General features: G+C 44.0%; 1 protein-coding gene across 2 annotated transcripts; it reads left to right on the top strand.

The window, feature by feature from the left end:
- The first annotated feature begins 50,370 nt into the window (after positions 1-50,370).
- MTF2 (metal response element binding transcription factor 2) lies at positions 50,371-213,187 on the top strand. 2 transcript variants are annotated; one of them, XM_030205515.1, is made up of 15 exons: positions 50,375-50,613; positions 82,875-83,073; positions 90,853-90,934; positions 125,901-125,996; positions 133,495-133,595; positions 166,840-166,988; positions 178,140-178,235; positions 192,478-192,546; positions 193,353-193,476; positions 197,470-197,537; positions 198,133-198,303; positions 206,471-206,582; positions 209,394-209,461; positions 209,574-209,669; positions 211,078-213,187. In XM_030205515.1, the coding sequence occupies exons 1-15, from the start codon at positions 50,609-50,611 to the stop codon at positions 211,433-211,435; spliced, it is 1,794 nt and encodes a 597-aa protein (XP_030061375.1). In that variant the 5' UTR covers positions 50,375-50,608; the 3' UTR covers positions 211,436-213,187. The 2 variants fall into 2 exon arrangements, with proteins under 2 accessions (XP_030061376.1, XP_030061375.1); XM_030205516.1 differs by lacking the exons at positions 209,394-209,461; positions 211,078-213,187 and having other exon boundaries at positions 50,371-50,613; positions 209,574-209,663.
- The last annotated feature ends 11,937 nt before the right edge of the window (positions 213,188-225,124 follow it).

A 225,124-nucleotide genomic window follows, 5' to 3' on the forward strand; every position in this document is an offset into this window, starting at 1 on the left:
CGACTCCTGGGGGAATAGATTTGCTATACGTCAAGTGCGACATTATATCACTTCTCTACCGGCAGATCCTCTGAGAACTCGGTTGGGGGAAAGGATACGAGAATTTTTTCACACTTTTGGTGAGGGTGAACTCACAATATCCTTACTTCATAAAACAATATCAGGATGGCTGCCCCCCAGGGACTATAGACAACTGAGGAGTGCTTGGGAAAAGGAATTGGGAGTTGTAGTGACTTCATGGGATATCACTAAATCAATAGCACGAATACCCCTGTTAGTATCAGATGCTCGTTTGAGAGAATGTGCCTATCGTTGCATTCACAGGGGATATGTAACTACAGCTCAACTAGCACATACAGTGGTGGAAATAAGTATTTGATCCCTTGCTGATTTTGTAAGTTTGCCCACTGACAAAGACATGAGCAGCCCATAATTGAAGGGTAGGTTATTGGTAACAGTGAGAGATAGCACATCACAAATTAAATCCGGAAAATCACATTGTGGAAAGTATATGAATTTATTTGCATTCTGCAGAGGGAAATAAGTATTTGATCCCCCACCAACCAGTAAGAGATCTGGCCCCTACAGACCAGGTAGATGCTCCAAATCAACTCGTTACCTGCATGACAGACAGCTGTCGGCAATGGTCACCTGTATGAAAGACACCTGTCCACAGACTCAGTGAATCAGTCAGACTCTAACCTCTACAAAATGGCCAAGAGCAAGGAGCTGTCTAAGGATGTCAGGGACAAGATCATACACCTGCACAAGGCTGGAATGGGCTACAAAACCATCAGTAAGACGCTGGGCGAGAAGGAGACAACTGTTGGTGCCATAGTAAGAAAATGGAAGAAGTACAAAATGACTGTCAATCGACAAAGATCTGGGGCTCCACGCAAAATCTCACCTCGTGGGGTATCCTTGATCATGAGGAAGGTTAGAAATCAGCCTACAACTACAAGGGGGGAACTTGTCAATGATCTCAAGGCAGCTGGGACCACTGTCACCACGAAAACCATTGGTAACACATTATGACATAACGGATTGCAATCCTGCAGTGCCCGCAAGGTCCCCCTGCTCCGGAAGGCACATGTGACGGCCCGTCTGAAGTTTGCCAGTGAACACCTGGATGATGCCGAGAGTGATTGGGAGAAGGTGCTGTGGTCAGATGAGACAAAAATTGAGCTCTTTGGCATGAACTCAACTCGCCGTGTTTGGAGGAAGAGAAATGCTGCCTATGACCCAAAGAACACCGTCCCCACTGTCAAGCATGGAGGTGGAAATGTTATGTTTTGGGGGTGTTTCTCTGCTAAGGGCACAGGACTACTTCACCGCATCAATGGGAGAATGGATGGGGCCATGTACCGTACAATTCTGAGTGACAACCTCCTTCCCTCCGCCAGGGCCTTAAAAATGGGTCGTGGCTGGGTCTTCCAGCACGACAATGACCCAAAACATACAGCCAAGGCAACAAAGGAGTGGCTCAGGAAGAAGCACATTAGGGTCATGGAGTGGCCTAGCCAGTCACCAGACCTTAATCCCATTGAAAACTTATGGAGGGAGCTGAAGCTGCGAGTTGCCAAGCGACAGCCCAGAACTCTTAATGATTTAGAGATGATCTGCAAAGAGGAGTGGACCAAAATTCCTCCTGACATGTGTGCAAACCTCATCATCAACTACAGAAGACGTCTGACCGCTGTGCTTGCCAACAAGGGTTTTGCCACCAAGTATTAGGTCTTGTTTGCCAGAGGGATTAAATACTTATTTCCCTCTGCAGAATGCAAATAAATTCATATACTTTCCACAATGTGATTTTCCGGATTTAATTTGTGATGTGCTATCTCTCACTGTTACCAATAACCTACCCTTCAATTATGGGCTGCTCATGTCTTTGTCAGTGGGCAAACTTACAAAATCAGCAAGGGATCAAATACTTATTTCCACCACTGTATGGGAGGAAATCGTAGTCCGGATTGTCTTAAATGTGGAAGACAGCCTGGCACAATGCTGCATATGTTTTGGAGCTGCCCAATTTTAAAAAGGTTCTGGACACGAGTCCGAGGTTTTTGGGAGGAGCGGTTGGGGCTGCGGATCTTGGGGACAGTTGAACAATTGATTTTAGACATTCCGGGGTCCTTTAGAGGGCGGAATCGCTTTGAAACATTAATGATCCGTAAGATGAGCCTATTGGCCAGGAAATGTATCTTACAGTACTGGACGGTCAAAGATCCGCCGGCATACTGGCACTGGAGAAACCAGTTACATCAGCTGGTGTCGTGGGAGGCGGGAGAATCTAGGTTCTCACAGAAAAAGAGAGTCACATTTTTGGCTATCTGGGGCCCTTATTTGCAAAGTCTAAGCCATAGAGGCCGTAGTTTACTTTTAAATACAGGGTGAACTCCACGGGCTGATATTGAATGGTTATCCAGGTCTGGGGTAACGGGGGGGGGGGGGTAAGGGAGGGAATGGGAGAGGGTGGGGGGAGGATTGGTATATTTGATGGGGTAATAATGTTGGCAAAAATTTACATATGCTGTATGCTAGTTAGCAATTGTTGTATATTAGATTGAGGCTGGATGGACGTTATATGCAGAGCTTGTATGACAATGTTGGTGTTGAACAATGTCAATAAAAAACGTTTGAACATAAAATGAGCTAAGAATTAAACTGTGAGCTCAGTGAGACGGAGATTGAAGATACATATCCCAAATGGCCAGAGACAGCTTTTTTTAATTTAAGAGAATATTTTGCGTGTTTCTGATCAAGCAGAGTCAAAACAATGGGGCTTCATCATTGATCCACACTCCCAAAATGACTCGCTTACCCAGCATCCCTGCCTTCCGGAGCAAAAGATTGTAAAAATTATTATGAAGACAAAAGACCTCATGTTTGTGCAGACGTACTTCCACTGAAGAGAATGGAATAGAGCATCTAAATAGATTCCCCATATAATGCAATAGGGCTCTCCAGAAGACCTTTAATTTCAAACAGCTCCAAAAGGCATGAAAAAAAAGAATGAACCCCCTGATGACATTTCTGATAAATAGGTGTGTCCAAGCCCCCTGCCTTGAATACTTGTTCTTGTATAAAATATGTCCGATGCAACAAATGTAATTGACATTCATGTAATTCAACACTAATGGAAACCTCAGATATGTGTTGAATCAATTGACCAAAATCTAGAGAATCGGGGGCAACCCTAATTCTTGACACCACCTGGTCTGAAGCTCAACATGACTGTGGAATGGAGAAAGCCCTTGCAGGGCTCAGTGAAGAGAGGAAACTGATAAGCCACCATCCTAAAAGGGTTCAAAGAACTCCATCAAATGGGCCCGTAATGGGAAATCCAACCCTGCAGAATCCAAAGTATAAACATAATGGTGTAGTTTTAAGCAAATAAATCTTGCAGTTCCGCTACTCCTCGAGTGATTAGGTCTTCCCAGCAAGGCATTGTACTGCCATTTCCAATATGTGCTGCAAATAAAGTACCCTCTTTGTTGCCCAGTAGCGGAAACTAGCATTATTGTCTCCTGGAAAGAATTGCAAATTGTCTAAAAGAGGTATCAGATCGGATACCCAAGGCTGGCCTCCCAGCAGTAAGACAAAATCCTGTCAAACATCTCTTAAAGAGCGTAGTAAAACACTTTTGCGCAAATACTGTGATGAGCTTCACAGTGGGCTGTGCAAAAGAGAATAAATGTGCCACGGATGATAGTAGTAAACCAAACTACTCAATGTAATTCCCAACTATCTCTCTGGTAAAAATTACTGCAATAAGATACAAACCAGAGTGCTAACTTAAGGAGAAATATGAGGAGACTGACATTGAAGAGTATAAACCAAATGTCCAAAAAATGGATATTTAAGTAAAATTTTTGTAAGTGAAGGAGAGATTCTTAGAGTATTAACGCACCCAAACGGAGCAGCACCCAAAGGTAATATCTGCTCCTAAGAATGGACAAGTTTCTCGATCATCGAACGTCTCCAAAATTTTTAAAAATATAATGTGAGCAAACAAAACCAGTGCTCTCAAATTCGTCGTGATAAAGAAATCACCTAAATAATTTTTTCACAATGTTAACTTCAAAGTCTATCCACTCATATTCTCAATAAACCTTATTCTTAATACTCACGGGGGTATATCCCCTCTAGCATTTATCCCTCAAGTCCTATCGCAAGTTCTAGAAGTATATTTCAAAAATAAACTCTCCACTATTCTTGAAAGTCAGCTGGTCTAAAACTGTTACTTTTATATTTATGCATGTATATAAAATGATATAATAGTTGTTTCTTTGTACTAGTATATATCAGTTGTACACCTTTATGTCCATCTATAAACCTTCATAAACACATGTACATTATTCATATTATATCATAATAAAATCATGCAGTATAATGATATGATGTATTATCTTACATTCTTACAGGCAACTTTCCTAAAAGATTTGTCACATAAATATGCGCTAATTCCATAATATGATATACATTCCCAAACTGTGATATGACATTGTAAATGTTCTTGATAAGCATTACTCAAAGTAATAAAGGCACACTTATCTCAATGCCACTGGGTGTGTGCATCGCACCCAGCAGCTTGAACGTCTTTCAGCGTCTTGGTGTCTCAGTATCTCTCAATTTTTCGGTAATGGTCTGTAATCACCGGCTATCCCAAACTCTCCTCTATAGCTGGTTTCATATCGAGTTCTACACTGCAAAGTTTTGAAGAATCTTCATCAGGAACTCAAAATGCAACGTTCTGAAAGCCAAAATACAAAAAAGCGCCACGAATGATAGTAGGCCAGCTCATAACTCCTAAGCATATAAGTCTGCTCCTCAAGAAAACAATCTCCCAAATGTCTAAGCAAACAGGCCAAATTGTCTTTCTTCAAATCGGGTGAGCCCAAACCCCCATGTTTTCATGAACCCTGCAAATATTTAAAGGATGTTTTCTGTAAGGAGAGCAAATCTTGCGTCAACAACTTAAGAGACAACAGTTGCAGAGTGTAGAGACAATTGGGAAATAAAACCATATTAAAAAGGTGAATTCTACTGTGAACAGAGATGGAAAGGGACATCTATCTAGTCAAGCATTCCTTCGTATAATCCAAAAGATATGAGATGTTAACATCGAGAAGCAAAGAGGTTTTATAAGGCAACTTAATGCCTAAATAATTAAAGGATATAGAGGCATATTTTCAAAGCACTTAGCCTCCCAAAGTTCCATAGAAACCTATGGAACTTAGCCTCCCAAAGTGCTTTGAAAATAAGCCTGATAGTCTCCCACTTCAAGGGAAAAGGGACCTCCCAACAATGCCGTACCGAGGCCAAAGTAAGTAATGCCAAGGACTTGTCAAGGTTCAACCTAAATCCTGAAAAATCGCCATATTCAGTAAAGCTGTCCATCAGTGTCAACAAAGAGAGGCGGGGCTCCACAAGGTGAACCAGATCATCCACGAAAGCTGAAAGCTTGAATTCTTGAGTACCAATCTACACCCCTTTAATATCTGGATTAGCCAAGATCTCTCAAATAAAGGGATCCAAAGAGAGAAAAAACAGCAGGGGCAAGAGCAGACACCCCTAACAGGTGCCTCTCTAAATGTCAAAGGATCCAGAAAGAACACCATTCACCCAGAGCACAGCCATGGGTGATGCATAAAGAGCTCTCACTGCGTCCAGAAAAAATTCCTCTATATCAAGTAGCAAAGAGAAAGTCCAGTTTATGCAGTCGAATGCCTTCTCTGTGTAAAAACTGACCAACAGTAAAGGCTTAGACAACCTCTCCACCTGCTTCATGGAAGCAATAAGCATTCTCATATTCTTCGTGAACGTGAGACCCCCACAGAAATCTCACTTGTGAATCAGCCACCAATGATAGTAACACTTGTGCCAGACGATTAGCCAAAATGTTGGCAAACATTTGGGCTTCCACATTTAAAAGAGAAATGGGCTGGTAAGAAGTGGTCTGGGTGGGATCCTTCCCAGGTTTCAAGAGCACCACTAGCTGTGTGAGTTGCAATGAATCTGGTAATTTGCTGTTCACCACAAATTGGGTAAACAAAGACTGCAAGGTAGGTACAATTGAGGAGCTAAGAATCTTATAAAATTCCACCCGGAATCCATCAGGGCCCGGAGCTTTATATAAGGCACTCTGTTGAATAACCAAGGCAACCTTATCCTCTGTAATTGGGGCATTAAGCTTGTCTTTAGAACCAGAGGAGATTGCTGGTAAAATTAAACTTTCCAACTAAACATTGCTTTCTAGATCTCCACCAAAGGGATGTGCATAATTTATAATAATCCTGAAACACTGCTGCTATCTCTCAGTCTGTGTGCACTAGCAAACTTCCCCCTTTATCTATTTGTAACTATTCATTTATAAATTTTCATTAACTTTATTTATATCTTCAACAAAATATTATAAATTTTTAACTCTTCTAGTTCCTTCATATACTATCACTCTACTACTTCATCCTCGCTTCTCATTCAACTCCTCCTCTCATTCACTAGATCCATGGGGACCGTATAATACCAAGAATCCTGTTGTCCCATTTGTTATTGGGACTATCAATACAACTTAGCTTATCTATAACCTTCATCTTGCTCTTAATATGCTATGTTTAAAGTTATTTTTTCAGTGTCAGTCCATTCCAAATCAAGGAGTACTATGTCCTCTGATACAATGTTTTTACTCCAAACTGATTACTTCAATCTTCTGGTTCGAATTTTCCCAAAGTACTTATAAGTTGCTGAATACAATCTTTCTGTCCCAGTATCGTACTTCACCCTTGGTAACTCAATGAGGTTTTCTCATATCATCATCCAAATCACCAACAAAACTTCCATTGGTATGTCTTGATGAACAGCACCTTAAAACTATGTGCAAAGTCTCCAACGCTTTATTATATTGGTCCCAAAGTTTGTACATTAAATTTTAAAAGAAACTGTGGTTTGTGAAAAGAAGGGCAATTATTTTTTTTGTTACATTTGTACCCTGTGCTTTCCCACTCATGGTGGGCTCAATGTGGCTTACATGGGGCAATGGAGGGTTAGGTGACTTGCCCAGAGTCACAAGGAGCTGCCTGTGCTTGAAGTGGGAATTGAACTCAGTTCCCCAAGACCAAAGTCCACCACCCTAACCACTAGGCCACTCCTCCATCCAATTATGGTACTAGAAGAAGTACAATGTAAGTGAATTTAAAGATAGACCATTTTCAAACTGCTTGATCACTAATTTAAACCTTTAATTGTATTCCTTCTCTTTTCAATCTCTTCATGTAAGCAGCATGAACTTAGATTATCAGGTGTGTAAAGCAATCTACCTATGATTGGTAATGACTTGTTTAAAAGCTTCTATCCCATTGATTTTAAAAGCAGGTGTGACCCATGGGATAGAAGCTTTTAAACAAGTCATTACCAATCATAGGTAGATTGCTTTACACACCTGATAATCTAAGTTCATGCTGCTTACATGAAGAGATTGAAAAGAGAAGGAATAAAATTAAAGGCAAACTTGTACAGTCTGTGTCCCATGTTTGACAAATCTAGTTTAAGATGGGCAGGAAAGGGCTTCGACAGCAACTTCGATAGCTGGAACATGAGGACAGTGCCAGGCACACTTTTACAGTCTGTGTCCCACAATTGACAAGGCAGATAGGCTGGTGTGGGCTTCAACAGTAACTCCAGTAGTTGGAATTTAAGGACAGTGTCACGCAGACTTCTATGGTTTATGTCCCAGAAATGCAAAAAAAAAAAGACCTTGATCAAGTATTTTATATCACATCCATTGTTAGTTTAATCATGAACTAATTATCAGTGTGACTGTGGGCAGGCTGCATGGACCATTCAGGGTTTTTTTTATCTGCTGTCGTTTACTATGTTACTATGTTATTGTAGTGGAGCCTGCAGGTGGCTCAGATTCCAGGAAAACCTTGCTGAGACAAACCTCTGATCTCTTAACAACAGTCTTTAACGTGTTCCATTGGGTAGGTGTGGCCACTCCTATTCACTCTGTGGTTACCACTTCCTCTGCATTCAAATTATGCCTGCTATTTCAGCATTTAGACTTGAAGGCATAGGGGTCAATATTAGGCAAGATAGGTTTGTGCCTGGTAAAACTCCACTGAGCTGGCTGGCCACCGATATTCATCAGCATTTAACCAGGTAGTGCTGGTGAATATCTCCACTAACCAGCTAGGTTAGGGGTATTCCAGGGTGAAGTTTGGGTGGAGCCACTAGTTAGTCAGGTGCTCATTCTACTACCTGGCTAAGTAAGTAGATATAGTTGCAACTGTGGGCAGCAAAAACACTGCCCTAACTTTCTCCACCAAGTTAACTGGGCACCAGTCTGAATATAGTCTGGTGCCCAGTAAACTTTTGGGTTGCTGCGCTAACCCTAGATATTCAGTGCTAAAGGCCGGACGTGCCCCGGCATTGAATATCCAGGATTAATTCAGCTCACGGCTGTGAGCAGTTTACAAGCTGCTTACCACAACGGGCTGAATATCAGGCCTATAATTTATACAGGCAGCAGCTGAATTTCCCTACTCTCCAAATATTTAGTGCTCTGTCCTCAAACTTCCTCTAATCCTGCTCCATTTTGAATGGATAAAGTTTGCCTATTAGGGGGCAATTCTATAAAGGGCACCAAACGTTAGGCACCAAGATGCAGCGCACTAAGTGCTAATACTATCACATAATTTATGTGCCAATATTTAGCTGCACCCACTTAGGCCATGTCAATAGCAGGCATACATGCATTTAGTGCCTAACACAGTATTCTGTCATTTACATTGTAAAGGGGTCCGCTTCCTCCACTCTGGGTTGGGGCCAGCAGCCCTGTTAGGCTCACAGGTTTACAGCAAAGAACCAGACTGCCATATGGACTTAAGACCAAAGTGCTTTATTCTCAATTCAGTTCCACTCTCAAAATTGAAATGCAGTTCACAAACAGGGTTCAGGCTGGGTTCCAAACTCCAGCCAACATTCAGTCCCTTAACAGTTCAGGCCCACTTCCTTTGCACTACCTTCCCCTCTCCCTCAGAAGGGCTCAGTCAAAGTTCAGCCTGCTGTTCTATACATCCCAATAATTCAACCCTTTCACAAACTTCAAAGGAAACCATTACTTAATGCCCCTGTCCTCTTCACAGCACCCAGGAGGACCCTGTACCAAACAGGGCTGGCAGCTTTCCTCCTACCTCACAGCACCACACCCCTGTGGCCTCTCACACTGCCTTCATGTGCTGGTCAGGGTTACATCTACATTCTCACACTCCATGGCAGCTTACTCTTCCCCCCCCAGGGAAGCGCCCATGGCAGGGCCTTTCCATCCTCCACCAACTCCATGGCAGCTTCTCTCTCAATCAGTTTCCTCTCCTTTCTGGTGGCTGGGAGCCACCCGGAAATCTCTCCCCCCTCACAGCTGGAGGGAATTATATACCAGCGATGCAGCTAAGGGACTGAGCTTCACCTCCCCTTCTCCCTCTAGTGGGGAAGTGAGTAACTGGCTCCCCTAGCACTGAGCCACTGCTCCCCCTGCTGGGGTTGGAAATCCATTCCACCCTTTTGGGGCTATCCTCCTCTCTCCTGCATGCAAGAGCTTCTGGGAACCGTAGTTCAGGGATTAGCTGCTTCTCTGTGGGGCCCCGAGTGCTAGCTTTGTCACAACATGTGTAAATGTGGGACCTAGCCATGCCCCTTCCCCTGTGCATGCCCCCTTACATGGATGCACTACGCAAGTTGCCTACTAAAGTTGTAGAATTCTGCTTAGCACTCAGCTAACACGCGTGTGACTATAATAGTCTCGCGTGTAAGTGCTAGTGTTCTATAGCTAAGTTTAGGTGACCTGTTATAGAATGAGGGGGATGGTAATTCTATAAGCAGCACTTAGGTTTAGGCTGCAGAAAGGTATGTAAATGCTGGTACTGAAGTAATGTACATGCATAAGTAGCTCCATAAGTGCATAAATTACCTCTTATAGAATACTGACTAGTAGAAAAATGTGTGCTATGATTTCTTGGTATCAGTGACATACCAAGGATGGTGAGGTGGCCACGGTTTGCACTGAGCAGTCGTGAAGCTGTCGGCTCTGCTGGTCCCCTGCCCCCTCTGATGTCAACTTCCTGTTCCAAGGCAGAGGACTGGCAGAGCTGACCGCTGTGCCACTGCTCAGTGAACCCTTTTACTGCTTGGAAGGATGGAAGTGGTGAGTGGCGAGTAGGCTGGTAGGGAGGTGACATGCCTGGAGGATGGGGTGCTCTGCCCCAGGTGGCAACCAAGCTAGGTACGCCATTTCTTTGTAGCGACATAAAAGAGGCAGGTGTGATCCACAGACCATAGTAGCAGAAGAAGACAATAGATCAGAAAAATAATTAAGAGCAAACTTTTATTAAAATAGCCCAACGTGACCACGTTTTGCCTATGGCAGGCTGCTTTAAGGGCAGTGTCTAAAGGGGATTCTAAAGGCACACAACCCAACAGTGGAGGAAAGGACTGCTGGCACCAACCATGGCACTCATTCCCAGTAACAGCTTTACTGTGGGTGTGTTCATCTAAGTTCAGTCATTCATACCAGCTATAGGGCGGGGAAAGTGATTGCACCTTCAGTGTAAGTATTTTTCAGCCATTTGCACTAGTATTCTATGAATACAAATAGGTACATACACTTTTTACATAGTAGGCTTAAAATTAGCATCATAAGCAGCACTAAGAGTGAATGCCTTGTTCTACAATTACTCTTATAATGACTTGTACTGCCAAAATGAATCCACTGTCCATGCAAGCATTTAAAATAAAAGCCAACTATTATTACAAGTAATTTATGTAGTGCTATAAGGTGTGTGTGTAGAAACACAAAAGATATAGAGTGGGCACATGGTAATTTTTTTCTTTTCTTCTTTTTTTTTATTTATTTTTTGAAGGGGGTGGGACAATTTTTTTCCCCATTTTGTTTTAGGTTTAATGCTTTCTCCCTGAAGGCTATCTCAGGTCAGCTGGTACCATTTTGACATACAATGCCATGACTGACATTTTTTTTTATTTAATCTCAAATGACAGTACATCCCTAATATGAGAGCAGGGACAGCCCAAGCATATCTGACACCTTAGGAAACCCTTCAGACATGAGCCACTCCCACAAAGAGCAGCTCAAGGATCTCCCCCCACCACCTAACATCTAGCATTTTCCCTTCCCTATCTGCTCCCCCCCCCCCCCGTGTCAAACAGCTCTCCTTCTTGACCTCTCACGTGGTGTCCAGCATCTCCCCATCCTCCCCACATGGTGTTCAGTGGCTTCAACAGCAACGGCATGACAGTCAGCTTGCCAACACAACATTTGTGCCTGGCATAGAACCTTGAGCTTCTGCACATGCTCAAGGCCCGCTGGTTCCCATTCCTGAATCAGGAAGTTTGGAGAGGGGAGACCTGTCAAGCCTTGATGATATTCAGACAGATGCTCAAGGACCCACTCCAGACATGGAGTATTGGCATGCTGGTGCCACCACAATGGTGATAAGGCAGGAAAGGGAAGCCGCTGAATAACTTGGGGAGAGGATGGGGAGATGCTGAACATGGACACATTGATTGTGCAATTGTGCCACTCCCCCTCCAAATTCCTGGCACAGGCAGCTCCTTGTGACTCTGGGCAAGTCACTTAACCTTCCATTGCCCCATGTAAGCCACATTGAGCCTGCCATGAGTGGGAAAGTGCAGGGTACAAATGTAAAAAAAAAAATTGGCAATCTAGGCGGATCTCTAATCTGTCTAGTGGTTGGGCTGACCCTATATGAGAAAGTCACTGCCCTGGAGCTTCACATCCAGTCAACACACACAGACAAATACTTGGGTTAAACTACATCTACAGGGTATGGTGGGATTTAATTGAGAAAAGTTACTTAACAAGTCTCCAGCTCTGAAGTCTGAGAAAGGAAGTGAGGGTGCATGAATGTGATTTTAAGTAAGACCATTTGCACAACAGAAGCAGGCTTTTAGCACATAAAACACAGTCCACACTATTTCTAAGCAGACACTTGGAGCTAAGGTAACAAAAAAAAAAAGCCACAAAGCCTATTTCATCTAAAGCTTACGCACAAGTTAATGGGTTAGACAAATGTAAACTATAATGATTTAGCTGAAAACATTGTTATGCTGTTACTACAATATACCTTGTTTATATGAAGCTATGCCTTAGGTGACTGTCTTCATAATCTGGAGTCTGAAAGTTCTCCTGAAACAGATGCCTTCATTCTATTTCAGGGCTCACCTCAGAGGCTAAAACCTCACTAGGTAAAATACAGTCAAATATCTGGAGGTCCTAAAAAAAAAAACCAAGTAGGTAAGCAATATGATGTACAAAATAAAGGGGTCAGATCAGACAGAAAAAGTCCTTATTAAAATGTATTCACCACAGTAATAATAGAACTCTAGAACACCCAACATATGGCTTTCTAGAGTTCTATGATTACTGCAGTGAATACATTTTAATAAGGACTTTTTCTGTGCAAGCTACCTCCCTTTTTGTTTTTTACACCAAATATCCAGAGGGTCTGTTTTCAGCAGCGGACCAATAGCATACATTTAAACAGATATCCATTTAATTTTATGCAGATTTTCAGTGGTGATAATGTGTGAATTGTTGGATTTGCTCCAGAAAATGTAACCATTCCATACATGCCCTATTTGTTGCTAGTAGCTGTTTACCACATATATGATAATTTTCTTCCAGTGTTGTCAGCTTCTGTGAGAAAAAGGCACATGGGTGAAGCATGTCCCTGATGGTTTTCTCTGGGACAAAGTGTCCCCTGTGGCCAATCTCCAAACATCTGCTTCTACCACAAGTGGTTTCTCTGGACCAGGTTCTATCAGAATTAGGGAAGATGTGAAAGTTGCCTTCAAACAATTGAAAATCTGTTGTACATCTGTTTGAATGGAGTTTTTTTTTTTTCAGTACTTTGTTGCCAGAGAATGTGGTAAAAGCGGTTAGTGTAGCAGGGTTTACAAAAAGATTCAGACATATTCCTAAAAGAGAAGTCCATAAACCACTGTTATTGTGGACCTGGGAAAATTCACTTATTCCTAGAATAAGCAATATTAAATCTATTTTACTTGTATGGGGTTGCCAGATACTTGTGACTTGGATTGTTCACTGTTGGAAACAAGATGCTAAATTTATGGATCTTCGATCTGTCCCACTATGGCAAAGCTTATGCACTTAATTCTATTGACTTCTCAACAAGTTTCTCTAGCTTTGTTTTAATAGTTGATCTAAATCTGACCTACTAATTGATCATGGTTTGCCAGCTTTGGAATATCCAAATGTTGTCTAAATTGACTGTTATATATTGTTCTAGCATATATTGTAACAGTTCATTTAGCAGGTTTTGGAATGTAGCTGATATGTTCCTTAATCCAAACATCATCGCTAGGTACTCAAAATGTCTGTATTGGCTATGGAATGCTATTTTTCATTCAGTTCTATGAATTGGAGGCATTCCAAGAGTTAATTAACTGTGTGTGTGTGGGGGGGGGGGGGGGGGGGGGGGGGGATAATGGCTGCAGTGAAGGTCCATACTCCAAACAAGGTTGGAAAGAGCTACCTACCTATCCATGACACAAAGAAGATTGGGACTCCTCCTGGAAAGGTCAAAGGTCTGCTGAACCCCTTCCTCAGAGTTTCTTAGAGATATTTGTGCTGTTCTTTTAGTTCTAGCATGGAAAAGGTGTAAATTATTCCAAATGGGACCTCCAACCCTGCTTACAACTCTATTGGGAGTCAGAGTCTATGAAGAGGTTACATATCAGAAGCCACCTTATTTATTTATTAGGATTTATTAACTGTCTTTATGGAGCGATTCTCCTAAGGCAATGTACAACAAGTATAGCTTGATATAAAGAACTTAAGTAGTACTTTATATTAACATCATAGCAATAGTAAAAGGAAAATATGTCAGTGTAGAACACAGTTAAAACAATGAGGTAAACTTGAACATAAGCAAATTAAATTCTAGTTATAGCAGTAATATGATAGAGTAAAAAATATACACATTAAAACAGCACAATAGAACATTTATAACAGAAATATGATACATGTTAGCAGAATAAAAATGAATGATAGAACATTCATGTAACATAGATATGATACTCACAAAATCAGTACAATACAATGCAACATCTTAATAGGCATCAAAGGGGTCAAGTGCAGTTGGGACAGGTAGGCTGACAAGATGGCTAAGACAAAGGCATTGGTAATCAAATTATATGTACAGTTGAATAAGGCATGTGGAACGGTCTCAGTTACAGGGAGTGCAGCAAGCTAGTCCAGATGCTAAGTAAGTGGATAGTCAATTGGCTTCCTATCTGTTTCCGCATACAGTTCAAACTCTTCTTATTGACCTATAAGTGCATTCTCTCTGCAGCTCCTCAGTCCCTCTCCACTCTCATCTCTCCCTACACTCCTCCCCGGGAACTCCGTTTACTGGGTAAATCTCTCCACCGCTAACTCCAGACTCCATTCCTTTTATCTTGCTGCACCATATGCCTGGAATAGTTTTCCTGAGCTGGTACGTCAAGCTCCATCTCTGGCCGTCTTCAAATCTAAGCTAAAAGCCCACCTTTTTGATGCTGCTTTTAACTCCTAACCCTTATTCACTTGTTGAGAACCTTTATATTGTCATCCTCACTTTAATATTCCTTATCTCTGTTGTCCTGTTTGTCTGTCCTAATTAGATTGTAAGCTCTGTCGAGCAGGGACTGTCTCTTCATGTTCAAGTGTACAGCGCTGCATACGTCTAGTAGCGCTATAGAAATGATAAGTAGTAGTAGTAGTTGCTTCAGTCATTAAAGGCTTGGGACAAGATCCAGGCTTTCACTTGCTTCCTGTAGTCTTGAGTTAGGCACAGCTCCTCTGGAAGTGAGTTAAAAAGTATGGGGCTACTCTTGACAAGGCTGGCTAATGGGTGTCACATTATATGATGTCCTTTGATGAGGTTAGAGCAGTGGCGTACCTAGGGTAGTTGACACCCGGGGCCGGTCATTTTTTAACACCCCCCTCCAAAATCCAGTACTAGGCATACCGAGAATACAAAACACTCAGGACCTATAGAGCAATTCTACCATACCATAAGCAGTCATTTCTAAGAATCTACACATGGAAAAAGAACCTTAAACACTACAAGTGAGCACTAGAACATCAATTCACCTATTGTAAATGAAACCAGACAGATAGTACAGATTGTCAATCCTGCACAGTCACTGCCAACTGAAAGTCATGTCTTTTTCACAAACACAGATACACCCCTAATCCACTATAGAATAAGTAATCATAAACTTTCTATTTAGACAAAATTAAAACTGAACCCCGATGCCAGACTCTGCATACAATGCAACACCACAGAAACAGAAAATGCCCCATAGTACTGTGCAAAATATAAAGACAGCAGATGTAAATTTGGAAAAAAACTAACAAATACCGTATCACCACTTTACAAATTAACAAATAGAAATAAAACAAATATAGAAAATAAAATACCATTTTATTGGACTAATACATTTAATTGTCAGAGGCCCAAAACCTTCTTCCTCAGGTCAATACAGTATAGTGTGTTACAGTGTCCTAACCTGACCTGAGGAGGGGGGTTTTGTTCTCCGAAAGTTAGTCAAAATGTATAAAATTAGTCCCAATAAAAAGATTACCCTTATTTACATGTTCTATTATAAACATTTATTAACACAGCTACAATACTACTTATCCTAAAGCAAAAAAAAAAAACACAAAAATATATATTTTATTACAGTTTGTTGTCTCTGGTTTCTGCTTTCCTCATCTTCTTTTCACTGTCTTCCTTCCATCCAGCATCTGTCTTCGTTCTTTCTCTGCCATCCAGTGTCTGCCCTCTCTACTGTCCCCTCCATCCAATGTCTGCCTCTCTCCCTGCCCTTCCATTCACTGTCTGCCCTCCCTCCCCCCCATCCATCCAAGTCTACCCTCCCTCACCCCCCACCATAAGGGTCTGCTCTCCTCTCTCCCCCCATCCATCCATGGTCTGGCCCTCCCTTTCCCCCCATCCATCCATCCATCCATCGTCTGTCCCCTCTCTCCTCTCTCTCTCTCCCCCTTTTTCAGTCCCCAGTTCCAGCCCTCTTATCCCCACCTGCCCCTAGTTCTAGCCCCAGCCCACATCTCCCACTTTTCAGCCCCACTATCCCACCAGTCCGCAGTTTCAGCCCCAGCCCTTTTCTCTCACCAGTCCCGAGCTTCAGCCCCAGCCACTTCTCCCTGTCCCCTTTTCAGCCCCCAGTCCCCTCAGCTTCAGGCCCCTGCCCCTTTTCGGCCCCCAGTTTCCAGTACTAGCCCCCTTATCCCACTACCCTCCTTTTCAGCCCCCAGTTCCAGCCCCCTTCAGCCACATGCCTGCATTAGGGACCCCTTTTCAGCCCCAGACCCATTTTCCCCCAGCCCCAGGCATGGCTCCCATTTTTCTCGCAGGCCCCTTCCCCACCCCCCTTCTCCCCACCCGTCCCCTTCTCCCCTCTTCTCCAATCTGAGATCCCCTCCCCACCCCAGTCCCCTTCTCCCATCTGACACCCCCCTCCCACCCCAGTCCCCTTCTCCATCGAGACCCATGTCCCCTTCTCCATCTGAGACCCACCACCCCTTCTCCCCAGCTCAGTCCCCTTTCCCCTCTTCGCCCATCTGAGACCCCCTCCCCACGTCACCCTTCTCACCTCTTCTCCCATCTGAAACCCACCTCCTCCCATCTCAGACCCCACCCCCTTCTCCCCAGCCCAGTCCCCTCCTCCCATCTGAGACCCCCCCCCCATGTCCCCTTCTCCCATCTGAGACCCCCACCCCCTTCTCCCCAGCCCAGTCCCCTTCTCCCATCTGAGACCCCCCCCTCCCCACGTCCCCTTCTCCCATCTGAGGCCCCCTCTCCAGTCCCCTTCTCCCATCTGAAACCCTCCTCCCCAGTCCTCCTCGCCCATCTAAGCCCCCCCCAACTCGATCCACCTACCACCTTCGACGACAGCCCTCGTCTCCTGCCTCCATCCGGGGCTTTAAAAAAAATCTGAAAGCAGCATGGCAGGCAGCGCTTCGTGTCTGCCCTGCCTGCTTGTAAAGAAAGCGGCAAATCTCCTTGTCGACGTCACGACGTCGCGTCGGGTATTCCTTCACTGGGTCCCGCCCCCTGCGGAGGGCGGGACCCAGTGAGGGAAGACCTGACGTGACGTCGTGACGTCGACGAGGAGGTTTGCGGTGTTTTCTTTTACAAGCAGGCAGGGCAGACACGAAGCGCTGCCTGCCATGCTGCTTTTCAGATTTTTTTAAAGGCACAGGATGGAGAGGAGATGAGGGCTGACTGCAGTCAGCAACGGAGCACCCCCCACCCACTGACACCCGGGGCGGACCGCCCCCCCCCCTGGTACGCCACTGGGTTAGAGTTAGGGAGGCTGCAAAGGTGCATAGAGGGTAATTTATTCTTTAGATATTCGGGCCCATTTTGTCTGAAAACTTTGAAAGTCAAACATAGAGTTTTAAATTTAGTCCTGTAAGGTACGGGTAACCAGTATAGTTTTTGTAAGAAAGGCTTACAGCCTTTTACCAGTAATGCTACAGCATTCTGAATTAGTTGGAGCTGGTTCAAACTCTTTGTGGTCTAGTCGTAACATTACCAAGTGTGTCCACATCACAGCACATCCTTCCTGCAAAAACTATACTGGCTACCAGTACCTTAGAGGGCTAAATTTAAAACTCTATGTTTGACTTTCAAGGTTCTCAGACAAAATGGGCCAGAAACTGTGACTCCTCCCAAAGTCACCAAAACCTTACCTTACCCACATATAGGTGCCCCTTCACCCTAAGAGCTATTGTAGTGCTATACAATGGGGAACAGTAGGTTTTGGGTGGGTTTTGGAGAGCTGTAAAGAATAAATTAGCCCTCTACGCACTTTTGTGGCCACCAGTGGCATTCCTATGTCGGCTGCCACTTGGGGCGGATCGCCGCTGTGCACCCCCAGGCACATCACCTCCTGGGGGTGCAGGGAGCAGTCATGTGGCTGTTGACTCCATCAGTTTCCTACCCCAGTACAGGAAGTAAAGTCAGAGGGAGCAGGAAACCGGTGGAGTTGACAGCTGCACGGCTGATCCCTCCACCCCCTTGCAGCATGCACCCGGGGCAGACTACACCCACTGCCTGCCCTTGGTATGCCACTGGTGGCCTCCAAGAGCCTTCTCAACAAATGGAGAGAGATTTTATAGTCACAAATAATAGAAGCAGTTTTAAAAGTTTGACTGAATTTTTGGGATCAAAATAATTAATGAGTCTAGCATATTCAAGATTCCTGATCTGTGATTTTAGGGGAAGTCTGTACTTCCTGTATGGGATTTTTAAGTCAGGTTGCTGTACACTTGTGTTAGAACCCACAGAATCTCTGTTCTACTTGGGTTTGGATAGAGGTGGGGCTTTCATTTGTTTGTTTGTTTGTTTCCAAATCTCTCTTTTTTTTTTATTCGATTTTTAATATGTACAGCTCTCTGCGTCAATAACATTACATGGCATTAACAGTAAATGAAACAAAACAAAAAATAAAAGGAAATCATATCTAAAAGGAAATAAAGCACAAATCAAATCGAAAGCAAACATTATATATTGTTATCCAAAGTAGTAAAGGATTCCAGCCCTCATCAAATTTGTCCTGATACAAATATTTTTTTAGGAAGGCAACCTTAAGGGGTCAATTTCAAAATTACATCACTCTTTGTATTTATCACTCCTGTTAACCTCACACTTTTATTAAGATAAATAGCAGAGAGATCTAGGACCTTTAGACAGGGAAACCTTTTGGATCCCTTTATGGAAATCTATGTATAAATGTTCAATCACCACTACTTTGCTAACTACACAGGTACAACATTTATTAAGGGATTATATCACCCCTTAAATGTCTTAATCTATCGGTGCAGAAGAGAGACAAAACAGAGAAAGGAGAAAGGAAAGAGATGGTGTTTCCTGGAGTTTTTGACAGTGGGGGTATCAGGTATCAGGTATTCCCAAATGCCAGAGAACATGGGTGGACTTTTAAGGATGCTTTGAAATGCATACAATTTGTTTCACTTCTTAGGTGATAAGGGAATTAATTAATTCTAAGGGGCCAAATAAGGCCCTGATAGTGTCAAGGCAATGAGAAGGTGGCAAAACCCCACTGGCTAACACATTGTGAGTAGGATAGTTGTTGGAGTGACATGGAGTTAGGAGGTCAGCCATGTAGATAAGAATACCAATGTGAAGTGTTTTACAGGTTAAGGGAAACTAGGATGTGAGGAAAATTAGAGAAAAACTAGAAATGGATATAACCACCATCTTGGAAACCCAAACTAGATGTATTTTACACCCTTAGGAAGATTGAAGAAATACACATTTTTATGTTTAATCTTTTTATTAACGGATAGTCACATAAAGCATATACTCAAAATGTGCAACATCACTACAATACTATACAGCAACCATCCTATATGAGGGCTAGTATTCGATAGTTTAATTATTTAAACCCTCCCCTAAACAGCCCACCTCTACTCCCCTCCCCTCCTTTTACCCCCTTCCCACCCCCCTTCCCCTTCCCCGGAATAGAGGCATAAAGGAATAACACATCACAACAAGGTAGTCCAAAAGCATTAACCATTGAGGAGACTGCTCCTAGCTGCTGGCTGCAACGTTGTCCCAAAATCGGAAATACACAGTTTTAAAGTGACTGTCAGCATGGTTCAAGATGGAGATGAAAGAGGCACTAAAACCAAAATGATGCTTTTCAAAATCTGGAAAGCAGATCCAAGATACAACTAAAGAAGAAAGAGTATATAAGCACTGGGAAATTATGTATAAAGTTTGAATAAGGCAGGCAAAAAAATAATGTAAAAATAAACTTGCCATAGAGGACAACATTCAAAATACAGTCCGGCTGATAGTTATGGAGGGGCATTTTCACTATGGACGTTAAGTCCGACTTTGAACATTTTGCAAAAATGTCCAAAATCTGAATAGGAAAGAAGGTAATTTTCAAAAAAGAAAAATATCTACCATTTTTTTTTAATATTGTTTTCGGAACCAGGTTTGTGCTTTGGACGTTTTGTGTTTTTTGGTCCATTTCGAAAACAAAAACAAATAAGTGCAAAACATAGAAATCAAGCTATTGAGGATGTAGGACGAGCCAGCCAGCATGTTTAGCAGACTGGTCACCCGGGTCCCCCCAGACATCCCAGGAGAGCAATGGGGCACCCTAGAGGGCACTTCTGTGCACTTCATAAAAATGCTCCCAGATACACATCTCACCTTTGCTCCCTATTACTTGTCCCCTGAGGTCTCCGAAACCCCCCCAAAACCTACTGCCCCCCCCCCATTGTACAGCACTAAAATAGCCCTTATGGGTGAAAGGGGAACCTATATGCGGGTACCAGGGGCGTAGCTATGGGTGGGCCTGGGTGGATTCTTGGCTCAGGCCCACCCAGCAGTGGCACCTCATATCAACATCTCTCCTCTTCTGCAGCATCCAGGCATCTACCCGCCCATCACTGAACTCCGTCCCTCCCTGGTGTACCTTGCAGGAGCCCCGGCACCTGCAGTGATTCAATTATTGCTGCCTGCACTGGCCCTGCAGGCTTCCATCGGCTGGGTCCTGACAGACAAGAATGATGAAAGCGAAGATGGGGCCCGGTGATGGAATCCTGCAGGGGCAGTACAGGTATAATAATTGAACCACTGCAAGTGCCAGGGTGCCTGCAAGGTACACCAGAGAGGGACAGGGTTCAGCGACGGGCGGGCAGATGCCGGGACTATCCGCAGAGGAGGAGAGATGTTGATCTGGGTAGGTGAAAAATATCTATATTTTTGTAATATCTCTGGGGAGGGGGGGGGGGGGGATGCTGTGGAGTGCCGTGGAAGGACCCATCTAAGTTAGCTCTGGGCCTATCCAAAATACTGGGTCTGGCTACACCATTGGTGGGTACAGTAGGGTTTTTGGTTACTTTAGGAGGGGGTCACAGTTTCTACCACAAGTGTGACCGGTACCACTACACTACTCCAGGACCTGCATGCTGCTCTAATAAACTTGGCTATAACATCTGAGGTTGTCATATAGAGGTTAGTAAGTCATATTGTTATTCACATTTTGGGGGGATGGAAAGGGGTCAGTGACCACTGGGAGGTATTGTGGTCATCTGGTTATTTAGAGCACCTTTTGTGCCTTATTCATTATCAAAAGAGGTCTAGCTCAAAACATCTAGTTTTAGTTTTGTTTTGTTCCATTATGGCTGAAATAAGTCTTAGGAACACCAAAATCCACCCTTAACACACCCCCCGACATGCACCCATGAGATTTGGACGCACTGCAGATGAACAGCATAGAAAAACATCTGAAAGATAGGTTTGAAAATAATGATTGGACTTTTTTTTTTGAGAAAAACGTCCAAATGCTGCTTTATGCCACTTTTTAGACATTTTTCTTTCAAAAATAAGCTCCAAAGTGATTAAGCAGGCAGGAGACGCTCCTGCACACCTAATCACCGTTTGCCCTCCTAAACCCCGATATTCAGTAGCACTAAAAGTGGGCAGTGCCCACTGAATATCACCTCTGTAGCAAAAAAAAAGGGGGGTGCAGGTCAGGGGCAGTACAGCGGAAGTTCTCGCGAGGCCGCCACTGGAAGTCTTGGCAGCCATTTTAAAGAGTGATGCGGCAACAAAAGGGTCAGCAGCGGCAGCAGGGCAGGAAAGACTGGGGATCTTTCCTGCCCCGAAGACTCCACTAGATCACCAGGGTGGCTTCAGGTATGTGCTAGGAGGGCACCCTGTGGCTCGGGTGAGGAGAGGCAAAGAGTCAGATTGCGGCAATAGCAGGGAGCGGAGGGAGTGCTGCGGGGCCCCTGGAAGTGGGAGGCCCTGTGTGACAGCCCCTGCCGCCCTGCCTAAGACCGGCCCTACCCCAGAACAGGAAATAACATCAGTAGGGGCTGCCTGCACCCGGGTGAGCCGCCCCACCGCAACCGCCCTTGGTACGCTACTGCCTTAAAAGTCCATTTGGTGTCAGTGTTCTCACTCCTGCTGTGGTAGTAAGGAGAGATCATCCAGTTAATAGGAGACAGGTTCCTGCATGTTATTGCAGCACTGTTCCTGAGGTCCTTTCTAGAAGGTGCTGGAAGTTGGTAGAAGCCTGGGAGGGCCTTGCCATATTCAGAGAGAAGGTGCTAGTGGCAGTAGAATACGCCCTTTGAGTATTTAAGCTCACTGCCTGCTATCACATGTAATCCCCCATTATAATGGGAATCACTAAAAAGATTATGAGAGAATGTTCCAGAGTTACTGGGGTGGGGGGTGGGGGGAGAGGTCTGAGGTTGTGGATAGGAAAGATCCAGCCTAAAGTGTGGGGTTCCTGGTTGTTGAATGACAGTAGGGGAGGAGTTTGGAGTTAATAAATGTTGTTGGGGTTTGCACGAGGTATTTGGTTGCCTCTACCCCCCCCCCCCCCCCCCCCCCCCCCCCCCCCCCCCCCCGCTGAGACCCTTGTGGAGAGGAGGGTGTCCTGGATGTAAATAGTTACTATTTGATCAGTGAAGATGTGGTGTACTGTGCTTAAATCAGGAGAGTAAAGTTTGGTTTAGACAGAAAGACTGTGTGTGTAGTTATGGAGTACAAGTCTGGTGTGGCCTCCTAGATAAACCCGGGTCCCAACCATGGTCCAAAATCAACAAATCTGATGTATGCTCCTTCCACTCAGCTTCCCGGGCTTATACCAGGAAGCCACCTAGGTGTGCAGACAAGGGAGGTTACACCAACTAACATTTTTGTGAGAAAAACGTCCTTCTGCTTTATGATGTTTTCCAGATGTTTTTCTCTTTTGAAAATTAACACCATAAACAATGCATTGAAATCCTCTGCTTAGTCTGTGGTGGCAGCCATAAAAGTGAACATAATGTTGGTTATTATTAGGAAAGGAATAGAAAATAAAACTGAGAATACTGTAGTAGAATTAGAAAAGGTAGAGAGAAAGACGACTAAAATAATAAAGGGGATGCAATGATTCTCCTATGCTAAAGAGGTTAAGGACGTTTAGAGAAGAAATAGCTGAGGGGAGATATTGTAGAGGTCTATAAAATCATGAGTCGATGGAACAAAAACACAAATCAGATGTTTACTCTTTCACAGTGTTCGAGACCAGGAACATACCATAAAGTTACTAAATAGTGCATTTGGAACAAATCACAGACATTTTTGTTTTTTTCACTCACAATTAAAGTCAGGCTCTCTTCCTCCAATCAATCTTTCCATCTCTCTAATACCCTCCTTCATCTCTACTCTGGCAGGCAGCTCATTGTCATCCAGCCCACAGGAAATCCTCCCTCCTTCCTTCTCACTGTATATTTGTTAAACCAGATGGGCCAAAAAGTTTCAGACAGTTGATAGTTTGCTCTGTGTACTCATTACATCCAACCAGTTTTATCTAGACTTGTTATTGTAATCAACTGAACTGCTGTGAGGGACTGCCTAACTGGGCTGCACCTGAAGCGTTACAACACCCAGTAACTGGGCTCAGAGGGGGACCCCTTCCCCCACAGCCATATAAGGTACCCTCCCTCACAGCTAATATGTATCATTCATTCAAAAGAGATTCTCCAACTCTCCTCCTCAGGGTGTGTGTGGGGGGGGGGGGGGGGGGGGGGGGGGAATGAATAGGGACAGACAGTAGCAAATGTGTTAACCCTATGCTACTGTTCTCTTGTGTTCCTTAGACAGGATGGCCTTCCACTCCCCCAGTCAGTGCCTGGCAGTATGGTCTCCACTGGCAATTGAACAGGAGTACAAACAACACCTGACTCCCCTGTCTTGCTTCTATGTAGTAGATCTCCAGAGCTTCCAGTCCCCATGAGTTGTTAGTAGACTGACCTCTCTCTATGAATGGGATTTGGTAACAAGGCAGTCACTGCTGTGCATCTGTTGAACTGCTCTGCTCCCAAATCCATCCTGAAGTTTAGCCGGCAGTGTGCATATGGTCTCTTGGAGATTCACCAAATCTGTTCAAGAGTCTGACAGTATGGTACTTGTAATGAGCCTGTTAATGCAGTCCTCTGTCTGACAGTTGTACACATAAATGACATTATTCCATAAAGTTAGTGCATAAGTTCTAGGCATGCCCCTGCCCCTCTCACATGCATGCCCCCTTGCAATTGCATGCAATATACAGTAATACCTCAGTTTTTGTTGACTTCGATTATCATCGGTTTCGGTTTTCGTTGATCTTTTCCACAAAACATTTGTCTCAGATTTCGTTGGTTGCCTCGGATTTCGTCGGTGTGCCCATGTGACCTCGCTGCTAATTTTGTGAAAACAAAGGGTGACCCACGTGTTCTACTGCTCATTGTGGCGTTGTTTCTCGTTGTGTGAGCATCATCCCGTGCGTCTAACGTAACGCATGTAAGATAAAATCATATGTGCTCAAATCTCATTGTCCCTGTTAAATGTTTCCCTTGCTAATAAGTTAACCCTTTCCCTTTAGCTCCATCATGGGACTATATTTATTCTGTATAAAATGTGTTTTTGTTATGTATTTTGGAGTGTCTAGAACAAATTAATTGGATTTACATTGATTCATATGGAAATAATTGCCTCGGTTTTCGTCGGTTTCGGATTTTGCCGATTGTTTTCGGACAGATTATCGACGAAAACCGAGGTATCACTGTAAATTGCATGCTAACATTATAGAAGGGCAACTAGGTACAATTAGGAGAAAGTGCAAATTACTGCCAATCAATTGTGATCATCACCAATTATTGATTATTAGTGCCAATTATGGCCTAATTAACTGCTAGTATTCTATAACCTATACGCACAAAATTGTACACAAATTACCTACATTTTCATGTAAGATTTTAGAATAAGGAGATATTTGCACATGCATGATCTATTGGGAAAAAGTGCACACTGTGAAAAGTGTGCACTCTTTAGGAAAAGTGCAAACTATTGATGACACATGAAAAAATAACATTTCTAGTTTGTTTCCTGTTGTTTTGGGCAAAACACAACACAAATGAACCTACATCTCTAATGTCAAATAGCTTTACAGAAGGACAGTTTTGCAGGCCCAATACTTTTTCAGCATGAACAAAAAACTGAAGAAAACTAAGTAAAATAATATATAGGTGTTTCTTTGTGTTTGGATTTTATATATATAAAATCTACAAAAAAAAAAAAAAGAAACAGCTCTGGAATTTGTATCAACATTATAAAGAAACAATGCCTGCAAAATAAGAAAGAACTTCACAAATCTGAAAATACAAAACTTGAAAATGCAGTATATATAGAATTTGTGCATAAAGTTTTTTTTTTTATTAGTGCAAAATATTATCAAGAGGAGCCTGTTAAAAAAGAAATCTTCAAAATTAACAGCAAGAAAGCATGTACAATCCTATTCTCCATTATCTCAGAAAATGCTTGAGAGCTAGTTGGGGGAGGGGGTAACAGAATTTAAGCTTAGAAGTGGATGGCTAAAGAAAAATTCAAATGTTTGCATGAATGTACAAGTGCAAAGTGCCTGGGGATATAGTTAGCAGCCATCTTCCTCTTTTAAAACCACATTCCAAGAATACTCAGCAGAGAATGTGTACAATGTAGATAAGAGAGGACTGGACTGGAAGTCCTTGCTATATAATCTCTAGAATTTGTCATTCAAGCAGCTGCAGCTCCTGGTTTCAAAGAACAAATAACAGTCATGGTATGTGCAAATGCTTTTGGTAGCCATCAGTTATAGATAGCACTGATAGGAATATCATAAGGCAGGAGGTAACATTTAATTTAAAGTTATTTCAATTTTCAAGTGCTATCTTTCGAAGTGGCATTAGAGGCCGACTGAATTTTGGTTTTGATGCCAAAACTGGCCCAAAATCCTTTTTCTGCCTGTTTTCAGTTTTGGCCAAAAGGTTATGGCCATTGTTTCAGTTTTGGCCGAAATGGACCATGTGTTTTTGGTGGAAGGCTGGAAGCTGAAAATTTGTGCTTTGATCTGTTTCTCCCTCCCTACCCCTCTCCCCTGAACAGGAGTTGCTTCTCCCCCATCCATCTGTATATGCCCCCCTTGGGCCTATTTTATAAATATGTTTATTAGGTGCAGGCAAAATATAAACATTTTACATAAACTCAGGGACTAATACTTCTTTAACCTATTTACACATATCTGGATCTGACACACTTCTCACGCTGACAAATGCATACTTTGCATATACTGCTGTCCCCTTCTTCATAGCACAACATTTTTATACTTTTATTTGATCTCTCTATTCCCTTACTACCCCAACCTTTAGCTAAATCAAAACCAAATCAGAAGCAACGATTATTCCAAAACCCCACCCTTCCCAATCTATCCCCCAGATCCCAGTCTGGTCCACCCCCCCCCCCCTTAGTATTCCTGATCAGCCACTTGTAAAATGTCTTTCCACTCATCTGTTTACATGTTTAAAATGCGACCTCTACCCCCTAGGGGTATTATCTGCCAAAAATGGAGTCCATATTCGGTAAAAGTCCTCCTCGGTAAATCGCGAGTCTTGCTTGAGATCCGCCACTCTCCTCTCAAACCTCATATAGTCGATCATGTGGCTACGCCACTACTGCAAGGTAGGCGCTTTATTTGTAATCCACTCCCTAAGGATTAGTTTTTTTGCTATCGCTGTTGCTTTACGGGTGAAGCCCCTGAGTCCTGCAGGAAAGGGCCGGACCAATGTCGCACGACCAAACAGTAATAGAGGACCACACTTCCATGTCGTGCGCCACATGATTGATATAGTTTGCAGAAGGAGCTTCCAGAACCTGTGGACCACTGGGCAAGACCAAAACATGTGGCCCAGAAGCACTCCCTGTGCCTCGCAGTTGGGACAGGCACTATCAGGAGAAACCCCCATATGGAACGCTCTCCGTGGCAAAATATAAGACCTCAATGCAAATTTGTATTCCATTTCACAGTAGGTGATCAACTTCGATGACCTCTGAATGGAAAGGATGTATTCCTTTAGTAACAGCGTTGACACTGTAGCTTCCAAATCTGTGCTCCACGCTTGAGTCAAGGCACTAAAGTCTATCTCAGGCAATGAGTCTCTTATGCATCTATGATGCATCGTCAAGGTGACCTTATTTTGAGACTGTAACGAGTATGCTGTGGAGAGCTCCTCCTGTACGTCCTCTGTAAGACTCTCCCATGGCAAGCTGCGCGTATAGTGCCATAGCTGCACATAATGAAAATAATCCTCCGCTTTGAGAGAAAATTGAGTTTTAAGTTCTTCGAATTACCTAATCTGCCCCTCGTCTGTCAAAACTTGAAAAAGATATGTAAGTCCATCGCATTGCCATCTTCGAAAAGCTTGGTGTATGATTCCAGGCGGGAACTGGGGGTTGTCACAGATTGCTAGAAAAGGTCCACTGCCACACCGCCTTGGCTGTGGTGAGGATATGTGACTTTGCTAAGACTTTAGGAATCTTGCCACCTCCAACATGCAACAAGCAACTAAAATGGGTTCCCTGCGTTAACGCTGTTTCCAGCTTCATGGCTGAGAAATCTGATGTGGACCGATACCAGTCAGAAATATGACGCATTCCACTGGCCACAGTAAGGAATCGTATGCTTAAAAGGCCCAATCCTCCGAATTCACAAAGTATTTGTAATGTTGTGAGTGGTATGCATGCTTTTCACCCTCGCCATAAGAAACATTGCAAGTGCTTACTTAATGTTTTTTTCATCTTTGGGTCTGAGGAAGAGTGGCAGAGTCTGAAATACAGTGGGGGAAATAAGTATTTGATCCCTTGCTGATTTTGTAAGTTTGCCCACTGACAAAGACATGAGCAGCCCATAATTGAAGGGTAGGTTATTGGTAACAGTGAGAGATAGCACATCACAAATTAAATCCGGAAAATCACATTGTGGAAAGTATATGAATTTATTTGCATTCTGCAGAGGGGAAATAAGTATTTAATCCCTCTGGCAAACAAGACCTAATACTTGGTGGCAAAACCCTTGTTGGCAAGCACAGCGGTCAGACGTCTTCTGTAGTTGATGATGAGGTTTGCACACATGTCAGGAGGAATTTTGGTCCACTCCTCTTTGCAGATCATCTCTAAATCATTAAGAGTTCTGGGCTGTCGCTTGGCAACTCGCAGCTTCAGCTCCCTCCATAAGTTTTCAATGGGATTAAGGTCTGGTGACTGGCTAGGCCACTCCATGACCCTAATGTGCTTCTTCCTGAGCCACTCCTTTGTTGCCTTGGCTGTATGTTTTGGGTCATTGTCGTGCTGGAAGACCCAGCCACGACCCATTTTTAAGGCCCTGGCGGAGGGAAGGAGGTTGTCACTCAGAATTGTACGGTACATGGCCCCATCCATTCTCCCATTGATGCGGTGAAGTAGTCCTGTGCCCTTAGCAGAGAAACACCCCCAAAACATAACATTTCCACCTCCATGCTTGACAGTGGGGACGGTGTTCTTTGGGTCATAGGCAGCATTTCTCTTCCTCCAAACACGGCGAGTTGAGTTCATGCCAAAGAGCTCAATTTTTGTCTCATCTGACCACAGCACCTTCTCCCAATCACTCTCGGCATCATCCAGGTGTTCACTGGCAAACTTCAGACGGGCCGTCACATGTGCCTTCCGGAGCAGGGGGACCTTGCGGGCACTGCAGGATTGCAATCCGTTATGTCATAATGTGTTACCAATGGTTTTCGTGGTGACAGTGGTCCCAGCTGCCTTGAGATCATTGACAAGTTCCCCCCTTGTAGTTGTAGGCTGATTTCTAACCTTCCTCATGATCAAGGATACCCCACGAGGTGAGATTTTGCGTGGAGCCCCAGATCTTTGTCGATTGACAGTCATTTTGTACTTCTTCCATTTTCTTACTATGGCACCAACAGTTGTCTCCTTCTCGCCCAGCGTCTTACTGATGGTTTTGTAGCCCATTCCAGCCTTGTGCAGGTGTATGATCTTGTCCCTGACATCCTTAGACAGCTCCTTGCTCTTGGCCATTTTGTAGAGGTTAGAGTCTGACTGATTCACTGAGTCTGTGGACAGGTGTCTTTCATACAGGTGACCATTGCCGACAGCTGTCTGTCATGCAGGTAACGAGTTGATTTGGAGCATCTACCTGGTCTGTAGGGGCCAGATCTCTTACTGGTTGGTGGGGGATCAAATACTTATTTCCCTCTGCAGAATGCAAATAAATTCATATACTTTCCACAATGTGATTTTCCGGATTTAATTTGTGATGTGCTATCTCTCACTGTTACCAATAACCTACCCTTCAATTATGGGCTGCTCATGTCTTTGTCAGTGGGCAAACTTACAAAATCAGCAAGGGATCAAATACTTATTTCCCCCACTGTACATAAAGCCACTTCGGCACTATCATCATGTTACATAATGCGATCCAACCAGTAAGTGATAGGGGGTAATTCTCCCACATTTGCAATTTAAGGCACATTTTTTTCTAACAATGGCGTAACATTTTCATGATAACGTTTGGTCATGTCGAGTTATGTAGGTTCCCAGGTACTTGATCTTATCGCCCGCCCAGGTCAAAGGAATATCACCGACCCCAGAATGGTCTCTATCTGGATATACTTCCAAAGCCAATGACTTGTGTACATTTAAGGTAAACCCTGAAATCTGCCCAACTGTCTGTATCAATTTAAGCACGAGGTCTAGGGAACTATAAGGCTGTGCAGTAACCACCATTAGATCATCTGCAAAGACCAGGGCTTTGACTGTGTCTTCCCCCACCCGCACCCCTGGAATTCTCTCTGTAAGTTTTATGACTTATAGCAAAGGCTCTAGGGATAGTATGAACAGGGCTGGTGACAGAGGGCACCGCTGCCTGGTACCCCGTGAGATCTTAAAAGGCTGAGCCCGTATTCCATTCACCAGCACCGATGCAACCGGGTCTGCGTATAATGCCTCTATAGCTCTGTAAAACCAGCCACCAAATCCCATATATCTCAAGACCACGAATAAATACTCCCACCCTACCTGATCAAAAGCTTTTCAGCATCTAGGGAGTAGAGGGAGGTTGGGGTCTCTGTCAGCTGACCCGTTGCCATGGCCAGCAATAATCTGCGGACGTTCTTTGCTGCTTGTGTGGACTTAATAAAGCCTACTTGTTCCTCTCCCACCAGTCTAGGTAATATTGTAGCTAGCCGAATGGCTAATGCCTTAGCTAAGATTTTCAGATCTACATTTAGAAGGGAAATGGGCCTATATGAATCTGCTTGGTTTTCTGGGCATCCGGGCTTCAAAATCAGCGATATCAAAGCTGTATTTGTGTGCTGTGGAAAATGGCCCTCCCTAATAACCTGATCAAAATAGTCACATATCGAGGAATAAAAGGAGCTAGGCAACATTTTGTAAAATTCCCCAGTATACCCGTCTGGGCCAGGCGCAGATTCCGCTGGCAAGGACTTAACTACTGCCTGTATTTCCTTCACATCTAAAGGTACTTCTAGGCCTGCCACTTCCTGCTCTGTCAATCGCGGGAGCCCGGCCTGGACCAAAAACTTCTGGATTGCTGCTGCCAATCCCTTGGGCCTATTTAACAATCCCTGGTGGTCTAGATGTATAGTCAGGGCAGGGCTCAGGAGTGATCCCCAGTCGCTCCTGCCCATGCTGGCTCTGCTCTCAAAATGGCTGCCACCATGAACTCCAGTTGCAATCTTGCGAGAGTGCCTCAAGAGGTCATGGCAGCCATTTTTAAAGTAGAGCTGACACGGACAAGAGCAACTGGGGATCACTCCTGTCCTTACTTTACCACTAGATCACCAGGGATTGGAAGGTAGTCTGGGGAAGGAGGATACTCTTTGCATTTTTTTTTTTTTGGTAAATGTAATGGCAAGTAATGCAATTATGATCTTGAATAGTAGTTTATATGGTAAACAGAGTGCTCCAAATAAATGCTTTGGATACAAAAGTTTAGCAGGAATTTAAATCTGTAAATGTGAGATGATTAGCTCCTTAAGAATTAGCCTTCTGTGGAAAAATTACATCAGCTGTCACTCCAGATATTGCACAAACTCAGCCACACTATGGCTTTTACTCCCAGTTTTCATTAGCTGAGGTTCTTGTGAGCAGAGGCTATTTTGCTTGGAGGTAAAATATGGTCTTTCATTATTTAAATTATTATATTTATTCTGACTTTAATACTATTTAGGTAATTCTAAAGAATTTCCAGGCTCTGTTGGGTATTTCTTTATTAGGATTTATTTACTGCCTTTTTGAAGGAATTAATTCAAGGCGGTGTATAGTAAGAATAGATCAAACATGAGCAATAGGTAATTACAGCAGTAAAAATATTCAGATAACAATACAAAGTATGGCATAGTATACTACGTACTAACAGTTAGAAAGAAAGGTGACTAAAGAAAGTTGCACAGGAGGTTAGAGAAATGGTTAAATATTATCTCAGCTAGGCTAGGAGTGGATAAACATGTCCTGCTGCCGTATGGGCAGCCCAAGTCACTCCTTGTGTGTGTGAGTGACACTAACAAGTTAGTTACTTCTTCCATGAAAGGCCTGGTTGAAAAGCCAAGCTTTCACCTGCTTCCTGAAGTAGAGATAGTCTCCTGTTACACTGAGCCTTTCAGGCTGTGCATTCCAGAGTTTTGGGGCTGCTCTGGAGAAGGCTGGCTTGCAGGTATCACATCCTGAATGTCTTTTGGAGAGGGTATGGTTAGTGATAGTCTTTGAAAGGACCTTAGTGTCCTTGGTGGTATGTGGAGGATCATCCTATTCTTCAGGTACTCAGGGCCATTTCTTTTGAGGGCCTTGAAGATCAGACATAGAGTTTTAAATTTAGCCCTGTATTGTACTGGTAGCCAATTAAGTTTTTGAAAAAATGGTGTGATGTGGTCATGTCGCTTGCAACCTTCTAAGAGTCTTGCTGCTGCTTCTACTACTACTACTACTACTATTTAGCATTTCTATAGCGCTACAAGGCGTACGCAGCGCTGCACAAACATAGAAGAAAGACAGTCCCTGCTCAAAGAGCTTACAATCTAATCAACTGGAGCAGGTGTAGGCTTTTTGTAGTCAGACCATTGTATAGTGCATTGCAGCAATCCAGTCTTGATATTATAATGGCATGCACAACTGGGATAAGATTTACCTTTTCGATGTAAGGAGAGAGGCAGCGTAGCTGTCGCAAATAGTAGAAGCAGCTCTTGAAGGTTGCTTGGATTTGGGAATCAGAGTAAGTGTTTAATCTAACTGTATTCCAAGGTTCCTGACTTGTGATTTGAGGGGGAGTTCGTACTTCCCAAAAGGGATTTTGATGTAAAGTATGTACCCACTTGTTTTAGGGACCCAGAGAAGCTCAGTTTTACTTGGGTCAGGCAAAGTTTGTTATGTTTAGCCCATTCTTTAATTGATGTTAGGAAATCAGTTTATTCAAGGCTGTAGGTAAGTCAGGTTCAATAGGTATGAGTAGCTGCACATCATTCACATAGATGTAGAACTGAGTGTCCATTGACCGAATCAGCTCAGCTAGTGGCTTGAGGTAGATATTGAACAGAATAGGTGACAGTATCGATCCTTGTGGTACCCCACAGGTTAGTGTCCATGGTGGTGATGAGTTGCTGCCAAACATTATGGATTGTTGCCTGTCTAATAGATAGGATCTGAACCAGGCAAGTACTGTTCCATTGATACCTATTTCTGTCAGTCGTGCTAGCATGATATCATGATCCACAGTGTCAAAAGCTGCTGTGAAATCTAGCAGTACTAACATCGAAGCGAATCCCTTGTCCCGGTTTCTGTAAAGATCATCTAGTAGGGATATGAGGACCATTTCTGTTCCATAACCGGGTCTGAATCCAGATTGACATGGATCTAGCCAGTTTCTCTCTTCTAGACAGTCATTAAGTTGAACACAGACTGTTTGTTTTATGAGTTTCCCTAGAAACGGAATGTTGGATACTGGCCTGTAACTTTGAAGTTTGTCCTTGTCAAGGTTGTTTGTCTTTAGCAAAGGGCTAACCACTGCCCTTTTTAATGCTGTTGGTAGTTGCCCATTAGAAAGAGAGGTGTTCACAATTTTTGTGGTGCCTTCTATAAGGCCCATACTTGCCTGCTGCACTATCTTTGATGGGCAGGGGTCGAGGGAGCAGGTAGTTGGTTGAAGGTCTCTTAGGAGTTTGTCAAGGCTCTCCTCTGTCATTGGGTTAAAAGTGTCCTATCTGTCTCTGTCAGGAGGGCAGGGCCGCCAAGAGGAGGGGCAGAGGGGGAAAAATTCCATGGGCCCGGGCCTCCAAGAGGGGCCCGGCGCCGGTGTCTCTCTCTCTCTCTCCTGCTCCTGACGGGACCCAAGTGATCGTGTCCTGACAGGAGCAGGAGAGAGAAAACTCCAGCGCCGGGGCCCCCCTTGGAGGCTGGGGAGGACCCAGAGCTTCCTCCAGTGCTGCTTTTCTGCCCATTGCTTGCTGAGCAACTGCTTTTCCTCTCAGGTGTGCATGTTCGGTTTTAAAACCAAGCATGCCCTGAGAGGAAAAGCAGCCGTAGGGGCAGTCAATCAGTGCTGGAGGAAGACGTCTTCCACTGGTGGGGCCTCGGGATCCCCACCAGCCAAGGTATTTCAATCCTGTTGCAGTAGCGGCAGCAATTGAGGGGGTGGCAGCAGCAGCAGCAATGGGGGGCGGCAGCGATCGGAGGGGGGCGGCAGCGGACAATTTGGGGGGGCAGCAGCGGCCCTGCCCCAGGCCCAGTTCAGTTTCTCAGTGGCCCTGCAGGAGGGGGGGCCAGTTTGTGCACCCCTGGTTGACTAGTTGGGAACTGGGTGGGATTGCCTGTAAATCCTGGTGGAGATTTTGTTGGGTGTGATGAAGATGCAGCATTTTAATCAAACTTGTGTCGTGCAGAAGCTACTGGTCAGCTTATAGTGTTAGTAGGGAAATTGTATTACAACTAATTGAAGTTTATATATTAGAGAATAATTTGAGAAATGTATTGCTCTTGATTGTAATTTTTCAGACCATATAGTCCTTACATTCAGTAACATCAATGTTTTTATTTTTTTGTTAAATTCTGGTTTGTGCATCAGGCTGGTATAATGTCCGCAGTATAGACCAGTGTCTGGACTCCTTTACTCTATTTTAGTAAGAATCTATACCATGCTGGTCTTTAATCAGTTTTATAACTAAATACAAAACGATAAACATCTCAATGCTACTTTCTCTTGTTACTTTTGAGCAGTTTGGGTAACATAAAAAGATGGTGATCATGATTTTATTTTTACACATGTTCTCGCAAAGTTCCTGTCTCAAAGGATATTAAAGTAGAGGAATGGCCTAGTGGTTAGAGGATGGGTCTTGACACCCAGAGGTCAGGTGGCTGGTTCAAATCCCATTGCTGCTCGTTCTGATCTTGGGCAAGTAATTTAAACCTCCATTGCCTCAAGTACAAAGTTAGATTGTGAACCCACCAGCAACAGGGAAATACCCAGTGTACATGAATGTAACTCACCTTGAGCTACTACTGAACAAGATGTGAGCAGAATCCAAATAAATAATTAAAACTACATCTGCATTGACTTGGGAACCTAAACATGCCAGACTTGTTGAAAAGTTCTTATTAAAACTGCTCCCCCAGTAGTCAGACTGTGCTTGCAGAGACAGTTTAATCTCCTGTGGGTTTAGCTGAGGGCTGCCAACTACAAGCTGTGACAGTCTGCAGTGGGCCTCATTGGTTCACATTCATACAACCAACTTCAGTTTTCAGTTTCAGCAGAAATCAGGCAATAAGTTTCGGCTGCATTTTTGGTTTTAGCTGAAAGTGTTTAGATAGTTTTGGTAGCAGTTTTGGTTTTGTCCAGCCTTTAAGTGGCATAGCAGAAAATCCATGTACAACTTTAAACAGATAACTGCTCCATTTACAAATGGAATGGAGGACTAACTTGGTGGTTAGAGCATCAGATTGACAACCAGAAAAGCCAGGTTCAAATCCCACTACTACCTCTTGTGATCTTGGCCAAGTCACTTAACCTTCTATTGCTTCAGGTACAAACTTAGGGGGCAATTCTATAACTTGCCACCAAGATGTAAACGTCACAATAGCACGTGCTTAGTGCCAATTCCTTAATGGCACATAGGAACGCCTAAGTTGTTATAGGATGCTAGCGCAAAACTACACTGGTGCGCCAAAATGTATAAAAGGTCAACGCCTGGTGTAAGTTGGTTCACCTAAGTGTACCATATAATGCATGTAACTAAAAGCATTCTAAAAGTTGTGTGTTTGTGTTGCTTGGTGGTCCGCCATACCTCACCTGTATGTATGTCCCCTCGTAGTTATGTACTAAGGGCCAGATTCAGTAAATGGTACTCAAAGTTAGGCACCGAGATGATCCATGCTAACCTAGTATTCTCTAAGGGGCGCTCTACATGGAATTACCTTTACAGAATATTAGCTTAGCACACATTATGCGCCTAACTTTGGGCGTGAGCATTTAAACCTGCCAAAGGCTGGTGTAAATGCTGGTTCCAACTGATGGCAGTTAGGTGCACAAATGCAGGTATTCTCTAACACGCCTAATTTCTGGGAATGTCCAGACCCGCCCATGCCCTTCCCATGGCCCCCCCCCCCCTTTTTAGTTGCATGCTATAAAATTGAGGCATGCATGTTATAGAATAGAGTGTAGGGCAGATCTGCGTGTAACTCCTAATTACTGCCAATTAAGTGCTTGTTAGCACCAGTTATTGATTGTTAGCACTTAACTGGCTAATTAGTTACGCGCAGATCTGGGATCCACACCCAACTATAGGCAACTTAGACAGAATCCAGGGAAAGTGACTGATGCATACTTTATAGAATAGCGCCCAGCACTTACATGTGCAATGGCAATGATGGCACCTCTGCCATATGTAAGTGCTACTATACTATAAAATACTCATGCACTTGGGAATAGATTCAGTAAATGGCGCCTAAATTTGGATGCCCCCAAAATAATGCACTGAGCGTTATTCTGTAAATGATGCTCTAAGTTGGCATAAAGCTTGGTGTAAATCCTCATGTGTAAATTAGGCGCGGATCCTTCAAATTCTATAAAACTGCATACATCTTTAGTAAACACCCTGACCTGCCTATGACCCTCCCATGGACACACCTCCTTTTCTGTTGTGTGCTAAAATATTTGCACATGTATCTTTATAGAATAGTGTGTAGCAAGATGCGCACATAAATCCAAAACTTTGCCAGTTAATGCTAATAATTGAGTATTAGCTCACAATGATTGGTGCTAATTTGCTAGTTACACAATTAAACTGCACATGCGCCCAGATTTGCACATAAAATTTTGAGCACCATTTACAGAATTTGGGGGTTGGCATCTAATTATGGGCACCAAAATATATAAGACAAAACTGTGTGTCTCTCAATATTCAATCTTCAAACAAATATTGCACAATGTAATTCATTATAAAAATGTGTAAAAATGTAAATATAATGTGAAGGTGGTCTGTAAAGAGTGCTCTGTCTAGTTCAATCAAAAGAAGTGGTGATACTTTGCAACCATTATAGCACCTATATTCACCAAATGCAGATAAATACAAAACTGCATAGTCAATGTCAAGATCAAATAAATAATTTTACAAACTACAGTCCTAATCTTACTCTTGATTCTGTGTAAATCTCTGAACACTGAAGTCTGAAGATGCTGCTTCTGTGAAATTGAAACCGCAAAGTCAATAAGATCTAAATGGTGCAAGGTTAGTTGGAATGCGCCCACACCCCCATTCCCCTCCCATGTTAACTCTCCTTTTGCAGTTGCTCAAGAGAGAAGTTAGGCGCTCAGTTAAAAGAATAGAGGCTTAAGTCAGTTACAGGCGCAGCTGCAAATTAGTGCCAATTAAGTGCTTATTATTTTATGCACATAACTGACCCTATTCTATAACTGGATGTGCAGTTACTTGCCCGACTGTAGGTACCATGTATATAATTTGTCTAAACCAGCCCATGACAATCCCACTATGAATCTGTGTGTCTCAGATGAGGATTTAGTGTTTTTTGTCTCACACCGATCTTGTGATAAGCATGATAATAACACTTTACTTTTACAAAGCCTTGCATTACTTTTAGCGTGTCTTCTCGTTGTCTAGTTGGCATAATTATGTATTTATGTATACACTGCATGTATTTTCATTTTTGTACATATAATGTTGTTTTTATATAGACTCCTGAGGAAGGTCGTTTGAGCTGAAACACAGCCCATGTTCAATCATTGTTGTTCTTTGAAGGTATCTATTAAAGGATTTTAATGCACCATTAACTCCTTGTTGTCTCTATTGTGCTGTGTCTGCTTTTGGAATGTGGAGTTTGTTCTTCTGTTCTGCTTTTGACCCAGGCTCCTACATGTGTGAATAGTGGCATTCTGAAATTGTCATTTATGCATGTGCCAATTTACATGGATAATCGCCGCTACTTGCACATGTAGAAGCTCCGCAAAGCTTCTAAAATTACCTCCCATAAAGGCACATATGTTGTGCCTATCTTATAAGGTGTCAGGTAGGAAAGAGTATGAAACAAAAAGATCAGGGTCCAGGATTATATATCAGTGAAAAATCTTGACCCCAAACATAGAAAATATATATACGTAAACTTAAATGGCATGTAAAGATTAAAATGTAACTATCCAATCTAAAGTGAATAAAGGGTAGGAAGCACAACATCAAGAAGCACATTTTCATGAAGAAACTCCTGTGAATATTCATTAAAGCCAAACTGGCTTCTCTCTGTACTGACATAAAGGTTTTATGAGTAGCACAGCTCTATTTTTGTTTCAATTGCTGACAAGAATTGGTTAGATAAAGTTCAGTAGTCAATTCACAATTTTTTTAAATTTGGTAATTTATCACTGAGGGTTTCTCAACAGAGGGTTTAATTTGATGTTTTTTTGGTAAAGTAATTTGAGTTTTTGCTTTTCTATGTATTGTGGTTTTGAGACAGCTCTGCAGAGTGAAATGCAGCTTTCACTGGTTGGTTGGTTGGTTGGTTGGTTATTCATTCATTCTAACAAAAAGAAAAGTGCTGGATTGTTTTACGGTAAGTGTTATTTATATATGTAGAGAAGATTTTTTTTGTACTGTTTTAATTGGTGGGAAGATAGGGTGACAGTGTGCTAAGAAGGTAGTCTAAAGTCAATAGTGCCAAGAGGAAGGGGAAACAGGGAGGTGGTGGAAGTTTGTTGTTTCAGACAAGAGCTTGATGGAAAACTCAGGCTTTCACCTGCTTCCTGAAACAGAAGTAGGGATGATGAGTGTGGTAAAACCTTTTCTGAAAGAGAGTGCCGGGGGGGGGGGGGGGTATGTGGTGCCTCTTAAAGGGGCTGGTGATGATGGGAGACTTGTACCCCTCACCCCCTTCCGGATCAAAGTCACAATTTGACCCCAATCAGTGTACCCTACCTCCTGGATCAAAGCTCCAAGTCCCAACCCAACTCCACTAACATGTATCTTTTAAGTCCCTAACACATTACAGGGGTTTCCATGGTGGCTAGTGAAGTGGGGCTGGAATGATTCCTGATCACTCCTGTTTTTTTTTACCACCCAGGTTCAAAATGGTGTCACTCAACCCCTAGCAGTAGTCTTGTGGTACTACCACTAGGGGTAAGAGTGGCAAATAAAGGCACAGGGTTTGACTCATAGCAGTAGTACAACTTAGTTATATGTACAATAGCTGAATATTGCTGTCCTGATGCTATCTGCACAATGCCTCGCCAGTTAGATAATCACTACCCAAACAATATTTTATTCATCTCAACTGTGTTAATATTATCACAATTAATTTTATATATAAGTATAGAATTCTTATTTTACATTTATTTGATTCTTTTTCACAAAAATAATGTACACAAATGTATCAGACACATACTATAATTAGCCTTTATAATACAAACATGGATCTTTCAGCTCATCTTCCAAACAGTGCTTAAAGTAGATTACAAAATTATTAGCACTTTAGATACACTCTAAGTGGGGACCAGAGGCTTCACAGTGTAATTGGTAGATCACTTGCCTGCCCTGGCCACAACCTGAGTTCAAATTCTGAGTTCACTAGAATTTCTGTCAGGTAGCTGGGCTTTGGCCAGTTCAGCCATCCATCCATCCAGCGGCGATCCTAGGTCGGTTGCCACCCGGGGCGGATCACCGCAGCGGTGTCCGTCCTCCCAGGGTGCAGCACAACACCCCCCTCCCCGGCGCATCAAGCCCCCCCCCCCGGCGCAATGACACCCCCCTCCCCGGCGCATCACCCCCCCCCCCCGGGTGCATTCTTGGCTGTTGGAGGGTGCAGAGAGCAGCCGTGCGCCTGTCGGCTCCACTGGCTCCGTGCTCCCTCTGCCCCGGAAGTAACCTGTTCCGGGGCAGAGGGAGCAGGGAACCAGCGGAGCCGAAAGGCATGTGACTGCTCTCTGCACCCTCCAGTAGCATGCATCCGGGGTGGATGCCCCCACCGCCCCGCCCTTCCTACGCCACTGCATCCATCAATTCATCTTTTGATCAGTAGGGGGCCCTTTTACTATGCTGTGGTAAAAGGGGCCCTGTGGTGTCCTCAGTGTGTGGATTTGCAGCACTCCGAGACACTTTTATCGCAGCAGGATTTTTGTGAACAAAAAGAAATGGCTGTGCTGTAAGTATATACTTGCTGTATGGCTATTTCCTGGGGGAATCCTTACCACCTCCTATTTAGGAAGCGGCAGGGGCTCCCTCGCTAACCCAACGGTAATTGTGCAGCACCCGGCACTGCCTGATTATCACTTGGTAAGCCCCAGCAGAAAAAAATAATTAATTTCTGGTGTGCTGGAAATGCCACGTGGTGAGGGTGGCACTACCACCAGCTCCCACGGTGAGCCAGCAGTAGTGCTGGAATGGCGCACAACAGAGGCAGTAGCTCTATCGTTGGTTTGTAACAGGGCCCCTAAATGAGAGTGCTCAGTCTTAGCAGGGCAGGGGGTGGCAATGACTGGGGAAAGCAATGGCAAACCACCCTGATGAAGAAACCATCACAGAAGTGACGGCCCCTATAAGTCATTCATGGCTTGGTATTTGCACATATGCAGTGGTGTGCTGGTAAATTTTTAACAACAGGCTCTCTCCCCGGTCCACCTCGGCGCCCCCCCCCCCCCACCACTGCGTCCCCCCCCACCACTGCGTTCCCCCCCCCCCGTCCACAACTGCGCCCCCCCATCCACCTCTGCGCCTCCCCCCATCCAACTCTGCGCCCCCCAAAATTGCAGAGCTGGCTATAGCCAGTGGGTATGGGGGGGGGGGCAATGCATTACTCTCTCCAGGAAAAAAAAATTTAAATTATCCCAGGTTCCAATCTAATTCATGTTTAATTTGGGATAAAATGCCATAAATAAGTAAATAAATATAAACTTTTAATGTTGAGCACCTGATTCTCAAAGTGAACATATTCCAAACACTATAATGAAAATAAAATGATTTTTTCTACCTTTGTTGTCTGGTGACTGTTTTTCTGATCATGCTGGCCCAGTATCCAATTCTGCTGCTATCTGTCCTCCTAACTCCGTTTCCAGGGCTTCCTTTCCATTTATTTCTTTTACTTTCCTCCTTTCTTCTTCATTTCTGGTCCTCAGCTTCTGCCTATTTTCTTCATCCATGTGCAGTTTTTCTCCTTTCTTCCTTTTCCCTTATCTTATCTCCTTCCTCATTCTTCCCTCCCCTCCATCTATGTCCAGTATTTATTCTCTCTCCCCTCCTCTCCTCCTGCCGTCCATTCACCCATGGCCAGCGACCCTTCTCTCCCCTGCCCTCCATCCACTCATGGCCAGCAGCTCCCTTCTCTCCCCTGCCCTCCATCCACCCATGGCCAGCAGCTCCCTTCTCTCCCCTGCCCTCCATCCACCATAACCAGCAGCTCCCTTCTCTCCCCTGCCCTCCATCCACCCATGGCCAGCAGCTCCCTTCTCTCCCCTGCCCTCCATCCACCCATGGCCAGCAGCTCCCTTCTCTCCCCTGCCCTCCATCCACCCATGGCCATCAGCTCCCTTCTCTCCCCTGCCCTCCATCCACCATGGCCAGCAGCTCCCTTCTCTCCCCTGCCCTCCATCCACCATGGCCAGCAACTCCCTTCTCTCCCCTGCCCTCCATCCACCCATGGCCAGCAGCTCCCTTCTCTCCCCTGCCCTCCATCCACCCATGGCCAGCAGCTCCCTTCTCTCCCCTGCCCTCCATCCACCATGGCCAGCAGCTCCCTTCTCTCCCCTGCCCTCCATCCACCCATGGCCAGCAGCTCCCTTCTCTCCCCTGCCCTCCATCCACCATGGCCAGCAGCTCCCTTCTCTCCCCTGCCCTCCATCCACCCATGGCCAGCAGCTCCCTTCTCTCCCCTGCCCTCCATCCACCATGGCCAGCAGCTCCCTTCTCTCCCCTGCCATCCATCCACCCATGGCCAGCAGCTCCCTTCTCTCCCCTGCCCTCCATCCACCATGGCCAGCAGCTCCCTTCTCTCCCCTGCCCTCCATCCACCCATGGCAAGCAGCTCCCTTCTCTCCCCTGCCCTCCATCCACCATGGCCAGCAGCTCCCTTCTCTCCCCTGCCACCCCCTCCCGACTTGTTCCGCAAATTCTCCTGCTTCCTCCCTCCCTCCCAATCAGGTCCCTCACCGACCCTACCTTGGCCATCAAATTCTTCAGGGCAGGCAGTGTTGCCTGCCCGCTGCCATCGCTGACTTTCCTCCGCCGCCCAATCGCGCTTCAAAATGGCCGCCAAGACTTACAGAAGTCTCGCGAGGCCGCCTCTGGAAGTCTTGGTGGCCATTTTTAAAGCGCAAACAGGCGGCGGAGGAAAGTCAGCGATAGCAGCAGGCAGGCAACACTGCCTGCCCCGAAGAATTCGATAGTCAAGGTAGGATCGGTGAGGGACCGGATCCGGAGGGCGGAGGGAGGGAGAGCTGGCTCGCCCTTTCCAACAACCGGCTCGCAAGTCCGGCCAAAATTTAACAACCGGACCTTGCGAGCCGGAGCGAGCCGGCTCCAGCACACCACTGTACATATGAGACTAACTGAGGCAACAAGGAATGTTCAGGCAGTGGCGTAGCTAGGGTAGTTGACACCCGGGGCCCGTCATTTTTTAACACCCCCCCCCCCCCCCAAATCCAGTACTAGGCATACCGAGAACACAAAACACTCAGGACCTATAGAGCAATTCTACCATACCATAAGCAGTAATTTCTACGAGTCACACAAGGAAAAGGAAAGCATCTTAAACACTACAGTGAGCACTAGAACATCAATTCACCTATTGTAAAACGAAAACAGATTAGTACAGATAGTCGACCCTGCACAGTCAATGCCAACCGAAAGCCATGTCTTTTTCACAAACACAGATACAACCTAATCCACTATAGAATAAGTAATCATAAACTTTCTATTTAGACAAAAATTAAACTGACCCCCCCCCCCCCCCCCGATGCCAGGCTCTGCATACAATGCAACACCACAGAAACAGAAAATGTCCCCTAGTACTTTGCAAAATATAAAGACAGCAGATGTAAATTTGAAAAAAACTAACAAATACCAATCACCACTTTACAAATTAACAAATAGAAATAAAACAAATACAGAAAATAAAATAATACCATTTTATTGGACTAATACATTTAGTTTCCAGAGGCCAAAATCTCCTTCCTCATGTCAATATGTATCCTATCCTGACCTGAGGAAGGGGGTTTTGTTCTCTGAAAGTTAAGTCAAAATATATTAAAATTAGTCCAATAAAAAGATTATCTTATTTACATGTTCTATTTATAAACATTTATTAGCACAGCTACAATACTATATCCTAAAGCAAAATAATAAAAATATATATTTACAGTTTGTTGTCTCTGGTTTCTGCTTTCCTCATCTTCTTTTCACTGTTTTCCTTCCATCCAGCATCTGTCTTCGCTCTCTCTCTCTGCCATCCAGTGTCTGCCCTCTCTAATGTCCCTTCCATCCACTGTCTGCCCTCTCTCTCTGTCCCTTCCATCCACTATCTGCCCTCTCTCTCCTTTCCATCCACTGTCTGCCCTCTCTCTCCCTTCCATCCACATCTGTCCTCTATTTCTGCCCCGTCCATCCACCATTTGCCCCAGTCTGCCATCGCTCCTCTCCCGTCTATCATCTACCCTCTATATCTGCCCCTTCCATCCACCATTTGCCCCAGTCTGCCCTCTTTCTCTCTCCCCCTTCCACCCACCATCTGCCCTTTCTCTCTGCCCCTTCAATCTGTCTGCCCTCTCTCTCCCATCCATCCAGGGTCTGCCCTCCCTCACGCTCCCCCTTCCATCCAGGGTTTGTCCCCTCTCTCTCTGCCCCCTCTTTTCAGCCCCCAGTTCCAGCCCCCTTCATCCACCACATGCCTTGCATCTCCCCTTTTCAGCCCCAGACCTATTCTCCCACCTGCCCCAGGCATGGACCCATTTTCCCTCCTGATCCCTTGTCAGACCCCAGTTCCAGCTTCAGACCCCTTTTCCCCTCTGAGCTCTCCCCTCCCCAATCCTTTCTCCCCTCTGAGCACCCCTCTGAGCTCCCCCACCCTCCCCAATCTCCTTCTCCCCTCTGAGCACCCCTCTGAGCTCCTCCCTAATCCTCTTCTCCCCTCTGAGCTCCCCCACCCTCCCCAATCCCCTTCTCCCCTCTGAGCACCCCTCTGAGCTCCCCCACCCCTCTGAGCACCCAAGCTCCCCCACCCTCCCCAATCCCCTTCTCCCCTCTGAGCTCCCCCCCCCCCGAGCCAGTCCCGTCCCATCTCCGTCGAGAGCCGACAGAGCCCTCTTCTCCTGCCACCACCCTACCTTTTTTGTATTTTAAATCCATGCAGCGCCTCGCGTCTGCCCTGCGTGTGCTGTGAAGAGAGACTACTACTACTACTTATCATTTCTAAAGCGCTACTAGCCGTACGCAGCGCTGTACACTTGAACATGAAGCGACAGTCCCTGCTCGACAGAGCTTACAATCTAATTAGGACAGACAAACCGGACAAACAAGAGATAAGGGAATATTAAAGGGAGGATGATAAAATAAGGGTTTTGAACAAGTGAATAAGGGTTAGGAGTTAAAAGCAGAATCAAAAAGGTGGGCTTTTAGCTTAGATTTGAAGACGGCCAGAGATGGAGCTTGACGTACCAGCTCAGGAAGTCTATTCCAGGCATATGGTGCAGCAAGATGAAAGGGGGCATGTAGACCTGCTACATAATAATTTAATCCTATTCTAGGGTCCATTCCATTCCAATCCCAACTTTTATATCCTGTAAATTTCCCATAGGAATCATAGCAGATTACAATATGAAATCTTAAATTGTAAATGAATAATTCAGTTACAACTTAAGATTTCATATATCAAAGTACTTATCAAATAAAAAAGTTTTCAAGGCTTATCTAAACTGAAAGTAATCTACTACACCTCGAAGCTGGGTCTATCTCTAGGAAGTGATCTCTCATTACTGATTGAGTATGCAACTTTGACTGTAGTTTCTCAATTTTGGATCTAAAATACAGAGCTGTGAAGCTGTAGGTAAAAATAAAAAATGTGGCAAACATTAAAAATAAACCAGTAAAGTCTAGTTTATTTTGGTTAACATTAAAAGATTTTCAGGCACGCTAAGAACTATATTATTCATGTGCTGATGAATAGGTTCCCGCAAAAAGGTGGGAAAATGTGGGATACAAATGCAATAAATAAATAAATAAATAAATAATAATAGAGCCTCCTTCAGGCAAAGGCCAAGGTCCAATGGCAACTGTGAAGCACAGTTCCCTTACTCTCTTCTCTCAGAACAAGTCTTCCCCTATCTTTTCCAAAGTCTGGCACTGCACCTGGAAGAAAATTTCTATGTCTCGCACAGGACAACTGAAAGTCATATTTGTCAGTTTTCACTGAAACTGAACCTGCAACCGAATTTCATTGTTTGGTTTCAGCCAAAACCATGGTGCACCCCTTACTCTTTGAACAGAAAGCAGTCCCCATTTTGGATCACCACCATCCATGCCCGCTCACCCCCCCACGCCCCCACACACACCCTTACAAGCACTGGTGGTCCAGTGGTGCCCCTGCTGGCTCCCTGCGTGTGCTGTGAAGAGAGAAAATCGCGTCGCTGGCGTCGGGCCTTCCCTCGCTTGTCCCGCCCTCGAGGAAATAGGAAGTTACCTCAGAAGAGGGCAGGACACAGCGAGGGAAGGCCCGACACCAGCGACGCAATTTTCTCTCTTCACAGCACACGCAGGGCAGACGCGAGGCACTGTCTGCGTGGCTGCATGGATTAAAAAAAAAAGGCAGAGTGGTGGCAGGAGACGAGAGCTGTCGGCTCTCGATGGAGCATCCCCACACCCGCTGACACCCGGGGTGGACCGCCCCCACCACCCCGCCCTTGCTACGCCACTGTTCGGTAATTGCTCTAAGTAATAGGCCACTCCTGTTCTGAAAACCTTCAGGACTGGGGGAGCACTACTCATAAGTTTGCAACTTGTACTAGCTAAGGACTCCTTTTACAAAAGTATTGTAATGGATTTAGCATGCATTAACGATTAGCGTTCGCTAAATGCTAATAAGCCCGTAGGTATAAATGGGCTTCTTAGCATTTAGCACGCTAATCATTAGCAGGCGCTAAAAGAGGTCTTTTACTAAAGCTTAGCTCGAGTTATCTGCAGCAGGGCCCATAGGAATAAAATGGGCCCTGCTGCAGAAGATTGAGCTAAACTTTAGTAAAAGACTCCCTAAAACCATTAGCTCACTTTTCTTGCATTCTAATTTTCCTTTATTAAACATGTTTCCAGGGGTGGCTTTGGCTTGTTGGTGCCCTGGGCAAGAGAGTAATTGGAGCCTTCTTAGAATGTTTAATTTGGATGAATTATAAGCAAGTTGGATGTCACCTTTAATTTCTGTTTTATTTTTGTCCTATCTTGAAATGGCAAAATGATCCATGGTACAAATTTGTCACTTATTATTTGAAGGAATTAAAAAATTGTGCAAAATGTGATCAGAGTAATTTCTTTTCAAACAGTTCACACCAAGAAAACATTTTTTTCCTTGCAAAATATTGACATTCCACTCTCTTATGTAGGGCAGATTTAGGGTTGAAAGGGTGAGTAGGGAAGTCACCTAGCACATTGTATGAGGAGGCCCCACTGGGAGCCCCAAGCTGTGTAGTGCTGAGGAAGGAAGAGAGAGCAAGCGTTAAAAAAAAAAAAAAAAGAATCAGAAGAGGAAATCCCATCTGCCCCATGCCAGTCCCCTGCCTGCTGCTGGAGTGAGTGCTTGTTTTAAAATAGCCTGCAGCTTTTCCTGCCTTGCTATTGCTGCTCCCCTGCCATTACTGCCCAGTGCCCTCACAAAAAAGTGGTGAAGGGAGTTGCAAGAACACATGAAGAAAGGGGTGGGGCCGACTCTAGGGGGGAGGGGGAGGAAGAACCAGTGAGGTAGTGGCACCACCATTCCCACAGGCCTGTGGAAGGAGGGGTTCCTGTACCAGAGTAGCCCTGGCTCAGTGTGCTACCCGTTAATACTCTCCATGATATTTTTAGGATGTCTATCTATTCTTGAATAGAAATTGCAATTTTTATTAGGCACAAAATAATGAGGAATATTGACAACTACCAATAAGCATTTTCTAGTTTACAACTGTAGCCTGAGTTCTATTTTATGTTCATACTGTACTGAGCTTCATATCAGTATGATTGAGCTCTATAAAATCCTGAGTGGTGTAGAACGGGTAAAAGTGAATAGTTTTTTCACTCTTTCAAAAAGTACAAAGACCAGGGAACACTCACTGAAATTATATGGAAAGCCCTCTAAAACAAATACAAGGAAATAATTCAAAGAACAGTTAGGATCTGAAACTTGCTGCTTTAGGATGTGGTAATAGTGTTAGCGTATCTGGATTTTAAAAAGTTTGGACAAGTTCCTGGAGCAAAATTCCATAGTTTGTTATTGAGATGGAAGGTGGTAGAACGAGAGGACATGAAATGAGATCGAGGTGGGGCAGACTCAAGAAAAATGTTAGGAAGTATTTTTTCACGGAGAGAGTAGTGGATGCTTGGAATGCTCTCCCGCGGGAGGTGGTGGAAATGAAAACGGTAACAGAATTCAAACATGCGTGGGATAAGCATAAAGGAATCCTGTGCAGAAGGAATGGATCCTCAGGAGCTTAGTCAAGATCGGGAGGCGGGGCAGACTTATATGGTCTGTGCCAGAGCCGGTGGTGGGAGGCGGGGCTGGTGGTTGGGAGGCGGGGATAGAGCTGGGCAGACTTATACGGTCTGTGCCAGAGCCGGTGGTTGGGAGGAGGGGATAGTGCTGGGCAGACTTATATGGTCTGTGCCCTGAAGAGCACAGGTACAAATCAAAGTAGGGTATACACAAAAAGCAGCACATATGAGTTATCTTGTTGGGCAGACTGGATGGACCGTGCAGGTCTTTTTCTGCCGTCATCTACTATGTTACTATGTTACATGGGGGAAGCCACTGCTTGCCCCAGGATTTCTGCTAGTTACTTGTGACCTGGATTAGCCACTGTTGGAAGCAGGATACTGGGCTAGATGGACCACTGTCCTAACCCAGTATGGCTGTTCTCAGATGGGATTAAAAAAATATAAATTCTTCCCCCCCCCCCCCCCCCCCCACACACACACATTGCAGGCCTTCCTAATTGGGGTTGATGAAAGGTTGTTTTTTTTGTTTTTACAGCTCTTTTGTTTCCCCCACTTACCCCCCCCCCCCCCCCGTTTACTAAGCAGGGCTAGCGGCTGCCATGCACTAATGACAATGCAGCCCATTCACTTTGAATGGGCTGTGTTGGCATTGCTGCATGGCTTAGTAAACAGGGGGCTTAATATGCACTTTCGTGTGTTTGTAGCCACCCGAAAGATGACAAAATTATTTTCCTATCAGACAGTGTGAGAATGAAATGCTCTTCCAACTGAAATATTAAGCTTTGCATATTTTCAAATTAATCGTCATGTTAAAACTGTCTTGTTTAAACTTTTGTTTGTGAAGCATAATTGGATATTTTCCCTCCTGTTTACTAAGCCGCACTAGTGGCTGCCATGTGCTAATGCTGACAGAGCCCACTCACTTTGAATGGGATGTGTTGGCATTGCCACGTGGCTTAGTAAACAGGGGGGTTTGTTTGTTTCTTATTTAAATTTAATTATGACATAATTTTTAATATTTGTTGTTCAGTTTATAATGTGTATGTAATTTTATATTGTAATTAATTTATATTTTGAATGCATTATGGGGTCCTTTTACTAAGACATGGCATGGTAGGCCTAATGTGGCCCTACAGTGTGGTAACAGGGCACTACTGCGGGATGTGATGAGGTGTCATGCGTTAGTTTCCCGCTCAGCGTGTGCTAATACTATACTGGAAAATATTTGTTATTTTCCAGTGGGTGGCATGCCCACAGGCAGAGAGTAGATGTGCCTGCACTAGTTGGGTAGCGTGTGCAGAAGTAGCGTGGGAGCTCTTACCGCCTAGGTGACGGTAAGGGCTCCCACTGTAATGGCCATGCGCTAATGGGAGCAAAAGCAGAAAAACAGGAAGAGCCTCTATGTACATAACCACAGTCAAGAAGAAAGTAGAGGATGAAACAAATGACGTTTTGTCTACTGTTCCACCACAGTGTTTACAGTGCTTGCTCCTTAGACACTCCAGTTACTGAGCCCATAATAAGGCTCAGTCCCTTCCTTTGTGCACCAGAAACAGACTTTTTAGCCAGATATCAGGTTTAGAGTTATACTTGTGACCCCGAGACAGGTGGCTGTGCCCACAGAAACACAGCCCGTATCAGGTCCCATTGCATTGGTGCTTTCAATAAAGACTTGAAGACCTTATCTCCATGGCTGATCGTCATCATCCTCTACTCTCTTCTTGACTATGGGCTAATGGTGAAATTAGCACACGGCCATTACAAAAAAATAAATAAAGACGTGACCATGTTATGGGCACGCTAAAGGTGACTGCAGTCTGTAGTAAACCCATGCCCCTAAAGGTAGCGTGGGCCAACTTTTAGTGTGCTTTAGTAAAAGGACCCCTAAATTTGATATTTTGTCTCATTTAATTATGTATTAAAAAAGTCTAATCTGCTGTATCCTCAGTATTTATGAAGCAATAAAACAAAAGACAAAATACATTGTGATGCTGATTTTTACATGCTTATCGTCTGATTAGATTTTGTTTTGTTGTCTGTTTGTAATCTGCTCTGGACCTTTGGGGATAAAGTGGAATATAAAAACTTGGAATTAAATTAAATCATCCAAACACCATCCTTTCAAGAACAATTCTATACGTAAGCGTCTTTTTACAAAGGCGTGGGAAAAAGTGGCCTTGGGGTCCTGTTTACTAAGGTGTGCTAGTGTTTTTAGCGCACACTAATGTTAGAGAGGCCACTCCCATGTGATAAGGCCAGTCCCAGGCATTAAGACCACTTTCTACCACAGCAATAAAATGGCCAATTTCCCATAAAAAAAATTAATGGCCACACACTAATGTTGCCATTAGTGCGTGGCAGGGCCACTGAGAGGGGGCAAGATTCCCCAGGGTCTGGCCTCCTGCTCCTATGTGCCTCAGTGCCAGGTTTCTGCTCAGCCGGCAACTGGTCCAGTTTCTGCCTCATCATCCTGCCTCCTGTATTTCCTGTTTCCTCAAACATTGGAGGGGACATGGCAGAGCAGAGTTAATGTGGTCCCGGCACACAGGAGCCAGAGACAAGTATTAAGCACGTTTGGAGGGCCCGTGCGGTGTTTGCCCCAGGTCCTGTTTTGTCTTTTGGCGGTCCTGGTGCGTGGCCATTAAAACAAATTAGCCTGTGAGCACTTGCTGACATCTTACCGCAGCTTAGTAAATGGACCCCATAATGAGCATGATTGCCAAAAGCCATCTAGGTAAATGGACCATTTAAAAATTGTCCAGTCTTCCTCCAGCTAAAAGTATTATAATGATTCTTGAAGTTTGGGTGGCTGCCTTTATTGTTTTGTTTTCACTGCAACTTCTCTTTGCTCCCCCCAGGTGGGTAACTGCCTAGTCTGCCTAATGGACCAGCCCTTGGTATACTAAACCTTGACCCTTCATGTACAGTACATTACTAAAAAAGTAGCAGTAGATCCATCATACTGAGGGAGGGAGGGCTGTGTGGACCTCTTCCTGTACTGAGTGACTCCGAAGCAACACATATATTAGTATTCTACTACAAGAGCAAAGACAACAGCCCGTGCTAAGCCTCGCGCTTCCTTCCTTCCTTCCTCCCGCGCGCTTGCCTCATCATCCCTCTGCCAGGACTCGAGACGAGCCCCAGGAACGCGCGAGCGGCCAGATTGGGCTTGTGCCTTCTGTCTCCCACAATGCACCGCGCGCTCCGCGGGAAACCAAAATGGCGAATGCTTGTGGTCAAACCGGACTGTCGGTAAATTCGATTTAGCCAAAAATAGACATATACGGAGTGCATTTATGATTTTTACTGAAAGAGATTATCGGCGACAGTGGACTCCCTGCGAGCCTCTGTGGAACGGCAGAACTGCTGAAGCTAGCTTACTTTTTCACTGTATGAAGCGGCTTGCACGACTGAAGTGACCGAATGAGGTGAGCACTTTGTTGTAAAACTAAAGCGAAATTACGTTTTTCACACCAGGGTTTTATTTTTCTTCTTTCGTAATAGGTTAGCAAATGACTGAGCCACCATAATTTGATATAAAAATAACTTTAATGTAGGAATAAAATTGTGTAGCAATTAAAGAGGTAAGTTAGTAGATGTCATAGATTGGGAAATGGGTATCAAAACAAAGAGGTATTAGTTAAAAATATTTTGTTTGAGACTGGATATGGGATGGTGGAAGGAGCTGGCTGATAGGGGCAGCAGATCGTTAAAGTTTAACGTTTTATAGCACAGGCTGATTAAACCAATTTCCTGTTTTCTTTAATGAAAGTGTGTTGGACCTTTATATGTATTTTATTGGGAAACATCTGCATCTTTGTATAAGAAACGATCAGAAAACAATGTATGCGTATATTTTAGTTATTGTAAAAGAAAATAAATTTCGTACAGAATTTAGGCTTATGACACGTACGTTTAAATCCAGGATTTTGTTCCCTTGTAGTACTGTAAGAATGAATCTATGAACGTTTGCACCTACACATAAAACTATGGTCCCATCGTCAAGCTCATGGCTTTAAGTAGATTTGGCTTTTATTAAAAAATAAAGCGAACTTGCTAGTGATGCACTTGTTTTTGATACATTATTTCCATTTCAATAGTTTATATTGTACACGAAAAAAAAGTTGTGATGATTCTGTGGTCCTATTTGAGTAGAAAAGGTGTATATTAATACGAAATTAAATTTATTTTGAAAACAGTTTCTGTCTTGCTTGGGTATGTACAAGTTTTGAAGGAAAGGGTTAGTGTTTTAGAAAACGAGACTAAACCAGCCCCGGGATGGATGACTTAGGATTCTTATTTCTGGACTGAATGAAGGCTTCCAATGGGAAAGGTGTAACAATGTTATTGTCAAAACCCATTTGTGTAAATTTTGGGTATAGCAAGATTATGACTTCTCCAAGTACTTGAGTTAAAAAGACATTTGAATTTATGCCCAAGGAATTCTCATGGTATTTAATATGTTCTGATCATTAGAATATGCCTCACTTTGGAAAATAAAATAGGTCACAGAACAACTGTGTTAAGTACTAAGTCCTTTTGGAGCACAGAGTACTTGTTCCAGTTGCTCATTTTTGTGTTCAAGGTCCATGGATTACACAAGTTGGTGATAGTTCTTTAATGTGGCTCTCCTATCAGTTTCTGAAAGCATGGGCATAATGAGAGGAAGTTGAGCACACAGAGAACTGGTGCATGATGGTTGCCAAATTTATATGACACTTGTCAACTGAGTATCTACAAGGGAGGAAAAAGAATGAAGACACTCAGTTACAAACTTCATGCACAATTTCACTGAGGAGCTTTTTCACAAGTCTAAAAAACCTCCTTCAATTTTATTTTATATTTGTTGTTTTAATCCTTTCAGTGTAATTCTTCCTTATTCAAATTTCAAACCATTTTTAAATCACCATATCTGATAAAAAAAAAGACGTACTCAGATGAGCACATCTATCAGATAAGTGGTTCTCTGTATTAATGATTTTTTTTTTAATATAAGAAGAAATGCAAAAAATGGTTTTGAAATTTAAGGAACAATTACACAGAATTAAATTAAAAAAATTTTTTGTTAGTCTTGTGAAGAAGCTCCTCAGTGAAATTGTGGAAGTTAAACTATTAAGGGCCTAGTTTAATAAGCCGCACTGTAGGTGTGCTAAAAATTAGCACACGCTAATGCTAGAGACACCCATAGGAATATGGGTGTCTCTAACGTTAGCGCATGCTAAAAACGCTAGCACGTCATAGTAAACAGAGCCCTATATCATTACTTGCTGTTTTGAGCTATGGTGTTAGTCTTACTTGCAAGTATTACGCTTATTGATTCTTAGTATTAACTTTTGTCAACTAAAATGTTGAATAGTGGCAAAGGTGTCTGTTTACTAAGCTGCACTAGCGGCTTCCACGTGGCATTGCTGACACAGCCCATTCACAGCCAGCCGTGCTAGTGGCTTAGTAAACCCCAGGGAAGGTGTTTTGGGCTCAGGTTGGAATTTTTCACCCATAGGAGCCAACTTTTCAAAATTATTGGGGGTGCTAAACCCACGGGAAATTACCCTTCCTGGCCATTGTCAAGGAGTTTGCTCAATCGGGGGTGCTGAAGCACTCATAGCACCGGCTCCTTATGTTTTCACCTACTTTCATAAAACTGGCATTTCAAATGTGTTAGGTTAGTTCAATAAAAAGGGAATCTGCTAACGCCGTTAACGTACAATGTAAGCCACATTGAGCCTGCAAAAAGGTGGGAAAATGTGGGATACAAATGTAACAAATAATAATAATTTCCTTTCTTTTGTTTTATTTCTATTATGATTTTGTTTTATTTATAACCATTTAAATTTTTACAAGCGATAAAACAACTTGCCGGAAATACAGAGAAAGTAATATATAGGAATTATTTAAGCCAGGTAATTCTATTCTCTTCCTTAGACCACTAAAATAGGGAGAGTGAAACAAGACAAGGAGATCAATTAAACAGTAAACAGAAAAGAAAAAAAAGTGGTATTAACCTGATTATCCCCAGATATTACTCGTCTAATTCATTATTCCACATTGATCATCTGATTGGCTTCTTCAAGGCCAGTACGATGTATAGTCAAATCATTTCATTGAAAACATACTTATTGTCCAATATCAGTTAGAAATAATAGATCTGATTACATTCTTTCTCTTTTAAAAACCAGAAGCTATTTAACAATACATATACTTAAGTCTCTAATTCAAGTCCCACTGATTAAAGTAATCCCAGTTTTCACAGGCTTCACTCCTTTTAAAGTAATAATTGAAATATTTCTGAGGAAAATTTTAGGAGTCATATCCGGAACTCTGGGAAAAACAATAATCTCGATATTAATCAACTATAATAATAATCATTTTATTATTCAAAGTTTCTGGTCTTTTATCATTTTCAAAATCATAACCACTTCTTGCTCGTGTAGAATCGTTTATTATATCCAATTTTCACTCTCAAAGGGTTCAGTTAAATTATCCGTGTAACTCTCTAATAAAATTATATCTGAAACAAAATTATTTACTGCCACCGTTAGGTCCCGAAGCGCCTTCCAGATGGTATTCAATGTAACCTCCACAGGAGCCAAAAACTCCAAGTTGATTTCTCATAGGTTTTTAGGAGTGGTTCCGCCGATTCGGGTTCTGCTGTAAACGTCCTCCGTTTCAGCACATGCCTCTAACTCACTCCTCCACTCCTTTGGACATAGTGAGTGAATAATTTGGGAGTGATGGAGTTCTTTTTCCAGGTCCAAGAGCATCGATGCTCCTTTGCCGGCGCTAATCAAAGGACTCGCCAACCCTTTCAACTGTGGGCAGTTCGTTGCGCAACGGTCCCGCACTTGCTGCACAGGGGACAAAACGCTGACCATCGGCGGCTAACCACTGGTTGTCCCCTTCCTCTCAGTTAAGGTAACTGCAATTGCAGAGAGGAAATTTACGTAAAGAAGACGAAACTTCAGAGGGCAGCTGGGCCGTTGGGCAAACGAACTTCAGGTCGCCATCTTACCACTCTCCCAGTTTGGGACACTCTTTGTTTGGTTTCTCCTCAGAGGCCTGTCTGATATGGGTAACCCTTCAGCATAGCCCTCTGAGTCATTGAAACACAGAAGCCCCTCCACCACTACAAGGTGATGTCCCTTCGGAGGGGTATTTCTGTTATAATTGATATCTTTTCTGGTCACTGCATCTCAAAAAAGAAATAGTAGAATTAGAAAATGGAAGCTGAATGGTGATGAAAATGATAAAGAGGATGGGATGACTTCCCTGTGAGGAAAGGCTAAAGAATTTGGGGAAAATCCACTGCTTATTTCTAGGATAAGCAGCATAAAATCTTTTTTACTGTTTTGGTTTCTTGCCAGGTACTTGTAACCTGGGTTGGTCACAGTTGGAAACAGGATACTGGGCTTGATGGACCTTCAGTTTGTCCCAGTATGGCAATACTTAGGGGTAATTTTATTAAGCTGCCGTAAAAAGTGGCTTGCGGTAGTTTGGATGTGTGAAATTGTGCATTCTGGGCCATTTTTTACTGTGACTTGGAAAAAAGGCTTTTTTTTACCGTGACTGGAAAAAAAGGTGTTTTTTTTTTTAATTGGGGCAGTGTGCTAAAATTAAAAGTAGCATGCAGCTATTTACTGCCTGAGCCCTTACTGCTACCCATTGACCTAGCAGTAAGAGCTTACGCGCTACTTGTGCGGTAATCACGCAGTGTGCGATAATGTGGCCGCGCTGTCGATTATCACCGGGAATACCCCCCCCCCCCCCCACAGTAGAAAATAAAAAAAATATTTTCTATTGCGGGAAACAGCGCTCGCCAACTTTGATTTGAAATTACCATCAGGTGCCTGCGCTACCCAGGCAGTAGTGTCGATTTAGCGTGTGCTACCCACGCGTTAGCCCTACCACTGGTTAGTAAAAGGGCCCCTTATGTTCTTATGAACTTTAAAGTGGACTAACTAGGCAACCATACTACTGGGTCCATTGGACAATGAAACTGACATTCCTGAATCTTGGTTTAATTCGATATTGATCAAGTGGCTGTTAAACAGAAGTCTGTAACTTGTATTTATTTTTATTTTGTTACTGTTCAAATGATTACAGCTTGAAAATTGTATGTTTCAATAATTTTTATTGATGATCAACATGTTACAGAAAATCGTATCTTTTCCAGCAGAGCCTTTTTTGAATATCATATCCTATTTAGGAACACAAATATAGAACTTTCATATTTATCATCAAAGATTTTACATTTCCCCCTCCTCCTTACATTTAAGATTGATTATTGAACTTTGCAACATAAAAGAAAGAATCGACCACATATCAAAAGAAAATGTAGTACATGAACATGGTATTAAACACACTTGTGTCTTGAGGGGCCTTGGTTCTTATGGCCCAACAATAAAAAGGGGTTTCTTGTACAGCGATATGCCTATCCGTTATGTGGTCAAGATATATTGTCAGTATTATCACAAAACAATTCCTAGCGCATCCAACTTGTCAATTACTTAGGCGTTGTGTTGTTGCTTTACTCCCCCTCCCCTCTTCCAACCCCTACCTCCCCTTCCCCCCCCTACCTTAGCAAGCAAAGCCTAATTAGGAGCATCTTCGGGAGCCACTACCAAAACTTATACAAAGTTTAACAGGTGTTGATGAGCAGGCTACGCCCCCTTGGACTCAACTGATGTAGATATGGGGCCCAAACCTGAAGGAATTGCTTTTTGTGTTTAACTGATTTTTTTGGCATCACGAGCTTCCCACGAAGCCAGCAAGTGTACCTGATTCCTCCAGTGCCAGTAGGCCGGAGCCTCCGTGGAGGTCCAATATTGCATAATGCACTTGCGGTCTACCAAACTCAGTTTCCTGCATAAAGGAACTGCGTGCGCCGCTAGTGGGGCGAAGGCTCTAGGTTGATCTAACAAAAATTGCCTTTCATTACCCTGAATTTTATTGCCCAGCCTTATTAAAAATCCCCGGACCCGCTGCCAAAATGCACGCACCTTTGGGCATTGCCATACCGCATGATAAAAAGAGCTTGTGCTACCACCGCATTTGGTGCACTTAGTGTGTTCCGGACCCAGTATATGAGCCAGCTGCACTTTGGTCATGTAGCCCCATAGGAGCATCCTGTAGCCACATTCTCTCAGTCTTTCATCCATGACCAACTGCCGGATCCCCCTCAGTGTGGCTGCCACATCCCATGAGGCTAATGAAATACCGAGATCTTGTTCCCATTTAAGTTTTAGACCCTCATAATGTTTTGCCGGCCTACGTCGTACTAAGGCCCCCATATATGTCAGATACCGCGTGTCTTTCTACCACCAACTTAGTACAAAACTCCCTAAGTCTATCTCCCAGATGGTCTCCCAGGGCGGCCTGATTCAAAGTTTGCACATAATGTTTGATTTGTATGTAGGCAAACCTATTTCCCCAGTCCGGCCCTATCTTGACTTGTAAGGCTTCATATGTTGCTAATGTTCCATTTTCCTGCAACAAGTGTTCCAACTTCGTGACCCTCTTCCTTCCCCAGACCTGGAATATCGGATTATCATTTCCGGGTTGGAATAATGTGTTACCCACAATCTGAATTTGATCTGATATGTTCGGACTACCTCCCAATTGGCCGATCCACCACTGCCACGCTGCTCGAAGGGGTTGAAGCAGTACACTCTGGGTGAAGTTGGGGGGGGGCAACTTATTACATGGCAAATGAAAAAGGGCAATCACGTCATGTGGGGCAAAGAAGGCACTTTCGAACGTTGTAGGCGTATAATAGTGTGTTGCATAGAGCCAATCTCTCACATGTCTAAGTAGACACGCTTGGTTATATAGAAAGATATCCGGGGAAACCTGTTCCTCCCTGTCTCCATCCGCCCACCAGTAAGTCCTGTTGTAATTTAGCCCGCTTCCCTGCCCAGCAAAACTGACAGCACAGTCTTGTTAAGCCCTTCAGATCTCTCCTCGATAAGCGGATGGGCAGGGTCTGTAGAGTGTATAGCTAGCGCGGGAAGATCACCATCTGAATTAAATGTATCCGCCCCATTAAGGACAGTGGCAACCCCTTCCAGGAGTCTAGTTTTTGTCGTATAATCTAGTAGGACCTTGACATTTAGTTGGTGCAAGTCCGAGGTGTTCATTGTAAGCCTAACTCCAAGGTGTTTGAAGGACACAGCTTGAAAATTTTAATTCATTTATATTTGTGACAGCTAAAGAAATACAGGAAATGTGCTGGCTGAAACAGTTATGTGTAGGCCAATAAAAGTTGAGTTGGATGTATTGCTAGGGGCAGAGTGCTCCCATGTTGCAAAAGGTTGTTGCTGGAGGCAGGAGCAAGTGGGCATTGCTCCTGCCCTCCAGTCTATTCTGGTTGGGAATATTTGGGGTTCATTGGGAATACCAGGGATTTTTTTCTGGATCAGAAAATCAAAGTGGGGAGACCTTTAACTTCTTTAACTTTTTTTTCTCTTTCTTTGTCAGCAGCTGAGCCAAGCCCCTCATGGAGAGAGAGGGAGAAAAAAAACACCTGACAGAAAACAGCAGCAGATTACCATGGTGTTGTATGCTGTGTTTTCTTGTTGGTGCACATTTTTTTTCACCATTGCAGTAATTTGCAGACCATTTGTTTACTGAATTGGGAGCATAACTTTTCAGTGTGTGTATTAGGAGATTGCACTGCAGCTTCACACATAGTGTTAACTCATGACTTACTACATCAGATGCTTTGTTCTATTCTCAAGACTTCCTGTGTTTTTTCTTATGTAGACTTTTAGGAGGCCAGAATCCACATTTTTTTGCAGATTTGCAAAAATCCTGGGAGCTGCGTTACCTGGTTCCTGCAATATATAACAGTAAACAATAAAGAAAAATAAGGAAAACAAGTATACAAATTGTTAAACTAAGCAGAGCATAGTAGAAGTAATAGGTAAAATGCAACAACAAAATTGAGATATTCCTTTGTCCACAAAAATTTGACCAACTAGAATATTTGTGAAGAAGTAAGATTTAGATATTGAGACTAAATCTAAATTATCAAATGTGTTTGCTTCCACATTGAGCAAATGAGATTTTTCTTGAGCATTTTCTCAAATTTGAATACTGTTAAATCACTTTGTTGATTCAGTACAATTGAAGCAGTTCCTTCTTGTGTTGAATATTTAAAGGTTGTCCCCAGGGTCTTCATGTGGTCAGCTTTATTGAAAGAAAAAAAAAAAAGACACGATTAGAGGTAAAGTGAACATACTTTTCACCACAAAACATAATTAAGGGCCCTGGTTACTAAGCCGCACTGTAGACGCTCTAACGTTTTAGCGCACGGTAATGCCAAAGACACCCATAGGAATATATGGGTGTCTCTAGCATTAGCACATGCTAAAAGGTTAGCGCGCCTACAGCGCGGCTTAGTAAATAGGGCCCTAAAGTTGAAATATCTTATGTTGAAGAACAAACTGTCACGGTTGTGTCCAGGTTCCTGGCTTGCAGTCACCTCAGGCCCCGGGGGTTAGACCCGGGGAATGCTGCGAATTGATGGTTTACCGTTTCCCATGTTCCAGAAGAGATGATGGTTTGGTCCGGATCTTCTAGCCCTCCAGATTGTTTTGGGAGTTTTTTTGGAACTAAGCAGTACCCATACCTGGTGAACTCCCTTGTGGGCTGCCTTTATTACCCACCTGGAAAGGTTCCTTCCTCAGAGGAGTTTCCTTTGGTGGACGTCGTTTGCAGTGCTGCTGAGCTTTTCCTGTTTTAGGTTTTGACCCTGCTTGTTTACTGACTTATTCTTCTGACTGCTGCCTGCCCAGACCCGGCTTGTCTCCTGGCTTACTCTGCTGCCGGCTGCCTGCCCTGCTCCAGCCGGGTTCCCGGTTCCTTTAGACTGCTGGTCCCTGCAGCTCTGCTTTCCTGCCCTGTCTGGTAAGGCCTGCCGACCGCCCGCACTCTGGGGCTCAACCCCTGAGGAACAGTGGTTAAGTGCAGGTGAAATTTGGGCTATTTCCGGTCCAGTTGGTGTCAGCCTGAGCTGCCTCGGCGGCAGCCTTTGTCTGAGAGTTCCGGCCCAGGGTACCGGGAAGTCTGTTCTGCCTGTCCTGTGTTTGGGTGATTCTCCTGCCGCTGCCACTCCTCAGCAGTGGCCCAAGGGCTCACTAACCTAGAAGTACCATTAGAAGCATGACACAACAGAGTGAGAAGATGCTGTCAACTTTGAAGAATCAGGTAGGCTTTATTCCATTCAGCATAACATATCTTGAGTCCAGGACCCAACATGGCCGTGATTCAGCATCAGTGATGTCTACATCGGGTCAATAAAGCTTCTGAAATAATATACATACATAACAAGTCTAAGCAACAATAAAATAGAAAGCAGCAGTGAAGCACAAAGAAATAAAATGAATAAATAACGAATACAAATAAAAATCAATTCAGTTATAAAAGAATTAACTTATTCAACCAAAAACTTAAAACAATAATTGCATCTAGATAAAACATAAGGTATAACAAAAAATAGCAATTTAAATACTAAAAGCAATTCTAATATTAACCCCAGAGTACAGTAAAAATGTATGGGCCCTGTTTACTAAGGTGTGCTAGTATTTTAGTGGACGCTAAAAACATTAGCGCACCTACGGCACAGCATAGTAAACAGGGCCCTATGACTGTTTAAATAAAATGAAATATAGTTTATTTTTTTAATATTTATTTAATTTTTTTTTGTTACATTTGTACCCCGCACTTTCCCACTCATGGCAGGCTCAATGTGGCTTACATGGGGCAATGGAGGTTTAAGTGACTTGCCCAGAGTCACAAGGAGCTGTCTGTGCCTGAAGTGGGAATCGAACTCAGTTCCTCAGGACCAAAGTCCACCACCCTAACCACTAGGCCACTCCTCCAATAAAAAAAATAAAATGAAATATAGTTTATTTTTTTTTTATATTTATTTATTTGTTACATCTGTATCCCACATTTTCCCACCTATTTGTAGGCTCAATGTGGCTTACCTAGTACCAGAGAGGTGTTTGCAGAGTCCGGTGTAAACAAATACAAAGTGATGTGGTAAGATAAAGTTCATGTGGTACAGCCACATTAGGGAATCGTACAACGGAAGAGTTGTGTTATGTCCATTACGTACTTTAGTTTTGTTGTGTTGCAGAGATCATATGAGCTCAAAAGTGAATAAATAATATATATGACCATAAGAGTGGAGATGTGTAAAATATGCCACAATACAGAAATAAATAAATAAAATCACACTTTATTATCATATTTATAAGTGCCTCAATATGTATAAAAAACACAAGACATGAGCAACTTACAATAAAATAATATAAGGGGAGAAGGGAGTGCACTGACAACAAACTGTGATGGGGGGGGGGGGGGGAGAAATATAATAATAATGATGGAAAAGCTGGTAAGGGAAAGTACAGAAGGGAGGGGATTTAGTGGTTTCCAGGGCGCGACCTGTTCTGTGGCATGTGAACAGGGACTCGGAGTCAGACTGTGGTCATCAGGGCGTTTCTTTTCTTTAGTAGCAGCAGATTAATCCAGGATCCCGCCCTTTGTCAGCTGCGCTTGTTTTGCCTATCTGTTCTTGTCCTGGTCTTTAGTTTCCAAAAAAAAAAAAAAAAAAAACAAAGGAGAAGAAGAAAGGGAACAGAAACCACTGAAGAGGACTCCATTGCAGTTGTGGTTTCTCTTAAGTCAGACTGACAAGTTTCTGTTTTGTATGGTTGGTGAGGAAGGCTTCCTGGTTTCTTTTCTGATTCTGCTTGGTGATGAGACATGTACTGAGGTGAAGGAGGAGCTGTCTGTCTGATATCGCTGCCTTCAGCTTTGTAATCTCTATCTCCACCTGCTGGTAGATGGACACAACCCACCAGTTCTTGGATTCATCTGCTGCTACTAAAGGAAAGAAAATTATCAGCAGGTAAGGCATAATTTTACCTTTGGGTTGCAAGTTCAAAATCAGGATTGGACAAAAAGTCTCCCTCCTGGACCTGGGTAACTTGACATATCTAGATTCTGGTCTTTCTTGTATGGAATCCAGATTTCATTGCCGTCTAGAAGAATTTGTGAAATAATGCTGTCAGTTACAACGGTAGTTTCTAGGTGGCTGATACTAACTAGCTGGCGGGAATCTTTATGTATAAAAGTCCTTTGGGTCATAGTGTCTTTCATAGCTTATTTAAAGGTGTGGGTATAATTATGATATTAAAATGTCACTTTGGCTTGGCTTGCCCCCTCCATTCCTTACCTGCCTTGCCTCCCTGTTGCCACCCCAAATATTTCTGTCAAGACACACCACTGTTCCTTCACCTCTCCTATTTCCAGTGGAGTTCTCCTTTTCCAGCACAACAACCTTTAAAAAAAAAAAAGAGGTTTGCAAAACAAAAACATATCGGTGTTGTCGAGCACAATTTTCAATTTCAGATGATATTGTTCACAAGCTGATTCAGGCAGACTCTTTTTTAATAATTGGCTTTGAACTTTGGTACATTTTACCATTTGCGCCGACAGTGCCAACTTTGAAGAGATCCTGCAGGTCAGTTATAGATGCTGGTTAGTTGCAAATCTGGCAGTATTATGTCCAGTACAAGCATAATGCTTGTTCAAAATTTCAAGTCCGTATCTTTGTTTGCATGGAAGTTGTTGCGGTCTGAATATTGGTCCAAATATGTTCCGATGAGTCGCGACCAATTTTAATGCACACTTTGAGTCAACTTGTTTGACTGGATTTTGCATCCATAATGTTAAAATGTATTTAATTGGAATTAGCATCAAAAACTGTACAGGATTTGAATTTTTTAGCCATTCTTATAAATGTGTGTTGGATTTTATTAGACCCCAAAAATGGCATTTTGGTAAATGTCGTGTGCTCATGGACTGACAACCTTTCAGAAAAGGGGGTCTAGATCTGCAACTATTGCAGTTAGAGACCTCAAATTTTGGGAAACTTCGTTTAACACCTGACTCGCGCAACAGATAACATTTGAACAAAATTGGAGAACATGATGGTGGGAACTTTTTTTAATTTTAGACCACTTGGCATGGAATGACCCAATGGCCACCTTCCAATCCTCAGGTACCATGTGCCATTTTGTAAGAATTTTCATAGGTTTTTTTTTTTTTTTTTCTCCCGTGATTGCAAATGTTCATTTGTTCTCCTTTTCAATTGTGGGGATTTGAATACTGAGGATTCCCCCCCCCCCCCCCAACACACACACATTTTTTTGGTTAGTTTATGGCTGATTGTTTCAGCCAGTATGTAATTTACTCAGTCAGGTGTGTGTGTTAAGCAGAACATTTTTATAGTGTCACCAAATTTGCTAAGTTCCCTAATTTCTGTTAACATTTCATCATCTGTCGATTCTGGCCTGGTGGATAGTAGTATAGCCCTACCAATGTTCTATTTCCCTGTACACATAGAATTTCTATCTATAAGGATTCCACGTTACTATCTGTTCTTGCTGAATTTATAATTTTATTTGTCTTTGTTCCCTCTTTTAACATATAATGCCACCCCTTTTCAATTTGATCCACCCTATCATTGCAATATAATTTATGCTCTGGTAACAGTGTCCCCATTGGTTATCCTTGTTCCACCAGCACTCTGAGATGTCTATTACATCTAGCACTACATTTAGTGTTATATACTGTCTCTTCCATCTTATTTTTTAGGCTTCTAGCATTTGTATTCAGACATTTCAAAGTGATCTTTTTTTTGTTTGTAACCACAAGCTGCTTAGAAGTTTACATGGATAATTTGCAGTTTTTACTTCTCTCTCCTTAAAGGCTCCTGACTTACTTTTGCCTTTGTTGAAACCTTTCTATCGTGATGCCCTAACTGCCCTTTTTTTTGTAGTATCTTTCAAAAAAAAATGTTGGTCCAAACCATGCACTCCTGAGCAACTGTTGGCTTTCTCCCAGATTTTAGTTTAATGGCTTGGAAGCATGACCATGTAACATCTCTTCTGAAAGCCTATCGCTGGTTAACACTCTCCTACTGTATCAGCTAAAAGCTTCTACTCCTCGTCTTCAAAATTAATATCACAGGGGAACCTGATTTTCTCTCAAAAAACTATGGTGGAATTAGAAAAGGTTCAAAGAAGAGCAACCAAATGATGAACGGGATGGAGCTCCTCCCAATAGGAGGAAAGGCTAAAGAGGTTAAGGCTCTTCAGCTTTGAACAGAGATGGCTGAAGGGGGATATGATTGAGGTCTACAGACACCTAAATGATGTAGAAAGGGTAAAAGTGAATCAGTGAAATTACATGGAAATACTTTTAAAACAAATAGGAGGAAATATTTATTCACTGAGGCCCCGATGCAAACTCGGGCGCTAGAGGCCATTAGCGCTGGATTAGTGCTCACTTTTGCTGGTGCACAGTTCTCAGAGGCCCCTACCGCTGGGAATAATGAGCTTGCTCCAGATCAGTGCAAATAGCATTTAAATGAGATTTAAAATAGGTCATTTTCTATTCTCTGCAATGAACAGTACCCGGAAGAAGGGTGCTGTTACTGCGGACAACCTAACACCAACTTGGAGCTGACGTTAAGGTTTTTGAAGAGAGGACTCTTGAGGAGAAGAGTGGATGAGGAGAGGGGACTAGGGAGTAGGTTGAAAGCTGTCTGAGAGGGCAGATGTTTGGAGGGCTCCCAGCCTGGATCCAGATTCGGAGGATTTTGGTGCACAGGTGTCGGCTCCCGGCAGGAATGATCTCGGCCAGCAAGCAGGAAGTTGCAGCTAATTGGCGCTGAAGGTGGCGGATTGGCCTCAGCTCCTTCTCTCCCTGGGGTGGGCATTGGCCAGGCTGGAGGAGAATTTCTGTTCCATCCCTGTGGCAGTGGGGCAGGGTGGCAAAGTGCAACTCACAGGTCTTCCTCCTCCCCCTTCGATGTTTCTGCTCCCCAGATTCAGCATGAGCACAAGAGCTTTGCTTACTGCGCCTCTTGTGCACATGCCCTAGACACCATCCTCCCCCTTACTTCCAACAACTTCCTAATGCTCAGCACTAACAATGCGCCTGTATTTGTATGTCATTAGCGTTGAACATTAGGAAGTTGTTTGGCGGCGCAGTTCTGGCACTATTCTTCCGGCGCTTTTCAGTACAGCGCTGGACTTTTGAGCATCAGCCTCTCAAAGAATAGTTAACCCCTGGAACTCGTTTCCGAAGGATGTGGTAACAGCAGTTTGCATATCTGGGTTTAAAAAAGGTTTGGAGAAGTTCCTGGAGGAAAAGTCCATAGTCTGTTATTGAGATGGACATGGGGAAAGCCACTATTTTGCCCTAGGATTGGTAGCATGGAATGTTGCTACTAATTGGATTTCTGCCAGGTACGTGTGACCTGGATTGGCCACTATTGGAAGCAGGATCCTGGGCTAGATTGACCATTGTCCTGACCAAGTACGGCTATTATGTTCCCCACCAGATCCCGTCGATCCTCAATGCAACAGCATCTAGTGACCCCCACCTTCAGAGACATTGCCCATTCAAAGTTTAGGCACGCTATTTTTTCCATACAAGGGCCTGAGCACTTATCTTTTGATAGAAAATGTCATTGTTCTCTGCCCCCCCCCCCCCAGTAAGCCCTGACATCACAGTCACCTGAAAACACTTCCTTATCAGTTTGTGTTCCCCTCCCCCTCTGTCCTATCATGATTATTGTAGTTCTTCCCCAACCTGCCCTATCATGTTTTTGTATCTTCCTTTCTCTCTTCTCTTTCATCTCTTTTGTAGTCTGTAAGCCGCCTAGCTGACATTGCTGATGGGCAGGATAACAATACATTGAAACTTGAAGCTGCTGTATCTCCTGATTCCATCCTGGTCAAGGTGGCATCTATCATTTTCAAAAAGGATCCCCTTTCCCCAGAATATTTCACAGTTCTTAACAAGTCTAATCCTTCATTCTCCGAGGACAAGCAGGCTGCTTGTTCTCACATGTTGGTCAACGTCCGCGTCGGCCCAGGAATTGGATGGCATTTTGCAAGCAAAATATAAAAAAGGTTTGCCAGAGTCTTCTGGTGTGCACGCATAGCGCATTCGTGAATTGATTTCCCGCCCGTTGCGTGAGCGCGTTCCCTCAATTTTCTTTTCTCCGCGTTGAGGTGTGGTAGTATTTTTCTGGGCTCCTCTCAGGCCCAGGAAAGAGTCTTCGAGTTTTCACTTTTTTCTCCTAATTTTTTCTTTATTATTATTGTCATTAAAAAAAAAAAAAAGTTCCCGTAGTGTACTTTTAGTTTTGTCCCCTTTCAAGTTTCCTTTGTTTTTCGTCACGGCCTTGTTATTCCCTTATTTTTCTGCCCTTTTTCTTTTATTAGGCACAATCGCGTCTTTTGATTTCGCAGAAGCCGTTTTTCCTTCCATGTCATCGAAGACACCCAGCGGCTTCAAACATTGTACTCGGTGCAATCGTACCATCTCAGATACCGATACCCACACCTGGTGTATCCAGTACCTTGGGCCCGACCATAGCCCAGCCACTTGCAGTCTGTGTCTTCATATGAAGAAATGGACTCAAGCGTCTTGAGAAGCCCAACGAGAAAAGCTTTTTGGGGCTCAGTCCGGTCCTTCGACATCGGTACTGAGGTCGGCGGTGGCAGCATCATCAACATCGAGGGAAGCATCGACGTCGGGAGCAGAGGTAATGGCTGCTGAAAGACCAATTCGCGCTGGGAGCAGTGAGGCATCGAGTGGGTCTCCACCTGCCACGAGGCCTCCTGTTATGCAGGCCCCCCCCCGGGGGACTCACCTTCATCGACCCGGCCCCGAGGAGGCATGAGGATTCCACGTCCTCATAGGTACCGAAGAATCTCGACAGGCGTCGAGCGAAGGTGAAGAAGCACCGTCAACGTTCTCCTTCGACACACGGTGCCAGGAGCTCCGGAATCAGCACCCGAGAAGCATCGGCGCCTAGAGGATCGCTCCCCCTCTATTCAGGAGGTGCCAATGTGTCGGTTTTCTGGCAGCCCAGTACTTGCTCCCGAGCCTCGACAGATTCTGCCACCGGCTCCTTTACCGACCCCGCATCCTTGTCTGACGGCGGCTCTCGACGAGCGCATCAGGGCCCTGCTTCCAGAGCTTCTGGAAGGATTGCTGCTCCAGTCTTCTTTGGTGTTGGGGGTGCTTGCGCCTTCTGTACCGTCTGCTTCAGCGGCATTTGGCCCTTCGCCTGTGGTGTCGGCTGCCACCCAGGTCAACTCCCCTTCGACGTCGGTGGAGGAAGCTTCACTGCAGTCCAGGTGGGCGTCGACTTCTCTGCACCGCCATCGAGGACGTTGCTCCTCGGCATCGAGGCAGGCTTAGTTTTGGACTGCTCTGAGGGATGTCTTGTCCGATACTGAAGATGAGTATTCATGGGAGGAAGAGGAAGATCCCAGGTACTTTTCTTCTGATGAGTCCTACGGGATTCCCTCTGAACCTTCCCCTCCACCAGAAAGGAGACTTTCTGCACCGGAGAGTCTATTCTTTACCTCCTTTGTCCGGGAAATGGCTGCGGCTATTCCCTTCCCTATGGAGGCTGAGTATGAGCCCAGGGCTGAGATGCTCAAGGTCCTGGATTATCCTTCTCCACCTAGAGAGGCTGCAACGGCTCCTTTGCATAATGTACTGAAAGAAGTCCTTATGTGAAACTGGTCGTTCCTTCTGTCTAATCCCGTGATCCCGAAAGAAGCTGAATCCCAATATTGGATCCACGGTGAACCTGGTTTGATGAGGTCTCAGATACCTCACAATTACATGGTGGTGGACTCTGCCCTCAAAAGAGCCTAGGGACTATGCCTTGGCGCCCCCAGGCAGAGAATCTAGAATCTTGGACTCTTTTGGGAGGAAGACATATCAGGGCGCTATGCTCGCTGCCAAGATCCAGACTTACCAGCTCTTCACGAGCGTCCACTTGCGGAACTCAGTGAGGCAACTGTCCAGCTTGGTTGATGCATTCCCTCCGGAGCAGGCCGAGCCTTTTCGCCAGGTGGTCAGACAGCAGAAGGCGTGTCGAAAATTCCTGACAAGGGGTATGTTCAACACTTTTGATGTAGCATCCAGGATCGCTGCCCAGGGTATAGTGATTCACAGACTTTCGTGGCTGCATATCTCTGACCTGGATCATTCAGTCCAGCCGTGGATGGTGGATGTTCCTTGCCGGGGGGATAACCTTTTTGGTGAGAAAGTAGAGGATCTAGTTGACCAGATCAAGAAGCATAATGATGCTATGGATTCTCTCTCCCGCTGAGCATCTTCTGCTACTACCTCCTCATCCAGGAGGTTTTTTGGAGGGAAGAGGAGTGCTCCCTATTCCTATGCTAGGTGTAGGTACACTCCTGCTTATTGGTAGCCTGCCCAGGCTCAGTCCCAGCGCACTCATTCTCGTCAACAGTGTGCGCCTAAGGCCACTGCGGCTCCCCAGCAAAAGCAAGGGACGGGCTTTTGACTGGCTCCAGTTCAGCATAGCCTCAGTAGACATGTCCGTACCGGACGACTTGCCAGTTGGGGGTAGGTTAATGTTTTTTCACCAAAGGTGGCCTCTTATAACCTCCGACCGGTGGGTTCTTCAAATTGTCCGGTTCGGATACACCTTCAATCTGGAATCCAAGCCTCCAAATTGCCCACCGGGAGCTCAGTCCTACAGCTCCCAGCACAAGCAGGTACTTGCAGAGGAACTCTCCGCCCTTCTACAGGCCCAAGCGGTCGAACTCATTCCACCAGGGGAAGAAGGGCTGGGATTCTATTCCAGGTACTTCCTTGTACAAAAGAAAACAGGGGGGATTCATCCCATCCTAGACCTAAGGGCCCTGACCAAATTCCTAGTCCGAGAAAAGTTCAGGATGGTTTCCCTGGGCACCCTCTTCCCATGATTCAGGAAAACAATTGGCTATGCTCTCTAGACTTAAAGGATGCGTAAACACACATCTCGATACTTCTAGTTCACAGGAAGTATCTTCGATTTCGGCTGGGAACACAGCACTTTCAGTACCGTGTGCTGCTACCTTTTGGCCTGGCGTCTGCGCCCAGAGTGTTTACAGAATGCCTAGCTGTAGTCGCAGCATCTCTACGCAGACTAGGAGTGCATGTGTTTCTTTATCTCGACAATTGGCTGGTGAAGAGCACCTCAAAGGAAGGTGCTCTGGAGTCCATGCGAATGACTATCAGGTGCTGGAGCTACTGGGGTTCGTCAAAAATTATCCCAAATCCAATCTCACCCCAGTCCAAAAATTGGAATTCATTGGAGCTCTGCTGAACACTAAAGACAGCTCGAGCTTATCTCCCCGAGGTGGGTGCGGACAACCTGGTGTCTATGGTTCGAGCATCTCAGAAGGTCTCTGCTCGGCAGATGTTGAGACTTCTGGGGCACATGGCCTCCACAGTTCACGTAACGCCCATGGCACGTCTACATATGAGATCAGCTCAGTGGACCCTAGCTTCCCAGTGGTTTCAAGCTGCAGGGGACTAGAGGATGTAATCCAGCTGCCCACTAATTTTCGGAATTCTCTTCATTGGTGGGCGATTAGATCCAATTTGACTTTGGGGCGACCATTCCAAGTTCCTCAGCCACGAAAAGTGCTGATGACGGATCCATCTCTCCTGGGATGGGAAGATCATGTAGATGGGCTCCACACTCAGGGAGCCTGGTCCTTTCAGGAAAAATGTCTGCAGATCAACCTCCTGGAATTAAGAGCAATCTGGAATGCTCTAAACGCTTTCAGAGATCGTCTGTCCAACCAAATCATTTTAATTCAGACAGGCATTCAGGTTGCCATGTATTACACCAACAAGCAGGGGGGCACCGGATCTTGCCCTCTGTGTCAGGAAGCCGTCCAGACGTGGCTTTGGGCTCGCCATCACGGCATGTTTCTCCAAGGCACTTATCTAGCAGGTGTAAACAGCAGTCTGGCCGACAGGTTGAGCAGGATAATGCAACCTGACAAGTGGTCACTGAACATGGGCATAGTCTGCAAGATCTTCCAAGCGTGGGGCACCCCCTCGGTGGATCTTTTTGCCACTCAGAGCAATCACAAGGTTCCTCAGTTCTGTTCCAGGCTTCAGGCCCACGACAGACTAGCGTCCGATGCCTTCCTCCTGCATTGGGGGACAGGCCTTTTGTATGCGTATCCTCCCATACCTCTAGTAGGAAAGACTTTGCTGAAACTCAAGCAAGACTGCGGAACCATGATCCTGATTGCACCCTTCTGGCCGCGTCAGATTTGGTTCCCTCTTCTTCTGGAGTTGTCCTCCGAGGAATCGTGGAGATTGGAGTGTTTTCCAGCCTTCATTACCCAGAACGAGGGGTCGCTTCTACATCCCAACCTCCAGTCTCTGGCTGTCACGGCCTGGAGGTTGAGAGCTTAGAATTCGCCTCCTTGGGTCTTTCAGAGGGTGTCTCCCGAATCTTGCTTGCTTCCTAAAAGATTCCACAAAGAGGTGTTACTCTTTCAAATGGAGGAGGTTTGCTGTCTGGTGTGATAGCAAGGCCTTAGATCCTCTTTCTTGTCCTACACAGACCCTGCTTGAATACCTTTTACACTTATCAGAGCCTGGCCTCAAAACCAACTCAGTAAGGGTTCATCTTAGTGCGATTAGTGCCTATCATCGCCGTGTAGAGGGTAAGGCTATCTCTGGACAACCTTTAGTTGTTCGCTCCATGAGAGGTTTGCTTTTGTCAAAGCCCCCTGTCAAACCTCCACCAGTGTCATGGGATCTCAATGTCGTTCTCACCCAGCTGATGAAAGCTCCTTTTGAGCCACTGAATACCTGCCATCTGAAGTAATTGACCTGGAAGGTCATTTTCTTGGTGGCTGTTACTTCAGCTCGTAGGGTCAGTGAGCTTCAGGCCTTGGTAGTACATGCACCTTATATCAAATTTCATCACAACAGAGTAGTCCTCTGCACGCACCCTAAGTTCTTGCCAAAGGTGGTGTCGGAGTTCCATCTGAACCAGTCAGTTGTCTTGCCAACATTCTTCCCCCATCATCATACCTGCCCTGGCGAAAGCAGTTTGCATACCTTGGACTGCAAGAGAGCATTGGCCTTTTACGTGGAGCTGACATAGCCCTTTAGATACTCCGCCCAGTTGTTTGTTTCTTTCGATCCCAACAGGAGGGGAGTCGCCATTGGAAAACGCACTATCTCAAATTGGCTAGCAGATTGCATTTCCTTCACTTATGCCCAAGCTGGGCTGACTCTGGAGGGCCATGTCACGGCTCATAATGTTAGAGCCATGGCTGTGTCAGTGGCTCACTTAAAGTCAGCCTCCATTGAAGAGATTAGCAAAGCTGCAACGTGGTCATCAGTCCACACATTCACATCTCACTACTGCCTTCAGCAGGATACCCGACATGACAGTTGGTTTGGGCAGTCAGTGCTGCAGAATCTGTTCGGGTTTTAGAATCCAACTCCACTCCCCTAGACCCATTTTTGTTCTGTTCCAGGCTGCACTCTCAGTTAGTTGTTTATGGTTTCAGGTCATTCTATGTTATGTCCTCGCCGTTGCGAGGCCCAATTGACCACTGTTCATTGTTTTGAGTGAGCCTGATTGCTAGGGATACCCCACATGTGAGAACAAGCAGCCTGCTTGTCCTCGGAGAAAGCGAAGATACTTACCTGTAGCAGGTATTCTCTGGGGACAGCAGGCTGATTGTTCTCACAAACCCGCCCACCTCCCCTTTGGAGTTGTTATTTGCTTCTCTTTATGCTGTTTGATTTAACTGAGGGAACGTGCTCATGCGACGGGTGGGAAATCAGTCCGCACATGCGCGGTGTGCGCTGCACGCACGCCAGAAGACTCTGGCAAAACTGTTTTTATATTTTGCTTGCAAAATGCCATCCGATTCCTGGGCCGACGCAGACGTCGACCCACTTGTGAGAACAATCAGCCTGCTGTCCTTGGAGAATACCTGCTACAGGTAAGTATCTTCACTTAACTGCACCATCGGCTCTTCTATGCATTGAGTCTCCAGAGCTCTAACTGCTTTTTGGGTCTTGCATACGGAACAGAGAGTATTCTAAATGGAGATTTCCTTTAACTGCTAGCTGTGCTCTACACTGATGCTGTGATCAATTTCTAAAACAGCAACATTAAATGGTAAACTATAATGGTAAAACTGCTATTATGTAAAATTCTAACAGAGACTTTTATGAAAGCTAAACTTCCCTAAACTACCTTTGTTAAATAAGCAGAGTAAATTAAAGACACTGAGGTTACCTATTTTAACCACGTATACCTTTTCCCAAGTTTGAATGCAATTTCCCAGCATAGTAAAACCAAGTAAAGTTTAGTTGAAGCAATGCTCTATCACATAAATATATGTAGGGGTTCAATTTCAAAGCGCTTAGACTTACAAATCAAGGTAAGGTATACACATATGAGTTTATCTTGTTGGGCAGACTGGATGGACCATGCAGGTCTTTTTCTGCCGTCATCTACTATGTTACTATGTTACTATGTAAAAGTTCCGTAAGTACTATGGAGCTCATTTTTGAAAGAAAAAAAATGTCTTAAAAGTGACATAAAGCAGCATTTGGATGTTTTTCTCACAAAAAGGTCCAAATTGACATTTTCGAAAACAATTTTTAAAAGTTTTTCTACGAAGTCCTTCAGAAGTGTGTCCAAACCACAAGTGGGCGTGTTGGGGCATGTTAAGGGTGGGATTTGGGCGTTCCTAAGACTTGAACGTTTTTCAGCCCTAATGGAAGTAAACAAAACCATCCAGGGCTAAAATTAAGACATTTTGAGCTAGACCTGTTTTTATAACAAATAAGGCACAAAAGTGTGCCCTAAATGACCAGAGGATCGCTTGAGGGAATCAGGGGTGACCCCCCTCCCACCCTCCAAAAATGTGAATAAAAATATGACTTACCAGCCTCTATGACAACCTCAGATGTGAGAGCCAGGTGTATTAGATCAGCATGTAGGTCCCTGGAGTAGTGTAGTGGTCAGTGCAGTGCACCATGGAGTGGGGGACTCAGGTCCCTATCTCCCTCTACCTGTCACATTTGTGGTGGAAACTGTGAGCCTGCCAAAACTCACCAGAAACCCAATGTACCCACATATGTGTCCCCTTCACCCGTAAGGCCTATTGTAGTGGTGTACAGTTGTGGGCAGTGGGTTGGGGGGAGGGTTGAGGGGCTCAGCAGACAAAATAAGGGTGCAACAGTGAGATGTGTACCTGGGAGCATGTTTTTGAAATGCAGTGCCCCCTAGAGTGCTCCATTTATTTCCTGGGATGTCTGGGGGACCAGTCTACTAAAAATGCTGGTACCTCCTACTCCCCAATGGCTTGATTTTCTACGTTTTTTTATTTTTCAAAAATGGAGCAAAAAACAAAATGTCCAAAGCACAAAACCTTGTTAGAAACACTATTTTTGAAAATAAAAGATAGATGTTTTTCTTTTTTGAAAATGACCTTCTTTTCTATTCAGCTTTTGGACGCTTTTTGCAAAATGTCCAAATTCGGATTTAGACGTCACATCGAAAATGCCCCTCCATGTAACTTTTGTAAGTCTAACTGCTTTGAAAATGCTCCTTGATGTAACTTTGTAAGTCTTAAGTACTTTGAAAATACTCCTCATAGTAACATAGTAGATGATGATAAAGACCTGAACCGGTTCATCCTGTCTGCCCAACAGTTACACTCCTTATCAATTCATGATTAAACCTGCAATGAATGTGGTATAATATACAAACAACTGTAATGCTATAGAGAAATCTCTCTCTCTCGCTCTCTCTTTTTGTCTTATGAATAAAAAGTGGAAGAAGAAAATTGGGATACTCATGCCCTCACCAGTGTAGGGCTCAAAATGTCAGTCATTGGTCTAAAAATCTCCCAAACCAAATTTCTTTTTATAGTTTTGCTTGGTGTTAGAACTAAAATAATTTAAAGTAATGTGCTCAGAGTTCAAAAGATATCCATAAAATAAAACATTGATTCTGTTTCACAGAGCTTCACTCAAGTATTTTCAAAACCCATCCCAATGAAGGGCCATGTTTTGCCACTCAAGGCTGCTTCAGGGGTAGTCTCAGGGAAACTTACGGTATGTTAAAAGGAACCCTTAAAGCTATCCTTCATTATCAATTAAATTGATTTGAGACATACGTGATGTTAGATTTCAAATAATAAGTCATTCCTTTTCATCTTGCTAGACCACTTCCGACTGACAGGTTACCAGCGGATGGAGGCAGAGAATCTGAACTCCTCCAGTGACTTCACTGATATAAGGAGTGGTGCAGCCTGGAACTTGTCAGTATGGTGCAGCAGTTTTTTTTTCTGAGTAGGCTTGACTTACCAGGGTGCAGTCCATGGCCTGCAGCCCTTGAGTTAGAGCCTTGGTCATGGTTTGCTCCCAGGGATCAGTCCATGGACATTCCCCTGGTTGAGCATGGAAGGATATGACACTCTGTAGCCCTGAGCTTTAATCCATTTTGCTCAATGAGGCTAGTTGTCAGGGATGCCACAGAGATTGTCTGCAGGAGTGATTTCTTCCTCCTTTTCTTTTGGTTCCCTCTGCCTCCTCCCTCCCCCACCCCAGACCACATAAAAAAGCAAACATGTGGACAAAGGTGAGCCGGATGATATTGTGTATCTAGATTTTCAGAAGGCGTTTGATAAAGTCCCTCATGAAAGATTACAGAGGAAATTAGAAGGTCATGGGATCGGAGGTAGTGTCTTACTGTGGATTAAAAACTGGTTGAAAGATAGGAAACAGAGAATAGGATTAAAAGGTCAATATTCGCAATGGAGAAGGGTAGTAAGTGGGGTCCCTCAAGGATTGGTGCTGGGACATTTGCTTTTAACATATTCATAAATGACTTAGAGATGGGGGTTACTAGTGAGGTAATCAAATTTGCCGATGACACAAAGTTATTCAGTCGTCATATCGTGGGAGGATTGTGAAAAACTACAAGAGGACACTGGGAGACTGGGCATCTAAATGGCAGATGACGTTTAATGTGAACAAGTGCAAAGTGATGCATGTGGGAAAGAGGAACCCAAACTATAACTACGTCATGCAAGGTTCAGCGTTGGGAGTCACGGACCGAGAAAGGGATCTAGGTGTCATCGATGGTACGTTGAAAACTTCTGCTCAGTGTGCTGCTGCGGCTAGGAAAAGAAATGGAATGTTGGGTATCATTAGGAAAGGGATTGAAAACAAAAATAAGTATATTATTCTGCCGTTGTATCGCTCCATGGTGTGACCGCACCTCGAGTATTGTGTTCAATTCTGGTCGCCGCACCTAAAAAAGATATAGTGGAATTGGAAAATGTGCAGAGATGGGCGACAAAGATGATACAGGGGATGGGATGACTTCCCTATGAGGAAAGGCTGAAGAGGCTGGGGCTCTTCAGCTTGCAGAAAAGGCGGCTGAGGGGAGATATAATAGAGGTCTATAAGATAATGAGTGGAATGGAATAGGTAGATGTGGAGCGTCTGTTTACGCTTTGCAAAAACACTAGGACACTAGGACAAGGGGGCATGTGATGAAGCTGCAGTGTGATAAATTTAAGACGAATCGGAGGAAATGTTTCTTCACTCAACGTGTAGTTAAACTCTGGAATTCGCTGCTGGAAAAAGTGGTTAAGGCGGTTAACTTAGCGGACTTCAAAAAAAAAGGTTGGACGGCTTCCTGGAGGAAAAGGCCATAAAATGTTACTGAATGGACGAGGGAATAATACACTATTTCTAGGATGGGCGGGACAAATTGCTTGTTCTTTTGGCCACTCTCGGTGACAGGGTGCTGGGCTCGATGGACCCTTGGTCTGTCCCAGCATGGCGATGCTTATGTCCTTTTGTTTTCAGATAGCCTTCTCAAAATGCGGTTTAAGAAAAAAAAAGGGAGGGGGCTAAGCAGAGTGGAAGCTGAAAATTGGAGTTCAGTTAAGAGGCAGATAGCTGCAGCTGAGGGGCAGGCCCATGCTGGACATTGCTGATGAGTCATCAGGGGTTGGCTGTGTTGAGTAGCAGGGAGTTTGCTTATGCCTAACAGTAGGTACTACAAAGCACATAGGAGCTGGTTTGTCAGTGTTAGTGCTGGCTCCTACTTTCCCAGTTGTGAAGGGGAGGCTGTGATTTCAGCACCAGGAGTATCTGGGATGCCGCTAGAATTGGGGATAGTCAGCTTGTCAGGGTTTGAGAGGGCTCTGGTTCCTCTGTTCTGGCCACGGTGGAACTGATTTTGGCAGGAATAGTGGTCATCTTGCTGTCAAACCACCAAAATCTCATGTGACCTGAGGAGATGTGGGGACCCAGCAGGTCTTGCAGCTAGTGAGATCCCCTTCTCCCATTGGAGAGGGAAGGGCTGGGACAGGCCCTTTAGATGACATAGGGCCCTCTCTGCGCATTTGGAGGCGCAATTTGCTCTTGGGGTCAGGGGGGCGTAAATGGGCCAGGTTGCCTAGTGAGGGCTTGGATACTGAGCAGGCCCTAATCCTGTCTCTATATTCTGGGCAGGATGACTTTGAGGGGTATAGCTCCCTCCTAGGTATGTGTCCACATATGAGAAAAGCTCTCCTGTGGAGAGGATGACCATTCTCCAGTGGTCAGGATGTTTTGAAGGGAAGAATTGCCCTCCCTGATTGACCAGGTGATTTTAACTCTCAGTATTTCTACTTCAGTGCAGGAAGAGATTTTGAATGGATACCCTATCTTAGAGGCACTTTGTAGGCCCTTCAAAGCTTTCCTGTTCCATTGTGCTCTCTCACAAATGGTTCTTGCTGAGTGGGAGGTACTAGGTGGAATATTTTGGGGCGCTAGCTCATGGACAATCTGTACCTCTTGCCTTGAGAGGATCAAGATGATATTTCTTTGCTTCCCCAAGCTAGATACCTTGATGATGGTCCATGACTAAGAAGGGCAGCCCTACCCCTAGGGATTCTCACAGCCTGAAGGTAGAGTTTCTCTTCAAGTAAGCATTTGGTGCTTAGGCAGTCAGGATTCAGATGTGGGTCTATGCAGTTATATAGTGATGGCCCTCTTGAAGTGGACACAGCAGATGCCTGCCTTGGTGGAGCTAGTTTGCTTTGAATCTGGAGCAGTGGTTCCCAAACCTGATCCTGGAGGCACCTCAGCCAGTCAGGTTTTCAGGAAATCCACAATGAATATTCATGAGATAGATTTGCATGCAGTACATGCAGATCTCTCTCATGAATTTTCATTGTGGATATCTTGAAAACGTGACTGGCTGGGGTGCTTCTAGGACCAGGTTTGAAAACTACTGCTATATGAGCTTATCTGCATTTATTGCCAATCAGTGGTCTCCATGGTGGTGGCTCACATGTGGATGTGGCTCCAGCATTGGTCAATAGATTTGGCCTCCAAGTACTGGTTGAACAAGCTTCTTTTTTAAGGTTGATGACATTTTGGTGAGGATTTGTTAAGGATTTAGGTACCACAGCAGCAGCCCGATGACAATGGCCGGTCTCCGTCTTGTGGGACCAAGGCATTGGGCTCAGTACCATCAGAATAGGAGTGCGTCAGCTACCTCATTGCTGTCTCATGGCCAAAAGACACCACCACCACCACCTCCTCCTCTAGAGGTGCTTCATCAGGGATATGCCTTAAAATTTGCAGAACCTGTCTCAGATGCCTTTACGATTTCTCCCTGTGGTTCTCCTTTGAAAGTGATGAGACCACATTGCAGCACTTGTGCATCCTGGGAGTAGTAGAGCTTGTGCCAAGGCAAGATCAAGGAAGAGTTTGATGCTCCAAGAAGGAAGGTTTCTTTCAGTCCATCTTGGACTTTAAAGGGTTTTAGCACCTCTGTTCAGGCCCTACTCTTTTGCATGGAGACCTTTGGGCCCTGATTTTGTTGAGAGGCGTTCCTCATGTCTCTAGACATTTGAGGCCTACTTCCATATTGCACTCAAGGCCGAGCACAGACATTCTTCTGGTTCTGCATTTTTGATTTTGAGCCCTGCCTTTTGGTCTAGCCATGTCCCTGAGGACCTTTTTCCAAGTTTATAGTAGTTGTGGTCACATTTCTGTTCAAGCAGGAAATTTGAATTCATCCATATTTGGATAGTTGGCTGATCTGAGACCGCTCGGGGAGGACTCAGCCGATGGTGACTTCCCACGTGGTTCTTCTCTTGGAGCATTTGAGTTGAGTAGTGAACTGTGCCATGGTCAGTTAATTTCCTTGCAGGAGCTGGAGGACTTTGGGTTACTCTTTCACATCAGATGTGACACGGATTGCTTAACTCTGGAAAGGATGGGCAAGCTTTGGGTCCAGAAGTGAGTGTTCTGTGTGTGAAAGGCACTCAGGCTTGAGATTACCTACAACTCCTTGGGTCTATGGCAGCAAAACTGGAGGTGGTTCTACGGGTGAGGGCTCACATAAGACCACTAAAGTGGGTATTGCTGTTTCGCTGGTACCCAGATCTCAAGAATTCAGGATCCCTCTTGTGAGTGGCCTATGGAGTAATCTGTGGTGGGACCTTCTGGCTCATCTTCTTAAGGGTGTCTCCCTGGACCCTTCAGAGTGTGTAGTTCTGACCACCGATGCAAGCTTGGAAGAATGGGGGACTGGGCTCATTCTCTGAGACAAATTGTGCAAGGGCATTGGTCCAGTTGAGAAGCATCTTGGAACATCAGTCGTCTTGAGGTGAAGGCCATTCAGATAGATCTCCAGCACTTGCACCCACTGCTTCAGAGTTCCATCTAATGGTGATTTCAGTAGCCCACATTGCAGGAGTAGACAGTGTGCAAGTAAATTATTTGAGTAAATGATATTTGGATCTGGGAGAGTGAGAGTTGAGCCCTTCAGTCTTTCAGCTTCTGGTGGATTGGTGAAGGCCCCCTCTTTTTAATCTGATATCAGAATACAGCATCCTCTCTTCTGTGAAGAAAGGAGCAGGATTGAGCAGGGATCAATGCCCTTCTCTAAGCCTGGTCAGAGTGAAAACCCTTGTGTGTGTTTCTATTGTGGCCTTTAATCAGTTTAGTTCTTGGAAGGTGGCAAAACATCCATTTCTAGTAGTCCTGGTGGCTCTGGACTTGTCTTGATGTCTGTGGTATGTGGATCTGATTTGGTTATTGACAGGATCCCTGGTCCTGTTGCTAAGGGGAGGGGGGGACCAGCATTCTGTGGTAGGTACCAGGTTTAATGGAAGATTAGGATTCCTTTTGACTTATGGTTTAGCCATGAGAGGCAGCGTCTGAAATGCGGGAGTTACTTGTCTTCCCTTTTTGTGATCTTACTCAAGGCATGCTGGACTTCAACATTGCTGACTTATGTCTACATTTTGGCGAATGTTCAAGCACTGGTATTTGGAGCAAAGCCTGTCTCCTTGGTGTGCAGACCTCTTCTTGAATCTTGCATTTTTGTAAGGAGGTCTTGATCAGGACTTGGCCCTCAACTCCCTTAATGTTCAGATAGCAGTGCTATCATGTTTCTGAGACAGGACCAATGAGCTTTCTCTGGCAGGATGTGTTGGGTTTTTTTGGACAGTGAAACAGATTCATTTGATGTTGCATGGGGTCATGCCACCCTGGGGCCTTAACTTGGTCCTCTGTATCTTGGCCAATCTGCTGTTTGAGCCCTTAAAGCAGTGGTCTTCATTAATTTTTAAGCTGGAGCCACTTTAGATTCTAATGAGCTGAGTGAGAGCCACCAAATATTTTTCCATGCGGGGCCATGACACTGCTTACTAGTATGTGTCAATGACATCCATCCCCACCATTTCACTGTCAAACTTCATGGGGGTGGGGGATATCCTCAAGGTTGTGAGCATTTCCAAATTCATTTTCTTTTGTCTATTGAGAAATGCCTTGTTCTTCAAGTGTGCGGCTCTTCCCCCATCCACTTTTTCCTTTCCCCTTTCTGGCCTGAGCCTGGGTAGAGAGGCAGATTAGTAGAAGAACAGAAAGACAGTGGGGCTGCCCCAGAGGTCTCTGGGGTCAGCCATTGGCCCCCAGGCTTTTCATTGAAGAACACTGCCTTAATGCTTCCCTGAAGGTTGTGTCTCTGAAGATTGTTTTCTTGATTGCTATACAGTATGCTTGGCCAGGAGCATCTCTTGAGATGCAAGCCCTTTCCAGTAGGGAACCTATTTATCTTTCTCAGCTGTTTTCATTTGTACAATGCTTTTCTTCTTACCTAATGCGGTTTCCTCTTCATATGAATCAAGTAGTCTTGCTTCCGGTGTTCACTGAGAAAGTGAAGTCAAGTATGGCCTGGATACTTTATAAACTGGATGTTCGCAGAATGTTCTTGGGCTACTTGAAAGTGAGAAATTCTCATCAGAAGTCAGATCAGATAGGTAAATTCAGGGGATAGGTTATCTGGGTACCCATTTGAGGCAGTATGAACTGCAGTGACAGTTGCAGGTTAGTGGCTTGAACAATTTTGGTGTTGCCAGCAGCCAAGGAGTTTAAGTTGGTCAGGACATATGTGTCGTTTTTTTGGTGGATGTTGCCAGGATTTTTCTACAATCTCCTGTTTGAAATGTATACAGGATTAATTAATTCTTAGAAAACAGCTCAAAATATATTTGCAGGCTCCTTTTCTGGTTGAGTCAGAGAAAGGGGTAGAGGGTTTAAGAGGGGGAAAGATATTTTGGGGATGGGGTATGTTTTTATTTTTCAAATAAAGAGTGGGCTGGGGTTTTATTCTGTAATCCCGCTCTGTACAGCCTTTTGGCTGAAATTGGGATTATAAAATTCTGTATTAAATCAAAATGAAATTTGGTTTCTTTGGGCATATAAAGATGAAGCAGCCTCAAAGTCCTCTACTGTGTGTTGGATTGAGGTGGCAATAGAAGCAATTTATATCCAACTGGACAGAGTTGACAGTTGGTTTGAGATCCTGTTTGACAAGGGCTGAAGCTATCTCCTGGGTGGAGGCCTAGATGGTTACTTCATAAGATATTTGTAGGATGGCAACATGGTTGCATTCTTTTGTAAAGCAATGCAAGATTGATCTTCAGGCAGAGCGGTTCTGCAGGGATCTTATCTTCCTCCCACCCTGAGGGTTAAAGCTTTGGTACATCACATCAGTCTGAACTGGTCTAGCAGGATGAAAATGAAAGTGAAATTTGGTCTTTCTTGATGATTTCCTTCTCGTGAGTCTTGCTAGACCAGTCCAGGACCCTACCAGGAAGATTATGGCATTCTGGGAAGTCTTTCAGAGTCTGGCACTAGGCAGCTCTATAATTCTTTGGTTTGCAGAGGGTTCCCCTTTTGGAGTTTGGGCTCCAGTTCTATGTATAAAACTTCTTCCTGTTTTTGGCGTTTTGGCAAGTTCCAAACTCATTCCTTACATTGGTGATGTCACTGGAAGAGTTCAGATTCTCTGATTCCGTCTGTTGATAGGACATAACCTGTAAGTCTGGACTGTCTAACAGGACTCAAGAAAAGGAAATTATCAGGTAAGACCATATTTCATCTTTTTGATTGGCTAGTGGAGTCAGCGTTATTTAATGTATCGGTGTCAGCTTTGGGAATATCTTTGTCCTAGTGACATGAATTGGGCATTATATATAAATAAATCATCTTTTACTTAGTATTTTTGTTGAATGATTATGACTCACATTTTATTATTTATAGAGAATATGAAGTTTTTGCCGAAGGCTTTTCCCCTGAAGCAGCTAGAATGGCGAAACATGGGACTTGGTTGGGCTATGTATTTGAAAATATTTGAGTGACAGCCCTGAGGAACGGACTCACAAATAAGATAAGTGACTTTGGAGCTGTCATTGTGTTTCATGGATATTTTTATACTATGAGTTCATTATATTAGCTGAGTTCTAACACAGAGCAAAACCATGTCTTCTTTGGCCTGCAATTCTAAGATTATGACTCCTGTTTTCCAAATACTGTATAATAATCCCACCCTCCCACTGCAGGACTGGAAAACCTTTTAATTTGAGTCTAACATCCAAATTTTTAATCCCCCAATAAGTGCTTGTCCCCAGCCATAACCTTGAGAAGAGGTAAGAAATATCCAGTCATCGTGGGTGGGTGGGGGGTAGAGGAGAGAAATGCCTTGGTGCCCCTTCAGTCCCTTTTATTCGTGGCTGTGTCAAGTAGCTCTCCTCACAGCACTTCAGGTTTGGCTTTTTTTCCTCTGCTGACTGCTGTTTCTTCATCTCTCACTTCTCCCCTCAACCCTAAGCATAGGAGACTGCAGGAAAGTTTAAAACAAATATTACTGCCTCTTAGCAAACAACAATCTTTCTCTTAATGGTGGTGGGGTCTGAAACGCATGGCCTGCAGAATCAAGACTGTTGCTCCACCCCCACCATCTCCTCTGATCCTTCTTGACCTCTGCCTGGCACAACCATGGGGTAGGTGTGATTCAGTGATCAAACACAGTGCAGGTAAACAGAAAGGAAAAAAGAAGCACTGTTGTTCAAAGCCTGCTCAGCCAGCTGTAAGTAAACAAACCCACAGTGACCCTGCTGTCAGTAATGCTACTGTGAAGTCAGCCTCTAAAGCTTACCTGAAACACACAACACCCCCTTCTCTTTCATGATGGAATTCCCCTCCCACATGGCAGAAATCCAGTCAGGATAATACAAACATGCCATTGCTTCGCCCAGCAGGGCAATTTACTTCTGATGTTCCTGCTCAAAGTGATACAAATTTAATGTTAATACAACTTCTCAAGTGCTTTGTCCAAGACAGCCCAGCAATTTTACAAGCTTCAGAGACTGCTCCATCTCCACAGTAAGTCTGTTCTCACACAGTGGACCCAAATACAAATGAATCTGGCTAGTCTCAGTCGCGGTCTCCTCTTTCTCCAGTTATTTAGCTTAAATAATGAAAAATCATGGTTAAAATATAATAACAACAAGGTATTGTTTCACTCTGTTTATTTCAATAATTAAAAATTGTTGAACAATTTAACAGTCTGTTAACTGTCTTTGTCTTGCGTCGCCAATTTCAGTTTTCCTAAAAAATTGAAGTGCCCTCAATAATAGTCCACCCTAGACTTCAGAAAACTCAATGTTTCTAATAATAGCCCGGGTGATTATTAGTGAGAATATGGTATCTTATTTGGGTAGCAAGAGTTTGTTTCTCATTTTTCTGGGCTGCAGTTGTGAGGAAATTCCCAATCGCCCTAACTCTTTCTCTATATCATCTGTGCACTCTGTGGTCTTATTTACAGAGGAGACCAGCTGGGCTACCTTTCCAACAACAGTAACTACCTTAGAGCACAAGCTGGTGAGTATGTGTGCAGTGAATTGCTGTAAAACTTCTTTCATGGCTAGTGCTGTCTTGGTGGGAAAATGTGACAGTTTGTGGATGTGAAGGCCTCTTCCAGGTCTTCCTGTGCTATCTTCTCTTCAAAATCTGTTTTCTTTGCTGAACTTTAATGCCCCTTATTTTTTTTAAACTTATGTGACTGTTCAGCCTCTAAGACTGGAATAGAGCTGCTTCCACTCTTTACCATTCGACTTAGACATTATAGAAAAATAGAAGAACAAATTAAGAGTATGTTATAACCAAGGGCTGTGGAAGCAACATGAGCAGACTGCTTTCCCAAGCTGTGCATCACATGACTCCGTATCCCCCCAGAATTTTTGATTAGTAAATTTGTTCATACGGTAGAACAAAAAATATGGTATGATTAGGGGGTAATCAAGAAATATAGGAAATTAAGACTTTAGAAAGGAGGAAAAATGTCAAATTGAAGGAACCTGCTACTGCTTGGGATGTACTTTCAACCATTCATCACATGATCCCCCAACGTTTGATGTTTTTATTTATTTTATAGAGACTCCACAGGGTTGGGTAATCTACTGGTCCACAAGCGATCTCCCTGTCGTCGAAATCAAAGGTCCCTGGTGTCCCCGACCAAGCTGTCTTCACGCCATGGACAGAAAATCAAAAGACCAGCATGTAAATTTGAAGAAGGTCAAGATGTCCTAGCTAGATGGTCAGATGGCTTATTTTATCTTGGAACTATCAAAAAGGTAACTTGTATCAAAACAAGGCAAATCTATTTGATCATATATTTGTGTGCTGAACTTTGTGAATTTTTAATTAAATTCAAGGCTGTCAATTAGAGAAACCTTTCTAAGTGGGAGATTTATGATATGGGATTGTGTTGAGTATTGTTGTTGTTTGAATCTGTTGAATTTGATTTTGTCTGTTTGGTGAATGTGGTGGTGGTAAGTTTATTGCAGTGATTCCTGGTCAGTCAGGTTTTCATGTATTATTGAAGTTTCACTGTACCATGTTTTTTAATAAACAGATTTGTATATAAACCAGTGATTCCCAAACCTGGTCCTGGAGGCACCCCAGCCAGTCAGGTTTTCAGAATATCCACAGTCATTATTCATGAGACAGATTTGCATGCACCGCCTCCAGGACCAGGTTTGGGAATCATTGGTTTATATTCAAATCTGTTTATTAAAAAAGTGTCTCAACAAATAAGGTATGGTACGAGTAGGAACATGCAAGAGCGATCTAAATCTATAAGGTGCATATAGCAGCTGTTCATACAGAGTAGGGATGTAATCTGATCTATCCAATAGCCAATAAGCTGAATAAAGGGTATGGATTGTATCCAAAAACCGCCCTTCAAAACTATAATGGAATATTCCTTGTCATCAACAGCAGATGAATCCATTAACTGATGGGTTGTATCCGCCTACCAGCAGGTGGAGATAGAGAACACTGAAAGCACATGGTGTTCTAGGATGCCCAACCCCCTCTGACATCAGTATAACTCTACCTCCCAGCAGGTGTGGACGTCGCTTCTCAGCTCCTGGATTTCTGCCTGGGGTGGCTCCTGTGCTTTGCCAGTAGAGCAGGGGGTGTTGTGGCTGGTGGTGCCCACTTTAAAGGCATACTTGGTTTTCCCTGTCTCAGCCTTACCCCATTCCCCCTCCTCCCGGAGTTCCTCTGTGGCTGCCTGCCTCTAACTTTCCTTACAGTAAAAAAAACAAGCGCAGCTCATTTGACTCGGTCTCTTGAGGTGAGAGTGGTGCCCAGCGCTGACAGCGCTGTATGCGGGGTAAGTTTTGGCGCGAAGGTGCCATTTTGTTTTCTGTATTTGATGGCTGCTGAAGGGGTTAAGTGCTGCTCCCACTATGGGAAACGCAGATTAGCAGCGGGGCTTTGCAGCACATTCTGCCTAGATACTAATGCTGGCACGAAAATAGTGGGCGGTGATTCTTCCCGCCCGCCGGAGTTGGCAGCGGCCGCCATCTTGGAGGAGCCGCGTGACTTGACCCTCGCGGTTGCGGAGGGGTCTGAGTGCAGGGGGACGCCTTGTTTCGAGGTTTCTAGAGGAGCTTTTGCCTCCGCTTCCCCCAATGTGGGGGCGGATGTACAGGGTGAGTTTTTCTTCCCTGAATTTGTGCTGCTGATGCATAAGGCTTTTATGTTAAAAAGAGCACTGCCTGAGGCTTCTGACAATTCCTGTCGGTCTGGGTTGCCTCCGGTTCTTTATAGTCCAGCATCTGCTGGAGACTTTATTTCTTCCCCCGAGCTTTTGGCTGATGCTAAGCATAGACAAGTGAATACCCCGTCTGAGGGGGACTCTTGACTCTGTTCTGCACCGTGGTCTAGTTTCGGGGAGTCTGAGGGGTCTGGCAGGCTCTCACGGACTGATGATCCAGATGAGGGTGGCTGCTTGCCACAGGAGTTGGATGACCCTAAAGTGGTTTGGATTTTCCACCGCGACGAGCTGCCAGCTCTCTTTTCTGATGCCTTACAGGTCCTTTGTATTGAAGATCCTGACGAGGGCGCTGCCTCTTCTATTAATCCTAGGATGGCTAGCACTAAGAAGCCTTCTCGGGCTTTTCTGGTGCATGCTTCCGTCCAAGAGCTTATTTCAGCTCAGTGGTCTGACCCTGAGGGTCCCTTGAAGGTGGCCAGGGCTATGTGTCACCTTTACCCCCTGAGGGAAAGTCAGTTGACCCTCTTTGGGATGCCTAAAGTGGATGCTTTAGTCTCGGCTGTGACTAAAAAGACTACTCTCCTGGTGGAGGGAGGGGTCGTTTTGAAAGATATGCAGGACCGCGGCTGGAATCCGCGCTGAAGCGGTATTTGCAGTTCCTATGCAGCTCGGGCCTGCCTTTCCTGGTTGCAGCAGGCGGTTGAGCAGCCCGCTGATGGAGCGGGTTCCCTCGCTGAGGTTGGCCCGCGTATGGAGTCTGCCCTGTCTTTTTTGGCTGATGCCCTTTATGATCTGGTCAGAGCTTCGGCTAAGCAGATGTCTGTGGCGGTTGCTGCCCGGCACCTTCTGTGGCTCCGGCATTGGGCGGCTGATGGCCTCTAAACAAAGGCTGGTGAGGTTACCCTTTTGGGGCCTTCTTTTATTTGGGGAGGATTTGGAGAAGATTGTTAAGGACCTAGGGGGCTCTAAGTCCCAACGGTTACCTGAGGATAGGCTGAGGCCTTCTTCCAAAAGTCCTCCTTTTCCCTCCTCTTCCAGGCCACGTTTTCGCGAAGCTCGTAGGTATCGCCCGGGGTGCTCTGTGTTGTTTGGTCAACGTACCCGTTTCCAGCAGAGGAACTCCTTTCGTTTGGACCAGTGGCGTAGCCACAGGTGGGCTTGGGTGGGCCAGGACCCACCCATTTATGGCTCAGGCCCACCCAACAGTAGCACATGTTTAGTGGTAACTGGTGGGAATCCTAAACTCCACCAGCTGAAGATTTTCCCCTGATGGTAATGAAAACGCTACTCTCCATGACACCGGCACCTGTGCATGCCTGTTGCCAAGGAGGAAAGAAGCAATTTCCCACCATCTGAGATCTTTTTTTTTTTTTTTTGGGGGGGGGGGGGGAGAACACTTCGTGCCCACCCAATTCTTGCCTAGGCCCACCCAAAATCTGTTTTCTGGCTACGCCCCTGGTTCGGACAAATATGCAGCGGCATCCGGGCAACGTCCAGGAGTTCAGGGGCGTCCTCCACAATGAAGGGGCGCCGGTCCACTTGTCGGTTCCTACAGTAGGGGGTCATCTCTCCCTCTTTTTCAAGGAGTGGACCAAGATTACTTTGGATCAGTGGGTCCTAGACCTGATCAGAGAAGGTTACTGGCTAGAATTTGCCATCCCAGTAGGAGACGCATTTTTGGAGTCCTGATGCGGCACTGCTGTCATGTGGGCGGCAGTATGCGAAACCTTGCAGGTGTTGCTGAAGCTCGGAGTGGTGGTTCTGGTTCCTCCCGCAGAACGCGGCTGCGGTCGCTACTCTATCTATTTTGTGATGCCCGCGAAAAGGCGGGTTGTTCATTCCTATCCTCGACTTACGCAGCGTCAATGAGGCCTTAGGAATGTGACACTTCCGCATGGAAACCTTGCGCTGTCATTGCGGCGGTACAGCCAGGAGAGTTTCTCATGTCTCTGGACCTCAAGGAAGCATACTTGCATATTCCCATCTGGCCGCTGCATCAGCGGTTTCTCCGGTTTGCGGTATTGAGCCAACATTTCCAGTTTTGCGCCTTGCCTTTCGGCCTGGCGACTGCCCCTTGGACTTTTTCCAAAATCATGGTGGTAGTGGCTGCTTTTCTCAGGCGAGAGGGTATCAGAGTTCACCCTTATCTCGACGACTGGCTCATCAGAGCGGATTCGGCAGATGAGAGTCAACTTGCCACAGCCAGAGTTGTTACAGTTCTTCAGACTCTGGGCTGGGTAGTCAATATGCCCAAAAGTCACCTGACCCCCCTCTCAGTCTCTCGAGTATTTGGGGGTCCGGTTCAACACGGCTTCGGGGTTCGTTTCTCTTCCCGACAGCAGGCAGCTCAAGCTTCAGAATCAGGTCCGCCTGCTCCTGCGGGTGCCTCGCCCTCGAGCTTGGGACTTTGTTCAGCTCCTGGGATAGATGACGGCCACCATAGAGGTGGTTCCCTGGGCGAGAGCTCACATGAGACCGCTGCAGCTTGCTCTGCTTCAGCAATGGTCTCCGATTTCCCAGGAATACCAACGCAGACTACGGTGGCTTCCTGCGGCCCAGCGCAGTATGGATTGGTGGCTTTCTGACAGCAGGCTGCGGCAGGGGATGCCACTTGCTCTTCCTTTTTGGTGTCTGGTGATAACGGATGCCAGCCTTTTGGGCTGGGGAGCTCATTGCCGGGGACGCTATGCTCAAGGTCTGTGGTCCACCAGGAATGTAAATCTGTAGTTCAACGACTGGTCAGCTCCTTGCTTTCAGATACTGGGCCAAAAATAGACCCTAGTACCATTTTGCTGCAGAGATCTCACAGGGCTTTGTGCCCCATGCGGAATAACATCCCCAAGGATATCATTGCTTGTTTCTAAGAATTTATGCTCAAAGAACGGGTCCTCAAAGCAGCGCGTCAAGCTCACAATTTTCAATGGGACTCATACAATGTGGAGATCTACCAAGATTTGGCTTCAGCCACACTCAAACGTCGGGCTGATCTGAAACCTGTCATCGTGAGGCTTTGCGAGCTGGGCATCTGTTATAGAGACACCCCTTTGCCCTCATCTTTTATAAGGATGGACATATAGTAAATGACGGCAGATAAAGACCTGTACGGGCCCATCCAGTCTGCCCAACAAGATAAACTCATTTTACATGGTATGTGATACTTTATATGTATACCCAAGTTTGATTTGTCCTTGCCTTTCTCAGGGCACAGACCATAGAAGTCTGCCCAATACTGTTCTTGTACTAAGTTCTGAAGCTAACATTGAAGCCCCTTAAAATTTACACTCCAGCCCATCCCTATCTATTCAGTCACGATCAGGGCGTAGACCGTAGAAGTCTGCCGAGCTCCCGTTTTGTTTCCAGTTTCCGGCATCACCACCTAAACTCCGCTAAGATTCCACGGAACCATTCCTTCTAAACAGGATTCCTTTGTGTTTATCCCACACATGTTTGAATTCCATTACCGTTTTCATCTCCACCACCTCCCGCGGGAGGGCATTCCACATATCCACCACCCTCTCCGTGAAAAAATATTTCCTGACATTAGTCCTGAGTCTGCCCCCCTTCAACCTCAATTCATGTCCTCTAGTTCTACCATCTTCCTGTCTCCGGAAAAGGTTCGTTTGTGGATTTATACCTTTCAAATATTTGAACATCTGTATCATATTGCCCCTGTTTCTCCTTTCCTCCAAGGTATACATGTTCAGGTCAGCAAGTCTCTCCTCGTACAGTTTGCAATGCAAATCCCATACCATTTTCGTAGCTTTGCACTGCTTCCAGTCTTTTTACATCTTTAGCAAGATATGGCCTCCAAAAATGAACACAATACTCCAAGTGGGGCCTTACCATCGACTTGTAGAGGGGCATCAACACCGCCTTTCTTCTGCTGGTTATGCCCCTCTCTATTCAGCCTAGCATCCTTCTGGCCACCACCGTCACCTTGTCGCATTGTTTCTTCACCTTCAGATCCTCCGACACCAACACCCTAAGGTCTCTCTTCTGAGTTGAGCTTACTAATCTCTCCCCTCCTATCCGATATCTCTCTTTTGGGTTTCTGCACCCTAAGTGCATCACTCTACACTTCTTGGCATTAAATTTTAACTAGCTGTGTAACTCTAATGTAGAACACCCACTCAACTGTCAGCTTAATCGTGTATGTTTAAAGTGGAGAAAAAAAGCCAGCCCAACTTCGCAGCCTATAAGGCGTGAGCTCGGCGTGCCGTCATGTAGCTTAAAAAAAAAACTCCACTGCTTAATGTTTATTTCTAAATTTCTATTCTCAAAATACTCTATATGCACTGCTGCCTACTTCGTGTGTGTCCACAATATTGTAAATCAATATTCTGTATACTACTATTAGCGGTGCTAATTCTTCCGCTTTTCTGTAGAATGCAAATACATCAAGAAGATATCGCCAGAAACCACTTAGCTCAAAAAAAAAAAAAAAAAAAAACCTACTTGATTACCCTTTTTGGTTCAACATTTACAGTTTCATTAGGACTTTCAGAAATCAAACCACAGGGACCCCTGAAGCAGGCCTTTACGGCTGAAACACGATTCGTGTCCAGTCCAGTTTTATTGTGAAATAAACTTCTAATGTGAACTCTTTGAGTCCGTTGGATGTTTTTTCATCATCTATGTTGTCTCCTTCGCTGTGTTGCTTGACTGTGTTTACTGAGGCTCATATTTAGGTGGAAAATAACAGTACCTATGTGTGTTGGCACTTCCAGTTTCCTTTGGACATGCTCACAAAGAAGCCACGGTTACTGGCATGTTCTCCCCAGTTGCTGCAAGTTTTCCATGCAAACAATTTGAATGCAATTAGCTTGAAAATGTGAGAAACTGTCTTGTGATAAAATGTCTCTGGTCGACACATGTTGCATGATGAGTGGCAGATTAAGGTGATGTAAATGTTCTTAAGCCTTTAAATTTTGTGTCAGAAGTTTTAGCAAGACACTTAATTGGGCACAGATTTGTGCTAGTATGAACCCCCTCCCCCAATTTTCTGCAAGCTTTCTGTGCATATAATTTGAATACGTTTAGTTTGTATATGTGATGAAATGTCCATACACTGATTCCAATGCTGCTGTTTCCTGAAGGTGCCTCTGATCCCATTCCCACAGCCACTGCTGTTTCTAGCCCATGCTGCTTCTGGTTTCTCTCTGCAGCCACTTTTCCTTTTGTTTTGCCTGGTCACTCCCACTCATCCCCAGCCACTGCAGATATTGCATCTTCTGTGGCTGCTGTTGTAATTGCACTACAGTACTTTTTTCCCCCAATTTTATGTATCCTGTAGAGTAGTCCCATGGTCTCATGGATCACAGGTTGAGAACTACTAACATAGGCTGTAGAAGTGCAAGTTTTCACAAAAAGTCTTGTCAGTTGTCTGTTCTGTATTGGAAGTTATAACCTTTTACCTTTTAGAGGATAGTTATCATTTTTCTGTTCCCAGTCAGTTTTTGATACATTTTACGAGACTGCCTGATAGGGTTCCAGTTATAGAGATGACTTTTGAACACCTGATCACCAAAATCTAAACTGACACAGATTGAAAGATATCACCAAATATCCCTGAAGTGTAGTCTTGATTTTGATTTAATATGTGTCCTAAAATCCAGTGATATTTATGTATACCACTAACCAATCCACTACATCATCCAGCCCATTCAGTGTAGAGTAGTAAAGGGAATGTCTTAACTGTAAATTGATGTAATTTTGTTTCGCACTTCTATACCACCTTTCTCTCAAAGAAATGGGACCTAAATCAGGTTGAATGACATGTAACTAAATGTGCCCAGCCTAGTCTGACCCACCCTCTACTTTCATTAGAGAATGAAAAAAAACTACATCACAAACTATGAAAATTCATATCAGTATACTCCTTTTCTAATAACTCTTATACACAAGAGGTTATCATAATTATTCAAAAGTCAACTACCTACCAGCGTACTTAATCTGGATGCCATTATGTTCATAATACAACTTTCATGTAAACAGACACTGTATTTATATATTTTTTGACCTGGCTGTTTCCTCCTCCTTTGGATTTCCTGTCCAGTTGGAACCAGAATTGGTAATCTGGTGTCATAAGCCTTCATTCTTAACTACCTGGGGATTCCTCCTCTCTAGCCCTCTCCCCCTCCCCCCATTTTATATCCAGATATATATTTTTTTGTTACATTTGTACCCCGCGCTTTCCCACTCTATGTGGTTTTGTTGTTTGTATTTGTGGATTTTACCAGAAACTGGCTATATTTTACGGTGAGTTCATAATTCCTGGAAAATATGCTTAGAATAAAAGTGTTAACATAGCTTAAATATGATGTTATATTATGTGCATTTTCTTCAGATAAACAAATTTAAGCAGAGCTGCTTCATCATATTTGAGGACAGCTCCAAATCCTGGGTTCTCTGGAAGGATATACAAACAGGCAAGTTCAAATACAAATATTTTAGTTTGGCTCTTAAATTTTTAAATTTGCAAATGTCAAATTCTCTTCGTTGCTTACTGATACATTTTGCAGAGTAAAGGTCATTGTAAAAAGGACTAATAAAATGTTTTTGTGAAAATACACACTTTCTCTCTTCTCCCTTTAGCCTTTGTTTTTCTCTTTTCGCTTTCTCTCTTTTCATTTGCTTTCTTCCTTTGGGATAATACACTTCTTGTCAGAAGGAGTCAACCAGGTTTGTTGGGGAGTCGGGGACTCAAAGGCCAGCCTCAGTTTGGAACCCCATTATCCAGTGCTTCAGAAAAATAGGCAGGTAAGTGGGCATTGTGTACATAGGCTAGGTTTCACAATCATCTTTTGTATACTTTCCCACCTGTTTGAGAGTGAGTAAATGAACACCCTGTTTCTTAGCGTCCCTCCGGACTGGCCCAGAATGTGACTGATGGGTTGTGCACACTTTCCAGCAGGTAGAGACTGAGAAAAACTGTGACTCTAGCGAGCCAATAAGAGCCCTTGCCAGCCAGAGAAAGACCCAGTAATCTCAGTCTCCAGCAGGTGGAAGGTGGTGAGTCCTTCAGTTTCATTCATTTTTCTTTTCTCTATTATCTCTTTTTTCTGGTAAAAGGTTCAGTTTCTCCTGTGCATTTGGTAAAAAAAAAAACCAAAACCTGCTTTTTTGGGGCTGAGGTCCGTGGGGGTCTCTTTTTGCCCCGGGGGTGCCACACTCGGGTGGTCGAGTCCCTCCCCCCTATTCCTCCCTGATAAAGCATAAGATTGATATTGGGATGCTTTAAGTAGCAGTCTGTTGTTTGGAACAGGCTGACTCCTGTTAACTTCCTCCAGCTTCTTGTGGGGAGAGCTGTAGAGGCAGGGAGAGGCAGCTGCTCTTTCAAACTGAGAGTTAAAGAAAAAAAAAGGAATTTGGACTTTGGGCTCCGTGATTCTCAGCAGTACTGTGTGTGGTTCTATTTGAGCAAGCAGGGCAGCTCCGTTGGTAGTTTCTGCTGAGTAGCGGTTTTACTTTCGTTTTCGGGGGCTGTTGTTTGTTTTTGTGATCAGCTGTTAGCGATGTCGGAGCGCTTGAGGCGCTGCTCCGTCTGTCAGCGTCGGGGCCTCGGTTCGAGCGGCGTCTGTAAGTTTTGTAGAGCAGACAAGATTTTTGAGGAGCAGGGTGCAGGACCGGTTAAATCGCTGGCTTTGGTACTGCCGGCGTCGGGGGGGGGGGGGGGGGATTCGGGTTCCCATGTGGCGGTCGCGTCTCCCGCTCCGTTACTGATTTTGGCGGGAACATCCGCCATTTTGGATTCTGCTGGGCCTGATGCCCCTAGGGCCTCTTTGCCTTCGTTGCAGCAGCCCTCAACCTCATTGTTGTCTCAGGGGGCTGCTGGATTTCCTCCGCAGTTTGTGCTTCAAATGTATCAGGCATTTTTATTACATCAATCTGCTCCTGCTGCACCTCCAGCACAGAGTTCACTGGAAAGTTCTGCTGTGCTTTTAAAGAGAATCAGGCAGTCCCTGCAGGCGGAGCAGGACGACTCCTTTGATCCTGATCAAGAGCTCCCGGTGTTAGCAGAGGACTCGGGCTTCCCTGAGGAGATTCTTTCAGAGGATTTTGTCAGGCGGTAGATGAAGGTGATTCCCTTCCCTTAGAAGAGGATCCCTCGGTGGTCAGAATATTTCATAAGGATGACCTTCAGGAGCTTATTTCTCAGGTCTCCTCTACGCTCCGTTTTGACGATCAGGATAGTACCGTGGTTGAGCCTAGGAAGGTGGATATGCTGATAAAAGGAATTCACAGGGCCGGCAAGTTTTTTCCCATGCACCAAGACATAAGGGATATTGTCCAGGCTCAGTGGGAGCGTCCGGATTCTGGTTTTCGGCTGGCTAGAGCCATGGGCAGACTTTACCCTGTTCCTGAGTCGGATAAAGAGCTTTTAGGTTCTCCGGTGGTGGATGCTGTGGTTTCCGCGGTGACTAAGCGGAACACAGTGCAGGTAGATGGTGGCACGGCTCTGCGGGACCCCCAGGATCGCAGGATTGAAACCCTGTTAAAGAATGTTTTTGATGTTTCGGCTCTGGCAGTGCAGGCCGCCATCTGTAGTTCCTTGGTTGTGCAAGCGAGTTTCTGGTGGTCTGAGCGGGTTTTGGACCGTCCTTCGGATGATCTTTTGGCCATTGATCATGATGTAGCTAAGCTGGAGATGGCTTCTGCGTTTTTGGCGGATGCTATGTATGATTTGCTTCGGGCCTCTTCAAAGTCTATGGCTTTCTCAGTAGCGGCTCGCCGTACTCTTTGGCTTCGTGGTTGGTCAGCGGATGCGGTGTCTAAGTCCAAACTGAGTAAATTTCCCTTTAAGGGCTCCTTTTTGTTTGGGGAGAAGTTAGACAAACCGCTGAATAGCCTAGGTGAGGCTAAAGTTCCGTGGTTACCGGAGGACTGGCCTAGAGGTTCGATTGGCGCAATTTCAAGAGAGGTGGGCCCAAATTACCTCAGATCAGTGGGTTCTAGAGGTTATTGGAGACGGGTACGCTTTAGAGTTTGCTTGTCCCTTGTCAGATGCTTTCCTTCAATTGCCTTTTCGGTCTCGCGTCAAGGCCGGTGCTGTTCGCCTTACTCTGGGCAAGCTTCTAGATCTTCAAGCGATTTGTCCGGTGCCTTTGACGGAGAGGGGTCAGGGCTGTTACTCCATCTATTTTCTGGTGCCCAAGAAGGATGAGTCTTTCCGCCCGATTTTAGATCTCAAGGCGGTCAATCGAGCTCTCAAGGTACCCTCTTTCCGGATGGAAACTCTTCGGTCTGTCATTGTTGCGGTGCGGGCTAGAGAGTTTCTGACTTCTCTAGATCTTACTGAAGCCTATTTTCACATTCCAATTCGTCCGGCACATCAGAGGCTTCTCCGTTTCGCGATTCTAGGCCATCACTTTCAGTTTTGGGCCCTTCCCTTCGGACTAGCTACGGCTCCCCGCACGTTTACCAAGATCATGGTAGTGGTGGCGGCAGCTCTCAGAACAGAAGGTGTTTTAGTCCACTCTTATTTAGACGATTAGTTGATTCGGGCAAAGGCATACCACGAAAGTGTTCAGGTTACGGCTCGGGTAGTTGAGTTCTTGCAATCCCTCGGTTGGGTAGTCAATATGCAAAAGAGTCATCTTCAGCCTTCTCAGGCCTTAGAGTATCTGGGAGTCCTCTTCGATACGAAGCTCGGTCGTGTGTTTCTTCCGCCAGCTCGCATACTCAAGTTGCAAGCTCAGATTCGAATCTTCTTACAGATGTCCAGTCCGACGGCAAGGGATTATCTTCAGATTCTCGGTTTGATGGCGGCAACCATAGAAATGGTGCCCTGGGCCAGGGCTCACATGCGGCCTTTGCAGAGGTCCCTTCTTTCCAGACCAGGTTGCTTTATCACCATCTACCACTTTCGTTGCAGGTCCGGACCAGTCTGTGACGGTGGCTTCGGAGAGCCAATTTAACCAAGGGTTCGCCTCTGGAGCAGCCCAGCTGGATTGTAGTGCCAGTCTTCAAGGCTGGGGTGCTCACTGTCAGGGGCAGGTTGCTCAAGGTCTCTGGTCTCTTCCAGAGACCAGCTGTTCTATCAATCTGTTGGAAACCAGGGCCATCCGTCTAGCACTCCAGAGGTTTTGCTGAGAGGGCAGGCAGTGCGAGTAATGTCAGACAATGCCACGGTGGTGTCATACATCAATTGGCAAGGAGGAACGAGGAGTCTCCTGTTGGAGCGAGAAGCGTTGCGGCTTCTGCAATGAGCGGAAGTAAACCTGGTGGCTCTGTCAGTGGCACATGTAGCGGGAGCTCTCAACGTTCAGGCAGACTTTCTCAGTCGTCACCTGCTTGATCCCGGAGAGTGGTCGTTAAGCGAAGGGGCGTTTCGTCTGTTGGTAGATCTTTGGGGGGGCTCCCAAGATGGATCTGTTTGCGTCCGCAGCCAACACAAAGCTTCCTCTGTTCTACAGTCGTCGCAGAGATCCAAAAGCGCATGGGGTGGACGCTCTTCTTCAATCCTGGCCGGACGGGCTACCGTATGCGTTCCCTCCTTGGCCTCTGATAGGGCGTCTGTTGCAGAAGGTAGAGGCTTACAAGGGTCGTCTCATTCTGGTGGCGCCGGATTGGCCTCGGAGGCCGTGGTATGCCGACCTTCGACATCTTCTGGTGGATCTTCCCTTCAGGATTCCGGTCACTCCAGATCTTTTGTTGCAGGGTCCGGTCGCTCATCCGGATCCGGGTCGATTCTGTCTTACGGCTTGGCTCTTGAGAGGGCTAGATTAGCGAAGAAAGGTTATTCTGCTCAGGTTATTGCTACTATGCTGCATTCCCGCCGGCGCTCCACTTCTTTGAATTATGTGCGTACTTGGAGGATCTTTGAAGATTGGTGTTCGGAGTATTCTCTTTTGCCTCTTGCGGCGTCGGTGTCACAGATTTTGGATTTTTTGCAGCGAGGGTTTGACAAAGGTCTAGCGTTGTCTTCCCTTAAAGTGCAGATTGCGGCTTTGTCATGTTTCCATGGTTCTATCCAAGGAAAGTCATTAGGTACCCATCCGGATGTGGTGCGTTTCCTCAAAGGAGTTAATCTTCTTCGTTCCCCATCGCGATGTGCGTTTCCTTCGTGGGATTTGAATTTGGTGCTCTTGGTTCTTACTAAGCCTCCTTTTGAACCTTTGTCGTCGTGTTCTTTAAAAGATTTAACTCTGAAGACAGTGTTTTTGGTGGCCGTTGCGTCGGCCAGGCGAGTTTCGGAGTTGCAGGCTTTGTCGTGTAGATCTCCTTTTTTGGAGTTCTGTCCCGATCGCGTAGTTTTGTGGCCAGTTCCATCCTTTCTTCCCAAGGTGGTGTCTCAGTTTCATGTTTCTCAGCCGGTTGTTTTGCCTGTCTTAGGTTCCTTTTCTGGCTCGCCGGAGCAGCGGAGTTTGAAGTGTTTGGATGTCAAGCGAGTGTTGAAGCGCTATATTAAATCTACAGAGGTCTTTCGGCGATCTGATTGGTTGTTTCTTTTGCTTGGTGGGGCGTGTAAGGGACTCATGGCCTCTAAACCCACGATTTCTCGTTGGCTCAAAGAAATGATTGTTTCGGCTTATCTTATTTCTGGGAAAACTGTCCCAGACCATGTCAAGGCTCATTCTATGAGAGGTCAGGCAGCTTCGTGGGCAGAGCGTCCTCTGGTTCCTCCAGAGGACATTTGGAGGGCAGCGACCTGGTCATCCTTGCATTCTTTTTCTAAGCACTACCGTTTGGACATTCTCAGTCGTTGCTCGGTTGATTTCGGAGCGCTGGTGTTGTCGGCGGGGCTGTTAGGGTCCCTCCCATAATTTCACTGCTTTGTTACTTTCCATCAGTCACATTCTGGGCCGGTCCGGAGGAACGCTAAGGAAGGGTAAATTCGGCCTTACCTGCTAATTTGCTTTCCTTTAGTCCCTCTGGACCGGCCCAGATCCCCCCCCTTCAGGTATCTGTGTTTTTTTCGCAGTTAAGAATTCTGTTTTGGAGCTGTGTTGCTAGTTTTAATTCTATTAAAAAAAAAAAAAAATGAAACAGAAAAGCGATATGCTTTCAGGCACTCACCCTTTGTTGGCAATGTGCCGGTGGCTGCTCAGGTTTTTTCGGATGCACAGGTTAGGTATTTCTTTTCTTCTGCTTTGGTACTCTATTACTGGATCTTTCTCTGGCTGGCAAGGGCTCTTATTGGCTCGCTAGAGTCACAGTTTTTTCTCAGTCTCCACCTGCTGGAAGGCGTGCACAACCCATCAGTCACATTCTGGGCCTGTCCGGAGGGACTAAAGGAAAGCAAATTAGCAGGTAAGGCCTAATTTACCCTTTAGGTCTTGACTAAATAATTTTGGCTTGATGATTTTATTTCAGCCTTTTCTAATATGCAGATCCTTGGTATGCATGGGATTTGTGTTTGGCTAGAAAATCTGTTTGTTTATTTATTTATAACAATTTAAGATATTCCAAGTATCCACTTGTACAGAAAAGTGACTTTTCCAATCATAAAATAAAGAAAATATTTCAGTTCCTATGATTGGATCCAGGACTTACAATGGAAAGATATAAAGAACAAAATATTTTTACATTAGAAAAATAGCAATTAAAGCATTACAGACTGGATAATCTAATACCATAAAGAGCAAAATATGAATGTTATTTACACTCCCACCACTCTTAGTAGTCAGAAAAGCTGAAAGGTGTGAAGGCTCAAAGAACACATATTTAGTGGACGTGTATCTAATGATACATTCCCTGTCATCAGTACCAGACCAGTCCAGACCAATGGGTTATGTCCATCCGCCAGTGGAAGAAGACAGAGAAAATAGTTCCAAGTACTTTACCCTTAAAAGGTATCATGCAGTCAGGAATCCTCAGTATTTTCTCTGTGTCCTAGTGGAATGGGGGACAGATGTGCAGCTCCTCTGGATATGGCTGGCTAGCTCCTTCTCTAGGTTGGCTGGGGGTGGTTGAGCAAGGGGTATGCTGGTAACTGTTTTTGGGTCCTTTCAGGATGATACCTAGTTCTCCTGGGTCCCTCATCTGCCAGCTAGGGGATACTTGTACTACTGGGTCTCTCCCCTCCCCTTCCCTTTCACCAGAGGCCTTTGAGGCTCAATGGGCTTGGATGTGGCATGTGCGCACTGTCATTTCTGCAGCTGGGCAAGTATATATGTATGTTTTTTCTTCACCTTGCTATGTGAACTGTACTATGCTGTTAGGCTTTCTGCTCTTCTGAGGTAAGCAGTTTCTTTCTTCCGCTGGAAAAAAAAAACCCTTACCAAACAGAGAGTTTCTATGTCACATATTATCTCCTCTGGTTTTTTTGTTCTGTGGATTGCTGGCTTCAGAGGGTTTCTTGTGGACTGGATTGGCACTCTTGTTGTTTTTTTCCTTTTGCGGGCTTTTGGGGTGTTGGTGGCGGCAGTTCTCCTTGTGGTCCGCTGCTCTGCTGCGCTATATGCACGTTGATGCCATTTTGGCCTGCCTCTCTTTTTTGTTAGTGCAGCGCTTTGATCCGCCAGGACTTTGGTTTCCCATGCCTTCCCAGGGGTGTCCATAGGACCCGTTTTCCCTCCGGCGTGTTTTTCTCTTGGGGACAGCTTCGCCTACAGGCTTCACAGCTTTCACCTCTGGTGGGTGCTGGTGTTCACGGCAGTTGAGAACAGGAAGCTGTCTCCGTCTTCTGGCTTTATTTTGCCTCCCCTGGTTGGAGTTTTTTCAGGCCGTTTCTTCCCTTTCTGTATCTTTCTTTCTCTTCACGTTTAAAAAAACAAACAAACCCAAAAAACCTGATCATTGTTACAGGATATTTTCCTGCCTTCAGTTTCTCTTCGGGCTGAGCCTGACTTTGCTGAAGCGGTTTCACACTGCAGGGGTTGTGTTCCTTGGTTGTCTACAGCCTTTAATTCTTGGAGTCGCTGGAAGCTCTTTAGCCTGAACCTTCATCCGGTTATAATTTCCCTGGGATGTGGTGCCTTCTTCTCTAGGAGGTTTGCTATTTCTTGCTCTAGATGCCTTGGGGCAGACAAGTTTTTCCTGGTCTCAGCTGGCTTTGTTTTTTAGCTCATGGCTGCATGCATGAGCTTTTGGGACCTGGCTTTTTGTTTACATGGGCCTAATTAGTATTTTTTTTCCCTGATGCCTTGTTGGCTTTTGATGTTCTGTGGGGCACATTCCTCTGTACTTGCCACAAGCTGGCTGCTGTTCGCACCTTTTTTCTGTTCTGAGATTATCTTGTAGGTTCCTTTGGTCTTTTTGATCTGGATGGATGTAATTTCCTTTGCTAGTCTGCCTTGACAGATCTCTGGTGCATATGTTACTTTTTCAACTATTTATGTTGTTCCTTTGGGAATTGCTGTTCAGTCCTTCAAGCTGGGTTTCCTCAGTGTTCTGAGGCTGTTGCAGTTTTCCTGTGGTTTTCTTTTTGGGTCAGGTCCTTTGGAGTTCAGATCGCCTTGTGCTTTTCTACAGGGACTGCTGTCTCTTTGTGCATGGGATTGGCATGGCATAGCTGCTGGCATTTCGTTGGCTTCCAGGACCAGTCGCTGGTTTTCATGCCTTGCAGTTTATTTCTATCCTGGTTTGCATTCTGTCTCTCTAAGGGACTATTGTTCTATCCCTTATCAGGTAGGGTATGTCTCCTCTTCCATCCTGGCTTCAGTAGGATGCTCTGCCATCCCGTCTTCGAGCTGAAGTCCTATTTTGTTCCGTTTGGACATCTTATCTTGGGCAGCTCTGCCTTCCAGTCTCTCCTGCGGTTGTCATTCTGGATCTTTCCAGGATTGTCCTGTTGCCGTTGGCAGTGCTGACATTCTGTTTGCCTTCATCTGGCTGTGTCCCTGTTGGTGACGGCTTGCTATGTCGACTCTTATTCCTTTTTTGGAGGTTGAGCCTTCTTCCATCTCTAGCTCGAGACTGACTCCATTCTGTTGGTTGACTCTTGCTCCATCTTGGCATGTTGGGTCTGGATGTCGAACTGTGCCTCATTTCTAGATGTCTAATCTGGCTCTGTCTCTGGCTGTCCTCCAGGGTTTCTTCAAGACATGTTGAGCTTTGACCCGTCTCCGGACGTCTGGCCTTGCTCCATCCCTGGGCCTAGCTCCATCCCCGGATGCCGGGCCTTGCTCCAATTTTGGTTGCTGAAGTCTGACTCCAGCTCAAGATGTCGAGCCTGGCTCTGTCGCTGGAGGACAAGGTGTTTTTGTCATCTCTCTGCTGTCAAACCGAGCGTCTTTTCAGGACGGTAGCTAAGGGGTGCGCCTCGCTCTCTGTGGCGGGTGAGAATAATACCCTCTCTGGTTTTGAGCCTGGTGCTGTGCTGGAGCTTGTGTCTAGCCACTTCTTTCCTTGTCTGCCAGGCCCATTCCCTGTGGGCCATACGTGGTTCTCTCATGGCAGGTTGGCTGGGGCTCATTCATGTCGTCTGCTGTGAGCCTTATTCCTAGACTCTGACATCCTTTTATTTATTTCTTTTTCCTTGGGGGAATGTTGTTCTTGGGTTTCTCCTCTGGGGATACAGTGTATGTTTGTTCCTGGAAGTGGTGGCATTGCTTTCGCTCTCTGTGGTCAGAGAGTTTGATTCTGTCTTTTGACCATCACTTCATCCCAGTATGTGGAGCTGGGCCTAGCTGATAACATGACAGCGGGGCTTGGTCTCTGGCTTTGGAGCATAGTGCTATTCCTGTTTCCTGCCTGTGAGGAAGGGTTTGCCTCTGTGTTCTCCTGAGGATTCAGAGCATGTATGCCGCAGGTTTGTGGTCCAGTTTCCTCCCTGTCTCATCAGCTCATAACCTTCGAGCCATCTTTGACTCCTCTCTCTCTTTCTCTGCGCATATCCAACAGACTCTAAAACCTGTCATTTCTTTTTCTATATTATCACCAAATTCATCCTTTTCTTTCTGATCACACTACCAAAACCCTTATCCACACTCTTATCACCTCTTGCTTAGACGACTGCAACTTGCTTCTCACAAGTCTCCCACTAAGCCATCTCTCTTCCTTTCAATCTGTTCAAAATTCTGCTACATGACTTATATTCCCCCAGTGTTGCTATGCTCATATTAGCCCGCTTCTCAAACTCCTCTTACTGACTTACAATTGCATTCACTCTACAGCTCCTCAGTACCTCTCCACCCTTATCTCTCCTTACACTCCTCCCTGAGAACTCAAATCTCTTTTATCTGTATCCTTCTCCTCCACTGCCAGCGCCAGACTTCGTTCCTTCTATTTTGCTGTACCATATGCCTGGAATAGACTTCCTGAGCCAGTACATCAAGCTCCATCTCTGGCTGTCTTCAAATCTGTCTGTTTTATCTTTCCCACCTTAGTATTTCCATTATCCTTTATTTGTCCTGTTTGTCTGTCTTGATTAGATTGTAAGCTCTGTCGAGCAGGGATCGTCTCTTCATGTTCAAGTGTACAGCGTTGTGTATGTCTAGTGACGCTATAAAAATGATAAGTAGTAGTAGTAGACTTTTGGCTCGGGTGAGTCCTTTCTACGTCTTAGTTGGTGGGACGTAGTTCTCTTGGTTCTCAGGTCTGTTCTTACAGTTCCACTTCGGTGTTCTGAGCCTTTAGTGCCTTTAGGCTTCTTCCTTGACCTCTCCTGGGTCTCTGGGCACTAGCTTCCTTCCCGGTGCTTCTACCTCTCTCTTTTTTCGTGGACTCAACAGTCCGGGGGCTTCTTGGAGTCTACGCCTGCGGTGGGCTCTCTTAGGAGGGTGCTCGATGTCTCAGTAGACATTTCCATTGTCCTTTTGAGGCATTGTTGTGTTTTGGTTTGTAATGTTCTTTTCCCTCCCTAATGCTGTGACTGCTTTGCTAGACTGGTCTGGTATTGATGACAAGAAAGGAAAAATGATGTTCTTACTTGATAATTTTCTTTCCTTTAATCATACCAGACTAGCCCAGATGTCCTCCTTGACTGTGTCTTGCATTGCTTCTCTGTGGTTTCTTCTAGGGCTTGACTCCGTGTTGGTGATTCGGTCATTTTTGACTTCTGGAAACGGAGGCCACTTAAAGAGGACAAGATTCATCCTTACTCTCAACGCCACTTTACAATGCCAGCTCTTGACTGCTCTCGTTGCTCTTTTAATGATGAGCCGCTTCTCCTGCTTACAGGAGTTCATCTGCATGATGGACCAAATGACTGAGTGGTGCTCCCCTTCCTTTTCGAAGGGTGGTTTGTCTGCCCTTCATTGCACAAAAGCCCAGAAAGTGTCCTGCCTGGGTGTTCTTGGAGTTCCAGTAAGCTATGGTTATTCCTGTCTCCTGTTTTCTTGTTTGTAGAAGTTGAGAGTACTATTGCCTGGCTATTCGAAATACTGAGGATTCCCAGTTGCACGATACCCTATTTTCTGTGTTTCCTTCCGCTGGTGGATGGACATGACCCATTGGTCTGGACTGGTCCGGTATGATTAAAGGAAAGAAAATTATCGGGTAAGAACATAATTTTTCTTTTACAGGGATAGCGCAAAAAAAAAAAAAGGTGCTCCAACTTGGAGAACCCCTGGCTTCATTAACAAAAATTGCCTACGATGATGTTGGGTATCTCTAGCAACATTGGGAAAAACTTATTTTTATATTCCAAAAACAGATTTTCTTTATTTTTAAAGTACATCCTCATAAGCCACAATTTTTCAGGGGCCAAAGCAAGTGTAGCCAATAAAGTGGCCACCGCGGCTTCTTCTAAGTCTGAAGATTCCAACACTCAGAAATATCCAAAGCTATTTGAGGTTGCCCCTCCACCCTTCCAGGTAAATAATACATCTGAGAAAATGTAGAAAGTTTATCCTCAGGAATAACCAAAATCTCCATCAGGTATCATTTCAACATATCCCTCGGAAGAACTGTATTCAATCAAGGAAAATTAATAAAATGAAGATTATTACTCCCGGCAGTTTTCCAAAGCTTCACATTTAGACCATATGAAATCATAGATGATTTAAAAACTTGCCAACGAGGATTTGGCAGAACCAGAAATTGTATAGACCAATAAGCAAAATGTTGGATTCCAAGTATAAGGTAAAATCATATACAGGATTTGACAAAGTTCATCTGCCTCACCACTCTGTATTTGTGAAGTCCATTTTGAAAAGGGCAAAACAGTCATAAAAACACTTTACTATATCTGGTAAAAAGATGTTCTGAGGGCCATGTTATATGTAACTTTTGTTTAAACATATGGGTATGTAACAAAAACATTATGTACTATGCCATGTTGTTCATATCATGCCAAAGAATAGTAGTCTCAAACATAAGTTGTCAATTTATCGCTTATTAAAACTGTCTAATTCTTCCATTGCTAACTGCTCCTCTCCCCAGCAGCAGCTTGGATTTTACCTTTGGTGTATAGATTTATAATCCCTCCTAGTGGTATAAAATGTCTTTCAAGTATATAATGTCTTGCTTCCTAGAGCCATTTGGCAGCGAATCCAGATATGCATCCCGCCCACTGAGAGAATTTCCTTTGACTAGTATAGTATTCCCTGCTAAGGCTTTCTTCAAAGCTGTTGATTTTTATAGGAAAATTCACCATTGCATCACAGATGTAGGATCTAGTTTGCGGGAACTGACTTTGTGGCCAGCAAGAAAACCTTCCCTATGAGGAGTTCGTTGAGATCTTTTTTTCTTGTCAAGCAAACCAGTCAGTACATGTAATCCATTTATTAAATATCCATAATGGTGTCTGAATTTTAAACAGAAGAAAGATGCACAGAATTTGCTTAAATCCCTCCCCCCTCCCGTAAGGTTGTCCCAGTAAGGTACCCCCTTGTCTCAAGAAGCTGGTTTCTTATACCTTTCCATTCGTTCCTCCTCTACCAGCCTATCACCACCCACTTCCTGCTCCACCATTCCATCTTATAAAATTCCAAAATCCTTCTTTCCTTGTCATCAACAGCAGATGAATCCATTAACTGATGGGTTATATCTGCCTACCAGCAGGTGGAGATAGAGAATACTGAAAAACCACAGTGACCTTGGATGGCTAGCTCCTTTTGCCTTCAGTATTTCTCTATCTCCCAGCAGGTGTGGATGTCGCTTGATCAGCTCCTGGATTTCTGCCTGGGGTGGCTCCTGTGCTTTGCCAGTAGAGCGGGGGTGTTGTGGCTGGTGGTGCCCACATTGAAGGCATACTTGGTTTTGTTCTCTGTCCCTGCCTTACCCCATCCCCCCTCCTCCCGGAGGCCCTCTATTGCTTCCTGCCTCCAACTTTCCTCACGGTATAAAAAAAAAAAAAGGGCGCGCTTTTACTGCGTTGCTGTTCTGAGGCTTTCTTCAGAGATTCTGGTTCAGTGCAGCTTGACCGGAGCTCGTTGACTCGGTCTTCTGAGGTGAGAGTGGTGCCCAGCTCCTCCGGGGAGGTTCCCGCGGACAGCATTCTGTGCGGGGTAAGTTTTGGTGCGAAGCCGCCATTTTATTTCTATATTTCTGTCCAGGCGGGCGATGGCTGTTGAAGGCGTTAAGCGCTGCTTCCGCTGTGGTAAACGCAGGTCAGCAGTGGATCTTTGCAGTATTTGCTCCTTAGACGCTCATGCTAGTATGGGCATGGTGAGGGGTGATTCTTCCCGCTCCATGGAGCTGGCAGCGGGCGCCATTTTGGAAGCACCGTGTGACTCGACCCTCACGGTTGCGGAGGAGTCTGAGTGCAGGGGGATGCCTCATTCTGAGGCTGCTAGAGGAGCTCCTTCCTCCGCTTCTCCTAATTCAGGGGTGGAGGGCCAGGGTAAGTTTTTCTCCCCTGAATTTGTTCTGCTGATGCATAAGGCATTTATGTTAAAATGGACTCTGCCGGAGGCGTCTGCCACTACGTTGCGGACTGGATTCCCTCCAGGTTTTGATAGTCCAGTGTTGGCTGCTGAGTTTCCTTCTTCCCCCAAGCGTTGGACTGACGCTTAACATAGACGGGTAAATTTCCCGTCTGAGGGTGGTGCCTCTCTTCCCCCCCCTGGTCAGGCTGTGGGGAGTCTGAGGAGTCTGGTGGCCCTCATGGATGATGATCCAGATGAGGGTCCCTGTTTGCCACAGGATTTGGATGATCCTAAAGCAGTATGGATTTTCCACCGCAACGTGCTGCCAGCGCTCATTTCTGATCCCTTGCAGGCCCTTTCGATTGAAGATCAGCCAAGGGCAATGCCTCCTCTGTTAATCCTAGGATGGCTAGTACTAAGAAGCCTTCTCGGGCTTTTCCTTTGCATGACTCAATCCAAGAGCTTATTTCTGCTCACTGGTCTGACCCTGATGGGCCTTTGAAGGTTGCCAGGGCTTTGGGTCAGCTTTACCCTCTGAGTGAGGATCACTTGGCCTCTTTGGGGATGCCTAAAGTGGATGCGTTGGTCACGGCCGTGACTAAAAAGACCGCTCTCGGGAGGAAGTGACGTCAGCCTTGGAGATGGCAGCCTAATCGGTGAGCTCCGCTATCTCGAGAGCAAAGACAAGCTTTCCCTCATGTAATTGAGCGTAAATCACTCCCTAACGCAACATAACGCTAGTGCTTAAAATGGCAGCGAAGAAAAAACTGGCAAAATTTAAATTTGCGGCTGAAAAGACGACCGCTAATGCCGGAGCGGGTCTAAGGACACGCGGAGCAAAGATGGCGGCCGAAGAGAGCGAGTCGGACATAGACCCTGAGGAGCAACTGGAAAATGAAAATGAGCTCAGCAAAAGGGACTTTATAAGATGGTTTAAAGACCTCAAGGTGGAGATGGTGTCCACTCGCCGGAGCATTCAATCCGCTGTAGCAGAACTGCATGATGAAATCAAAGAGATAGGCACCCGGCTGGCGGAGAACGAAGAGAAGACTGAGACGCTCTCGTCAGAACTGCGGGAACTCCAAGGCTCCTTTAAAACAGAGCAGCAATCAAAGGCAGGCTTAGAACTAATGCTGGAGGACCTGGAGAACCACACAAGAAGGTGCAATTTGCGCTTCCGCGGCATTCCAGAAGAAGAGCAATATCAGAACTCTGGGCAGGTAGTGAAAGAGATTTGTGCCTTTTTACTACAGCAAGATCCCAGCGTAACAGAAGGCCAGGTGCAGGCCCCTGTTGAACTGGAGCGGGCACATAGAAGCCTAGGATCGCCAAGAGGTGGGCTACCACGTGACATAGTGGCCTGTTTCCACAAATTCTCCACCAAAGAGAAAGTCTGGAAGAGAGTGCGAGAGATGGGAGAGATCAATTGGAAAATGATGAAAATCAAGATTTTCCAGGATTTAGCACGGAAAACGCTGCAAAGACGGAGAGACTTCAAGGAAGTCACTGCATATCTTCAGAAAGCGGGACTGCGATATCGATGGCTTTTCCCGTTTGGATTACAAATTACAGTGGGAAACAATACCCGGCGCCTTCAAACACACCAGGGTGCGTGGAGAATACTAAGAGAGATGGGCTGCGCAGACATTCCAAGAGCAGAAGAGGCAGAACACCAATCCCAGCGCAGTTCACGGAGGAAGGAGACGAGCGGTTGGCAGACGGTGGAAGGGAGGAAAAATCGCCCATCACCCCGTGCAGAGAGAAAAGATATGGGAGAGGACGATGGTACTTGAAGCAGCGAAGAACTGAGTATGGACTTAAATTGAGTATTTTTTGCACTTAGCGAGTAGAATGTTGGTGTGCAAAAGAAGATGGACTCAAAGGGAAATCAAACATAAGGGAGTAAATGTTGTTGTTCAAGTTGATAATGGGGGAGAGTTCTGTTCTTATAGTTGTGAGATGGGATGTCGTTGCTCTGAGGGTGGCAAGCTTCCTTCTAGATCAAACTGGCAAGCAAATTAGTCAGCCAGTTGGTGGGGGGAGTAGAGGGGGGGAAAAGAGTGGGAGGGAGGGGGGATCCAGGGAAGAGGGGGGCAGGGGGTATACGAATTGGGTCATGGAATGTCAATGGATTAAACAACCCGGGTAAAAGAAGTATTATATTTCGGGAGATTCGTAAAATGAAATGTGATATTGTTATGCTGCAAGAGACCCATATTAGAAAACAGGATGAGTCTCTAATCATGAATAAAGGATTGGGCGAAGGGACCGCACTAGCCGACTCCAGGGGGAATAAAACTGGAGGGTTGGTGATATATGTGAAAGAACACTTGCAGTTTCAAAAAGTGGCTGTATATCAGGATAAGGATGGGAGGTGTCTTGCAATTAAGGGACAAATGAATAATCGCAGCATTACTCTTATAAATGTGTATGCCCCAAATACTGGACAGGAAAAATATTTTGACACGATTAGAAAGAGATTAATACCTTTTGTAGAGGGAGTGGTGATGATGGGGGGTGACTTCAATCAGCCGATGGGATCACTTGACCATTCAGCAAGTCAGGGGAGAGGGGATAGATATGGTGGGCGACAATTTCTCAGAATGATGCGAGAGCTGGACCTGATAGACATATGGAGAATGCAACATCCAGGCCAGAGGCAATATACACACTATGCACACGTACAGGGAACATATGCAAGAATAGATGCAATCTGGTGTAGTCGGGGAGTGTGGGAGGACATGAGAGAGGCAGAGATTGAAAATATCCATGCTTCAGACCATGCGGCTGTGTGGGTCCAATTAGATGGGTTAGGTAAACAAAGGAGGGGGCACCTATGGAGACTTAATGAATCACTTTTAGGTGAGAAGGCAGACTGTGAGGAGGTGCGGGACACTATCAAAGAATATCTCCTATTATACGACACAGGTGATGTAACCGAGGGGACATTGTGGGATGCTTTAAAGGCTGTAGTGAGGGGGGTGCTTATTAGGAAAGGAGCCTATAAGAAAAAGAAGAGGGCAGCCCATGAACTTGAAGTGCGGAGACAATTGGCTAGATTAGAAGCACTACATCAAAGGGAAGGGAGGTCACAACAACTAATAGAGCTCAAACAGTGGAGGGCAAAATTACAAGAGATCCAAATGAAAACAATGGAGTATCATAGACAATTAATGCAACAGAAATTTTTTGAGTTCAGCAATAAGGCAGGTAATCTATTAGCTAGGGGGCTACGAGAAAGAAGGATAGCAAGTAAAATTACCAAAATAAAAGGACCAAAAGATTTGTTATTCCATCAAGATGGGGAAATTAGGGAACAATTTATGAGTTTTTACAGGACCTTGTATAAAAGGGAATCAACAGCCCCTGTAGAAGAGATTAGGGCTCATTTACAGAATCTAGGCTTACAACGAGTCTCTGTTTCACAGAGGGAGATGTTGGAAGCCCCTATAACGCTGAAGGAAGTAGTAGAAGTCATCAAAGGCTTGAAAGGGGGGAAATCACCAGGAGTAGATGGTTATACAGCCAAATATTATAAAATCTTCCACCAAGAATTGGGCCCGCTATTGGTCAGGTTGGGCAATGCCTGTTTTGCTGATAGGGGACTCGCATGCAGGAAGCAGGGATTACAGTACTATTAAAACCGAGGAGAGATCCTACCTGATGTGGCTCTTATCGCCCGATATCCTTGCTGAATGTAGATGTGAAAATACTAGCCAAAGTTATGGCGGATAGGCTAAGTGGGATTTTGCCATCACTCATTCATGAAGACCAATCGGGCTTTGTCCAAAATAGGCAGGTAGCAGACAATATTAGGCGGACTTTAAACCTGATGTGGGGAGCCCAGAGAAGAGGGGACTCTATGACGCTCTTGACCATAGTCGCTGAAAAGGCGTTTGATAGAGTGGAATGGGAGTATTTATGGGAAGTCATGATGGAAATGGGATTGGGGCGGCCTTTTATAACTTGGGTGAAAGGGTTGTATGAAAAACCAGTGGCAAGGATTAAGGTTAATGGGGGATGGTCAAATACACTCAATATCCAGCGGGGAACGAGACAGGGGTGTCCCCTGTCCCCGTTACTGTTTGCCATATCCATCGAACCCCTAGCACAGCGAATTAGGGACTTAGGAGAGGTGAAAGGAGTCAAAATGGGAGGGAGAGAGCATAAAATTGCCTTATTTGCCGATGACTTATTGTTCTACATAGGATTGCCCCTGACAACCTTGCCGGTGCTTATTCAGGAATTGAATTCTTTTGGGAAAATGTCTGGATTTAGAGTGACTTTTGATAAATCTGAGCTCATGGGCATAACAGTAACGGATCAGGAGGCAGAACAACTGAGGGGGAGATCTGTTTTCAGATGGACAGACTCCAGTTTCCGCTATCTGGGCATACAGATACCGAGAGACCTTTATACCAGCTGAATTATGTCCCACTTATAGCAGCAATCCGGAGGGATCTTAGCAAGTGGAAAACAGGGTGGCTATCGTGGTGGGGCCGCATAGCGGCAGTCAAAATGAACATACTACCCAGATTGTTGTTTCTCTTCCAGACTTTGCCAATTAACGTCCCTAAGGGGGAGCTGCAGAAAATACAGATGGAACTGGGGGAATTTATTTAGGGAAGGAAAGCAGGCGCGATTGTCCCGGAAAATAATGTGGGGGATGGTAGAGCAGGGAGGAAGAGGAATGCCAAACATTTTATGGTATTACTGGGCAGCTCAACTTAGGCAAATCGGAGTCTGGAGTAAGGTCGATCTCTCTCCCGTGACCAGACTCGAGCAGATTTTTGTTCAAAAAGGGAGATTAGATGCATTATTATGGGGAACCTACCTGGAGAAAGATTATAAGAATTTGACATTAAACCCATTTCTCTCTCACTTGCTCTTACTATGGGGGAGACTCAAACAGAAATTAAGGGGATTACAACATAAATCTACCTATGCGTGGTTAACACAAGAACCCGGGTTTTCAGGAGGGCAAGAGAATAAGATATTTAAATCATGGTTTGATAAGGGACTGATCAGATTTCGGGAACTAACAACAGAGGGACAACTTAAAACATTTGAAGTACTTAGGCAGGAATACAATTTACCTGAGACTGACCGGTATACTTATTTCCAAGTCAAAAGCTATATGGTGAAGGCCAGCTGGCATAAAGGTAATTGGCTAGAGAATGAGAAATTTGAGAATTTATGGGGGAGCATAATCTGGGGAAGTAAAGGAATCTCCAAATTGTATGAGCACATTAGAGGAACTGAGTTTGTAAAGTTGTCTTATATGAAAGCATGGGAGCAAGATCTTAACACAGAGTTCAGTGAGGAAGAGTGGAAGAAAATGTGTCTGGAGGTTAAAAAAGCATCAGTATGTGTACTAGTCAAAGAAAATGCCTATAAGGTCATGAGCCGATGGTACTATACCCCAGACAGAATAAGAGCTATGTACCCAGGAGCTCTAGATACATGTTGGCGCTGTGAAGGAGGGAGGGGGACATACTATCACATATGGTGGGAATGCCCGAGAATACAGGAGTTCTGGAAATTGGTCTCAGAACATATAACCTTAGCAACAGCGGTTCAGTTCTCTTACGATCCCAAGTGTTGCTTACTGGGATACGAGAATAGGAAAGGGAAAAAACGGCAATGTAGACTCAAACGATTATGCCTAGCAGCAGCAAAATTAATCATAGCAGTGAAATGGAAGCAGAAGCAGGGGCCCATGGGTCAAGACTGGAAGTCAAAACTGCACATGTTGATGGGTTTAGAAAAGCTGACTGATAGACGCCGGGGACCCAATAATCCAAAGGCAGAAGAATGGCTACAACTGGAAAGGGTTTTGGGAGGGGGCGGAAAAGAGACAGGAGATACTGCTTCATGAGGAACACTGAGGGAGGGAGGAGGGGGGGTTTGGAATGAGGGGGGGGGGATAAAAGTGAGGGGATGGGGAAAGGGGGGGGGGGAAATAAAAGAAAAAATCAGATCAAGTTGGAGCTTATATGTTGATGTTTTAGCTTTTGCATAATACAAGAGACTAAGTCTCTCTGAATTTGTTATCTTGAGTTGCTAATAAAAGTTTTTCAAAATAAAAAGACCGCTCTCCCGGTGGAGGGAGGGGTCGCTTTGAAAGATATGGAAGACTGGCAGCTAGAATCCGCATTGAAGCGGTCCTTTGAAATCTCGAGCCTTTCCTTTAGGGCGGCGATTTGCAGTGCCTGTGCAGCCCGTGCCTGTCTTTCCTGGTTACAGCAGGCGGGTGATATGCTCAAGGATGGCGCGGGTTCCCTCTCTGAGGTTAGCCCGCGTTTGGACTTTTTTTTGGCTGATGCCCTTTATGATCTGCTCAGAGCTGCGGCTAAGCAGATGTCTGTGGCGGTGGCTGTCCGCCGTCTTCTTTGGCAATGGCATTGGGTGGCTGACATGGCTTCTAAGAAGCAGCTGGTGAGGTTACCCCTTCGGGGCCTTCTGTTTTGTGGAGAGGAATTGGAGAAGATTGTTAAAGACCTAGTGGACTCCATGTCCCAGCGGTTACCTAAGGATAGGCCGCGGCCTTCCAAAAGCTCTGTTTTCCCCTCCTCTTCCAGGCAACGTTTCTGCGAAGCTCACAGGTATCGCCCGGGGCGCTCTGCTGGGTTTTTCTCAACGTGCCCGTTTTTAGCAGAGGAACTCCATTCGCTCAGACAAAGGTTCTGCAGCAGCTGGCCAACAGCTAGGAGTTCAGGGGCGCCCTCCACAATAATAGGACGCTGGTCCACTCGTCGATTCTTGCAGTAGGGGGTCGTCTTTCCCTCGTCATTGAGGAGTTGACCAAGATTTCTTCGGATCAGTGGGTCCTGGACCTGATCAGAGAAGGCTACCGATTGGAATTCGGTGCCCCGGTGTGAGATGCTTTTATGGAGTCCTGATACGGCACTGCCGTCAAACGGGTGGCGGTGGAGGAGACCTTACAAGTCTTGCTGCAGCTTGGAGTGGTTGTTTCGGTTCCTCCCGCCAAACGCGGCTGCGGTCGCTACTCTATTTATTTTGTGGCCCCTCGAAAAGGCGGGTCTTTCAGACCAATCCTCAACTTAAGAAGAGTCAATGAGGCCTTAAGTGTGCGACACTTTCGCATGGAAACCCTGCGCTCCATCATTGCGGCGGTACAGCCAGGAGAGTTTCTCACATCTCTGGACCTCAAGGAAGCATAGTTGCACATTCTTCCTTTGCCTCTGCATCAGCGGTTTCTCCGGTTTGCGGTTTTGGGCCAACATTTCCAGTTTCGGGCCTTGCCTTTCGGCCTTGCCACAGCTCCCCGTACCTTTTCCAAGGTAATGGTGGTGGTAGCTGCCGTTCTCTGGCGAGAGGGTGTCAGAGTTCATCCATATCTCGATGATCGGCTCATCAGGGCAGATTCGGCAGACGAGAGCAGTCTCACCATGACCAGAGTTTAACAATTCTTCAGACTCTGGGCTGGGTGTTCAATTTGCCCAAAAGTCACCTGATCCCCTCTCAGTCTCTCGAGTATTTGGGGGTCCAGTTCGACACGGCTTCGGGGTTCGTCTTCCTCCCCGACCACAGGCAATGCAAGCTTCACAATCGGGTCCGTCTGCTCCTGCGGATGCCTCGCTCTCGAGCTTGGGACTTTGTTCAGCTCCTAGGGTCAATGAAGGCCACCATGGAGGTGGTTCCCTGGGCGAGAGCTCACATGAGGCCGCTGCAGATTGCTCTGCTTCAGCATTGGTCTCCATTTTCCCAGGAATACCAACGCAGACCAATGTGGCTCCCTGCGGCCCGCCACAGTATGGATTGGTGGCTCTCCGACAGGATGCTGCGACAGGGAATGCCGCTCGCACTTCCGTCTTGGTGCCTGGTGATAATGGATGCCAGCCTTTCAGGCTGGGGAGCTCATTGCCAGGGAAGCTATGCTCAGGGTCAGTGGACACCCGTGGAAGCGGGGTGGTCCATCAATCGCTTGGAACTGAGAGTGATATTCCAGGCTCTTCTGGCCTTCCACAAGACTCTGAAGGGGCTCCCTGTGCGAGTTCTGTCGGACAACACGACAGCGGTGGCCTACATCAATCGTCAGGGCGGCACTCAGTGCAGGGCCCTTGCCGCGGAGGCTGCTCAGAATTTCCTCTGGGCCAAGCTCCACTTGCATCTGCTGCCGCAGCTCACATAGCAGGTCAGAGCAACGTGCAGGCCGATTTCCTCAGCAGACTTCTAATCGACCCGGCGGAATGGGAACTGACAGAAGAAGTTTTTCTTCAGATTTGTGCCAAATGGGGAAATCCCGGAGTGGCTCTAATGGCGTCAAGTGCAAACGCCAAAGTTCCTCACTTGATCAGCAGAAGGAGAGCTCCTCACTCGGCGGGGTTGGATGCTCTGGCTTAACCCTGGCCCTCGGGTCTTCTGTATGTGTTCCCTCTTTGGCCCTTGATAGGGCGAGTCCGAGGTTTGGTGATTCTCATCGTCCCGGATTGGCCAAGGCGTGGTACGTGGACCTCCGGCGGATGCTGGTGGAGGCTGCACTTCCTTTGCCTCTGGTGTCGAACCTGTTGGTTCAGGGTCCGGTGACCATGGAGGATCCCTGCCGGTTTGGTCTTTCAGCCTGGCTCTTGAGAGGGCGCAATTGAGAGACAAGGGCTACTCTAACAAGGTCATCTCCACTCTCTTGCAGGCCCGCAAGCGGTCTGCCTCCGCAGCTTTTGCTCGGATCTGGCGCAAGTTTGAAGCGTGGTGTGTTCCAAAGGCGGTCAGACCCACACTGGCTACAGTCTCGTTGGTCCTGGACTTTTTGCAGGACGGCTTACAAAAAGGCCTGGCTTACAATTCCCTTCGGGTTCAAGTGGCAGCATTGGCATGCTTCCAAGGGAAAGTCTCTGACTTGTCCCTTGCTGCTCTTCCGGACATTGTCCGATTTCTCAGAGGGGCACTTCGGCTCCTTCCTTCTGTGCGGTCGCCGTGTCCGGCTGGAACCTGGGGCTGGTGTTGAAGGCTCTTCAGTGTTCGCCTTTCGAGCCGCTTCTGCAAGCTTCTGAGAAGGATGTGACTTTCAAAACAGTCTTTTTGGTGGCCATGACATCGGCTAGACGCGTATCTGAGCTTCAGGCATTTTCTTGTCGGGCTCCTTTTCTACAGTGCTTGGAGTCCGGAGTAATGGTACGTATAGTGCCTGCCTTCCTGCCTAAGGTGGTTTCAGCGTTTCACCTGAACCAGCCCATTTTTCTACCTTCCTTTTCTAGGGAGGACTTTCTGGATCCCTTTGGGCAATTGCGTCTTTTGGATGCCCGCAGGGCTCTGTTGATGTATCTACAGATGTCAAATGACTTCAGGACTTCTGTTCACCTTTTTGTATTGTTGACAGGTCCTCAACGCGGGTGTTCGGCGTCTAAGGCCACTATAGCCCGTTGGCTCAGGGAAGTCATTTTTTCTGCATATCTGATTTCAGGACGGTCTCCACCTGAAGCGTTTAATGTGCATTCCATGAGAGCGATTTCCTCCTCGTGGGCTGTAACGGGTGTCTTTTCTCGTCAAGAGATCTGTCGTGCGGCTACTTGGGCTTCTCAGCTCTCGTTTGTACGACATTACAGACTGGATGTTGCTGCAAAGCAGGACGCGCATTTTTGAGCGCAAGTGCTTGCTTGCAGAGTTGCCGGTTCCCACCCTACTTAGGGAGTACTTTTGTACATCCCATCAGTTAATGGATTCATCTGCTGTTGATGACAAGGAAGGGAAAATTAGGTTCTTACCTTGGTAATTTTCTTTCCTTTAGTCACAGCAGATGAATCCATGATCCCTCTCTGTCTGACTTTGTTTTGTTGTTCAGATCCTTCATGCAGATATTGTATCTCTTCGGGAGGAGTTGAGGATCAGTTCTCAGAGTTTCTACATGCTTTTCTATCGCAGGAGGTTGAGAATGTCCCTCCTTTGTTTGGTTATTGCTCCAGTTCTGGGGTGTTTGTTCCCTGTGAGGAAAGTTTACGTTATTTTACCTTTCTTTCTCACTGTGCTTTGGAAGTTTCATATACTGAAGGCAGAAGGGGCTAGCTGTCCAAGGTCACTGTGGTTTTTCAGTGTTCTCTATCTCCACCTGCTGGTAGGCGGATATAACCCATCAGTTAATGGATTCATCTGCTCTGACTAAAGGAAAGAAAATTACCAAGGTAAGAACCTAATTTTCCCATCCAATCCCATTAACCCCTCCCCCCCCCCAGTTGGAGGTGCATCTTGAGCGTTTAGGGTCAAAATATCAATTGCATGTCAGCAATTTACAATTCTTTTTTTTTTTTTTTTTAACCATTGATGAATCTTCTCGTGAGATCGTAGCTTTTTTCGTTTTGTGTTCAAAGACAGTAAAAACATGGTTAACTGCAAATAGATTTTGTTTAAATGTTGCTGAGAAGCAAGTTTTTTTCTTTCTGGTTCAGCACTGGGCAGTTTTCCAGTTACTTTTATGTTTGAGGATGTAGAAATCCCTATTGGTAGGGAAATGAGTTATCTAGGGTCATTTCAGACTTTTTCTTTTTGAAATCAGAGTATAGTCCAGAGAGTGTTGGTTAAATTTAAAAAGTCTTCATTATTTGTGGAATTTTATTAGTCCTATTAATTTTTATACAGTTGTGCAGTGAACTGTTTTCCTTTGTTTATTGTAATGCACTTTTTCATGGCTCGCCATTACAATTTATGTGTATTACAGATAGCTCAGATTTCCCTTTTTGAATATATTTCACCAACCTTGATGAAATTATATTGGTTTCCTATTATGTGGAGAATCCATTTTAAGAGTTTAGCTTTAATCTATAAAGCTTTAATTATCCTCTTTGTATTTCTACTTAATTAAAACTTTATTAGTCTGCTAGGGCATTGTGATCTGCTGATAAAGGGTTTCCTGATGTCCCTCCTGTACATTATACTAGATGAGTATCATCTACTCTTTATGGTTGCAGGACCAAATTGGTGGAATGCTTTACTTTTATAGTTGTGTTCATTACCATCTGTACTTTCTTTTCATAAGCAGTTAAAAGCTCACCTTTTTCAGCAGGATAGAGTGATTCATTATGATAATGTTTTTGTTTACTGTTTGATTTTGGTGTATGACTTGATGATGTTTAGATATATTTTGGCAGCTTTGTGGTTTTGAATTTTGAACTTGATTTTTATTGTATTTTGTTTTTATTGAATTATGTGTGTTGTTTGCTACTTAGATTTATCAATAAGCGTGATATAAAATTTTATAAATAAAAACATGAGCTGTGGCAACGCCTCAGCTGTGGGATTCTCCACTTGTGTGGCTGAGTCATCCTGCTTGTCAACAGAGAAAGCAAAGTTCCTTATCTGTAGTGTGGGTTCTCTGTAGAGAGCAGGGTAAATCACTCACCTTCCTGAGGAATTGATTCCTAAGCTCTGCACTTGATTGAAGGAACTCGTGAAATAGAGGCTGCATAGGAAGTTCTGAGCATGCTCAGACAAACATTCTAGTTTTTCTGAGCTCTTGAGAAAACTATTCATGTCTGTGTCATCCGATGATGCCTTTCACTTCTGTGTATGATTTATCCTTGCTTTCTATGGTGAACACGCTTTAAAAGTAAGCATCTTTTGCTTTCCTTGTTCTTGGAAACCCAAAAGATTCAAATATAGAAGGACAGATATTCAAATAGAACCAGTAAAACCCAGATAAATCTATTACTTAAAAAATACATAAACAGTATCCAAAAGTAACATAAAAAGCTTCAAAAATGTGGCTTTTTATATTACTCTTGGATATTGTTTATATATTTTTTCATTGTACTTACCAGACCAGTTCAGGACCTGTGGGTTTGTGTCTGTTGGAGACCAAGAACAAAGACTTGTTCAACCTGCTCTATTTGAACATCATGCAGCTCTTGGGCCACTTGGAGTGTTGGCAGTCAGTAGCACCTGGGAGTTTAGCATAAGATTAGGAAGCTCCTACAAAAAAAAAAGAGTCTGAGCTTCACTTCCCCCCACCCCCTTTTCTCCTTCTTCTACCAGAGAAGAAACTTTAGAACCACCTAGTTTTGGAAGCTCATTTTTCTACAGCAGAGTGGGGGTGAGTTCTCTTTATGCCTTATCTATCCTCAAGGGAGCTCTCTGGGACTTAGATATCACTGCAGAGGGTTTTTCTATTTATTCCTGCAGAACCGCAGTTGGTGGTTCCGGCTGTGGGCAGGCTATACCCCCAAATTTAAATTTCATTGTGCCCTGGCTGCCTGAGGAGAATTCTGGTTTCAGATTCATGGAGACCTTGGCTGAGCATGCTAAGTACTGCATCCATGCACCCATTGTGAGGGCCAGCAGAGCACAAGACTGTGCCTCTTGTCATTCTGAATCTGGCATAGCTGTAGATAGAGGGGGAGCACCTCCACTGCCACAAAAAACACTGTCGGGGAAAGACAAAGTTCCCCATGGATCTTTTACAGAGCCAGGTGTGGTGGCAGCCATTTTGTTACAAGCTCCTGCAGATTTGTGGGACCCTGCTAAACACCAGGTTGGGGTTCAGATATCACACAGGGGTTCAGAGAAGTCTGTGGTATCCTCTATTCTTCCTGCTTCAGGGGATTCTGTGGAGGCAAAAGTTTCCTTTTCTCTCAAGTTTGAATTATTACAATAAGACATTTCTGTTCAAGCACATACAGAGCTCTCAGGGAGAGCAAGCGCTTCTGCCAATTTCTACTGTTCCCTTTCACAGTTTACTTCCTAAGTGCAGACGGCAGGGATTTGAGGATTGGGACTTTTATTCTGAGTCTTTGCTATTTTGGAACATTAGCTGTGTGTTTCTTCTACAACTGTATCTTTCTAAGTGACTTAGAACAAGGGGAGCTTCCTGCAAAAGGGGAGCCGGTTGATATTGTGTATCTGGATTTTCAAAAGGCGTTTGACAAGATACCTCATGAAAGGCTACAGAGGAAATTGGAGGGTCATGGGATAGGAGGAAAAGTCCTATTGTGGATTAAAAACTGGTTGAAGGATAGGAAACAGAGAGTGGGATTAAATGGGCAGTATTCACAATGGAGAAGGGTAGTTAGTGGGGTTCCTCAGGGGTCTGTGCTAGGACCGCTGCTTTTTAATATATTTATAAATGATTTAGAGATGGGAGTAACTAGCGAGGCAATTAAATTTGCTGATGACACAAAGTTATTCAAAGTCGTTAACTCCCGACAGGATTGTGAAAAATTACAAGAGGACCTTACGAGACTGGGAGACTGGGCGGCTAAATGGCAGATGACATTTAATGTGAGCAAGTGCAAGGTGATGCACATGGGAAAAAGAACCCGAATTATAGCTACGTCATGCAAGGTTCCACGTTAGGAGTTACGGACCAAGAAAGGGATCTGGGTGTTGTCATCAATAATACACTGAAACCTTCTGCTCAGTGTGGTGTTGCGGCTAGGAAAGCGAATAGAATGTTGGGTATTATTAGGAAAGGTATGGAAAACAGGTGTGAGGATGTTATAATGCCGTTGTAATTGCTCCATGGTGCGACCGCACCTTGAGTATTGTGTTCAGTTCTGGTCGCCGCATCTCAAGAAAGATATAGTAGAATTGGAAAAGGTGCAGCGAAGGGCGACTAAAATGATAGCGGAGATGGGACGACTTCCCTATGAAGAAAGACTAAGGAGGCTAGGGCTTTTCAGTTTGGAGAAGAGACGGCTGAGGGGAGACATGATAGAGGTATATAAAATAATGAGTGGAATGGAACAGGTGGATGTGAAGCGTCTGTTCACGCTTTCCAAAAATACGAGGACTAGGGGCATCCGATGAAACTACAGGGTAGTAAATTTAAAACAAATCGGAGAAAATATTTTTTCACCCAACGCATAATTAAACTCTGGAATTTGTTGCCGAAGAACGTGGTGAAGGCGGTTAGCTTGGCAGAGTTTAAAAAGGGGTTAGACGGTTTCCTAAAGGACAAGTCCATAAACCACTACTAAATGGGAAAAATCCACAATTCCAGGAATAACATGTATAGAATGTTTGTATGTTTGGGAAGCTTGCCAGGTGCCCTTGGCCTGGATTGGCCACTGTCATGGACAGGATGCTGGGCTCGATGGACCCTTGGTCTTTTCCCAGTATGGCATTACTTTTGTACTAATGGAGGGAGATGATTCCACAGTAGTTAGGTCAATCCTCTTCAACCTAATGATGACCCCACTATCCAAATCCTTATCCACCCTAGACCTTAACCCGTTCATATATGCAGACGATGTCATAATATACATTCCGTACAAATCCAAACTGACTGAAATCACCAACAAAATCAAACTCAGCTTAAACATCATGGACTCATGGGCAAATGCATTTCAGCTAAAACTCAATAAAGAAAAAACAGACTGTCTCATCCTCTCATCCCAACACAGCGCGGACAACCCCACAACTGTCAACACCCCAGACTACACCCTTCCTATCTCAGACAGCCTGAAAATCCTCGGAGTTACAATAGACCGTAACTGAACGTTAAAGAGCCAAGCGGCATCCACAACAAAGAAAATGTTCTACTCAATGTGGAAACTCAAACGCCTGAAACAGTTTTTCCTGTGGGATACATTTCGCAACGTGGTACAATCAGTGGTACTAAGCCACTTAGATTACTGCAACGGAATTCACGTGGGATGCAAGGAACAGACCTTAAAGAAGCTTCAGACCGCTCAGAACACTGCAGCTAGGCTGATATTTGGAAAAATGCGATATGAAAGCGCAAAACCCCTCCAAGAACAACTGCACTGGCTCCCAATTAAAGAACACATTACCTTCAAAATCTGCACCATGGTTCACAAAATAATCTACGGTGAAGCCCCTGGATATATGACAGACTTAAATCGACTTACCAACTAGAAACACCTCAAAATCAACACGAACATATCTAAATCTGCACTACCCAAACTGCAAAAGCCTCAAATACAAATCAACTTACGCATCCAGCTTTTCCTACATAAGCACACAACTCTGGAACTCATTACCAAAAGCCTTGAAAACGACGCACGACCACCTAAACTTCCGGAAATCACTAAAAACTAACCTATTCAAAAAGGCATACCCTGCTGATCCAACGTAAGTGCCTGATCTCTGTGACACAACAAAATTAAAATACGTAATGGACGTAACTCAATTCCTCCGCTGCACGTTTCCCTAAATGTGACTTTGCCACATGAACTTTATCCTGCCACAATTTCACTTTGTATTTGTTCTCACCGGAGCCGTCAAACACCTTCTGGTACTATGTAAGCCACATTGAGCCTACAAATATGCGGGAAAATGTGGGATACAAATGCAACAAATAAAATTACTCAGGAAACTTGGTTCCTATGAGAAAAGCTCTGATCCATAAACCATTTGGAGCTCATAGTAATGCATCTGATGCTTCACAAATTCATCTTTATAGTTCAGGGAAAGGCGGTCAGTCTTTCTGACAGTGTGACGGCTGTTGTTTACACCAACAAACAAGGAAGCACCAGGAGTTTGGCAGTGTCCCAGGAAGAGAATCTACTGCTAACGGCAGAAAAAACTTATGGGTTCTCTCAACAGCCCACTTTGCAGGCATACACAATATTCAGCAGAGATTCTATAGACCTGGGAGAGTGGAAGCCCTCTTATCAGGCCTTTCAGGTTATCATGAAGTGCTGGGGTTATCCAGTTCTAGATCTCATGGCAACAAGAGCTAATGCAAAGGCTCCACGTTTTTTTCTTTCAGAAGAAGGAACTCAACTCTGAAGTCCTGGATGCTTTAATTCAGCCCTGTCCTCTGAATTAGTTTCTCCTTTATCTTCCACCTTTGCTGATGCTAGGGTGGATTCTTCGAAGGATTTCCAAGTATGTTGGCAGGGCATCCTAGTAGCTCCAGAGTGGCCAAGGAGATCATGGTTTGTGACTCTTATTCAACTCAAGGCCCATCATCCATTAACATTTCTCAGGAAAAGGATCTTCTTCTTCAGGAGCCTCTCGTAATGGAGATCCAGCTTATCTTCAACTTGCTTTATGGCTCTTGAAAGATCAAGATTGAAATATAAAGGTTATTCTGATGAGGTGATTGAGACTCTCCTTCTTCACTCCCTCAATGCATGCAAGAATTTGGCATGTGTTTGATTTGTGGTGTACAGAAAAAGAAGAATCTCCTTTCAAATCTTTTGTACTTACATTCTAGCCTTTCTCCAAGATGAGCTACATAAAGGTCTGGCACTAGGTTCCTTTAACAGTCCAAGTGGTGACATTGGTTTGTTTCAGGGGCCATGTAGAAAGATACTCTGTGGCTTTCACCCAGATGAGATTTCATTTCTCAAGGGATTCCCTCATATTCTTCCTCTTCTCCTTCGTCCTTTTCTAGAATGGAATATAATTTTGGTACTTAAGGTATTAGGTAACTCTCTGTTTTGAGCCTATAAAGAAAGCAACCCTGGAAGATCTCATTCTGAAAAATGTTTTCTCCTGGCTGTTCCTTTGGCATGAAAAAATTCAGAGTTGCAAGCCTTATCATGCTGGGATCCTTTTTCTCTGTTTCACAGAAGCAGGAATGATAGTTACAACAGTTCCTTTCTTCCTCCCTAAGGTGGTATCTTTCCATTTAAATTAGGACGTTGTTCTTCTTTCCTTCCTTAAAGAGGAACATGGTCCACAATTTAAATCATTCCATTTGTTAGATCTGTGCCAAGTACTTCTCGGGTAAGTTGAAGTAACTAATAAGTCAGTAAGTCAAATTGTCAGTCCTTTTTGGAGGTCATGAAAGGGAAATGCAACCTCTAAACCTACAGTGTACAATGGATTAATGAAATGATATTTTAAGTTTATATTCTTAAAGGAAAGCAAGCCCCCAGCAGATTAAGGACTCATACTACTAGGGGTGTGGCAATATCCTGGGTTGAATCACGTGCAGTCACTCTAGTTTATATTTGCAGAGTGGCAACCTGATCGAGTTTTCATACTTTTGCTAAGCATTACAGATTTCGATTTGGCAGCGCCTTTTGAGCAGGATTTCTTCTGCTTATCCAACTTGAGGATGGCTTTGATATGTCCCACAGGTTGTGGACTGGTCTGGTAAGGATTTCAAGGAAGGAGAAATTAGGTTTAACCTGATAATTTTCTTGGAGTAAAGGAATAGCCTAGTGATTAGTTCAGTGGCCTGTGAAACAGAGGAACTGGGTTCAATTTTCCCTGCAGCTCCTTGTGACTGTGGGCGTCACTTAACCCTCTATTGCTCGAGGTACAAAATAAGCACCTGTATATAATATGTAAACTGCTTTGATAGAAACCACAGAAAGGCGCTATATCAAATCCCATCTCCCTTTCTTTAGTTCTACCAGACCAGTCCAGAGTTCCACCTGTGTGCTGTATTGTTGACATTGGTTGTTTATGCAGGTTGAAAGGTTCTCGTTTTACAATTTCATTCTCATACGATTACATGTGGGGGGTTTTCCAAAGAAATTTGTTCAATAATGGATTTATTCTTTAATCTCCATTGCTTTGTCATTTGAAATACTGATCTTCTGTTGCTTCATGGTTTTCAAATAGATCAGGTCACACGTCTTAGTTCTGTCTCCATCTGCTGGTTGGCAGAGACAAACCCACAGGTCCCAGAATGGTCTGGTAGGACTAAATGAAAGAGAATTATCAGCTAAGACCTAATTTCTCCTTGTGTGTGAATGAAAGAAGCAAAGAGGAAGTGGGGGCTGGGAGAGATGCTGAGAGGACTGGAATAGGTGTGAATGAAGGAGTGAGATGAGGGATTTGCCTCTGGGCTCACCCATAGTAACATAGTAGATGATGGCAGAAAAAGACCTGCATGGTCCATCTAGTCTGCCCACGATAAACTCATATGTGTATACCTTACCTTGATTTGTACTTGTCTTTTTCAGGGCACAGACCGTATAAGTCTGTCCAGCAGTATTTCCCGCCTCCCAACCACCAGTCCCGCCTCCCATCACCGGTTCTGGCACAGACCCCGTATAAGTCTGCCCTCCCCTATCCTAGCCTCTCAACCACCAACCCCTCTTCCCCCACCCAATTTCAGCTAAGCTTCTGTGGATCCATTCCTTCTGCACAGGATTCCTTTATGCCTATCCCACGCATGTTTGAATTCCGTTACCGTTTTCATCTCCACTACCTCCCGCGGGAGGGCATTCCAAGCGTTCACCACCCTCTCTGTGAAGAAATACTTCCTGACATCTTTCCTGAGTCTGCCCCCCTTCAATCTCATTTCATGTCCTCTCGTTCTACCGCCTTCCCATCTCCGGAAAAGATTTGTTTGCGGATTAATACCCTTCAAATATTTGAACGTCTGTATCATATCACCCCTGTTCCTCCTTTCCTCCAGAGTATACATGTTCAGGTCAGTAAGTCTCTCTTCATACGTCTTGGAACGCAACTCTCATACCATCCTCGTAGCTTTTTTTTGTACCGCTTCCATTTTTTTAACATCCTTCGCAAGGTACGGCCTCCAAAACTGAACACAATACTCCAGGTGGGGCCTCACCAACGTATTATACAGGGGCATTAAAACCTCCTTTCTTCTGCTGGTCACACCTCTCTCTATACAGCCTAGCAACCTTCTCGCTACGGCCACCGCCTTGTCGCACTGTTTCATCGCCTTCAGGTCCTCAGATACTATCACCCCAAGATCCCTCTCCCCGTCCGTGTCTATCAGGCTCTCCCCACCTAACACATACACCTCCCTTGGATTTCTACTCCCTAAGTGCATCACTTTACATTTCTTCGCATTGAATTTTAATTGCCAAACGTTAGACCATTTTTCCAGCTTCTTCAGATCTTTTTTCATGTTTTCCACTCCCTCCGGGGTGTCCACCCTCCCCATTTTTACCTCCCCTTCCCTTTCCTACTTTTGACTGCTCCTCCATCCTCCTCTCCCTCTGTCTCTGTCTCCTCCTCCTCTTTTCCTCCTCTCTGCGATCCTTTCTCTGTTTTCATCTTTCTTCTCATTCATCATTAGTCTACTCTTCTCCTATCTTCCCTTCCCAACACTGACTTGTATGATTTCTTTCCCTCCTCCCAAGAGAACTAAATAGCAAACAATTCATTTGTCTAGTTAATCTAACATTTCTTTTTTTATATATAATGTATATTTCCCCTCAAAACATTCCACATCAAGATGAATTAAAGTAAACATTTATATCAGTGCAACAAACATGCTGCACTTTCAGCATGGAAGAACAATTATTGAAATATTCAAAAAATAATCAAACTTATAAATGGCAAGTGACCGACTCACCTGCAAATGCACAGTAGAGACGTGATGACGTCAGAGGGCGGAACAGAGAGGGAAACGGAGTCGGACGCTGCCGCTGGAGCCTGGAAACGAACATCGCGTGCACCAACCTCCACCCTCCCCCCCCCCATCCCCACTGCTGCTCCTGCCCCCCTCTGTATCAGGCCCCCTGCACTGACCTGACAGCGCCTCTCACCTCCGTGTGGTAGCACTGCCTACAGCGCTTTCACACGGAGGTGAGAGGCGCTGTCAGGTCACTGCAGGGGGCCCGGCATGGAGGGGGGAGGGAGCGGCGGCGAGAAGGGTAGCTGGAAATCTCGCCCGTTTTAACGGGCTTAACGGTTAGTTAAGAATAAGAAACCAAAAAGTCTTCACTACATACTGTAAGTCTTCACATCCTTTGTCATAGCAAACTCAAATTGGCTCTGTTTCCAAAAATTACCTTAATCAGGCCTATAATAAGTAGAGTTTGCATGTGCTCAGTCACAACAGTTGAGATGATTTGAATACACTGTATGAAGAATCAAACTATGGTATGAAATAAGTGTTTGGCATTTTTAAGACCTTTGCCCCAAATCTAAGCACTGAAAGAACTCTGGGATAAAGTTATTTAAAGGTACTGATTGGGGCAGGGCTTCTCAAACTTGTCTTGGGGACCCCACAGCCAGTCAGGTTTTCAAGATATCTACAATGAATATGTATGAGGTCAATTTGCAAACATGAGTCTCCAGTGCATGCAAATTGTTTCATGCATATTAATTTTGGATATCCTGAAACCCAACTGGCTGTGAGGTCCCCAGGACAGGTCGGGGAAAGCTATGAGAAAGTTTCAATATGTTTGAATTATCCCTTTGGATACCTTCAGGTGCATCATTGTAAACCGGAAATCGTTTTTCACCACCAAGAGACTGCCTCGGTCAGGCAAATCCTCCAAAGTTAGTAGCCATGGATGAAGGAAATTGCTGAGGCATGCCACTGTGAAGATTAAGATTACTTTAAAACTGGGATGGACTAATTTTTTTTTTGTACATTCTGCCAAAAAGATATAAGCAAAAACTCCACCATTTCACTGTGCAAAGTTGGTACATGTATATCTTAAATAACCTATGGGTACTATTATTGCAAAAGGGGCTTCTATTATTGCAAAAGGGGCTTCTACCAAGTACTGAGCCAAGGGACATGAAACTTTATGTAATCAAAGACATGTTGGTTTCTTCATCTTAATTATTTTTTGAATATTTCTCTAATTGTTCTTTTATGGCGAAAGTGTATAATATGCTGTGTAGTTCAGTGACGCAAACACCAACACTAATGCATTTTGAATTTTATTTTTTAGATTATTGAATGTGAAAAATGTACTAGGGTATTAAGATTGTTACAAGGCATTACAAAATGCAAATTAGCAATATTTTTATGAAAATGTATGCAAATATGCCAAATTACAGAATTTTCAAACTCCAGTTGCAGGATGTTAGGGAACTGAGGCTATTAGCAGATTTGGCTTTTTGGACAGTTGGGGATACCAGATTTGTTCCTGGATTTGTTAAAAGTGAATTTCTAATTTTCTGTTCCTTTCTCTCTCTGATAATATATAACTAATTAATCTCTCTCTAGATCTGTCTGGTCTGCTTCTTGGACTGCTTATTACTGTTTTAGATTCTTCTCGAATCTGTACCGCTGCTTCTTAGTTTTGTTTTGGTTTCCTTGCTGCATAGTTCTCACTGTACCCATGATGTAGATGAACAGTTGTTCATATAATGCATTTCATTTTTTTTTTTTACATTTGTACCCTGCGCTTTTTTCCTACTCATGGCAGGCTCAATGCAGCAGGCGATGGAGGGTTAAATGACTTGCTCAGAGTCACAAGGAGCTGCCTGTGCCGGGAATCAAACTCAGTTCCTCAGTTCCCCAGGACCAAAGTCCACCACCCTAACCACTAGGCCACTCCTCCACTCAAACAAGATCTCAATATTTACATTTATAACATTTTAGAAATGCACAGCAACATTTAAGGTGTGAAGACTTGCTATCTGTTTTGGTATCTGATTTGTGTAACAACATCTGTAGAGAAGAGTAGAGAAGTATTAAAGTTGCCAAATTATATAGTTGAGTAAACTGAGGCAGCAGAAAAATTTAATGTGAAGGTTATTGTTGACTAATGCTGAAGCAGAAGTTTAATTCTTAAGGCTACATCCATATTTGGGCCTTATTAACTTTATTTGTGTGATTTCAAATTTAGTTGATTGCACAATTTATTTATTTATTTATTGCATTTGTATCCCACATTTTCCCACCTCTTTGCAGGTTCAAAGTGGCTTACAATGTATCGTTCTTGGTGGTATTGGATTAGAACATACTTACTTATTGTTACATGGAGAATTAGAGTAACATATTAGAAGTTTAAAACAAGCAGATATAATAAAATAATTACATATGTTACATAGAGATTTTGAGTAACATAGTAGAAGTTTTTTTGTGTATTTTTCTGTTTTACAGGGGCCACTGAAAGTGGTGAAATGGTCTGTACAATATGTGAGGAAGAGTATTCAGAAGCACCAAATGAAATGGTTATTTGTGATAAGTGTGGCCAAGGTACAGTGACCTATAACTAGCAGCTTTCAGGTATTTTTCTTTTACCTAATCCAAGGAGAGATGTTTGTACCACATATATAGATACAACATAAAACTAATGTGTGCACACTAAACATTACAGGAGATACTAGTGGTGCAAAATGTTGAAAGTGAAAGTATTGCTAAACCATAAAAAATGCCCATGTTTCTCAAACTAACAGAATGGAAAGATTGAGGTATGTTAATGAAAATAATTGTATTTCTGTTTGTGTGTGACTAGAAGCTAGAACATACCATAAGTGTTTTCAAAACAGTGTTGGTGGAAGGTTTTGTTATGCCATTTACCATGTCTTGGACCGTTGACAAATAAACCAGTAATAGTAACCTATTATTAGGTTTTAATTTGCTGTTTTCAAGTTTTCCTCTTTCATTGTATTTATATGAATAAGTACATAAGTACATAAGTAGTGCCATACTGGGAAAGACCAAAGGTCCATCTAGCCCAGCATCCTGTCACCGACAGTGGCCAATCCAGGTCAAGGGCACCTGGCACGCTCCCCAAACGTAAAAACATTCCAGACAAGTTATACCTAAAAATGCGGAATTTTTCCAAGTCCATTTAATAGCGGTCTATGGACTTGTCCTTTAGGAATCTATCTAACCCCTTTTTAAACTCCGTCAAGCTAACTGCCCGTACCACGTTCTCCGGCAACGAATTCCAGAGTCTAATTACACGTTGGGTGAAGAAAAATTTTCTCCGATTCGTTTTAAATTTACCACACTGTAGCTTCAACTCATGCCCTCTAGTCCTAGTATTTTTGGATAGCGTGAACAGTCGCTTCACATCCACCCGATCCATTCCACTCATTATTTTATACACTTCTATCATATCTCCCCTCAGCCGTCTCTTCTCCAAGCTGAAAAGCCCTAGCCTTCTCAGCCTCTCTTCATAGGAAAGTCGTCCCATCCCCACTATCATTTTCGTCGCCCTTCGCTGTACCTTTTCCAATTCTACTATATCTTTTTTGAGATACGGAGACCAGTACTGAACACAATACTCCAGGTGCGGTCGCACCATGGAGCGATACAACGGCATTATAACATCCGCACACCTGGACTCCATACCCTTCCTAATAACACCCAACATTCTATTCGCTTTCCTAGCCGCAGCAGCACACTGAGCAGAAGGTTTCAGCGTATCATCGACGACGACACCCAGATCCCTTTCTTGATCCGTAACTCCTAACGCGGAACCTTGCAAGACGTAGCTATAATTCGGGTTCCTCTTACCCACATGCATCACTTTGCACTTGTCAACATTGAACTTCATCTGCCACTTGCACGCCCATTCTCCCAGTCTCGCAAGGTCCTCCTGTAATCGTTCACATTCCTCCTGCGACTTGACGACCCTGAATAATTTTGTGTCATCGGCGAATTTAATTACCTCACTAGTTATTCCCATCTCTAGGTCATTTATAAATACATTAAAAAGCAACGGACCCAGCACAGACCCCTGCGGGACCCCACTAACTACCCTCCTCCACTGAGAATACTGGCCACGCAATCCTACTCTCTGCTTCCTATCTTTCAACCAGTTCTTAATCCATAATAATACCCTACCTCCGATTCCATGACTCTGCAATTTCTTCAGGAGTCTTTCGTGCGGCACTTTGTCAAACGCCTTCTGAAAATCCAGATATACAATATCAACCGGCTCCCCATTGTCCACATGTTTGCTTACCCCCTCAAAAAAATGCATTAGATTGGTGAGGCAAGACTTCCCTTCACTAAATCCGTGCTGACTTTGTCTCATCAGTCCATGTTTTTGTATATGCTCTGCAATTTTATTCTTAATAATAGCCTCCACCATCTTGCCCGGCACCGACGTCAGACTCACCGGTCTATAATTTCCCGGATCTCCTCTGGAACCCTTCTTAAAAATCGGAGTAACATTGGCTACCCTCCAGTCTTCCGGTACTACACTCGATTTTAGGGACAGATTGCATATTTCTAACAGTAGCTCCGCAAGTTCATTTTTTAGTTCTATTAATACTCTGGGATGAATACCATCAGGTCCCGGTGATTTACTACTCTTCAGCTTGCTGAACTGACCCATTACATCCTCCAAGGTTACAGAGAATTTGTTTAGTTTCTCCGACTCCCCCGCTTCAAATATTCTTTCCGGCACCGGTGTCCCCCCCAAATCCTCCTCGGTGAAGACCGAAGCAAAGAATTCATTAAAATTCTCCGCTACGGCTTTGTCCTCCTTGATCGCCCCTTTAACACCATTTTCGTCCAGCGGCCCAACCGACTCTTTGGCCGGTTTCCTGCTTTTAATGTATCTAAAAAAATTTTTACTATGTATTTTTGCTTCCAACGCTAATTTCTTCTCAAAGTCCTTTTTTGCCCTCCTTATCTCCGCTTTGCATTTGGCTTGGCATTCCTTATGATCTATCCTGTTACTTTCAGTTGGTTCTCTTCTCCACTTTCTGAAGGATTGTTTTTTGGCTCTAATGATTTCCTTTATCTTACTGTTTAGCCACGCCGGCTGACGTTTAGTCTTTTTTCCCTTTTTTCTAATACGTGGAATATATTTGTCCTGAACCTCCAGGATGGTGTTTTTAAACAGCATCCACGCCTGATGCAAGTTTTTTACTCTGCGAGCTGCTCCTTTCAGTCTTTTTTTCACCATTTTTCTCATTTTGTCGTAATCACCTTTTCTATAGTTAAACGCTAGCGTACTTGATTTCCTAGTTTCACTTCCTTCAATGCCAATATCAAAACCGATCATATTATGATCACTGTTATCAAGCGGCCCTCGTATCGTTACCCCCTGCACTAGATCATGAGCACCACTAAGGACTAAGTCTAGTATTTTTCCTTCTCTTGTCGGCTCCTGAACTAGCTGTTCATTTTTCTATTATGCTGTTAACTGAATTGTAAGTTCGATGTTAAACTGTATCTACTGTATACCGCCTTGGGTAAATCTCTTCATAAAGGTGGTTAATAAATCCCAATAAATAAATAAAAAAAGTAACAGAGGTAGAATTTGTTTTCATTTGATTCCATGACTGTTTTCATTCTGTAGGTGTTTCAGTGTGAATAGCACTATGTATTTCTGTCACACCTTTTATAATCTACCTTGTACTAACTGACACTAGGTGGTTTAAACTTTTGGTTTTTGCCTTATTCCTTTCTAATTTCCTCAATATCCACAACCTTTGCTGGGCTTGGGACTAGAATAAAGCACTTTATTTCAGGGGGAGGAATGCTGGCTTCGGCCTAACCCCTGGCAAGCCTTTCCTCAGCTGAGAGGTGCCTCTACCACCGGCTGCCTTTCAGGTGCTGTGGAGGACTTGCAGCTCATCTGCATATCCTTACAGCCTTCTCCGGGGTGACACCCAGGTCCACTCCGATCCACTCAGGGCCTCCGCTCTAGGTGGGCATTTTTCTCTTTACATCTAATCTTCTTCCCAGTTGCTAAAGTACCTCAGTCATTTATGGCCCCTATTCACATTCTCTTCCTAGCCCTGCCCCTTCCTAATCTTTTCCCTCACCCTCTACCTCTCTCCGCTACAGGAACTCACTGCCCATCCATCGACTTCATCACCTCACCTTCTCTCCTACCCTCTTCCTCCCTCTTGGCTTTTAATCTCCGCCTCTTTCTTCCGTCCATTTTGCCTTCCCCATTCCACTTAAATACATCTCGCCTTCGACGCCTTCGTGGCCACACCTCTCCTACTCTCCTCCGCTCTCTTTTACTCCTTCTCTTACTCTCAGCCGGTGACATCAATCCCAATCCTGGCCCCCCTCACCAACTATTATCCCAACTCTACAGATCTCACCGCGACCTCTCTAACCTCATCTCTATTTCTCTACTCCCCTCCTCTTCTCTGCCCTTCTCTTGCGCCCTATGGAATGCCCGCTCTATCTGTAACAAACTCGCCTATATCCAGGACCTCTTTATCTCGCGTCACCTCCATCTGCTCGCCATAACAGAAACCTGGCTCTGCCCTGATGACTCTGCTTCAGTCGCAGCCCTGTGCCATGGCGGTTATCTATTTTCACGTACTCCTCGCCCTGCTGGCCGTGGGGGCGGTGTTGGACTACTTCTCTCTCCCTCCTCCAGATTTCAACCCCTTCTTCCACCTCAATCTCACTGTTTTTCCTCCTTTGAAGTCCACTCTATCCGCCTTTTCGCTCCTCTGCCTCTTCGAATAGCGGTCATTTATCGTCCCCCTGATAAGTCCCTTTCATCCTTTCTCAGTGACTTTGACGCCTGGCTTGCCTTCTTCCATGATCCTTCCTCCCCCTCTCTCATCCTTGGTGACTTTAATATTCCTGCTAATGATCCTTCCAACTCTTATATTTCCAAGTTACTCGCTTTAACATCCTCCTTTAATCTCCAACTATGCTCCACCTCCCCCACTCATCAAAATGGTCACTGTCTTGATCTCATCTTCTCCTCCAACTGTTCACCCTCTAGTTTCCTTGCCTCTGATCTTCCCTCCTCTGATCACCATCTTATATAACTTTCACACTTAAATCTCCTCCCTCCCAGTCCCGTCCTATCTTATCTAATTTATCTAGGAATCTTCATGATATTGACCCTTCATCTCTATCCTCCCATGTTTCAAACCTCCTCTCTACTGTGGCACCATCCACGTCTGTCAACGAGGCTGTTTCTTCTTACAACAATACTCTATCCTCTGCCTTAGACACTCTTGCACCTTTGATGACCCGCCCTGTAAGGCGTACAAAACCCCAACCTTGGCTGACTTCTAATATCCGCTACCTACGTTCCTGTACCCGCTCCGCCGAACGCCTCTGGCGGAAATCTTGGGCCCTTGCTGATTTCTTACACTTTAAGTTCATGCTGACCTCCTTCCAATCTGCTCTTTTACATGCCAAACAGGATTATTATATCCAACTGACCAACTCTCTTGGCTCTAATCCTCAACTTCTCTTCACCACATTGAACTCTCTCCTCAAGGTGCCCCCTCCCCCAACTCCCCCTTCATTATCTCCTCAGACCCTTGCTGAATTCTTTCACAACAAGGTTCAAAAGATAAACCTTGCTTTCTCTACCTCACCACCTCTCCCTCCACTAGTCCGTTCCCCTCTCTCTCCTTCCCCTCATTCCCTTTCCTCCTTTCCTGAAGTTACTATTGAGGAAACTACACTTCTCCTTTCTTCCTCAAAATGTACCACCTGTTCCTCTGATCCCATTCCCACCCACCTTCTTAATGCCATCTCTCCTGTTCTTATTCCTTTTATCTGTCACATTCTCAACCTCTCACTTTCCACTGCGACTGTCCCTGCTGCCTTTAAACATGCTGTGGTCACACCTCTCCTTAAGAAGCCTTCACTCGACCCTACTTGTCCCTCTAATTACCGACCCATCTCCCTCCTTCCTTTTCTCTCCAAATTACTTGAGCGTGCTGTTCACCGCCGCTGCCTTGATTTTCTCTCCTCACATGCTATTCTTGACCCACTACAATCTGGTTTTCGCCCTCTCCACTCAACCGAAACTGCGCTTACTAAAGTCTCCAATGACCTATTACTGGCTAAATCCAGAGGTCAATATTCCATCCTCATTCTTCTTGATCTTTCCGCTGCTTTTGACACTGTCAATCACAGCATACTTCTCGATACCCTGTCCTCACTTGGATTCCAGGGCTCTGTCCTTTCCTGGTTCTCTTCCTACCTCTCCCTCCGCACCTTTAGTGTTCACTCTGGTGGATCCTCTTCTACTTCTATCCCTCTGCCTGTTGGCGTACCTCAGGGTTCTGTTCTTGGTCCCCTCCTCTTTTCTATCTACACTTCTTCCCTTGGTTCATTAATCTCATCCCATGGCTTTTCCTACCATCTCTATGCTGATGACTCCCAAATCTACCTTTCTACCCCTGATATCTCACCTTGCATCCAAACCAAAGTTTCAGCGTGCTTGTCTGACATTGCTGTCTGGATGTCTCAATGCCACCTGAAATTAAATATGACCAAAACCGAGCTTCTCATTTTCCCCCCCAAACCCACCTCCCCGCTCCCCCCGTTTTCTATTTCTGTTGATGGCTCTCTCATTCTCCCTGTCTCCTCAGCTCGAAACCTTGGGGTCATCTTTGACTCTTCTCTCTCCTTCTCTGCTCATATCCAGCAGATTGCCAAGACCTGTTGTTTCTTTCTTTACAACATCCGTAAAATCCGCCCCTTTCTTTCCGAGCACTCTACCAAAACCCTCATCCACACCCTTGTCACCTCTCGTTTAGACTACTGCAATCTGCTTCTTGCTGGCCTCCCACTTAGTCACCTCTCCCCTCTCCAGTCGGTTCAAAACTCTGCTGCCCGTCTCGTCTTCTGCCAGGGTCGCTTTACTCATACTACCCCTCTCCTCAAGACCCTTCACTGGCTCCCTATCCGTTTTCGCATCCTGTTCAAACTTCTACTAACCTACAAATGTACTCACTCTGCTGCTCCCCAGTATCTCTCCACACTCGTCCTTCCCTACACCCCTTCCCGTGCACTCCGCTCCATGGATAAATCCTTCTTATCTGTTCCCTTCTTCACTACTGCCAACTCCAGACTTCGCGCCTTCTGTCTCGCTGCACCCTACGCCTGGAATAAACTTCCTGAGCCCCTACGTCTTGCCCCATCCTTGGCCACCTTTAAATCTAGACTGAAAGCCCACCTCTTTAACATTGCTTTTGACTCGTAACCACTTGTAACCACTCGCCTCCACCTACCCTCCTCTCTTCCTTCCTGTTCACATTAATTGATTTGATTTGCTTACTCTATTTATTTTTTGTCTATTAGATTGTAAGCTCTTTGAGCAGGGACTGTCTTTCTTCTATGTTTGTGCAGCGCTGCGTACGCCTTGTAGCGCTATAGAAATGCTAAATAGTAGTAGTAGTAGTAGGTGTACCCTCAGCTGGCAGAAGTTGCTACAGTAGCATCAATCATCATCCTTTTTACCCTAGTCTGAGTGCAGTTTCTCCTTGGCTTTTTAGGCCCTAGTGGTCTTGTAGAACACTAAATATAAGCCCTGATCCTCTGCATTGCAATGCTGTAACTTATCCTCAGAGTCAGTCTCTTTTAAAGTGTGTTACTGGTCTATTACAATTTTAATATTGGGATAAAGAGAACAGAAACACTTGTGACTTGAGTGTAAGAAGAATTTGAAGCATTGAATTAAAAAAAATGTAATCAACTGAACCAAATGGAAAAGTAAAAACTCTTCATAGCTAGTTTGTAAGCCATCACAGAAGGTTAAGCACTGTTAATTAAGGACCCTGTTTACTAAGGTGCGTTAGCTTTTTTAACGTGCCTACAATTAGCGCATGCACTAAACATGTAGGTGCTTATAGGGACATTGTAGGTGCATAAACAGGGCTCTAAGACTGTTGTCAGTGTGAAGAGGAATGTGTTCACTTTTTATCAATAGAAATGACTAATTTGATTACCAGAGGAATTAAGATATTTTCATTGAAACCAATCTTTCTTTCTTTTTTTTTTTTTACTTCAGGTTATCATCAGTTGTGTCATACTCCTAATATTGATTCCAGTTTGATTGATTCAGATGAAAAATGGCTGTGTCGGCAGTGTGTGTTTGCAACAACCACAAAGGTTCAGTATTTTGGAGATGCAAGAATAACGCTGATTTATTCATTTTATTATTTTATATATTATCTAGTGCCTTTATCCAGCGTGTCAGATAAAATGGGAGTTATCAATATTAGCAGACACTGGTATATAAACAATGAGAACAAAGACAAGGGGTGATAATTTATTTATTTGAAGGCATGATTAGATTTTAAATTGGGTTTTGCTTTTTTCTTTTAAAATTTCAAGTTTTTCTAGGAACAGTAATTACAACTGTCCAAACTTGGTTTACAAAAAGAGAACATATATCGAAACCTCCCAGTTTTCCTTTAACTCTCGTTTCCAGAGAATGTGGTAAAGACCATTAGCTTAGCGGAGTTTTAAAAAGGTTTGGACGGCTTCCTAAAGAAAAAGTCCATTGGCCATTATTAAATGGACTTGGGGAAAATCCACTATTTCTGGGATTAGCAGTATAGAATGTTTTGTACTTGGGATATTGCCAGGTATTTGTTACCTGGATTGGTCACTGTTGGAAACAGGATGCTGGGCTTGATGGACCTTTGGTCTTTCCCAGTATGACAATACTTATGTATGTTCATGGAAGAGAGTGTGTATCAACAACTTGAAAAGCTAAAGGTGGACAAAGCCATGGGACCGGACGGGATCCACCCCAGGATATTGAGGGAGCTCAGAGAGGTTTTGGCGGGTCCTCTTAAAGATTTGTTTAATATATCCTTGCAGACGGGAGAGGTTCCAAGGGATTGGAGAACGGCGGATGTGGTCCCTCTTCACAAAAGTGGTGATAGGGAAGAAGCTGGAAACTACAGGCCGGTAAGCCTCACTTCGGTTATTGGAAAAGTAATGGAAGCGATGCTGAAGGAAAGGATAGTGAATTTCCTGGAAGTCAATAAGTTGCAAGATCCGAGACAACATGGTTTTACCAAAGGGAAATCATGCCAAACGAATCTCATTGAGTTCTTTGATTGGGTGACAGGAGAATTGAATCAGGGACGAGCTATGGACGTAATCTACTTAGATTTCAGCAAAGCTTTTGACATGGTTCCTCACAGGAGGCTCTTAAATAAACTGGATGGGCTGAAGATAGGACCCGAAGTGGTGAACTGGATTAGGAACTGGTTGACGGACAGATGCCAGAGGGTGGTGGTGAATGGAATTCGCTCGGAGGAGGGAAAGGTGAGTAGTGGAGTGCCTCAGGGATTGGTGCTGGGGCCGATTCTGTTCAATATATTTGTGAGTGACATTGCCGAAGAGTTAGAAGGTAAAGTTTGCCTATTTGCGGATGATACTAAGATCTGTAACAGAGTGGACACCCGGGAGGGAGTGGAAAACATGAAGAAGGATCTGAGGAAGCTAGAAGAATGGTCTAAGGTTTGGCAATTAAAATTCAATGCGAAGAAATGTAAAGTGATGCACTTAGGGAATAGAAATCCTCGGGAGACATATGTGTTAGGCGGGGAGAGTCTGATAGGTACGAACGGGGAGAGGGATCTTGGGGTGATAGTATCTGAAGATTTGAAGGCGACAAAACAGTGTGTCAAGGCGGTGACCGTAGCTAGAAGGTTGTTAGGCTGTTTAGAGAGAGGTGTGACCAGCAGAAGAAAGGGGGTGTTGATGCCCCTGTATAAGTCATTGGTGAGGCCCCACCTGGAGTATTGTATTCAGTTTTGGAGGCCGTATCTTGCTAAGGATGTAAAAAGAATTGAAGCGGTGCAAAGAAAAGCTACGAGAGTGGTATGGGATTTGCGTTACAAGACGTATGAGGAGAGACTTGCTGAACTAAACATGTATACTCTGGAGGAAAGGAGAAACAGGGTGATATGATACAGATGTTCAAATATTTGAAAGGTATTAATCCGCAAACGAACCTTTTCCGGAGATGCGAAGGCGGTAGAACGAGAGGACATGAAATGAGATTGAAGGGGGGCAGACTCAAGAAAAATGTCAGGAAGTATTTTTTCACGGAGAGAGTAGTGGATGCTTGGAATGCCCTCCCGCGGGAGGTGGTGGAAATGAAAACGGTAACGGAATTCAAACATGCGTGGGATAAGCATAAAGGAATCCTGTGCAGAAGGAATGGATCCTCAGGAGCTTAGTTGAGATCGGGTGGCAGAGCCGGTGGTGGGAGGCGGGGCTGGTTTTTGGGAGGCGGGGATAGTGCTGGGCAGACTTATACGGTCTGTGCCAGAGCCGGTGGTGGGAGGCAGGGATAGTGCTGGGCAGACTTATACGGTCTGTGCCAGAGCCGGTGGCGGGAGGCGGGGCTGTTGGTTGGGAGGCAGGGATAGTGCTGGGCAAACTTATACGGTCTGTGCCAGAGCCGGTGGTTGGGAGGCGGGGCTGGTGGTTGGGAGGTGGGGATAGTGCTGGGCAGACTTATACGGTCTGTGCCCTGAAGAGCACAGGTACAAATCAAAGTAGGGTATACACAAAAAGTAGCACATATGAGTTATCTTGTTGGGCAAACTGGATGGACCGTGCAGGTCATTTTCTGCCATCATCTACTATGTTACTGATGTAATCCAATCTCCTTTCCTCTCCCCCTCCTTATGATTTCATTCATGGGAAATGGGGATGGGATTTGATATACTGTCTTTCTGTGGTTACAGTTAGAGCAGTTTACATATTATATATAGGTGCTTATTTTGTACCTGGGGCAATGGAGAGTTAAGTGACTTGTGCAGAGTCACAAGGAGCTGCAGTGGGAATCAAACCCAGTTCTCCTGGTTCTCAGGCCACTACACAAAACATGAGACAACTAAATTTAATCCCAGATCTGCTCAATTGACCACCTTTTGAAAAGTCCCCACATTGCTTATGAACTCATCTAGCTTGTTTCCTTATAGCTGCTATTGCACTTATCAGATATATATGCCACACTCATTTAACAATTGCCCATCTACCTGGCAAAAAGGCCTGCTTCCAACTGAGAGCTTTTTAAAATTCTTACGGGATAGACAAAGCCAAAAGCAAGGAGTGTACTTAACTACCTACCTGCTTGCATGATGTGCGCTGTCTGGTGGCAGTTCAGACAGACAGGCCAGCCCTAGGGCCTTCCCTCTACCGTGGCTGTCTGGTGGCAATTCACACAGGCTAGCCCCAGGGCTCTCCCTCTGCCACGTCCCACCCTCTCTGTCGCAACTTCTGTTTATGCAAGAGTGGAATGTGGCAGAGGGAAGACCCCCAGAGCCAGCCTGTGTGAATTGCCACTGAACAGCAAAGATAATGTAAGTTGGAAGCACCGCTGGGGGATGGTGGGGTGGGGGGGAGATGCAGAAGTGCTGTATCCATGGGAAGGGGAAGGGAATGAGGGATGCTGGATTGTGGATGGCTGGGGTGTACCACCTCTGGATAAACCTCAGGCAAAAATGAGTGGTCCTAGGTAGCTACACCTTTGTTTTAGTGTTCCCTCCAATGGGGCCTTCATCATGTGTTAGCAGTTTGGTTAATAATAACCCCTTAGTTCCTTTATGCTCTTGGTCTTCCAAGTTCTCACGGACCATTAACAGGTCAGGTTTTCAAGGATATCTCTAATATGCATGAGATGCATACTCCCGTATTATAAGCAGACATGGGCGATTCAAAACATTATATTGAAACATTGGTCAATATTATCATTACATCAGGGCCTATGTGAGAAGCCGTGGTTTTCGTGCATTTGGGATAGGAACGTGGGGGAAATCCTATCTAGAAAAGCGCTTAATGTACAGAGCGGGAGCGAGACTACTGGCGGGCATATGCAATGTAATGCATGTGTGTATTGCAGGCGTGCGATCTGCATGGATCAAATTTGGATAAAGTCCATTAACAAATATTTTTATTTAAAAACTAGGACAGATTGCAATATGCAAAATGTAGTATATGGCATATGTTGAGATATATAGGTGAAACAACACGCAAGATCAAAATGCGTATAGCACAGCATTTAAGTAACATCAGATTATGTAAAATTGACACTCCTTTAGTTAGCCATTGGTTGCAACATCAACACTCTGTAGATGATTTACAATTTGTAGTTAGTATACAGAGAGGTAAGGGTTGCACTGAACGACAATTCACAAAGAGCAGCGATTAATATTTAATTGGAAGACTGTGGAACCCCACGGACTTAAAAAGGAAGATAGATTGGCCCGTTATTGTCCTTATAAAAAGGAGTAAAGTCTGACGTAGGGTCATCTGATTTAGTGCGATGATGTTATCATCAAGCCGGAAGCTGGAAGAAGCCAGGGTGTACCTGATGCTCTAATGAGGCTGCTTAAGGTATCTTGTTTAAATTGACTTAAATTTAATGTGGTGTAATATATGGGATTGTGTGTAATTTTGTATGCTGTTTATATAAGGACTCCTGAAGAAGTTATAAGAAACACGCACGGCCTGTGTTGAGACCAAAGAGAGATGTTGAGTTGTTGTTGGAACGTGTGAAAGCATCCAGATGGAGTCCGACTAAGAGATGTGCCTTTGATGGACTTTGTCTCAGCTGCTGTGAAAGATTATAAGATAACATGGATGTGGCAGTGCATTCAAAGTACAAGATTGTCACCCATCAAATTCACATGATTTATTATTACTGCTTGGACAAATGATTTGGCAGCACAAGTTGAATACACTGTTACATTAAGATTACAAGATCATTTTCAGGTGGACAAACAGTGTTGGGCATTATTGCAGCTGGTTTTGGGGAATTTGTTTATGGAAAAATCTTAGGAGGGACTTTATCGGGTGTGCATGAATGTAATGAGTTAAGTTTCAATAAATACAACAAATGTTACAGTTGATATTATTGAATATATATATGTGGAGTTAATATTTAAGCTAATATTTATTTATTTATTTATTGCATTTGTACCCCACATTATCCCACTTATTTGCAGGCTCAATGTGGCTTACAGAGTGTTATTATGACAAAGTCATGAGAGGATCTTAGATATAGTCGGTGGTAGGACGAAGATATTTGAAGAAAGAGAAGGGGGTGTTAAATAGGGTGATGTAGGAGGTGTAATTAGCTGTGTGGGTAGGTTGTGTGGTGATTTGTATATTTAAGGGTTCTTTTTGTAGGCTCTATTGAAGAGATGTGTCTTCAAAGATTTGCGAAAGTTGCTTAGATTGTCCATAGTTTTTAGGGCTGGGGGTAACACATTCCATAGCTGTGTACTTCTGTAAGAGAAGGTATTAGTCAAATAATATGGAAAGTTGATATATTGTGACTAAATAATGAATGCTTAACCCATTTATTAGCAGTAATATGCATGAGAGAGATTTGCAGGGAGTGGAGGTAGTAGGCATACAGATTTCTCATACATATTCATTAGGAGTATCCTGAAAACCTACTACTTCTGCTACTGAGTCTGAGAACACCTGACCCTGAGAATTGTATAAAAACACTGTGCAGTTCCCAAGCAGCCAGTATTTCTCGGTTTCCCAGCAAATGATGGACATGCAGTCTGAGCTGGTCTAGTAGGCACGGGGTGGAGGTATCCCATGGGCTTTTTGAATTAATTCAGAATTCTCTTAGGAGTTCTCTAGTTTAAAAAATATATATATATTTTTTTTTACTGTGCTCTTGTCTGAGCCTGTTTGCTTCTGGTGTGTTGGTCACAGGTTCCATGTTTATCCTTTAGGGTGCTATGCCAGGTGACCGGGTCCCTCCCGTCAGTGGAGAGGACCGCATTGTGTTTCAGCGCCAGGTTTTCCCATGGAAGCCTTGAGTGGCCCTGAACAGCACACAATGACTAGTTGACTAAAAAAAAAGGCAAACTTTTAACCAGAGGCATCGAGCTATGTATGTGAGCTTTACTTGCTGGCAGTTTTTCTCCTCTTCCTCCCTTCCCCTGGACATTTTAGGTTGTAGTCCTCATGGTTTGGCAGGGGTAGCTGCGTTATAAGTGCAGACTGTCTGCGTTGTTCCATGCTTGTGGGTGCTGGGGGTGGAAGGCCTGGAGTACAGTGCCGGCTCTGTGAGAAGCTGAAGATGTTGGTTTCTTCCATGCCAGAGGCAGCAGTGAGGGGTGAGCTGGGTGAACATGCCTTAGTGGTGAGAATGGCTCAGTCAGTGTCTTTGGGGCAGTCCTGCCATGTTGGATTTGTCCCAACTGTCAGATCTATTGCTGCAATTGACTCTGGAAAGCCCCCTCCTGGGTCCTTCTGCTGTTAGTGATAAAAGTCTGGTTGGAAGAGTTGAATTCAAGGCTTGGAAGTCATGGAGTCCCATTGAGGGGGACAAAAATGCAGCAGTTCAACCTCTGGTGGCAGCCACACATCCTAGAATGGGCTGGGATGGTGAGGTTGAGGGTTTGTCGGCCAGGTTCTCAGAGGAGGGCTTCAGTGATCAAGAGGAAGATCTCTTTGCCAGGGATCTTGAGGGGAAAGAGCTTCTTCCCAGGGAAGAACCCTTGGCAGTATGAGTTTTCCATATGAGCTTTCTGATCTTATTGCGTAGATTACCCCTATGCTTAAATTTGAAGATGTTTCCTTGGAGGGTTCTGCTAAGCAGGTGGACCCTTTTGATAAAGGACATTAGGTGACAGCCTAAGTCCTTTCCTATGAACCCAGGACCTTAGGGACATGGTTCACATGGAATGGACTTCGCCACGTACTCTTTGCAAGGTAGCATGGGCTATGAGCAAGCTCTTATCTTATCCCTGTGATGGATAGGGACTTGTGGTTATAGCGGTTATCAAGAATACCATTATTCCTGTAGATTGCACTCGTCAGATATAAATATGCCTCAGTTGCTTAACAATTGCAGGTCTACCTAGCAATGAAGCCTGCTTCCAGGTGAGAGTTATAGTTTATAGGCACTTGCTAAACTGCTGTAACTGACTAAGTAGAGCAGAGCGGTGTATGATCTACGTTAACTTAGAAATTAAAGGAACCCCATTTAAAAGAGGGAAGTATTGCAATCACACAGGAAGGTAGAGAGAGGAAAAGAAGGGGGTAAAGCTCTATGTATCTGTCTGTCAATCCTAATCAATCTGCACCCCCGAAAGCCTGTTTGAAGAGCCAAGTCTTTTATTTATTTTTAAAATGTATATACCATCTATATACAAACATACATGGAGGAGCATTTTCGAAAAGATGTCTAAGTCGGACTTTGGATGTTTTGCGCTAAACGTCCCAAATCCAAATAGCAAATGTAACCATTTTTGAAAAGTCAAAACGTCTATCTTCCCCCCCCCCCCCCCCCCCCAAAAAAAAAAATATTGTTTGTAACTAGGTTTTCTGCTCTGGGCATTTACCTTTTCAGGTCATTTTCGATTAAAAAAAAAAGTACAAGTGCAAAATGTAGAAAATCAAGTCATTGGGATGTAGGAGGGGCTAGCATTTTTAGCAGACTGGTCCCCCATACATGTCAGGAGAGCAGTGGGGCACCCTAGGGGACACTGCTGTGGAATTCATATAAATGCTCCTAGGTATACATCTCACAGTTGCTCCCTTATCTTGTCTGCTGAGCCCTTCAGAACCCACCCAAAACCCAATACCCCCCACTGTACACCACTACAATAGCTCTTATGGGTGAAGGGGGCACCTAGATTTATTTTATTTATGACATATATAGCCCGCATGTCACGTATTCAAGAGCAGGAACTAGGTGTGTGAGCCCTTGGGCCACTGCCGAGGAACGGCAGCGGCAGGAGAATCACCCAACACAAGACAGGGCAGACCGGAACTGGAACACAGTGGATCGGAGCAAGGGTTCGCCTACACTTAGCCACCCTTCACCAGGAGAAAAGCTTCTGGCTGCAGGCGGCTGGCAGGATTTACCAGACAGGACAGGGAGGCAGGACTGCAGGACACAGCAGCAGGCTGACAAAACAGGTAACACTAGAAACACGCTGGGGTTCCAGGAAAACAGCAGGCAAACAAACAAACCAGTAACAAGCCGGGTCTGGGCAGGCTGCAGGCAGAATAATAGTCCAACAACAAGCCAGGTCTAGGCAGGCGGCAGGCAGAATAATAGTCCAACAACAAGCCAGGTCTAGGCAGGCGGCAGGCAGAAGAATAATCCAATAACAATCCGGGTCTAGGCAGGCGGCAGGCAGAAGAATAATCCAATAACAATCTGGGTCTGGGCAGGCGCAGGCAGAAGAATAGTCCAGTAAACAAGCAGAGTAAAAGTCACCAAAAAGTAAAAACACAAAGGCACGGCAACAACTCACACCAAAGGAACGCCTCTGAAGAACACTGTTGCAAGGCAACTAGGAACCTGACCAGGTGGTTAGTAAAGGCAGGTCACAAGGGAGTTCACCAGGTATGGGTGCTGCTTGGTTCCAAAAAACTCCCAAAACAATCTGGAGAGCTGGAAGATCCGGACCAGCATATCTTCTGGAACACGGTAAACGGTAAACCATCAATTCGCAGCATTCCCCGGGTCTAAACCCCGGGGACCGAAGTGACTGCGAGCCAGGGACCTGACTCCGCATTAGCCTGCGTAGAGCTCAGGTTCAATGTGGCTTACATAACATTAGGAAAACATGAACATGTTCAAGATATATTAAGAGAAAGCAAAATACATCATATAATGTAATTAAGTACTTAGGGTGTCTTTTACTTAGGCGTGCTGGTGTTTTTAGCATCCATTAAAAATAGGTGCATGCTAAAGACACCCATAGGAATCCATTGGTGTCTTTAGCGTTTAGTGCACGCCTATTTTTAACGCACAGTAAAACGCCAACACACCTAAGTAAAGACCCCCTCAGTGATTTAAGCTAGATAATTGAAATAAGGAAGAAAAAGGTAAAAGACTAGGATTAACTGGGATACACAGGAGTAGTTGTAGGTGGGACGAATTAATAATTAATGCCATCAGTTTTAGAATGTATATTTCCTTAAAGGCTATACTGAAGAAGTGAGATTTCAAATAATCATTGGTGCATTTGATGGTTCTAGGTAAGAAGTTCCAAATTTTAGTGCCTTGATATGAAAAGTTAGCAATATGGATTGTTTTGTAGGTTACTTTCTGTACTAGGCTGCGCATTTGATTTGCTATTCTCTAAACAACTTACCAAAATATTATAGAAAATTAATTGTACAGGAATCAGAGAGAAGAGTCTTTTAATTACTCACCCACCAGCACAGCATCAGACATCCGTTTCAAGTTATAACAAACTTACAAAATCTAACATCAGTACCTCTGGTAATTATAAGTAATTAGACTAATTATATAAAGAAGAGAAAAAGGAGGAAGAAAAGTTTGTTCCTCATGCACCTCTATGCTTCGTCCTTCCCCTACATCAGTCAACAATCCTGGAATGTTCTGCCATGACAGCTTAAGGAGCTCGTCGACCATCATCAGTTCAAGAAGACCTTAAAAACCTTCTTATTCACTAAGGCTTATCCCCCTGGCTACTCCTCTGTTTAACCTCTATCTCTTGTTGGCTCTTCACCCCTGTCATTTACCCGAGTCATCCCATGTACCTTCCTCTCCTGTCACATTCTGTTTCTGTGCCATCTCTGTATTGAATTGTATCCTCTTGACTTAATGTAAGCCACATTGTGCCTGCTTATGTGGGGTAAAAATGCACCAAATAAATACAAAGGTCGCAGAACAGAGAGAAAGAAAGAAAGATATAGAGAATTAGTTTCTACGAAGGGGGGGGGGGGAAAGCAAAACCCCTTTGTGAAAACCATAGGCCATTGGACGGATCTGAAACTCTCTCTCCAAGCATGTCTGCAGCGTGGTTTTATAGGCTGTGGTGAGCATCCACCTCTCCTCTACCCTGGACCAATCATAGGTGCTGCATATAGCCTGGAGACTTGTAATTGGGACTTTCATATGTGCTGGATGCTTGCAATTGGTCCTTGCCATTCTTCTTCTCAGTAAATTACTTTTGAACAAGATATACCAGGTATCTGAGTTGTCTTAGCAACATGAGGTGCCATCAGAGCATGTGACCAGCCAGAAATTCCTTCATGTGTCTGATAGGAAAAGAGAGATGGGGGATGGGAAATAATGCAGTATACCTGAAGTAAAACTTTGTAGCTTGTAGCTAACAATTATAGACATTTCTTACAATTCAGGAAATATAGGATAAAATATTCCCTAGATGGTTTAGGGGCAATACATGAAGGTAATTCATTGAGGTGGTTCATGTTGGGGCTGAAACACACAAAATTTTGTGAACGAAGTTACATAGCTTGAAGGATACTCTAATTTTTATTGGCAGCCAATACAAATCGTACAGAAGGTGGGTTGCTTTGGTGAAGTGAGGTAATCTGAATATGAGACATGCATTGAGGAGATCTCCTTTAAGTCCTGCATAAATAGAGTTGCAGTAATCAAATTTTGTTAGGATTAGGGATTGAACTAGGGCACGGAAGACTGATTTTATAAAGAATGGTCTTAGTCTCCTCAGTTTCCATAATGAATTGAAGACACTTCAGACCACTTTGGAAATTTGGTTATCTAGAGTGAGGAATTGGTCAGTTGTGACTCCTAAGATTTTCATAGTTGAGGCAAGGGGATATGTGAGGTTCTCAGTGGTAAATGTTTTAAGATTTATAGCATGATGAGGATTAGTAACTATTAAGAATTTAGTTTTATCGGTGTTGAGTTTTAATTTGAAATTGGATGCCCAAGATTCCATTAATTGTTTTAGTAAATGGAATATGTCTGCATAAATGAATCTTGGGAGACCATTTTTCTCCAGTAAATTGCCTAATGGAATCAACATGATGTTAAATAGGATGGGGGGGGGGGGGGGCAATGGAGAGCCGTAGGGCACTCCACAAACAGGGGACCATGCTGATAAAATTGTACCTGATTGTTTCACTTGGTATGATCTAGACCTTAGGAAGCCTGAGAACCATTTTAACACAGCTCCACAGATTCCGTAATGGTCAATGATGTTTAGAAGGATATTACGATCAACAGTGTCAAAGGCACTGGACATGTCAAATTGGAGTATTAATATTTTATTACCAAAGCTAAGTTCTTGTCTGAAATTAACTAGGAGGGTGGTGAGAACAGTTTCAGTACTGTGAGAAGGTCTAAAACCGGATTGTGAGCTATGTAAAATGGAGTGAAGTTGGAGATAGTCCATTAGTTGGTGCGTGACTAACCCCTCCATTACCTTTATCAATAATGGGATTGAAGCAACTGGTGTTTAGGCTGGTTTGGGTATTGTTCGCTATGGGAGTCAAAATAATGTTGCCATTTTGAGGAGGGGAATAGTCCCTGAGATAGCATTAAAATTGTGTTTGAGTGCAAATAGCTTATGAGTAAATTAGGGGCTGATTTGATAAGCTAACTAGGGTAGTTAATCAAGTAGACATTGTGATTTAGTGTATTTGTGAAGAGTGCTTTTGACTTGATCAGTTGTAGGTGGGTGAAAGGCTGACCAGATTCTGTCTTCTTGGGAGTATAGTGGTAAAGGATCATGTAGATTAAGAAAATGATCTATTGATGTAAGGGAGTTATTTAGGTCTTGTCTGATTTGAGTTATTTTCAGTTCAAAATATGATGCCAGTTGATCAGCTGTTGGAATGGGTTTATTTATAGTAGGTACAGATTGAGTGTTCAATAGCTTATTTACTAGTGTGTACAGTTTTAGTGGGGTAACTGTTTTTTTGCCTATAAGTTTTGAATAGTAAGTGGTTTTGCTTTGATAATCATGCTCTTGTATGATTTTAGGAGTTGTTTTTTTTAATTAATCCATTGTTCATTGGATTTGATTTTGATACAAATTCTTTCTTGTTTTCTACATTTACGTTTCATTTGTAGGAGATCTTCGTTAAACCATGGAGATAACTTCTTTTTTGGTCGGGATTTGTTTGTAATTGGTGCAAGTTCGTCTAGAACAGTTTTGCAAGTGTCGTTCCATTGCTGGATGAAATTAATAGATGGATTAGAGGAAAGTAAGTTACCAAGTTGTTCATGGGACCAAAACTTTGAAGGGTCAGTTTTACCTCTGGTTTTGAAGGTATGTGATGTGCTAGTAGGCTTAGATGAATGGGTACATTGGGTTTCTTTTGAGTTTTGGAGGGCTCACAGTTTCCACCACAAGTGTAACAGGCAGGGGAGGTATGGGCCTGTGTCCACCTGTCTACAGTGCACTGTATCCACCACTTCACTACTCCAGGGACCTGCATGCTGCTCTAATAGCCCTGGCTTTAATATAAGAATAGCCATACTGGATCAGACTAATGGTTCATCTAGCGCAGTATCTTCTTCCAGCAGTGGCCAATCCAGGACACAAGTAACTGGTAGAAACTGAATTAGTAGCACCATTCCATGCTACCAATCCCAGGGCAAGTAGTGGCTTCCCCCATGTCCATCTCAATAACAGACTATTGACTTTTCCTTCCAGGAACTTGTTAAAACCTTTTTAAACCCAGACACTCTAACCGCCATTACCACATCCTCCGGCAACCAGTTCCAGAGCTTAACTATTCTTTGAGTGAAAAAAATATTTCCTCCTATTTGTTTTAAAGGTATTTCCATGTAATTTCATTGAGTGTTCACTGGTCTTTGTACTTTTTGAATGAGTGAAAAATCGATTCACCTCCACCTGCTCCACTCCACTCAGGATTTTGTAGTCCATCATATCCCTCCTCAGCTGTCTCTTTTCCAAGCTGAAGATCCCTAACCTCTTTAGGCTTTCCTCATACAGGAGCAGTTGTATCCACTTTATCATTTTGGGTTGCTCTTCTTTGAACCTTTTCTAATCCTGCATTATCTTTTTTGAGATATGGCGACCAGAATTGAACGCAGTACTCAAGGTGAGGTTACACTATGGACTGATACAGAGGCAGTATAATATTTTTGGTCTTATATTGCATCTCCTAATAATTCCTAGCATCCTGTTTGCTTTTTTTTGGTCTTATTTTACATCCCTCTCCTAATAATTCCTAGCATTGTGTCACGATCTCTGGCTTCTCTGACACTGGGATAAACGTGAGCCCTTGGGCTACTGCCGTAAAGCGGCAGCAGCAGGCAAAACCCCCCAACCAGAACTGGATTACCAAACAAAGACAGGAGCTGCAGATGCAGACAAACAAGGCAGGAACACACAGGGCTAGAGATTGGAATGGAACTAAGCTATAGGCAAGCAAAGCTGGAAAGACAGGACTGGACCAACTGGACACCTGCGGTGGCCGCCGTTCCCCAGAGGTTGAGCCCCTAGGTGCGGGCGGCCTGCAGGACTTCAGGATTCCACACAAGACACACGGTACAGGAACAAGCTAGACTGAAGCAGATTTAGGGTTCAGAGGGGAAAGGAATAAACATGAGAGGCAAGGCAGAATACTAGGCTAGGACTCACGGACAAATAACACAACACTAGGCAGAAAACAGACAGACTAAGGAACAGGGACTGAAAGCTGTCAAGCAGCCACTAGGAGAGATACAATCAATATGCTAAAAGCTAAACTACACATAGCCTGAACAGGAACCAGGCAAGACAAACAGACAAGAAACAAGACTAGGAAGTAATAAACCTTAAGCTAACCAACACAGACTGAACAAGAACCAGACAAGGAATTCAGACAAGAAGCTAAACTAGGCAGAAGTGCAACAGAGCACACCAACTCACCCAGAGACCTTTGGCAATGCAAAGGCAAAGTAGCAAAGCCCACCGGTGCTTAATAAAGACCATCACCTGCTGAGGCTCAGCTGCAGGAATCCCAATACAAGTACGGGTGCTGCATATGGACAAACAAGGCAAGCAGTTCTGGCAGACAGGAAGATCCGGCCCGGACCGGCCTCTGACACAGGCTTAGGAAACAGCAACAGCTAGTCTATAGCAGTCACTGGTACTGGCCACCAGAGGGTGAGGGGAGCACAAACCAGGAAAACAGTCATAATTATGACAATTCTATTTGCTTTTTTGGCCACCGCCACACACTGGGCAGAAAATTTCAGCATAGTGTCTACAATAACCCTAGGTCTTGTTCTTGAATGCTGACTCCTAAAGTGGACCCTAGCATCAGATAACTATGATTCGGATTATTCTTTTCCATGTTCATCATTTTACATTTCTCTATATTAAATTTCATATGCCGTTTGGATGCCCAGTCTTCCAGTTTCTTAAGGTCTTCCTGCAGTTTTTCACAATATGCATGCATTTTGACAACTTTGAATAGTTTTGTGTCATCTGCAGATTTGATCACCTCACTCGTCATTCCGATTTCCAGATCATTTATAAATATGTTAAATAAGACCAGTTCCAGTACAGATCCTTGCAGTTCTCCACTATTTACCCTCTTCCACTGAGAAAAGTGGACATTTAACCCTCACTTCTCTTTTCTGTTCAATAACCAATTCTTAATCCACAGAAGGACATTGCCTCCAATTCCATGACTCCTTAATTTTCTCAGGAGTCTCTCATAGGTACTTTGATAAAAACTTTCTAAAAATCTAGATACGCTACATCAACTGGCTCGCTTTAGCAATGTGTTTATTCACACCTTCAAAGAAATGAAGCAAATTGGTGAGGCAAGACCTCCCTTGGCTGAATCCATGCTGACTGTGCACCATTAAACCATGTTTGTCTGCGTGGTCCGTAATTTTATTCTTTATAATAGTTTCCAATATTTTGGCTGGACTGAAATCAAGCTTTTTTTTATTCTTTATAATAGTTTCCACTATTTTGGCTGGCACTGAAGTCAAGCTTACCGGTCTGTAATTTCCTGGATCACCCCGGAACCTTTTTTAAAAATCGGTGTATCATTGACCACTGTCCAGTCTTCGGTTACTACAGATGATTTTAACAACAGGTTAAAGATCACTAGCATCAGATCAACAATTTCATGTTTGAGTTCTTTCAATACCCTGGGGTATACACCATCATGCTTTAACTTGTCAATTTGGCTCAGTACATCTGAGGCTGTCACAAAGATTGGTGAGTACTATCTTTATTTACATTTTTTTGTGGTGGGAAGGGGTCAGCGACCACTACGGGAGTAAAGGGTGGTCATCCCTGATTCCCTCCAGTGGTCATCAGGTCGTTTAGGGCACCATTTGTGCCTTATTTGTTCTGAAAACAGGTCTAGACCAAAACATTGACTTTTTGCCCTAAATGTTTTTCTTTTGTTCCATTATGGCTGTAAAATGTCTGTGTTAGTCACGCCCTTAGCCCGCCCTACTTCTGCCTTTGAAACAATCCCCTTTTGATTTGGGCGCACTGCAGACAAAATGCATAGATAAACATCTGCAAAACAGATTTTGAAAATACCGATTTGGACATTTAGAGAAGAAATCAATCCATGTGGTGCTTTATGACACTCTTTGGGTGTTTTTCTCTTTCGAAAATGAGCCCCATAGTAAAATAAAAACAAAATAAAACAAATTACAATCAAACACAACTCACAATAGAACAGCTTTTCAGTCCTAAATTCTGCTGTCAAAACATAACTTCTCAAAGGATGCAATTCTGGAAAATTAGCACACAGTTAGAAAAATGCTGTTATAAAAAGCTATATTTTCAAAAAAAAAATTTAAATTGTGAAATTCTATCACAGACGCAGTTGACCAGGAAGCACATTACATAAAGGAATTTCTGCAACAGATAAAGCAGATACTCTTGTCTCAGCATAATGTGCTTTTACTACTAGATCCAGAGAAAGCCCCTTTTTCAGATCTCAATGTCCTTCCTGATGGTACACATTCAAAGCTTGTTTAAAATAGAAAGGAGACTACAAATTCAAATGAAGAGGGTGACACTACCACTATTTACAGATATCTGAATCACAATAAAACAAAAAAAAGCCAGTTTCTGCATACAATCTAAAATCAATATAAAAGCTCACTCGCTCAGTCCAACTTAAATCAATATAAAAGCTCACTCGCTCAATCCAACTTGGGGCATTCACTGTCTGCACTCTCAAGAAGCATGGCACGGATGGATGACGGGATTAAATAAGGACAACCCAAACATGATGTCACTTACGGAGCCAGATTTAAAGAGACAAACTACAGAAATCATGTCCACTCTATCTCTCGGTTCAACTGTGTCTCTATTAGTACTGTTGTGGTGGAATAAAATGTTTGTTTTTACATATATTTTTTATGTTGACAGATGACAAGTGATTGATGATTGTGCAATTTTAGACTCCAGCAACAAGCAGGAATTTTCTGCCGAAACACTATCAGGACAACTGCGGTGACGGGGTGTCTGTATTAACAATTTGTGAGCATCAAGTCAAGCCAAGTTATATTTGACGGCTGCCTGCAGGGATTAAGCTAAATGCTGATTTATTTTTTTTTATCACTTTACTATTTTGGTTTTGTGAAGGACTTTGTTTGAAGTTTCCATTAAATGAGAAGAATAAATGATTGATGTTAGTGTGATTAGGGTTTGTGGTCTGAAGTGGGATGACCCATAAGAGACAATATAACCCATATTTTGGTCCAAGTTTAATGTTTGATATTCTTCTCATGAGAAAAAAAGTTGATTAGTGTTTAGCATTACAAGTGAATATGGTTCACCATTAGTAGTTGGGATACAGTTTCTGAATTTCCACTATTTTTTGTTTTATTGTGCTTAAAATAAAAAGGAGAATTAGAATGAAGATTCTGATGCACAATCATCAACACCTTAAACTGAATTCTTTGGGGTACTGGTAACCAATGTAGTTGCTTAAGAATAGGTGTCACATGAGAAAATTTTGAAATTTTGCTCCACTTTAAAACTTTTAAACTTGGAGTTACTATGAATGGGAAGTGGAAGACTATTCCAGATGTGGGGTGAAAGGAAAAAGAAAGCAGTACGCCCAGTTGTCTCAAAGTATGCGAACTTGGGGACTGGAAGGATGAGGATGTGGTCGTTCAAGGAACAGAGAACCGTAGTTTGTGTATAGGGAATTGTAAGACTAGATAGGTAGTTAGGAATACCCATTCTAAAGGCTTTAATGTAGCAACTTTGGTAAGTATTGCGTTGTTCTACAAGTAATCAATGATGCTGGTTCAATAGAGGAATGGTGCGATCTGTAAGGTGAGCCTGACAAAGTAATCTAATGGCTGTGTTCTAGAGGGTCTGTAATCGTTTCAATGAGTTACATGGAAGACTGGCATAAACACAGGACCTGCAGGGCCAGAGAATGGAGACCCTGCTGAAGCATAGCTGTGATCTTTCTGCACTAGCACTCCAGGCATCCATTTGTGGGGAGTCTCGTGGCCAGAACTTGTTTCAGCTGGGCAAAGAGGGTTCTCGATGGCCCTACCCTGGATAAGAGTACAGTGGAGAAAGAAGTAGCCAGGATATAAATAGGTTATTTTCTGGCTGATGCACTCTATGATCTCCTGAGGGCTTCGTTGAAGAAGGTGGCCTGGAGAGCATTATGGTTTCATGGTTGGGCTGTGGATGTGGCTTCTAAGTTCAGGCTCTGTACTTTTCCTTTCCAAGGGTCCTGTGCTTTTCAGGGAGGAGTTTTTGAATAAGTTGGTGAAAAGTTTGGATGAGTCCAGAGTTTCATGCTTGCCTGAGGATAAGCCTAAGTCTGGAGGCTGGGAGTTTTAATTTGAGATAAGTTTAGAGATACCTGTCGATATCACACTGGTAGAGTTAGTGGGACCCGGAGGGGTTGTTTCTTTCAGAAAATGCAGGCCTTTCATGGAGGTCATCACAGAGGTCGACAGTCTGGTTTGGGTGTTCACAGTCAGGCCAGAAGTTCCCAGTGAAGGTGTCAGGGTCCTACCTCTGGTGCCAGTAGGGGCCAGGTTCAGAAATATTTATCAGAGGTGTACCCAAATTACCTCAGATCAATGGGTTCTCAAAGTTATTTGCAACAGTTATTCACTGGAGTTTGAGCGGCCTCTGTGAGATCTCTTAATGGAATCTCCATGTCATTTCTCCCAGAAGGTAGGGCGATCAGGGACACATTGCAGCAGTTGCTTTGGTTGTAGGTCATCATTCCCGTTCCTCAGGAGGAACAACAGACCAACAATTACTGCATTTATTTTGTGGTTCTCAAAAAGGAGGACATTTTTCGCCCTGTTCTAGATCTAAAAAAAATAAACAGGGCTCTCAAGATTCCATCTTTTTGCATAGAAACTCTGTGGTCTGTTGTTATAACAGTTCGACACGGGGAATTCCTCACAACCCTAGATCTCATGGAGGCATATCTTCATATACCAATTTGATAGGCCCATCAAAGATGGTTATGTTTTGCTGTCTTAGGGTGGCATTTTCAATTTTGTATGCTGCCATTCAGGGTCACAATGTCTCTTCGGACCTTTTCCTAGGTTTTGGTTGTGTTAGCAGCAACGCTCCACAAGGAGCAAATTCTGGTGCAACCCTATCAGGACAATTGGTTGATAAAAGCAAAGTCCTTTCTGGAAAGTGAGCCGATCACAGCTTGAGTAGCACAGTTTCTGCCACATCTGGGTTGGATTGTGAATCTCACACAGGTCCTCAAATATCTAGGAATGTGATTTAACGCTCTGGTTGAGTTTTTCTTCTATTTGCGAAGATCCTCAAACTGCAAGGACAAATTTGTAGTCTCCTCTCAGTAAACGTACCAAGGGCCCTGGATTATCATTACGTCTTGGGTTCAATGGCAGCTACATCAAAAGTGGTATTGTGGGCCAGAGCTTGCATGCATCCCCTTCAGCCGTCCCTGCTTACGTGTTGGTTCTTTCAGCGTCAAGACTTGGAGCTACAGCTTCCCCTCTGGGGGCAATTCAGCGCAGCCTTCAGTGGTGGCTCTCAGAGCCAGTTTGGAGAAGTTCATGAGCTTGGAGTCTCTGGAGTGGACAGTGGTTGCTGCAGATGCCAGACATTTGGGCTGGAGAACCCACTGTCTCAGGCAGGTGATATTTGTCAGTGGACGATCAACAGGCTGGAGATCCGGGCAGTTCATCTCACCCTGTTTGCAGGTGCCCTGTTTTTATTTTCAGTCACGTGAGAGAGGCTTGGTTGGAGGAGATCAGTACATGTATTCTTTGACCAGTTCATGTTCTGTTGTATGTTTTTTTTTCCCCCATGGGCATTGGTAGGACAGGTTATTCAGCGCAGAGTTGCATCGCAGCCAAGTGATTCTAGTGGCTCTGGACTGAATGCACAGACCCTGGTATGGGGACTTTATGTACCTGGCAGATGGTGAATCCCTACACCTGCAAGGGGCAAAAGGTCTTTTGAGGCAGGGACCTGTCAGAATGCTAAATCCATTTTTATTCTCTCTTATGGCCCGGCTCTTGGGAGGGCACAGCTGCGTAAGAGGTTATTTCTCCAAAATAATAGCCACTATGTTGAGGTCCCGTAGATGTTCTACTTCCTTGACCTATGTGAGGGTTTGGTGTATCTTGGTGTCTGGAAAAGGGCTATCTTCCTTTGTGTGCATCAGTAGTGCAAATTTTGGAATTTCTTAAGTTGGTTTGGATAAAGGTTTGGCCTTGGCTTCCCTGAAAGTACAAGTTACTGTGTAGACCTGTTTCTGTGGCCTAATTCGGGGTAAGTCATTGGCGGTGCTGCCAGATGTGGTATGTTTCTTTTGAGGGGTCAAGCTTATTCATCCTCCCTGTAGGCCTTTCATTTCTCAGTGGGTATTGGTCTTGGTAGTGTCCCCTTTTGGGCCTTTGGCAAAATGTACCTACAAAGATGTTACTTTGAAATCATTTTTCTTGGTTATTATCTCTTCTGCTTGAAGGACCTCAAAATTACATGCCTTGTGTCAGGAACCTTTCTCAATATTTTCCAGAGAGATCACCTTACAGTTGGATCCTTCCTTTATGGCCAAGCTGGTGTCTGCTTTTTGTGTGAATCAGGCCATCTTGCTGCCAGTTTTACAGGACACTGCTGGTGATAAAGAGCAACATCAGTTGGTGCGGTTGGATGTGAAACTAGTCTTGGTGGAGTATCTGAAAAGAACAGGAGTTTGGATGTTTGGATTGGTTATACCCTTTGGTGGGCCAATAAGGGAGTGGCAGCTTCTAAGGCGACCACAGTTAGAATGCTCAAGGAGACTATGCTTGGTACTGTCAGTCTTTAAGGATCACTTCACGAATGGGGTTGCGACCTTGTGTGTGGAGAGCACTTTGATTCCACCACAAGATATTTGACAGGTGATGTGGTCTTCTTTGCACTCCTTTGTGAAGCATTAGAAAATTGATGTTCAGGCAAAAACAAGATGCAGCCTTTGGAGCTGCAGTTTTTTGGCTTCCAGTCTCTGAGGGCCCTGCCCTTGTATAGTGCTTTGGTACTTCCCAAGCATCTTTATCACTCTTGAGGGCTGCTAAGGAAGGAGAAATTAGACATCTACCAAATTCTTCTTTAGGCTCTTCAGACTGGTCAAGAACCCACCTTTCATTGAAGACAGATGGGAGATGTGGAGGCACGGCAAGACAGTGGCTGATTGCAGAAGATTCTGTTGGTGCTGCACTTTTGATTTGTTTTCTGGCTAGTTTCCTTTGCCTTATTCTGAAATTTGTTGCTGTGGCTGATGCACTTGGGCTGCAGAAATCCAAAGGAGATGTACCAAGTTCAGGAGAGGGACCTTGGGGTGCTTGTGACTGAGGATCTCAAGGTGACAAAACAATGCAACAAGGTGGTTGCCACAGCCAGAAGGATGCTAAGGTGCATAGAGAGGGGTATAACCAGCGGAAGAAAGGAGGTGTTGATGCCCCCTGTACAAGTCGTTGGTGAGGTACCACTCGGAGCATTGTGTTGAGTTTTGGAGGCCATATCTTGCTAAGGACATAAACACTCGAAGTGATTCGGAGAAAAGCGATGAAAATGGTATGGGGTTTGTGCCACAAGACATATGAGGAGAGACTTGATGACCTGAAGATGTATACTCTGGTGAGACAGAGATTATTTCATAGACATTCAGAAGATGTTAATATACAAACCTTTTCCAGAGATGGGAAGGTAGTAGAACTAGAGGACATGAATTGAGGTTGCAAGGGGGCCGACTCAGGAATAATGACAAGAAGTATTTTTTCACGGAGAGGATGGTAGATGCCTGGACTGCCTTCCCGTGGAGATGAAAACATGAACGGAATTCAAAAATGCATGGGATATACACAAAGGTATCCTATATAGAAGGCATGAAACCAAACAAACTTAGCAGTGATTAGATGGCAACACCAGTAATTGAGAAGCAAAGCCAGTGCTAGGCAGACTAATGTGGTCTGTGCCCTGATCATGGCTGGACAGTTTTGGATGGTTTGAATGGGACTTTGATGACAATGTTAGTAGTTGGAGACAGGGGCGTATCTGGACTCCGGCGGTAGGGGGGGCCAGAGCCAGAGGGAGGGGGCACATTTTAGCCCCCCCCCCTCCGCCGAGCCCCCACCGCCGAGCCCCCACCGCCACCAATGACTCTCTCCACCCCCCTCCCGCCGCCAACCCTCCCCCACTGCCGTTCTTACTTTTGCTGGCGGGGGACCCCAACCCCCGCCAGCCGAGGTCTGCTTCCACCTGCCGCAAAAACTTCTTCTTCAGCCGGCGGGGGACCCCAAACCCCCGCCAGCCGCCCCGCGGTGTTTGAAATTCATCTTCGGCCTCCGTGGCCGTGCTGCTGTGATAGGCGCTGTTGAAATCCACTTCGGAGTCTGACGTCGCAGCACGTACAACGTACAACGACGTCAGACTCCGAAGTGGATTTCAACAGCGCCTATCACAGAAGCACGGCCACGGAGGCCGAAGATGAATTTCAAACACCGCGGGGCGGCTGGCGGGGGTTTGGGGTCCCCCGCCAGCAAAAGTAAGAACGGCAGCGGGGGAGGGTTGATGGCGGTAGGGGGGTCCAGGGCAAAATCTGCGGGGGCCCAGGCCCCTGAGGCCCCACGCAGATACGCCCCTGGTTGGAGAACAAGGCCAGTGCCGGGCAGATTTCTACGGTCTGTGCCCTAAAAATGGCAAGGACAAATCAAGATCAAATATGCATATGTAGTATCACATCATATCTTAAGCTTTGAGTTTATCTGGTTCTGCAAACTAGAAGGATCATACAGGGCTTTATTTAAAAAAAAAAAAAAAAAGAAAGAAAAAGGGACATGCAATATGATGATGCTATTTTGAAATACTTGCTGGCTGGAAACTGCACAGTATTCTTACACAGTTGTCAGAGTTGGGTGTTCTCAGTCTCCATCTGCTTGTAGCCGTTCATAACCCAAGCATCTTGACTGCTCTGGAGGGCCTAAAGGAAAGAAAATTAGCAGGTAACTAATTTCTCTTTCTGTACTGTTACTAGACATATGCAACACTGTACGCAAACACATAAGAGACTGTCCCTGCCCAAAAGAGCTTACAATATATTTAAGACAGGATAAAGAAGGGGAAAGAGAATGAGATAGCCTTTCTGTGGTTACAATTAAAGTAGTTTACATATTATATACAGGTACTTATTTTGTACCTGAGGCAATGGAAAGTCAAGTGAAGTGCAGTGGGATGAGGAGTGGAGGAGAAGCCTAATGGTTAGTGCAGTGGGTTGAGAACCTGAGCAACTAGGTTTGATTCCCACTGCAGTTCCTTGTGACCCTGTGCAAGTCATTTAACCCTCCATTACCCCAGGTACAAAAAAACTTAGATTGTTAACCCACTAGGGACAGAGAAAGTACTTGCATATAATATATGTAAACCGCTTTGGTTGTACCCACAGAAATGTGGTATATCAATTCCATGACCCTCTATCCTTTATTCTTTGCATAGAGTCACAAGGTGCTGCAGTGGGAATCGAATCTAGTTCCCCAGGTTCTCAGACCATTTCTCTAACTATTAGGCTGCTACTCCTCCACTCTATAAGAGATTAGGGAAGTTCATTTATTATGGGAATGAATAAAACCACATAGCTATTGAACAGGTGACCTGACCAGTTGATGGCCTTTGAGGACTGGAAATGAAGATCAAGGTTTTAAGCTTTAATTAAGGGGTCTTCAAATGAGGTCTTATTCCTTAGAGTTTCCAATGTTATCTGTCCTCCAGTATAATGCTGAATTTTGAAATAGAGGTAGAATTCTCCATTACTCACTCAGAATTGGTCTTCAAGCTCCTTGAATTTGATCACTCATCCCCCTCTCTGATCAGCTACCTCAGTCTGCTCAACACCTTTTGAACCAAATTGACAAGTTAAAGAGTGATAAATCACCTTGACCAGATGGTATACACCCCAGTGCACTGAAAGAACTCGGACATGAAATTGCTGATCTGCTGTTTGTGATCTGTAACCTGTGATTAAAATCGTCCATAGTACCTGAAGATTGAAGGGTGGGCAATGCAATGCCAATTTTTTTTTTAAAGGGTTCCAGGAGTGATCTGGGAAATTACGGACCAGTAAGCCTGACTTCAGTGCCAGGCAAAATAGTGGAAACTATTATAAAGAATAGAATTATGGAACACATAGACAAATGTGGTTTAGTGGGATAGAGTCAGCATGGGTCAGCCAAGAGAAGTCTTGCCTAACCAATTTACTTATTTTCTTTGAAGGTGTGAATAAACATGTGGATAAAGATGAGCCAGTGTATCTAGATTTTCCATGAGAGACTACTGAGAAAATTAAAAAGTCATGGTATAGGAGGCAATGTCCTTTGGTGGATTAGGAATTGGTTATTGGACAGAAAACAGAGAATAGGGTTAAATGGCTATTTTTCTCATTGGAGGAGGGTGAATAGTGGAGTACTGCAGGGATCTGTACTGGGATGGGTACTATTTAACATATTTATGAATGATCTGGAAATCGGAATGACAAGTGAGGTGATTGAATTTGGAGATGATACAAAACTATCAAAGTTGTCAAAATATATGCGGACTATGACAAATTGCAGAAAGACCTTAGAGAATTGGAAGACTGGGCATCCAAATGGCAGATGAAATTTAATGTGGACAAATGCAAATTGAAGCGCATTGGGAAGAATAAGCCGAATCACAGTTACCTGATGCTAGGGTTCACCTTAGGAGTCAGCACCCAAGAAAAAGATCTAGGTGTCGTTGTTGACAATATGCTGAAATCTTCTGCCCAGTGTGTGGCAGCAGTGGCCAATAAAACAAACAAGATGCTAGGAATTATTAGGAAAGGAATGGTAAATAAGGCCAAGAATATTATAATGCTTCTGTATCACTCCATGGTGCGACCTCACCTTGAGTATTGCGTTCCGTTCTGGTTGCTGTATCTCAAAAAAGATACAGCAGAATTAGAAAAGGTTCAAAGAAGAGTGACCAAAATAATAAAGGTGATGGAACTCCTCATATGAAAAAAGGCCAAAAAAATTAGGCTTTTTCAGTTTAGAAAAAAGACAGCTGAGGGGGGGGGGGGGGGGGGATATGAGTTGTCTACAAAATTCTGAGTGGTGTAGAATGGGTAATAGTGAATTGATTTTTCACTCTTTCAAAAAGTACAAAAATCAGGCAACACACAATGAAATTACGTACTAACATAGTAAGTTATGACAGATAAAGACCTGAACGGTCCATCTAGTCTGCTCAACAGTCACACTCATCATCAATTTGTGATTAAATCAGTAATGAATGTGATATTATATACTTGATCAAGGTCTGTCTTTGGTGTTTCTGGGACAGACCATAGAAGTCTGCCTGACTCGCTCCTTATGTTCCAACCACTGGAATTGCTGTTAAAGCCTACTCCAGCCTATCTGAATCTGTCTTGTCATTTGTGGGACTCAGATCATAAAAGTCTGCCCAGCACTGTCCTCGGTTCCGGCTACTAAGTTTATTTATTTATTTATTACATTTGTACCCCGCGCTTTCCCGCTCATCACAGACTCAATGCAGCTTACATAATAACAAGAGAATACAATCTATAGTAAACGAATCAACAAAGGGGGTATGTGATAGGACAAATGAACAAGGAGTAAATGGGATAGAAGAGGTATGAGAAAAAGGATAGGTAAGGCAGTGGAGCGATTAAGGAGAAGATGGGAAGAGCATGGAGGGTAAGAAGGTTGGTAGGAGATATTTCTGAGTCATTGTAGATAGTGGTTATTTGAACCGGTAGGTAGATGGTTTGCTTATGTTTGTTTATGATAGGTCAAGTCACTTGGGTAAACCTGTTTGAATAGATGGGTTTTCAATTGTTTCGTAAAGGGAAGATATTCATTAATTGACCGAAAGTATCTAGGTAGAGCACTCCAGAGCTGGGATCCCAGGAAGGAGAAGTTAGATGCATGGTAGGTTTTATACTTTAGTCTTTTGCAGTTGGGAAGGTGAAAGTTAAGGTATGATCATGAAGATGTTGACATGTTTCTGTATGGAAGGTTTATTAGATTGACCATGTAACTTGATGACACTCCATGGATGATCTTGTGGATTAGTGTGATGGCCTTAAAGTTGACTCGTTCTCTAATAGGGAGCCAATGAAGTTTCATACGGAGGGGTGTTGTACTTTCGAATCTAGGCTTCCCATAAATAAGTGTAGCTGCCTTGTTCTGGGCAGTTTGAAGTTTTTTCATGATTTAGGCTTTATATCCAGTGAAGATACTATTACAGTAATCAGCGTGGGTGAGTACCGTGGATTGTACCAAGCTGCGGAAGGTATTCAGGGGGAGATAAGGTTTCACACATTTCAACATCCACATCATATTGAACATTTTCTTTGTGATAGATGTTGTTTGGTCTTCAAGGGATAAGTGTTTATCCAATGTAACTCCAAGGACGTTCAGATTATTGGATATAGGAATTGTGACATCAGGAGTGGTGAGAGTCATTGGATGGAATGTGGAATATTGGGAAGAGAGGATTAGGCATTGAGTTTTGTCTTAAATTTCATTTTGAAAGCATTGGCCCAAGAAGTTAAGATATTTGTACCATTGGTTATTTTGTCGGAAATTTTTGCCAGGTTAGATTTGAAGGGAATGTATATGGTGACATCGTCAGCATAGACGAAGGGGTTGAGACCATGTTTGGAAAGGGATTTACCCACAGGAATCATCATAAGGTTGAATAGAATTGGGGATAAAGGAGAACCTTGAGGCACACCGTAATCTGATGACCAGGGAGATGATATTGCAGTAGATGACTTGACTCGATAGGATCTAGATGTAATAAAGCCTTCAATCCATTTTATAACATTGCCACCAATTCCCAACTTATCCAGAAGTCTAGTAAGAATACAATGATAACTATGTCAAATGCTCCAGACATGTCAAACTGTAAAAGGAGTACTTTATTTCCGAATGATATTTCTTGTTTAAATTTGGATATTAAAGTAAGCAATACCGTTTCCGTACTGTGGGTAGGACGGAAACCCGATTGAGATTCATGGAGGATGGAGAATTTTTGTGTGTACTCATTGACTTGAAAGGTCACTCTATTTTCCATCAGTTTAGTTCATATGGGAATGGAGGCCACTGGTCTGTAGTTGGTAACATCACTTATAGGTTTCTTAGAGTCTTTGGGTATAGGTGTGAGTAATATGTTACCATGTTCAGTAGGGAAGGAACCTTGTTGCAACATGAGTGGTCAACCGGAGTTTCATTAATTTTGCCGTTAAAACCCTTTCCAACCCATCCTAAACTGGATTGCCATATACAGACCTACAAAGTCTGCTCAGCACCGGCCTTACTTCTTCACAGCTGGAGTTGCTATCCAAGCGTCACTCAAGCATCCACACACATGCAGCAATTTAAGATTTTTTTTAACACTTTATTTTTATTTACTACGGTCTCCCTGTCTGTGCATATTAGCCTCTCACCTCCTAGGACATGCGGTTCCCTTGGATTTCTATTCCACAAATGCATCACTTTGCACTTATTTGCATTAAATTTTCATTGCCAAACAGTAGACCATTCTGCTAACTTTTGCAGATCCGTTTTCATGTTTTCCACTCCCTCCGGGGTGTCTGCTGTATTACAAATTTTGGTGTGTTCTACAAAAAGACAAACCTTATCTTTTAACCTTTCAACAATGTCACTCACAAATATATTGAACAGAATCGGCCCCAGCACCGATCCTTGAGGCACTCTGCTACTCACCTTTCCTTCCTCCGAGTGAATTCCATTGACCACCACCCTCTGGCATCTGTCTGTCAACCAGTTTCTAATCCAGTTCACCACTTTGGGTCCTAACTTCAGCCTGTCAAATTTATTTAAGAGCCTCCTATGAGGAACCATGTCAATGGCTTTGCTGAAATTCAATTAGATTACATCTTGCACACAGCCTCGATCCAGCTCTCTGGTCGCCAAAGACTTCAATCAAAGTTGTTTGGCACGTTTTACCATTGGTAAAACCATGTTGCCTTGAATCTTGTAACTCATTGGATTCCAGGAAATTCACTATCCTTTCCTTCAGCAATGCTTTCATTACTTTTCTAATGACTATTGAGAGTATTCAAAACCTTTGACACCGTACAGGGATTGCCCTACACCTGGAGGCTCACAGTTGTCATGTTGCTGCTAAAACTGGGAAAAGATCCCCAAACCTGTTGCTCCTATAGTCCGATCTCCCTTTTAAACTCTGATTATAAAATATTCACGAAAATATTGGCCAGGAGACTTCAACTAGTCCTGCCTCATCTGATACATGAGGATCAGGCGGGGTTTATTGTGGGACAACAAACTTATGATAACATTATATGTTTGATTCACTTGATCCAACAGGCACAGGATGAGCAGATACCCACATTATTAATATCGATTGATGCTGAAAAAGCGTTTGATAGGGTGAGCTAGCCGTTCATGTTTGCAGTGCTGACACAAATGGGAATGGGGGGGGGCACTATTTATCCTGGCTCCATTTGCTTTACAAAACTCCACTAGCAACCCTGAAAATTAATGGAACATATACCCGGCCATTAGAGCTCCATAGGGGCACCCAACAGGGATGTGCAGTCTCCCTACTACTCTTTGCCATTTCTATTGAACCCCTTGCATGCCTGATTAGGGGAGATCCGGCAATCAGAGGGCTTGTAAGGGGGCGTATGGAACACAAAATTATGCTTTTTGCAGATGATATTCTCCTGACTCTTACATCCCCGGAAACATCTTTGAAACAGGTTATGGAAATTATTACTCAGTATGGGGGGATGTCTTTTAAGGTCAATATTACCAAGTTGGAAATTCTCAGTCTTACAATCTCCCAGCAAGAGACAGACCAATTGAAGCGGGCCCTCCCATTTGCTTGGACATCTAGATCCATTAAATATTTAGGGGTCCATATTACACCCACTCTGGAAGGGTTATACATCACTAACTTCCCCATGAAGCTTTCTGAATTATTTGCAGAACTAGATAAGTGGGAAGGGCTAAACATATCATGGCTGGGATGCATTTACTCGATAAAGGTGATGCTATTGCCAAAATTACTGTACTTATTTTTAGCTCTTCCACTTCCAATACCTTGCAGATTCTTTGAGAAAGTTAACTGGAAACTTTTTGCCTTTATATGGCGGAAACATCCATCATGTGTGCGGCGCTCCATGCCGTTCTAGACGATCGCTAGGGGGGGAATTGGAGTCCCCAATTTCTATATTTATCATCAAGCGGCATAACTTAAAATACTAGCAGATTGGACCCCCTTCACATCCAAAAAACGGCTCCATTGGGAGAGGGCATGGATGGGCACCTGTTCTGTTGGGGATGTCTTTTGGCTACCGGGAAGTGATCTACTGGCTCTCATTTGGGGGGCGCTGATGGGGATTGGTCACCCCTGTCCACCTGGTACTCCATACAAAAGAAATTCTTCCCAGACCGCAAGTATTACTTACAGCCCTCCGATGGGCTCCGGGATTCCTCTCAGGCTTTAGTGATCCAGTTTACAAAAGATGGGCATCGAATGGTTTATACACATTGGGACAATTTTGGGATAATGGGAGGATAGTTACCTTTGATGAGCTGCAAGAGGAATATGGGTTGGAAATCAAGGAGCTCTTTCATTATTGGCTGGTTCGAGACTTTATCTGCAAAAGAGCTCGGGAGGAACTGGGTCTTGCTGAAACAGCATTGGAGCAAGCTCTTTGGGGTGGGAGAGGGAGGGGCAGCATCTCTCGCCTATACTTAGCCTTATTATCATATAATAACCCCCAACTCCATTACACTCATCGATGGGAGGCTGCATTACAAACAACCTTTCCCCAAGAGACTTGGGTGAAAGGATATTGATACCTGCTGAAACCCTCACTGGCTCAGTCTCTGTCAGAGAATGGCTTTAAAATATTGTACTGATACTATACTCCAGAGCATTTATTACAAATATACCCCCAGGCCTCTGCTGATTGCTGGCGCAACTGTGGTGCTAGAGGCACTTTTCTGCACATCTGGCGGTCATGCCCAGTGGCTCAGTCATACTGGGCACTAGTGATCCAGCTGGTTCAGCAACTATTATAACAATACCCATGTAAAGCAGAATATTGCCTCCGGAAATCACTGTGCCTCACCGTAAGCTGGCAATACATTTCTTTACTGTAGCAAAACAGACTTCGGCTCGCTCTTGGAAACAATAGACACTAGTAAAAAAGGCCCGTTTCTGACACAAATGAAACGGGCGCTAGCAAGGTTTTCCTCGGAGTGTGTATGTTTGGGAGAGTGTATGTGAGAGTGACTGTTTGAGAGTCAGAGTGAAAGTGTGAGTGTGTGTGAGAGAGAGTGAGTCTGGGTGTGAGTATGTTTGTGAGAGAGTGTGTGTGTGAGAATGAGAGTGTGTGCAAGTGTGTATGTGAGACACAGTGTGAGAGAGAGTGTGTGTGTGTGTGTGGGCGAGAGAGAGAGTGTGTGTGAGACACAGATTCTCTGTTTGAGTGAGTGTATGAGACCAAGCGAGTGTGTGAGTGACTGTGTGGCACATAGAGAGTGAATGTGATACAGTGTGAGACAGAGTGTGTGAGAGTGAGAGTCAGAAAGACATTGTATATCAGAGAGAGAGTGTGAGCCGTGCCCTCCCAATCCATGGCCATCTGTCCCCTGGCCCCTCCATTCATCCTTTTCCAGCAATTCCCCTCTCTCCCTGAGCCCTGCCCTCCCAATCAATGCCCATCCATGCTCCTCTGTCCCCTGCCCCCTCCATTCATCCCTTTCCAGCAATTCCCCTCTCTCCCTGAGCCCTGCCCTCCCAATCCATGGCCATCCATGTTTCTCTGTCACCTGCCCCCTCCATTCATCCCTATCCAGCATTTTCCCTCTCTGCCTGAGGCCTGCCCTGCAATCCATATCCATCCATGCCCATCTGTTCCCTCCATTCATCCCTATCCAGCATTTCCCCTCTCCCTGAGTCCTGCCCTTCCAATCCATGCCCATCCATGCTCCTTTGTCACCTGGCCCCTCCATTCATCCCTATCCAGCAATTGCCCTCTCTCCCTGAGGCCTGCCCTGCAATCCATATCCATCCATGCCCATCTGTCTCCTCTATTCATCCCTATCCAGCAATTTCCCTCTCTCCCTGAGTCCTGCCCTTCCAATCCATGCCCATCCATGCTCCTCTGTCCCCTGCCCCCTCCATTCATCCCTTTCCAGCAATTCCCCTCTCTCCCTGAGTCCTGCCCTCGCAATCCATGCCCATCCATGCTCCTCTGTCCCCTGCCGCCTCCATTCATTCTTTTCCAGCAAGTCCCCTCTCTCCCTTCCATGACCCCCCCCCCCTCGCATCCATGCTCCTCTCTATCCCATGTCCCAGCCTGGCCCGCCCTCTTCTCCTCCCCCCCTTCGCATCCATGCATCGTTTTGGTTTTTTTTTTCTTCTTTTTCAATTTACCTCCGTGGCGTTTCCGGCAGCGAAGCGTCAGGGAAGGAGGCGGCGCTCCCGACGTGTAGCTTTCCCTTCGCTGTGTTCCGCCTTATTTTGAAGGCAGAACACAGCGAAGGGAAGGCTAGACGTCGGGAGCGCCGCCTCCTTCCCTGACGTTTCGCTTCCGGATTTGTTTGTTTTGTCGCGAGGGCGGGGCAGAGACGGCTGGCTGGCTGGCTTGAAGGGAGGCTTCACACCACGAATCCACGAACCCTACAGCTTCAGTGACGTCAGATGGCTTCAGGGCTTCAGGGCTTCACAGAACGTTGTCCTCATTAGAACGTTCACGGTGCGTTTTATTATATTAGAAGATTACCCTCTATGTAACCTATTCTTCACAAAGTGGACTTTTTGTTTCAAATGTCTAAGCTTACAGCTATAAGACAGGGTCACTCAGTGTCATTTAATAAGCTCTGGCAACAATATGAACAGTGGAAATCTCAATCATCAGCATCACCTTGATTCCGGAGGGATGGTGAGGAGGATAATGTAATGGATATGATGTAAAAGCTATATGTTTGAAAGAATTTCCTATGTTAGCCACTTATATGTGGAAGTATTATTCCTAATAAAGTATCTGCCCCCACCCCCAAAAAAGAGAACTGACTCGTTCTCTGGAGCTAGAAGCTCTTTGCATCGAGTATATACATATAATTTCTCACCAACTAGGAGATGATCTTAAGGGCTATTTGTTGGCAGTGGTGTCCATGCTCTTGAAGTTGCACGGAGTTTCTAGCTCTTGAGTATGTGTTGGTCTGGAAAGTTTTTGAGGCCTGGTATAGGCATGAGATGATATTCCTGTGTCAGGCAGATGTGGACTCAATCTTGGCCTTTCTGCAGGAAGTTTTTGAGCATGGTCTCTGTTCCTTGAAAGTGTAGGTAGCTTCTTTGGCATTCTTTTAGGACTGTGTGCAGGGTAGTTCTTGGCAGCACATCCCGATGTGGTTAGGTTTTTAATGGGGGTCACTCATTGGGATTTGTCCATGATTCTTGGGGTGTTTTGGGGGCCGCTTTTTAAACAATTACATAAGACTTCTTTGGAACATATATTCTTGAAGGCAGTTTTCCCGGTAGCCATCTATTTATAGAGGTAAATTTTGGAATTGTAGGCTTTATCTTGTAGATATCCATTTCTCTTCTTTTTGAGAGATAGGGAGGCATATTTTCAAAACACTTAGCCTTCCAAAGTGCTATAGAAACCTGTGGAACTTTGGAAGGCTAAGTGCTTTGAAAATATGCCTCAGGGTGTCCCTCCAGACAGTTCTGCCTTTTTTTAGCCAAGAGGTGATCCCTCTGGTCCATATAAATCAAGAGGTTTGTAAGCCTTTTCTAAGGTGGATTGCAAGGGGCACTGTGTTCTTCATGTTCTGGATGATTGGGGAGTGCTCTTCAGATACTTGGAAGTGACCAACTGTTTTTGGAGGTCAGATTGTTTGTTCATCCTCCACAGCAGTCCTCACTAAGGACAGTCAACTTCGAACTCTTCTATAGCATACTGGGTTAAGGAGACCGTTGGCTGTGCTTATTTGCTATGAAAGAAGCCAGTTTTGACCAGACTCATTCTTTCTAGGGCCCAGGAACCTTCCTGGGCTGATGCAGCGGCATTGTCTCCAGAGGACATTTGTAATGCAACAACGTGGTCTTTATTTGATGCCTTCATTAAACGCTTTTGTTTGGATGTCCTGGCTTGTGGGGACAGCATGGTATTTAGGGAAGTGTCTTCCCACACAGATGTTGAAATTTTGGCACATCCCACTGGTCTGGACTGCTCTGCCAGAAGGATAAGGAAGGTGAACTTGGTCTTATCTGCTAATTTGCTTTCTTTGAGTCTTGCTAGACCAGTTTAGTTTGCTGCCCAGAATGCTGCACAAGCAAATGTGTGGGTGGGGGTGGGGGGCTGCAAATATTTAGCAGGCTTCTCTTGGGTTTATTTGGGGCCTTATAGCTTTTTCCTGGTGGTGGTTGTTATTGTTCAGTTATATATTATTTTGTTTATAATATTTTATTCCTTGTTTCTATGTAATTGGTAGAGGTTATTTACTGCTTTGGCATTAGCATACTGGAGCTTTTGGGTCTGTACTACAGTAATCCTTATAAGGGTGGCTGTGATGGTACTGAAAGTCATTGTTTTCTGCTTCTAATGGTCTGGACTGGAATAGCAGGAAGTGAGACCAAATTTCATCTTCTTTTCATTGTGGTTATATACATTTATGTTCATTATTCCCTTGGATCGACTGATGAATATGAATTGATGAATATGGAAAGGTGTGGGACTCGAATCAGTGAATTGTATTATAAGGTGGCTAGAAGGTATATAGAGTATTTAAAAATAAAAAGGCTGGTAGATTTGTTATGTGTGGTATGAAGTTCATATGGATGGGGTGGTGACTGGAACCTGGCTTAAAATTGCTGAACTATTGGAAAGCATTGAGCATAGGGAATTTTTCATGTATAGTTTTGCTATTGCTGATTGGTTTGTGCTGATACTTGGTACTTGACTGTTAGCTGGTTTATTCTTTAATTCTATCTTGATGTACATCACTTTGAGTGGCTGATCTGATAAAGGTATATAGATATTTGTTAAATAAAATAAGCGGTGCATTTATGTAGTCTTTCAATGTGTAGTAATTATTTTTATTTTATTTTAGCGGGGTGGTGCACTTAAGAAAGGACCAAATGCTAAAGCACTGCAAGTTATGAAGCAGACTTTACCCTACAATGTGGTGGATCTTGAGTGGGATGCTGGTCACAAAACAAATGTCCAACAATGTTATTGCTACTGCGGAGGTCCTGGAGAGTAAGTAAACTCATTACACGTTTTGTTTCGTGCTAAACCTGAATTGACTAATAGTTGTCACTGGTGTTAAAGCAGCAGCAGTGCTTCCTCTTAGCAGCAAAAGCTAAATTTTCACAGAGTAGAAGGTTGAAGAATTCTCTTCTTTTTACACTTAGGGATGTCTAAGTAGGAGGACCTTGTTTTGATGAACTTCTGCCTCAAGGAAACACAAATATGGTATAACTGTGAGCCCCTTTATTCTGGCTGTGTTCTTATATTTGGCTCCATTTTAATGTATTGATGTGTTTGAGAAGTTTGGAAGTGAAGTCATATATTTTTAAGGTTTAACAGTTTTTATTCAGGATCAAAACACCCAGCATCGAACAACGAAACAACAAGGCTAGATACAGACATCAAACATTTACATGACAATGAGCAAGCATAACAATAACAAGCAAAAACATCTTACAGCCAAGAAACTGGGTATCATATGATCCCTTTTATTTTATGAGAAACCTCCCGCTACCCTCCCATCCCGCAACCCTATTGTCTGTTCATTTAACAGTTGTATGCAGGATCACCCCCTCCCCCCAACCCTACCTTTACCCATAGCTTAAACAGACAACTGAGATGACCTGGCACCTGGACTCTTTTGACCCCAAGTCATCATTGAAAGGATAACGTCCATTATTCCCATTCCACCCTCCCCTACCCAAGCAGAGAGCCCCAAAACAACTCCTTACAGAACAGCACCAACTTAGGAAACACTCAAAGCCATATATTTTTAATGAAGAGATACACAGTATAAATTCTGACTCTCTTTATTTTAAAATTTAAAATTGCCTAGACCGTTGGTAAAAATTGTGTCTTGAAGGACTGCAGTTTTGAACTAAACAGTTGTGAGAATGATGCAAAGTTTAATATTTGCAGAGATTTTGATTTGTTTTATTGAAATTTAATTATACACTCTTATAAATTTAAAAAGTAAACTATTTTTTGCTCAAACATTTTCATAAAATTTTACCAAAACTAGATATTCTTATGTTGTGGATAGTAGATACTTTTTTTTTTTTTTTTTTTGCATTTTTCAACATATGTCCCCTGGACTGATAAATAATCTAAGAAATGGAGGGAGGGAGAAGGGAGGCCTTCTTGAAGATAACTCTTGGGGGTCCCTCTTACTATTTATTTATTTAAAAAGCTTCTACCTCGTTAACATCCTAAGCGGCTACCAAATAAAGGATACATATTAAAAATAAAAGTAACATTACAAATACAAAGACATCACTTAAAACATCATAATACTTCTGAGATCATCTTACCCATTCTGTCCGCTGTAATTATTCATTAAAAAGTGCCTCAACAAAAAGCTATGTTTTTAATAATTTCTTAAACTGCAGAATGCTTGTGGGAAAAAAGAACCCAAATTATAGCTACGTCATGCAAGGTTCCACGTTAGGAGTTATGGACCAAGAAAGGGATCTGGATGTCGTCGTCGATAATACACTGAAACCTTCTGCTCAGTGTGCTGCTGCGGTTTGGAAAGCGAATAGAATGTTGGGTATTATTAGGAAAGGTATGGAAAACAGGTGTGAGTATGTTATAATGCCGTACCGCACCTTGAGTATTGTGTTCAATTCTTGTCACTGCATCTCAAGAAAGATATATAGTGGAATTGGAAAAGGTGCAGCGAAGGGCGACTAAAATGATAGCGGGGATGGGACGACTTTCCTATGAAGAAAGACTAAGGAGGCTAGGGCTTTTCAGCTTGGAGAAGAGACGGCTGAGGGGAGACACGATAGAGGTATATAAAATAATGAGTGGAGTGAAACGGGTAGATGTGAAGCGTCTGTTCACGCTTTCCAAAAATACTAGGACTAGGGGGCATGCGATGAAACTATAGTGTAGTAAATTTAAAACAAATCGGAGAAAATTTTTCTTCACCCAACGCGTAATTAAACTCTGGAATTCGTTGCCGGAGAATGTGGTGAAGGCGGTTAGCTTGGCAGAGTTTAAAAATGGGTTAGACGGTTTCCTAAAGGACAAGTCCATAAACCGCTACTAAATGGACTTGAGGAAAAATCCACAATTCCGGGAATAACATGTATAGAATGTTTGTACGTTTGGGAAGCTTGCCAGGTGCCCTTGGCCTGGATTGGCCACTGTCGTGGACAGGATGCTGGGCTTGATGGACCCTTGGTCTTTTCCCAGTGTGGCATTACTTATGTACTTATATAAACATAGCTGACCAGGTAAATCATTCTACATCAAAGGCCCTGCTACTGAAAATGCCGACGCTCTCATCACAGCATAATTTGTAGCTGTCACCAAGTCCAACGATAATTGCATTGCTGCATCAGGCCTCAAAGCCCTACCAGAAGAAAAAAGCTTAATAACAGTTTTAACATACCATGAAACCCTAGCATGATGAATGATTGACAAGATCTTATAGTGTATTCTATACTTTATAGTCAGCCAGCGAAGCTGCTTTAATACTGGTGTAATATGGGCAAACCTAGAAACTTCCATAATTAGCTGTGCAGCAGCATTCTGCACAATTTGTAAAAGCTTACTGCGATAGCTAGTGATCCCCAGATAAAGAGCATTGCAGTAATCTATTTTTGATAACTCCATACTCTGAACAACACTCCTAAAATTCCTCACAGTCAACATTGGCTTTAATAACAAACATAAATGCTGAAAGGAGGACTGAATCACTCTCACTGTTTGTTCCTTCTTGGTAAGCTAAGCATCGAGAACCACCCCAAGGGGTTTTAAGTCCTTGAGATGCAGCGTGTGCCAACAGGCTACCACAGTGTTTTGTGGTATTTTGTTTGTTAGGGTGTGCTAACCTATGAGTTGCTAATCTTTGAGAAATATTTTTGGGAGGGAGCATATCATGGGGGTGGGAGTGTGGCCCTTCCTGTATTATCTGGTTAGCATGAGCTAACATGGGAGCACTTAGTGCCTCCTAAATAGGAGGCAGTAAGTATTCCAGCATTAATTTTTTGCAGAAACCGCATGCTAGTTGGAACACTAGTGCACATCCTGCAAGTAAAAAATAAGAAAGCCCTAAAAAAAAAAAGTGCTGCATTAAATCTGGGCTTAGCGTGCAGAAAAGTCCCATGTTAAAACACATTAAGCCTAGATTCTACCATACTTTAGTAAAAGGGCCACAAAGTGAGGCGGAAAGATACTGACGTGTTGGATTTCTTCAGTAAACCAAGGAGTGGAGGAATAGCGTAATGGTTAGCGCAATGGTTGTGAACCAGGGAAGCTAGGGTTCAAATCCTGCTGCTGTTTCTTGTGATCTAGGGCAATTCACTTAACCCTTCATTGCCTCAGTTAAAAACTTAGATTGTGAGCCTTTTGGGGACAGATAAATATCTGCTGTACCTGAATGTAATTTTGCTTTGAACTACCACTGAAAAAGCATTAGTTGAATGCTGCCTTATGCAAAGAGGAAATTTTGGTTAACCCTTATTTAGACAACTCTTTAATAAGAGCGAATGTGTTCTAAGAAAGCGAACCAGTCACACAGTGAGTGGTGCATGTCAGAAGAAGAGTTGGGATGGGTTGTCAATTTCTTCAAGAGCAACCTTACCCCATCCCATCCTATGGTGAGAAGGGAAAAGCTACAATCTCAGATTAGAAACCTTCTCACTCTTTACAAACCAACAGTTTGGCACCCCCTTCAAGTGCTGGGATTGATGGCTGTGGGCCAGGATGCATAATATGGCCTTTATACAGAGGTCTCTCCTCTCTTAATGGTCTCCATGGGGTTGAGTTCTAGTCTAGACTGGTGGCTATGCAGCAACAATCTGTCCAAAAGAAAGTGTGTAGAAACCCCAGATTGGATTCTTGTGATGACAGAAGCAAGTCTTAGCAGTTGGGGGCACACTGTCTTGTCAAGTGGGCACAAGGTTGATGGTCGTCTGTGGAGGGTCAGTGGTTGATCAATGTCTGCAAGCATGGATGATCCACTTAGGTTTCAGGTTTATTAAAATTTGATGTACTGCACTAGTGTAAAAGAGTGTGGTTTACATTTAAAATAAAATTAATGTTAAGAAATGGGGTAAAGAAAAAGAACTCTATTAAGTATAGGACAGTGATCCCAGGAGAGGGGCTGAAACCCTTATGTTATTTGATCCTCAGGGCCTTGGGGATTGTATCGCTATGGAGCCTGACCGGGGCATTTTACAGCCTTTTGTGCATTTGGTTGTATTTGGCCCATTAGTAGGGTCAAGCTCTCGTCAACTACCGGGCCCGGATGTCATCTATTGTATTGTATTAGATGGTATACTTTTTATGTTATAACTGAAGATGTTTTAATGATGTCAGGTAACCTACAGTATACTTGTCCTGGGTGATCTAATGGTCTGTAGGGAGCTATAAGAAACAAAGCTTCTGGCAGCATACTTGGAACTTACTGTATGGTTATTATTGCATTTAATGGCTTCAGGGATGTTTGTTGTTAAATATTTTTGGAAAACTTCAATAAACAGATTTAAACATAAAAGAACTGAGAGAGGAGATGTCAAGATTGAGAAGCATCCACAATTTTCAGCAGTGAGGAAGAAGCTGTGCTGAAAGAGGACAGCTGGACAACTTTTTATCTGTTTGGTCTCCTTAGAATCATCAGATACGATCAGTCCCAGGTCCTGCTCTTTTTTTTCACAGAAGTACTTAATCCCTACTACTGTACTGTTCCCTTGGGTTTTTGCAGCTCAAATGTATGGCCCTGCATTTTTTTTAACCATTAAATTTTACCTGCCAAATTCTAAACCATTCTTCAAGCTTCGCTAGATCACTCCTCATGTTATCTACACCATTAGGGGTGTCTACCCTATGTATTGAAGTAAAATAAGTTCAAGAAGATGGGAATCAAATATGCTGTTTTATACCCAGCCTTGTTTTTTGCAACCCAACAGTATTTGGAAGAAAATAAACAAAAAGGGTTGAAAATGTCTGTCGGTCTGGGAACAAAATAACTCTTTGAAAGTTAAACAGGATGGGATGAAATCCAGCATGAATGAAAAACCAGTGAAAAGATGCATTGAGTTAAAAAAAATAGGCTAGATTAGATTGTGGGCTCCAGATACATTAATCCTCCCCCCCCCCCCCCCCCCCCCCCCAAAAAAAAAGAAAACAACTAAAAACTATGGCTCAGTGCATTTCTGTGGGAGAAGCAGTTAAGATTCTGCAGCATGGTAACTTAGTGGGAAAAAAAACCCCAAACAAACAAAAAAACAAATAAGACAGCAGTAAAGGAATTGGTTATTTCACACTCCCTCTCCTCTCTTCTCTTCTCGTTTCGTTTCTTCTCTCTCCATTCTCTAAAACTACACCCTGCAGCTGCCCTCTATCCTAGAAACTGCCTGCTGCAACTGACTCCGCCCCTAACATGCCACTAGTTCACAAAACTACACCCCTACAACTGTCCTCCAAAGTCTACCCCTCACAACTGCTCTACTACCCCTAAACTATTCCTGCAATTGCCCTGCCCCCAAAACTACATCCTGCAACTGCCCCAATCTGCTCACAACTACCTCAGACACCCAAATAGCAACACACATCACACCATACACACGCAGTGCAGATAGACAGGCATGTGCATGCATATATGCATGGATTGCACGCACATGCTCAAGAGGGTTGGAAAGAATTCCATTTAGCCTACAGGTTAGTGCAGTGGGCTGAGAACCTGGGAATCTGGGTTGTTTCCACTTCAGCCCCTTTGTGACCCTGGGCAAGTCAGTTAAACCTCCATTGCCCCAGGTACAAAACTTAGATTGTGTGCCCATTAGGGACAGAGAAAGTACCTGCATATATAATATATGTAAACTGCTTTGGTTGTTCCACGGAAAGGCAGTATATCTAACTTATGACCCTTCATGAGCACTGCTCTGCTTGTTTTCCCCACTTTTTTCATACTTTTCAGTGCAGCCAGAAGGTATCTCAATGATTCCCATACATTGAGCTCCTTGATGTGAATGCATTTGTAAAAGGAGTTTGAACTGTATGCGGAAATAGGGAGCCAATGAATTGACTTGAGGAGAGGGCTAATATGAGCATAGCGACACTGGCGGAATATAAGTAATGCATCAGAATTTTTAACATATTGAAGGGGAGAGAGATGGCGTAGTGGGAGACTTGTGAGAAGCAAGTTGCAATAGTCTAAACAAGAGGTGATAAGAGTGTGGATAAGGGTTTTGGTAGTGTGCTCAGAAAGGAAAGGACAAATTTTGGTGATATTACAGAGAAAGAAACAACAGGTTTTAGCAGTCTGTTGGATATGTGCAGAGAAAGAGAGGAGTCAAAGATAACCCCAAGGACAAGAAATGTGACAGAGTCAGGTTAGTTTGTGTAAACAAAGCTGTGCTGGCTGTTCTTTCTGTTTCACCTTCTGTTCCTCAAGCAGAGACAGCCTCATTGATAGCACTCCCATGTGTAGTACAGGCTCTCAGGTCAGTGGGGGAGGGGAGGGTTAAGAAGGCACACCACAGTACAAGCTGAAAGGCTGGTTATCAGGGGCCATATCCCACCAATTCAACAGGGAGTACTGGTTAGTGGTCAGTGGCCAGCTCTGAGGCCACTCAACTCGCAAAGTGGAAGTCCTCTGTATCTTTAATGTTTTGGTGCCTTAGTTCCCCCCTTCCCCTGCCTAGGCCCATCACCAACCAATGTCTATTCCTGCTTTCTAGACCTCTCTGTTCCTCTCACTGTGATCTCCATGCCACTTGCACTTTCCTTCCTTCTGTACCCACCTGGCTGTGTGGCTGTCTGGCACCCTGGCCTCTGAGGTAAACAGTGCAGCATACCCCTTGGCTCCTGAAGATTTGGATGTAGAGGCATACATGAGTTGCATGACAATGTCATTCCTCATTAGCTGTGGTCTAGAAGTGCACATGGAGGGGTATGTTCAAGAAGGCTGCAGCAGTCTGCCAGGTTAGCTAGTGTAACAGACACATTTCTCAATCTCTTTCTTCATCTGAAACAACTGTATACTGCAGGAACACATTGCCCAGATGTGCAAGCTGGCTTCAGGAAAGGTAGAGGCACTCATGATCATATTGCCTACCTTCAGTGGATTATGGAAAAAGCTAGGGAGTACCAGAAAGATCTCTACATGTGTTTTATCGATTATTCAAAGGCAACAAGCTCTGGACCTGCCTGAAGGAGATGGGCACACCACCACACTTGATTGAACTCATAAGATCACTCTATCAAGATCAAGAAGCTACGGTCCGAGTGCCATATGGAGACACAGATTGCTTCAAGATTGGAAAAGGCACATGACAAGGATGCATCTTGTCACCAGCAGCTTTCAACATGTATGCTGAAACAGTCATTCAATGAGCAGGCCTGGATGAGTCCAAGAACAATGTGAAAATAGGTGGCAGAAACATCAACAACCTCTGATAAGCTGATGATACCACCCTGCTGGTTGAAAATAAGAAGGAACTTGAACATCTGATCAGGAAAGTCAAAGAAGAAAATAAGAAGTTTGGACTGCACCTGAACATCAAAAAGTCAAGGATCATGACTTCAGCAAAAAATGTGAATGTTGACATCAAGATCAACAGTGAAGAAATTGAAGTTGTCAAATATTTCATCTTTCTTGGCTCCAAAATTAATCACAATGGTGAGTGCACCCCTTAGATCAAGAGACAGCTGACACTTGGAAGAAGTACGATGGTCAGTATGAACGACATCTGGAAGAGCAAGGAGATTAGCCTGGCAACCAAATGTAGATTGGTCAGTGCAATCATCTTCCCAATAGCAACAAATGACTGTGAATTAGTGCTTATCATTAGCGTGTAGAGAGTAAGTCCATCTCTGGACAGCCTCTAGTTGTTTACTTCATGAGAGGTTTGCTTTTGTCAAAGCCCCCTGTGAAACCTCCACCAGTGTCATGGGATCTCAACGTCATTCTCACCCAGCTGATGAAAGCTCCTTTTGAGACACTGAATTCCTGCCTCTGGCTCAAACATGACCAGGAAGGTCGTTTTCTTGGTGGCTGTTATTTCAGCTCGTAGGGTAAGTGAACCTCAGGCCTTAGTAGTGGATGCATCTTATACTAAGTTTCATCACAACAAAGTAGTCCTTCCTAAGTTCCTGCCGAAAGCTGTGTCGGAGTTCCATCTGAACCAGTTGATTGTCTTGCCAACATTCTTTCCCTGTCCTCATGCCCATCCTGACGAAAGCAGCTTGCACACCTTGGACTGCAAGAGAGCGTTGGCCTTTTACATGGAGTGGACGAAGCCCTTCAGATAGTCCGCCCAGTTGTTTGTTTCTTTTGATCCTAACAAGAGGGGAGTCACCATCGGTAAACACAACTTTTCCAATTGGCTAGCAGATCGCATTTCTTTCGCTTATGCCTGAGCCGGGCTAACTTTGGGGGGGGGGGGGGGGGAGTTAATGTCACGGCTCATAATGTCAGTGCCATGACTGCGTCAGTGGCCTACTTGAAGTCAACCTCCATTGAAGAGATTTGCAAGGCTGCAACATGGTCTTCAGTCCACAAATTCACATCTCACTACTGCCTTAAGCAGGATACCCGATGCAACAGTCGGTTTGGGGAGTCAGTGTTGCAGAATCTGTTTGAGGTCTAGAATCCAACTCCACCCTGCTAGGCCCGTTTTGTTCTGTTCCAGGTTGCACTCTCATCTAGCTGTATATTGTTTCAGGTTAATTTGTGTTTCATCCTCACCATTGCGGGGCCCAGTTGACTGTTGTCTGTTATTTTGGGTGAGCCTGGATGCTAGGGATTCCGCACTTGTGAGAATGTAAGCCTGCTTGTCCTTGGAGAAAGCGAAGATACTTACCTGTAGCAGGTATTCTCCAAGGACAGCAGGCTTCTCATTCTCACAATCCCACCCACCTTCCCTTGGAGTTGTTTTGTTCACTTTTGATTTGATATTTATGCTGTTGGATTTAACTGAGGAGATGCAGTCGCGCTGTGTGTGGGAAGGCACTCCGGGCATGTGCAGTGCAATGCTGCACGCACTCCAGAAAGCTCTCAAAAGTTTTCTGCTTGTTGTACCTCTTCCCGGGCGATGCGGATCGTCTACCCACTTGTGAGAACGAGAAGCCTGCTGTCCTCGGAGAATACCTGCTACAGATAAGTATCTTTGCTTTCTGTTGCTTTCTGAATGCCAACTAGAGAGTTTTCCCCTATGCTGTACCATTTTTGCTCAATGGCGTAGAGGTGGAGGAGAGGGGTTGGTTTTCCATAGCTGACTCTGCTACACTATTTCTGGTGTTACCTGTGGTTGACTCTTTTACAGAAGTGAAATGATGAACTTTCTATTAATTTGGCAACAGGAATCAGGCATATATGGGCAGCTGCATATAAGATATCTATTGGCATATATACTTTTTTTTCCTTTTTATAAGATATCTATATGTTGTGAATGTAGACTGCTTATATATAGGTTGTTACTAATTGTGCATAGATGGGTATCTTATCCTTTTCTATATAAAGATGATCAAATTTCTTATGCTGGAGAGGGTAAGGGGTCATGGATTTGATATACTGCCTTTTCTGTGGTACAACAAAAGTGATTTGTATGTATTATATGCAGGTACTTTCTCTGTTCCTAATGGACTGACAGCCTAATTTAGTATCTGGGGCAATGAAGAGTTAAGTGACTTGCCCAGAGTCAGAAGGAGGTGCAGTAGGAAATGAACCTGGTTCCTCAAGTTCTTAGCCCATTGCACTAACCATTAGGCTACTTCTCCATGGCAGCAGACATATCATATGTGGTGGCAATATAGGTTTGTACAGAAAATTTGGGTGATTTTAGAAAAAGAAATTGTACCTGTTATCAGTTCTCTTTATCTCCCTCTGGCTTAATATTTCTTTGGAATATTAAGGTGGGCGATCGGCTGTTTAACCAAAAGAAGCTGATTCCTTAGTTAATTATGCTGCAAGGTTTATCATTATCTGTTTTTGGAAGATTACATATTTCTTTATCATTAGTATAAAAACACACACCTTTGTTCTAAAGCACTGGTTCTCAAACCTGATCTTGGAGGCACCCCTGCCAGTCAGGTTTTCAAGATAGCCACAATGAATATTCATGAGTGAGATTTGCATGCAATCGAGGCAGTGCATGCAAATCTCTCTCATGAATATTCATTGTGGATATCCCCAAAACCTTGACTGACTAGGGTGCCTTCAGGACCAGGTTTGGGAACCACTGCTCTGAAGGACAAATTGGAAAAATAGAGTTTGATTTGGTACTGATAGCGGTCTTAGCTTACGCACTAGGATATGGTTTGTGTCTTCCTGTTAGTATAGCTTGCTTATGGGTCCTTTTAAAAATGCTTAGTGTGCAGTAGCAAACATTAGTGTGTACTAAGTGCCATGTGGCCTATAGATATAAAATAGAATGCCCAGCTTTTAGTGCATGCCAATGTTGGTTAGTGCATGTTAAGCTTTAGTAAAAGGGCTTCTTAATTTTTAAGTTTTGTTACTTGTTTTCCTTTACACATTTAGATGTCTGAAATAAAAAAAATAAATAAATTAGGTTTTGTCTTCTACTCCTTGCAAATTCTGTTCTCTTCTGTGAGTAATACAGTGCCATACCCACAGAAATAGCTCCTTTGAATATTGCGCACTTGATATGCATTTAATATTATATTCATACATTCTATATGTGCACAGTTTTATGCACATAGCAGGGTGTCAAGTCTATGTGGGATTAGGGTTTACACACATACTCTTAGATTGTGAAAAGTATGTGTGTAAATTATCTTGGCAAAACTCCCAGCACAAAGTTTTAACTTTGTGTGGCTAGTTTTGCCTACATAATTTTCAAAGTAAACTTATGCACATAAGGTTGCTTTGAAAATTGGTATGTTAAGCATAAAGTAGCCAACAGATTTATGCAGGCTGTTACACAATATAACCTCACTAGCGAGTAGGAAGAACTGGTTGATTATTTTTGTCTAATTGTGGTAGAGATTAGGTGAAAAAATAAAAAGACAACTTTTAAATCGTCTTGTATTATGTCTGTCCCAATATAGTAGCTCTGTGAGGGCACTAGCAGAATTAGCCTAATTTTACTGAGATGAGACAGACAAGACAATCCAAATGAATCTTACTGTAACATAGAAAAATATATCTGACACACTTTTAACACTGCTTTTTCTTTCCTGATGAAGCTGGTATTTAAAGATGCTGCAGTGCTTCAAGTGCAAGCAGTGGTTTCATGAAGCTTGTGTGCAGTGCCTACAAAAACCAATGCTTTATGGAGACAGGTGGGATCTTTTGAACACCTATGTTTTAAAACTCCTAAACATTGCATGTTCTGTCTGACCTCCCTACCTACAATCCCTTCTACAATATGCCAGTCATTACCCAACATTACCTGAAATCGAATAGGTAAGGTTTTGTTTGACTTTTCCCTTTAATTTAGTGTCCAATGTTCCCATCAATCTGTTCCCATATGGCTTATTACGGAAACATTGGACACTAAAGGGTTAACTGTGTGTGATATGTGCTGTCCCAACTTTCCTTAATTGATCTTTCTGGATGGGCAGGTGAGCCTGTCTGTCCTAGTGCTCGAAGGATGCCTCCTCCAAGGTGTGATCTTAGTACTGTTGATAGGCCAATAGAAACTGCCATTGATAACCACAGATGCATTCCCTGTCTTCTTAAACCTGAGTTTCCCACTTCAGTGCCACAATGGCTTAGTCAGCCTTTTGTCAAACAAGTTATTTAAACCTGAATCCCCTTTGCTGCAACACAAAGCTCTATAGCCTGAGCCACAAGGTCAGCACAACGTTTGAATGTTTGTAAAGTGATCTTTCATGTATTCTCTTTTAGAAGAATCTATTATACATTATTGATATGATTCTCAGAAATGTTAAATAGTTTATAATAGGTTGCCTATCTTGCACTGCAGGTATGCACATAAGTTACATCAACATTAAAAGCAAAAATATACACATACTGTCTCTCTGGACAAGCAGTATTGAATCGGGCACACAAGTGAATGATGTCTTCTGATGGCACTGGGACAGAACAGCTCTGAACAAAAAATGCAGTGAAACTAGTGTCTGAAATACGGTAAATCTATACAAAACCAATAACTAACACTAGAAAATATAGCTTATCAAACTAATGTATTTTAGAAGGAGAAAATCTCTCAGAAACCTATCGGACGTTGAGTCTTAGGTTTAAAACGGAAAATGTAAAGAACCGTTGATGAGTTTCTATCATAGGGATTTGTGAATACTCTCCTTGTTTTTTTATAATATGTAACGGTTTCATGAATGTGCTCAATTCTAAATTTCAAAAACTATGTGCTGTGCTTAAATTAAAAAAAAGTATACACATTAGGGTTTGACTATAAATCCAAGTATACAAGCTTAAAGGAAAGCGCCAGTAATGCAGAAAGCAAAACTTGGCTTGTGTCCGACAGGGCCACGGTTTCACCTCTGTGTGGCTTCTTCAGGGACCAGTGTTAGTTTGACTTTCCAGGAGTATCTAAAAAAACAGGATTCAGTCAGAATCTTAAAAATACAGTTTGAAAAAATTGTGCCTCTTAACTCCATTCCACATACTCTCAAGTCTCTGTGATTCAGACAAAATGGCGATTACACGTCACATGCTGTGTAAGCCCTATAAATAGACCACCTGGAACAGCTGACTTAAAATGGCTGCGATAAATCTAAATAATTGAACTTATAATCCACATGCCAATCAATTTTGTTGTTTAAACCCAGGGGTTCCAATGTTTTCAATTTGAATGTCCATTTAGCTTCTCTCCGTTGAAGCATTCATTTTCTGTTGCCTTCCCTCTGATTTGTTTGTATCCGATCAAGAACACAGCATCTAAGTTCTTCAAATTTGTGCTTAAGTGTGGTACAGTGTTCTATTAGTGGTTTTTTCATGTTCTGCCTTGCAATGTTGGATCTATGTTCGAGCATTCTAATTTTCAATGCCCTTGTCATGCCTACATAAAGTTTTTGACATGGGTACTGAATAACAAATAGGTTGGATTACTGGTATACAGTACTTTAGGGGTCATAATAAGAATCTTAAATTTGACATGATACTCAATGGGAAGCCAATATAAGTGGCATAAAAGAGGTAAACTTGCTCATAATGATCTGCCTTGTAGATAAGTCATACTGCTGTGTACAAAGCGAGTCAAAATTAAGTAAAGATCTAATTGACCTTAGTTTTTGAAGGAAGAATAAACTTGTCTTAATCACATGTGAAACTGGATGGAGAATGACAACACAAAAATCAGTAATAATACCAAGATATCTAAAAGACAAAACTGGAACAATCAACATATTAGTGTAAGGTTACCTGAGGGAGGAGACATTGAACCTATGATCCAGCATGCTACTGGTTTATGAGGATTTCAAGTAGCCATTGTGCCACCAGATTCAAACAGCGTTAGAGAGGTCGGAGGTCAAGGTTCAAAGCACTAATATAATACACAATTAAGAAATCATCTGCATAAGAATAAGCACTAATCCCCAGAGACTGAATCAATGAGGCCAACAGGCTGATAAAAAGATTAAAAAGTATTGGAGAAAGTACAGAGCCTTGAGGCATGCTACACATCAACGAAAAGGAATGTGAACAAAAAACTGATTGAATAACCTGAAAAGATTGATGTGAAAGAAATTAAGAAAACCAATCATAAACTATCCCTGTAAGTCCTAAAGAAGCCAAGCAGTGAAGGAGCTTATGATTAATCATGTCAAAGATGGCCGAAAGATCTAATGAGACTACTAGAGCGATTTTACCTGACTCTAAATTGCTGTGAAGCTCACTCAGTAATGCAGTAACTACTAAACCCAGGCCGAAATCTCAACTAATGGGGATGTAAAACATTTGTAGATTCTGAAAAGGTTTGAAGTTGCTGAAAAACTACTGTTTCAATGATTTTAGACAAAACTGGGCGGTAGTTCATAGGTTATAAAGGATCTAATTTACGTTTCTTCAAAAGTGGCCTGATAAGCATAACCTTAAGCAAAGATAGAACCTTACCAGTTGACAGACTATTATATAGCATAGAGTGAATGCACGGTATCAGCCCCAAAGAGGGTAATTTTCAACCAGTTAGATGGAATTGGATCTAGGGGACAGAAGTACTATGTAAATGTGAAATCAATTTAGACAAAGAGTCTATGGATGGAATATTAAAAGTCGCTCACGAGGCAAACAAAACCTGAGAGTTTGAAGATGGTTTTGTAATATACCCTAGAGGTAGAAATGGACTCTGAAGCTTCTCAATCTTTGAATAAAAATATCTGGCCAAAACATCTGATGATAACTGATCAGAAGGCAGTGCTTGAGATGGCAAAGTTTTCAGTTTATTAAAAACTGAAAAAAGTTGTTTTGTCGAATTTGCAGCCTGTTGTATTTGGTCAGAAATATAGGTCTTTTTTACCTCCTTAATCTGGAATGTATAATATTGCTGGGCATTCTTAGAGGCCCAAAGAGCTGTTTGTGCCAGTAACGCCACCTGTTGTTGGCATAATTTTAATCCACTATCAGGCTTATTTTCAAAAGAGAAAGATGCCCATATTTTGACCCAAATCGGGAGATGGGCGCCTTTCTCTCATGGGTTTAATCGGTGTAATCGAAAGACGATTTTGGGTGCCTCCAACTGCAGTCTGTTGCGGGAACGAACAAAGTTGACGGGGGCGTGTCGGAGGCGTGGTGAAGGCGGGACTGGGGCATGTTTGGCCGAGGAGAGATGGGCGCGCTTGGCTGATAATGGAAAAAAGAAGGGCGCCAGAAGTGAGAATTTGGGTCACTTTTTCTGGACCCTTTTTTTTTCACGAACAGGTCCCCAAAAAGTGCCCCAACTGCCTAGATGACCACCGGAGGGAATCGGAGATGACCTCCCCTGACTCCCCCAGTGGTTACTAAACCCCTCCCACCAAAAAAAAAGAACTTTAAAACCTTTTTTTGCCAGCCTGTATGCCAGCCTCAAATGTCAAACCCAGCTTCATCACAGCAGTATGCAGGTCCCTGGAGCAGTTGTTAGTGGGTGCAGTGGACTTCAGGTAGGTGGACCCAGGCCCATCCCCTCCCCACCTGTTACACTTGTGCTGGTAAATGGGAGCCCTCCAAACCACCCCGAAAACCCACTGTACCCACATCTAGGTGCCCCCCTTCAGCCATAAGTGCTATGGTAATGGTGTAGAGTTCTGGGGAGTGGGTTTTGGGGGGATTTGGGGGGCTCAGCACCCAAGGTAAGGGAGCTATGGACTTGGGAGGTATTTTAAAACATTTTTAATTGTTACAAGTGCCCCCTGGGGTGCCCGGTTGGTGTCCTGACATGTGAGGGGGACCAGTGCACTACGAATCCTGCCCCTCCCACGACCAAATGCCTTGGAGTTGTTTGTTTTTGAGCTGGGTGCCTTCAGTTTCCATTATCGCAGAAAATCGATACCGCCCAGCTCAAATCCGCACAAATCCAATGCATTTGCCCGGCACCAACCGTATTATCAAAACAAAAGATGGGCGCCCATCTTTTTCGAAAATACGGTGTCCCGCCCCTTCACGGTCCCGTCCTCGGAGATAGGCGCCCATGGAGATGGGCCTTCGCGTTCGATTATGCCCCTCTATGGAACCAGGGCTGGAATTTACCAGTCCATGGTTAAATATGTCTGAGTAGAGCAATATCGTCCAGAGACATTTTTGTAGAGATTCATTCTACTTAGTCACTTGATCCTCTAATGACAAATCAAAAGGAAATCTATCATGAAATGATGGAAGAGAGAGAGGATCAATAGATTTAAGCTGTCTTGATTAAAAACCCCTCTCTACAACAGTAGTTTTAGAAAACATAGACCACGAGAAAAAAAAGAGGACCAAAAAATGATCCAACCAAGATATTGGAACTGAATATATACAGTGGTGGAAATAAGTATTTGATCCCTTGCTGATTTTTTAAGTTTGCCCACTGACAAAGACATGAGCAGCCCATAATTGAAGGGTAGGTTATTGGTAACAGTGAGAGATAGCACATCACAAATTAAATCCGGAAAATCACATTGTGGAAAGTATATGAATTTATTTGCATTCTGCAGAGGGAAATAAGTATTTGATCCCCCACCAACCAGTAAGAGATCTGGCCCCTACAGACCAGGTAGATGCTCCAAATCAACTCGTTACCTGCATGACAGACAGCTGTCGGCAATGGTCACCTGTATGAAAGACACCTGTCCACAGACTCAGTGAATCAGTCAGACTCTAACCTCTACAAAATGGCCAAGAGCAAGGAGCTGTCTAAGGATGTCAGGGACAAGATCATACACCTGCACAAGGCTGGAATGGGCTACAAAACCATCAGTAAGACGCTGGGCGAGAAGGAGACAACTGTTGGTGCCATAGTAAGAAAATGGAAGAAGTACAAAATGACTGTCAATCGACAAAGATCTGGGGCTCCACGCAAAATCTCACCTCGTGGGGTATCCTTGATCATGAGGAAGGTTAGAAATCAGCCTACAACTACAAGGGGGGAACTTGTCAATGATCTCAAGGCAGCTGTGACCACTGTCACCACGAAAACCATTGGTAACACATTACGACATAACGGATTGCAATCCTGCAGTGCCCGCAAGGTCCCCCTGCTCCGGAAGGCACATGTGACGGCCCGTCTGAAGTTTGCCAGTGAACACCTGGATGATGCCGAGAGTGATTGGGAGAAGGTGCTGTGGTCAGATGAGACAAAAATTGAGCTCTTTGGCATGAACTCAACTCGCCGTGTTTGGAGGAAGAGAAATGCTGCCTATGACCCAAAGAACACCGTCCCCACTGTCAAGCATGGAGGTGGAAATGTTATGTTTTGGGGGTGTTTCTCTGCTAAGGGCACAGGACTACTTCACCGCATCAATGGGAGAATGGATGGGGCCATGTACCGTACAATTCTGAGTGACAACCTCCTTCCCTCCGCCAGGGCCTTAAAAATGGGTCGTGGCTGGGTCTTCCAGCACGACAATGACCCAAAACATACAGCCAAGGCAACAAAGGAGTGGCTCAGGAAGAAGCACATTAGGGTCATGGAGTGGCCTAGCCAGTCACCAGACCTTAATCCCATTGAAAACTTATGGAGGGAGCTGAAGCTGCGAGTTGCCAAGCGACAGCCCAGAACTCTTAATGATTTAGAGATGATCTGCAAAGAGGAGTGGACCAAAATTCCTCCTGACATGTGTGCAAACCTCATCATCAACTACAGAAGACGTCTGACCGCTGTGCTTGCCAACAAGGGTTTTGCCACCAAGTATTAGGTCTTGTTTGCCAGAGGGATTAAATACTTATTTCCCTCTGCAGAATGCAAATAAATTCATATACTTTCCACAATGTGATTTTCCGGATTTAATTTGTGATGTGCTATCTCTCACTGTTACCAATAACCTACCCTTCAATTATGGGCTGCTCATGTCTTTGTCAGTGGACAAACTTACAAAATCAGCAAGGGATCAAATACTTATTTCCACCACTGTAGATGAAAGACTAACACTAGAAGTTTAAGAGAAAATCACTAAATCAAGAGTGTGTCCTGCGGAATGTGTTGGGAAAGTCACAAATTAAGTCAAGCCTAAATCTTCCAGCAAAGATGAAAAATGAGCAGAACTTGGATGCGTAGGTGAATCCAAGTGGGTGTTAAAATCTCCTAGAATAAAAAGATTGTATCCAGTTTATCAAACAATAGCGGATGTTTTGGTTAAGTATTCCAATCTGCAGTTCCTAAAGAAGGTGAACAATACAACAGAAGAACATAGAGTACAGGATTCATATTTATTTCCACCAAGAGCAATTAGAATAAGACAAAGTGTGTGATGGTAACTCCTTAATAGTGTATAAATTTGAAGAAATCAATGCCAAACCTCCTGCCTCTCGAAGAATAGACTACTGAAAAATTAGGTGGTAGACACTAAAACAGGTAGGCCTCCTCTTCTGAGAACAACCAAGTCTCAGTAATAGCAGATCTAAATGATTCAGCATAATTAGATTACAAATGTAAGCAGATTTGTGGGTTGTTTTTTTTTTTTTTTAGCAAACAACTATTCAAAAGAGCACAAGAAGGCTTTTGCTGCACATCTGTTACTGAAGCTTGAATTTTACCTGGAACTAATTGCCTTACCTTCGACTGCACAAACCCACTCCTAGCAGATGGCTGATAACCCTAGAAACTGGGGATTGACAAAATAGCAATTGACATTAAAAAAAAAAAACCCAAGTTAACCCTTCTGCCTACAAAAGATTCCTTTATAGGAGCACTTCTTGAGAGAGTGCAAACTTTTCCTCCACAGGACAAACTTACAAGGGCTTGTCTGGTCAGTTCAAATGGTTCAATGCTCCCTTTGGGTCATGCTAGGTCATATGGCCCCTTTAGTGTATGTAGTTTCTCTTGCACATCTGAAAATGAGAAGACCTCAAGTTTTGATAAGATTGAGTCCCAGCATTTGTCTTTCAAGATCCAGTCATCTGCCCTACCTCAAGCCATTTTACAGAAGACAAGTCTGCTCAAAGAACTCTCCTTTATATCTGAGGCGCATTACTGTGTATTAAACACAGATGTTTCCAACACATGCTGGGGAGCCCACCTCTGCCCTTATTTTACGCAGAGTGTCTGGTCACGAATTAAAACTGTTCCACTTCTAGAGTTAAAAGCAATATTTTACTCTCATAGTGTGTTTCTTCACATTCTACATAGTCCAGACAATCAGGTGGCAGTGTTTTACATCAACAAACAAGGATGTGCAAAATTCCTTCACCTATGTTGAGAGACTGCACAAATATGGGACATTGCACTTCTCAATTGCATAGAGGGACATTTTCAATATGACATCTAAGTCTAAACTGAGATATTTTGCTGAAAATGTCTCAAAGTCTAGTTCACAGCCATAATCAAACCAGAAAAATGTCTAAATTTCTGGTTTGATTATGGCTTTGAGCTAGACATTTTCATGCACCACACATCCATCCAGGGCTTTTTTTGAGGGAGTACTTGGTACTGAGTACCGCACCTATTCCATCGTCTGCTAAAATTGACCCATGGACCCCAAGTTTTAATGAGAGAACGCAGGCTCTACACACCAATTCTGCCTTGTTATAGATTCTGTGACTGGTTGCAGGGGGCTTGGCTATTGTGAGGTGGGTTCCTCAGTGATCACCCACCCCTGAAGGATGGCTTAGCATTTGAGTACCGACACCTTTTTTGCTAGAAAAAATGCACTGCATCCATCTATAAGTACTATTTTCGAAAAAGAATGTCCCGGGGAAGATGTAGGAAAACAAGCCATATGGACGTCTAGCAGCATTCCTAGTAAACTGGCCACACAGACATCCCAGTAGTGCAGAGGGGCAGCCTAGTGGTCAGTGCAGTGGACGCCATATAAAGGGACCCAGGTACAAATTCCACCTAAGCCCCTTCATATTGTATGCTGAGCCCTCCACGAACAGAGAAAACCTACTGTACCTGGAGGTCCACCACTACAATAGCCCTGAGGCTTGCAAGTCACTTATATATTTGGGTACAGGATGTATTTCTGTTTTCTAGGAGGGTTCACATATTTGTACTGAAATTAAAGAGTTAAAGTGGGAATTGAACCTGGATCCTGTTGTTCACTGTCCGCTGCACTGATCACTAGGCTCAGCCATCCACTTGCTGCCTTCTTAGAAATGGCTATACTATTTGGCGCCACCACAGCTGGTATCCACTGTCACATCTTTAGGGGATGAGAGGGGGTCAGTGAACACTGGGGGCTTAATCCTGCCAGTTGTCAGTTAGGGCACTTTTTTATGATTTAGTCGTGACTGAAACAGGTCTAGATAAAAATGTACTTCTTTTTTCCCTGGACTTTTTTTTTCTGTTCCATTTTATAGCTGAAAAAGTCCAGATTTTAAGCCCGCCTGAGTCCCATCCAAAACACACCTCCAACACTACACCTTGCAATTTAGATGTACTGTGGAGTAAAATGTCCCAATTCCGAGTTTTGAAAATCGCTACTTAGTCATATTTGCGAAAAGAACATCCATCTGCCGCTTCATGTCACTTTTGAGGCATTTTTCTCTTTTGAAAATTAGCACCATAGCTATCCAAGCCACCTACATATTGGAGAACCAGACTCACTGAGTGAACAAACTTTGAATACTTCAACATTATATGTGACTATCCTCAAACTCTAAAATATATACTTGCAGCTGGGACGTTCCTCAAATAGACTTGTTTGCCAGCAGTGAGAACACAAAGCTACCACTTTTCATATGCCTGTGCTAATTTCATCTTGGACAAGATGCTGTATCCGTAGACCGGACTTAGCCTGTTTTCTATTCTTATCCAGCCATCTCCGTGTTAGTTAAACTCTGCACAAGTTCCTGAGGAGACCCAGTACAATGATTTCATAGCACTGCACTGGCCTCACCAGAACTTGTTTCCTCATCTCAGAAGACTTTTATTTTTTAATACTTGCTATACTGCCTTAGCCAACACGCAGTTCAAAGCGGTGTACAATAGAAACCTTACACACATGACAACATTAATTGACAATTACAAGAACAGAAGGGAGGGAAGAGAGAAAAGGAGATAACAAGAGGAAAAGGGGTACTCCAAACTGTGAAAAAAAAACCTGATGTAACTCCTAATGTGATGATGATGGAAAGATTTGTTGGAGGAGCCATGTTTTAACCAAAGTCTTAAATTTGTTTCAGGGATAGTTCAGAGTGAATAGTGAGAGGCAAAGAGTTACACAAGGCTGGGGCTGCAAATAAGAATGTTTGATGTTTGGTAGATTCCAGAATGGCACACAGGGCCAGGGAGGACAATCTATGATCATTTAGAGAGCAAAGAGTACAGCAGGGGGAGTATGGAATGGTGAGAGAAGAGAGGTAGAGGTAAACCAGTCCTGAAAGCCTTAAAAGTGATCATGAGAAGTTTGAAACTAATATGCTTCTTGATGGGGAGCCAGTGATGGGACCTGAATAAGGGGAAAATATGGTCATGATGACGAGCGTGACAGAGGAGTCTCAAAGCAGTATTTTGGAGAGATTGTAGATATTTCAAGCGTGAATGATTGCAACCAAGATAGATGATATTACAGTAATCGAGTCAGATAGTGAGCAATGACAAGATAAGGGCATGGAAAGAGTCGTGATTGAAATATCACCGAATAGAACATAACTGTCTGAGAACAAAAAAAATTTGTTTTACACATCTGAGAAATCCAAAATTACTCCAATTCAACAGGTGCAATATAAATGTTGAAAAAATTTAACAAGGAGCTAGGAGTGGCATGACCTATGAACCAACAGGCAAGCTCAAAATGTTTCCAATCGTAGTGCAAGATTGGGGCACGCTCTTGCATCCCGATTTCAGGTCTGATGGCATGGAAGTTGATTTATGCCTAGTAACTTCCTTAGGACTGCAACCTAAGGACACAAGCGTTGTCATACTGGGTCAGACCGAAGGTCCATCAAGCCCAGCATCCTGTTTCCAACAGTGGCCCATCCAGATTACCTGACAAGATCCCAAAACAGTACAATACATTTTATACTGCTTATCCTAGAAATAAGCAGTGGATTTTCCCCAAGTCTATCTTATTAATGGCTTATGGACTTTTCTTTTAGGAACTTATCCAACCCTTTTTTTAAACCCCGCTAAGCTAACTGCTTTTAGCACATTCTCTGGCAACGAATTCTAGAGTTTAATTACACGTTGAGTAAAGAAATATTTTCTCCAATTTGTTTATATTTACTACTTTGTAGCTTCATTTTGTGCCCCCTAGTTCTAGTATTTTTGGAAAGAGTAAACAAGCGATTTGTGACTACCCTTTCCACTCCATTATTTTATAGACCTCTTTCGTATCTCCCCTCAGCCATTTTCTCTCCAAGTTGAAGAGCCCTAGCCGCTTTAACCTTTCCTCATAGGGAAGTTGTCCCATCCCCTTTATCATTTTTGTCACCCTTCTCTTTATTTTTTCTAATTCCACAATATCTTTTTTGAGATGCGGTGACCAGAATTGCACACAATATTCGGGGTACGGTCGCACCAAGGAGCGATACAAAGGCATTATAATGTCCTCAATTTTGTTTTCCATTTCTTTCTTAATAATACCTAACGTTCTTTTTGCTTTCTTAGTCACTTTTGCACACTGAGCAGAGGGTTTCAAGTTATAATCGACGACAACTGGATCCCTTTCCTGGTTGGTGACTCCCTAATGTGGAACCTTGCATCACACAGCTACAGTTCAGGCTCCTCTTTCCCACATGCATCACTTTGCACTTGCTCACATTAAACGTCATCTGCCATTTGGATGCCCAGTCTCGTAAGGTCCTCTTTTAATTTTTCACAATCTTCTTGCGATTTAACAACTTTGAATAACTTTATGTTTTCAGCAAATTTAATTACCTCACTAGTTACTCCCATCTGTAGATCATTTATAAATATGTTAAAAAGCAACGGTCCCAGCACAGACCCCTGGGGAACCCCACTGTCTACCCTTCTCCATTGAGAATACTGACCATTTAACCCTACTGTTTCCTATCTTTTAACCAGTTTTTAATCCACAATAGAACACTACCTCCTACCCATGACTCTCCAATTTCCTCTGGAGTCTTTCATGAAGTACTTTGTCAAATGCCTTGTGAAAATTCAGGTACACAATATCAACTGGCTCCCCTTTATCCACATGTTTTTTCACCCCTTCAAAGAAGTGTAGTAGATTGGTGAGGCAAGATTTCTCTTCACTAAATCAATGTTGGCTTTGTCTCATTAATCCAGGCTTATGAATATGCTCTGTAATTTTGTTCTTTATAATAGTCTGTACTATTTTGTGCAACACCGATGTCAGTTTCACTGGTCTATAACTTCCTGGATCACCTCTGGAACCTTGTTAAAAAATCAGCATTACATTGGCCAACCTCCGATCTTACGGTAACATGCTTGATTTTAAAGATAAATTACACATTGCTAACAATAGTTCTGCAAGTTCATTTTTCAATTCTATCAGTACTCTGGGATGAATACCATCTGGTCCTGGTGATTTGCTACTCTTCAGTTTGTCAGATTGCCCCATTACATCTTCCAAGTTTACAGAGATTTAATTCAGTTTCTCTGACTTGTCAGCTTTGAATACCAGCAGCCCCTAGCTACAAATCATAATGGTTCAATATCACTGAATGTGAGGACACTCCCCCAAAGACATATGAAATTCCCTTCAACATCACAAACCTTCCAGCAATTAACTGGGGAGGTAAATTCCCATTAGTTCCTGTTGTGGAGTTAAGTACTTGATGTCTACATAGAAGAGGTACATCAAGCATATACATACATATTCCCAAATGGGGGACCAAAAAGTATCTATATCTTTGACTCAAGATGTTTTGTAGTAGAAAACTCTTCAGAACAAGCTTGTATGCTTTCAAACGGAAGAAATTTTCCATCTGGTGCCCTACTAGTTGCCAGTATCCCCAAATGCCATACTCCAATTCCCTTACCATCATTACCAACTAGGACTCCAAACAGTCTCTGCTAGAGTACATTTCAGTGTGATGTTATCCTATTATGCTGTCTTTCATCCAGATTCATGAAAAGTTGCCTTCATATGAAACCAATCCAGAAGCCTTCAGTTCTATGGGACCTGAATGTTGTGTTCCCTTCTATCGTGAAACCACTATTTGAGTGGATGGAATCTTCATCACTGGGAAGTAATTCTTCTAGTGGTAATCTCTTTGGCTATAATGATTGGTAATCTTCAAGCCTTAGTTATGAGCCTTTTATAGTGTTACATCATAATAAAGTAGTCCTATTAACTCATCCTAACTTCTTTCTGAAGGTAATCACACCTTTAATGAGGGAATATTACTGCCTGTCTCCAATCCTAGACCTCATGAATACTAACACAAGATGCCCCTTCATGCTCTGGACTTGTAAATAGAAAGCAAGAGCCTATCTTAAAAGAACAGTCCATCAGAAAGTCTACACAGCTTTCATTTCCTTTGACTTCAGAAGACTTAATGCTTCAGTAGCAAATAATAAATTAACTGATTGGCTAGTGTCCAGTATTCAATTCTGTTCTGTACTGTGAATCCTCATGAAATCAGAGCCATTGATGCAAGCATAGATCTTTTGAAATATGCTTCATTAGAGGGTATCTGCAAAGTTGTTCCTTGGTCTTTGTTTAATACTATCACCTTACAGTACTGTCTGGACCACTCTTCAGTCAGAGAATATGCATTTGGTGGTCAAACAGTCCTGTGTAGTTTGTCTTTATCTATTTAACCCTCAAATCACCATGGGAATGGGTTATTCTTCAACACTCACCAAAGAGACTCTTTCTAAAAATTAGGAGCTGAATAGTACTTAAATCAACCCACAAGATGGAGTGCAGTCAAAAAACTAAAAGGGACTAAGCCTCCTTGCCCTACCTCCACCCTATATTTAGCTTTTAGAGGTGGCAGGCTTTCAGCAGGGTCAATACTCTTTACAGGCACAAAAAACCCTTCCAAAGCAGATTGTTAAAACTCCAATTTTAATTGAACTAAAAAATTTGACAAGGAGAAAAACTACACAAGCAAAAACTTTGGTGAAAGGTGCTCATTCCCTGTCAGGTATTTAATCACATCGACTGTGGCCAGAGTTTTGCTAGAACTACTGTATCAAGACGTGTTCAAAATTTATCAGCGTTAAATGCACCCATTTCTCAGCATCATCGGGAACCCTCAACATTGACACATTTATTACAAAAAATAAAAACTGGAACAACTCTGAACTAGGGAGTCATGTACTTGTGTGCCTGATTTCAATCCTGCTTGTCAACAGAGAAAGCAAAGCTGTAGCAAACATTCTCAGTAGGCAGCAGGATTAATTGTACAGTCCCAACAGCCTCTCTAGGAGCTAGTCATGAACATTTAACTGAGGTGACTAAGGGTCCTGTTGAGTGCTGGAAGAGCTGTGGATGCTCAAAATATTAAATTACTGGTTCTTAGCTCTGGAAGAGCTATTTTGTCCTGTTGCCATCAGAAGACAACATCCATTTGTATGTCTGAATAATTCTGCTGTTTATGGAGAGCATAAGTACCCATATATATTTATCCCTGCTCTTTGGCATGTATAAATTTCCCAGGCTTTTTGATGGGCATATTTTGCAAAGTAGGCATAGAAATGCTAAGGCTCCTCTTCCATACCTGCCCCCAGGAAAACTGCATACAGTCTGGGCAATTTTTAAAAAGGTTGTTTTTGCACAAAAAATGCTTTTAGCTTTGAAATGCTTTTTAAAATTACACTTTAGATTTCTGTTGGTTTGTCATGATAGTTAAACTTTAGTGTGATTATCATGATTGATTGATATATTTAAGATTTATAACTTGCATAGTGATGATGGTATGGAAGTATACTGTATGAATGAATGCAGGATTGAGAATCCTTAAATCGGTCTCTGATATGTAGATGTTTGGAAAGTTTTAATGCTCATCACTGCTGTGTATCAATAGATCAGTTTCTTTTTCATTATTTATTTTTAGGTTTTATACATTCAGTTGTTCAGTTTGCAATTCTGGACCAGAATACCTCAAACGTCTACCTTTACAATGGTAAGCTAAACCAAGGGAAAGTTTAATTTCTTTGTAAGTGAAATTAAAACCTATTAAGTGATATGGATGCCTATTGTAAGATCTCGTCTAAATTATATGAATTAATCTTAAGATTTTGGTGCGTAGTAAAATTTGAATGTCAGCTGATTAAATACTGGTAAGCTTAAATATATTTAGGGCTTTTAGTTCTTATGTGTTCATAAATTGTAAGTGTTTATTTTCCAGCTGATTAGAAATTCTTTGAAGGTACAAAAAAATCTGTATTTGTTGATGTTTTTGTGCCACAGGTTTTATGCTGGGTACCTTTTTTTGGTAGTATTAAATATGTATATTTGTGTCACTTGCATGTCAGTGCAGAAAAGGCACAAACACTGAATGGTGAATACAAAGCAAGTCGGGAGAGCTGAGGAATTGCAATGGAAATTAGTGGGTTTTCCAGTGCTTATCCAGAAACCTAATTTTATTTTTTTAAATGTCAGAGATTTTCAGCGACTATTGGTTAAAACCTAAAATCAAACCTTAATTGTAAAACAAAATAGTTATTAAGCATTTGAGCATGGTTACTATGCAGGAAGGTGATAAATACAGGAATATAAAAACAACCAACTCTTCATATGGGAAATTCTGGAGCTGTATGCAGGATAATGTCATTACTAATCATAAACACGAACAGATATATTGATTCATTGCATTTTTTATAATAGAGAGAGTGAGGCATTCCAGAAATAGCAAAATAACTATGGTAATTGTATTAAATGAGAAAGAGCATGTTGTTTTAATAATATGTCAATATCTTTGAATCTCAGGGTAGATATAGCACACCTATGCCTTTACAACTTAAGTGTTATTCATAAGAAGAAATATTTTGATTCTGAACTTGAACTTATAACATACATTAATGAAAACTGGGATAGACTGCATCCAGGAGAGGTAGGTGTTTGAATACACACTTCTTGGTTTTATTTGTATTATAATATTAACCATCTTTAATGATATTTTAGAATCTAGGCAATGATAACTATTAATGGTTATGTGTAATATAACAGTAATTAATGTTTTCTAAAGTTTAAATAGTAGAATTCTAATAACTTTACTAGAGGTTCCTGAGGTAGATCCTTGTGACTCTGGGCAAGTCACTTAACCCTTCTAGGGACAGAGAATGCCCTTGAATATAATAAATGTAAACCGTTTTGGTTGTACCTTAGAAAGATGGTATATCATCAAATCCATGACCCTTTATTGTTATGACCCTCATACCTAACCAGATAATTAAGATATTTTTAAGAAAGTGGGTATTTAGAGGACCTAGGAATGTAAAATACTGTAATTTAAAGAGGTTTTACACTTGACTGCTCTTCTTTAACCGTTTCATGGTATATTCTTTTTACCTTACTATTCACACTTAAAAAGAGCTATTTTGGTCTGTGATTGCTACACAAGAGTAATTTTAACAGTAGGTGAAAAAATACATCTTTAAAGGGGCATTGTTTAAATAAACATTTTCAATTTGAACTTTATTCTTTTTCTTCTGTTAAAATCTTATTTTTTAATATCACCTCTTGAAATCTCTCTATTTTTTTCAGTATTATAGGGTTTTTTTTAATGTCTTTCCCAAACCTCAGGTTTCCCACTGCTTCGTCTCTCTATCCCTTTCTTACTTCCTTTTGATTATATCCTTTGGGGTTTTTTATCAGCTCTTTTGGATTTTTTTTTTCTTTTTGCTTTTTTCCCCCCTCTGGCTTCCTCTTTGCCTCTTCTTCCTTTCTCCTCATTTTTCTGTGCTTCCCTCACTGATTCTGTTTTTGTGGGTCCTTACTAAGCTGAAGCTGACCTTGTTAAACTGATTATGTCCACAAGAGTTTTGTTGGGCAGGGAATGCGAGGGAAGAACATAGGGAAAGTGAAGTAGTTGTGGTTTTTGAGGGTTTGGAGAGTAGGCAGTGGTTTTTTTTATGGCAAATTGTAAGGTTAGAATATGTTTTGGTGTATATGGGGAAAGAGGATAGAATTTTGGTCCTATATTGGTCACCAGGATAGTGGAGATTGTAATAGGTGAATTACTGGATTTAATAGCAGAAGCAGTACTATTGATGCCACAATTACTAACGATGGGAGATTTAATCTGGAGGATGGAACTTCCCTTTGGCTTTTTCTCTACCCCCAGGGGTTTTCATCAGTTGTCTGACTGTAGTCTCATCTTTACAAATGAGCTTTTTTTGTTTATTTCTTGATGATTGGTTGCAGACTGCTTCATCGAGACCTAGCACTTTCCCTCGAGAAAATAACAGTTCATCTTCAAAACCTTTGTTTTCTCATCAGCTTCTCATGTATAGGAGCTGTTTTAGAACAAGTGAATGTTTTCCTTCTACAAGACAGAGTGCATAAGCTTGTGCACTATGTCTAAAGATCCAGTGATCTCCATACATCATTGGCTTTCATTCAGATGTTAGGCCATAACTATGGTGCTGCTGTAGTGTATATTGTACCCACTGGCTTACTTTAAGTTGAAAGAGCCACACTGTGACCTCAAATTCCAGTGGAATCAGTGTACCCAACTTCTGTCTACCAGAGTTTGTAAACTTCACTTTTAGACCATGTGACAATGGTGGATGACTGAAATCGGCCTGATGAAGGTTGTCACGTTTGTACCACTGGAACATTGTTAGACTCATCATCTTCTTATCTAATCAAATACAGAGCTTGTTTAGTTACAGAATCCCTAAAAAGGTTTGATGCGACTTACAAAAAATGAAGCCCAAACAATAATGGGAAAAGACAACATAATTACAATAACAAGTTACATTCCAAACTAATCACTCATTTAAATCAAACAGGATGTCTTCAATTGTTTTTGAAAAATCGAAATAGTTTGGAGCCATCCTTAAAAAAACTAGGAAGAATGTTACAAACATAAATAGCCTGGAATGGGAATGTTGATTTAAGAAACTGCTTATAGTGGATGTCTTTAACCTATGGGCATCTTAACAACAATTGATTCTGCATTCTGAGTGAACAATAGCAGAGAGACTGGGAAAGTAAACGAGTCACACAGGTTCAGGAACTGCACTCTTTAAGACCAAAAACGTAATACAAGCAATTTTAAAAATCACACGATTCTTCAAAGGAAGCCAATGCCATTCCCTTAAATGTCTGGTAACACTATCAGACTTACTAGTTAGAAAAATCTTAATAAAGTTGTACTTTGTACTCATGCTAAATTCCTACCAAAAGTGATCACTCTTTCATGTGAATGAAGAAAAGGTGCTGCCCCTGTTTTACCCTATACCACACTAACATCTATGCAAGCGGACTCTTCACACTCTGTGCTTCAAACAAGCAAGCTCTTGCTTATCATAAAAGCATAGAATCCATAAGAAACTCTACACAGCTGTTTATCTCCTACCCCAACAAACTGGGCATTGCAGTAACAGACTGAGCGCTAGCTAATTGGCTAGCTTCCTGCATCCAGTTCTGAGTAAAAAAAAATATTCTTCTAATTAGGAAAGCCAAGATGCTTTGGAGGAGTGGCCTAGTGATTAGGGTGGTGGACTTTGGTCCTGGGGAACTGAGGAACTGAGTTCGATTCCCACTTCAGGCACAGGAAGCTCCTTGTGACTCTGGACAAGTCATTTAACCCTCCATTGCCCCATGTAAGCCGCATTGAGCCTGCCATGAGTGGGAAAGTGCAGATGGCTATGTCACAGGGACCAGTTCAAAATCTTGGCTGGAGTGGAAGAATAGCCTTATGGTTAGGGCAGTGGGCTGGGAACTGGAAGGCCCAAGTTTGAATCCCATGGTGCCTTCTTGTGGCCTTGGGCTGGTCATTTAACCCGCCATTCTTAAGGAGAAGGCAATGAGAAACCACTCCTGTATCATGCCAAGAAAACCATAAGGGAGGGTTCCTCAGTTTGTGTTCACCAGGTGGTGTGGTCGAGGGCATAGTCTGCTATTGAGATAGACATGGGGAAGCCATGGAATGTTGCTACTATTTGGATTTCTGCCAGGTACTTGTGACCTGTATTGGTCACTATAGGAAACAGGATACCGGGCTAAATGTTCTGTTGGTCTGACCCAATATGGCTATTCTTATATTCTTATGACTTGCCCAAAGTCACAAGGAGCATTAGTGAAAGGGGAGATTTGAACCATTACGTTACTGGTTCTTAGCCTATTTGTTTAACCACCAGGCTGCTCCAAGTTTGCTATTATTTTTAATCTACAGTTTTCTAGACAGTTGTAAACTTGATGTTTTGTAGGCATAATACCACAGTTCTTTATACAGGTATTTTTGACTGCATAGGAATATGATAGGAGTCTTATCATTTAGCACACGCTAATCATTAGTGTTCGTTGAATCTATTAGCGCACCTTAGTAAAAGGTATGCTTAGTGAGCCCACTAGAAACAGAGAAAATACCTGTATATAATATGTAAACCAATTTGGTTGTACCAAAGAAAGGCGGTATATCAAATACATTACCCATAACCTGACACTCTTGACGGGCATGATGGATTGATGGACACAATCAAGACATAAGGTGTTACTTGCAGAAAGAATAACTCGTAATTGAACAAAAGATGCATTCTTCCAAAATGTACTGGGAAACTAATTTGAAAGAATTTCATACTGCTTTCCTTGACATTTAAATTTGAGACTTGTGTCAAGGGAGAAGATGGAGTAGGGGACTGAGGCAAGAAGCCAAGTCCACGGTCATTATCTGGCTAGATAGAAGAATGGTTCCCTTTCAGTAAGTGTTTTAGGAACAGAATGGAATAACAAGTAATATAGGATAATGGGACCTGTTTGTGGGTATTATGATGATACAGTGAGGATCTGAAAGATGAAGAATTCAAGTCATAAATATGCATTTAAGATTAAATTGCATATTAAAGAGTTCAATAATATAATTTGCTATTTTGTACAGCTAGGAGAGACACCAAAATCTGAAAGATATGAACACATTCTGGAAGCACTAAATGAAAACAAGACCATGTAAGTTTCTAACAGTAAATAGTGCAATTTTTCATTTTGTTACATTAATTATTCTACACTTAGATCTTTCCAAATTTGTTTAAATTTAGCCCAAATATCATCTGCTATTGGTGGCAGACAGCATGATTGTTAAGAGCAAAGGCTTTCACTGTTCAGTTTTGTGTGGTGATTGAAACAATATGCTAGCTCACAATATGTGTGTTGGTTAGGTAACACCCCTTTTTTCAACTGTGATGTAATAACTTTCAACATTTCATTAGTCTTTTTCTCTATTTTTCTTTTTTTACTGGTCATGGGCAGGAGGGGACGTCATTAGGACTGAACAATTCAGTGCTTTCCCTAAGTTGAGCAGGTATAGTTCCTGCAGTGGCAGGGCCTAAGAAGATTCCTTTTGCCATGCACCTGAATGCTGTCAGCTCTGATGGACAGAGCACTTGACCACAGGGGTCCAAATCTATATAAGTTGTGAAGCTGTAGAACTAACTCAAAGAACTTAATATTATACATTTTTACTGTATATATTTATAAAATTCTCTATTATGAAAATGTGCAGTTACTGTATGTCTATGAAATTGTTACTGTATCAATTTCTTAGGTTTATGTCTGGAAAAGAAATAAAGAAAAAAAAGCATTTGTTTGGCTTAAGAATTCGAGTTCCTCCAATACCACCAAATGCTGCCTTCAAAGCAGAGAACGAGCCAGAAGGAACCACTCATGAGTTCAAAATCAAGGGCAGGAAATCATCAAAACCATTACCTCTTACAAGGTAACAGCTAAGATGTTTCAGAATTGTTATCCTGTAATTATATTTCTCCGAGGACAAGCAGGCTGCTTGTTCTCACGACTGGGTTGACGTCCACGGCAGCCCCCACCAACCGGAAAAAAAACGTTGTGGGCGGTCCCACACACAGGGCACGCCCACCGCGCATGCGTGGCTGTCTTCCCGCCCGTGCACGACCGTTCCCGCTCAGTTTTTTTCTATTCCACGCTGGAGAGAGACATGTTATCGTCTCTCTCTTTGTCAGCCCTGGAAACCGGATTGCGGCCTAGCTGCGGCCTTTTTTTCTGTTTCGCGTACGCGTTTACGTATTTTTTCTTAGAAATAAAAAAAAAAAATAAAAGAGAGTGTCCTCGTCGTTCTTAGCCGCGAGGGCGCTTCGTCGCGGCCTTGTGGCCGCGTGGTCGTTTCTTTTTTGGGTGTGCTTTTCACCGCCACCATCGACGACTTTGACTTCGCCGACGCGATTTTTCCGTCGATGTCCTCGAAGGTCCCGAGCGGATTCAAACAGTGTGGTCGGTGCGGCCGGCAGATCTCGTAGACCGATACCCACGCTTGGTGCCTCCAGTGCCTCGGCCCGGAGCATAATTCCAAGGCGTGCACCTTGTGTCTCAGCTTAAGGAAGCGGACACAGGTGGCGAGGTAAGTTCTTCGGGACTGTCTTTTTGGAACTTGCACCGGCCCTTCGACTTCGATGGCATCGGTGTTGACGGCCGGGTCTTCGGTACCGGTACCGATGTCGACGAAATCGGCGCCGACTCTGGCACCGACCCCAGGAGTACAGGTACCGTTGGCCCGCCAGCCTGCCGGTGACAGCGGGGGTAAGCGGCCGCGCGGGCAGTTTGCCCCGGCTACTCCCTCTACCCAGGGCCATCGGGACCAAACCCTGTTGGATCCGATTCCTCAAGGCCGGGGAGGTTCTACCTCCTCCTCGTCTCTTCCGCCGAGCGCCGATGATGGGCACCGAAAGAAAGCAAAGAAGCACCGTCATCGGTCGCCAACGGCGCACGGGACTGCCAGCTCCGGTACTTCGAGGGACGACTCGACGCCCAGGAAGCGGCAGTGCCAGGAGGAGCATTCCCCCTCGGTTGAAGAGGTGTCGCTGCGTCAGTCCGCGGGTACTTCGGTACCGTCTCCTGGACCCAAGCAGCACCGACACCCGCACCGGCCCCACTGCCTTTCCTGACAGCGGGCCTCGACGAGTGCCTCCGAGCCATCCTTCCCGGGATCCTGGAAGCCTGATGCGCCAGGCTCTGCCGGAACCGGGGGTGCTTGCGCCCCCGGCGCCATTGATGGAGGCGCCGGTGTGCTCTGGCACGATGCCGAGGCCTCCGACTCCGCTTGCGGCACCGGTGTCGACCGCCACGCAGGTGGAGTCCCCGTCAACATCGATGGAGGGAGCTTCATCCACCACTCAACGCCATCATCGAGGACGTGGTTCCTTGCAGTCGAGACGGGCCCGGTTGAGGTCTGAGCTGAAAGAGCTCATGTGCGACACCGAGGAGGAGGAGGCCTCATGGGGGTTGGAGGAGGACCCCAGATATTTCTCCTCAGAGGAGTCTGTGGGCCTTCCCTCCGACCCCACTCCTTCACCGGAGAGGAAGCTCTCGCCCCCTGAGAGCCTCTCCTTTGCCTCCTTTGTCAGGGATATGTCTATTTGCATTCCCTTTCCCGTGGTCTCTGTGGATGAGCCGAGGGCGGAAGTCTCGCACTCTGGACTTGTTTGGGAGGAAGGCCTACCAATCTTCCATGCTCGTGACCCGCATCCAATCATACCAGCTCTACACGAGCATCCACATGCGGAACAATGTGAAGCAACTGGCGGACCTGGTCAACAAGCTCCCTCCGGAGCAGTCCAGGCCTTTTCAGGAGGTGGCCAGGCAGCTGAAGGCGTGCAGAAAGTTCCTGTCCAGGGGTATCTATGACACCTGTGATGTGGCATCCCGAGCTGCGGCCCAAGGTATAGTGATGCGCAGACTCTCCTGGCTGCGTGCCTCTGACCTGGACAACTGCACCCAGCAGCGGCTGGCGGATGTCCCTTGCCAGGGGGATAACATTTTCGGCGAGAAGGTCCAGCAGTTGGTGGACCAACTACACCAGCGGGAAACCGCTCTCGACAAGCTCTCCCACCGGGTGCCTTCAGCATCCACCTCTACAGGTGGACATTTTTCCCGGGCTTGGCAGGCTGCACCCTACGCCTACAGCAAGCGTAGGTACACCCAGCCGGCCCGAAGGCCTCCTCAGGCACAGGGACAGTCCCAGTGCGCTCGTTCCCGTCAACAGTGTGCACCTAAGCAGCCCCCTACGCCTCCACAGCAAAAGCAGGGGACGGGCTTTTGACTGGATCCATGGGAACATAGCCGCCATCAAAGTGTCCGTGCTGGACAACCTGCCAGTCGGGGGGGAAGTTGAAAGTTTTTCACCAAAGGTGGCCTCTCGTAACCTCTGACCAGTGGGTTCTCCAAATAGTGCGGTGCGGATACACCCTGAATTTGGTCTCCACTCCACCAAATTGCCCACCGGGAGCCCAATCCTTCAGCTCCCATCACAAGCAGGTACCTGCAGAGGAACTCTCCGCCCTTCTCAGCGCCAATGTGGTTGAGCCTGTGCTACCCGGGCAGGAAGGGCAGGGATTCTATTCCAGGTACTTCTTTGTGGAAAAGAAAACAGGGGGGATGCGCCCCCATCCTAGACCTGAGAGGCCTGAACAAATATCTGGTCCGAGAAAAGTTCAGGATGCTTTCCTTGGGCACCCTTCTACCCATGATTCAGAAAGACGATTGGCTATGTTCCCTGGATTTGAAGGACGCTTACACTCGCATCCTGATACTGCCAGCCCACAGACAGTATCTCCGATTCCGTCTGGGGACAAGGCACTTTCAGTATTGTGTGCTGCCCTTTGGGCTCGCCTCTGCACCATGGGTGTTCACGAAGTGTCTCGTGGTGGTGGCGGCGTATCTACGCAAGCTGGGGGTGCACGTGTTCCCGTATCTCGACGATTGGCGGGTCAAGAGCACCTCAGAGGCAGGAGCTCGTCGGTCCATGCAGTGTACTATTCACCTTCTGGAGCTGCTGGGGTTTGTAATAAATTACCCGAAGTCCCATCTCTAGCCAGTCCAATCTCTGGAATTCATAGGAGCTCTGCTGAATTCACAGACGGCTCAGGCCTTTCTTCCTGAAGCGAGGGCGCACAATCTCCTGTCCCTCGCCTCCCAGACCAGAGCGTCTCAGCAGGTCACAGCTTGGCAGATGTTGAGACTCCTGGGTCATATAGCATCTACGGTTCATGTGACTCCCATGGCTCATCTTCACATGAGACCTGCTCAATGGACCCTAGCTTCCCAGTGGTGCCAAGCCACTGGGAATCTAGAAGATGTCATCCGCCTGTCCATCAGTTGCCGTAATTCGCTGCACTGGTGGACAATTCGGACCAATTTGACCCTGGGACGTCCATTCCAAATTCCGCAGCCCACGAGGGTGCTGACGACGGATGCATCTCACCTGGGGTGGGGAGCTCATGTCGATGGGCTCCACACCCAGGGTCTGTGGTCCCTCCAGGAACAAGATCTTCAGATCAACCTCCTGGAGCTCCGAGCGGTCTGGAACGCAGTGAAGGCCTTCAGAGATTGGCTGTCCTACCAAATCATCCAAATTCGTACAGACAATCAGGTTGCAATGTATTATATCAACAAGCAGGGGGGCACCGGATCTCGCTCCCTGTGTCAGGAAGCCATCGGGCTGTGGAGTTGGGCTTGCCAGTTCGGCATGCTTCTCCAAGCCACATACCTGGCAGGCGTAAACAACTGTCTGGCTGACAGGCTGAGCAGAGTCATGCAACCGCACGAGTGGTCGCTCCATTCCAGAGTGGTACGCAAGATCTTCCGAGAGTGGGGCACCCCCTCGGTGAACCTTTTCGCCTCTCAGACCAACCACAAGCTGCCTCTGTTCTGTTCCAGACTGCAGGTGCACCGCAGACTGGCGTCGGATGCCTTTCTCCTCCATTGGGGGAACGGCCTCCTGTATGCTTGTCCTCCCATACCTTTGGTGGGGAAGAACTTGCTGAAGCTCAAGCAAGACCACGGCACCATGATTCTGATAGCGCCTTTTTGGCCCCGTCAGATCTGGTTCCCTCTATTTCTGGAGTTGTCCTCCGAAGAACCGTGGAGATTGGAGTGTTTTCCGACTCTCATTTCGCAGAACGACGGAGCGCTTCTGCACCCCAACCTTCAGTCTCTGGCTCTCACGGCCTGGATGTTGAGGGCGTAGACTTTGCTTCGTTGGGTCTGTCTGAGGGTGTCTCCCGTGTCTTGCTTGCCTCTAGAAAGGATTCCACTAAAAAGAGTTACTTTTTCAAGTGGAGGAGGTTTGTCGTTTGGTGTGAGAGCAAGGCCCTAGGACCTCGTTCTTGTCCTGCACATAACCTGCTTGAATACCTTCTGCACTTATCAGAGTCTGGTCTCAAGACCAACTCAGTAAGGAATCATCTTAGTGCGATTAGTGCTTACCATTATCGTGTAGAGGGTAAATCCATCTCTGGAGAGCCTTTAGTCGTTCGATTTATGAGAGGCTTGATTTTGTCAAGGCCCCCTGTCAAGCCTCCTGCAGTGTCATGGGATCTCAACGTCGTCCTCACCCAGCTGATGAAACCTCCTTTTGAGCCACTGAATTCATGCCATCTGAAGTACTTGACCTGGAAGGTCATTTTCTTGGTGGCAGTTACTTCAGCTCGTAGTCAGTGAGCTGCAGGCCCTGGTAGCTCATGCTCCCTATACCAAATTTCATCACAACAGAGTAGTACTCCGCACTCACCCTAAGTTCCTGCCAAAGGTGGTGTCGGAGTTCCATCTTAACCAGTCAATTGTCTTGCCAACATTCTTTCCTAGACTGCATACCCGCCCTGCTGAACGTCAGTTGCACACATTGGACTGCAAGCGAGCGTTGGCCTTCTATCTGCAGCGGACACAGCCCCACAGACAGTCTGCCCAATTGTTTATTTCTTTCAACCCCAATAGGAAGGGGGTCGCTGTCGGGAAACGCACCATCTCCAATTGGCTAGCAGATTGCATTTCCTTCACTTACGCCCAGGCTGGGCTGGCTCTTGAGGGTCATGTCACGGCTCATAGTGTTAGAGCCATGGCAGCATCAGTGGCCCACTTGAAGTCAGCCACTATTGAAGAGATTTGCAAGGCTGCGACATGGTCATCTGTCCACACATTCACATCACATTACTGCCTTCAGCAGGATACCCAACGCGACAGTCGGTTTGGGCAGTCGGTGCTGCAGAATCTGTTTGGGGTTTGAATCCAACTCCACCCTCCAGGACCCGATTTTATTCTGGTCAGGCTGCACTCTCAGTTAGTTGTTCTTCGTAGGTCAATTTCTGTTATGCCCTCGCCGTTGCGAGGTTCAATTGACCTGGGTTCTTGTTTTGAGTGAGCCTGAGAGCTAGGGATACCCCAGTCGTGAGAACAAGCAGCCTGCTTGTCCTCGGAGAAAGTGAATGATACATACCTGTAGCAGGTGTTCTCCGAGGACAACAGGCTGATTATTCTCACCTACCCTCCCTCCTCCCCTTTGGAGTTGCGTTTTACTCATTCTTTTGTTTGTCATTCAACTGAGTGGGAACGGTCGCGCACGGGCGGGAAGATGGCCGCGCATGCGTGCTGGACCGTCCGCAAAGTTTTTTTCTGGTTGGTGGGGGCTGCCGTGGACGTCAACCCAGTCGTGAGAACAATCAGCCTGCTGTCCTCGGAGAACACCTGCTACAGGTATGTATCATTCGCTATATTCTGCACTTCAATTTCACTATAGAAATTTTAAAAAAAGAAATACTTTCTTCTAATAAATAGCCTTACAGTGTGGCCAGTGTAATAAGCTGTGAGTTAGAACAGTGTACTGAAACTTCAGTGGCGTGTTCTACTTCTTGTGCTGAATGAAAAACCTTTTAATCCTGATGCTCTACGACCGTGACTAACCTGCGGTAGTTCAGTACAGCAGGTTAATCACTCCCACAGTATATGCATATCGCTGCTTGCAGTCAACTTTGCAAGCAGCATTATTATACCTTCCCAGGAGTATCAGGTCACAAAACTGTGATCCAGTGCTTCCAGGCACCACATAAACGTTTGGGATAAACACAGGGAATGCCCAAATAGAAAGAGGATGTGGAAGGCTGTTATATTGGTCGAGTAGTTGGAAACTAAGGTCAATACCGGACAGATTTCTATGGTCTGTGTCCTGCAAATGATGAAAGACAGATGTAGATTGGGCAACTCCAGTAGCTGGGAATTAAGGCCAGTTCTGGAGGGACTTCTACGGTTGTGCCTCACAAATGGCAAGGTCAAGTTTGCATATTGTATATCACTTTCTCCAAGGACAAGCAGACAAGTTGTATTCTTACAGTTAGCTTCAGCAATGCAGCGGGCTTAATGGCTAGTAAATATATATTTTGATAGTGCTCAGACCAAGTGCATTATATATTGATCAGTGTAGGATCCAGCTCTTTAATAATGCACTCCTCCAACCATCATTGCACTGAGTCCACCCTGCCTACCAATAATTCATAATATAATACAATATCTCATAGCTATAAACAGCTTAACAAGTTCACTTATCTGCAATGTTGGTACTCCCAATCTGTATTTTTGGTGCAAAAGTCCCCCAATCTGTATCTTCCGGTGCAAAAATCCAGGTTCAGAGAAGGATCCCACACAGACTGAAAAGTGTATCTAAAATGTGCTCACAATGTCGTCTTACTTTCTCCTTCAGGTATATATTCCCAAATGTTGTTCTCTTGTTCTCTACATGGCATCCGTGTTTCACCTCATACGGCGTCCTCAGGAGAACTTAAACTAAACATAAAACATCAAATACTACAAATCTTAACTTAAACAAATTAACAAAAAAGTCTGCCAGACTCCCACATTTAACTGTTGTATCCCTCAAACTCATCATTGCTTAAGCAATACATAATGGCTACCTGCAGTGTGAACTGCACCCTCCTTCACAGGCGCCCCAGAAAGACACCAACACATTTGTGTCTACAGCTGTGCAAATTACACCCCCTATGCAAAGCCAGGAGATTTAAATCAATATCTGCCATTCTATTTCCTTATTCAGACCACTAGGGGCCACAGTCTGCCAGTTAAAAATAAACTGCTGTCCCTTCCTCAACAGTGTCGCTGCTCTGTTTCTGCCTCTCCTCAAATTAACTTTAAGCAGTACTACAAAAAGCAGGTCTTGTTCTGTATGATGATATTGATCCCAATGACTAACCAGGGGAGCTTCAATTCCATAGTTACACAAATTACTCAAGTGCTCTGCTACCCTATGATTAATCCTATGCTTAGTGTGCCCAATGTACCATTTACCACATGGGCACTGTATGCCAATTACAACTAGAGAGATGTTACAGTCTGCATATGCTTTCAATTGAAACCTAGATCCTGTAACTGGGTGTGTTACTTCCTTTGTAACCCAAACATGTTTACAATAAACACAGCTCCCCCATATAGCATGCCCCACTCACTGAGTCATCCATCCTAATATCGTTCCTTTTAGAGAACAGATCACCTAAATTCCTGCCTCTAGTGATGGTAAATCCATGCAAAGAGAGAAGGGGCCAGTGCTTACATATGATTTGTCTATCTTCCTGTTCCCTCCCACCAGGGCTATCACTTTTACCTCTGCAGTAGGGCTCCTTTTCTCCTTCCTTGGTGCTCCTTGTCTTCCCCTGCATGGCTGGGCTCTGCAGATACTTGAGCTGCGCAGTGCAGGAAGTTGGGGAAGTCTTGCAGTTTCAAGTCCAGTGAGACTTCCTCAAGTTCCTGCACTGCACAGCTCAAGTATCTGCAGAGTCCAGCTGTGCAGGGGGAGACAGGAGCGCTGAGGAAGGAGAAAAGGAGCCCAGCTGTAGAGGTAAAAGTGGGGAGCATGTCATTTTGGGTTGAGTCAGCGTTAAAAAAAATCAGGCATCGTTAAAATATTAGTGCGTCAGTAGCGTTATTAATGCGTTAATTGCCCACCTCTAATCTGTATACAGTGCTGCAGAAATCCTGTATGCACTATATAAATTATTTTATTACGGGTGCCTGAGCCATTTCCTCATTCTTCAGCATGGATTGGTTTTCAGATTAATTATTGGATTTTTTTTTAGGGAGATGAGTAATGGTGTAGTAAGACAGGAGAAGAGGAAGCCAGTAGGTCGTCCTCCAGGACCACATACTAAGAAGATGACTGAAAGAGATTCAGAGCCAGTATTGCCTTTGGTAAGTATTTTATTTGTATTCATTTGTTATTCTCACCTTTTTCAACTCTGCCCAAACTAAGCTGCCAGGAATGCCTACGTATGGATCCCATAAAAGTAGGGGCAGTTGTGTATTCCACCATGCAAGTTTATAAGAGCCATTTTCCACATATAAAACATGCTTTACACATAGAAAATGCTCTATACGATTATTCCCATAATGCACAGAAACATGGCACATAAAGTTAAGGAGAAAGTATACAACTGATACTAGATCAACAAAAGCCCAAGAAGTGTCAGTATAGCAGCATCTAAGATAATACACAATAAAAGATACATAAAATTGGAGAAGATAAACAACTGAGAAGAGGCCATGTAATCACCAAGGAAAGTGTAAAGAATAAGCAGTCCCTACACCATATAAGAACCACAACACCGAACAAAGCAATCCTTAAGAAGAGATTACCAAATTCTGCCAGGGAGCAGACGTAAAGGGCAGGGAGTGAATGTGGGGCTGGCAACTGTTTAGTTGAACAGCCACATTTTATTTTTCCTGAAAGAAAGATAGCAAGTTTCTAGGCATAAATATCTAGCAGAATTTTGTTCCAAGGTTGGGTAAATAACTGCAACACAAAATCTTGTTGAGATAACTTTGCTAATGCTCCTGGAAAGATTAATACAACTGGTCATTCTATGCTCAAGAAATTCAAATTAGCAAAAAACTGTATCAAGGACAATGATGTATCAAGGACAATGATGTGTGCTCTTTTTCCTGTCATTTCTCTCCTTTTTGTCTTTGTATCCTGTTCTTTGGAAATAACTGTCATGCACAGCCTTCAGTATTTTCCCACATTCTTTATTTTTGTGTACATAGACCGGGTCAGAGCAAGATGTGGCTCTCAAGATCATCTTCCACTGTACTTTGACTAGCAGACATTGCCATAAGAACAGCACATGGCTGTTCTACTGCCCACCTCACAGTGTGGTCAGTGCTACTTCAGTGGCACTTCTAGCTGCAAAGCCAGGAATAAAACCACAGGGCTCTTCACCCCTCTCCCCCATGCAGAGCAGTAAAACAGAAATCACATTTTGCTTTAGAAGCATTGTCTATACAATAATATATTGTTATATATTGGACATAACTTAATACATTTCTTGATTAGCTTTCGAAGGTTTTCCGATCTGCCTGTAGATTCTAACCACACCATAGTTTCCGGTACAAGGGAGGCTTATGGTCGTAGACAGCGATTCCCAAACCTGGTCCTGGAGGCACCTCAGCCAGCCACACTTTCAGGATATCCACAATGAATATTCAAGAGATAATTGCACATGCTGCCTCTATTGCATACAAATCTCTCATGAATATTCATTGTGGAAATCCTGAGAGTCTGACTGGCTGGGGTGCCTCCAGGACCAGGTTTAAGTACCACTGGTCTAAGGAAGTAATAGAGGAGGTCATGACCCGAGATGCAGCTGCAAAACCCATGCTTGGGGATGCAACTTAAGAGGGCCCTCAAAGATGCCAGGGAGGCACATGCTTTGTGGCTGAAGAAATGGGGTTGTAGCCATAGGGAGCTAAGGTACTCTGCTAGTTTAAGTAATGCCTTCAGCTCAAAATTAAAGGAAGCAAATGGCTTAAAACTAAATCTGAACTTCAGTCGTGATACAGGTTACGCCAAGCAATTAAATCTTAATTTAGCCTAGAGCTTAGCCTAGAATGGGTGGCAGAGCTGGTGGTTGGGAGGCAGGGCTAGTGCTGGGCAGACTTATACGGTCTGTGCCGGGGCTGGTGGTTGGGCGGCGGGGATAGTGCTGGGCAGACTTATACGGTCTGTGCCAGAGCCGGTGGTGGGTGGCAGGGATAGTGCTGGGCAGACTTATACGGTCTGTGCCAGAGCTGGTGGTGGGAGGCGGGACTGGTAGTTGGGAGGCAGGGATAGTGTTGGGCAGACTTAAAGGGTCTGTGCCAGAGCTGGTGGTTGGGAGGCGGGTGTCAGGATTGCAGGAGGTCAAAATTATTGCTGGACATACTTATATTAATATGAAATCAGTTTGACAATATTAAACCACCTTCTGACCTCTGATAAACTCTCCCCCCTCTCCTGCAGGAACCATTGAGGATGAAATGGGCCAAATGGTGCTCAGAGAGGCCTGATAGCCCTTTGGTTTCTCAATTACTCTTGATTAACATACCTTTTGTTCCATCTGGGAGCAGGGCTTCAGAGCAACCAAAGCTAGACAGTGTGGCTCCAGGACACCTGTGAAAGTTGTCACCTTTCCTGACCTCAGAAAGTATCTGGAGTTCTGTAAAGGAAATAACTGGGAAAGAGAAGTTTTTGATCTCTCTCTGCTCCTGTTCCCTCTCAGTTCTTATTAGGTATAAAGCAGAGCTCACTAGGGCTCTTGCTAGCTCTCTGTCTTTCTCTGTGCAGCAGAGCACAGAGCTCAGCTTGGGGTCTACTGCCCCCCCTCTCTCTGTCCCTGGGCACTTCTCTGTGTCCAGGGCACTAGGTCTCCCTCTTTCTTTCTCCCTGCAGCAGAGGGCACAGGACTCTGCTGGGCTGTCTTTGTTTCTTCTTCTTCTTTCTCTGCACACCTCCATCTTTAGCCACCAGAGCACCTGGCGGGGTTGGTGGTTGGGAGGCGGGGATAGGGCTGGCCAGACTTATACGGTCTGTGCACTGAAGAGGACAGTACAAATAAAAAAGTAGCACATATGAATTTATCTTCTTGGGCAGACTGGATGGACCGTGCAGGTCTTTTTCTGCCGTCATCTACTATGTTTACTATGTTTATATTGTCATATTGTCTAGAATGTTTTCTTCCTTAATAGGAGAAAGAACAAGCTCCAGAGACTGAAAAATCCAGCTTAGTGCCATCTTTAAATCCATGTTCTAGAGGGTAAAAAAAAAGATTCTTATAGTAATATTTCACATAGTTTTGCTATCTAAATTCAAATAATTCTAATTAAAAATCTGTCATTTTGTGGTGTTTCTAAAATCTTTTGCATTAGGAAACCTGATAAAACTGCACAATCAACAAATACCTCAGATGTGGAATCCACTAGTGCTGCCAGCACAAAAGAAACTACCTCATCTAGCATTTCCAGGTATGATTGATACATTCTTAAAATTTTAAGTAATCATTTTGTTTCTTACTTTAAGAGAACTGTTTACCAAGCTCCATTAATATACATTATTGGCCAATTAATGTGTGTGTTTGGGCCATTAATGTGTGTTAACCAGCATTAACTTGACTTCTTTTATGAATACATCAGGTGCAGTTGTGGAGGGGGGGGGGTGAGAGAATGAGCTGCTTCACATACAAGTGTGTGCAGATCAGCTTATTATACACAAGTTTAATGTGGCTTGTATTAACCCTTTCATTCTGCATTGGCTACTGAAAGTTAAATACACCTAGTATGGTGTAGGTAACTTTCCTTTATGAGCATCAGTTTGGTATTGTGCAAACAAGCTTCCCAGAGAGGCTGTTAAAAGATAGGACTATAAGCTATTAAACTTCACAGTGAGTAGGTGCCCTCCTCTTTCACCTGCTCTCCTTGGGGGGAAGTGTAGAAAGAGCTGAGAAATCCTTGGTGGGCAGTGGTTCTAGTAGCTACCCTCTCCCCTTCCCCACCTTGATGCAGGGCAAAAGGTAGGACGTGAAGGACCACTCACTTATCAGGGCCCCTAATTCACCTCTTTCAAAGGAAATCTGTAGGGAGACAAGTGATCTCTGGTTGTCCCTGCCCTGGTGCATACCTTTAATTAGAGACCAGAAGAGATTACTGCAGGATCATACTGCTAGGGTCAGGTGGCACCATTTTGAAGCATGGTAATGCCTGAGCAGGAATGATTGGATATTTATCCTGCCCCATATGTTTTTGTTTTTTTAAAGGGTGAGTTAGGGTACCAGGAAGAGGGCATGACCTGAGTCAGACTTGCCTTGCTTTCTTTTGCCCTGCACTTCACTAGATGGAGGTCATTATTAGGACCACTGAACCTCCAGGAATGTCTTCTCCCCCCCCCCCCCACCAAGGAGGGGGGTTCTCTCTATAGACAGCAGGATAAGTCAGGCACACATTCACACCCATCTTCTTGGGGCTTTGCCTACCAACCTAAGTTATAGACTCAAGCATGTCACAAAAGGAGGGGTTGAGTGATACCTTCTTGCACTTGCTCATATGGGTCTCTAGGTCTTTCTGAGCTCTGAGAGTGATTTATGTTGTCACTGTCAGACGGTGCCACCCACTAGTATGTCTGTTTTATCCTGCTATCTGTGGAGAGCCCCTGTTAGAGGTCAGCGTTGCCATATCTTTTTTTTTTTTATGTAGCTTGAACAAGGCATTAACTGGAGGCAGTGACCACAAATTTTGAACAATGATGATTATGAAACAGCCATTTAACTCTTGGCATACTGCCTTCAAGAACGCTTAGAAGAAAATAACAATTTCAAACTTGCAAATGATTTTTAATTTTTGGGAAATATTACATGCAGGTCTTTTTAATGTTTAATAGCTTGTCTGATTCAAGAAGAATGACACGCACGGGAAGACCTTGGCCAGCAACAGGACCCCACTTGAGGAGGAGAAGAGGCCGCCTTCCACGAAAAGCACTCCAGCCTCAGAATTCAGAAATTGTAAAAGAGACTGAAGGCAAAGAAGATGCTCAGTTAGATGGACTCAATGCAGAGATTCTTAATAACTTATCAGAACAGGAATTTCAGTTACATCATCTGAAAAATTCAATCACTAACTATTTTGGGGCTGCAGGTAGAATAGCATGTGGGGAAAAGTATCGTGTTTTAGCTCGCAGAGTTACTTTTGATGGAAAAGTGCAGTATCTTGTGGAATGGGAAGGAGCAACTGCATCCTGACTTGTACTGAGCACTGTATTCACTGCACTGTCATTTTCTGTAGGTATAGCTACTTTAAAACAAAAGAACAAATCCCCTATGTCTTACTATCTCTTCTTTTATATAAATTTACATCTGAGATCATACTTCATCATGTTTATAGTGCTATGTACATAGCGCTGCACAATGGTGTTAAGTATTCAGAAACAGTAGGACTACCTGATTGTGATTAGGCTGAAATAATTTGCAGTAAGTACTGGGAAAATTGCACCTTCTCAGAGGACATTTCATTATTTTAAAGAAGTACATTTTACTTGTGTTGAAATGTGTTCTGCTGCACAATATTTTTATAACAATATACACCCTTGAGAAGTAAAAATTGCTTTAAAATAATTTTAAATTTTTTTTAGGTACTTTTTCTGGAATTAAGTTCCATCCTAGCCCTATACTCCCTGTCAGGTAGCCTGTGCTACATCAACTGCTTTCTGGTAAGAGTGCTGAAGGGCGTTTGAAAGTTCTACATCTGAAACGAGTTCCAAAATATAGAGGTCAATCTTATTTTTCAAATTATGTATTTACCTCCTAAATTGTTATTTTTGCTTATAAAACAGGGAAAATTTCACTGGTGCTATTTTTAGTACAGAAAGTTTTGGAGTGCTGATTTAGATACTATCTTTCCCAGTAAAAATTTTCATCTAGAAAATGTATAGATGTGAATAAATGGACAGGTTTATAGGATTATTTCTAATCATCTCATTTTGCTAAATGAATTTTTCAGTACCCTATGGATTTTATGACGTGCAGTGCATGTGATGCCTGTTACAGACTATAATTTAAAGAAAAAAATCTTAAATGTTCTTTTAAGTAAATGTACAAAATCTTGAGCCTGTAAATTGCCTCTGACTAGACATCAGTGTCTTTAATATGTGACCTATGCAATTTAAGATGTTAAAGAAAAGTATGGGAATGAACAATTTTTTGATGCAATTCCCAGTGTTCTGTTTTTCAGGAATTAGTTGCAGTATTTACACATCAGCATTTCTTCTCAGGCTTTATTGGTGCTGTTGCTTGCTGAGAGAGATGCATCAAGCCATATGCGCAGTATGTTCTGGCAAAAGCTGGATTCCGTAATGCTCATACACTCTTGGTAATACTTTTCAGTTCCTGAATTTGTAATCCATCTCTTCCTTAGTAATGAAGAGTGGAATAAAAGTGACCATGAGTTCCACTAGAAAGTGTTTTCATTTTAACACCTTCTGATCACTGTTAAGCAAGTGATTATGTGCCAGCTCAGTGACCTCTTGCATCCTACCTTCTATTCTGTGTAAGAAAATACAACTGGCACTTATCACGTTGCTTGATAGAGCCCTGTAATTTGTAAGTTTCTTCTTTCCTTTTGGAATCCCTCCTATGTTTCCTACAAGATGTCTGTGTGCATTTGTGATTTTGTCATGTTTTAGTAAATGTAATAATGTATTTTATTGCACAGGTTGACAAAACAGTATGTTGCTGTACTGTTTTTGTGACATTACCTCTTCACTTTTACAATGATGACAGTTTTGCATTGATGGTGATATGGGATGTGCAAAGGAATATTTTCTTTTTTTTTTTTTTCTCTGTTTTCTGTTTTTTAATGTGACTTTTATTAGCCAAAGAGTAAATGGAAGAAAAATGTTTTATATCAATAATTGTTAATTTAACCCTTTTTGTACTGTCTTATTTTGTTACAAGAACTCCAACCTGCCACCAAAAAATGATAAATTATGAACTGAAGTGGTAGATATGTATTTATTAAAGTTATACATGCTTTATTGAACTAAAGTATCTCCCCTTCCCCCACCACCTAATCCAACCTGTTAAAATGTACAGGGGTACAAAATACAACCTGTTCTGTATGCCCTAGTGGGAAAGAAATATGCCATACGAAGCACTGTTATGATTTTTTAAATCTGTGGATGAATAATATGTCATCAACAATCTCTTGATTCAGTCTAACTCTCCTGCCTTCCACAGTCCTTCCTGCAATAGAAAATGTCTTCTCAGACGATGTGCTGGTAGCAGGAATGCACAGGATCCTCTGTGCAAATTTTGCCAGTTGTGGCCAGCACTTGCTTGTTTTTCCAAAAAATGAAATCATCGTCATCTGTATCACTTGAACATAAAATAACTGTGCAATTAATTAACAGCCTTCATGGGGACAAAGTCTGTCTCCATCCCTGCCCTGTCCCTGCAGGCTCTGTCCTCATCTGCAGAAGCCTCGAACACTTATGATTTTATATTTAAATTTTTATTAAAGTTTAAAACGGAACAATATTCTGTGCAACTGTTTATAAATCAGAAAGAGAAAACAACAATAACAACTATAGTAAACCACCACCACCTTCTACCCCCAATAATAGCTGACTTCTACTACCCCAAGAAACCCTAACCCACCCTGTTAAAATGGCCAGGGGTACAAAATACAACCCGTTTTGTTTGCCCTAGCAGGGAAGAAATATGCCCTACGAAGCACTGTTATTTTTTAATCTGTGGATGAATAATAAGTCAACAGGATTTAGTCTAACTCCCCTGTTTTCCACAGTCCTCCTTGTAATAGAAAATGTCTTCTCAGAAGATGTGCTGCTAGCAGGAATGCACCTGATCCCCCTGTACAAAGTTTGCCAGTTGTGGCCAGCACTTCTGCTTGTTTTTCCAAAAAATGAAATCATTGTCGTCTATGTCACTTGAACATAAATAACTGTCCAGTTAATTAACAGCTTTCAAAGTAGAGAAAGACCTGCCTCATCCCTGCGCATAGGTGTCACTATAGGGTAGCAAGTGCCATCCCAAAAAATTGCTTTGCCACTCCAGCTTGAATCAGTGCTACTTCCCCAGCAAGACTGGCATGCTTAGGTGCCCTATATACGAGGCTTGGGGAGGCTGAGCTTCCCCAGCCCAACCAGGATCTTCCTTTCCTCCCTGGGATGGCAGCAACAATAACAAACTGGGAACTTCTGCTCCCCACCTAACCGATGTGCTGCTTCCTCAATTTGGTGGTAGCAAATAAACAGAAATTGCGCGGGATCATAGAGCTCTGCACACCGCTGCTGGCTCTGCTCATCCCTCTCCCTTATGATGTAACTTCCTGTTCAAGGAGGACCAGCAGAGCCGGCAGCGGTGCAGAGCTCTATGGTCCCACATGCAGTTTCTGTTTATTTAACGCCAGCGTGACAGGTTAGTAGGGGGCAGAAGCTCTCAGTTTGTTTTTCTTGTGGCCCAGTGGAGGTGTCTGAACTCGTGGGTGGGGAGGAAAAGGAGAGAGACAAGACAATGGAAGGAGTGAGATCAAAGCTATATAGTGTAGGAAGGAGAGAGAGAGATGGGTAATTCTCGCAACTTTGGATAGAGGGGGGAGAGAGAGAAATCGAGAAGAGATCCTGGGGGCTGGGAGGGAGAGAGAGGAGATGCTGCATATGGGGAAGAGAGAAAGATGAAGTAATAGAGTGGTGATGTTGGCAGGGTGGGGAGGTGGATGGGGAGAAAGAGGATATCCTGGATTATTGGGAGGGAAAGACAGACATATTTTGTGTGACTGGAGGGGGGAGATACACAGAGATGATACACTTCAAGGCTGGCTGGAGGTACCTGGAGAGACAGAGGATACACTTCATGGCTGGCTAAGAGGAGACAGAGAAGATACACTTCATGGCGGGGGGGGGGGGGGATACGCACAGGATATGCTTCATGGTTGGCTGAGGAGGGAGCAACAGAGGATATGCTTCACGGTTGGCTGAGGAGGGGAGACAGAGTGGATACGCTTCATGGCTAGCTGGGGGGAGGCACACAGAGGATACACTTGATGGTGGGGGGAGGCACATTTCATGGCTGAAGGAAGGGGAGACTACATACAGAGAAGATGCTGCATGGATGGGGGTGGAGAGAGGAGACACTACAAGGCTTAGTGGAGAAATGTTCACCTTCTGTCTTGCCTCTGGGACAGAAGTAACCTGAAGGAGTAAATCTTTACTCCCCCAGGCAGAATTCCAGGCAAGAAAAACTCTAGCTACTAAATAAGTATTAGACATAATAAATATTTATTCAAATTGTCAAAGAAGCCAATCAGTAATTATTGAAATAGTAACAAATAAATGCCCAATACAGTATAATACGTAGCAAATAAAAAATAGTTTTCCCTGAGAGCTGTCAATATGTCCATTGCTAGATAGGCACGTTGAGGCTCTCCATCCTCAGTTCTGTTTCCTGTTAAATACTTTTTTCTTCATTATCTTAATTATAATTACTTTTCCTACCTAATGAATATACATCTTTCCAGAATATTCTGTTTCCTGTTATGATGTCTCATGTTCCAATATGTATCAAATGCTATCATTTATTCCCTTATATTGGCAGTTAGGGCCTCTCATGCACTTAAGCATAAGTTTTCATTTGATATAGGTTGACCTATGTCTTTGGTATGCACAGTCATCATACCAGCCCCCTCCACCCTTACAGTTTTACCCACACCCACTCATTTCTCCTTATGATTGTTTATCTGGATACAGCAGGTGTCCTTAGTCATAGGAGTCTCTGGCTTAGTTGCTGACCAGCAACTTATCACGTTAGCACAGGCCAAAATGTCAAACCACAAATTTCTACAGCCTTAGGCCCTCATGATCAAAAGCCCTGCGCTGTTCCAAACAGTGCTCTAAAATAGCGCTGGGTTTACCGCACTATGCACTGCATGCAGATTTAAGCAGCGCAATTATCTCTGATCATTGGGTAGAAGTGCGGGCGAATTGTGCCTGAGCATGCGCTCAGCACAATCCTCCCGCACTTGCTTGACAGGTCTGGGCTGTCAAAAGCCCAAACCTGTCAAACACCCTGCCCCGAGCAACACACTGCCCTGTCAACTAACCCCTGCCCCGAGCAACAGGGGCTGGAGGTCCGGTGGATCTCTGGTCCCCCCGATGATCCCCCCCCCCCAGGTTCAGGGAGGGCTGGAGATCTGGTGGGTCTCCAAACCCCCCGAAATTGGTCCCTGGTGGTCTAGTGGCCGCCAGCAAAACCCCCTCCCACCCAGCGAGCGACAGATGGACCTCCAGCCCACCCCAACTACCCCCCCCCAGCGTTGTCTGAGCGATCCCTGGTGGTCCAGCATAAGGACAGCCCCCTCCCGGCCCCCCTACCTTACTTGGAGGAGGATTGCAGCCTGCCTCCCTCCCTCCTCTTGGTTGACGACACAGCAAAATGGTGGTGCCCAGCCCTGCCTGAGATGTGCTGGGTGGGGCTATAGACCATGTAAGGGAATCGCTCTTGGTCCCTGGTGGTCTAGTGGCCGCCGGCAAAACCCCTTCCCACTCAGTGAGCGACAGACGGACCTCCAGTCCACCCCAACTCCCCCCCCCCAAGCGTTGTCCGAGCGATCCCTGGCGGTCCAGCGTAAGGACAGCCCCCTCCCGGCCCTCCTACCTTAGTTGGAGGAGGGACGCAGCCTGCCTCCCTCCTCTTGGTTGATGACACAGCAAAATGGCGGCACCCAGCCCCGCCCATGATGGGATGCGCTGGGTGGGGCTACAGACCATGTAAGGGAGCGATTCCCTTACATGGTCTGTAGCCCCACCCAGCGCATCTCAGGCGGGGCTGGGCATCAACCAAGAGGAGGAGGCAGGCTGCATCTCTCCTCCAACTAAGGTAGGGGGGCCGGGAGGGAGCTGTCCTTATGCTGGACCACCAGGGATCGCTCGGACAACGCTGGGGGGGGAGTTGGGGTGGGCTGGAGGTCCGTCTGTCGCTCGCTGGGTGGGAGGGGGTTTTGCTGGCGGCCACTAGACCACCAGGGACCAATTTCGGAGGGTTTGGAGACCCACCGGATCTCCAGCCCTTCCTGAACCTGGGGGGGGGGGGGGGGGGTGGTGGGATCGTGGGGGGGACCGGAGGTCCACTGGACCTCCAGACCCCTGTTGGCAGCTTGGCAGGTTTGCTTTGGGGGGGAACGGGAACCTGCCAGCATGCAACTGCATGCTGAACAGGGCTCACCATTCCTCCCCAATGATCGGCATGGCCAGCAACCCATTCTTTGGCGTGCTGGTCGCTGATCATTGGGGATGAATGCGCTGAGCCCTGTTTAGCATGTATTTGCATGCTACTTGCGCAAAGAGCCCTCGACCACGTTTCATGCACTTGAGGGCTCTAATCATGGGGCGGTAGCAAACGCCGGCGCTAACAGCCTCTAGTGCTGGCGTTTGCTTTTGATCATGAGGGTGTTAGAAAGGTATTTACCAGAAAAAAAAAAGTCTAGCAATTCCAGATCTGCTCCAAGAAGAGCAAAATAGCTTATAATAAAGACTAGAAATATGTATGGTTTGCACCTTTTCATGGCCTTTATGATATACAGAAGGTGACATACAGAGGAGATGCATGGCTAGGGGGAGGAGACAAACATACTCACAAGCAAAGGAGATGATGTATGACTGAGGACAGTAAGACACACAGAGATGAGATGCTTTATGGCTGGGGGAGAGGGAGACACACACACTGCTATATCAAAAACTGCTCCCACTAACACAGGTGTTCAAACCCCAAGGATTTTAAATTTATCCTACCATACCCCATACTGCTGCCACACAATCATCTGTTTCAAGTGTTACACATTTTGGAACAAACTTATTTCCATACCATTCTTCAAGCTACATCTGTTTGTGTAATATTGTGCTACAATCCCCACTGCCTCTGCGAGAAGATTGCAGGCATATCTTCACCTGGAACAACTTCATTGCTCCTATAGCTGTTACCTTCTTCCTCCTGCATGCCTTTGAATTGGAGACCAGAAAAGGCTGCTGTTGCTGCCACCACTACCAAGTTTATAATGCTAGTTTGACATTTATTTTCAGGCTACTATCAGTATCCATTTGTTCCTGTATCATTTTACAGCTGTGGAAAAAAATAAAGTAAGAGATATGTACATTTTTTTTTTTTGGGGGGGGGGGGGGGGAGAGAGGGTTAGTTTCCTTCTAATCCTTTAAGTTTCCTTATCACTCAACTTGTAATGGAAGCTGGTACCATGAGTCTTAATTTGTAGTTGCCTAGTTCAAGTTTATTAAAGGCTTGATATATCACGACTACTACTACTTAGCATTTCTATAGTGCTACTGGGGTTATGCAGCGCTGTACAAGTTTAACAAGGGGAAGGACAGTCCCTGCTCAAGAGAGCTTACAATCTAAAGGTAACAAACACCCATCAATAAGATGACTGAACAGTTTACAAATCATACATTTAAAAACAGAGCTGGGGGATTTTTTTTCTCAGGACCTTGCAATCATAAGTCTTCAATCTGGTGAAGGTGTTGTGCAATGGCTGAGAAACGGGCTAGGTATACCTGCAAGAGCAGAAGATCTGACTTGGACATCCATCTCAGCTCCTTTCCATGGTAACTTCTGGCCCAGCCTCATCCATAAAGGGGTTAATATTCAAAGTAGAGAGTTGCATGGGGATGGAAATTTGTCCCCTGTACTGAAATAACCCAACCTGTGCCATCCTTCTGGAGCACAAGAACATAAGCGTTGCCATACTGGGACAGACTGAAGTTCCATTGAGCCCTGTTTCCAACAGTGGCTAATCCAGGTCACAAGTACCTGGCAAGAACTCAAAACAGTACATTTTGTGCTGCTTATCCTAGAAACAAGCAGTAGATGTTCCCAAGATATCGGAGATGCACATTTACCAAAGATGACGTGGCCCAGTTGATAAATACAATATTTTTTTTTTACTTTTGTAGTCTTTAGCATTTTGTTTTTCCATTTCCCGAGGGAAACATTTTGCAACTTGATACTAAGCCATGTAGACTACTGCGACGGAATTTTTGCGGGATGCAAAGAACAAATTATAAAGAAACTTCAGACCGCTCAAGACACGGCAGACAGGCTTATATTTGGAAAAACGCAATTCGAAAGCGCCAAACCCCTCCCAGAAAAACTGCACTGGCTCCCAATCAAAGAACGTATTGCTTTCAAAATCTGCACCCTGGTTCATAAAATTATCTACAGCGAAGCCCCGGGATACATGACAGACCTCATAGACCTACCAACCAGAAACACATCAGGATCAACACGAACATACCTAAATCTCCACTACCCAAGCTGCAAAGGACTCAAATACAAATCAACCTAGGCATCCAGCTTTTCCTACATAAGCACACAACTATGGAACGCATTACCAAAAGCACTTATCACCTAAAACTTCTGGAAATCGTTAAAAACTAACCTGTTCAAAAAGGCATACCCTACCGACCCAATTTAAATGCCTGTACCCTGCAACACAACGAAACCAAAGCTTGTAATGGACATATAATAACTCTTCCTCTACAATTCCCTAATGTGTCTGTACACACGAACCTTATTCTACCACAACAGTACTGTATTTGTTCATACCGAAATTGGCGAACGCCTTTACGGTACTATGGAAGCCACATTGAGCCTGCAAATAGGTGGGAAAATGTGGGATACAAATATAACAAATAAAAAATGTATTTTGTCTATGTCTTCTGATTTTCTCCATTTGTTTAATCCTGCCTTTCCAAGGTGTCTGTCTATTTGGCACATCTTCTTTCTCCATCTCTGCTATCCATCTCCTCTGTGTCCCTTTCTGTCCTGTCCAGCACCTCTCTTCTGTGTCCCTATGCCTTTCTACTCCCCATGGATCCAGCCCTCCTCCCCAAAGTCCAGCCATCTCCCTCCAGCCCTCAGATCCTCTTAACTTTCATTCAGTTTCTCTCATGCCCCCTTCCCGAGCCTTCCCCTATTCTCTCTGCACCCCCCCTCCTAACCGCCCCACAATCTCTCTTATGGCCCCCCTCCAGCCATTACAGCACTACTTCAAACTCCTCTTCCCCTGCAAGGTGATTGGGTTCTGCAGAGAGTTGAGCCGTGCACTGCAGGAAGTTGGGGAAGTCTCATGAGACTCAACTTCCTGCATCGTGCAGCTCAAGTCTCTGCAAAGCCCAATCACCAAAGACGGAGTTTGAGGCAGCGCCGAGGATACGGAGGTAGGCTGATATTGCACTACACTACCGCAGGAGCCCTGCAGGACCTGCATTCATCCCCACAGGACTCCCGTAAACCCCATTTCTAATTGCATGGTAATGGAGATTGCAGGATTCCCATAGGGATCCCCTCCAGCTCTGCGGGGCTGGAAGCAGGTCCTCTGGGATCCCTGCGGAACTGCCCTCCCTCCCCCAAGCGCAGGGTGCCCTCCTGGCACATACTGCAAAGTACCCTGGTGGTATAGTGGCTTCTTTGGAGTAAGAAAAATCCCCACTTTTTCCTTCCTGTAAAGAAATATTTCCTTAGACTACTCTTGCCAGGAGACTGAAAAGAACTGTGTCACATACACTGCTACAGAATCATTTGCACTTTGCCACAGTAACCAATGCCCTTCTGCTTAGATTTCTTAACACATAGTATCTCTCACCACCCTCCCTGAACTAGGCCCATCTGTTACACAATAGTTGCTCCATTTTGTGTTCAGAAATTTACAAATATGTGGCATGAAGCTTCACATTCTTTTCTATTGCTAGTGCTGGGTCATAATGACATGGATAAGATTAAACATAGGTGCCCAGTATAAGAGGCTGGGGGAGGTTATGCCTCATCAGCCTGAACCACAACCTATCTGACTTCCAGTACACCTGTTAGTGCCCCTTCTTAGTACAGCAGCAGCAATAAATAAAAAGAAAAGAGGTGTGAAACTGCTTACTAACTTTATGTGTGCCACTGCTGTCTCTGCCAGAACACCCCCTCCCCTCCCCACACATGTAGGCATCCTGTTTAAGAAGGATCAGCAGTCAGCAATTGCATGCATCCTGGAAACAGCCTCATGACACTCTATTTCTTAATTTTGTTTTTTTTCTTGCTGCTGCTGCTGTAATAGTAAGGGTGCTGGGGGGGGGGGGGGGGGGAAGGGAGAACAACAAATGGTATATGATGGTGTGCAGTGAGGTGGATATAGGAAGAGAGTGTGACAGAGGAAAGATATTGAACATGCAGAGACAGAAATGGGGGTTACTGGATGGAAAGGGAGGAGAGGAGAGTGCTGTTGGATGGAAGGAGGTGAGAGAGAGAGAGGGTACTGAATGGAAGGGGGTTGAGAGAGAGGCTGGATGAAAAAGGGTTGGAATAGTTGATGGATGGAACTGGGTTTGACTCTCACTGCAGCTCCTTGTGATTCTGGGGGCAAGCCACTTAACTCTCCATTGACCCTGGTACAAATACTTTAGATTGTGAGCCTATTAGGGACAGAGAAAGTACCTGCATATGTGTACAGTAGCGGCTGTACCATTAGGCCACCTGAAGCAGGGGCCTCAGGCGGCACTCTTGTGAGGTAGCATTACCCTCCCCCCAAACCCCCTTCCCTGAAATTACCTTTTCCTTTTCTTGTTTTTCAAAAGAAGGTGGCAGCAGAGACTTCATAGGCTGCCCTGCTGCTGTTCACGGACCCTTCTCTCTACTGCAGGCGGCCACCTCCGAGGAAACAGGAAATGTTGTCATAGAGGCACTGCCACCACCTTCTTTTGAAAAACAAGACAAGAATAGAAAAGGTAACTTTGGGGAAAGAGGTTTGGGGGGGAAGGGTGGGGGCGGTGGAGGACCTGGGGTGGTAGCTCATTTTCTGTCTCAGGTAGCAGATTGTCTTGGGCCGCCCTGCATCTAGTAGCACTATAAAAATGATAAATAGAGAGAGAGAAAATGATAAATTGACAGAAATCACTGGTAAGAGAGTTCAGAGAAGACAGAGGAAAGTCCACACCAGAGACTAGGACCAAGATGATTAGAAAAATTAAATGGCCAGACCAAATAATGTTATTTTTAATTTAAGATAAACTAGTTTGGTATTTCAGCTCTGGCCTCTTAGGTTCGCAGCTTGTTGCTGTTACCCTTACATATAGATAATACATATTCCAAACATGTTTGGTAACTCAACAGTAAACTAAAAGCCAGCAGATGTGACCTGGTGGCCATTTGGCAACCTACCAAAAAATTGATAGGATAAGCATTTTATAGTTGCCAGTTACCAGAGGATTTCTGTTATAGTGCTGCTAAACGTCACATAGCCAACGGGAAGAAGCTGGACTAGGGGGCTAGAGCTGACTGGAAGCCAAGTGAGTACTTCTGGCTGATACTCAAAGTATATTAAGTGGGCAGAAGATGCTCCTGCCTGCTAAAAATAGTCTGGGACTGCCCAACCACCGATATTCAGTGGAACTTAACCAGGCAGTGCCGCTGATTATAGGCTTCGATTGGCTCAAAAAAAATGTGGGCAAGTCAGGGGTGGCATTGGGGAGTAGCCAGCAGTTATGCGGGTACTGGCAATATTTAGTGCTGAGACCTGCATAACTAGGCGGCTGATATTAGGACAGCTTAAAATCTGAACTAATTTTGGCTGCTTAACTACGTGAGCACTGGCACTGAATATTGTCTGGGGCTCACATAACTATTTAAAATATATGGAGTCCTAAGAGCTCTCCCCCCAGCTCATGTCATTTAGAACCCCTTCCACCAAGAATGTCCCCCCACCCCTAACTCCCCTTCCCCCAGGCCTACCTTAGTTCCCTGGTGGTCTAGTTGGGATGATGGGGGCAGGAATGAAGCCCACTTGCTCCTGCCTGAAAAAAAAATGGCTGTTGTGACCTCTTGCAGCAGCCTCCTGGTATTTGGCTGTAACCTCGTGGCAGCTCGTGGTACTTGGACTGTGAGGCTGCTGCAAGAGGTTGCAGCAGCCATTTTCTTTAAGCAGCCACAAGGGGCAGGAACGAGTGGAACTTGCTTCTGCTCCCATCACTTCCACTGGACCACCAGGGAGCGAAGGTAACCCTGGGGGGGGGGGAGGTTGGAGGGACATTCCAGCGGGAGGGGGGCTCTGAATGGCACAGGCTAGGGGGAGGGAAAGGGAAGGAGGGGAACATTTTGGGGACCTGGATGGGCCCCCCCATGGCTCCGTATATCTTTTAAAAAGTTATGCAGATCCTAGCTGTGACTTGCATAAGCTCCAGCAGCCAGCCCGACTTAAATTAGTCCCAGATATTGAGTGCCGGTGCCTGGATATAACCCAGCACTGAATATTGGGTCCAATTCTACCTGCAACTGTCACCATTTAAAAAATACATCGACCGCCACGAACTGACTATTACCTACCTCCCTTACATATGATTCCAGAATACTGCAAATACTGTTCTGTTTAATATGTGGAATTATGTCTGTGAACAGGAAAAAAGAAGTAGGGGTGGACCACAAAATCTCTTCAGCTGATGGTGAGTTGAAATACCAAGTGTGTATCAGACCCGATACGAAGCCGTATTTCGACGGCTCTACCGTCTGCTTCAGGGGTCATAGACTACATAACGAATAAATATATAAAAAATTTAAATTAAACAAAACCAACAATGATAGTAATAATATTGAAAGTAATAACATTGATGAAAATGAATAATACAAGCAGTAAGATTTGTTCTCTCATTTAGGATTTTGCATTTTAGATAGAAAAAAACTAAATAAATTAAAAATATATATAACATTAGGCTTATCTACTTTCTACCTACAATGGATGCTAGCTTTTTTCATTATGTTCACTTTTGTGGCTATTTTTAGGTTTGTTTTACCACATCCATAGTGGTGGCTCATTTATTTATTTCACTTAGTCCCGCTGTTTCTTTATGCTCTCCCTTTTCTGAATTTTACACTTTTTAAATACATTTTTCTTCACACTAACCCACATTTGTGGTAGTTATATCTCTACTCTGCTTTCCCCCTTTTTTTTGTATTTTATTGGTCTCCTGCTGCTTCAGTTTTCTCTGCAGTCTCTAACACATCAGCATTCTTAATTGCTCGATTTCATTATTCTTTTTTTTTTTTGACACATTGTGCTCTCTTTGTTTCTTCTGGTTGTTTTGAATCCCAGTGTTTTACATTAATGGTCTGTTGTTAATGTATGATTGACTCATCACCCTTTCATTATTTTTATTTGGGGTTTTCTTTATTTGCAGTCCCTATTTCTATGGCACAGCACCCTGCTCTTTGCCCCACTCTAGCAGTTCACTGGTGTTTACATTTTCTTTCCTCAGTTCTAACACAAATGTACTACTTTGTTTTATATCTGTAGCTTCCTCTTTTTTTCGCCCATAGTGGATTGTTGCAATTTTGTTTTCAGCATTGTTTTTCTGGTTTCACATGACAACTCTTAGTCCAACTACATGCGGTTGGGCCTACTTTATTTATTTTTCTTTTACAGCCTGCACTTTATTTGTATTCTTACATAGCCCCGTGTTGAGTCTGATACACACTTGGTGCTGAATAAAATACTTCATTGGCTGAAGAGATTTTTTGGTCCACCTCTACTTCTTTTCCCCCTGTTGCTGATGGTATTATGCACCCTGAATGCATGCCAGGACACAGGTCCTCAACCCAGTCCTTGGGACATACCAAGACAATCTTTTTTTTTTTTTTTTTTTAAAGATATCCACAATGAATATACATGCATAGATTTGCATACAATGGACACAGTGCATGCAAATGTATCTTATACATATTCATTGTAGGTATCCTGCCTAGCCCAGCATCTCTTGCTTCCCTTCCAGACAACCACCGTTTCTCCCCTCCCAGTTTACCTCCTTAGTTGTCTTGCAGTAAATCTTCACCTTGCAGCGGCTAGCAGTGTATTGAAAAGCTGTCTCGCCCTGCATC

Source organism: Microcaecilia unicolor, chromosome 6 (assembly GCF_901765095.1).
Source record: "Microcaecilia unicolor chromosome 6, aMicUni1.1, whole genome shotgun sequence".
In the NCBI taxonomy this organism is placed as follows: Eukaryota; Metazoa; Chordata; class Amphibia; order Gymnophiona; family Siphonopidae; genus Microcaecilia; species Microcaecilia unicolor.

Excerpts from the sequence above, each read along its gene's own strand:
- MTF2 (XM_030205515.1), top strand. Across the intron at positions 90,935-125,900 it reads CTGGAAGGATATACAAACAG|GGGCCACTGAAAGTGGTGAA; the intron begins GCAAGTTCAAAT and ends TCTGTTTTACAG. Across the intron at positions 198,304-206,470 it reads AAACCATTACCTCTTACAAG|GGAGATGAGTAATGGTGTAG; the intron begins GTAACAGCTAAG and ends ATTTTTTTTTAG.